General features: G+C 40.5%; 3 protein-coding genes, 2 long non-coding RNA genes and 1 other non-coding gene across 11 annotated transcripts in view; 4 read left to right on the top strand and 2 right to left on the bottom strand.

Annotated features, from left to right (window-relative positions):
• UBE4B (ubiquitination factor E4B) overlaps positions 1–88022 on the top strand; it is a 115986-nt gene extending 27964 nt beyond the window's left edge. The window contains exons 2-29 of one of the 3 annotated variants that reach the window (XM_045546179.1): positions 5346–5532; positions 18925–19060; positions 25676–25763; positions 26720–26864; positions 29535–29763; positions 30239–30649; positions 31406–31558; positions 38716–38857; positions 40199–40299; positions 41677–41791; positions 45404–45487; positions 48006–48062; positions 48663–48779; positions 48877–48975; positions 49709–49822; positions 51562–51760; positions 53584–53722; positions 58878–58977; positions 60677–60804; positions 61666–61764; positions 63570–63805; positions 68560–68686; positions 70435–70579; positions 75850–75984; positions 79021–79212; positions 85411–85585; positions 86197–86343; positions 86681–88022. In XM_045546179.1, coding sequence (XP_045402135.1) covers positions 5346–5532; positions 18925–19060; positions 25676–25763; positions 26720–26864; positions 29535–29763; positions 30239–30649; positions 31406–31558; positions 38716–38857; positions 40199–40299; positions 41677–41791; positions 45404–45487; positions 48006–48062; positions 48663–48779; positions 48877–48975; positions 49709–49822; positions 51562–51760; positions 53584–53722; positions 58878–58977; positions 60677–60804; positions 61666–61764; positions 63570–63805; positions 68560–68686; positions 70435–70579; positions 75850–75984; positions 79021–79212; positions 85411–85585; positions 86197–86343; positions 86681–86742 — 4062 coding nt within the window. In that variant the 3' untranslated portion in view covers positions 86743–88022. Of the gene's footprint in view, positions 1–5345; positions 5533–18924; positions 19061–23952; positions 24030–25675; positions 25764–26719; positions 26865–29534; positions 29764–30238; positions 30650–31405; positions 31559–38715; positions 38858–40198; positions 40300–41676; positions 41792–45403; positions 45488–48005; positions 48063–48662; positions 48780–48876; positions 48976–49708; positions 49823–51561; positions 51761–53583; positions 53723–58877; positions 58978–60676; positions 60805–61665; positions 61765–63569; positions 63806–68559; positions 68687–70434; positions 70580–75849; positions 75985–79020; positions 79213–85410; positions 85586–86196; positions 86344–86680 lie in introns of those variants that run through there. The other 2 variants (XM_045546177.1, XM_045546178.1) reach the window with 2 other exon arrangements.
• Positions 88023–121135: 33113 nt separating this feature from the next.
• KIF1B (kinesin family member 1B) lies at positions 121136–254106 on the top strand. 3 transcript variants are annotated; one of them, XM_045546171.1, is made up of 46 exons: positions 121136–121311; positions 141039–141115; positions 142532–142711; positions 146121–146186; positions 149362–149540; positions 150175–150286; positions 153584–153661; positions 154402–154467; positions 160323–160398; positions 161480–161558; positions 162333–162475; positions 166632–166765; positions 174158–174237; positions 176067–176142; positions 178842–178921; positions 179420–179526; positions 180614–180697; positions 180917–181097; positions 181213–181285; positions 201271–201364; positions 202757–202905; positions 204794–204972; positions 205773–205910; positions 207552–207800; positions 213424–213542; positions 214678–214763; positions 215109–215238; positions 215403–215565; positions 219301–219391; positions 221122–221240; positions 221996–222051; positions 225245–225353; positions 226726–226792; positions 227999–228083; positions 230096–230201; positions 237966–238080; positions 239365–239498; positions 240377–240438; positions 242164–242309; positions 242478–242714; positions 244755–244826; positions 245906–246027; positions 247888–248037; positions 248405–248597; positions 248808–248926; positions 249745–254106. In XM_045546171.1, the coding sequence occupies exons 1-46, from the start codon at positions 121206–121208 to the stop codon at positions 249785–249787; spliced, it is 5310 nt and encodes a 1769-aa protein (XP_045402127.1). In that variant the 5' UTR covers positions 121136–121205; the 3' UTR covers positions 249788–254106. The 3 variants fall into 3 exon arrangements, with proteins under 3 accessions (XP_045402127.1, XP_045402125.1, XP_045402126.1); XM_045546169.1 differs by lacking the exon at positions 207552–207800; XM_045546170.1 differs by lacking the exons at positions 201271–201364; positions 202757–202905; positions 204794–204972; ... (22 more) ...; positions 248808–248926; positions 249745–254106 and adding an exon at positions 186361–191195.
• On the bottom strand, positions 241005–241063 carry LOC123636233. The gene has a single exon (XR_006734430.1). It is a non-coding gene; the product is annotated as a U7 small nuclear RNA (small nuclear RNA).
• A 354-nt stretch (positions 254107–254460) lies between the features above and the next one.
• LOC123634496 lies at positions 254461–256892 on the top strand. Of its 2 annotated transcripts, none has more exons than XR_006733935.1 (3): positions 254461–254582; positions 256130–256226; positions 256508–256892. It is a non-coding gene; the product is annotated as an uncharacterized LOC123634496 (long non-coding RNA). The 2 variants fall into 2 exon arrangements; XR_006733934.1 differs by having other exon boundaries at positions 256130–256238.
• Positions 256535–264866, bottom strand: LOC123634495. The gene is made up of 2 exons (XR_006733933.1): positions 264695–264866; positions 256535–257912 (listed from the first exon to the last, which is right to left on the bottom strand). It is a non-coding gene; the product is annotated as an uncharacterized LOC123634495 (long non-coding RNA).
• Positions 264867–265054: 188 nt separating this feature from the next.
• Positions 265055–281029, top strand: PGD (phosphogluconate dehydrogenase). Its single transcript, XM_045546172.1, has 13 exons — positions 265055–265166; positions 265844–265919; positions 266578–266757; positions 269018–269083; positions 269697–269815; positions 271693–271762; positions 274190–274324; positions 276679–276868; positions 279145–279275; positions 279531–279664; positions 280061–280160; positions 280331–280453; positions 280537–281029. Exons 1-13 carry the CDS (start codon positions 265159–265161, stop codon positions 280654–280656), a joined length of 1452 nt encoding a protein of 483 aa, XP_045402128.1. The 5' UTR covers positions 265055–265158; the 3' UTR covers positions 280657–281029.
• Positions 281030–288358: the final 7329 nt, after the last annotated feature.

The raw sequence follows: 288358 nt of genomic DNA, 5'->3' as shown, positions 1-288358 counted from the left end.
AGTCATCTGAAACACTGTCTGGTCTTTGAATATTCAATTAAACATTCTTGTGTGTGACTTCAATACTTCACCTTCCCTGACTCCATTTATTAATTTCCCCTATCAGTCACTGTGTACAGAGTTCTTCTGTGCTAGGCACGGTGCTCAACGTTGGTGGTACAATGGTGAACAAGATAGATGTGGTTTTCTCTTGGAGCTTTCGTTCTACTGAGGAAGCAGATAATAAGTAGGACAGTACATAAGAAATGGATATGGGCTGGGCACGGTGGCTCACGCCTGTAATCCTAGCACTCCGGGAGGCCGAGGTGGGAGGATTGCTCGAGGTCAGGAGTTCGAGACCAGCCTGAGCAAGAGCAAGACCCCGTCTCTACTGAAAACTAGAAAGAATTAACCGGATAACTAAAAATATATAGAAAAAATTAACTGGGCATGGTGGCGCATGCCTGTAGTCCCAGCTACTCGGGAGGCTGAGGCAGTAGGATTACTTGAGCCCAGGAGTTTTTTTGCTAGGCTGATGCCATGGCACTCTAGCCTGGGCAACAGAGTGAGACTCTGTCTCAAAAAAAAAAAAAAAATGGATATGATATTTGCAGCCCATGAAAAGTACTTGAAGGATGTGAATGGGGCTATAATATCAAATATGGTGGGAGATGAGGGCTGTGCTAGATACGGTGATCAGGGAAGCCCTTCAGGAGGAGGTGACATGTAAGCTGAGACTAGAAGAGAAAGAACTGGCCATGCCAAGAATTAGAGAAAATGCTCCTAGGCTAAGGAATTGCAAGTGGCCAGAAATAAGACAGAGTTTAAGATGTTCTAGGAATTGTCAGAGGGCCAGTGTGGCTATAGCCTGGCATGGAGCTTGTGAGCCTGGAGAGGCAGCCAGTGGCTCCTGGTGAGGACGTGGTTTTTATTCCAAGTCCAGTGGGAAGCCACTGAAGAGCGTAAGCAGGGGAGAGTGACTTGTGTTTTTAAAGAATTACTGTGATTACTGTGTGGTGGTTGGATTGTAGGGGAAATATAACATGCTTTCTTATAACTTAGGATTTTATTCAATACTTAGATTTTTAAAATTGTATATTAATGATATTTTCATAAATGAAAAGGAAAATATCAGCAAAATAAAGTGGTTAGGATATTCCTACAGCTTAATATTCAGAGTCTGACTGACTCATCTGGCTTTGGTCTTGGGGTTGTCAATGGTTGGGCTTCTTCACTTAGTATCATTTATGCCATCAAAAGAGTTGATGATGTGGCACATTTGACAAAGAACAAAGCCATTGGTGGTGGTCTCTAATGCTTGCTGCTTCTAATTTTGGGGCTGTTTGGGGATTGTTGGTAACGTACATCTGATCGGCCACCTCCCTCTTCCCCTTTCCCTGGTAGTTTGGTTTGTAGGGGAATAGTTTGTCCTTCTGTTATCTCCAGGGTTTTCTGCCAAGCCCCTGGTACCCACTGTGAAGGTTTTGATACCAGACTCTGTCTTCCTTGCTGACAGTGATTACAAGAGACATAACCATAATCGGTCATAAATCTGACTTTAAGGTACACGTAGATTTCAGAGATATTAAAATGTTGGGAAAATTACTGTTTTGTTTTTCTTCTGGCCAGAAGGAGATAACTCAGAAATAAATTTTGAGCACCTAACAAAGAAAACAGGCAGTTTGTGAATTATTAAGAGCTAAGGCCCTCAATTTGATTACAGTTATTCACGACATCCAATTAGGATGTGATCCTTTGGGCCTAAAGTTATATTTTACAAAAGAAAACATTGCCTTTGAGTCTAGAATGTTTCCAAGGTATTTCTTATATACAATTTTGCACTTTCTTAGACACTTTCTTGGTTACTAAATGCAGAACAGAAAATGACATGTTTCAATTTTCATATAAGCAGATAGTCGATTGTCAATGTTTAGACAAGCAGATAGGGTAAGATTTTATTCTTATAATGTTTCAGCCTGAAACTCCATACATTTCTGCTAACTGGCTTTACTGTTTCCACTGTGGTCTTCTGGAGCCCACTTACTTCTCCAGAGTTCATTTGATTAGCACCTGCTAAGGGGGTGGCTTTAGCCATTGACAGTGTTATAACTGAGTCAGAAATCTAAAACTTTTTTTTTTTAGTTGTGGTAAAATGCATATATCATAAGAGCTACCATTTTAACCATTTTTAAGCATGCAGCCCATTGGCATTAAGTACATTTACATTGTTGTGCAACCATCACCACCATCCATCTCCTGAACTCTTTTTCATCTTGCAAAATTGAAACTTGTCCCCATTAAACAAGAACTCCCCACTCCTCCTTCCCCGCTGCCCCAGAAACCACAGTTCTACTTTCTGTCTTAGATTTTGCCTACTCTAAGTGCCTCATGTAAGTGGAATCATACAGTATTTTGTGACTGGCTTATTTCATTTAGCATAATGTCCTCATGGTTCATCCATCCATCTAGGATGTGTCAGCATTTCCATACTTTTTAAGTCTGAATACTATACCATTGTAAGTCTGTACCCTATTTTGTTTATCCATTCATCTACTGATGGACACTTAGGATGCTTCCACCTTTTTGTTCTTGTGAGTAATACTGCTACGAACACAGATGTATTAAAAATATCTTTTGGAGGAGGCTCATTTGAAGCCTCCTGCCTCAAGACCAGCCTGGGCAACATAGTGAGACCCTGTCCCTACCAAAAAAAATTGGCTGGGTGCGGTGGTGTGCGCCTGTAGTCTCAGCTACTTGGGGGGCTGAGGCGAGAGGAGCACTTTCTCATAAGCCCAGGAGTTTGAGGCTGCAGTGAGCTATGATTGCGCCAGTGTACCCTAGTCTGGGCAACAGAGTGAGACCCCAACTCTTAAAAAAAAAACTCTGAGTCCCTGCTTTCAGTTCTTTTGGCTGTATACCCAAGAAAAATTGCTGGCTCATATAGTAATTTTATTTTTAATTTTTTGAGGAACCGCCATACTGTTTTCCATAGTGGCTATACCATTTTACATTCCCACCAGTCAGGTACAAGATTTTATTTTCTCCACACTGTTCCCAATACTTAACCATTTTCTGGGTTTTTTCTTTTCTTTTCTTTTTTTTTGTAGTATCCATCCTAATGGGTGTGAGGTGGTATCTCTTTGTTATTTTGATTTGCATTTCGGAAATCGAAAACCTTTCCATGTTTTAAGACAGGAGTTTGTGGCCTTTGCTTTACCAGGCCAGAAGGAACACAGATAGATCCATTAGAAAGATCTGCAGAGGCCCTGCTGAGGATGGTGGCCTGGGTAGGGTCGTGGCAAAGGGGCTAAGAGGAGAGAGTGCACTCAGGTAGCAGTAACAGGACTTGGTGATAAATTGGTCCTGTTTGAGGAGGTGTGGGGCTAGGAAGAAGAAATGAATGTGGATCCTGGGCCTCTGGCTTGAGTAACTAACTGGGTTGTGAGCAAGCAGGTTGAGTATGGGAGTTTCTGGTCCACTTCCCCCCATTCCCCACCCCAAGTTAAGTATTCCTGAGAGAATTTCTTCTGTAGTTTCCTTCAGCGGTTTTTTTCATCCCATTACCAGTTCTCCCTTGAGAGACTTGTGATGACCTTCGTGTTCCCCCTTCTCTGTCCAGCGCAGTTCGGCAAGCGCTGTCTGTTACAGACCAGGTGCTGCACTGGACTTCCGGGGCATGAGGACACGTGAGACAGGTAGCCTGGTGACATGGTCCTCAGAAGTCTCCTTTACACTCCTGTAAAATAGAGTATGTCAAGTAGATGTCTGACGAAGTTCAGGATCCCAGAGAGCATTTGTGTTGACTGGTTATCTCTATTGATCTTTAGTGTGTTAGAAACGAAAACCGAGAAGTTTCATATGTATTAAGTTTTATAATAATAAAACCACTAAATATAAATAACATTTGTAATGAAAATAACTACATTTTCCAAAACAAATTTATTGAGAAGAGTGACATTGTTTTCACTTTTGCCAGTCTTTTGAATGTCTGAATTAATAGAATTCAGCTGGATTCTCCTATTAACTTGTGTATTGAGTCTTGCAGAATTACATGTTGTGTATCCTCTGGAAAACTCCACTGGACATTTGTAGAAGAATGAGAATGAAAAAGGCAAATGTGTTAGTATTATTATAAAAATAGTTTGGGCCTCACAGGCCCTCTGAAAGGGTCTTGGAGAGCCCAAGAGGTCTGTAGACTGTTGGTGTAGTGATGAGAGCATAGGCACTAGAGCCACACTGCACGGTTCAAATTCCAGCTCTACCACTTGCTAGTTAAGCAGTGTATCTAACCTCTCTGTGCCTCAGTTTGCTCATATATAAAATGGGCATAAGTACCTCTCTCAGTGGGGTGTTGTGAGGATTAAATAGGTAAATATTTGTAAAGTGCTTAGAACAGTGCTAGAAGATAGTAAGTGCTACATATGTGTTTATTAAATAAATAAAATAAGACCCAATCTTTCCTTCAAGGGATTTAATCTAATTAAGTAGACAGATGACCAGGCAAACAGCTTTAGGCTTTTGTGTAAGTACATTGATAAATATATTTGCAGAGGAGTATGGGGAGGAGCTTCTGAACTTTGGAGTCAAGAATCAGAATGTTCTTACCTGAGAATGATTAAAGGAGCAGTGTTAGGATGGCAGACTCTTAGTTCATGTGGCTTTCTTCTCTGATGCCTACCTAGGGCCAGCAGCCTTCTCGTAACTGTTGTGTGTCCTCACAGCCTGCGACAGTAGGTCGTCGATGAGAGTTTATTGACTAGTTATGAATTAGTGATTATGAAAATGTAGGAAAAACATTTCTATGATCCATTGGGATTTTGTGGTACATATTTATATTCACATGATAATAACTCTGGAGTTTAGGAGGAAGAAGTGACAGATTCTATTTTTATTGCAATCAAGTAAAAAAAAACACAATAATTTTGCTCCTGAAAATGATGGTAAAATTTGTATCTTCATGTAACTTTTGTTTCTTTCTCTCATTGTTTTAGTGAATTAAATCAGCTATTTATTTAAAATCCTACCTATTTAAAATGACCAAGTTATATTATCTTATTAAAATAATAAGCTTTAGTGTATTTAAAAGTGTAATAGGCTCACTGTAAATTCACAATATCAGTCAAGGAGGTGGTATAAACAGAGATGGTAAGGCAGTTAAGAGACATGGTTTTTAAAAAGTGAGGTGATGGCATGTAAGAATACTGGTACAGTGAATTATTCTCTCAAATGAGTACTTTTTCTCCAGGCATATTTAGTTGTTAAGCTCTGGTGTGGTTATTGATGGTTATCATTATGTTGTCATTCCTGGGCAGAATTGCATTTTTGCTGTTTAGTTACAGAGTGTCCTTTTCTCTCCGATGGTGCAGATTCGACGGAGGCGCCTTGCACGACTTGCTGGTGGACAGACCTCCCAGCCAACCACCCCACTCACCTCTCCCCAGAGGGAGAACCCTCCGGGGCCTCCTATCGCAGCATCAGCCCCCGGCCCTTCACAGAGTCTTGGTCTCAATGTCCACAGCATGACCCCAGCTACCTCCCCTATAGGTGCATCAGGTAAGCCTTACCTTCATACCTGGGATTGTTTGTGATTCTTAGCTCAGCTTTCTGTTAAGCTGATGGTTGTGATTTTTTCTGTAACAGAATAAAATTAAGTGGACTTAACTTTTCAAAATCCTGAAGCAGTTTAAAGTTAAAGACACTGCAGTGTATTTTGTTATTGTCTATTCATTTTGATTATGATCTGTTAAAACTAATTGGGTTTTTTTCCCATAACTTTTATCTTTTTTTGCAAACAGGCTCAGGTCTTATCTCTGATGACAAGGTGGTTAAGACTTACTTGGTTCTGCTGATTTTATGAATTTGGTTTATGGTTTTTTTTTAAGATAAAATAATCTGAAAATCCAGGATTGAAATAATGGTCAAAATGACAAGACTCTAATTATGGATTTCCTTGTTTTCATTCTACATTGGCACAGAACTTTTTCTCTAAATTTTCAAGGTATAAAACTTTACGTGATGTGATGTTTTATAACTATCTCATTGACAACTATTTAATTATGGTAAGGGTTTATTTCTTTGTAATAAACGAGCTCATGGTTAATATCTAGGACTGTCTTTGTTGGGAAATGATGATATTAATTCATGTTTATATTTGAAAGTATCTTTTCTAAGTGAAACTTTTCTATCAATATTGTCATTATAATTATCATAATTATTTTATAATTACTTAAGACTCTAATTATGTAAAAGTAGGTGCTAAGAGACCTTACTTGATAATAATATCATCTAAGAATTTAATAGTCAGCCTAGTCCATCTTCTTGATCTAGGATTATTTGTCAATTAAAAGTATTTGCAGAGTTTCTGTTACTATAACACTTGTTAGGCATCCATGTGGACTCTCCCCATTTATATATAAATACCTAATTCTATTAATTATAGAAGAGAGAGGTTCAGGCCAAAACTTTAATTAATAGTAAAGAATGGCTTTGCCTGAAATACCTCCTCTGTACATCTCTGAGCAGCTGTGCTGATCTCCTGATAGGATTGGAGGGTTCAAGATTCCAATTGTGATTTTATCTTTTCCTTTGGAAACAGTGCTAACAATAGTGCCCTCTGTCTAACCATGATCAGGTCATATGCAGAATGCTGGAATTTGTTCAGGGGAGAGCCTCTCTCTCACTTGGTCTTACTTGTCTGGTTAAACCATGATCCTGATTGAATCTCATTCTCCACCTACTGTGTCTCATGCACTGGAACAAGGTTAGAGAAAAACTTAGAACCATGTTGTTTGTCTTATTTCAAATTCATGATCACAAACTCAGGTGCACCCTTAATACTGGCAGCCAATTATATCGTGTTTCCTAGTTCACTCTCTCTTCTGATCAATTTCATACCTTCTCCTCCAAAGCACAACCCTTGTTCTCCATGCACACTCTCTCAGCCGATGGCCGTGCTTCCTATTTCATTGAGAAAACACGCACAGGCAAAAGGGAAGCTCCATAAGCTCCAGTCATCACATGCAACTACCTGCCCATACATTTGCCCCGTTCTTGCTATGCACGAACTGTCCCATCCCTGTTGCAGCCTGGACCCCAGATCCTGTCTCCTCTCACCTGCTCAGAGCCTTCGCTCCTTCTCTTTCCTGCTTTGTCAGATTCTCCATCTCAAGTGGATTTTTTTAACAGCCTGTACACATGCTCTTATTTTCCCATCATGGGAATTAAAAAAAAAGGAACTCTCTTGATCTCCTTTCCCTGTCAGCTTCCACCCTACATCTCTGTACCACTTCACAACAAAACTGGGATGAGTTGCCTGTCCTCTCCGTCCACTTCCTCGGTCCTTGCACCCTCTGCTAAATCAGCTCCAGTCAGGCGAGGCCTCTCACGGTTTCTCTGAGTCACCGTCTGCTCTGACCTATCACAGCCTTATTTGATGTGGCTTTCACTCTCTTCTTGAAATACTTCTTTCTTTTGGCTTCCGGAACACCATATTCCCCTGGTTTTCATTATGTTCTATATGTTCCCTCTTAGTTCTTTGCATAGTTCCTTTTCATTTCCCTGACTTGGAAATGTTAGGATGCCAGGGCTCAGTACTGAATCTCTTGTCCTCTCCATCTATGTTTATTTTCTTATTGATTTCCTCTGATTTCCTGGCTTTAATTACCATCGCTAATCTGATAATTCCTAGTTTATATCTCTAGCTCAGACTTGTTCCTTGGTCCTCAGACTCATACAGCTAATGATCTGCTTGACATCTCTACTTGGATGTCTAATGAACGTCTCACATTTAACTTGTCCAAAATCAAAATCTTTGATATTTCTTCACATCTTGTCTTCTCCTAGGACTCCATGTTAATAAATGACAACTCACCTTTTCTAGTTGCTTAACTCTAAAACATTACCTCTTCCTTTTTTTTTTTTTTTTTTGAGATAGAGTCTTACTCTGTTGCCCAGGCTAGAGTGCCATGGTGTCAGCCTTGCTCACAGCAACTTCAAACTCCTGGGCTCAAGCAATCCTCCTGTTTCAGCCTCCCTAGTAGCTAGGACTACAGGCATGCGCCACCATGCCCGGCTAATTTTTTCTATATATAATTTTAGTTGGCCAGATAATTTCTTTTTATTTTTAGTAGAGATGGGGTCTCGCTCTTGCTCAGGCTGGTCTCGAACTCCTAAGCTCAAACAATCTGCCCGCCTCTGCCTCCTAGAGTGCTAGGATTACAGGCGTGAACTACCGCGCCCGGCCTTACCTCTTCTTTTATCTCATATTCTACATTGGGGGTTGGCAAACTCTGTAAAAGGCCATAAGGTTGCAACTCTTCATCTCTGCCCCTGTAGCACAAAAGCAGCCATAGACCGTATGTAAATGAGTGTGACTGTGTTCTAGTGAAACTTTACTTACAAAAACAGGTAGCAGGACAGCATTGGCTGGTGGGTGGAGCTTGGTTAGCCCTGCTCTAGACATGTCTGCAAACTAGAAGTAGACCAGGGTCTCGAGACCTCCTCTCATCACCTTCGCCGTGTACCAGGTCCAAGGCACCAGCATCTCTCACCTGGATTACTGGAACAGCCTCCTAAGTGGTTTCTCCACACCCACCCTTGGCTCGCTTCATGTAGAGCCAGAGGGGTCCCACTCACACAGAAGTACAGCATCATACAACAGCAAGCCCATTGTCCTCTTATCACAAATGAACAGAAAGCCATGGGCAGCTCTCTAGATGGCTAATTCCTGCCAGTGGCCCTCTGTGCTATGTAGTCTGATTATGTTTCTCACATAATCACCATAATTCATAGTCACAAACAGGTGGATATTAGTCACCATGCTTTGACAGGTTGGAGAAACAAATGTTCATAATTTATTAAATAAACAAATTTAAGAAAATAGGCAACAAACTCCCTCATAAGAAAGATCACATCAGTTCTCTGTTCACAACCCTCCACTGGCTCCCTACCTCACTCAGAATGAAAGGCAAAGTCCCCACCGTGACCCAGGGCCACTTGTGAGCTGGTGCTGTTATGTCTTGGACCTCTTCTCTCACTGCTCTTCTTGCTCCCTCTGCACCAGGTAACTGCTGTTCCCTGCTGTTCCTGGAACATCCCAGGCATGATCCTAATTGGGGGCCTTTACATTTGCTGGTCCTTTGCCTAGAATGCACATGCCCTAGAAATCCACTTGGCTTTTTTGCCCACACTTCAGGTGTTTATTTGTGTCTCTTTCTTGATAAGACCTTCTTTGGCCCCCCCAATCTGAAATTGCAACCTCTATCTGACGTAGATACTTTTTCTTCCAGCTCTTACTGCCCCCTGATAATGGTGTGTATATTACTTGTATATCCTGTTTTATCTGCCTCCACTGCTAGAGTGCAAGGTCCATGTGGGCAGGGGCTTGTGTCCATTTTGTTCACTGCTGTGTCCCAGTGCCTTCAGCAGTGTCTGGGACATGGTAGGCACCTAATAAAGATGTATTGAATTAATAAATGAATCACAAGAGAAAATGGCCAAAATAACATGGGCATTTATAGCTTAAAGAAATCTCAAGAAAATGTGATAGCTGTCCATTAAAAAATGTGAAAAGTTGTAATGAAGAAGATAATGGCTTGTGTTGTTTTCTGTGGTCCTAGAAGTTAGACATAGGGCCAGTGGGTAGATATATTATCCACTGAATGTGAGTGAGAGATTTTTGTTCCTGAATCAAGAAGTACTTTCTAACAGGAATAAGTACTGGATGGGCTGCCACCCATGGTAAGGAGTCGATCATCCAGGAGTGACTTGGCAGTCACTGTCAGCCTTTATAGTTGGTGCTTTCAGTTGCAAGTAGCTAAAGCAAGAATCGGGAAGTGGTAGGGGGTCCTGCAAGTTACTTCTCCCATCTCTGTAGTCCCAGCTTCTTATGATCTTATCTGTTTCTTTCTTTTTTTTTTTTTTTGAGACAGAGTGTCACTTTGTTGCCCTGGCTAGAGTGAGTGCCGTGGCATCAGCCTAGCTCACAGCAACCTCAAACTCCTGGGCTTAAGCGATCCTACTGCCTCAGCCTCCCGAGTAGCTGGGACTACAGGCATGTGCCACCATGCCCGGCTAATTTTTTCTATATATATTTTGGTTGGCCAGATAATTTCTTTCTATTTTTAGTAGAGACGGGGGTCTCACTCTTGCTGAGGCTGGTCTCGAACTCCTGACCTCGAGCGATCCACCCGCCTCTGCCTCCCAGAGTGCTAGGATTACAGGCGTGATCCAGGGCTAATGTAACAAGGTATCACAAACTTGATGGCTTAAAATAACAGAAATTTATCTTCTCACAGTTCTGGAGGCTAGAACTTCGAAGTGGAGGTGTTGGCAGGGCTGTGCTCCCTCCGAGGCTCTAAGGAAGAAGCCTTCTTGCCTCTTCCCATCTTCTGGTGGTTGCTGGCAGTCCTTGATATTTCTTGGTTTATGGCAGCATAACTCCAATCTCTGCTTTCATCTGCACATGGCCCTCTTCCCTCTTCGTATGTCTGTGTCCAAATGTCCCTTTTCTTATAAGGACACCAGTCATTAGATTCAGGACTTCCCTAATCCAGTATGACCTCATCTTAACCTGCTTACATCTGCAAAAACCTTACTTCCACATAGGAATATTATTTCTTTATTTGCTGTTTTATCTCTGTCCCCTCTTCCCTTTAAACATAAGGTTAGTGCAGGGGCCTTGTCAGTGTTGCTCATCCCTTATTCCCAGCACCTTGCTTAGCACACAGTAGGTACTCTGGCAGTACCAGTAGTTTAACGATTAAATGAGTGAAAGCAGTATTTCTTACTGGAAATATTCGAAGCAGAGTAAGAATTGAGTCCTATTTAAAGAACACTTGCTAACACTACCCCTTTCACCATGATCAGCAGGATTGTCTCTTCGGTTTTCCTGCTGCTCTGAACAGAATTTTTAAAATCCCTAAGCCTGTTCATTTTCTTCTAAAATTAGAAAAAAATTTATTACAAAATGTTTTAGACCTACATGATCATGGAACCTCCCCCTCCCCCACCAAGAGGTGACTGCTGTTGCAGATATTACATTTATCATTCTCAGAAGTTTAACTTTTTTACTGTGTTGTTAAATGGCATTGCTTTTGCCTCTCTTACAACTTTATATATATGGGTAATGCTTTTCTTTTCTTTTTTTTTTTTTTTTTTTGAGACAGAGTCTCGCTGTGTTGCCCGGGCTAGAGTGAGTGCCGTGGTGTCAGCCTAGCTCACAGCAACCTCAAACTCCTGGGCTTAAGCGATCCTACTGCCTCAGCCTCCCGAGTAGCTGGGACTACAGGCATGCGCCACCATGCCCGGCTAATTTTTTTCTACATATATTTTTTAGTTGGCCAGATAATTTCTTTCTATTTCTAGTAGAGACAGGGGTCTCGCTCTTGCTGAGGCTGGTCTCGAACTCCTGACCTCGAGCGATCCACCTGCCTCTGCCTCCCAGAGTGCTAAGATTACAGGCGTGAGCCACCGTGTCCGGCCGGGTAATGCTTTTCTTACAGATGATTGCCACTTTTCTTATAGTTATCATTGATTATGTTACTTTTACATGTAAAATTTAGAGCTTACCATGGGTCAAACACAGTGCTAGGTCATGGGAGTGCAAAGATGAGTAAGACTTCGTTGTTTTCCTTGAAGAGCGTACAGTCAGTACGGGAGAAAGTGTTCTTTCATTTCCTTTTTGAAACTGTGCTTATAAAATTCCTGGGAGTATAAACTAGTTTTCTTAGTTCTTTCCCCCATTTTTAGATAATTTTGTGATTGCCTAGTTTTCAGAACTTCTTAACCCTCTTGAGTGATTTTATTTTACAATCTTTTTTTCTTTGAGATGTAGTCTTGCTCTGTCGCCCGGGCTAGCGTGCCATGTGGCATCAGCCTAGCTCACAGCAACATCAAATTCCTGGGCTCAAGCAATCCTCCTGCCTCAGCCTCCTGACTAGCCGGGACTGCACACCACCACACCCAGCTAATTTTTTCTATATTTAGTAGAGACAGGGTCTCTTGCTCAGGCTGGTCTCGAACTCCTGACCTCAAGCAATTCTTCTGCCTTAGCCTCCCAGAGTGCTAGGATTATAGGCATGAGCCACTGAGCCTGACCTATTTTACAGTCTTATTTTGGAATTATGCTCATTTTCCCTCTGTTCCCTTTGATATTTACCTACTAAACATCTTGAATATATCTGAGCAAGGCTTTACCCTTCCCAGCTCTTATGACCTCTCTGAAGATGTGGTGATCCTGCTCGAGTCCCCCAGTGCATCCTTTATTAACCATTTTTATCTTGACAGGGTTATTAGGTCCAGTGGAACAGGCTTCTGGTTGCTTTATACTCTCTAGAACTGGAGTTCTTAACTGTTGTCGTTCCACAGTTCCCTTTGGTAAACTGGTGAAGCCTTTGATTGGCATCTCAAAATATATTTTTAAATGCATATAATAAAATACAGAGAATCACACAACTGTAGAGAAATAAAGATTGCAATATATTTACATCCTTCTTTATTAATGTTTTACATAAAAGATCTAGCACCTAGTCAAAAAACTACCGTAATTTCAATCCCCTGAGTTCCTGTTTGCATCTGTAGACTACAGGTGCTCTGGGAGCAGAAATGAACAACAGGGCCTGTTTGGAATTAGTAAGATGTCAGATGATATGTTTGGCCTCTGGACTAGTTCTGGGGTCAGGATCATAAAGACAGAATCCATTTCCTCTGTCTGACTGCTGGTCTTTAACATACTTCATGACAATTTAACATAAAATTTTTCTTTAATATTATGCTTGCTCAAATGGTCTTCATCCTGCTTCCATTCATGCATTTGAATACTTAATAGATGGCTTCTATTTGCTGCGCACTGTATTAGGAACTAGGTTGCAAAGATGGGGAAGGCTCAGTGAGGGGCCCAGGCCCCCAGGGGCTCACCATTTAGCAGGAGGAGACAGACTTGTGAAGAGCTGAAGATGCTGCTGTGCAGTACTTGACAGAATACAGCCACAAATAGTCACATCCTCAGGTTCACGGCTATGTGGTGTTGATTTGGGGGGCGCATTTTCACGTAGGCATTTATCTAATTGCAAATTCTGCCTTGGTATGAATGTAAATTAATACAGCCACTAGGGAAAATGATACGTCTATGATAATAATGAAGTGTATATATTTTTTAAATTCTATCTTTTAAAAAACAGGATTATTACTTCTGAATATAAGAGACATCCTTCCATATCCCATTACAATTGTTATTCTATCCTTCTGAATTTGCTTGGTACATTTTATCTGTTTTACATGTTAGTTTATGTTGGTTGTTACCAATGATGTAATGAATGCTGTAATTTCATGTATCCTTCATTTAATACAGACCATTAAAAATAGAATTACCATTTGATACAGCAATCCCACTCCTGGGTATATATCCAAAGGACCTAAAATCAGTATGCTGGAGAGATGTCTACACTCTCATGTTCATTGTAGCATTCATTATTCACAATAGTCAGGATGTGGAAGCAAACTGGGTGTCTGTTGTAAGATGAGTGGATGAAGAAAATATAGTGTGTATATATATATATGTACACACACAACAGAATACTATTCAGCCTTAAAAGGAAGGAAATCCTATCATTTGCAACATGGATGAACCTGGAGGACATCCTGCTAATTGTAGTAAGCCAGGCACAGAAAGACAAATAATCCCATGTTCTCATATGTGGGAGATAAAAAAGTTGAACTCATAAAGGTAGAAAGTGGGATGGTGGTTACCAGAGGCTGGGGAAGGGCAGGGGTGGATGAGGAAGGGGAGATAATGATCAAAGGGTACAAGATTTCAGTTAGATAAAAGGAGTAAACTTTAGTGACTTACTATACAGAATGGGTGACTATAATAATAATAATGCATTGTATTTTTTTTTAATTCTGCCATTCTGCAAAAATAGAATTATTACTTTTGAATACAGGGAACATCCTTCTATATCCCATTGCAATTGTTTTCTATCCCTCCGAATTTGCTTGATATATTTTAATATCTGTTTTATGTGTTAGTTTATGCTGATTATTGCTAACGATGTGACGAATGCTGTAAATTCATGTAGCCTTCATTTCATGCATTTTTATTTCAGTCCCTCTATGTGTTAGGTTCTGTTCCAGCCCATGTTGCTTAGAGTTTAGTGAGAGAAACCATTAAAAAAAACCCATGAAATCTTTCAGATAGTGATAATTGTGGAGAAAAAGAGCAGTGTGTTGGAGTAAGTACTGCTGGGGAGTGTACATTGCTGTGGGTATATAGGATAGTCAACTGTAGGCTTCACTAAGAAGGTGACATTTTTAGCAGAGGCCTGAATGAAGCGAGAGAGTAAACCAAGAGGGTATCTGTGGGGAAATCTTTGCAGACAGGCAGATGCAAAGGTCCTGGAGCAGAAATGGGCTTGGTGGCGACTGACACAAGGCAGGGCTGGTGCAGTCATCTTCAATTTCTCTTCAGTTTCCTTCTTCACTTTTGAGTGTTTAATGAACATCATTATTGCTTAGTAGTACATTTGTGGGAATTTCTACAGAATCAAAGCCATTATTTTATAGTAAATTGTCTTTGCTAAGAATGCTATCAGGAATACCGATAAAATTATAACTTGTGCCATCATTGATTGCTGTGTTAAAATACTTTTTTTGCTTCTACTTGGTCCATAGCTTGGGTGAGGGAGAGGGTTTGAGGGTGGTTAGGCAGCTGGCCAGAGACAGAGGCTCAGGCAGAAGCCCCAAGGCCCGAGGGCTACAGCAAGACCCCTAAAAGGCTATTCTTTGCTTTTAGCTTGTACATTTTAGTTCTCTGAGTTGGGACAAGTGTGTCCTTTGCCAGGCTAGTTACTTTATCTCCCTGGCATATTCTTTTGGCCACCAAAGGGATATGTTTTATCAGTTCTGGACTCCATCTTATAGCATTATTCCTGGGGTCATACTAATTACTTCGTGAATCTGGACAAAGTGCTGATGTCTTGTTAGTGAGAGGCATGCAGTGCTGAGAATCAGCTTCCTGCTTTGACTTGGTTGATCCTGTCACCTCCCTCTCTCCCTTCCCCCCAGTTATGCTAACCTGATCCTGCAACCGCTCTCCTAGCTGCCTGTGTCTGGCTCCAGACTGCCCACTAGCACTCTGCCCGCACAGGGGGATCTGAACTGTGCCATAGTGCTGCTTTCATTCCCTTGGTCGTGCTTCTAAGCATGGAGAAGGCACAGGGATAAATATTGTGTGAGAGTGATTTCCGTAAAATAATCCCTGTCCCGTAGGGAATTTACAGCTTAGTAGGAGAGATAAGACATGTCACTTAACTGCTCAGAAGCCTTCCTTGTCTCCTTATTTCCAACTATAATTTAGTCCAAGGGCTTTCAAGGTGCTCTGTAATTGGATTCTACCCTCTTCATGTAACTTGACGTCCTGGTTTTCAGAGCGTGTTCTTTGTTCCTATCCTAGTCATCGTACTCACCCCAAAAGGCCCATGAGGCCTGTATAGAGATTGTGTCACACAAACCATTCTTAGTTTTGTGTGCATTTGTCTGATTTTCCTACCTAGATCAAAAACGTTGGAAAAAAGCTGTCTTTCTCTTTTATCTGTTGAGCTCATAGTAGGTGTCCAGGAAGTAATCTGCATCCATGTGGGAATGTGCTGGGAGTGTTTTTGCCATCTCTCCCTAGTCTCTCAGTTGGAGTCTAAGGAAAGTGAGTTTAAGAAAAAAATTAAAGTTTTGAGATCTTTGAATGCAGAAGAGTTTGTCACCTTTAATGCCTGGAATTGAATCTTCATTGCTTAAGAGCCTCTGTGTTCAGCGCAGCCAGCCTCCAGTGGGCAGATGTTGGTCAGGTTTGGCAGGATTAGGCCCCGGAAGTGCACCGTGAGCTACACCTACCTTCCCTCTTGCCGTCTCCATCCCCTTTACTTTAGCTAAGCAGGACTCCTCTGCTCTTCTGCTTCTCACAGTGACATGAAATCTTGTGATCCTAAAGAAAGAGAAAATAGAGGCCCTTTTCTGCAGCCCCAGTCCTCTTGATTTCAGGCAATTCTGTTTAATCAGGTGACTTATCTTCTCGGGCTCCCTGAGCTTGGAAGATGAAAGAGCCTCACTCAACACTGACTTGAGAGAAAGCCTTTGTGAAGTGTCAGAAAGTGTCAACCAGGCAATGTTGTATGGTTCAGTTTCTTCTTTTGTTCCAAAAATTTGTGTATATTTTAGAAGGGGGATGCATAATAATATAGAGTATTTAGATTTGTTATTGTAAACTGTGCAGCATGGTTTTTAAAAAATAACTGAATACATATTTCTAACTTTAATAGAATTGGAAGGGGCTGGAAAATATTCTACTTCAGTCCTGTCATTCTACAGATAGAGAAGCTGAGGCACTCAGAACAAGTTAGGGTTCACTAATAGCATTCATTTGATGCTGCAACCATAAATTTAGAAAATATCCTCCAACACCCTATTGTATATTCAGTGAATACTTATTAAATACCTACCGTGAAATGTACTGTATTAGTTGTTAGGGGTGGGGTACCAGGGGGAGGAAGTGGCCTTGGGTAAATGGGATGTGGTGACTTTTTAGGGAACTCAAAGTCCAGTTATATGCATATATCCCTTTTAGACTACAAGAGTTAGGTATGTTATAAGTTACATTTGTTTGCTCATTGTGGATATTTTAAACAAGTATTGTAAGTACAGAAACATCAGTAGATCCACGGAATTATATTTCGTGTGATTATTTGAACTGATAGGTTGGGGGAAAAGTCATTGAAGACTGGTGGGGTAAGTTTTGCCCCTGTCTCTTTTCTAGTACTCAGATAGACTGGAAATGCAGTAGGCCAGAGCAGGTGTCATAGCAGCAGAAGTTAATCTGTTCTTTCTGTTTTGTTTTTGAGACAGAGTCTTGCTCTGTCACCTCGGCTAGAGTGCAGTGGCATCATCATAGCTCACTGCAGCCTCCAACTCCTGGGCTCAAGTGATTGTCCTGCCTTAGCCTCTCTAGTAGCTGGGACTACAGGTGCACACCACCATGCCTGGCTAATTTTTTTATTTATTGTAGAGATGGGGTCTTGCTATGGCCCAGATTGGTTTTGAACTCCCTGGCTCAAGTGATCCTCCTGCCTCAGTCTCTCAAAGTGCTAGAATTATAGGCATGAGCCACTGTGCCTGGCCAGCTAATCTGATCCTTATACTCAGGAGTTTGCCCTGATTTCTGATTTTGTTCTTACCTGATGCATATGGGTATATCTGTAGAGTTTATAAACACTTCTACATCTGTTATTCATTGGATCATCACAGCAGAACTATGAAGTAGGCTGCACAGATACCAATATTACCAGTTTACAGGGAATAATATTAAGAAAAGTGACTTATTCAAGGTTACAAAACTAGAAATCATGGAATCAATGCTCCAGTCCTAGTCTTTTTGTAAAATACATAATTATTTTGGAATAATTTTCAATTTATAGACAAGTTCCAAAGATAGTATAGAGAATTCCTATGTACTCTTTACCCAGTTTCCCCTGATGTTAATATCTGGTACATTTTGTCAAAACTAAGAAATTAGCCTTGGTATATTATCGTTAACTAAACATGAGTCTCCTGAGTCTCCATTGGTCTGTGACAGTATCTCAGTCTTTTTTTGTTTTTCATTATCTTGACGGTTTTGAAGAGCACTAGTCAGTACTTAGTAGAATGTCCCTTCGTTTGGCTTTGCCTGATGTTTTTCTCATGATGAGACTGGGGTTTGAGGTTTTGGGGACAAATATCACACAGGTGAAGTACCCTTCCCGTCACATATCAGGGGCCTGTAACATCCACATGACATCCCCGGTGATGTCAACCATCAACTTGTTATGGTAGTGTTTGCTAGGTTTCTCCACTGTAAAGTGGTTATTTTTCCCTTTCCTTACTCAGTTCTTTGGTCTGGAGTTCCTAAGTCCAGCCCACACTTAAGGGGTAGGAATTAACTTTAACCTCCTGGAGCGGTGCGCTGTCTATTTATATTATTTGGAATTCTTCTGTGAGGAAGATTTGTCTCTTCTCCCCCATTGTTTATTTAATCTCTTACTTATATCAGTATGAACTTGTATATATTTATTTTATACTTTGAGTTATAATCTAAACAGCTACATTATTTATTTTACACAAATTGTTCCAGCTTTGACCGTGGGAGCTCTTTCAGGTTGAACTCTAAGTTCATCTGACATGCCTCCCTTTTTGTTTTCCTGAGCACTGTCTTTCTGGTACTGTAAGATGCTCTAGGCTTGTCTTGGATATATCCTGCCCCAGCCTTAGGATCGGTCGTTTCTCCATGGTGCAGTCCTGGTGTGTGACTGTAGGTGTGTGACTCTGCACAGTTCTCCCTTTCACACTAAGGAAAGGAATCCTCTGAATTATACATGAGAAGATCCAAGTGATTTTCTAATTTGGGTTTCTAATTTTCTTATCCTAACATTTTAGATACCGTTGTTTTTCTTTACAGGTTTGACGTTTCATTTTATTTGTGTTTATTCACAAGAGCAAAATGTTTTTGCCAGGAAATTAGCTGCTGAAAAAATATCAGTCTGCTCTATGGAATAGAGTCTGTTCATTTTAAATTAGTGTTGAGGGGTGTGACTAGGTATTGGCTAAATAAAATACCAGTATACTTTGTATTTTTTATGAATGCTAACTCTTTAGCTTAGTTCATTGTCAAGATCCATGTAAATTTCAGAATTTTGAATAGAATGATTCCTTTTATAACATTAATTGTTCTTAAGTTTTGTTTTTATAATTTTAGAATGTATAAAACACATAACTTTGGTTTAAAGTAGGTAAACTTCTGATAGAAGTTCCTCAGTTGCAGAATATCATGATGGTATGACTGCAGATTGTTCATGTTTACTTTTGCCATTACAAATAGCTTTAACATTATTTCACATGGGGCTTAATCTTTCACATGTTTTCTTTTAGGAGTAGCCCATCGAAGCCAGAGCAGTGAAGGAGTCAGTTCTCTCAGCAGCTCGCCCTCTAATAGCCTTGAAACACAATCTCAGTCTCTCTCACGTTCCCAGAGCATGGATATCGATAGTGTCTCTTGTGAAAAAAGGTAAAGTGAAGCCAGTTTTCTAATCTGCTATTTTATTTATGGAAAAAGAAAGATCCATTTGCTTTAATCTCTAGTCCAGTAGTCTCAAATGCCAAGCAGAGACCATGCCAGTCCTTAGCAAATTAAAGCCAAAGTCATTAAATTTAAAGGTCATTGTATTATTCTGAAATGTTCTTCATACTTTCGTTTGATCTTAAATGTCTTTTATGAAATAATGGCATAGTGGTAAAAAAAACTTTTTTAATGTCCTCATTTTGTAAATATAAAGTTGGCAAACTTAACGTCTGTCCCTAAAAATTTTTTCAAGTTTTACTGATTAGTGAAATTTAAAGTTTGGATGGTTTCTGACAGGTAACCCAAATAGCCTGTTGGCTCCATAAGGATTGGGATGTCCAAAGACAGAGCCTTCCTGTGCATCAGGTGCACCATAAACAGGGGATAGAGTGGCTGAGGTGTTGGTTCCTTTAATCTTTGGGCAAGCCAGACCCCTAGCACCTGTCTGTGCTCAAGCAACCCCCTCTGTCCATGTCAGTGGGCCAGACAAATATAATTTCCTGGGTTTCATGGTGTGGAAAGGGTTGGGAGCACTGGTGTGGAGCCTCAGCACTTGGTGGGACCGGGGTGAGGAACCAGATCAGAGATCACCACATGAGGCAAGAATTCAGGAAGGACCACACTCTCAGGCAAAAGGGCAAGCAGAAAATGATCTAACCCATAGAGGAAAAATAATTATGTTCTCATTACCTTTGCTGTGTGTAGAGGTATTTTTAACAAATCAAGCCAGCTCAGGTATTTCATGGCCACTTGGTGACTTTTGTGTGCGTTTAGGACCTAGGTTTACACTATTGGTGTAGTCTGAAAGCCGTAAGCTAAGAATTGTCACATACATATAATGAACCCAGGCCTATAGTGCCTTTAGCATCTAGCAGAAGCTAACACAAATCATCTTCAGAGAATTTCCTAAGTTCCAAGAAATATGAGCTCATAGTCAAAAATCACAAAACATACTAGAAAGCAAGTCATGATGATAGCAGTCACCAGAATGAATAACAACAGAATTATTCTCCCAAAGATTTTTTGGATGTTGGAATTATCAGATACAGGATATAAAATTTGTATTCTTAAATTAAAAAGGGAATTGAAAATATGAATAAGGTGCAAGTGACTATAAAAACAACCAAGCATATTTGAAAAAGAACCAAATAGTAGCCAGGCGTGGTGGTGTGCACTTATAGTCCTAGCTACTCAGGAGGCTGAGGTAGGAGGATGGCTTGAGCCCAGGAATTTGAGGCCAGCCTGGACAACATAGTGAGACCCCATCTCGAAAAAAGAAAAACCACCAAATAGAATTTCTAGAAGTGGAAAGATAATTCAAATCAAAAACTTGGTGTAAGAGCTAAATAGTGTGTTACACATAGCTGAAGAGAGAATTGACAGATTGAAAAAGCTGAAAAAATTACCCAGAATGTACCACAAAGGGAAAAAGAGATGAAAAATATAAAAGATATAAGATTTATAGAAGACAGAGGTCTAACATATATCTAAAATGTCAAAAGGAGAATAGAGAATAAAGATGGAGAAAGATTCCTTCCCTTCACTCTTATTCCATATTGTTTCCTCTCCTGCTTTAGAAGCCATTATCAAAAAGATAAACGGCTGAATGTTTTTTTAGAGTTGCTTAATGATGTGAATCCTCAGATTTAGGAAGCCCAATGAATCCCAAGCAGGATAAACAAAGAGAAAGTCTTACCTAGACACTTTATAGTGAAATTGCAGAATACCAATGACAAAGACCTTTAAAGCAGCCAGAGAGAAATGAGATTATCTACAAAAGAAATGAAAGTTTAGTTTCTCAATGATGGAAGCCAGAGGATGGCAGAGTAATAGCGCTAAATGCGGGAAGAAAGTAACTCATTTGGGAGTTGTATACTCCTGTGAAACTGTCTTTTATAGGGTAAATGAAGGCATTTATAGATTCAAACAAACAAGAAACACCTTGTTAGTCTGCCTCTAGAAGACCGCAACTTCTAACAAATGTTTATGAAGGAGAATGATCTCAGGACTAATGTCTGAGATACAAAAAGGAAAATAAGTGAAGAAAGTATTAAACAGGTAGTACGTGTAAACAAACACTGATGTGAAAAACAGTATAGTGTATAAAATGACAATGGGAGAGAGGAGTAAAAAAATCAAATAGATCTGAAATACTGAACAACAGTAGCAGACAGCAGGGGTGTGATTAGAGCAAGTGTTCTCAGGTCCTTGTACTATGAATACTTGGGGAAAGGGTAAAGATACTGGCTGACTTTTAGATTTTGAGTTAAGAGTACTTGCTGAAGTTTCAAGAGTAACCATTACAAGAATAGAAATGAAATATATTTTCCAAAAGGAAAAATATGGCACAAGGTGGAGAGTGAGGGTAGAGGGAACTTAAGTCAATTCAAAGAAAGGAAAAAAAGAAATAAAATTTTTAAAAGGTACAAATAATACAAAGTAAGGTTTACAAAAGTCAAAATAGATTGGTAATCACAGTAAGTCACAGTTAAATATCATGGGCTGGATGAAAAACAAAACAGAACCCAGCTTTATATTTGTTTACAGAAGGCATACCTAAAACATTAGGGTAGAGAAAGATTGAAAGGAAAAGCAAAAGAAAATAGGAAAATACTAAATAGAAGAAAATTGGGGCAAACGTTAATAATTAGACTTTAAGGCAGAAAGTATTATTAGAAATAAGCTTTATATAATGATAAATATTTAGCTTACTAGTAGGATTTAATAGTTTCAAAATGTATAGGTACTTAGTAATATAAGATCAACATGTAATAAAGCAAATATTGATAGAACTACAAGAAGAAACTGACATATACTCGGAAGATTTTTAACACATCCTTTTCAGCTATCAATAGATCAAGGAGAATAAACATTAAGCATATAGACAAACACAGCTAACAAACTTGATCTAATTGAAAGATACAGAACTGTGAGCCCTACAATTGGAGAAGGTACATTCTTTTCTAATATCAATCAAAAAGTTTTAGAAGTCAAAATCATAAAGATCATGTTTTCTGACTAGTATATCAGGTTAGAAAATTAATAATAGAGCTTAAGAAAAACCCTTATACATTTTGATATTTTTAAAAAAGCATACTTTTAAATAAAGGTCAAAAAAGAAATCATAATAGAAATTTGAAAGTATCTAGAACTGAACAAACATACATATCAAAATTTGTGCATTGTAGCTAAAATGATTCTTAGAGGAAAATATGAAGCTTTAAACATATTAAAAATAAGGAAAAAGAGAAAAGTAATAAAGGAATATGAATAATGAAAACCCTTTTCTGGAATGCTCCTCCCTGGACATGGCTGACCTCCTTCCTGCCTTTGTCCATGTGTTGTTTCACAAGGAGGCCTACTCCACTTAAAATGGAAAGTACCATACCCTTAATTGCCTTTTTCCTGCTTTTTTTTCTTTGAATTAAAAAAAAATTATGATTATTTTTTTTTAGAGACAGAATGTTGCTATGTTGCCCTGGCTGGTCTCGAACTCTTGGCCTCAAGCGATCCTTACACCTTGGCATCCCAAAGTGCTGGAATTACAAATGTGAACCACCACACCCAGCCTTTTCTTTCATTTTTCCATAGCCATTATCATTTAATATACAGTATGCTTTCCTTTTGATTATATTTGTTGTTTATTCTCTTTTGCCCTTTAACTAGGATGTAATCTCTGTGAGGGAGGGATTTTTTAGTACCTTTTGTTCATTGATCTCAGACACCTAGAACAATGCCTGCACAGAATGGGCACTTGGTAATATTTCTTATTGAAGGAGCAAATTCCATGACAAGTATAAATATGCAAAGTACCCACAAATTTGAAAATTTGGACAAAAATCAAATTCTTAGAAAAATATAATTCTCCCCAAAATTGACTCAAGAAAAAAGAGAAAATCCAAATAATCAAACACCATGAGGTAAATTGAATCAGTATTTTAAAATTTTCCAAGAAAACACCCTGCTTTATGATTTTGTACGTAATTCCACCATTCAATTTTTATACTAATTTTTCTAAATAATTAAAAAAAATAGGGAACACTTCTACTCAACTTATGAGGCTAATAGGACTTTAATATTAAAACCAGACAAGAATAATATAGAAGAGGAAAATTAATTACATGGTATGCATATTCATGAACATATTTGCAAAAATCATAAGTACTGACAAATCAAATCCCACAACGCATCAGAAACAGGCAAAACTAATCTGTGGGGTTAGATGCCAAGACAGTAGTTACTGTGGGCCAGAATAGTAGTGATTGCAGAGGTTGCAAAGGGAGCTTTTGGAGTATTGGTAATGTTCTATTTCTGATCTTGGTGCTAATCACATTAGTATGTTTACTTCGTGAAAGTACATTCAGCCAGACATATCTCTGCACATTTCTGAACACGTATTTCAATTGAAAGTTTACTTAAAAATGGTATAATATGATAAATATGACAAATATATTGAGATCAGTTTGGGTTTATCTTAGGAATACAAGGGTGTATTGACATTAGAAAATCTGTAAATGTCATCTACCATGTTATATAGTAAAGAGAAAAATCCTTATAATGTTGGTAGCTGCAAAAGCTTGATAAAATTCCACACTGATTCATGATAAAAATCTTAGCAAATAAGAACAGAAAGGAGTATCCTTATAAAGTATGGCAGAGACAGAGTTTACCAAATATCCCACATGTTTCCCTACACTTCCCAGTCTCCACTGCAGTTAGATTGGGGCCAAGTGACTAGTTCTGTCCAGTAGGCTATGAATGGGAGTGACATATGTCACTTTTAGGTGAAGGCAGTTGAGCCGATGTTCCTCCTCCATCCCTCTCTTCTCTTGCTCCAGTGACCTTGGAGGCTGTGTATTGCAGATGGCATAGATTAAAGATGGAGTAAGGATGCTTCACTCTCATCAGACTTTGCGTAAGCAAGAAATAAACCCTTATAGTGTTAAGCCTCTAAGATTTCAGAGTATGTGTGTTAAGACACCTTAGCCTATCTTATTCTGACTAATATAAAGGACATCTAACAAAAAATTGCAGCAGCTCTCATATTTGGGGGTAAGAAGTTAGAGTCACTTTCTGTAAAATCAGGAATAAGAAGGGTGACTACTATTCCTGGTTCTATTCAACATGGGAGTCCTACCCAGTGCAGCAAAACAAGACAGGACTGGAGTGGAAGAAACAACTATTATTATTTGGAGGTAAATTGATTATTTATGTAGTTAACTCCATGTATAAGTAAACAGGTTGCTTATAAGAGGTATATATTTAAACGTTACTATGTGCCAACAACAAAAAATTAGAAAACTATTTTTTAAAAGGCACCATTCACAATTTCATTAAAAACTATATGGTACCTAGGAATAAATTTAGTAAATGAAGTGTAAGATTTTTGTGGAGAAAATTATAAAGTTTATTTAAAGACTTCTAAAAAAGATCTAAATACTTGGAAAGTGATAGACTCAATAACATAATGATGTTATTTCTCCACAATTTGATCTCTAGAGTCAAGGAAATGCTAGTCAAAATCCCAACAAGGTTTTGGTTTTTGTCTTTTTCTTCTCTTTTTTTTTTTTTTCTTTTTCTTTTTTTTTTAACTTCCTGGCTGACCCAACAGGGTTTTTAAAAGAACAGGTCAAGCTGACTCTTAAGTACGTGTAGAAGTGGAAAGGCTCAAGAATAGTGAAGACACTCTTGAAGTAGAAGAACAAGGTGGAGGCAGTGATCTAGCTGATACTAAGACTTTTTGTGAGGTTTTATTAATTAAGGTATAGTGGTATCATTGGCTCAGGGACAAATTGTCTAACGTAACAGAAATTAGTCTCTAGAAATAGACCCACACATTTATGAAAATTGGACATATGACATAGATTTTACATAATTTAAAAAGGAGAGTGCACTTTCCAATAAATGGTGCTGGGACAATTATTTATTTAATATGGGGGGAAATGATATGTACTTAACCAGTTTTTGTAGTTAAGCTTTGGTTGACTCTTTTATTTTTTAAATCAAAATATTTTTTAATTAAAAAGTTTATTTTTAAGTTGAATTTTGAGGAGCCAAAAAAAAATCTATGTACTTATTTATTTTTAGAAATGGAGTCTCACAATTTTGCCCAGTGCAGTGGCTATTCACAGGTGCTGTCATAACTCACTGCAGCCTGGAATTCCTGGGCTCAAGCGATCCTCCTGCCTCAGCCTCCGGAGTAGTGGGGACTACAGACACATGCCACCACACCTGGCCTGCTTGAGTTTTTTTCTTTTTCTCCAGATTGAGTTTTATATCATTTAAAAATAACATAGAGAGAGAATCTGCTCTAATGATTTTTTTAAAAGTGGGCTCAAGAAAATGACAACTTAGGAAAATTATTTCTGACATGTGTGATAGAATGCTTAAATCCTAATTTATGAAGAGCTCTTAGAAATTAATAAGAAAAAGATGAACCTTTATGATTTTGCTTTCCTGACCGATTTTGACTGATTTTTTAAAGCTTTTCCTCAACCAGCAGCTGTGACATTGTGTGGGTTTATAAAATGTAAAAGTTTTATTTGTCTTTTATACTTAAAGCATGTCCCAGGTGGATGTGGATTCAGGAATTGAAAATATGGAGGTTGATGAAAATGATCGAAGAGAAAAAAGGAGCCTCAGTGATAAGGTTGGTAAGCAAGGAAGCCCTGGCCTCAGTTTTTAGTACAGGTAATATAAACACCATCTCATGTCTTATATCTGGAGAGTCTGTTAGAGTAGACCTCCCTAAATCCAGAAATCCTATGCAGGTGACTTTTATTTTCTTTTCAGGAAAAATAGGTAGCCCAGATTGCCCCTATTAAAAGAAGAGTAATTCAATCTTTTATCTGATAAAAATCCTCAGTTATCATTGGTATAGGGCCATGCTTTCATCAGTAAATTTAATTTGTAATAGGAACTAATTTAGAGCTAATTAGAATTTTTTCTATTGGTCTTTTGCTTTTAAGCAAGTAGATTACATCTTTGGCAGTATTCAGAGGAAAATGGCTGGGAATTGAAGCAAGAATATGTAGTAGAATCCAGTAGAAGTGGACGCTTTTTGAAAATATAAGGCCTTTACGTTTGCTTATCATCTGAGCTTAGTTCCATATACCTAGGGTATCATAATACAGTTAATTGCACCCCTTTTCAGTAAAGTGTTAGGACTCCTTTCGCAACACATGTTAATGATTATTAGAAGTTGGACTGTAGCTTCCTATTGGTGCAATGTTTTATTTGTATAGTTTTTAAATGTGTATAAAATTCTTTCATATATGATGTTTTAACCGTGGTAGAATGTAATGAGAAATGTTAAATTTTGGGAAAATTCCTGGAGGAAAATTGATTGTGTACCTAGAATGTTAACCTGGTCCTTTGGAGTTTAGAAAAGTAAATAAGTAAAATATGTCTGTGATTTGTAACATTTATTCCTTGGTAACTTTTGATAATGCCCTTGCTCCTTTATGCTCCCCCATAGATTGTATTGTAGGCTCATGAGACTTAGATGTTATAACTTTGATGTCATAGTAACAAGTTTAATTTTCCCTTAGTGCCTAAGTCATACTTCCTATTTGAAATGAACACTCAAATCTTCTTCCTCACTAGGAACCTTCCTCAGGCCCAGAAGTGTCTGAAGAGCAGGCCTTACAGCTGGTCTGTAAGATCTTCCGTGTCTCTTGGAAGGACCGAGACAGAGATGTCATCTTTCTTTCTTCTCTTTCTGCACAGTTTAAGCAGAACCCAAAAGAAGGTAGGAATCTCGCTCCGCAGTCTGATTGCAGAGTACTTACAGGAAAGTGAGCTGTAAGATCTTCGTTTTCTGTTGTCCATATGCACTCTATCTTGCTTTTAGGTGTATTTTTTTAATTACAGGGATACTTCTTGGTGAGGGCACTGCTGTTCAGTCACTTTTGTTTCTTTCCTCTGATCTTTTTTTTTTATTGAGACAGAGTCTTACTCTGTTGTCCAGGCTAGAGTGCCGTGGTGTCAGCCTAGCTCACAGCAACCTCAAACTGGGCTCAAGTGATCCTCCTGCCTCAGCTTCCCAAGGCTTTGGGACTACAGGCATGCACCACCATGCCCGGCTAATTTTTTCTGTATATATTTTAGTTTTCCATATAATTTCTTTCTATTTTTAGTAGAGACAGGGTCTCACTCTTGCTCAGGCTGGTCTCGAACTCCTGACCTCAAGTGATCCTCCTGCCTCGGCCTCCCAGAGTGCTAGGATTACAGGCGTGAGCCACCGCGCCCGGCCTTTCCTCTGATCTTACTGATAAATTATTTTTTACTTTCATGATTTCTACAAAAGAAAACTATGTAAAGTAACTGGTCTCCATTGTCTCAGGGTTGAAGTTCTTTCCTTTGCAGTAGGAAGGGGCTGAGAGAGAGCATTAGCTCCTCTGATAACGTAAGAGTATACTGGGTGGTCTTTATGGATCCTGAGAGAGTGTTCTATATGACATATACCTGCTTTAAGTGCCCACCAGACCGTGTGTAGACAGTGCGGTAAATCTGTTTGATTAAATTGCTTAGCAAGATAGAACATAATGACATTTTGCTGTGTTTCCAGGATTCTATTTTAAGAGGCTGTGCTAAGCCACACTTATAACAAAATAATAAAACTCTTAGCAAGATACCAGCATTATAGAGCACTATTGTTTTTCTTTACTGCAGTCATTTGGAATCCAGAAGAGGTAGGGGAAATGTGCTGGAGTGTTACTCTGCATATCGCTGGACTATGACCTCCCTGATGGTGGCAACTTTTGTCTGGTTTTCTCACTGATGTATCCCCAGTGACTAGAGGGGTGTCTTGCACAAAATAGTCCCTTAATCTGTACATTTTAAATGAATGATACCAAGGAGATTGCCTTTCCCTTGCCTTTGCTGCCTATCTTTCAGGGAAGGGGAAAAAAAGAAAGTCCTCTTCGTTCCTGGAGGCTCTATCTGATTTTACTGGCATCTTATTAACTCTGGTCATAGAGATGAGCTTAGCAACCATGTGTTTGAAACCCTGACACATTTTTTTTTGTTGTTGTTGTGTTTTTTGTTTTTTTTTTTTTTTTGAGATAGGATCTCGTTCTGTTGCCCAGGCTGCAGTGCAGTGGTGCCATCACAGCTCACTGTAACCTTGAATTCCTGGGCTGAAGTGATCCTCCTGCCTCAGCCTCCTGAGTAACTGGGAATACAGGTGCATGCCGCCACACTCAGCTAATTTTTTAAATTTTTTGTAGAGACAGGATCTTGCTATGTTGACCAAGCTGGTCTTCAACCTCCTGGCCTCAGGCGATCCTCCCACGTCACCCTCCCAAAGTGCTGGAATTACAGGTGTGAGCCACTATAGCTGGCCTTATATATTATTCTTAGTGTAAATCTTAGTATTCTCAAATCTGTCTTACACATTTAATTGGTAATTTCTTTTTTTTTTTTTTTTGAGACAGGGTGTCACTCTGTCACCCAGGCTAGAGTGCAGTGGCATTATCATAGCTCACTGTAACCTCAAACTCCTGGGCTAAAGTGATCATCCTGCCTCAGCCTTCCGGAACTATAGGCATGTGCTACCACGCCCAGCTAATTATAAGTGGTAGTTTTTAATAAGCAAATCAGATAAAATTTAATGTGTTTTAGAACTTTTATTTGTTTAATGATATTTAAAATGTATCTAGCAGCCAGGCAGGGTGGTGCATGCTGTAGTCCCAGCTGCTTGAGGGGCTGAGGCAGGAGCATTGCTGAGGCCAGGAGTTTGAGACCAGTCTAGGCAACATAGCAAGACCCTATCTCTAAAAAATTAAAATAAAATGAAATAAAATGTATCTAAAGGCCAACAGTAAATCAGTTGGGAGCTGCAAAGAATAAGAAGGAGGCTAGATGTAGACTATGTTCCTGAAAGCTAGGTGGTGACTAACTGTTGGACCCTTAATAAAATCTTTTGAACTTTGGACTTAATAGTTTTATTGTGTGTAAAACATATCTAGACTAAGACATATTAACTCAATTGCATTTGTAGTATGATAAACGTACCTATATGGTTGGGAGTAGCTTCTTTTTACAGTTAATGTATAATGTGTCAGTAACTCTCATTGCACCCCAATTTTTTAAAAATAAAGTTTGTATTTTGAAATAATTTTAGATTTGCAGAAAAGTTTCAAAGTTAGTGCAGGGAGTTCTTGTATACATTTCACCCAGTTTCCCCTACTGTTAACATCTTACATAACCATAGTGCATTTGTCAAAACTAAGAAATAACTATTAAATAAACGCAGACTTTATTTGGGTTTCTCCAGGTTTTCCCCTAATATCCGTTTATTTATCAGAGTCCAATCCAGGACACCACACTGAACAGCTTTAGTCCAACTTGGCTTATTGAAGGACTGTGTGTGTGAAGAACTGTGTGTAACTCATTCTTTATTCTGCTTTTCCAACAGTGTTCTCTGATTTTAAGGACTTGATCGGCCAGATATTAATGGAAGTGCTAATGATGTCCACTCAGACTAGAGATGAGAACCCATTTGCCAGTCTGACAGCCACATCGCGGCCAATTACAGCAGCAGCTCGGTCACCAGACAGAAATCTCATACTCAATACTGGCTCCAATCCGGGAACAAGCCCCATGTTCTGCAGTATGGGTTCCTTTGGTGCCAGCTCTTTGTCTAGGTCAGTGTGTTTCTCTTTGCACATCTAATTGGTAGTACAACAGCCATGAAGGATGTAGGAGTGGGGAATGTTTATTCACAGTAATAATCTCTGTCATGCACACTGTGGCATGTATTGTATTTGGAGGGGTGGGGTTAGTCATTGGAGGTGATATTGTCTTTTCAAGATTTTTTTTTTTTTTTGGCTTTCCATGGTTAGGCTATTGGTAGATTAAATTTTAGAAACAAATTGCAGTTTATGCACTACATTATTCTCTGTAAAGGAGGCTTTAGCATATTATAAATGCAGCCTCTCATCAGTACAGAAATTAGATTATAATTATTTAGATGCTTATCTGATCTGTATGCTTGAACTCCTGGAGATAGAAAATGTGATTATACTATCCTTTAAAAGCTTGATTTTTTTCCATTTTAGTTAGTTATCTCAAGTTTTTCTTTGATTTTCTCCTCTTTCCTCCTTTTCTCAACTAATTTAGCCTCTATGAAACTAGTCCTGCTCCCACCGCCAGTTTCTGGAGCTCTGTCCCCATGATGAGCCCGTCTTTTGCCTCACCCTCCCTTGCGGCCAGCCAGACGGCTGCGCCTTCCTCTCTCCTCAGTCCTCAGAGTGCGGCTTCTGGAACTGCTGCAGGAAGCCAGCCCTCGTCCCCGCGGTATCGCCCCTACACTCTCACTCACCCGTGGGGGTCCTCACCTTCTCCCACCCCACGGTCCTCAGGCATCTCCATTCTGTCCGGCTCCCCAAGCCTCCCTGCCCCCACCAGTAGCCCCCAAGCAGTGCCTGCCAGCAGTTCCAGACAGAGGCCCACGAGCATGGGGCCGCCTTTCCCACCCGCCTCTCCCAGTGCCGCGACCAGACGTCCCTCCTCCCTGAGGATCTCTCCTAGGTATTTATTCAGCAGAAGAGTTGCTTGTGTGTTTGCAGTGCAGGGAAAGGACATTAACACGGTTTGGAAGAACTGCTGTGTGACACTGACCTCGGTTAAATTTTTGTTGTTTTGGGTTATTAACCTGTGTGGCTAACTAGTTTGGTAAGCACGCACCCCAACTCCACACTTCCACCGGGCTCTGATCACATTGGAAAGTATGGGTTGCTCTGTCATGAGCCCCTTTCTTCCCTTCCTTCCCCTCACTCTTCCTCCTTCCTACAGGAAAAAAAGAAAGAACTTGGTTTTTTGCAATCTAGTTCACATGTCGTTCCTCATTACAAGTGAATTTCAGAGGCTGTGGTCAGTGTTGTATTTGAGAGTTGGGGCTCACAGGAACCCTTTTTGACTCTTTGTCCTGTTGACAGTGGTAGGTGAAATACGGTCAGACCAGGGCTTTGTGGGAGCAAATCAGGGCCTGGTGTCCTTCCTTCCAGTGAGCGGGGTGGGTCAGTTCATGCTTTGACACTTTGAGTTTTGGTCATGCGTGATTTCAGCCTCTTAAAAAGAAACAGTATCAGAATTCCACTAATCCAGTGGCCCCTTCTCTCAAATGTACCTATGTATTTCTATAATTTAGATGAATTATATTCCTGCATGTCAGTGGACAAAACTGTTAGTGTAAGATTTATTTAAAAAGACAGCAGTTGCAAAAGCTTCTCCTTGTCTTGTTTTTCCTTTGTTCCCTGATGACCTTTTTTGCTTTTGTTGTGGTAGTATGTACGACAATCCCTTCTCCTTCCTCTTCCTCGCACTTTCTGGGGACAGTAGTGATGAAGAAGATGAAGAAGATGATGATGATGATGGTGATGGTGATGATGAAGGTGGTGGTGGTGGTGATGATTTTTCTTGTGTCCAGTTTGGGTCCAGGTATCAGAGGAATGGAGTCTGACCCCTGCATGTGCGTAGGTGCTTAGGAACTAACTTTTGTAAGCTCTGACTAGGGGTGTGCTTTGAATCCAAATGGGCCAGAGTCTGAGGTGGGCTAGAGAGTGCACTGAAGTGTTCAGACTTTATCATGGGAGAAAGTGGTGCATAGGAAAAATTGCATAGTTGCTGCCTGGTAAGTTTGGAGGAAAACTTACATCAAATCATTTGTCAAAAACATGAAAACAGATTAAAGATGAGTTATCAATAAGTTCACCCTTATTTATACCTTTAGATATAAAATGAGGATTCTTTCATTTATCTATCATGAGAATGTCGTGAGCTACCAAATGTAAGCAACATATACTGTTAGGCATATTTTCTTAAGTACATTTGCATGGATTGCTGCTATTTAGGGATGAGAGAGGGGCTGGGACTTGGGGAGGGAGGTGTTGGGGGGTCAGTCTAGGCAATCCCTTAAAGAGCATATGGGGTCATACTGTCTGGTATAACTGTGATTCTGCTTTCATATCTAACAGTTCTCTAAGCACCTCCTGGGCCTCAGTGAAGTCAGATCCCATTTGTTTAAAGAGCCTTTGGAATGACAACAGAGGCTAAGACACAATTCAGGATGTTGCTGAACGTTTACCCCTGAAAACTGAGTGGAAAACACTACTTGGGTTTTCTAGGTGACTTTGAGCAAGAGAATATAGTAGCACCTTTTTTCTAGATACACGATTATTATGTACCCATAATAATTAAAAAATAAATAATAGCATTTTCTTTCTCATCCTCTGAGTCATTGCTTGACAATTTTGCTCTTAAATTGAAGTTTCCTCTGAACCAAGTTGGTATTTTTCCCCCAACACTGTTGAAAAATAACTCCAGGCTATAAATAGAGACAGTAGGAATTAGGTACACTTCATTAAATTTGACAGCGTTCAGAAGAATCATCAGAGAGTATATAAGGAGAGAGAGGAATATTGATGCAAGGTTGAATATTGATTCAGGAAGGTTGATATTTGTATTAGGTTGAGCATTATATCACTGTTTCTCTAGTAAATTTCCCAAAGGTGGAAGTGTCTTTCATGTAGGTGAAATCTCTTGCACGATTATAGTGATGCAGCAGGCCTCCTTCCTAGGAATCGGCCTCCTTGTGGGGAAGGTGCTGTGTTATCTGTTTTACTGTAAATTATCTGTGGGAGAAGTGCTCTCTTCCTGGCGTATTTAATTCTGACTTTCTCTAGCAAATAGAGTGTGTGCTGCTTTTACTAACACCTCTCTTTCTAGGCCTCTAACATCCCAGCCTTGCCTCAGATCTTGGTTCTCTACCTAATGGGAGAAGTAAAACTTACTGCGTGTTTAGTAATAGCTGCACATGCTCATGGAGCGCTATGTGCCAGATGCGGTCAGCACCACGCGTATGTTACCTCCCTGCTCCGTGCTGAACCTACTGTGAGGAAAGTAGGGTGCAGCGGGGTGAAAGTCACAGGCTCAAGCAGCCTGAACCAGAGCTCATGTTCTTTACCAACACACCCTGCTGCTGCCGCTTTCCGTTTTTGCCCAAATAGGGCTTGTGTTGTTCTCGTTCCGTACTAGTTATCTCACTGCCAAGAGTCTGTGTGTGTGCTCTGCTCCTGGCCAAGGCAGTGCCAGCATTTTACTCCTTAATTACAACATTCCATCCCAGGCAGTTTTAAGTCCCTTGTTGGCTGTTATAATGAAATCTGGTCATTTTGATTTTGGCAGCTTATAGGTTCTTAATTCACATCAAAAAGAATGCAAAAAGATGGGTAAAAATACATAACATAACTGGTTAAACAAATAGAAGAACTTAAGATTGCATGGAGGGTGAGAACCAGGAAGGGGTAGCAAAAAACCTTATTAATTTGAGCAATCAGCAAAGAAATAATTTTTTCTGTCCCCTTTCTGATTGATCTCAGAATTGTGTTTACTTTGAAGTAAGCAATTTTAACACCCACTTCTTGCCTGGTGAGTTTAACGTCATAGAAGAAAGAATCAACAGGGGTTGTATGATATCTGTCTCCCCGTCTGTTTGCCCAGTGGAGCTGATGTATTATTGCAAATCTTGTTGGAAGTAGTTGGGACATACATTCATATGTTAATTATTTATAGTGCTGATGATAAGGATTAATTTCAGAAAGGTAAAGCATTCCTTCTGTAAGGGTTTGTAGTCTTCTGTGAAAAGAACGGTATGAATTAGAAGGAACTGCTTCCTGCAGGAGTGGCATAAATGAGTGAAGTTAAAATTATCCTGTGCTAAAGATACCATAGAAGTTATCCTGAGAAAAAATTTTCTAATTGTTTCCTAGGAAGTTGATGACTAGAAAGAAATTTGCTATTTGTCTTTTTTTAAAAATGTGTAGATATTTCATTGCAGAAGGTCAAATCTTGAATGTCCTGAGCCTTATGGTGAGTAGAAAAAGGGAAAATTAGCAAATAGTGAAAAGCACTGACATTCACCCTCCGGTTTCTCTGATCATCACTGCTTGAGGGTGAGACAGAGGTACCGAAAAAGAAAAATCCTTCTACCATGTCTGTCCCCAAACCCTCCAGTGATTTCCCTTCTCATATACAGTAAAACCCGAAGCCTTGCACCGTGGCCCATAAGGCCCTGTATCTCCTGTATACACTACACTACACACTCTCTGTCTCTCTCTCTCTCTCTCTCTTCTCCTCTCCCTTCCTCTCCCCCTCTCCCCCCTCACCAAGCATGCCTGCACACGAGTACACACATACATACTCTTCCTTTCTAACCTCGTGTTCCTCCAGGTGCCTGCCTCCTCTAGCTCTCACGCTAGGCTCTCGTCCTTTGAACTTATGATTCCTGCTGGCCCATTGTACTTGTTTCTTCCCTTTGGACCATACTCTCCCAGATAGCTGTGTGGCCTGTTCCCTGACTTCCCTCAGGTGTGTCAGAGGGTGGTCCTTGACCCCACTGTATTAACCATTATATAAAACACATACACACACACACACACACACACACACACTCTCTCTCTCTCTCTCTCGCTCTCTCTCTCTCTCGCTATCTACCCTTCTCCATCACCCGTACTCTGCTTTTCTTTTTATTCTTGCCACTTAAATATTAATTTGTTTTTGATTGGCTGCCCATCAACAGTGTAACTGCCATGTCAACAAGGTCTTCATTTGTTTGATTCTGTGCGCTTCCCCAGGACCTACAACAGTGCCTGGAACCCAGGAGGCCGACTGTAAATTTTTGTCGGATGAATTTGTAGTGCTTAAATCTACACAACTCTGACTTTTGCCTTGCATTGAGACAATACAAAATTCCAAAGTCTGCATTGAAAATGTCAGTAAATGAGATGGTAGTTATTCTCATTATAGAAGAAACTATAATAGAGTCCCTTTAAGAGCAAGTTTTCTTGGTGCATTTAAAATGAGATTCAGACTGCACAGATCTGATGCGTGTGTAAATCCCTAGCATGTTTTCATTGTGTTTTCAGAAGGATACAGCACTTTTTCTATCATGCAAAATGATTACATCATCAGACTGCTGGTGTAGTTAGAAGAAAATTGTTCACATATTCTCCCACAGGGAGGTATAATTTTTAGATGTTCTTAGGACTGAAATATGACATATTTCCAAGATTTTAAGATGTCCCGGTTGTAAAAGCATCAGGAATTTTTAAACATCTTTTTGAGGGGAAAAATGAAAGTTTAACTACTTTTTAAAGTAGTAACTTGACCATTTAAAAATGGTTGATAGCATAAACTGAAGCATATAAACTATACACCACTTTCTCCTTCAGTGTCACATTCAAAATTTGAATCCAACTCTTTCTTTCACTTTGAATCTAAAAATCCTTGTAAATGAGTTTTGACCGTTGGCAACTATGCTTAGCATTGGTGAGACTGGCCACTTTTCCTGCTTGTGTTCATGACTGATTTTGGCAGCTTTAGGATTGATTGTATCATTTTGAAACATATTGCCAAATACTGAGGCTTATGCTACATTTCCTATTTGGTTAAAAATTTGTTTCATTTCCACCCCCTCTCTTGAAATTCAGCTGGATGTTTGGTGCTGGGCTGAGTGATGTTTACCAAAATACACCAACCTCCTTTAGCTTTGAAATATTAATGTATTCCGAATGCCTTTCATTGCATTGCCTAGCACAAGATAAGCAGTCGTCTAGATACATTGTTACTTTTTAATGTCTTAGTGAAATATTTGTGAAGATATTTTAAGTGTCATGAGGGGTTCAAATATAAGTGAAAATTAAGTGGAATGTGTTGTTAGGAGTAGAACCTAATTTCGGTGGCAGTTGTGTGAGCCAACTCCATGTAAACACGCTGAGTTCATACAAATGCTCATGTGCTGGCTTTTGGTATTGCATCAAACTGACCCCTTACAGTGGGCAAGGAGTTTTTTGTTTGTTTGTTTGTTTGTTTGTTTGTTTGTTTGTTTTTGAGACAGGGTCTTGCTCTGTCTCCCAGGCTAGAGTGCTGTGGTGTCATCATAGTTCACCACAACCTCAAACTCCTGGCCTCAAGCAAGCCTCTTGTTTCAGCCTCCCGAGTAGCTGGGACTACTGGCACATGCCACCACGCCCAGCTAATTTCTCTATTTTTGGTAAAGACAAGGCCTCACAAGGCTCAGACTGGTCTTGAACTCGTGAGCCACCGTGCCCAGTCTCTGCCTCCTTCTTATAAGAATACAAGTGATTGCATTTAGGGCCTGCCTAGGTAATCCAAGATAATCTCCCCATCTCAAAACTTTAATTTACTCACATCTACAAAGATCTTGGCTGGCAAGGACCTAGTGAGATCAAACATAAAATACTTTCTATTCCAGAAATGTAAAAATGTGAGAAATATGGGACTTAGCTCAGGGAAATGTATAGTTTAAATTTTTCATTTTAAACATGAAGGAGATCTATTTTCATTGTCATCTGCAAGAGCTGCTCAAAGGAAAATTACCCTCAGTTATGTATAGGTACAAGCCTGTATCAGCAAAGTTTATCTTTGGGAAGTGCAGTGAGTATAATTACTGAGTCACTAATGTCAGATGGAAGAGGGAGGAATCGCTTGACACTAAGATGGCTGTGAGTAAAGACAGATCTCTCTTTTCCCCTTTCTACTTTTGGGGATTCACTATACTTCTAATGGTTGGTGGGTTTTTCTGTTAGTACATATGTTTTTCCTGTGCTTCATTATAATACTCACCTTTCTATTGTCAGGCCAATTAGCAGATACCAGATCCTGCCACTAATTAATAATAAAGTGTACCAAAAAATTAATTGCTATAAAGACCCAAGAATTAATTGTCTTTGTTTTTTGGGGTTCCCATGCTGACCTGCCCACCTTTGCCATGACTGGTGAGGCGCCTTGTGGGTGGCTGAGCCAGCAGGGAGTAGCCACTCTATTCCTGTGACTGCCCCTAAGCGTCATCAGCTCCCCAGCCCCACACCGGGTTCCCCACCCTCGCCCCTGTCTATCCGACCTAGATTGTAGGCTGTACAAGTCAAATTTACTAGAGTCTGGGCTGCACGCCTTGGGTTGCAAACTGACACTGTTTTCACCTTAAACACCTTTATTGAAATATGTTAATATCAGCGTTTCATTCCAAGGTCAGTTATGTATATTTTTCCAAAGTTTGAAGGACAAGTTCTGTATGTACGGCCATGTGTCACTTTACCGTGGCCACACGTTCTGAGAAATATGTCATTAGGCAATTTCATCATCATTTAGACATCATGACTTAAACAATGCTAGATGGTGTGGCCTACTACACGCCTATTGCTCCTAGGCTACAAATCTATCTGAACAGCACGTAATTGTACTGAATACTATAGGCAGTTGTAACAGTGGTGAGTATTTGCGTATGTAAACATATCTAAACATTGACAAGGTACTGTAAAAATGTGATATTATTAATATAATCTATGGGACCACCACGGTATATGTGGTCTGTTGTTGACCAAAATGTTATTATGTAGCTCATGACTATATTCTAAAATTAGTTATACATATCTATCTATCTGTAAAGCATGTTGTTGATATCTGAATTCCTCTTGGTCCTTTTAGTTTCTAGACATTGTCTGCCCTGGGTTGAAGTAGGGATGTGTCTCTCACGGTCCTGATAGTCCCCTCGTGTGTCATCTTCTGTATGTAATTTTTTTTTTTTTTTTGCTAAGTTTATATTTTCTCATTTCCTCTTCATTTTAGAGTTCCTTGCTTCTAGCCATGATTAATCTCTTTGTATCTATTGTGTATAGCAAATCAATTTGGGAGTTAAAGACCCATTTGGTATGTGACCTGTCAATTGTTGATTCTAACTTTAATTTCCTCAAACCTAACCCTGTGGTTATGTTTGTTTTGTGTCTCAGAGAATAGTTATTACTAATAATAACAGTGGTTTGCACTGTATCCTGCTTATATTTTACAAAACACTTCCACATTATTTCATTAAAGCCTTACTACAAATCAGATAGAGGTTCTAGGTCCAGGTAACAAGTTAGCAGTATGACTGGGACTAGAACCCGAGTCTGGTTATTCCTAGTGCAAGATTTTTGTTTTGTTTTTGTTTTTACTGTACCACTTTGTCTTTTTCACGGATAGTTTTTAGAAGTTTTTATGTTGATAGCAAATATATTCATGTCTCCTTCTAACTAGACAGTTTTCCTAAGCTCTGGTCCTGTTGCCAAATGCTGGATGAAGGCTTTTGAGATCTATGCTAGAAGTCCTAAGGATGAGGTATATTTTGTTAGTCCCTTATAATTTCACTCTTAAGGAGTTTGATGACAGCAATAGCATAGTCTGGCTTTAACCAACAATTCTGAGTGATCCCAGGCAGTTTGGTTTAAGTACCTGTGATAACCCTTCAAATGCCTAGTACTCAGTAGCAGTTCTTAGTCCTTCTGGTTTTGTAAGTTGCTATCCCCAGTAAGAAAAGGTCCCCTTCTTAGGTCCAAAAAATGTTTACCAAAAATTACTATTGTTGGGCTTGAAACAGGCGAAACAAGCAGGCAGCTCCAATCTTGGCTGCATGGGTGTTTGAGCTTTGTCATGGGTGCAGGGATCCTAACAGGCTTTCTGCTGCACAAATGCAAACTCTGTCAAAAAGAAATAATCAAGAAGAGATAAGAATCATCAATTTTTTTTTCTCTTCTCCAAAGTTTGGGAGCCTCTGGCGGAGCAAGTAACTGGGATTCTTACAGTGACCATTTTACCATTGAGACGTGCAAAGAGACAGATATGCTGAACTACCTCATTGAGTGTTTTGACCGAGTTGGAATAGAGGAAAAAAAAGCACCAAAGGTAATATGAAAGAGATTCAATTTTTTAAAAACCTGGTTATTTGTGTGATAAAAATAATCCCCCCCCCAGGAGCATTTATTCATTTATTCAATCAATATAGTTGTTATTAAACATCTGCTATGTGCCAAGCACTACATTAGGAACTCAGATTATATCACCGAACAAAACAGAAATCCCTGCCCTTGTGGCACTCTCATCCTAGTGGAGGGAAGAAGTGACAGGCCCAAAATGTGAACCCAGGTGGTCTGGCTTCGGAGTCCTCTCTCTTGACTACACTGTAGCTGGGTGCACATGGCCCTGATGATTCCTTCCTTCCTTCCTTCCTTCCTTCCTTCCTTCCTTCCTTCCTTCCTCCCTCCCTTTCTTTCTTCAGTCTCACTCTGTCACTTGGGTTAGAGTGCTGTGGCATCAGCCTAGCTCACAGCAACCTCAAACTCCTGGGCTTAGCAATTCTCCTGCCTCAGCCTCCCGAGTAGCTGGGACTACAGGTGCACACCACCACGCCCAGCTAATTTTTCTATTTTTGGTAGAGACAGAGTCTCGTTCTTGCTCAGGCTGGTCTTGAACTCCTGAGCTCAAGTGATCCTCCCGCCTCAGCCTCCCAGAGTGCTAGGATTATAAGCATGAGCTACCGCACCCAGCCCTGATAATTTCTGACAGTCTGTCATAATCACTATAATGACCAACATTATGGAGCACCTGTAGACCATCAAGTGATGTGCTAAGTCTACATTAGCTTGTATTCTCACTGATGCCTAGTTAGTCCAGTGGAACCCAGTATTGGATAGGTATTATTTTTCCATTGTATGAACCAGCAAATGAAACTCAGAGAGATTGTAAGTAATTGTCCAGAATCACATAGTAATCACATAGAATCACAACTAATAAGTTGCAAGGCTGGGTTTAAACTCTCAGCAAGCTACACTTTTTCCCCTATTATGCACTGACTGGCTTCATTGTTTTCTCATTTTATTCCTATTCATCTTCTGGTTCTAGTTTACATTCCAGTTGTTCACTGGTTAGTTTCATATTTGTGAAGGATCTCTTAGGTGCCTGAAAGCAAAGAGAGTGGGCACATTTCCAAGGTTCTTGAGTGGTCACCTCAAACTTGCACTTCTTTCTTCTCTGACGGTTGGTTTCACCGAGGCACAGTGACAGTGTGCTTGTGTACTTGTTCGTTATGACACAGTGTGCTTGTGTACTTGTTCGTTATGAATAAAGGAAGAGAAAAGCACATGCCATTTTATGGTGATCAATGTCTTCTGACTCTTGTCAGTTTTCAACAGCATGGGGTTATTTTGTTTGTTTCTTATTCTCCTAACTTCCACCTTTCTTTTTCAGATGTGCAGCCAGCCAGCAGTCAGCCAGCTTTTGAGCAACATCCGCTCTCAGTGCATATCCCACACTGCATTAGTACTACAAGGCTCCCTAACGCAGCCGAGGTAAGAAGAACCATCATGTGCTTGATGGTAGAAGGCAGAGGAACCTACCCATCAGTGGACGCCAGGATGTCCAGCCATTCTGCACCACCTTAGATAACTACCTCCTTCACCCATAAAGTGAAAGTCTTTGATTAAATGATCCCCAAGGTCCCTTTCCTTCTCTAAAATACTATGAAAATAAAACATCCTTTTCTTCCTCATCTTCTAAAGTAGTGCAAAGCATATTTTAAAAAGAAATTAGGGCCAGTGCAGTGGCTCAGGCCTGTAATCCCAGTACTTTGGGAGGCCAAGGTGGGAGGATTGAGGACAGGCGTTTAAGACTAGCCTGGGCAACATAGCAAGACTGGGTCTCTACAAAAAAATAAGAAAACTTAGCTGAGCATGATAGCACATGCCTGTATAGTCCCAGCTACTCTGGAAGCTGAGGCTAAAGGATTGGTTGAGCTCAGGAATTCAAGGCTGCAGTGAGTTATGATTGCTCTACTGCACTCCAGCCTAGGCAACAGAGTGAGACCCCATCTCTAAAAAATAAAAAACAAAACTAGTTATGTTTTAAGAATTCTGTATGCTTTTTGAAAGAGACTATTATTGAAATATGTAGACATCAAGGCAGAAAATTAGTAATTTAGTTTAAAAGCAGCTGCTTTTTGTGTGGATCATCACCTTCCATGTATCACATAATCTCTGTTGTTCAGTCAGTAATAAAGAATAGTAATGGAATAGATAATTGGTGAAATCACCCAGAGTACTGCATTATTTGTTTGTTTTTGAGAGTTCCATAAAGGTTTCAAGTTTCTAAAAAGTGAGTATACTTCATTTCTTTTATGCAAAAAATATCTAAAGGATTTTAGATACTAATTTATTCATTTAGGATGAATAAAGTCACATTTATTTGTTCTGGGTGTCTTATATTATTTTCTGTCCCATAACCATATGTTTTTGAAACTTTTCAAAAAGAAGGTAAATTGTATACATGTACCAAAACTCAAAAAAAGTTCTATGGTTAAAATTAATAAGAAATTTTTAAGTCTTCAATCACTACTAATCTTTTTCCCCCCAATTTGGATGAGGCAAAAACAAATAAGTAAAAGAAACCTACAATGCTTCATTTGTTTTAATGCTTCATTTTTAAAGAGCTCTATGTAGGAAAAGATGGATTCTTTTGAACTTCCTGTAGTATCTCATTAAAGATGCCACAAAGTAATTACTAATGTTAAGAAGGGTTATCGCTTGTCTAAAACTATTGTTCAGAATAGTTGGGAGATTTCAAGTTTGACTTTTGACTGGGTAGTTGTTACTGACGTGATATTTTATGTGCTTCTGTTACATGGTAATAAGGTGATTTCATCGTAGGCCTTGGTTTTCATGGGTCCACAGGTCCATGCAGCAGCCGTCCTTCCTAGTGCCGTATATGCTGTGTAGGAATCTCCCATATGGCTTCATTCAAGAACTGGTGAGAACTACTCACCAGGATGAAGAAGTGTTCAAGCAGGTATGGTTGTATGAGTTTGTTACTGCAACTTTTCACCTAAGAGTTTCTGTGTTGAGGCTGATTTCTGAACACAACACATATTGAAAAATTTTGTTTCTGAATTTGAGCATGTATGTATTATTTGTCTAGGGAAAAGACCTACCTAAGATTATTTCTTGAGGAATTAGGATTGACAGCTGCGTTGTTCAAGTTATATGTCCATTTCAACTAATTAGTCAAACTAATTAATCTTTTATTTTTTTGAGACATAGTCTCATTCTGTTGCCTGGACTAGAGTGCTGTGGCGTCAGGCTAGCTCACAGCAACCTCAAACTCCTGGGCTCAAGCAGTCCTCCTGCCTCAGCACCCCAAATAGCTGGGACTACAGGCTCGCATCACCACGTCCAGCTAATTTTTTCTATTTTTAGTAGAGATGGTGTCTTGTTCTTGCTTAGGCAGGTCTCGACCTCCTGACCTCAAGCAGTCCTACTCCCACAACCTCCCAGAGTGCTGGGATTATAGGCGTGAGCCACCACGCCTGGCCAAACATTATTAGTCTTTTAAATAAAGTCTATACTAAGTGCTTTGGGAGGTAAGAAAAAAATATAAGGCCCTGTCCCTGATTTTAAGGAACTTTTAACAGAAGAACAACAAAAGATAGCATAAGGCATGCTGTGCATTTGCCAGATGGTAGTGTTAAAAATTAGTCCTCTAAGTTTATATGATTAATAAATTAACCCATGGCAGTTTGCAATCCACTTAGAATCTTTGTCTTCTCACCACTAAACTGGGAAAGATGTCTTGTTTCTTACTTATTCCATTAAGTATTTATACATTGTTCTGATACTTCATTGTATAAAGTCAAGTGAAAATGAAGGTATGTGATATTTAATAATAAAACTGTTTACTTAGTCTGGAAAGTTTCTTCCAAGGTGAAATTTTGGCATTAACATTTTTGTTGCTGTTTTATGGACCTGTTCTGTAAAGCAAGCACTTTGCCCAGAACCTTCATACAGTTGCTTCCCTTAGATGAGAGGATTTTTATAAAATTTTCTTACAGTTTGCTGTGTCATCATTTTTTTTGTGTGGCTAGAGGAAATAACAGGGGTAGTAGCTATAATTGGTGTGATTCCTTTTACTCTGTTTTATACCTAATATTATTCATAACTTAATTTTAAGACCTTTTAATTCTCTGGAATTGTATTTTCAATCATCTTGACAATATTCATAAAAGAAGAATCCAGGATTCAAAAATAAAAATTCCAGTTAATGTTGTGTACTCTATCCAGAATGCATTAACTACTTACCCTAAATGATGGTCTTGTTGACTTACAGGAATACTAAGGCAGCATAGTGAGCTCTTCATCTTTAGAAAGATAAGTGAACTCTGATGAAAATAAATAACTGTCGTGGAAGGTTTAAGTGGTACAGTATTAATACATTATGCATGTAATGGGTATTAATTAGAATACTTTTCCTATTCAAAAGATGTCATTTGAACATACAGATAGTAGTTTTAACTATATGAGATCAATCCAGTGATGAGCCGAAAGGGGTATAGCATGCCTGTTTTATTCATAAACAAACTTAAAACACAGATTTTATGAAATGACCTCTTTGGGTTTTTTAAATTGAGGTGAAATTCACATAATATCAAAATCACTATTTTGAAGTGTATAATACAGTGGCATTTAATGCATTTACAGTGTTGTGTAACCACCACAGACATGTTTAGTTTTAATCCCAGAATTCTGATCCCTTTTCAGCCACTCCTTGTCTTTTCTCACATGCAACCATGTGTTCTTTCTAGAGAGAAAAGATGAGTGGACTAGAGCTGCTCAACTGAAACATAGCATTTTACCTTTTGTCTTAAAAGAGTAGCAAATAAATTTATTTATTTGAAAATGAATTTATTTGAAATTGGTTTATTTGAAAATGAATTATTAAATCTTTCACTAAAATTTCTACCTTGTTTCAACATTTGAGTGGTGTTCACAGATAAACAGATAAACAGAAATAAATAGCAGCTAGAATTTAGGATTGGAGATGAATATTTGTAGCATTTTTTTAATCCATGCTGGGAGGCATTTATTTTAAAATAAGAGAATTATTTAAAATATGTACATCACATAAATAATGTAATTTTGACTATTTGAAAAATATATGTAGTAAAATTATGTCTAGTTATTACACATTAAGCCCTACTTGCACAAGTGGATAACTGTACTAGAAAGGGTAAAGGTATTTTACTTATAGCATTCCTGAAAAAATGCTTAGAAATTTTTTTGGATGACCAATTATAAAATTTATTTTTGGTGATTCCAGAACTTCTATTTGTCTTTTCTTCTTCTTCTTCTTCTTTTTTTTTTGAGGCAGGATCTTGCTCTGCTGCCTGGGCTAATGGGCTAGAGTGCAGTGGTGTCATCATAGCTCACTGCAACCTCAAATTCCTGGGCTCAAGCAATCCTCCTGCCTCAGCCTCCCAAAGTGCTAGGATTACAGCCACTGTGCCTGGTCTGTCTTTTCTTCTTGATTGCAATGTTGACATTCCCTACCCCCAACCCTGAGTGTTGCTTCTCCATTTTTAGCTGATTTATGAAAGCATGTTACTTCCACCCTGATTGTTTGAGTCACAAAAATAGAATGAGCTCTTCCAGAGCTGTGCTGATATCTCAGAACACTTCACAGATACTTTGTAGTCCGTGGTATGTTTGTACTGTGCTTTTTAAATGACTAAGGTGCTCAGTATGATGGGATGAAATTAGTAGGAAAGAGAAGTTTTCAAGTTTCTATTGGCTTCATAGTATACTTCTTTAGAACTTGTGGTATTCAGATTGTCAGCTATTGTTTACAACATCTTCTACTTAATTTTATTAGTCTTGAATCCCAACCAACTCCCTAAAGGTGTTTGTTGATCAGCAAGTACATTGTGAAATTTGAAGATGGGCTGTGCTGAGTAAATCTTGCATAGTGTTACCCCGTATTAATGGTAAACTTCTATAAAAGTAGATTGTAGTGCTCTTAAGCTCCAATACCGGGTTAGTATATTAATTACACCCTGTGGAGAGGTAAGACATTCTAACTAAAGCTTTTTTTTTTTTCCAATTTCAACATTTACTGGCTATCTCTTTGCTCCAACTTAATTAAGTTTAACAATAATATCCATTGTCAATCTCTTTTCTTGTTTTCCACAAAGTAAACAGAAAAAGACTTTTTAAAAGTATGTTGATAGAGATGTAAAAATATTGGAACATTTAATTGTTTCTACAGATTATAGCTGCTTGGTAATCAAGAATATATTAGTTGCTGAGATGTGCAGAGTTTAGTTGATTAGCGACCCTTGGAGAGTCCTTCAGCGGGTTCCAAATTTGTGGGTTTCTGTTGAATTACTGAGAGTCCTGCCAGAGTATTAGGGTTCACCAAAACCCTCTTATTTCTGGAGAATTCAGCTTCATTACTTTACGGTTAGCCTTGTCAGAGGACAGGTCAACACTGGCTGAATTCTAAACTCCAAGCTTTTCCTTAGGGAAAGAGTGGAAATGCCTGAACATTCAGATCTAGCACTTTATTTGATGTGCTTCCTAGTCTTAGATTTTCTTAAACTTCTATTTCTGATTTTTTTTTTTCTTGTAGATCTTTATCCCCATTTTACAAGGCCTGGCTCTTGCTGCCAAAGAGTGCTCCCTCGATAGTGACTACTTCAAATACCCCCTCATGGTAAAACTTTGTTCTTTTTCTTTAACCCATTTGATAGATGTTTTTCTTTTAGATTATTTTAACATACACTTTTCTTTCAGGTCCATGATCAACCTTGTTTTCAGATTTATGAAATCATTGTGTTGGCCATGCAGTGTTTGGTGTGTAGTGAGATGCATCAGTGAAGACAGTTAGCAGCCTGGTACATATTCCACCTACCCAAGTCCTAGACAGGAGTCAGTGATGCTCTTGTTAAAATGTACTTCACCATATTATGTAGCTTATAAAAAACGTAATTATTGGTGGTATCCTTCCAGTTCTCCTAGCAATGAGCATACCATATTTGGGATTAAATTTGTTATTTCAAAAATGATTAAAAAGGCAGAGTTATACTAAGAAAAGCAATGCAGTTTTATCTTTATATATTCTGTGCAGAACATCTCAGAGTAACTCTCTTGTTCATCTTCCCTGTTTCCTAATTCCGTACACTTCATCTGCAGGCTTTTCCTGGGAAGCATAGATCTGCTTTGCTCCTTAAGATATTTAGAGCAAGCATAAATTGTAGACAGAATCTTCGGCTAGATTCTCATGGGGGGACTAGGCTGTTGTGAAAACACTGGAACCAGAATGAAAACAAGAGGCTCTATTCTATACTGGATTTGCTTCTGTGAAATTTTTGAAGAAAAATATTTTGAAGTATTACTGAATATTTTTCATTGTAGAAGTATGGAGGAACAAATTTATGTATAAATACAACCTTGTATAAATTGAGGCCATGGTTAAATTGATTTTTTTACTGTATTTGTTCCTGTTTCTCGTACTACTGATTTGATTCCCTTGTACCATTCACCCATTACTTACTGAGGATCTGTTCCGTGCTAGGCACTGGGAACACAGGAGCCAGTGAGACAAGGTCCCTTTGCTGAAGGCACTTAGAATCTACTGCAAAAATCAAAACCCCAACAAAACAAGTGGACAGTGACACTTTGATAAATGCTAAAACAAAGGTGTACACAAAGAGTACATTTATCTATGTTTTAAAAAAAACTATCATCATAACACTAAAAGGCTAAAAGTTAAAGATAATGCTGGGAAATTAGAAGGTGAAACAGGAATTCCTACTTTTAAAAGTAATTAGAATGGATTTATGTCCAGGCTCTTTCCATTGTGTATGTTATTCAGGTTCCTAATAAAATTCTATTAGTCATTATGCATTATTCAGCCTGTGGCAGATGAAAGGAAGTAGAACAATCTGATTGTTTGAGTTCAGTGGTAAAATATTGTAGTGAACACTAATTAGCACTATACTATGTAAATATTTCTTCATGGAATTCTTGGCTTTTTGGTTGTAGTTTGAATTAGCTTGATGTTTCAGTGAGAAGCTTTTAGTGTCAGATAGCAACAAAGTGTCCTTTTGCTCAAAAGACAAAGGCCTTCATTGTGGTAGACAATAATTTCATTTTGTACCATTATTGATGCCTGTATAATAATGAGGATGCAGTGAGAGACAGTGTAATAATGAAAGGCAGAGAGAGGACACTGTCGGAGCAAAAATCAGAAATAATTATGATCGTTCTCTGGGTCATTGGATCCTACTGAGCCATACCTTGGAATCACCTGGGGAACTCTAAAAGCTCCTGCCTGGCTCTCAGCCCCCAGAAATTGACCTTTAGTTTGTCGGAGCGTGGGTGTGGCATTGGGATGTCCAAAAGTGTCCCGTTTGATCCTGACGTGCAGCCCAGTTTGTGAACTCCTGCTCTGCACAGTGAGAACTTTCTCTTCTGAGAGGCTGGAGCCCCAGAGCTTCTAAAAGTTATTTCAGTGTCTAAACGCATGACCCAGAAGCTTCCTTTGGCTGGTTTAGCAACTTTCGGAGCTATGTCTAAATCACAGAGAGAATTAAATTCCCTGATAAAAAGAGTGTTTGATTGCGTTATTGTGGCCATGTTGAATTGTGTTTATGCCCCTAAAAACTGTTTATCATAATTCTCTAATGTGGGAATGATTAGAGCCCAGAAGGAAAGTGTTGGAGTTCTCAAAAATCTAGGTATCTTGAAACCAAGTTATGCTTCTAAACACGTTCTGAATTTGATAGCTTATTAAGTTGTAATTATTTGTAGTCATGCTTAGCACTGTCAAGGCTAGCCATCTAAAATTTATGAAACAAACCTTTTTGACATGAAAAGATACAAAGTGAAAAACATGTTTTTATAAAAACATATTATATGTATATGTATGTACACACAGTACACAAAAATATATGTGGAAAACTTAATCATAGTATCAATAGGGTTTATGTCTGAGGATAAAGTTTGAGTGATTTTTTTTGTTCCATTTTGTATTTATTTTATTTCAAGTTTTTAAAAATGCACGTATATTAGTTTATTAATCAGAAAAAAGTACTAAAGCTGTCTGTTACCATTTTAGAGGGAATGCGTATGTTCCTAAAGCAGCAAATAAAGCTGTTCCTTGATGTTACACGTGGCAGTCAGTTTAAGATGAAATACATTTAAATGACTCTTTCTGATCTTATTTCTAGGCACTGGGTGAGCTCTGTGAAACCAAGTTTGGGAAGACACACCCTGTGTGCAATTTGGTAAGCACCTCCCTGATCGGGCTGCACATTTTCAGTGAATATATTAATACCATAACCCAGAAGGTGTTCCTTAAATAACATTATCTGAAAAACTTCTCTTGAAGGACATTTAGATGTAGATGGAGGTAACATGTCTGGGAGTCTCTCACCTGTTAAATTGTTGTCATACATATTATTTCCTGCAATGAAGTTGTTGACTTCCATGATTGTGTGTGTGTGTGTGTGTGTGTGTGTGTGTGTGTGTGTGTAAGGATTATACAGCTGAAATAACAGGTCCTGTGGGAAAAGTTTTACTTAAGTCTGTTGGAAGTATAATACTTTATTTGAACTCCATCCTAGAGTAATTTGAAACATAAAAATTCAATATCTTCTAAAAATGTAGAGGAGTCAGAGGGTTTTCCTCCATTTGAGGTGATGAGAAAATAACAGCAGGGCTCCTAATGTATTGTGTACCTGTGTTTTTAGATGTCAGGTGTCAGCCATTGTGCTGGCAGCTAAGAACCGCCTGAGCAGGGTTGCTGTTGAGAACTCTGTTCATTACACTTTTAACTCATTTGCCTGTTTAGCAGCTTGATTGGCCTCTTCCATTTATTTGCCTAGGTTGCTTCTTTGCCATTGTGGTTGCCGAAATCCTTAAGCCCTGGCTCTGGACGGGAGCTGCAGAGACTCTCTTACTTGGGAGCTTTCTTTAGCTTCTCAGTCTTTGCAGAAGATGATGTAAGTATAGTGGCCATTTGCACTTTGCTACTCTTTTGTTCAGATTCCTTCCCAAATGTACATTATATGTTGATTGAGTTTTTCCTTCTCTTTCCAGGCTAAAGTGGTTGAAAAATATTTTTCAGGGCCTGCCATTACCCTGGAAAACACTCGTGTTGTTAGCCAGTCACTACAGCATTACTTAGAGCTTGGAAGGGTAGGTGTTCAGAAAACAAATCCAAAGGGTTACTAAAAGATCAGGTATAGATAGGGAGCTCTTTCTGCTCTGCAAATGGGATGCTGCCTGATTCATGAATGCCTAATAAAAGCCAAATAATATCTTTTGAAAAAGAAAGATTAGCTGTATGTAAGTAACCTGTGTCTTAAGTAATAACAGCAACAACAATACTAAGATGCCCTTTTTATGTACCATCACTGGGGACTGGTCCTAAGTTTAGTGGCTGTGTTCTCTCTTAAGCTTGCCTTTAAGTGTTTAAATTGTAAGGGTAAGTGAGAACTATTACATTTTTTGTACCCCTCCCTGACTCACTTATCACGAATGTAGATTAATATGTCTTCAGTTCTGAAACTTAAAAGCAAAGAAATTATAGGCTTGGGTAATTAAGATAATTTTTATATGGAAAGGAAGTAACACAGGCTATTTTATTAAAACTCTAACAACTTTCCTCCTCTACTCCATATTTTGCTTTCATGCTAATTATATTGACACAGTTGAATATGGACATTTCTTATATTCCTCTTGTGATAAACAGGATATTGGCTGATTCATGAATGGCTAATAAAAGCCAATTAAGATCTTTTTAGCAAAATGATATGAGTGGAAATGGGAAGGGAGAGAAAGTGGGAAGTAGGCTTGCTGTTTTTAAAGTCCAAAAGGAATAATGTTCAAAATTAAGTTTTAATTTCTTTCTTTTTAAAATAAATTTCAGCAAGAGCTCTTTAAGATTCTGCATAGTATTTTGTTAAATGGTGAAACCCGTGAGGCTGCTCTTGGCTACATGGCAGCTGTTGTCAATGCCAACGTGAAGAAAGCACAGATGCAGGTAGGGTCCCTAAAGATGGCTTTTCCTTGAATTTATCCATCTCACCCAAGTGTGTTCAGTACCTACCAGGCATTGTTCTGGGAATTGGGGTACAGTATTGAACAAGATAGAACAGCTTCCTGCTTTTGTGGAGCATATGTTCTACAGGGTAAGTGAGTAGACATGTAAATATATCATTTCAGACAGTAGTAAAATCTGTGAAGAAAATAAAGCAAAGTAAAGGACTTGAGAGTGACTGTGTAGGTACCGAAGGAAGGTATGGGGGTGATTCTTGACAGGATAGCAGGGAAGGTCTCTCTGAGGAGGTCACATTTGATCAGAGACCTGATAAGTAAGAGCCAGCTATTGCAATGCTGAAAAAAGAGCTTTCTAGATGTGTGTAAGGCACTAAGGCAGAAATGAGCCAGCTTTGGTCCAAGCCCAACACACAGGCCTTTGTTACTGGAGGAGAGTGAACAGGAAAGAACAGCTGGGCCTGGGGTTAGAGGGTGGGCAGGGGCCCCATCAGGTTAGGCTTACTGTAATGGGAAGTTGTTGGAGGGTTTCTAGCCAGGAAGCCACAAAAGCTGCTGTGTGGAGGATGGACTGAAGCAGGGGGGAGGTCAGGAGCAGACCCAAGGAGGCCAGTTGCAAGGCCAGGAGTGTATCAGTCCAGGGGAGAGATGCTAGTGGCTGAGGCTACTTTGCCAGAGTAAAAATGTTAAAAGGACATTCTTCCTTGATTATTAATAAATAATGAATGATGTGACACTTCTACCCAGAATCAGAAAAAAAAATGTATAGAGTAGACCTGCTGACCCATGGTTCCACCATATAGTAAGGGTGGAACCTTAGACATTTACTTTCTGTGCTTCAATTTCCTTATCTGCTAAATGGGGATAATGATAGTGTCTAACTTACGGATTTATTATATATAAAGGTGTTAGAACAGAATAGTACCTAGTACCTACTGATCACTCAACCAGTGTTAACTATCAATCTTAAAATTGTTGTATTATTAATGTAGGACTATGCTAATGCTGTCAGCTAGAAAAACAATGTCAAGTGGTAAAAAGTGTAACTAGTTCTGATGTTCTTGAGGGGAAATAAAGAAGAGAAAGAGGCCAGGTGCGGTGGCTCACACCTGTAATCCAAGCACTCTGGGAGGCTGAGGCTGGAGGTTCACTTGAAATCAGGAGTTCGAAACCAACCTGAGCAAGCGCGAGACCCCGTCTCTACCAAAAATAGAAAAAAATAGCCAGGTGTGGTGATGCGCACCTGCAGTCCTAGCTACTCGGGAGGCTGAGGCAGGAAGATTGCTTGAGCCCAGGAGTTTGAGGTGGCAGTGAGCTATGATGATGCCACTGTGCTCTAACCAGGGCAACAGAGTGAGACTCTGTCTCAAAAAAAAAGAAGAGAAAGGATGCAAAACTTACTGTGTTTCTACTTACTAATTTGGGCAAATCAGTTAAATTCACTGAGCCTTAGATTCCTCCTCCATAAAATGTTAATAGCAGTGTTACTGGTCTCTGAGGGTTACTGTGAAGATTCAGTGAGAAAATGTATAAAATATTTCACATATAATTAATACTCAGCAAATAGCGCCTGATAATTGAATGACAGTGGTGACGACATATATGCCTTCTCATTGACTTTTGGGTATGGTCATGTTTGAAGGTTCAGTCTGCTTTCATAAAAAGTTGTGCCGAAATTTCTATTCAGATTGTTATTTTAAATCTTTTTCTTTTCATATTTCACAGACAGATGATAGATTGGTATCTACAGATGGATTTATGCTAAATTTCCTTTGGGTACTACAGCAGCTAAGTACAAAAATCAAGCTAGAAACAGTGGATCCCACATATATATTTCACCCAAGGTGTCGGATTACTCTTCCAAATGATGAGACTCGCGTGAATGCAACGATGGAGGATGTGAACGACTGGCTGACTGAACTCTGTGAGTAGCGTGTTCTCTGTGAGGTCTTTAAACACTGCCCGTTCATCTGGATGCCCATGATTTCCTCACAAATTGTTACTTCTCCATAAAATGAATTTATGAGAAAGAGATATACAATAAAATTAATATAGTAAAAAATTCTTGTTTGGATTAGCCAAAACAGAGGCATAGAACAAATGGAAGGAAATATACTGTTCTGAGGAGTAAAAAAAAAGAAATATAATAAAAATGATAGCAACAACCTAGCTATTATAGTGTATTAGTTATTATAATATATGATATAGAGATTATATGTACCAATTAAAACTCTTACGAAATATTTCACAGATGTTGATGAATTGATGGTTTGAAAATAGGAATATTTTGAAGAGGGTTATAATTGTTATCTTTCCTCTCTGTAATGTAAAACATGTTATTTAATGATAGACATCAAAACCATACAGCATTTATTTTTTAAATATCATAGAATTATTCCTGGAATTAGGATGAATCCTTGCTTACCTGGCACTGGCAGATATACACATTCCAGAAAAATATTTGAACTGCTGTTAAAAACTAAGTGTGCACTAAAATAAAGGTAGTATCTGATTGTCATTTGAATGAATGGCTTATTGGTATAATCTTGGAATCACTGCTTGTTAACTAATAAATTCCAAAAGAGTCAAACAGTTAGACTTTTATTTTAAAAAAATCTAACACAGAAAAGCAAATAAAGGATTTGACCCAGCTGTGAAGGAGAGAGAAATCTATGATTTAAGAAATGAAGCATATCATCAGAGATACTATGCATGTGTCTTAATATGTAAACATGTTTTATATAATGAGACAGAATGAATATGTGAAATAAAGGAATGGGGAAAATATGTTTTGCATGATTGAGAAGAACATACTATTCAAAATATAGAACTGTTATAAGTACAAAGGGCGAAAGTAAATTCTATCAAGAAGCAGTTTTATCTGTCTAAAGTGAATTCTGAGGCCGGGCGCGGTGGCTCACGCCTGTAATCCTAGCTCTGGGAGGCCGAGGCGGGTGGATCGCTCGAGGTCAGGAGTTCGAGACCAGCCTGAGCAAGAGTGAGACCCCGTCTCTACTAAAAATAGAAAGAAATTATCTGGCCAACTAAAAATATATATACAAAAAAATTAGCCGGGCATGGTGGCTCATGCCTGTAGTCCCAGCTACTCGGGAGGCTGAGGCAGTAGGATCGCTTAAGCCCAGGAGTCTGAGATTGCTGTGAGCTAGGCTGACGCCACGGCACTCACTCTAGCCCGGGCAACAAAGTGAGACTCTGTCTCAAAAAAAAAAAAAAATAAATAAAGTGAATTCTGGCAATTCATGACAAAAATTATAATACTGTTATTCTCAATACTTCCCACTTTTCAGAAAATATTCCTAAATCTGACGTGTGAAGGAATAATTTTTTGTACATTGATCCTCCTAAGCAGTACTATTGTTTATGATAGAGAAAAATTAGAAACAACAAACACACAGGGAATCATAACCTAACTCCATTTTGAGATTTAAGTGACATTTGTGTGTTGTGTTGAAAAATGGGGGTTTTATATAATACATCAGAAAGACACATCACAAAAGATTGTTGTTGGACATCTGTGTAAATACTTAATGAGAACAGAATACCTGGTCCTTGAATGGAGCTCACAGGAATTCTGTTCCTTTGGTAACATTGCTTAAGTTTATAATTTTAAAAAGTATCCTTAAACTTCTTGAAAATTCAAGGGTAATTTTCTTTTCTGAATTTAGCTTTTTCCCTGATTCGGTCTTGTAATAGATTTTATTTAGAAAATTATGTTATTTTTCCTAGATGGAGATCAGCCTCCATTTTCTGAGCCGAAATTCCCTACGGAATGCTTCTTTCTCACCCTGCATGCTCACCACCTCTCCATTTTGCCTAGTTGCCGTCGCTATATCCGCAGACTCCGGGCCATCCGGGAGCTTAATAGGTATGTGCCATGATGCCATGTCCTGGGATTGCCTGAGTTATCCCTTGTTCTTGTGGGCAGGCAGTTCCATTGTGATCAGCAGATTTGAATGTGGAGGGTCATATATTACAGTGTTCTGCCTGCCTCCCAACCACATCCTGGTTCCTCAGTTTTTCAAGTTCTTTACCTGGCAAAGTGGTCCAAACCTTGATTATGAGAGTTCTGCACTCTTGGTATTCCTGTATGTATGTGGTTACCACAGACTTCCACTAACTTTTTCCACTGGGCATGCATTACCAGGATGCACTTAAAGGATCCTCTTCTAAGATTTTCTTTTTACACATAATCATGTCTGTAAATGATGACAGTTTTATTTCTTTCTTTTACTTTTTTGTTCATGTCTTAGTTCACTAGCTATAATTTCTAGTACAACGTTGAATAGAAATAACCTTGAAATTTCTGTCTTGTTCCTGTTAATGGAGGACACCTTTTTATATATCGTCTCTTATCACATTAAGGAAATTACCTTTTATTTCTAGTTTACTAGAAGTTTTTAATTCTTAACAGGAGTTGAATTTTATTAAATGCTTTTTCCCATAGCTATTTAGTAGAGTGTATTTTTTTCCTCCTTTATTCTGTTAATGTGGTTGAATTACATCAATTCGTTGTCTGATGTTAAACTAATATTTCATTCCTGTAATAAACTCAACTTTTATATTATTGTTTTTATATCTCATTGGCTATTCAACTTGCTGATATCCTGTTTAGGATTTTTTAATCTATTCTAAAGAAAGATTGACCTATGCTTTTCATTTCTTAAGTGCTCCTCAGATTTTGGTATCAAGGTTATGTGGCTTCATAGAATGAACTGAGAAGTGTTCCGTTTCTGTATTCTCTGTGTTTCTTGTATAAGAATTACATTGTTTCTTCCTTAAGTGTCTAGAAAAATTCGGTGAAGTTGTCACAGCTTAGGATTTCTATGCGGGAAGGTTTTTAATTGTGGATTTTATTCAATTAATAGATATAGGCCTATTTAGACTTTTATTTCATCTTGTGTCAGTTTTCCCATGCTATCTTAAGTTCTAAAATTTTTAGACATAAAGTTGTTCATAATATCCTTTTTATCATTTTAATTTCTATAGGATCTTTATTATTAATTCTGCTTTCTTTTAGTTTTAATTTGCTTTCTGTTTATATTTCCATTGCCTCTTGAGATGCATGCTTAAATCATTTTTTGGAAACAGAGTCTCACTCTATTCACCCAGGCTGGAGTGCAGTGGCACAATCACAGTTCACTGCAACCTCAAACTCCCGGGCTCAAGCAATCCTCCTGCCTCAGCTTCCTGAGTGGCTGGGACTACAGACGCAGGCCACCACACCTGGCTGATTTTTTTTTTTCAAGGTTTGGTAGAAACAGGTCTCACTATATTGCCCAGGCTGTTCTCAAAGTCCTGGGCTCAAGTAGTCGTCCCGCCTTGACCTCCCAAAGTGCTGGGATTGTAGGCGTGAGCCACCATGCCTGACCTTTCTTACATATGCATTTAAGACTATTTAGTTTCCCTCTAAGCATGGCTTCAGGTGCATCACTCATATTTGGTATGTCATTATCTTACTGTTAAGTTCAAGATATTTTCTAATTTTTATTTTTTCTTATTTGACCTGTGGGTTATTTAAAAATATATTGTTTAAATTCCAGATTCTTGGGGTATTTGTCTATTTTTCTTTTGTTACTGATTTCTAGCTAAATTCCATTATGGTCAGAAAATATATCTTGTGTGATTTGTGTCTTTTGAAATGTATTGAGACTTGCTTTATAACCTAAGATTTACGTTAGTAAATGTTCCTTATAGACCTGAAAAGAATGTACTTTCTGTATCGTCTGTTACAGTGTTTGATATGTCATTTAGGTCAAGTCTGTTAAGTCTTTTGTTCAAGTTTTTCTTACATCTGCTGATTTTATCAATTTACAATGTCAGTTATTGAGAGAGGCTGATAGAAATTACAAACTATGATTGTGGATCTATCTGTTTCTTCATCCTAGTATGGATTGCCATCCTGGGATTCCCATCACTCCCACTGACCTAATGGGTCCATTTCAGTGATACCATCTGCAGCCTTTGCTCCCAGCTTACAGTGGACAGCCGTTATTGTGCTTTTCAGAGTTACTGGTGTTCCCTCACCTGTGTATCTTTCAGTGCTGTGATAGAAAAAGTACCACCTAGGACATAGTTAGGGGGGCGGTGTGTATATTGGGAGGGGGATTATCTGAACAGATCACATATGGTAAATCTATATTAGTATTCTGAGTTCCTTATGCTTTTAATTCCTTTCTCTGCATTATATCAAGGAATACCTGGTAGTTCAACTTCATTCAGCGTAAGTCACTGTCAATTCCAAGTTTCAGTCAACTGGTTGAGCACACGATAAGAACCGCTCCCAACTATTTGAGATAATATGGAATCCAGAGTCTCTGATAGGTATAATTATGTCAGTGAATTTAGCCTTACAAAGAAGTATGTTAGCATTTTCCTTGCTTGCTGATCAAGAGAGGAATCTATCCCACATATACTCCCACATTTATGGCAGCACATGTGTGGGAGGTAGAGCAATGACATCCCAAAGATGTCTACATCCAGTCCCCAGAACCTGTGGATATGTTACCTTCCATGGTCAAAGGGACTTTGCAGATGTAATTAGGTGAAGGATCTTGAGATGAGGAGATTATCCTGGATTATGTTGGTGGGCCCAGTGTCATCACAAAGGTCCTTATAAGAGAGTCAGGAGTGTGTCATTGTGAGAGAAGGAATGTGATGATGGAAGCAAACGTCAGAGTGATTTGGGGTCACAAGGCAAAGAATGCAGGTAACCCTGGAATCTGGAAAAGGCAAGGAAACATACTCTCTCCTGGACCCTCCAGAAGAAAGCATCCCTGCTGACACGTTAGACTTCTGACCTCCAGAACTCTGAGACAGTGATTGTGTTGTTTCAAGCCACTAAGTTTGTAGTACCTTGTTACAGCACCAATAGAAAATTAATATAACATATTAGCAAACTTGCCTTTTTTTTCCTTCATATATGTACTTCCGCATGTGACTATGTAATTGGGCCTTAAGGGCAGTCCTTAATCTGAGTCTAGTTGTGGTTCTGGAAGCAAAGAAGGATGATTAGGTAGAACCTAAGGGAAAGAGGCATTGCCCTGCAAAGTGACCACCTCAGGTAAGATCATTACAGAAACTGCTTCTGCTAGCAAGCAAGGCTCAGGGGGTTTAGAGATTTGGGTACTTGGAATTATCCAATTCTCCCAGACTCCTCCATTTGAACTGTTTGGGTCCCGGTCTTTACCCTCACTTTCAGATTAATAGGCCCAATTATGAATTTAGTCTGTGTTACGATTTGGTGGTGTGGAGGACCAGACTCTATGGTAGTCTTTGAAACTCCCTGGTCCATTGACTTTTCCTTCAGGTGAGAATTTAAAATCTTGAGACTGTCACTTTTTTTCTATAAGCTCTCCAACGTAATTAGAAGTAGCCACTCCATCTCTTCATTCCAGGAGATCACAGGTGATCATTTACATAGCTATTTTTCCACTCAGAGCCTTGGGCTACCAGTATTCCATCTTCAAATACTCACTGACTTCACCACTTTCAGACCAGCCCAGTTGAAGAACTGATCCCAGAAGCCCATTTTTTCATGAGGGTGCATTACCTATAAACTCTTTTTGTGCGAGTAACTGTATAGGTTATTATGTTAGTTTCTAATTGCTGCTGTGACAAATCACCACAACCTTAGTGACTTAAAACAGCACAAATTATTATCTGTTCTGGAGGTCAGAAGTCCTAAAATCAAGGTTACATTCCTTCTAGAGGTTTTAGAGGAGAATCTCTTTCCTTGCATTTTTTCAGCTTCTAGAAGCCACCTGCATTTCTTGGCTCATGGCCCCCTTACCCCATTTTCAAAGCCAGCAGCATAGCATCTTCAGATCTCCTCTCTCTGACCTCTGCTCTCATTGTCCCATCTCCTCTGACTCTGACTCCCTCTTTCTCTTAGAAGGACCTTTGTGATTATATTGGGCCCACCCAAAAATCCAGGATAATCTTCCCATCTGAAGGTCTATATATCTGTAATCACATCTGTGAAGTACCTTTTGCCATGTAAAGTCACATATTCACAGATTCAATCCAGGGATCAGGATGTGACATCTTGGGGGCATCTTCTGGCTGCCATACTCATGTTTCAGTTGTAGAGAACGAATCCAGTTTATCTGGGATAAGTAGAAAGAGGATTATTGTAGGGCACTGGTTGGTCTATGGGATCATTGGAATGGTGGAATAGAGGACTTCCAGAGTGGACTGGGAACCTGGTCTGACAAGGAAGCTGCTGCAGGGCTCAGCCTGACAGTAGAGCCTCTGCCCGAGCTTCCCCCCAAACCCCTCCACTGTGCATGTGTCAAGAATCATGCAACTGACACCTGACAATATTTACTCTGCCTTCGGTGGGAGTTCATCTTGGTGAAAGCTAGGGCTAACAGAAATGCTGGCAGCAAGGGAGTCGGGGAATGTCGTTTTTAGAGATTTAGCAGCTTCTCGTCTTCCACAAAATGTCATAATAGAAAGGTATTGGAATAGTACTAAATGAGCTGGTCTTTAAAATATGCAGTATATAGGAGATCAAGGAAGACTGTACCTCACTGACATGTGACATTTGAGCGGACACCTCAGGGAAGTGAAAGAACAAGCCACAAAGATAATCTCATAGAAGAGCTTTCCAAGCAGAGGGAACAACAATTGTGAAAGAAAAAGAAGGAAATGCCACTAGTAAAATAGCCTTTCATTTTGAGTAATTAAATAGGCGTTGTAACCTTGAATTTTCATGAGCGACTTCTTTTCCCCATCCCAGAAAAATAAGGGAACAATGTACTTCCTTCCGAAAAAGGTTACCATATTTCATCAGATCTGAAATGCCCTCAATTTTAAGACACATCATTATTTTAGGTACCAATAAGAAGAAAATGCTGCCAATTAAACCATAACTTGCCATTGATTTTAAGATAGACTCTGATGTTGAAGATGCTACAATGTGAAAAATAATTGTGTTTGAGAGTAAGTGAAATGCAAAATGAATGGATCAGATGGATCCAGCTGTTTGCCTTCATTTGACTGTTAGTCTTTGGTTTCAGAACTGTAGAAGATTTGAAAAATAATGAAAGCCAATGGAAAGATTCCCCACTGGCAACTAGACACCGTGAAATGCTGAAGCGCTGTAAAACTCAGCTTAAGGTCTGTATAGTTAATTGGAATAATTATAGACCAGCCCCATAATGGTAATTTTCCCACCAGAATATGTGCCTTGAGTGAGCAGTTCAGTGTCCTTATTTTTTCTTCATTATTCTTTTCTCTTATTATAAAATAGTACATTTTTAAACTTGTTGATACCTTACATCTATCTACATATAATTATTTAAATCCCAGGGCAAAATGTGCATTTGCTTGTGCAGCGACATCATGGAATCCTAATGGAGTTTATCACTCTCAGTTTAACACCCTCTCCCCTCCCCTGCCTTGTGCAAAGTGCTCCTTCCCTGCTACCCTCTGGCTGCCGCCCCAGCGTACGTGCATGTTCTCGTGTGTCCATTTTCGCATTGGACACAGTGGATCTGTGGTAGTCCAAAGATCTCTTTCCTTTGCCCTTCATCTTTTTTTTATTTTTATTTTTTCTTTTTGAGACAGAGACTTGCTCTGTCGCCCAGGGTAGAGCGCAGTGGCATCATCATAGCTCATTACAGCCTCAAATTCCTCAGCTCAAGTGATCTTCTTGCCTCTCAGCATCCTGACTAGCTGGGACTACGGGTGTGCGCCACCACACCAGCTGATTTTTTAAAATTTTTTGTAGAGACGGGGTCTCACCACGTTGCTCAGGCTGGTCTTGAATTCTTGGCCTCAAGTGGTCCTCCCACCTCAGCCTCCTAAAGTGCTAGGTCTTCAGGTGTGAACCACTGCGCCCGGCCCCTCATTTTTCACTTTTAATTGAAAATGATCTGCTACACAAAACCTAACAATATGTGGGAATATTCCTGTGGATGGGATGTAGCCAAAACAAATGCTGGCTTGTGTTCTATAGGAAAAGCATGAATGACAAATGTATGCATTTTTCTTCTGTTTATGTTTCAATTATAAAGCTGAACATGAGCTGATCCTACTTTCTGCTGATTAGTAGGATGGTATGTGGACATTTTACCTGACCTAGAGTTGTGGTACAAGTTAAGATTTCAGTTTTATTCACTAATAGACTAGATCTCTTCAAGATGTAAAATAAATCAGGGGCCTTATCTGGGGTCTGTGGACCCCCTATGCATTCTACAGATATGTTTCAAGGAGATCATAAACTGCTTAAATCTATGTGTCAGGTGTGCATTCGTGTGTGTTCAGTTCTCTCAACAATCCTCTGACATGCTTGAAGCTCTGATTGAGGCGGGGGAGGGGCAGCAAGGGCAATATACGTAACCTAAACTTTTATACCCCCATAATATGCTGAAATAAAAACGGAAAAAAAAACCAAAACAATCCTCTGTGGAAGGAATTATATCCCTGATGGACATTTTGTCTGAGGGCAGCTCGTAAGCAGTGGTGCTGGAATTCAGATTGTCTGACTTCTTCCCATGAACCGTCCTGACCCTCAAAGGGTCCCCCCTGTCAACACCTGCCCCCAATCAAGTTATTTACACATGACAGTAAGAACTAACCTTTTGGATCACTAACTGTGTGCTAGACTTTGTACTCGTAGTTTGCTTGGCGTACCTTTTGTTTTTCTCAGGAAAAAGAAAGATCTTGAGACATAGCCTACATCTTATAGCTAGTTAGAGATGAAGCTCTAGAAACTGTAGAACCTAGATTTCTCCTGGCCCCGTTCCCTGCCCAGTCACACTACAGGGACTTAGCTACTGACCGATCTAAGGGTGGGGCATACCTGCTTCCACAGAAACTGGTACGGTGCAAGGCCTGTGCTGACGCCGGCTTACTTGACGAGAGCTTCCTGCGAAGATGTCTGAATTTTTATGGCCTTCTCATTCAGCTGCTGCTCCGCATCCTGGACCCCGCATATCCCGAGTGAGTGTGCGCCTTCCTCTGTACCTCATCTCTGCTCAGCTGGGCTGTGCCGTCTTTACTGTTCTCCAAGTCGAGAACTAAAACCAAAACCCTTACCTTATCAAGATTCACTTCTGTTTCCAGGTTGCATTTACCGTGACATTGGTTATATTAGTAGGTGTTTTCCCTGCAGTTACCTATAGTTATAGGTAAAAGTTGGCACCTGTTATTTTAATTTTGACATAGTTTTTCTTAAAAATATGCTATAAAATCTTTGATAGAAAAGGAAATTTATAAGTTGGTAGCTAAAAGCTGTAGATAACAGAATATTAGGCCCTTCTAAGCACTGGATCCAGGAAAATACCTATCTAATTCAGAGAGTGAGCTAAGTATATTGTTGATCACTTCGTCACCAACTGGACATCTCCAGGCAGTCATTTTTATTTTTTTTATTATTATTATTTTACTATTATTACAAAGTCTCTGAGTCACTAATTTTAGCAAAATTGGCTCAAGCCTTCTGCAAGAGTGGAAAAGGTTATTTAAAATACATGCATAGCTCTGTTGTCTCAAACAGTTTGAGTTGTCCAAAATGACCAAATATGACCTTTTTATTTCCTTCCCATTTTATTTATTGCATTAACCTTAATAAGAAATCAAGAAAAGGGAAAACATTTCACACACAGCCTAGCATATGCACTATCTTCATTATTCCCTGTTCATTTCTGGTTATGGTTTCTTTACCTATATATTTTTTATATGGTTGTCTTATGGAATGAGTTTTTCCCTAGATAAAATACTTACTTAATGATAGCATAATATTCCTTGTAGTTTGTGCCATGATTTCATTTTGTAAATTGTGCTTTTTTTTCTCTTTGACAGTGTAACACTGCCTTTAAATTCAGATGTCCCCAAGGTATTTGCAGCATTGCCTGAGTTTTATGTAGAAGATGTTGCTGAATTTTTATTTTTTATTGTACAGTAAGTGCCTTTAACATATTACATAGTTCTCATTTTTATGCATAATATGTACATGATAATGAACTATATCCAGCCTCATATTTTCAAAAAAAAAGTATTATGAACTATATTGCAAACCTCCATTTTATGCCTGAAATTTTATGTAACTGTTTTAACTGAATGCTGCCTAGAGACTGGAAAAAATAAATCCAACTGTGGCACCAGTCCAATTCCAATAATATCTCAAAGACAGAAACAGGATTAACAGTGTAGATAATAGTGTAGTCTGTGGAAATTAAGTTGAATTTCTAATAGTTGAGTATGTGTTTTTGAGAAACAGAAGGAACAAACAGTTTATAAATATCTGAATGAACGTCCAAAAGCCAGAAATAACCACATCTATATTTTGTACCATAATTTGTCTCAATTGGAAAATTGGAAAAAGCTTACAAAGAAATGGTTTGAGTTTAACTGATACAGATTTTTCAAAATTTTTTTTCAAATCTTTATTTGGTTTATGAAATTCAGTAAATAAATGACAAAGTAAAATTTAGATAATTTCTAAAACATTACAGATTATAAGAATTAGTTGCAATTCCTTGGCACTATGATAGCATTATTGTGGTAGTATTGGCTAGATGAAGGAATGGTATGTAAAGTCTATTTTGAAAAGTAAAAGTAGTGTAGGTTCACAATCACTATTTCACAAAATACACCTTGTGAAAGTTTTCTAACAAACAGAAAAATTCAAAATTAGTATTAATGTAAATGGTGTTTACATAAGAGCCAACATTAAATGGAGCAAGTTATGTTGTTGCCATAAAAGCTGCCTTTAAAAAAAGCTGAAATCAGTGATAACATATGAATTTTGAATGGTGAGAAATTTAAAGGCTGACTAAAATCATGCTTTATTTGTTGAAAAAGTAGCCTTGGCACAGAAAAACAAATATAAAAATACAAATACAAAATTTATAAACAAATATAAAAACAATAACACATTCTTACTCATATGCGGGAGCTAAACAAGTTGATTTCATAAAGGTAGAGAGTAAAATGATAGATACCAGAGGCTGGGAAGGGTGGGTGGAAGGAGGGATGGAGAGGGGTAGGTTAAAGGGAACAAGCATGACGTTAGATAAATGGTATCAATTGTATTGTTGGACAGCAAAGTAGAGTGACTATAGTTAACAACAAACAACGTATTGTATGTTTCAAAGTAGCTAGAAGAGAGAATTTGAATTGTTCCCAACAAGTAGAAATGAAAAATACTCAAAGTGATGGATGCCTCAGATTCCTTGACTTTATCATTACACATTCTGTGCAGGTAACAAAATATCACATGTACCGCATAAATATATAAAATATTATGTATTTAAAAAAACCTTGGAATTTAAGCAACTCAAGTCACCATTTAAAATTTGCTCTAAGCACAGTAATTCAAAAAACACTTCTTGAAAATTTTTGTTTATGCTTATTCTCATTTTCAGCAGTTTATTAAAATCAAAACAACTCCATCAAAGAAATTTTAAGTCTTTTGGTAGTAAAGATCTTTTGTGAAATTTACCTGTTTTAATCTTTGGTTTCTTTTAAGCTTTGGTTTATTTTCTAAAACATCATAAGTTAATACAACATTCTACAGCCAGTAAAGATGTTTGGTTTTAAATCTATGTAGTTACGATGTAAATAGTCACTTTAAAGTCAGCAAATTAAAGGGCATTCAGTATCTTTGCACCTTGGCCTGTATACCTGGCCTCACGTAATGACACCAGTCTTCACCCAGGTTGAGTTTCTCAGGTTTATTTCTTGTTCTTCTTGCCTCCATTCAGATACTCTCCCCAGGTGCTTTACGAGCCCTGTACTCAGGATATTGTGATGTTCCTTGTTGTGATGTTGTGCAACCAGAACTACATCCGCAATCCGTATCTGGTGGCCAAACTGGTAGAAGTCATGTTTATGACCAACCCCGCTGTTCAGCCACGAACCCAGAAGTTTTTTGAAATGATTGAGAATCATCCTCTCGCTACCAAACTGTTGGTACCTTCGCTGATGAAGTTTTATACAGGTAGGTTCCTGGGTGTACATGGTGGCACCTGGTGGTCAGATGTAGGCAAGGTCATCTGAAGCCAGTGGACAAAGTTACTGGAAACCTGGTACCTAATATCTTGACATCTACTTATAAGTGTAACCTATTAGTCTACTGCCAGCAAAGCATGTACTATTGGCTGTTTTTCCCCTGAGTAGTGGAGATACTACACTGACCATTCTACATGCTGGTCTCTGATTTAGCAGGATCCATTAAAAATCAGATGATTAGCATTGAGACCCAGCTGGTATCAACAGCACAAGTTGGTGGTGTTATCTGAGTGAAATTACCTGGTTCGTTTTAGCTTTGAACTTACAGCATTAGCTCTGTAACACTGTTCTGTAACTCAGGCTTGTCAAAGTGTGGATAAAGCAGGGAGCTTGTTAAAAATATTTTACTCTTGGACTCTACTCAAACTAAGGGTATTAGAATTTCTGAGGGCCTCTGGGAGTCCTCACTCACTCACTAAGTCAACACATGTTTATTGAGCCCCTACCATGTGGCAGGCACCGTTCTAGGTGCTGGGTTACACTGGTGAAAACGACAGCATGTGAGACACTCTGCAAGGAGGTCTTCATCTTCTGGTTGAATTAGATTCCAAATTTTCATTTTTAATTTGGCTTTTCGACTGTTACCCATGGGACCTGTTCACCTGTGCTCTAACAAAGACACAAGATTGTAGTAATGGAATATTTTCCTACTAGGTTGTATATTCCTCAGGAAAGGAAGTGTCTTGTCTAGCTTCTTATCTTCTGTTGAACGTAGTACGTTCTGGGCACTCCGTGAGTGTCTTTGGCATTTAATACAATGTACTCACCATGTTCTTATAAGAAACACTGGCCACCCCGAGCACAGTCCCTTGCTGTTCACAGTTTGAGGATTTCCGTGTTCACCATCATCCCTTCTCTGTCAACCAAGGCAAGCTTATTTTGGACCCATGCTGTCATCTCTCGCTTCACCTCTGAGGGTCCTGCAAACCTGCCAACCTACTTTTCCTTTGTCATTTTTATTTTGTGGCATCTAATCAGAGTCTCTCCTTCCTCGGCCTACTCATATCCTCTGAAAGATAAAGCAAGTACACGAGCCTTTTCAAGTTTTGTTAACATTCTTTGGCAACAGCAGAGAACACTCCTGGGTAAAAGGCACCTCCTTGGGTAAAAGTCATTTTCTTTCATCTCTTAGCCCTAGTAGGGGGTCAAGCATGGGTCATTCAGGTATGAGGTTGCTAGTTCTGGGGGTATGAGACAAACCTGGCAGTTAGAACCAACTGCTACTGCTGGGCAGAAAACCATTGCTGGCAGCAACAGCAGGGAGTACCAAGTCCCTTGCCACTCCTTCAGTTTTCCAGTTCTCCTGCAGCACACCCTGTTGGCAACCCTAACAGAGGGCCGCTGGCAAAGGAAAACTGCAGAGTGCCCCAGAATCACAAAACCAAGTACGAAACGCTGAGAGACAATAGCTAAATAACCAGCGTACCCACTGACATATAAACTTAATTTCTAGAAATTTATTCTATGGAAACAATTATAAATGTGCATAACTGTTCAGGACAGTATTCACTGCAGCGTTATTTATAATGCTATATAGTAAAAATAATGGAAACAACCCAAATTTCTGCCACTTGTAGATTAAGTTATAGTTTATACAGTGGACCTATATAAGCCATGAAAAATAACGTATTGTTTACAGTAAGTGGTTAAATAACAAAAAGTAAAGAAAATGCCAAGTAATGAAACAGTATGTCCACATTTTTGGTACACAAATATATGATAAAAAAAGTAGGGAAGGACATACACCAAAATATAATATTAACAGTGAGATGGTTATTTTTGAACAGTAGAATTATGAATAGCTTTATTTCTTTTATTATCTGACCTTAATTTTTCTACAGTAAACATGTATTGTTAGTAGTAAAAACAAAAAAAAATTAATTAAATGTATTTTGTAGTCAGTTAGTGTCGTGGGCATGTCACTGTGGCTACAAGATAGAGAGAGAGAGAGAGAGAGAGAGAGAGAGAGAGAGAGTGTGTGTGTGTGTGTGTGTATGTGTGTGTGTGTAGCACACATATGCACATGCGCATTTGCTCACACACATGCGAGAGAGCTGGGCCTCTGGCCTGTGAGACCAGTGCTGGGCCTGGTGGAGCCCCACCAGGAATGTTCCGGTAGCTGGTGGGTGGAGGTTATTCTCTCTTCCTCCTTGCCATGGAGCAGTGTGCCCTCTGGACCACCTCTGTCCTTATGGATAGATGATACCTATACTTATAATACCCACTGCTCACTGAGTGCTTACTAATCCTCTCACCTAATCCCCCACAGCCGTTCTAAATACGAGTGCTATAAATATCTCCACTTTACACATGAGGAAACCGGAGCTCAGAAGGGTCAAGAAGCTTGCTGAAGGTCAGCAGCTAGCAAGTGGCAGTGACCTCGGCAGTTGGGCTTTAGCGCAGATGCTCCTGACTGCTGTGCGTTCTTTGTCCAGTTACCAAGGGCCTGGCAATGAGAGAGCCCTGCAGGGGGCATCACAGACACACCCTCAAGTGTTCACCAACTTCATGTGAAGACCTGCTAATCAGGTCCTGACCCCCAAACACATCTGACTCTCACACATGGATTCGAGTTGCCATATACAGGATCAATATATGCAACAAGCTCCTCTTTTTTTTTTTTTTTAAAGAAACAGGGTCTTGCTATGTTGCCCAGACTGATCTCGAACTCCTGGCTTCAAGTGATTCTCCTACCTCAGCCTCCCAAAGTGCTGGGATCACAGGCATGAGCCACTATTCCTGGCCTAAGCCCCTCTTAAAGACAGTATTCTAGCTTAGAAAATGCTCAAGCTGAAATTTTTGTTTTGAAAATACAATTAAGTTTTGGGCCTGGCACAGAGGCTCATGCCTATAATCCTAGCATTCTGGGAGGCCAAGGCAGGAGGATCACTTGAGGTCAGGAGTTCGAGACCAGCCTCAGCAAGAATGAGACCCTGTCTCTATTAAAAATAGAAGGAAGTTAGCCAGGCAACTAAAAATAGAAAAAAATCTACCAGGTGTGGTGGTGCACGCCTGTAGTCCCAGCTTCTCAGGAGGCTGAGGCAGGAGGATTGCTTGAGCCCACGAATTTGAGGTTGCTGTGAACAAGGCTGCCGCCATGGCACTCTAGCCTGGGCAACAGAGCAAGACTCTGTCTCACAAAAAAAAAAAAAAGAACATCAACAAGTAAGATTTTCATGAACCGCATGCAGAGTTTTGCCCAGGTTTTGCTTCATGAGGCCCCAGGCTCAAAACTAACATGAGTTTAAATACAACTCATTGGCAATTAATGTGTTAAATCAACTCTCCACACTTTAGTTAACACTTTTGTACAATTAATAAAATAACACTCATTTCATCTTAAAGAAGGATCGACTTAATGAATATACATAAATACTTTTAGATCTTACCGTCATAAGTGTTAATTGTGTTATTCCTTTATTTTTAAATAACTTTTCTTTTTTGGTCGCAAAAAAGGTCTTCTTTGGAATATATAGGAAATATCAAGAAGAAAATAAAAGTCATTGTTAATCTCTGTACTCAGAATCTCTGTTAACATTTTGCTCTGTATCTTACAATTAATTAATTTTCTAAAAAATATGATTGAACCCAAACTATTTATTTCATTTGGTAATCTGTGGTTTTCACTTAATATATCACAAATATTTTTTTGTGTCCTCTGTTGGGTATTTGGATTATTTATATTTTTCTCTAATATAAATATTAATAGTAATATAAAATTTACTGCGTATCCTTGGAGATCAGTCTTTGAACATGCCTGTATGCATTTTCTTGAGTAGAATTATTGGATCAGGAGGCTTCGCACATTGAAGGCTTGTGCTACATCTTGCCAGATTGCCTTTAGAGAGATTGCAGCACTGTTCATTCCCACCGGCATTTGTAGCATGCCTGTTCCCCAGATCCTCACCTACACTCAGGGTTGTCATTTTTGTCATGTCTGCCAATTTAGTAAATTAAGAATGATAATTTATTTTTTTTATCTCTTTCATAAGCCTTATGGTCTTTACCTGACAATTTTTCCTCTTTTAAAAATTTTATCATGAATTCTGGAATTTCTCATGCTTAAGTTGTTTGACATTTGGATAACCAAGTTTGATTTTTGTTCCATTTTAGTAGGCATAGGGATGTTGACAGTTGGTAAATAAATAATGAGTACATGAGAGATTCGCTGTGCTTTTCTCTACTTTAGTACATGTTTGAAAATGTCCATAATACAAAGTATTTAAAATAAAGACACATTTAAATAGGTATGTGGCTCTCAATAAAATTTAACCCAATTTTTTTATACTCAGGGATGCTAATTTAAAATGCTGTGTGTTCCTGGAAAACATTTAGGGGGTTTAAAATGTAAAATGCTGCGTGATTTCTATAAATTAATAACCTAAAATTGGGGGAAAGGTGATAATTCTGCTTTTGGTCATTGTTAAGTTGATGCTGTCCTAATGATACCAGTTTTCCCAGCCCAATTCTTTGTGGTACTGTGTCATTGCCGCATCTTCATTGTGAAACTTTTGTCTTTAAAACCATCCTTTCTCTCCTGCTTTACCTGGCTGGGAGAGGCACAACTTTACCAGATCCCTGATTTTGCAGATTTTTATTGACTCTATCATTGTTGCTGCAGTAACTGCATTTGGAATGGTAAGAAAGTGCATATCCCTCAGTCCCTTTGTCTTTCCTCTTTAGATGTCGAGCATACGGGAGCCACCAGTGAGTTCTATGACAAGTTCACAATTCGCTATCACATTAGCACCATTTTTAAAAGCCTTTGGCAAAACATAGCTCACCACGGCACCTTTATGGAGGAGTTCAAGTGAGTATTGGGCCCTTAATGTCACAGCTTGCTCCCTTGCAAATCACAGGTAGGATTGCCACTTAAAAGCTTTCACAGTTGCGTTCTTGTTGACTGTGTGGATGGTCTCAGCCTCCTTTAAGTTTACCAGGAGGTACTGCTAAATGTGAACAGGGTTATCCAAATGGCTGTGCTTGAAAGATACTGCTGAATTTTAGATTTTTCTGAGGTACTTTGGGGGTGGTGTATATAAAGAAAGATCCTATAAATGTGCTGACATGATGCGGTAAGTGTTCTTGGTGTTTCTATGATTATGGTATTAAATAAATGAAGTTGTCAGAATGACTGAAATGAAATCTTACACTCTTGTACTTGACACCAAGCTTTGGAATTAGGAATGTTAGGAGGACTTTAGATTTAGAAGCAGTTAGGTTAGGGTTGTCATTCAGAGTGTCATTCTTTGTAGTAAAACCTTAAACTTTAATTAAGGACTTTTTGTATACCTACCTGAAATTTGAGTGACTGCTTAAACCTGGACATTAGTAATTCTGTCTAAATTATCTGTCAGTGCTTAAAAAAGAAAGCTAGATACAAAATGTTGAACTCTTGAATTATTCTTCAGAAAAAATTTATCCCATCTACTTGGATCTTTTGTGACCCATGTTAGATCTTTGATCAGGTCTAGCTATCTCTTGTTTTCTGAATTATTAGTCAATAATATACATGTTACAAGTGGAGTAACCATTTCCTAGATAGCTTTCTGTGGAGTAAACTCTTTAAGTTAATTCTTTGTTTCCACGAACTGCTCTTATAATCAGAATCATGTTCCAACAAAAGCCTGGCACGAGCTTGGGACACCAGGCGGCCCGTGCTGGATCTGTGTGGTGCTGACTGGAAGTGCTCGTCCTGAACTTTCCATGCTCCTCACATAGAGGCCTCCCGTCCTTGTGTGCAGGAACTTCTTTTGCCCAGTCGTGGGCTTACCAGCCCCTGATTACGTAGTTGTAAATCCTGAAGTGTAGCTTCTCTTTTCTCTACTAACCTGGAAGTTCCAGAGTCCAACAGAGGCAGGTCAGGCTATTGCAGTTCACCAACAAGTCCCTCATTATAACATCAGCTACAGCACAATTCCTTAGATTGGAAGCTTCAAGTTCTATAAAGTAGGTTAATACCTTTATCAATATTGCACGTTCCCATTTTTCTTTAATGTGTGTTTCTTTGTGATAGGAATAACTTTATGAGAAGTTCCTCGTCTCTTATATGTGGGTAATTATTTGTGTTTTCTTTGTGTCTTGGTGAGCGTAAGCATATTTCCTTTTCTAGTCTGGAAGTGTGTTTTCTCTGCTTAAAAACAATGAGGGAACGAGCCAGGAGTGTGCTGGTAAACCTGCTTTGGGGTGCGGGGGGACGCAGCATTTGCTGGTTTTCCATGGTGTGAATATTTCCACTGTTGCCAAATTTAAGCTGCTGGGGGAATCAGCTCACAAAATTCTGGAATATTCAGCACTTGTCTCTCGTGAGCCATGCAAGGTGGCTCCAGAACACCATTGGAATGAGCTTATCACAATTAATTTAAAAGAATAACACAATCTACATAGAGATTTGATAGTCGTTGAACTCCACAATATCTGACTTGTGCCAGCGTGGGCAGTCTTTTGGATGAGATGGTTGGCATTCTGGGTAGAGGCTCATTTTCTTTGGGCTGTGCAGTTAGTGGCGTTTTGCTTCAGGGATATATATGACCATGTACAACACAATTGTTTTTTCAGTTCTGGGAAGCAGTTTGTTCGCTATATAAACATGCTGATAAATGACACGACATTTTTGCTCGATGAAAGTCTGGAGTCTCTGAAGCGGATCCATGAAGTTCAAGAAGAGATGAAGAACAAAGAACAGTGGGACCAGTTGCCCCGGGTAAGGACATAGCCCAGATGCTTGGACAGCTCTGCAGGGAATCTGCCCTTGGACACGGACAGAGCTTTACTTTGGGGGCTGCAGTTGTGAATCTGATGACATTAGATCTGACTGACTTGTTGGGATTTTCTTTCTATAACTTTATATCCCGGGTTTGTGATAGGAAAAAATTTAAGCATTTTATGCGAAGCTAAGAAATGAGTTGCGAAGTCTTTCAAAATGTGTCTTGAAAACTTTCTCTGCCTTTTTAATTTTAAAGGGTTTTTTTGGAGAAGAGCTTTTATATCTGAATATATTAAGATCTGTGAATATAACCAGGAAATAAATCTCTAGAATTCTGTCTGCTGGAATTTGATTTGTTCATACAGTCTCCTCTAGACAACTGTGTGAATCTCTCAAGATTCTAGTGGGGTTTTTTTTCTTGGAATTGATCTTGGTTTTTATATTCAGTTATTAATAGAAAAGAGGCTTGGTGTGCCAGGTTCCGTGAGAAATTTGTGCCGTGCCAATGACAGTATGCTGCCCTTTTCTGACACGTACTGCAGCCATTTGGGTGGCTCCTTGGTCAGTTACTAGACCCTTGACAGCTGCTGGTTAGTTCTGCTCCTGATGTCAGGCTCAGAATCAGAACGACTTTCCAAAAGGGGTTCTCGTGTCAAAGTGGGAGGACTGCTTTTTCTTCCTCACAGTCTCATTTTCGCAGCTATTGAGAGCTTTACATCTTAGCCTAGCCAACGTGCCTGCACTACAAACGCAAACTACGTGGGACTCTGCCCAGGGTCTGTGATGTTGGGGTTCTCCTGTGCCCAGGCCATCCCACTCCTGGATGCCCTCAGGAGCTAAAAGGAATAAACTTCAGTTATCTGGAAAAATTGCTGACATGGGTTATTATATTATTCCCTAAGTGTGTTGACTTTGTTATACATTTTTCCAGTTATGGTTATATTCTTGAGATAATGTGGTCATATTCTTTTTTCTTGGTCCTGGACTGGTACCCACTGGTGTCCCTCCTGCCCAGTGCCCTCATGTTCTTTTTTTTTTCTTGAGACAGAGTCTTGCCCTGTTGCCTAGGCTATAGTGCAGTGGTATCATCATAGCTCACTGTAATCTCAAACTCCTGGGCTCAAGCTCAAGCAATTCTCCTGCCTTGGCCTCCCAAGTAGCTGGGACTATAGGCACATGCCATGATGCCCAGCTAATTTTTTTTTAAATTTTAGTAGAGATGGGGTATTGCTTTTGCTCAGGCTGGTCTCAAATTCCTGAGCTCAAGCGATCGTCCTGCCTCGGCCTCCCATAGTGCTTGGATTACAGGCGTGAGCCACCACTGTGCCCGGCCCCTCATGCTCATTTCTAAACACACCTTCAACTGTTCGGCTACTGTGTCTCAGAAACCCTCCCTGCAGCTCGCCATCTCCCTGAGGATGAGTCACCCAGGCCTGATGCTCCATGCTGCTCCCGTGGAGCCCTAAGAGAGCTTTCTGGGTTTACCTCCCACGTGGTCACTTGGCACAGGTCTGGACCAGTTTCCGGGCCCTCTCACCACGTGCTGGGGAAACAGATGGGGCATAGCTGAAAGAGCCCAACTCTGGAGTCCTGGGTGCCCTGGGTTTGGGAACTAGCACTGCCATATATTAAAAGTTCCTGGCTGGGCACAGTGGCTCACGCCTGTAATCCTAGCACTCTGGGAGGTCGAGGCAGGAGGATAGCTCGAGGTCAGGAGTTCGAGATCAGCCTGAGCAAGAGTGAGACCTGTCTCTACTAAAAATAGAAAGAAATGAGCTGGACAACTAAAAATATGTAGAAAAAATTAGCCAGGCATGGTGGCGCATGCCTGTAGTCCCAGCTACTCACGAGGCTGAGGCAGGAGAATCACTTGAGCCCAGGAGTTTGAGGTTGCTGTGAGCTAGGCTGACGCCACAGCACTCACTCTAGCCCAGGCAACACAACAAGACTCTGTCTCAAAAAAAAAAAGAGTTCCTAAACCCTGTTTCCTCATCCATAAATCAGGAACAACACCTTCCTTGCAGGAAAGCAATGAACAGGGGACACAGTCCGGGCCTGACCCAGGTGCCCAGTATGTGCAGCTCCCATTGCGTCACTTGCCTTGGACACTCCTTCTGTCCAAAACTCTCTACTTTCCGTTCGTACGTGTTAAAATCTTTCTTATTCTTCGAGCAAGGCCCTGTTCAAATGTTCCCTCAGAGTTGGTCTTCCCCGGTCAGTGTGACTGAACACCCTCACTCTGCCCTCGCCGCGGTGGCACCCACTCTGTGCCACTCGCTGTGCTTACGTGTCCCACTTACGTTTACGGGGATGCAGGTTTATGGCACAGTCTCTTGTTCAGAGTCAATGCTTTTCTGAGACAGCTGAACAAATACTATTGATTTTTCTGTGTTAATGGATGAAAAAAGGCACCAATAGTCCCTAACAATTGCTGTTTCAGAAGTAATCTTTGACTTTGAAGTCACCTCCTACCTCCCACTGCTCTGGCCCTTCCTCCTCATCTTCCTACCTCTGGACGTTGGCGAACTCCTGCGCTCAGCCCTCGAGCTTCTCTTCTCTTTCCATATTCCCTCTCTAGGTTGGCATTTCTCCATGAGGGCACTAGCTGGAATTTTGAGCATAGTGTAATTTTGGTATAATAGCAACTCATTATGGTGAGAGACTGTCACATACGCTGCAGGGCATTTAGCATCTCTGGTTCCTGCCTGTTTAATACCAGTGACAGTCCCCTACCCCTGTCATCAGGTGGCCACAACCACTCCTACGCATAACCTGATGGCCCCAGGTGAAAATCCCTGCTAGGAGATCTTATCTGTTCTGAGGCTTTGAATCTCTATGTTCTAAAGATTCCAAAATGCATCTCCCCAGCTCAGATCTCTCCTGACCTGCATAACCAATGTTGACTCACCTCACTACTTCATGTGATAGGTATCTCAACCTCGACTTGTCCAAAACTGCGCCCTGGAGGTTGCCCTCCGGATCTCTGCCCTGAGTCTTCCTAATCTCCGTAAATGGCAACTTCATTCTACAAACTGCTCAGGCTCAATACTTTGGAGTTGTTCTTGATATCTCTCCCTCTCTCAGCAAGTGCCTCTGGGCTCAACCTTTTTTTTTTGAGACAGGATCTCTCTTTCACCCAGGCTAGAGTGCAGTGGCACCATCACAGCTCACTGCAACCTCAAATTCATAGGCTCAGTTGATCCTCTTGCCTCAGCCTCTCGAATAGCTGGGACTACAGGCGTGCACCACTGCGCCTAGCTAATTTTTTTTTTTTCTATTTCTAGTAGAGATGATCTCACTCTTGGCTCAGGTTGGTCTCGAACTCCTGACCTCAAGTGATCTTCCTGCCTCGGCCTCCCAAAGTGCTAGGATTACAGGCTTGAGCCACCATGCCCAGCCTAGGCTCTATCTTAAAATAAATCCATTATCTGACCACTTCTCACCTGGATTATTGCAGTAGCCCACTGTTTGGTCTCTGGTCCTCTACCCTTGTGCACGCCCATGCCAGAGGGATGCTATGAAAGTCTCAGCTTGCTCAGTATCACCACTTAGCTCAGAGCCCTTCCAGGCTTCCCTTCTCTCTCAGAGTCAAATTCCAAGTTGTGAGTGTGGCCTGCAGGGCTCTGCAGGACCTGGCCCCACGGCACTTCTGCCCTCGTCTTTGACGCTCTCCCCTCAATTCACTCCCCATCCACACTTGCTCCTCGCCCTGACACGTGGACCTTCCCTGTACCTGCAACGCTCCTCCCCAGATTTTGCTGACTCGCTTCCTTCGGGTGGCCACTCAGGCACCTCCTCAGAGGCGTCCCCTGAAGCCCTCACCCTGCTTCATGTTTTGTCATCACTGTCAGACTTATTGTGTATCTGTCTGGGTGTTGCTTATTAAGCGGGGCTTCCCTGAAATGTAAGCTCCACGAGGGCAGGGAGCCTTGTCACTCTCTTCTGCACTCTGTCACCAGAGAGTCCGTCTCATAGAAGGGCCTAGATAGTGTTTACTAATGAATGGTTGAGACACCCAGACGCACAGGTAGTTCCCGCCTGACTGTTCTTGTGTCTTTCCTGCTACAGCCTTTATTTCAGTAGGCTCATTCTTTATTTTATTTTGTTTTATTTTACAGAGAGGGTCTGGCTCTGTTACCCAGGCTGGAGTGCAGTGGTGCAATCATAGCTCACTACAGCCTCCAATGCCTGGGCTCAAGCGATCCTCCCACCTCGGTCTCCCAAGTAGCTAGGCCTACAGATGTGAGCCATCACACCCAGCTCATTTTTTTTTTTTTTCTTTTTTGAGATGGGGTCTCACTATGTTGCTCAGTCTGGTCTTGAACTCCTGGCCTCAAGTGCTCCTCCCATCTCAGCCTCCCAAAATGCTGGGATTATAGGTGTGAGCCAGCGTGCCTAGCCAGTAGGCTCATTCTTGACCAGGAAGCGGCCATGGTCACCAGGCAGGCCACCTAGTATTCCCGTGCGACCTCTCCCAAGTACAGACTGCAGCACCAAGAGGGCATTCACTGGGCAGCTTCAGCTGTTAGGCCATGTGTCCCTTCCCCAACAAAGAAAGGCCTCGGGGCAGGTGGAGGGATTTAAGTCTTTGCTAGTGGATCTCTATTTTCTCCATTTCTGAGCCTTCAGTGCTCCACCTGATTTTATCCATGAGTTAAAACAGCTCTCACTGTCTCCTCTCCCAGCCCATGGTAGAATTGAGGGAGGAGGATGGTGCCAGAGGTAAACATGCTGACAGTTGTAAGGGGTGACAGCCTGACAGTGGGGAAAGACAAGATGCAAAAAGCCTAGCAACCTACAGGTACTTGCTGTTGGAGCAAACCTCTAGGCCTCAGTCCCACGGCACAATGCACCCCACGGTTTTAAAGCAGTGATGACTAAGTAAAAGTTTTTATTAAGGGAAATGAACTACCCTTTAGCATTAGTGCCAGTGTGTATCAGGTACTATGTTAGGTTCACTTACTTCATCCTGCATGGAAGTCATGGTGACTTCTTTTATCATCGAGGAAACTGAGGCTTGTTAGAATTAAATAATGCACCAAGGTCACCTGACTCAAAGTCCGAATGCATTCTTGATGCTAAAAGGAATAAACTTCGGTTATCTGGAAAATTTGCTGATGTGGGTGGTTGTATCACTCCGTAAGTATGCTGGCTCTGCCACACACTTTCCCAGTGACGAGCTGACTGTGTTTTTCCCTCATGCTTGGCGTGTGGGGAGCTGATGACAAGTGCAGAGATTCATCTGGCATCTGTTCCATGTTGCCTAGGATCAGCAGCAGGCCCGCCAGTCTCAGCTTGCTCAGGACGAGCGTGTCTCCCGCTCTTATCTGGCCCTGGCAACGGAAACCGTGGACATGTTCCACATCCTCACCAAGCAGGTCCAGAAGCCGTTCCTCAGGCCTGTGAGTAGAAACCGCGCCGTGCTCGTTTTGTCTGTTGAATTCCACGTTCAAACTCTATCGCTTATACCTTCATAGTTGTTGAAATCCTGGAAATTTTAGTGTCACAGTCACTGATACGTGAAATTGTTACTGATTTTGTTCCCAATTATGTTACTAGAGATGCCCAATACCCTGTTCTTTTTGTGTGTGTTTTTTTTTTTTTTTTTTTTTTTTTTTTTTTTTGAGACAGAGTCTCTGTTGCCCAGGAGAGAGTGTCGTGGCGTCAGCCTAGCTCACAGCAACCTCAAACTCCCAGGCTCAAGCCATCCTCCTGCCTCAGCCTCCCCAGTAGCTGGGACTACAGGCATGCGCCACCATGCCCAGCTAATTTTTTTCTGTGTATATTTTTAGATGTCCATATAATTTCTTTCTATTTTTTTAGTAGAGACGGGGTCTTGCTCTTGCTCAAGCTGGTCTCAAAATCCTGAGCTCAAATGATCCACCCGCCTCTGCCTCCCTGAGTGCTAGGATTACAGGTGTGAGCCACCGTGCCCGGCCCCAATACCCTGTTGATAGACTAAGTGAAGATGTCTAAGGTCATTACATAGTCTGTGAAGGGTCACTTCCAAGATGACTTAATTCACTTTTTGCTTAGACAGTACATTGGATTATTTGTGTTGAAATTATGGCCTATTTTTACCATTATTGATTCCTATATTTTAGTTACAGGAAAAGTATATAGTAACATCAGTTGGAAATTGAAGTATATTAAGTAGGATAATTAATAACCTGTAAGATCTTTGGTTCTCTAAGATGTAGCTTTGTTAGACTCAAGAAGCCAAAGGCTAATGAGAGCCACAATTAGGGTTTATGGTAGATCAAAGGTAGTCGGAATGTTTGGTCTTGACATGATTGCTAAGACCTGGGTCCTGTTTCTGAAAGTGAAACTGAGCAGCAGAACTGAAGATCTCTGCTTTGCTTCTACCACCTTCCATGGCCAGGACAGGGTAGCAAGGAAGGCAAGAGAGGGACCTGAGATCAGTAGTTCTTTGCCTATGTGGAGACAAGTTTATTTTACCATAGAATATAGTTTTACTACGTGTTTCCTCCGATTTTCTGCATTCCCCCTTACCTGCATCACGTGATGCATGTGTCACCTCCAGCTGGGGCGTTATTGCCACGCCCTGGGCTGTGTGCAGCTCAGGGGTGAGGCCCTTCCTGTCCTTCCCTTCCCATCTCTCGTCATAAGCAGACTGCAGCGCAGGGGCAGTGGACTGTGAAACAAAACAGAGCTTACTGTTCAGGCATTTGCTTCCCTTAAAGGTTCACAAAATGGAATTACTTTAAACTTTTTCTGTAAAGGCCAGATAGTAAATATTAACAGTTTAAAGGCATCACTGACCAATGGTCTCTTTTGCAACTACTCAGCTTTGCTGTTGAAATTTGAAAACAGTCACAGACAATACATAAACAATAGGCATGGCTGTACTTCAGTAAAAGTTTATTTACAAAAGGAGGCGTTGGGCTGGAATTGGCCCACAGATAATATTTTGCCAATCGCTGCTCTAACTCTTATTTTATGTTCAGTGACTCTAGTGGTGATACTATTTGATTGTTAAAAGGTAGACTAAACTATCATACAGCCTATTTTAGTTCTAAATTCTTCAATTTGTTACAGAAACTATCGAAAGCTAAGCCTAGTATTTTCATGTCAATTATAATTTTTAAGTCCTACTCATAGACCCGAGCCATCTCTATGCTGTGACCCTGTTCTTTTGCCCCCAGTCTTGTGCCAGTACCTGCTTTGATGTTTCTACGTCCTTTGCTGTGCTGCTTCCGCCCTCTTTACTGGCGAGCTCAAAACTCTCCTACTTAAAAAAAAACTACCAATTCTGTCATATTCTTACCACTCCTTTATTTCACAACTTCTGAACAATTAAATACAGGAGTACTTTGCTTTATGCAAAAGCAGATAGTTTAATACTTTAATATTCTCTAGTCTAAGCCAGATTTTCCTAATTCAGGTTTGCTTAAAGCCACAGATGCCCAACTGTAGTGCGTACTGTGTCATCTTGTGGGATTATTGCATGTTATTTTATCATTATTTTCTAGGTGTTTTATTTAAGTTTACATTGGCTCACTGGCTAGATTTAAAACTAAATCAAGACATAAATTTTATCTTCTTCTTTTTCATTTCTCTACTCTGTATCTGATAAATAAGAATGACACATGCTGTCTGAACTGTCAGGGACTTTTGTTTTGTTTTTTTTTTTAATATATATATATATTTTTTTTTTTTTGAGACAGAGTCTCACTCTGTTGCCCAGGCTAGAGTGCCGTGGCGTCAGCCTAGCTCACAGCTACCTCAAACTCCTGGGCTTAAGCAATCCTCCTGCCTCAGCCTCCCGAGTAGCTGGGACTATAGGCATGCACCACCATGCCCGGCTAATTTTTTCTATACATATTTTTAGCTGTCCATATAATTTCTTTCTATTTTTAGTAGAGACAGGGTCTCGCTCTTGCTCAGGCTGGTCTCGAACTCCTGAGCTCAAACAATCTGCCTACCTCGGCCTCCCAGAGTGCTAGGATTACAGGCGTGAGCCACCGCTCCCGGCCAAGGGACTTTTGAAATTTATGGAAAAACAGTGCACGAAGCAATGGTTAGAGGAGCAGACTGAAAAACTTTTGTGACTCAGATGATGGTGGAATTTGAATAATTCTCTCTTGTACCATTCCAATGAATTTGGAACGATACTTTTTTTTTTAATTAAAAGCATAAATTTAAAGAAAAGGTTGGCCTTATGTTGGTAATTTATAAACACATATTCCATCAGCCTGCAACATTCCATTAAGTATTAGAATTACCAGATCAGAAATGGGGAGGAAAGAAGAGTGAATACAGTGTTGTCTTCCATCAGCATCTGGTGCACAGCACATGTAAGGGATTCTTTAAAGAGCAATCCAGCCAATTCCTGTTCCCCCACCGAAGTGGGAGTTTTGGGTCCTTTTCACTTGTCTCCACAGCATGAATTGTCCTATTATCCTGTGATTTCCTAGGAACTTGGACCCCGATTGGCTGCAATGCTGAACTTTAATCTTCAGCAACTCTGTGGCCCCAAGTGCCGTGACCTGAAAGTTGAAAACCCTGAGAAATACGGCTTTGAACCAAAGAAGCTGTTGGACCAACTGACGGATATTTACTTACAGCTGGACTGTGCTCGGTTTGCTAAAGCCATTGCTGACGACCAGGTCAGTGCCACGGAGCAAGGCCCTCTCAGGGCGAGGCTGGGGTTCAGGCTGCTGAACTGGGCCGTTTGCATTCACCTCTCTGTGGATTTACTGACAGACAATGTGCAACCACACGTCCACCCATCCCTGGATTTTCCCCACATGAAATGAAGGAAAATGGTGATACTTTTCAAATTGTGATTTGAGAATTTTTTAGTATGTAACTGGAAATAATGACCACAGTGGGAGGGAAACTTGTCTGGGGTAAAGAAGGATGACTTGGTTGTTTTCCTTTGAGTGTTAAGAGCAGATTAGGCTCCTGATCCTTCTCAGGGGAGTTCTTACCTCATCTTGCCAAGGACCTTACTCAACAAATCCATTACATTCCCCAAAGAGCCCGATCTTCTCGGGGAGTCCAAATCCTCTTCCCAAGTCTCCTGCTCGGTGCTGTCATTGCCGTGGTCTTCCAGGGTTAAGTCCTCGTTATCTGTACATTCTTCCCTCTCTTTAGGCTGTGTACCCCTGTGAGCAGAGTGTTTCACATGCTCATTTCCACAGCAGCCGATTTAGTCCAAGCGGCCTCTGCCCAGTGTCCGGGTGATTTTCTAGTAATCTCATAAAGGTTTTCTCTGCCTCCCGTGGGCTTCTGTTCTGCATCATCCTCAGCGTCGTAACGGCCAGTGTTTATTAACTGTATACCATATCGCAGTGCTTTTCATATTTTCACTCATTTATTCCTCTCCAAATCTTATCATGTGGGTTCTGTTAAATTCCTCATTTTGAAATGAGGAAACTGAGGCAGAGAGAAGATAAGTAGCTTTCTCAGGTCTAAGAGTTAGTTTGGGATAGAGGCAAGATTTATGTCCAGGCAGTGTGGCCCTGAGCCCGTATTTTTGACCTCTCTGATGTCTGCTTAAAATGCCCAGAAAGTGCCAGGTTTGTTTCTGTGTCTCCATCTTTGTTCACACTATTTATCCAAATATTATTCATGTCTCAGGTATTCTAGAAGGTTCTTTACCCACATCTCATCCAAAGGAATAATGTTAAAATAGAATATTAGGTACTTTTTTTTAATGACTGCTTGGAACTAAAATTCACATATGTAGGTGCTTTTTGATACAAGCCAGGGAAGAGGTTATAACCAAGTGCCTGCAGTGGGAGATAAATGCATACAGTCATGCATAATGTGACAGCATTTCTGTCACTGACAGACCACACATATGATGGTGTCCCATAAGGTTACAATGCTGTATTTTTACTGCACCTTCTCTATGTTTAGTTATGTCTCAACACACAGATACTCGCCATCGTGTTACATTTTTGCACAGCATTTGGTGCAGTGCGTGCTGTGCAGGTGTGGAGCCCGGGAGCCCCAGCCTGAGTGTGTGGCAGGCTGCGCCATCCGGTGTGTGTAAGTGCCCGCTCTGACGTCCACACAACCGTGAATCCCGGAAGGATGCATTTCGCAGAGCGACGCCTGACTAGAGCAGTTTTTCCATAAAAAGTAGTGTGGCAAATGAGGGGGTTAGGAAATTGTAGTTATTTTGGGGAGATGTTAAAATACCTGCTGTTTTCTAGCCTACACTGTGTAATACTGCACGGACTTAGGAATGGAAGATAAACGGAAGTCTGTAGTGAGAGAAGGAAAACGGAAACCCTCGCTTACCTATGATCAAGATGGAGTCATACAGCCAGTGTCCCCGGGGAGCTCCCGCCTTCACCGTGAGAGATGTGGGAGTTGTTTGGCCTGTTCCTCCCTCTCCCGGAGGGTCTCACTGTGGCTGCCACGAGCAGTTAACCTAACACAGATAGTCTGCGGTGTGGATGAGCACAGCACACCCAGCGAGACAGTGAACACTGAGCAGGTGACAAAGGAGTGCTTCAAGCTGCCTTTGCTTGGTGACCAAGAAAACATTTCCACTGCCTATGGATTGTAGTGGTGGCCCATGGTGGCACCTGGCTAGAGTCGTTGATAGCTGTTTCTGCACAGTGGCACACGGGTCTCCTTGAATATCCGAATGGCCCTGTTCTTCCAGACTCATGAAGCAAACACACGTGCCAGTGACACACGGAGAGAAAAGCACATTTTAAGCAGGGTTTTTGCTTCCTGTCACAGTGTGCTGTCTGTGCTGATCAGGGGCATTTTCTGTTTCTGCTTGCCGTGAGCCGACCGCGGGCCTGCCTGCTTGTTTTAACAGAGGGTTCTGGCACAGGATGGCAGGATAGAAGGCTAGAAAGCACCCGAAGAGAGGGAGTAGAATTTTGTTTTCTCCTTTGGAGGCAGGATCTTAGCTTGCTTTGGACTGGTTTGGTGTGTCCTGTTTTCCTGGGAAGACAAAGGAAGAAAAGGGCGACAACTTTTCAAGGAAAGAAACTAAGAGGTTTCTCGCCCTATATACCAAGAGTGGCCTGAAGATAAGTGTCCAGAAGGTTGACAAAAAGGTGCCCGGATGAAGAGCCACTGAGCTTGACACTTAGAAACTGAGGGGACAGCCCCCCTGTCAGAGGAATGGACCACAGAGTTGGTCTCAGGAGCCAAGGACCCAGGATGGGGGATCGTGGATTGATTCAGGTGGTGCTGATGGCCACACTGACCGCGCATTTACGGGCCGATGCCGATCCCATGGGCAGGCTGGCATACCCGGTGTTCATGGAGCGTTGTCTGTTAACACCATTTTCCATTAAAAAAAAAATAAAGAAGAGCCCATGTGAAGTCGCACTTACCCATGCAGTCTTTCCTGAGTTAAACTCCTTCCTCTAACCTCCCATAATATCGAGTCTGCATCTCACAAATTTATTGCTTAATTTTCTTGTTTAACTTTTTCTTTCTTTTTTATGGAGGTGAAATTCAAATTCACATAACATAAAATTAACCATTTTACAGTGTACAATTTGATGGCATGTAGTATATTTACAGTGTTATGCAACCACCACGTCTGTCTGGTTCCAGAACATTTGTATCACCCCAAAAGGAAAAGCCATATCCATAAAGCAGTTCCTGTCTCCGTCCCCCTTGCCCTAGCCCCTGGAAACCACTAATCCGTTTTTTATGTCTGGCTTCTTTCACTCAGCATAGTGTTTTCAAGGTTCATCCATGTGAGAATGTATCAGTCCTCTGTTCCTTTTTATGGCTGAGTAACATTTCATTATATGGATATACTACAATTTATCCATTCATCCATTGATGGGCATTTGGGTTGTTTTTGCCTTTTGGGTATTGTGACAAATGCTGCTATGAACCTTCATGTAAAAGTATTTGTTTGAACACCTGTTTTTAGTTCTTTTGGGTATATACTTTTAGGAGTGGAATTGCTGGCTCATATGGTAATTCCATGTTTGATTTTTTTGAGGGACCGCCAAAATGTTTCCTACAGCTGCTGTGCCACTAGACATTCCCACCCACAATGTACAGGGGTTCAGATTTCTTCACATCCTCACCAACACTTGTTAACTTTCTGTTTGTTTGTTTCTTAAGTAGTCATCCTAGGGGGAGTGAAGTGGTATTTCACTGTGGTTATGATTTGCATTTCCCTAGTGACAAATACTGTTGAACATCTTTTCATGTGCTTGCTGGCTATTTGTATGTTTTCTTGGGGGAAATGCCTATTCAGGTCCTTTGCCTAATTTTTCATTGTGTTATTCGTGGTTTTGTTGTTGAGTTGGAAGAGTTCTTTATATAGTCTGGATGCTAGATGTTATCAGATAATATGGATATCCTCTGATATATCATTTGCAGATATTTTTTCATGTTTAATTTTGTAACCACCCTGTAAGAATCCTAGAGGTCAAAAATAACGTCTATGCTGCCTCTCTGATGCCTATCACACCAAACTTGCAGAAGCAGCTGAGTAATATGTATTTGGTTGATTTACTGATGGCACTGCTTTCTGAGACTGAATGCCACATCCCCTTATTATAAGTACTGTGTGTGTGTGTGTGTGTGTGTGTGTGTGTGTGTGTGTGTGTAGACAGTTTTGCTGTGTCACCTAAGCTAAAGTACAGTGACATCATCATAGCTCACTGCAACTTCAAACTCCTGGACTCAAGTGATCCTCCTGCCTCGGCCTCCCCAGTAGCTGGGACTACAGGTGTGCGCCACCACACCTGGGTAATTTTTCTGGGTTTTTTTGAGATGAGGTCTCTCTGTGTTACCCAGGCTATTCTCAAACTCCTGGCCTCAAGCAATCCTCCCACCTCGCCCTCCCAAACTGCTGGGATTGCAGGCGTGAGCCACTATACTGGGCCTAATTTCTAATAATGCCCACTGCACTGATGTATCTTAGATGCTGATTTATAAGCAAGCACAAGTCAGTTGGTTAAAAACTCATCTTTTGAGAAATAGAGTGGTTGGTGTTTTAATGAGAATAACAGACAGACTTAGAAATACGTATTTGTTGCAAAGAGAAGTTCATGGTGAAATAGCCCCAGTAGTGTTTATAGCAACACCCACCCCAGCCTTTAACAATTCCCTGTACATTTCTGCCCTTCCTACATTTGACTATAATCTTTTGGCCAGTTATCCTCTGTGGCTTACCTGGCTCATAGCAAGTAGGCATTGAATAAAGTATTTGCAGAATTAATATAGATAGTAATTTAGCTTTAGAAAACCATAACTGAGGTTCTCTGAAGATGGCCTTTAGGATTCTTGCCAGGCCCAGCCACCCTACTGCCACCTCGCCCTGTCCCCTCTCTCCCTCAGGTGCATGGCTGGTGAGGGCCGTGGGTGTGTGTGGAGAGAGGAATTGAGCATGTGCACTTACCTAGGAACTGAAGTTGAAAAAAGAAAGAAGAAAGGTTGGGGAATTTCAATCCAGTGCTCTAAAAGAGCACAAATACTAAGAGGAGTTCATACTGTAGATGTTGATATGAATCCGCAGATAGAAATGACAAGTCAGGTTGTTCAGAGCAGAAGCTGAAAAGGAGAGCAGTAGCGTGCCCCTAGGTCCCCCAGTAAAGTAGCTCCTAAGGTCGAGGGCAGAAGTTCTTCAGGCTGAGGAGAGTGCTGGGGAGGCAGGTGCTGGGCCCCCACAGAAGTGGACAGTGTGAGCTCGCACTGGGGGCCCTGGGGGAGGGCATGCTCAGGGGTCGCGATTGACACAGGCCAGCTGCATCCAGCCCTGGCCCGTGTCACCTTGCTGATTCGTACAGACTCACAGTCCTGCGGGTTAGAGGAGAGACAGGCAGGCACCCACCTCTCTCCACTGTAGGGGTGGGATCTTGACAAACGCTGCAACATTTGCCTGGTGAACAGCGGAACTTACTTTGGGTCTGAGTACTTTGGTGTCACCGGATATGATGAGAGATTGTGGCCCTGTCATAGATCATTCCCCTCTTCTGTTTGTGTCATTGTCTCTAAATCAACAAGTGGTCAATGCTTTTTTCCGTAAATATTTTGCCATAAATGCAAAACATGATATACGTTGATGTTTGTAGTAGCATTGACTATGTGAATTAGGCCCCTGCGAGCTAGGTATTACTATGCCCATTTCACATCTGCAGAAACTGGGGCTCGGGAGAGTTAGGGATTTGCTTAAGACTGCAGAGCTGGTAGTTGGTAGAGCCAGACGTCAAGTCCAAATTTGTCTGGGTTCGTGGTGGGCACTTGTCCTCTAATCCACCCCTCCCCCTCTCGGGCACATAGATCACATCTGCTCTTAGGCCCATTCATGCTTTTATCAGGGTGGTCTGATGTCACTGGATAGTGCTGAACTAAGTGATCTTAAGGGAGGCTTGGTGGTGAATAGGAGAAAGCTCCTTTTGAGTATGAACAATATTGGCCTGTTTTTACCATGTTTACCTCTGTGGAAGAGACCTGAATTTTCCACCTCCTCTCAGGGCACAGTGCCCTGCAAGGACTAGAATAGACTAGATTTCCTCTTCTTTTTAATGTTTAAACTTTAAAAGAAATGCAAGCTAGCTGTAAAAATTCAGAAAACCCCATTTGCTTCAATCCTGTAGCCTTCCCCAGAAGGAATGACCTTGTACACTTTGGCACATAGGATTCTAGTCTTTATGCATTTATAAGTATAAAAAGTACATAATTTTATGTGGCTATAAATGGATAAAGACTGGAATATATAAAATATGTAATTATGTATAATTTTAGGGCTTTTTTAGAGGAAAAAAATCCACAATGGATCATAGTTGGGATATTTTCTGCAGCTTGCCTTTTCCACCTAAAAGGTATTCATGTCTCGTGTTGCCCTTCCTTATTCGCAGAGATCCTACAGCAAGGAATTGTTCGAAGAAGTTATTTCAAAGATGCGGAAGGCAGGGATCAAATCCACCATAGCGATAGAAAAGTTTAAACTTCTCGCGGAGAAGGTCGAGGAGATAGTGGCGAAGAACGCACGCGCGGAAATCGACTACAGCGACGCTCCCGATGAGTTCAGAGGCCAGTGGAGCAGCTTCTGTTCCTGCTGAATTCTTTGATTCAGTTTGAATGTATAACATTAAAAGAGGATTTCCTGTTCTCTTCTAACTTTTTAATAGTGTGCTGTAGTTGGCTTTTTGAGGCACTTTAAAATCTTAAATTACATTTGCCTATTTTTAGCTCATATTATAAATTAAAAGAAAAAAAAAGCCTCCTTAACCTGGTTTCAAACCACTTAACAACCCTGAGGATTTTAAGGGCAGGGTTGCCTTTGCAAGTGAGGATTCACGTTTTCAAAGAATTCCGAGACGTCCGGAGACAAAGGGCCCGCTGTCTTCGCTGCGAGCCTGTGGGGCCTACTGCTGCGTCTGTCCCTGGGTCTTTTTTCTCTGTTCCCTCCTCCCAGCAGTAGCTGACAAAAGCGGACTTTCCCTCTACAAAAGGCAATGTGTGTGCCTTTATCTGAGGCTGATTTCCTTCTAAACTCGGGGATCTAGCAGGAGCTGTTTGATTGCTATTCCTTTGGATGTATTTTTCCCTGGTAGGAGGGGCTGTGTTTTGTTCTCTCTTTTTTCCTTTTCAGTTTTAGTGTCTATTATTAGATCAGAGTTTGCTTTGCTTTGTCTCTGCAGACCCTCTGATGGACACCCTCATGACTGACCCGGTGCGGCTACCCTCCGGCACCGTCATGGACCGCTCCATCATTCTGCGCCACTTGCTCAACTCCCCCACGGACCCCTTCAACCGCCAGACGCTGACAGAGAGCATGCTGGAACCAGGTAGAGGAGGGCACAGCGTGAGCTGCAGTGCTGACATCAGCACCAAGAGGCAGAGCCAAAATCGTGCGTCAGAAATTAATCAAAAGGGGAAACTTACCAAATCCAGAAACTACCTATTTTATGACACTCTTTATGGGAAAGACACAAAATGCTGTTTGCCCCTTCTCACTGTAGCCATCTAGTCCTTCCTTTCCATGTCCCACATCTTCTGCCGTCCGCAGCTTGGGGGGGACGAAGAATGGGCTTTTCTTCCCACTTGCACAGAACTACAAGCGTCATGTCTCAGGAAGAGCCCTCCCTTCTGGGGATTAACCCCCCATTCTTTTTCCTTTCTCAGTGCCAGAACTAAAAGAACAAATTCAAGCATGGATGAGAGAGAAACAGAACAGCGATCATTAAGCCGTCCCTTCGCCCACCCTCTGCTAGAAACAGCCAAGGCCAGCGAGGCGGGCAGAGCGGCAGCAGTGGGGAGGCTGCTGTGCAGATGTTGGAGGCCAAATGTGGCAAACTACCCCGGAGCCCACCCAGAGTGACCAAACGCTAGAGAGCCGAAAGGACGCGATGAGAAGAGGAGCCCGATTCCTGTACATATATTTAAGTGACAAACATGGTCAAAAGCTTGAGGGACAAGCTTTATGGTTGCTTGTGTAATAAAGCACGTCCTTCATATGTCACCATTTGGGGCTTTTGCAGCAGAAATCTTTTAGTGACGGCCAGTGGGTCTGGGCAGCATCCCTTCATCTTTTTTTTTAATCCAGTATCCGTTGATTTGATTGTGATTAGAACTTTGGACATTTTGCTGCTAAAGAATCTTTTCCCCTGTCTCCCTTCCTGACCCTACTTGCACTGCTGTGGATTTTTTTAAAGAGAAGCGAAAACAAAAATAAACTCCTTTCCCCAGCCCTCCAAACATATATTCTGTGAGATAACTGTGCCTGCTACAAAGTGTTAATCCTGGGATCGTATTTTTATATCATATTCACATATTTGTTTTTTTAATTGGTGTTAGATGACATGATTAATAAAAAAGGCAAGATATTTTCAGAATTTGAATTTCAGTTTTTTTTTTCTTTTGAAATGTCCCTTTTAAATTTTTTTATTCTAAACCAAGTGAATGAAGCGAATCCTGTTGCTCTGGTCCTTACCATAAGCCCTGTTAGGAATCCAAGGAACAGTTGCAGCAAAGGCGGGGTTTAGGTGTATCAGGACTTACATGCCGTAGGGTTTTTTGGGGAGAGATGACGGTTAGTTTTTTTAATGCTATGTGACAGTTTGAAACCTTTACAGTTATCATATAAGGGTAAATAAATTTCTCCACCCTTGAGTGTGTGAGTTGGAGGCAGGGTCATTTGTACAATGTGTCCTTTGGGGTTTGGCCTTACCAAAGCAAAAGGGTGCAAGAAATGTGGAAGCACGTCTGCTTGTTTAAACACACACACACAGCCACACACGCACACACAAGCGTAAGACTTTTTGTATTACTGCTCCCTACTTAACGTACTTGAATTCTTGAATTTCCCTTGGGGTAAAAAAGGATTTGAAACCATAAAGTGTTTTGAAGAAATTAAGTCTACAGAAACATTCTTTTTTCTTTTCCTTTTTTCCCCCTCCACAGACAATGTCCTCTGTTCAATTCCTAACGCAAACTACAATAAATGGTGATACACATTGAGAAGGAATCTTCTTTGAGTCTCTTATTTTCTGTTGGAAAAAGAAGGGGGGTGGATGGGTAGGTAAAAAAGAGGCGAAGGAGTTTGCATGTGGTGAATTAGTTTTTCCTGGAGCCAATTAGGACTTGCTATTTTTAAAATAAAACTTTCTCATTTGTGGCAGCCTTGACGCTACATTTGGCTCTCATTTCCCCATTGCTGGTTTGAGGGGGCTGAGCTTTGTAAACATCTTCAGTCTCCTGCCTTTCTCAATGGTTAGCTCACCTCGAATATCTTTTCCCCAAACTTCAAGACTCTCACTCAAGTCCAACCCGTTTCATTGGCATTTTCTTAGGCGCTCCAGTTTAGAAAGCCGTTTCTTCCGGCTCCTATAATAATAGTAACAAACAATGATAACAAATAATAGTGAGCACTTACATAGCATTTCCTGTGTGCCAGGCACTGTGCAAAGGCCTTGACATTGATGATTTCATCCTCTAGGAAGACAGTGCTATTAGCTCTGTTTTCTGTTTGTTTGTTTTTTAAATAGATCAGAGTGTAGGCTGTGGAGAGGTTAGGTAACTTGACCAGTGTCACCTGGCCAATTAGTTGAGGAGCAGGTGTCTGGACTCCAGAGCCCATGCCCTTAGCCTCTTTGTCTACTCTTGAGCATATTTGAACTAAAATATATATATATATAAAAGCAAAAATTAGACTATAAATGAGCAAAATAAAGCCAATCATGATGGCTTGCACCTGTAGTCCTAGCTATTTGGGAGGCTGAGGGAGGAGGATCCCTTGAGCCCAGGAGTTCAAGCCTGCAGTGAGCTATGATCATGCCACTGTACTCCAGCCTGAGCGACAGAGTGAGATCTTGTCTCTAAAATAAATACACAAAAAGAACAACATGAAAAATCACCCATAATCCCACTGTGCAGATAATTTTGTTAGTTTACTTTTTACTAAATGTACGTATATACCTATAAAATGATGATGTTGACTGGCATCTTGCCTGATTGTATTCATTTCACAAGTGTGTATTGCTTTCTCCTCTCCGCTCAGATTATTAACTCTTAGGAGGCACAGATCCTGTCATTTGATTCCCCCAGGAATCTCCCCTGAATGTAATAAGACACTGCTTTATACCCCCATATGCTCTTGTCATTTTGAATATTCACAATTTGGAGGCTTCAAGGACCTTCTGCCAGGCAGGGCAAGATGCAGCCAGTCTCCTGCCTGTACTGTCTCTAGGGGGAAGATGTTTTGGATTTCTACTTTTAGAGTCTTGAGGTTGATGTGTTTGCCTTCAATCTGTTAATTATGGATATTAAAATAAATCCCAAAATATTTTAAAAGTAGGTCTTGGCTGAAAGGAAGATTGTCAGATATGAAAGAGAATCTGAGAATCAGATCAGCAGAAGAGAATCTTTGAGAGAAAGATGATTAAAATAACTTATTCATTTTGTGACTCACTATTGTGTGGGTTTTTAAGAGGAGTTGATAGGATATCTTTTGAAAAAATAACTGAGCACATTCCTTTGTTCACTGTTCGTAACCTTTGGGTTTGGTACGCACAACAGAATTCGGCCGGGTGTGGTGACTCACACCTGTAATCCTAGCATTTTGGGAGGCTGAGGCAGGAGGATCACTTGAGCCTAGGAATTGGAGGTTGCAGTGAGCTATGATGATGCCACTGCACTCTAGCCAGGGCAACAGCGAGACTCTTTCTCAAAAAAATAGAATTTCATGATTTTTGGGGGGGTGCTAAAGTGGCATAAATAGGCCATATCTGACTAGTTAAGTTTTTGATTGAAGGAAACATCCATAGTAGCCTGTGAGCTTAACATTGGTATCGACTAGCGTTGGGCTGAACGGAAGTTGTCCAGGGTTGGTAGTAATAATCTGTGTTCCATGAGCATACTCTATGTGCGTGCCACTCTCACATGTGTGAATTCATGTAATCCTCAACCAGCACGGGAAGGAGATGGTGCAGTAAAGCTGGCGTGTGAATCCAGGCCATCTGGGCTTTAGAGCCTGATCTCCTCACCGCTCCTGCTGCATGGCAGCATTCCAGAATGGTCCACGTCCAGAATAGTTCAGAATGGCCAGGGAAAAGCGGCATAGCTTTGGAAGGGACTTCGGCCCTGGCTCAGCTCTAAACTTAACCCTCAGTTTAAATGGTTAGATGACTTCGATCTCACAGCTTTCATTCATTACCACTAACCCTTGACCCCAAATCTCTATCCCCAGCCCAGCTTCTCTCCTGTACTATACGCACTGGACATCGCAGGTGACCTCAGGTTTAACGTATCCAAATCTGAATGCATTACACATCCCCCAGACCTGCCCCTCTTAGCCTCCCCGTCGCAGTAAATGACAACTCCATCCTTTCGAGTTACTCAGGCCAAAAACCGTGGTGTCACCCTTGAGACTTCTGGTGCCCTCTCCTCCTACACCAGGTCTGTCCACAATCTCTCAGCTCCACCTACAAGATGGATCCCAGAATTCAGCCTCCGCTGTTGTCACCGTGGTCTGAGTCATCGTTGGTGCCCCCCGTCCCCCCGGGCTATCCCAGCAGCAGCAGCACTGGTCCTCTTGTCTCCCCCTTGTCCTCCTTTCTCAAAACAGCAGCTGGCATGAGCTTGTTAAAACTTAACTAAGATCATGTCTCTTCTGTGCCCCAGATCCTCCAATGGCTTCCCGATGCCCTCAAAAGAAGAAAACTCCTTACAATAGCCTAGAAGGTGATACACTCCCGCCCATTATCTCTCCAGCCTTGTCTCCTACAAATCGTCCCTCACTCTGGCCACTCCGCCACCCAGCGTCTGGGCCTCTTGGCTCTCCACCCCTGCCAGGGCCCTTATGCTTGCTAATTCCTCTAAAAGGAATTTTCTTCCCACAGTTGCACACATGGGTCCTTCGCTCCGCATTTGCTTTAGGTCTTCACTCAAATATCACCTTCCCTGTCCACGCTATTTCAAATTGTAACTTAATCACCCAACCTTGCTGTCCCTTGCTATTCCCTTTCTTTGCACTTTCTCATTAGCACTTATCACTATCTCACATCCTCTATTATTCACTTGTTTCACCCACTAGAATGTAAGCCTAGTGAGGGCAGAGATTCTAGTGTTTTGTATCCTCAGCACCTGGAAGAATGCCTGGCACAGAGTAAATTCTCAATAGATTTGTTGAGGATCCAGGTGCAGTGGCTCACATCTGTAATTCTAGCACTTTGAGAAGCTGAGGAGAGAGAATTGCTTGAGGTTAGAAGTTCAAGACCAGCCTGGGCAACACAGCAAGACCCCATCTCTAAAAATTAAGATTTTAAAAATTAAAATATATATATATTTGTTGAGTGAATTAATCTCTTCATATATTTGTCATTCCAGTTGTATCAGTTATCTATTGCTGCACAACAAAGTCACCACAAAATTGAGTGGCTTGATATAATAACAGTGATTTTCTCTCCCAAGGTTCTAGAGTTCCAAGAGCAGGCTTCCAAGACAACCAGACAGTAACCAAACTGTTACTGCCTTTTACAACCTAGGCTTAGAGGTCACATAGTGTCACCTCAGTCTAAGTCACAAGCCTGCCTGGATTTAAGCGAAGAGAATGTAGAGCCCAGCTCAGGATGGCAGGGATGTCAAGATCACACTGCTAAGAAGAGCATCTGGGATAGGAGATATTGTTCTGACCATCTTGCAAAATAAGATAGGCCACATTCCCCCACATTCTGGCAACAATTTATATTCTTTCTAACTGCAAAATGCATTCATTCCTTCCCCTAAGACTCCCAAATTTCATCCCATTATAGCATCAGCTTGAAGTCCAGCATCTCATCATTCAAATCAAGTCTAGATGCAGATGAAACTCATTGGATGGGATTCTTTGGATACAGTTCCTTGAGTGTCAATCGTTTGAATCAAAAGATCTATGAAGTAAAGATACTAATTATCTACACACACACACACACACACACACACACACACACATACACAATGATGGAACAGACATTGGAAAACCATCTCAGATGCTCCTGTTCACAAAGTTGGAAAATGGAAGTGTCCAGGAGTCACTGGTCAATAGTAACTCAAATCCAGCTGCCTCATTGCACCAGGTCCTCGTTTAGCATTCAGTCCTCCAGCCCAGGATTGTTCTCCAAGGCTCTCAGCTCTACCCCCTGGGCTCTGGGATTTTTCCTCTGAATCTTTTTCTTTCTTTTCCATAAAAAAACTGAGCTTGCAACTAAGTAGCCTTCTCAGTGTGTTTCCTGCTCATAAAAAAAAAAAAAAAAAGGTTGAGGTTTAAAAGTCTCTTATCATGCTGTGTTTTTTTCTGTTCCTTCTCATTTAACCTTTGACCAGACCAATTATCTTAAAATTTTGTGGGTTTTCTATGAATCTTCTTGGAATTTACTTTATTAGACAAAAAGCACAACCACAGTCTCTTCAAGATAAACTCTTTTCTGTTTGGGGTTCCCTATGAAACCCTGAAATCTTTCTGAGGTCTTAACAAAGGGTTTTACAGCCACATTCTTGGCCTCATCTTTCGATGTTTTCCCAACAGTGCCCTGATTTGATTTCTGCCCAGAAGCCATTTCTTAATTTTTGCCAACTCTTCGCACATTTTCTAGGCAATGCAAGAAGCCAAGTGTTACTTTCATTATTCTGCTTTGACATCTCCTGACCTACATCACTGAGTTCACTAGGTACATTTTCTCTCCACATCACTACAGACAACTGTTGACAAAATCTCCACCTCATCACTACAGACAACTGTTGACAAAATCTCCACCTCTACCTAATAAGGGTCCCTTTCCTCCAGCTTCCAACAGCACTGATTCTTTTTCCTTTAAGGCCTGTTTGAGGCCCTCAGGCCTCACTAACAGCCCCCTCACTGAACTTCTATGCCTGTCCCTTTGTCCCCAAGACAAGGCCACACGCATTACGCTTCGTTACAGCAGCACCCACTTCCGAGGACCTAAATCTTGCTGCTAAACATATCACCCAAATCTAGTGGCTTAAAACAGAAACTATAATTTCGTTTGCTTTCTAACATGGTTCCAGAGTTGACTGAGCTCAGGTGGGGAGTTCTCACTCAGGGATCTTATGTGGCTGCAGTTAGATGGTGGTTGGCACTGGAGTCATCATGAAAGTGATCTTTCTGCCTCTCTCTCCCTCACTCTTTCTCTCACATCCGGCTGGCTCACCTGCTCCTTAGAAGGCTGGTTACTTTCTCATGACTTCATATTCCCCTGGGCATTAGAAGCTGCTACCTGCACAGTAATGGCAACGTGTAGTGAGCGGGGCGAATCCCAGGCCTTAGCTCGTGCCCTCCTGGTGAGTGTGTATGAGTGTGTGTGTGTGTGTGTGTGTGTGTGTGTGTGTGTGTGTGTGTGTGTGCCTGTATTGGAGGGGGCAGAGTTGGTGGCATTAAATTATAGCCCTCATAAGTCCCCACTGCCATCCCTAAAGGTCATCCTGCCCTTCAAGAAAACGTCCTTCACCTCTTCCCAGCGTTGCTCATTTCCAAGAGCTTTTTACATGGGTAATCAGCTAGAGCTTTGGGAATGGCAGGGAGAAGAGAACACTTGGGGTCAGCCTGTCTACCGACGTCTGCCATCTGCTCCTCCCGCGCCACAGCCAGATGCCCGCACCCCGTAATAGTGCTCCTGCACCCTCGGTTGCTTGGGAGAGGTGCAGGACCGGACAATGATCAGCCTGAGGCAATGTGGGGAGGGAGAGGACATGACTCAACAGCCTGCCCCACCTCCCCTCCACCCGAAGCCTCCCGCCATTGGCTCCACCACCTCCTACCTCAGAGCCCAGCTGCTTTCTGTCTCCCCATGGATTTCTCCCTCGTTATGCAGTTTCTCAGCTCCATCTGCCACCCGCTCTATTCTCTCTCCGGGACTGGGTTCCGGGGAGTAGAGATTTCAACTTCATCTAATGTTCCCAAGAACCCTGTGTAGATACTGTTATCCATCTCACTCTACAGATGAAGCTGAAATTCCGAGAGGTTGCTTTACTTGCCTGCAGCTACACAGCAGCTAATTGAAATCACTGGGGCTCATCCTTTTCTCCCTGCCCCCAAAGCCTGTAGCTACTTGCAGTATTTTGTCTCAGGGAATAAAGAAACATGGGCAAGAGCTTGGCTTCAGTCATTTCCAAACCCCACGGGATCCCGGGATGGATAAAGGAACCGTGGCGTTGCTGGTTTCCAGCAGACAGTCTCTAAATCTTCCATCCTTTCGTATCACTTTTTCCGGTGGCTTAAATTATTTATGCCGTTTTGTTGAAAGCTAAGCACGTTAGAGAAATTGCCGCTAACCAAAAGGTAGCAAGTGGACAGGCAGAGTGGACTGTGCTAGAATGTGGTGTCTCCAGCGCTTCGAGCCCTAGAAACTCTGTCGGTGCAGGGGGTGTGTGAGGGAGGGAGGGAGGGGTAGAGAGAGACGGGTGGTTGGTTGATTGTCAGGGTTTATCTGGTCACCAGGTCTCTGCTCACTGTTCACTGGTGCGTTTGTAGCCTCTTTGGAAATTATTTCTGTACCTTTTAGTCTCTTTGCAAAATGGGCACGTTACCTGTCAACATCACAAGGGTGAAAGGAAATTGCTGATGTAGTGCTTTTTCTTTAACTTTGAACTTTTGTAAAGAAAAGCAGGTTATAAAGAAATAGGGTTAATTTTTAGATATAAACACAGTGAAAGTTTATATAAATATTATAAATATAAATATAATATAAATGTAAATATTATAATATGCTATATTATATTACATATTAAATAACTATATATAATATTATAATATTTAAATGCTTAGCTTCTTCCTTGACCGTGCCTTGTCCTGCAGGCTGCACGTTGTGGTCCTGTGCACCACGATTTACCTAGGCCCCCAGTGATGCGAAAACCATTTTCTTTTCCAGCGATTCATCTAGGATGATTGAGAAATATGACAGCAGCCATAGGGCTTCAGCTGCAGGTCTCTCCATGCTTGTTGCTTTGTGCCCCATAAATCTGGGATGCAAACGGCATTAAACGTAGACCCCTGCAAACTACCCTGCTGTTATGACCATGGGTCTCAAATCTTTGTGGGTATCTATTTAAACGGCAACAAAAAGAGGTGGAGGGCAGTAAAATGAATAAAGTTGGGGGCTCGGGGACATGCCCCGATGAATATGAGAGACTCAGAGTACAAACTGGAGTTTTTAATGAATGTTAAGAGTTTGAATTGAAGGTCTAGTCCTATAGAGAAAAATGTGGACTCATTTGCAGATTAGGATTAAATTCAAACCGAAGTCCCAACTTTCCTGTTGGTAGACTTGCTAGGGAACTCAGTCAGGAAGGTAGCGAGTGAGGGGAATGAAAATCAAGTTTCTTAGTTCTTACTAATTTTCCTTTTGAGAAAACTGAGGGCAGTGTCCCAATTAAAGGGGAAATAGAGGAAAAAACTCTTTTTAAAAGATAAGCAACTTCTGTTTCTCCGATTGCCAGGAGTGGGCTAAGAGCCCTAAAATTGCTGCCAAGTAACTTCTTTAGCCATAAACTAAATGCATCATCTTTATTCTTTTTACAAATTGTATCCTCTTGTTCAAGGGCACACATTCTTGGCCGTGATGCAGGTATGACCTAATTTTGATGTAAAGTGTGTGGGAGAATTAACTTTTAAAGCAACACTTCTAAAGCTGGATGTTTGCAGCAGAGAATCAAAGGGGTTGAATCAGACACTTAGAATGTTACCTTCCTATTGATAGAATTGCAGAGTTTTGTCTGCTTTCTTTTTTTGCTAGTTAATACTCAGTCAATTTCTGTTTGTTTCATGTATTCTCAGGAGCAGCCAGTGCTGGCTGTAGAACATGGGGTTTGGAGCCAGAGGTTTCTGGGTTTGAATCCTGGCTCCACCATCACTATTGACCATGACTAAATTACTTTCCTCTGTATTAATTTCCTGTGGCTGCTATAACAAACTGCCACAAATTGGGTGACTTAAAACGACAGAATTTTATTCTTTCATAGTTCTTGAGGCCAGAAGTTCAAAATCATAATCACTGGGCCCAAATCAAGGTGTTGACCAGGCCATGCTCCCTCCAGAGGATTTAGGGAAGAATGTGTTCCTTGCCTCTTGAAGTTTCTGGTGGCTGCCAGCATTCCTTGACTTGTGGTCTCATCTCTCCAATCTCTGCCTCTGTGGTCACACTGGCTTCTCCACTTTTGCATGTATAGGCAAATCTCCCTCTGCCCTTTCCTTCCTTCCTTCCTTCCTTCCTTCCTTCCTTCCTTCCTTCCTTCCTTCCTTCCTTCCTTCCTTCTTTCCTTTCTTTTCTTCCTTCCTTTTCTTTTAGACAGATTCTCGCTCTGTCACCCAGGCTGGAGTACAGTGGCACAATCATAGCTCACTGTAGCCTCGAACTCCTGGGCTCAAGCAATCCTCCTGCCTCAGCCTCCCAAGTAACTGGGACTGCAGTCTTGTGCCACTACATCTGGACAATTTTTTACTTTTTGTAGAGAAAGGGTCTCACTATGTTGCCCAGCTGGTCTAGACCTCCTGGCCTCAAGTGATCCTCCTGCCTCGGCCTCCCAAAGCACTGTGATTACAGGTGTGAGCCACTGTGCCCAGCCTCTGCCTCCTTCTCATAAGGATACGTGTGATTGCATTTAGGACCTACTTGATAATCCAAGATAATCTCCCCACTTCAAAACCTTAATTTACTGACATCTACAAAACCCTGTTTTCATATAAAGTAATATTTATAAATTCAAGGGATTAGGACCTGGCATCTTGGGGCATTTTTCAGCCTCTATAACCTCTCTTGAGTTTCCTTTTATGTGAATTTGCAACAATAAGAAGACCTATTTCATAGGGCTGCTGTGAACATTATATGAGATAATTAATGTGAAATACTTAATATCATTCTTGGTTTATAGTAAATACTCAATAAATACAGGACATTATCATCATCATGGTCACCATCATAGTCTATTTAAAGTCTTCCTCTCAGCCAGGCGCAGTGGCTCACACCTGTAATCCCAGCACCTTGGGAGGCTGAAGCAGAAGGATGGCTTGTGCCCAGGAGTTCAAGGTTATAGTGAGCTATGATCACACCACTGCACACCAGCCTTGGTGACAGAGTAAGACCTTGTCTTTAAAAACAAACAAACAAACAAACAAACCAAATTAAAATAAATAAATAAATAAATAAATAATTCTTCCTCCCTCAAGAGGTGAAAAACATCCAGTGAGTACAGAACACTAAAATATTATAATCTGAAGATACTTTAGAATTCAGTTGATCTACTCTAATTGTCTTGTTTTATACATAAAAAACTGAAGTCTAGAGATACTGACTTGCCCATGACCCCACAGCTAGGATGTGGCAGATTCATTTTATCATAACATTTTAGATACTGTGACTGTAATCTGTAGATAGGAAAACCCATCACAGCAGTGATAAGGATGAGAGAGAGAGAGAGAAGAGAGAGTATTTACTGAGCACCAGTCTCTTGACTTGAAGAGCCTGTGGCTCTATTATTATTACCGTGATGCTGCACTGGACACCACGCTGTACACGCACAGCCTCAGTTGATGCTCACCGTGCGAAGGGCGAGGTAGGTATTGTTCCCATTCCCATTTTGGAGACAAGGAAACAAGCCTTATGAAAGTTATGCAACTGCCCAACAGCACATAGCCCGTGACAGAATTAGAATCCAAACGGTCACACTGAAAAGCCCAGGGGCTCCCAAGCCTTCTGTCCTCCCTCCTCCCCAGTAGATGCTTTCTCTCTGCATGAAGTATGTATCCCTCTCCAGTGGCTGTGCTCAAAGCCAGAGTAAAATAAAGTTCAGTTCCCAGGAGGTGCAGTCCGAGAGCTGGAGCCCAGGCTGGGGTGAAAGATGTCTTCAGTATCATGTCCTGGGACTGGAGATTTGGGGAATGGTGGAGATGATGGGGTCACCTGCGGTCTGATGACTGACTCTGCCATGCATTCTTTAGTTGTGGGCATTGTACTCCGAGCTCTCCATTTTGCCCGTGTCCCCGTTTTTGTGTTCCAGGGATCCCTCCTGGTGACCGAGCTCTCTCTGATGCTGTAGGGAGCCCGTTTCAGGCATTGTCTCCTGCCCATGTGTTCCAGGGCCATCTGTCACTGGCACCACAATTTCAGTAAACAGCAATTTGGTTTCTTTAATCATGGCTTTAAGACCAAAGTTAATTGATACAAGGTTGTTCTTAATTAGGAAAAATGCCTGTTACAGAAAAATGATGCACAAACTGCAATTCAAGAGAAGGGAATCTACGTGGAGTATTCTTATCCGGCTGAAATGATAGATCCTTCAGCAGGAGGGAAAATCCTGCAAGACACACTGATTACGGGGCTGACTGTGTGAAGAGCTGACAGCCGATTAAAACAAAATCTTGAATTGATTATTGGGAATTAAGAGAACACACCAAATTGAAATTTCCCACTCTTTTAGTCCTTACAAAAATATGGGTGTTTGGTTCTTGATTCATTCCTTCTGCAGGGATTGTTTAGTGTTTACTATGTGGTCCCGAGGGCCACAGTGACCTCTGTGATTGTGCCAGTCTGCAGTGTAACGTCTGTATCACCTGGCCAACTGAGAGTCGTTTAAGTATAATTGAGGGCCGGGCGCGGTGGCTCACGCCTGTAATCCTAGCTCTGGGAGGCCGAGGCGGGTGGATCGCTCGAGGTCAGGAGTTCGAGACCAGCCTGAGCAAGAGTGAGACCCTGTCTCTACTAAAAATAGAAAGAAATTATCTGGCCAACTAAAAATATATATAGAAAAAATTAGCCAGGCATGGTGGCGCATGCCTGTAGTCCCAGCTACTCGGGAGGCTGAGGCAGTAGGATCGCTTAAGCCCAGGAGTTTGAGGTTGCTGTGAGCTAGGCTAACGCCACGGCACTCACTCTAGCCCGGGCAACAAAGTGAGACTCTGTCTCAAAAAAAAAAAAAAAAAGTATAATTGAGCATTGGAGGAAAAGGAAAAAAATGACACCAATTGATTTTGCTACTGCTTTTGGGGACTCCCAAGGTTGTCTAGAAACCTAGAAAGTTATTTTCAATGGTATTACCTTTGCCCTTTACCCCCAACATTTTTTTGAAATTTCTCTTCTAAATTTATGTTTACATTGCATGGCATTATTTGGACTATTTTAGTCAGTTTTAGACATACCCATTTTGTATTAATTTGCTTTTTAAAAATAGCCTGAAGTCCTTTGGATCCACCTGTCATCAGAGAGCTATATTTTTTGAAATCTTACATATGTTTTTTAAATTTTAATCTCTGTTGTAATACGCCTCCTTCCAGCCTTGCAGTCCCCTACTTCTAATTTGCTTCTACCAACCAGGTTAACTAAGATTTCAGGCGTCAGAGCTGGTTAGAATTAGTGGTAAAATATCAATAAAGAAACAGTCAATGGAGGCTTGAGGAGCCTTCCAGAGTTTCATAACATCTATTTTGGCTGATTTTCTTTTCCTGTTTTCTGGATTCTGGGTAGCTGAAGCCACCAAATAAAAATTAGTCTTCAGCAAACCAGACATTGGTATGCTTACCACTTTCTGACGGGGTGGACCAGCCGGCTCTAAAGTACCTTCCAGTTTTGATTCTCTGACTCCAAATAATCTCGGCATAAGTTGTGCCACTGTATATTCACATTGATGAGTTAAACCAAACTGCATCCTGCTCATTAAAGTATTCACTGGAAAAATTGGAGCATTTATTGATTTGTCTCAAGCTCCTTGTCATTATTTAATACAGTGTTTAATAAATCTGTAGGCACACACTTATATAAAATAGACATTCATTAATATTTATGAGGACTTTGAATAGGAAAAATATATTTTCTAGACTTAACAGGGTAGAGAGACTCCTAGGCTCCTAGATCCAAAAATATAAGTAGTTCCTATTTTTAATCATGCAACATGACCCAAGACTTAAGTACATGTGTTACCTGACCTTGGTTAACATAACTGGAAAGCAGTTCTCTTTATGGGCATGGATAGTCCTACAGAAGACTGCAGCCTTCATTTTCCAGAAATAAAAACAGGCTCTTCCTACACTTTTGTCAGTGCAAGTGTCAGCATGTGGCAGCTCTGAGTGAGCCGAGTCAGGAAGGGATTCCCGTCACTCATTTACCAAATGGTTGGCCAAGACGCAGTGGTCGTTTAAGTGTGGGCTGTAAGACTAGCGCCTCTTCAAACCAGATCAGAGAGCGGATTATGGCTTTACCGCCTCCCGCCCACTCAGCCCGCATGCACGGCCCAGCTGCCGTGGTCTCCTGCAGCTGCTGACCCAGTCTGCAGAGGATTACTGGTGGTATCACCGCTGGGCGCCTCTGGACAAATATCATTTGTAAATTATGAAATATTTTTATTTTTCATTTTTTTAGAGACAGGGTTTCCCCACAGCCAGGCTGGAGTACAGTGACGCGATCACAGTGTACTTTAACCTCAAATTCCTGGGCTCAAGCGATCCTCCTGCCTCAGCCTCTTGAGTAAGTAGGACTATAGGTGTGGGCCACGATGCCTGGCTGATATTTTAAAATTTTTTGTACAGACGGGGTCTTCCTATGCTGCCCAGGCTGGTCTCAACTCCTGAGCTCAAGCAATTCTCCCACCTCAGCCTCCCAAAGTGCTGAGATTACAAGCAGGAGCCATCGCGCCCAGCCTGAAATATTTTACTTTTATTGATTTATTTTTTTAGAGACAGGGTCTGGCTGTGTTGCCACAGCTGAAGTGCAGTAGCTATTCATAGGTGCTTGAACTCCTGGGATCAAGCGATCCTCCTGCCTCAGCCTCCCAAGTAGCTGGGACTATAGGTGCCCACCACCGTGCCTGGCTTAAATTATGAAATAGTTTTTAACCGGCAGTAAAGTGTAGAGACTAACATGATGGTACCCATCCACCTATCCACCACCAAACTCCATCAACATGTCCTTCCTCCTATCATTTTGCTTTTCAAGAAATAAATTACAAACACAGTCATAGCTTCCTGTGTCCTGCTCCCTGATTTCTGTCTTCTTTTTCTCCTGGGGCTTTACTCCTATCCTGAATTTGGTGATTATCACTCTCCTGCATTTTTTCATACTTGACTGTACATGAATTTAGTCCTAAACAGCGTAGTGTTCTTAAGCATGTTTCAAACTAGTATAAATGGTGTTATCCTGCACGTATTAGTATTATCCTGCAACTATTATTATTACAGTCTTGTTCAGCAGTATGTTTTTGAGATTTAGTCATCATGCGGGCTATTTTCCTACTGTTTCCTAGCCCCATGCCCACCCTTCTACGCTCAGCGTTTCTCAGGCTCCTTCCTCAGTTGGTATCGCTTTGGATTCTTTCAATAGGAGGTACTGAGAACAGAAATGAGAAGTCTTAGTTTTTCTTGTACTTCTGCTCTTTTCCCTTCTCCTGGTGCTTTTTCCTGATGCAGCCTCCTCCTGCACAGCCCCAGCTCCAGCCAGGTCCCTCCTCACTCCTCCTGGCTTCCTGACAACCCCTCCTGGTTTCTTCTCCCAACCCTAGGGAGAAATGTATAAGCTACAACCCTAGGAATGTGCAGCCTTCCTGTGGTTCCTAGTCTCTGAGTTATCATCTCTTCTTGTTTCTCTGTGAGCCTTGCAACACCTGGATAATCAATCCCTGCCTTAAATCTCCTGTGTTTGTAATACCTACCATTGTTTCAGTTTTTTGATGGGCTCTGACTGCTGTAGGCGTGTTGTTAAATGTAGCTCTGGATCATTGCTTTTTTCTTTTTTTTTTTTTTGAGACAATGCCTCATTCTGTCACCCAGACTAGAGTGCAGTGGTGCTATCAGAGCTCACTGCAACCTCAAACTCCTGGGCTCAGGTGATCCTCCTGCTTCAGCCTCCCAAATAGCTAGGACTACAGGTGTGCACCACCACGTCCGGCTACTTTTTAAATTTTTTGTAGAGACAAGGTCTCGGTATGGTTTTTTAAAAAAAATTATTGCAGTCAAATTCATCAGTCTTTTGTGGTTAGTGTTTTTTTAACTCTTGTTTACAATATTTTCTTTTTAAAAAAATTTTTTATTTTTAATTTTTATGGGTACATAATATTTGTATATACTTATAGGGTATATGTAATGCTTTGATACAGGCATACAATGTGTATTAATGAAATCATGGTATTGGGGTATCCGTCACCTCAAACATTTATGTTTGGAATACTATGTTTGCTTTATGTTTGGAATACTTCAGTTTCACTCTTTTAGTTATTTTAAAGTATACCATAACTTGTTGACTATAGTCACTTTGTTATGCTATCAAATATTGTTCATTCTGTATAGCTAACTATATTTTTGCACCCATTAAGAATCCCCACTTTATCCCCCCCACCCGATACCCTTCCCACCCTCTGGTAACCATCATTTTACTCTCTGGCTTCGTGAAATCGATTGTTTAATATTTAGCTCCCACATATGAGTGAGAACATGTGAGATTTGTCTTTCTGTGCTTGGCTTATTTCACTTAACATAACCTTCTCCAGTTCTATCTATGTTGTTGCAAATAACAGGATTTCATTCTTTTTTATGACTATACAATATTCCATTGTGTGTATGTACCACAATTTCTTTATCCATCCATCTATTGATGGACACTTAGGTTAATTCCAAATCTTGGCTACTGTGAATAGAGTTTCAATAAACATGGAAGTGTAGATATACTTTCGATATACTCATTTCTTTTCTTTTGGATGTATACCTAGCAGTGGGATTACTGCATCATGTGGTCAGTCTATGTTTAGTTTTTTTAGGAACCTCCATACTATTCTCTATAGTGGTTGCACTAATTTACACTCTCACCAGCAGTGTACAGGCATTCCCCTTTCTCCACATCCTCACCAGCATTCGTTATTGCCTGTCTTTTTGATAAAAGCCATTTTATGATATCTCATTGTAATTTTGATTTGCATTTCTATGATGACTAATGATGTTGAGCTTTTTTTCATATGCCTTTTGGCCATTTGTGTGTCTTCTTTTGAGAAATGTCTATTCAGATATTTTGTCCATTATTTAATCAGATTATTTGTTTTTTTCCCTATTGAGTTGTTGGAGGTCCTTATAAATTCTACTTATTAATCCCTTTTCAGATGGGTAGTTTGCAAATATTTTCTGCCATTCTGTGGGTTATCTCTTCCCTTTGTTGATTGTTTCCTTTGCAGTATAGAAGCTTTTTAGCTTGATTAAAATATTTTCTCTATTTCAAGGTTATAAAGATATTTGCTTTTTGATTTAGGTGTTTTTGTTTGTTTATTTGCTTGTTTGTTATTGAGATGAGGTCTTGCTCAGTCACCCAAGCTGGAGCTATGGGTCAATTTAGGTTTTTAATCCACCTGAATTTATTTTTTGTATGGTGTGAGGTAAGGATCACTTTTTTTAATCATATAGTTTAAACAATTATTCCAGCACCACTTATCATTTATAGTTTATCATTTCCTCAATGATTTTTTTTTTTTTTGAGAGAGTCTCGCTTTGTCACCCCAGCTGGAGTGCAGTGGCGTCATCATAGCTCACTGCAGCCTTAAACTCCTGGGCTCAAGTGATCTTCCTGCCTCAGCCTTCTGAGTAGCTGGGACTACAGGTGCTCACCACCATGCCTGGCTATTTTTTTCTATTTTTAGTTGAGACAAGGTCTTGCTCTTGCTCAGGCTGGTCTCGAACTCCTGGCCTGAAGTGATCCTCCTGCCTCAGCCTCTGAAGGTACTAGGACTACAGGCATGAGCCACTGTGCCTGACCCTCCTCATTGAGTTTTTAATGCCAGTGCAGTCATATGTTATATTCCCATGTCCATGTGGTCTGTTTGTGGACTCTATTCTGTTCCATTTCTATTTGTACATTGTGTCAATACAACAGGGTTCTAATCAGTACAAAGTTACAGAGAATCTTGTTAACTTTGTAGGCATGTCTCCATACCTCATTCTTCAAATTGCAGTGAGTGGCTTTGTTCTATCATACAATTTTTTACAAAAGGACATGGAATAGACATATCATATAAATCTTACCATCACCTTGTCAAATTCCATAAAAAATCCTGTTGAAATTTTGTTTAGAATTACATTAAGTTTATACAGTAACTTGGTTAGAATTGGCATCTTTATTACATTTTCTTCCTTCCCAAAATAAACAATCCCTCTCCATTTATTTAGGTCTCTTATGCTTAAATATTTAATAGTTTTTATTGCTCTTTTTAATGGGATCTTTTTAAAATCAAGTTTTCTATCTCTTCCTAATGAAAAGGACACTTTGAATTTTTGTATATTGATTTTGTATCCAGAAACCTTATTAGTTGTAGTAGTATGGCTGTTTGTGTCACACGCAGAGATCTTTGGATGTTGTCTCCTTGTATTCCAGGGATAACCCTACCAGGCCATGGCTAAATTCAATTTTCTAGTCATTTATTTACGATTTTAAAGAGGTGCTTTTGTATAAAATTTGTAATCTGAGAAACTGAATGGCTGTGCAGGAATGACTTCATCTGTCAGAGTGGTAGAAGGCTTATGTAGAGCAGGTTATTTTGAACTTGGAACCTAGAGCAGCCTTATCTGTCTTTATTGACCCTTCTCTGCTTTTGCTTAATTATTCTGGTGCCAATTACCACCACACTCTCTTCACTACGTTTGGATCCTTTTTAGATTGTGCTCCATTGAGAGCTCAAGCAATACTGACCCCAATACAGTTTTTTGTAACTCTCCATGCTGCTTATCATAGTACTTATGCAAAGAGCTCCAAGCTAGGGCAAAATGGTGTGTACTGTTGAATTGATGAACTTCTGCTTATTAACCCATTGTAGTTTCAATTTTATCTTGGCCTCCAGGAAGCTAAGAGCTAAGTTATATGCTCAGTATTAGCATATTTGCTTGATTCTGTTATTTTTTTTATTTTTATTTCTTTTGAGGCAGTGTCTTGCTATGTCACCCAGGCTTGGGGGCACTGGTGCAATCATAGCTCACTGCAGCCTTGAACTCCTGGACTCAAGTGATCCTCCCACCTCAGCCTCCTGAAGTAGCTGGGCCTGCATGTGCATGCCACCATATCCGGCTAATTAAATTTTTTGTACAGAGAGCTGTCTTGCTGTGCTGCCCAGGCTGGTCTTGAACTACTGGCCTCAAGCAATCCCCTTGCCTCAGCCTCTCAAAGTGCTACGATTACAGGCATGAGCCCCTGGGCCCAGCCTCTGGTTTTTAAATATTACTCTTTTTTGTACACACTTCCCTTATACAAACAGCTTTTTTTCATAGCATTTTATTACTTTATTATTATTATTATGAATTTTACGGCTATTTTAATGCTATACAGTTTTATTGCTTGTATGCTTCAGTATAAGCTATGTCACAGATCCTTTTGCCAGTAGGTGGAGTTTAAATTCTAAATAAAAGGAGAAATTTTCAATGTTGACTGGATGGAGAATCTGGAGGAGACTTTGGGGGGGGGTGTGTGTGGAGATTTTCCGGAATCATTAGTGCAGAAGATTAATTTCGATGTTTTAGTGTGTGTGCTTGTAAATAACGCCTCTCATGCCCAACAATACTGTATTGAATTAAAGGGGAAAAAACCGATTTTATATTCAATTTCTGCTAGTAAATCCAAAAGCATTTCACAACCTTATAAAGTTATAGTGTTCGGCGTGGGCCTGACAACTGCACATATTATCACTGAATATTATATTTTATTAAGTACTGAATCGAACTGCTCATGAACAGTTATGGGATTTTTCTAGAGCCGAATCTAAATCTGACTTTTTAAAATCGCTCCTAGAGCTTTTGTACTCTCTGGTTTCTAAATTCCAGTAACCCTCCTTCAAGGGCATCTCCCAGAGGGGCTCATTACCAGGAGCCACACAAAGCAAGTCGTTCCTTTACTCACAGCCCTTACGCGGTCTCCCAAGGAGACAAGGCGAATGCCCACTAAGTCGTGCTTTCCTATTACTCATTCCGCCTTTTCTCCCAAGGTGGCGTGTGGGAGGTGTTGTGCTCGGGTTCGACGAGAATAGGCCAGGAAGCTTTCTGCGGGATACACTCATCCCTTCGCGTGTCTCAGTTCCGACCGCGCCGCGTCGGGCCGGCCCAACCCGAAAGCTGTTCTCCAAACGGACAATGACTGCAACTCAGCCGCCTCCCACGTCCTCTCGGCTGCTCCGCGGGCGCCCGGACCCCTTCGGCCCCGCCCCGCCTCACTTAGTCAACCCTTCGTCCCCTTACAAGGAGGGTTATGGGGGTGGGTAGGCGCGGCTGATGTCCACCAACGCCCTTTGGGGGTCACCCGGGAGGGAACCCTAGGTGCCGGCTTCCGCCACCCCGCACTCTTGCACCCGCGCCGGCTCCCAGGCCACCAGGCGGCGCTCGGGTGTCTCCGCAACGCCTGGTAGCAGCCCTGTTTCTCGGCTCCCCCTGCGATTGGCTGGCCGCCCCGGGCTCTGAGCCTCGATTGGCCGCAGCCCGCGTCAGTCGCGGGCGCCTGGGCGGGCCGAGGTGACGCGCAGTAGCCCCGCTCGGGGCGGTGTCCCGCGCCGGCGGCTGCGGGCGGAGTTTCGCTAGGACCGACGCGGGGCGGTCGGACGGCAGCGGTCCTGCTAGGCGCCCGCCAGTGTCCGAGCCGCTCCCCGTCCGCAGCAGCCGCCACCACCGACCAGCCGCCTTGCCCCGGCCCGCCGTGCTCCCGCCTTCCGCCCGCCGCCGGCTTGATGCGGAGCATGGCCGCTGCGTGATGGGGCTGCGAAGCGGCGTCCTGCGGCTCGCGGCGGCCGCTGCTCGCGCTGAGGTGCGTCGGTGTCCGGTCCCCCGCGCCCCCGCGCGCCGCGGCGCCTGCTGACCCGGCCCGCACGCCCGTCTGTCCGCAGCGCGGCTGAGGTAAGGCGGGGGGGTGGACGGTGGTTGGCGCCGCGGCCGCCAGGCCGGGGAGGGGGCCGCTCCGGGTGGGAGGGGCGGGCCGGGGTCCGAGGGGAGGAAGCGCCGCGCCCGGGTGGGCGCCGGGGGCACCTCGCCTCGGGGAAAGGGGGCCCCTCCCCCGGCCGGCAGCGAGTCCCGGGCTCGCGTCCAGCGGCCTGCTGGGTCCCCCGCAGTGCCCCGCACCGGCTGTCCGTTTCCCCGGAGCTGCCGGGCTCCGGCTCTGCCCGGCGGTCTGCCGGCCCGCCGCTGGCCGGCCGTTCCCCGGGCTCTGCGCACGTTGCAGCTCCGGGGAGACGGCACTGCTCCGTTTGCAGCCATCCTTATTTCCCCTCTCCCCTCTCGACCCCGTGACAGTTGGCATCAGGCTTCGGCTGGGAATGTGGTTGTGCCCTTTTGCCAGATGAAGGTATGAAAGGTCATCGCGTGGCACAGGGGGAGCCGAGGGCGCGAGCACTGGAAAGAGGGGCGCGATGGGAAGGGAGGGGGCTTGTTGGGTGCCGGCCGGTGGTGAGGAAGGCTGGTGTGGTCTCGGCGTTCAGCAGACCGGGATTACTCTGGCAGCCATATTGGGAGGATGATCTGACAAATCCTTTAGGAGCCAAGTCCAGTTGCTGGAAGGCACCGAGTGACAGCCCTGGCAGCTTTCAGGGTGACTGGTCAAACCAGAAGCCAAGTTGTGGGGGTTGGGAGGCTGCTGGAGCAAGCTAGTCATTGTTCATGCAACACAAAACATTCCCGGCCCTAAAACCAGAATTGAGCTCCCAAATCACTTTTTCTCCTTAGTGAATTGTTAAATGAGCTTCCAGGGTAAACTGACTTCAAGATTCCATTCTTGTTGGGGTGAAATGTCGTGTTTTTGTATTCATCTTCTCTGTCCAGTGGCGTAGCTATGGAAGGCCTGTTGATGCCTTGTGCATAGGCAGATTTGAGGATTACTAAGGCCGCTCTAGCAGCCTGGAGGCCTCAAGTTAGTGTATCATACTGGATGGATAGATTTTCAGAGCAGCTCAACATGTAGAGAATGAGCCAGAATATTCTGATAGTGGGGAAGGCTTGCAGCAGTATTTCTGAGGATGCAGGTTGTCATCTTTGTGGAATCTTGAGGTAGCCGAAATTAGCTTGTCAACAGATCCCTTGCTCATATCTCTCACTGCTCTAGGCAGCTGTTCTGCCAACACTGAACGTGCTGCTTTGTGTCATGATGTGTCTGTCTGAGCCCGATGAAAGTGTGGTGATTGGATTTGAATAAGTCTTAAGAAGTGATATCATGGTGGATATTTTATTTAAAGGTTGGCATTTTGTCTAATTAGCTTAGTCATAACAAAAATCTTAGCTTGTGTTTTCCTCTAAGAAGTGAGGTGGTGCCTTCTAATTAAGTTGTTGTGGTTGCTGGATCATGAAGCAAGTGGAGTTGTTAATGTACCATTTGAGGATGGAATGTGAAAATTGCACATATGTTGATGTTGTAAAGCAGATCTGGAGATGATCAATAGCTGGGTTCAGCATGAGCTTGTAAATCTGTCTTTTGCTGCATCCTAGACATGGACAGGACCTGGGGAGATGGCATGCCTGCCTTCTTTGTGCCCTTTGCTTTCATTCAAACTCCATTTCTTAATGAATAAATTATAACTTCTTAAGTTGAACTACTTAAAAAATTTCAGATTGGCTTTTCTAAGAAAAGTCTTAACACACTTTATTTTTTGTTATTTTTATCAAGTTTTCCTTTTAAAACTTGTTGAATGAAACATAGCTTCAACAGAAACTAGTATTTTTTACATTACATTAATATGAGAGAAATACAGAATGTCTGTTTTGAAAGTCCAGTTTCCAAATAAGAAATATTTCTAAGTTTTTAATTTTTAGAGTTACTTTATTAAAGATCTGAAAAATGGTGGTTAAATATAATTTCAGCATTTGGTAAAATCAGACCTGATTGTGAATCTGATATGGAGGCAAGATTTTATGAGTCTGTGCAGCTCTTTTCTGATTAATGTTTTCCCAAAATTTATCCAATTAAGTATGGCTTCTAAGGCTTAGAACAGACTGTTTTTCCTTTTCAAGACTAAATGTGAATGCAGTTTTCCTTTTTTCTCTTTCCTCTTTCCCATTTTGAGTTTGTGCAGGGAATAAATGTCCAAGAAGAGTCTGCCAGCTGAGTCTCTCTTAAGGCCACAGTTTCTAGTCCATTTTCCTACCATGGTCTTGTCCTGGGTGCAAAGTAAAGGACAACAGCGGCTCCCTGCCTTCCTGTTTGTAACCCCCTTCCCATGCTGCCAGTCAGAGCGCGTCTTTTCCAGGAGAAAGCATATATCCCTTTGGTCTTGTAAACTGACGTATAATTCACAAGGCTCAGAAGTTAAAGATATAACATGTCCACTTCACGTAGTTCTCTTTACAAAATGGTCTTGTTTGAACAGATATTGGTTAATTTCTGGATTCCATAAAAGAGAGTGTGAATAAATATGCATACTTCTAGAACTTTTTCTGTGTGCAGCTCATCACAAAGAAGAGAAGTTAAACAGATGCGACTGTGATAGGAAAAACCTGCAAAAGATGCCTTGGACTCCTCTCTCAGTTGAACTTTTTGGTTAATGGCCTAGTGATTCATTTATGCTCCTTTTTACTACAGTCATTACCAGTTAGTTGAGAGTACATTTAGAGATTTAGTTCTTTACCCTCAAGGAACTTACGCTTTACCATTTTTATATAGATATGCTAAGATAAAATTAACTCTAGCTCCTTTCTATTTTAGTACAATTTTGAGTAATGCTGCCCACGCCATGGTTGTTTCCATGATTTTCAGAGTCTTTTTCAAAACTCTTTGTCATGTTATATACATAATAGTGTAGTTATTATTTAATACTCAATTGATACTTTTACAGTTGTCTTATGGTTGTTTATGTTTTAAGTCACAAGATTGTAAATATATGATGGATTAATTTTTTTTTGTATTTAATACCACATTGTTAACACTGAAGCATATTATTCAATTGTGCCATCCTCTACCATTGCCCTTGATGACTTTGATTCTTGGCTTAGTTCTTCCATCTAAGTTTTTGACATCGTCTTGGCATATGTCAATGACTGTGTAAATAAACAATAATAGCAACAACAGTAATGATAAAATAGCTTACTCATGTTGAGCACTTTCTATGTGTCAGGATCTTTTCCAAGCAATTTATATTTATTAACTAGTTTAATCCTTATAACAACCATATTAAAATAGACACTATTATTCTCATTTTACAGGTGAAACTGAGACAGAGGCTAAGTGACTTCCCCAATGTCATTAGAACTAGAAAGTAACCGCTATGCTGAACTTCCTTTGTAATTGTCCTTAACCTTAAAATTCCTTGACCTCAGCTCAGGCAAACATTGGCTTCATTCTGTTCCAGTAGCTCAGTATTACGGCCACATCTAACTTGTCATCACTTTCAGAGCTCAAATTCATCTTCAAATCTTAAACTCCAATAATTTACAGGTTTTACTTTCATAGTCTCTCTCCATGTGTTTTCCCACCTCAAGTCTTCTAGTCCATCATCCTCTTCCAGATTTTACTTCTTTTCCTTCCTTTTGTACATTGTGACCTTTGGAGTGCATTGCCTGCAGTTTTTATTCTTCCTTATTATTCTGTAGGACCCACTATGCAGATGTCTGCCCTGCCCATCCATACCCTTCATGCTTTTTTTTTTTTTTTTTGAGACAGAATCTCACTCTGTTGCCTGGGCTAGAGTGCCGTGGCATCAGCCTAGCTCACAGCAACCTCAAACCCCTGGGCTCGAGCAATCCTCCTGCCTTAGCCTCCCAAGTAGCTGGGACTACAGGCATGCGCCACCATGCCTGGCTGATTTTTTCTATGTATATATTTTTAGCTGTCCGTATAATTTCTTTCTATTTTTAGTAGAGATTCTCGCTCTTGCTCAGGCTGGTCTCGAACTCCTGAGCTCAAATAGTCCGCCCGCCTTGGCCTCCCAGAGTGCTAGGATTACAGGCGTGAGCCACCGTGCCTGGCCTATACCCTCCATTCTTATTCTGTGTCATGGAGAAACCCTACCCTGTGCTGGGGATTAGTGCCACAGTTAATGTGTAGTCCGAAGTCTCCCCTGAGTCTGTCTTTGGTGTCTGTTGAAGCAGTTCTGCTTAGTTCCCTCCCCGGTTCTCTACAGTTGCTGTTCTAATATCTCGACCACTTGATGTAAGCTTCCCACTGCCCTACACTTGGCAGAAAATTTCACCTACCACCTCATAGGAAAAAAAGACATGAACTCCCTAAGCTTCCGCTTCTCTAGTTATAACCTTCTCTGTCCTTTTTCTTCCCCTCTTTCCAGTCTGAGAAAGAGGTTACTCTCCCTGACTTGTGTTCTCTGGGTATCACTGTTTCCTAATCTTTAGAGACTTGCTGTATTGGTTATTCCTCTTTCCCCTTCATTGACTATTTCCCCACTTTTCTTGAACATGCCAGGCATAATCCTACCTTAGGGCTCTTGTTCTGAATCTTCCTTCTGCCTGGAATACTCTCCTGAAATCCACTTGGCTAACTCTTTTATCTCTTTCAAGTTTTTGCTTACATGTCACCACCTCAGCAGGCCTACCCTGACCTCATTATGCACTGCATAGCACTCTTCCCCACCATACCCCTCATCCCCCTAACTTTGCTGTGCCCCCCCATAATGCTTATTGCCTTCTCTAGAGCTTATTTTTTCTTCTTATTCTCCTCCTTCTTCCTCCTCTTTTTCTTCCTCTTCCTCTTCTTCTGCTTCTTCTTTTTGAGACAAGGTCTCACTCTGTTGCCCAGGTTAGAGTTCGGTGGTGTGGTCATAGCTTACTACAGCCTTGAATACCTAGGCTGAAGCCATGCTCTGGCCTTGGCTTCCCAAGTAGCTGGGACTATAGGCATGTACCACCATGCCCAGCTAATTTTTCTATTTTTTTTTTTTTTTGCAGAGATGGGGGGTGGGGTGGGGTGGGGTGGATGGTTGGGGCATGGGGGTTGGGGGAGCGTCTCACTCTTGCTCAGGCTGGTCTTGAACTCCTGGCCTCAAGAATCCTCCCTCCTTGGCCTCCCAAAGTGCTGGGATTACAGGAGTGAGCCACTGCACCCGGCCTAAATGATATATTTCTAATGTTAAAATAAATAGCAAAATAGGCTATCATAGAAAATTTTTATTTATTTACAATTTATACCACTTATTGCTTCTAGAAAGGATTTGAGCAGCTTATTACAAATGCCATATATACAGTGAGACTATTAAAATATAAGTAAGAAATAAAAATTCATGTAACAAGAGGAAAAAGTAAATATATAAATCAAATGGCCTAGGCTACTGTGGTTATTGTAATTTAGTTGTGGAAGTTTAGGAAATCAGAGCAAAAAGGGAAAGATAAATTGTACAATTTTCATTCTGGTAAATGAAAGCTTAATAGTTTGTCAAGAGAAACTTTTTTCCTGGTATTAAATTCTAAAGAAATTCCAAGAGAAAAGTGTTATAGACATCCTGATATAAAGATGCATGTATTAAAAGTTCTCAACAGGTTCTTTAAGTAAAGGAAGAAATGCTCTTCAAAGACCTTTTTAAAACAAAGCTGGACACAGTGGCACATGCCTGTACTCCCAGCTACTTTGGAAGCTGAGGCAGGAGGATTGTTGAGCTCAGGAGTTTGAGACAAGCCTGAGCAACATAGTGAGACTGTCTCTCTTAAAAAAAAAAAAAAAAAAAAAAAGTAGGTTGGGCGCAGTGGCTCACGCCTGTAATCCTAGCCCTCTGGGAGGCCGAGGCGGGTGGATCGCTCGAGGTCAGGAGTTCGAGACCAGCCTGAGCGAGACCCCGTCTCTACTAAAAATAGAAATAAAAATTATCTGGCCAACTAAAAATATATATAGAAAAAATTAGCCAGGCATGGTGGTTAATGCCTGTAGTCCCAGCTACTCGGGAGGCTGAGGCAGTAGGATCGCTTAAGCCCAGGAGTTTGAGGTTGCTGTGAGCTGGGCTGATGCCACGGCACTCACTCTAGCCCGGGCAACAGAGTGAGACTCTGTCTCACAAAAAAAAAAAAAAAAAAAAAAAAAAAAGTAATCTGCTTACTTTCCAAACTGAGGCTGTAATGTTAAAATATAACTAAGTCTTTTCTATGAAAGATACAACTAATGTGGTTCAGGTGTGTGATTTCATATAAAGATAAATCTGAGTATCCCACCAGAAAATTCATCATTCAGCCCTGGTGAGAGCCTGCAATACTTGTATTCTGTGTTGTCATCTGAAAGAAACCATTCCTATTAAACTTTGAGTACCAGTTTTTTATGTGGCAAGATTAGCACATTGTTGACACATGGAGAAGTCTGACCTCCATTCTTGCCTGGATGGTGAGCTAGCTACCTCCCAAGTATGTAGCTGTAAAGGTGTGGTCAGGAGCAGATTTCAGAAAGAAGGGATCTCAATTTATATCAAACATGAATTAACCTTTGATTGGAACTTACCATTTCTACACCATAGCAGAGCTGACAGTTCTGGACAGTTCTAGGAGTAAGTGCTGTCATTCATTTTGACAATAGAAGAATTTCAGTGGAATGTTGGGATTTGATGTCAGAGTTACCAGTGGATCTGCCAAAAAAATCTATAGGAGGTAGCTTCAGATATTAGAACTAGTTGACTTATGAGATAGAGTTTGACTATATAGGTAGAGTATTAATTATCCAAACAAACTTTGGATTTGGCCCTGCCCCAAAGATTAAAAAAGAAAAAGAAAAACTGAAAAAGATCACTTTCATTTAGAATAGTTTATTTTAAGCCGTGGGCCATAGGAGCTGTTGTTTCTTGATGCAGCTCTTGGTTTATGAGAATAAAACCATGTCACCAGTGAAAAGGTAGGTATTTGATTTCTTAACTGGAATGGCAGGAGGATATATGTCTAATAAATCTAAAAATCGTAGCAGGTAATTTTAGGTAGTAGTTAAAAGAAAACAGTTGAGGAGCCTGACTGAGCCTGTTTAGCCACATTGGAGATTGAAAATCTGATCTGTTAGGGAGACTATTATTGTGTGGTCTGATTCTTGGTATTGGGTTAGAATTCAGAAAGAGGCTTTTCTAACATGTGATCCATTTTGAACTTTCACAGTGTGGCCCATGGCTGACTTTTATTCCTGGAGTCAAAATCAAGAATAGATAGGTATTTCATATATACACAAATAAATTCTTACAGTTTGGGTGGCCATTTTATCAGGATAGCCATGGTCAGTGACATAATGTTGAGTCCTAAAACGTGCTTGGTCCTCATGGAAAGTATGAGACTGAGAGATGCAAAATGTCATATAAGAAGGAAATATTCATACCCTCTTAGAAGGGGCTCTCTAGCTATAAAAATTTATTTTTGGGTACCCATTCATCTTTTAAATTATAATTTATTCTTTATAATTTAGGGGAAATGATTATCTTTTAGATAGACTACTTATTATAAATTTGTCACTGTATAACAAATTGTGCTAACATTGAATTTAAAAGACTGCATTTCTGTTTAATTCTAACAAACATTGAATAAAGTGTTAATGCATGAGAGTTATGTGAACTACTCACTGTAACAGGGCAGAATGAAATAAAGAAAAAAAAAGCATCAATAGGGCAATTTTAGGGATCAAAAAAAAAAAGTAAGTATGACTTTTGAAGGTAGATATTAAAGAATGTGTGACTTAATGCTTCCTGCTCCATGGTGGCATTTGACCTTGTTCTTGAAAGATACGGCCTTGCATTATGTTGAGAAGGGAGATTGGGTTTCCTGGGGTCTGCATGTAGGGTGTAGGAAGAGGGTGGGTGGTGGAGAAGAAGGCTTATAGAGTTGGATGAGGAAAGCTGAGACTGGGGAAGTAGGTTGGATTATTGAGGCCCCTTAATTTTTAGGTTATTCTCAGGTTGTGGCAACCAACTGAAGGTTTTTAAGGAGAGGGAATGACATGAACTGATCTTTCTTTTGGGAATAGAATCCTGTTTTTTGTAGAAGAATATTACAAAAATAAACCCAACCAAAACGCTAGTATTATTTCATCTTGTTTATTCACTTTGCTAAAAGATCAATTTGAGTCTTCCCCTTAGAACCCTCATAATCCAGGGTACCTTTGAGGGCAAGTGGTAATTCCCCAAGATTAAAATTAAGCAACTGGGCAAAAATTGAGAAAAATTCAAATTAATTAGACCTAAGTGTTTTATTGTTCCTTTAATGTTAGTGAATGCTTCTGGAATGTTTGCTACATTCTGTTTTCCTGATGATTGTAATTGTCATAAGGAAGGAAAACTGGTTAGAGAACAGTCTAAAACTAAGGCTGTGTAAGTGATTTTGAGTACACATGGTTACCTTTCCTACCTGCCTGTCTTTCCTGGCTTTTTAAAACTTGGAAAATGTATTTTTATGCTGATTATTAGTGTTGTTTTCCTGTAACTTAAAAATATCTGTAATTATTGTTTATCACTGGATTTTAAACTTGATTTCAGACTTACGTAATAAGTAATTTTTTAAAGAAGCAGGGAGTTTTGAAGCTGTAATTCTTCAATGGATGTCTAATATAAAAGAGATACTGTTTATAATAGAGAAGTAACAAAGTAACTCTATAGTCCACTTAACTGTAGCTTTCAATTACTGGATAAAGTTTTAACTCATTTGTGAAGATGGTTGCAGTTTTACCATGGGACAGTTAAATCAGAACAAATATTTAGACTTAGGTTGTTTTGGAAGAGTGTTAAAATGTGTATATTGCTTCCAAAAAGGCTGGCCATTACCTTTTTTTTTCTTTTTCTTTCTTTCTTTCTTTTATTTTTTTAAAGAGACAGGGTCTCTCACTATTTTCACCAGGCTGCACTCCTGGCTCCTGTGCTCAGGTAATCCCTCCCTGCACCTCAGCCTCCCAAGTAGCTGGGAGTATAGGTGTGCCCCACTGTGCTTGGCTTGTTAGCTTTTTTAATTAGAAAGGAATTTGAAATTAATCATTATCTTTTCCTTTTGATCATATTATATCTTTTTTGGAAACAACTTTTTAAGTTAATACTGTTTAAACATTAGTTTACAGACACATAGTAACTAGGAATTCGAAACTCCCCCCAAATTATTATATTCAAGAACCCTGTGTTGTAGGGGATTAGAAACGTGACTAAAATTGTGTTCTTGTCCTCAAGAAACTTAAAGTCTATAGCAAGGATAAGAAAAGTAAATAATTTATTTTGCCCTAAGTAAAGCCAGTGACTTGAGAAGTATTAAATGGAGAAGCATTTGCATTTGGTTTGGGGCATGGGGAAAATCTATGAAGGCTTTAGAGATAAGTAGTATGTGGGAAGGTCCTGGAAGTATAAAAATGGATTTTGAAAAGAACAGGAGAGGAGAAAGGGCACAATGGGTAAAGGGAGGTTTGGAGCAAAAGTGCAGGGGCAGAAAAACATGAGACGTTTTCTTGAAGCCCTCTGGTGGGTGGTGGTTAAGGAATGTGGATGGAAAGCAGTGTTTTGTGTGGGCTTGTAAAAATAGGTGGTTATGTTGCAGAACATTGTAAATGCCAGTGTGGGGAGTTCAGTCATCACTTGGTGGACAGTAGGGAAACTCTGAGGATTTTAAAGTGGGCAATGATAGGAATAGACTTGTACTTCGGGAAGATGAATCCGGCAATATTGTGTAGAATGGATGGTGAAGATGAAAATGAGGGTGTTGTAAAGTACGGATGGGGTAGGTGGAAGAAAGAGAAAGCTGGTTAAGAAGGCTTTGAGTGAGAAGTATTGAAAGCTTAACAGGGATGGTGGTGGTGGAAATGGAAAGAGAGATTTCATAGACAGAAGCCGTGTGATTTAGCCACTGGTTAGATGGATAGAGGAAGCAAGCTTTTTAGCCTCTGTAGGAATGAATAGGAGAATGGTGGGAATGTTAAAAGTGCCAGTAAAGAGGCAAAAGAGCTAGTATTTGAGGGAGAGATGTTTTGACTTTGGTTATATGAGATTGAATGAGATGCTGACAGGATAGCTAGTTAGGAGAGTCAAGCAGTCTATTGAAAAATGTATTATATTTATGGGAACATTAGCAATTAGAGATGTTAGTGTTTTGATTCATAGTTACAAATGCATAGTACTTTATATCTAAAGCCTAGCGAAGAGGTTTCAGCCTTTGTTGTCTTGTTCGTAAGTCAGTCAGTAGCATTCAACACTTTTTTAGGCCCTGGATAGAACGTGAAAGAAAAAATGTTTTGTTCTTTTTTTTTACGTTTAAATATCTATAATATTCAATAATTTATCAACATTTTGGTAATCTTATTTCTTCTGTCATCCCCTAACAAATTCCTTAATATCATCTAATACCTAGTCTATGTTCAGACTTCCCTGATTATCTAAAAAATATATTTTTACAGATTTTCTTGATTGAAAAATCATTGTATTTGGTTGATAAATAACACAAGTCTTTTTTATAACCCTCCCTTCCCAATTATGTTATTTATTTGAAGAAACTGGGTGACTTGTTCTGTAGATTTTTCTATATTCTGGATTTGGCTGATTATATCTTTGATGTATCATCTAAATTGCTTCTTTGCTCCCTATGTCTTCTAAACTGGTAATTGGGTCTAAAGCTTGATTCTGTTTAGTTTTTGTTTATTTTATTTTTTTAAATTTAAGGGTTGGGGGAAGAATACTTACTGGAGCTGTGTATTTCCTACGTAGCACATCAGGAGGCATGCCACTTTGGTGTCCTACTTCTAATGATGTTAAGATTTATCATTGGGTTCATGTGTTCTCAGCCCAATCCATATCCGTATATTCCCATATATATTCCACCATCAACCAACCTTTCATCATGCTTTTTAGCAGCCAGTGATAATTGCTGCAGAAAACCTTTGTATTAGTAGGGTTGGAAAAAGGTGACATTCTAATTCTTTCATTTCTTCTGTGTTTATTTACTGGAATTTTTCTGTAAAAAAGAACTTACCCTTATTGACGATTTGGTTATCCTGGAATATTGTATACACACTGGATGTATGCTCAATTCTTTTGTTTTATTTGCTAGGTTTGAGAATAATGAGTTTTTTTTTTTTAAGTGTCATACACTTATGAATTTGTATATTTGATGTTTTAAAGTCCATTTACTATTTTTAAAAAATGCTCTGATTATCTTGTCTTTGGCCAGTAGGAGATCCTTTAAGTTCGCACCTGTGTTCTTTTGATGTGACTCCATTCCCTATTTACTTTTCATAGATTTTTTGCTAAAATATCCTAGCATCATCTTGAAATTTCTTGGTCAGACTTGAAAGTAGCCATTTTTTCAAGGAACCCAAGTTCAGAGAGATTTTTGAAGGAATAGGATTTTCACTTTGAGAAGCTATTAAAGAATAATGCAAGATAGAATGCAGTCCTGTAAAATGATAGCAGTGTTCTCACAATGTGTTTGGGTCTGTAAGTGCTGTAGGAAATACCATTGATTCCTGGAGTGTTTGGGTGAGGCATTTTCAAAGAGGTAAGACTGGATCTGGGCAATCCCATAGGGGAAGAAATGAAGACTCTTGCCCACTAGAGGAGAAACAGTGAGCAGGTGGAAAAGAACGTGTGTGGGACAGTACAGGAGCTTGGCTAGAACATGGAGTACCTTGACTTTGGTCTTGATCTTGTTGTAAGTACTGGGGAATAAGAGGACTTTCTTGTAATGGGGAGTAACATTGAAAATCATGCTTTAGAAAGGTTGATCTTGTAAAGAGGCTAAGCAGTGGCTTAAAGCAGTGATTCTTAGCTGGGGATTTGTAACATAATCATTGAAAAATTAAACTAAAAATAAATAAATAAGCAAACAAAAAAACATAGCTGGGGCCTGTCTCAAAATTGTTGAATACCAGACTAGGGAAGTCTAGAATTGTTTGCTTTTCAAAAGACCCTGTGTGATTCTGTTTTGTACGACCCTGTTTAAGGACTATTGGATCAAAGACTAAAAGCTCAGAGAACCGTTCAGCTATTGCAGGTATCCTACGCAGGTATCCTATCCCTATGTCAATGGGAATGAGAGAAAGGGAAGGATAGAATTAAAGCAAAGCAAATTTATGTCTTAACACTTTACATGTGATATTTCATTGATAATATTAATACAAGGATTCAAAGAGAAGAAACAAAGATGACTCCAAGATTTATAGTATGGGGGCCTGGGAGAGTGATGTTGATAGAAATGGGAAGATTGGCAGAGATTGCTAGTTTGAGGGAGAAGATAATGGGTTCTTGGATGTGACTGTTGAGATGATGCTTGTATATCAAAGGGATTGAAATGTATTTTATGTCTTGCTTTTTCTGAATGCTTCATCCATTCTCTTTTGGCATAGTACTCAACTAGTGAATATAAGTCATGCTACATTCATTGGGAGGGTTAATGTTAAGCTTTCATTTGATAAATGTAATCACAAAATTTGATAAAGAACTATTAGTTTAATGTAAAATAAAATGGGAAACAGGCTAGAAAAACACTATAGCAAATATAAAAAGATTAATATCAAAAATATTAGTCCAGGCACAGTGGCTCATGCCTGTAATCCTAGTACTTTGGGAGGCCAAGGTGGGAGGATCGCTTGAGCACAAGAGTTTGAGACCAGCCAGAGCAACATAGCAGGACTCTGTTTCTACCAAAAATAAAAAAGTTAGCTGTATGTGGTGGCATGCACCTGTAGTCCCAGCTACTCAGGAGGCTGAGGCAGGAATATCACTTGAGCCTAATAGTTTGAGACTGCAGTGAGCTGTAATAGCACCACTGCACTCCAGCCTGGGTGACACTGCGAGACCCTATCTCAAAAAAATATATTTTGTATAATTATTTGAAACAAAGACCACAGAAACAAAAATCAGTAAACCAGGCAAAGGACTTACTTTTTTCTTTTGCTGTTTATTTTGAGCATCTGGGTGCAGATGGGTGGAGGCCAAAAAAGGCGTCCACCCAGGCAAAGGACTTAAACAGATAATTCTCACAAGTGGGAAATATAATTCATTAATTCATTCCTTTAACAAACATTTACTGAGCACTTACATCAGGTACTGTTCTAAGTGCTAGCAAGCATGATAGACAAGATCTCTGAGCATTCTGGTGGTGACATAAGGGACAAACCATAGACATGTTCCAAAAACAAGAATTTCAAATAGTGATAAATGCTATTGAGAAAATAAGATGGGGCAGCAAGGTAGAGAGTGACTTTATAGTTTTTTTTAATACTTTGTTTTTGTTTTATTCATTTTGCTTTTTCCAGGGAGTGCATTGGCAATGTTGTTCAGCTGGAGGTTAGCATTGCTAATCTCTACTTAATTATGTGGAAAAAAACTAGTCAGATTTAGGTTCTGTTGGGATTCACTGATAATTGGACTCATAAATACTTTTTTACTTTTTTCTTTTGTTTGGTTCTTCTTGAAGATGTTTATGTAATGGATAGAGTATAGATTTCTTCCTGACTAGGGAGATTGGTTGTTTCTTATGGAAATTACTTATGTGGGTTCTTTTCACAGCATAGTGATATCTTTGTTCTGTTGGCAGGGAAACTATTCCTCTGAAAAATGTTCACATTTTTCCTGTGGCTTCATTCAATAGTGAAATGTAGTGATTTGATTTTGCTATGAGTCTGTGGCACATCTGAGGGTAGGACCTGGGTCTCTTGGAACCTTTTCTGTTTATTGTAGAGGGTGGTTGTGAGGGTCAAATGAGATACATACGCAAGATATTGTTCAAGTTAAAGGAAATTACTGCGTAGTTAAAGCACTTGGCTAGAACTAACCTCTGCCGTTTGCTGTTTAATTATATGTGTATATATCATGTAACCAAATGTTTCAAGCTATAATTAAAGTATAGAAAGTTCAATGTATTTTTTGAAAGAAAAGTAGTAAGTGGTTGCAGATGGAAAGTTATCTGTTTAAGGAACTTCTTCAACAAATAAACATTTTGTGTTTTTCACATATTATAGAAGATTGACCTAGAAACACAGAAAGCAAGATAGATGCCTATTTATATTTTTTATTAGTAAGTTCAGGGATTTTTTTAAGTATGAGAAAGAGAATAGGAAAAAATTTCAGTCTTTAGTTTTTCTATTTGGTCATTTATTGAGAATATAAGATATGCAGGGGAAAAATGGGATGAGGTTTTTAGAAATGAAAACAGAAATAGAACTAACATAGTAGCTCTTCAGCTTAAGTTAGCCCATACTTTCTTTAATTTTGACTATGTTGTATGGAATTTTTTTCTTTTTAAAGGAAACTTGAATATAACTTCAAAAGAAGATTTGATTTTTTTATTTGTGGATTGCGTGTATATAACAAGGCCATCAGAATGTCGGGAGCCTCAGTGAAGGTGGCTGTCCGGGTGAGGCCCTTCAATTCTCGGGAGACCAGCAAGGAGTCCAAATGCATCATTCAGATGCAAGGCAACTCGACCAGTGAGTACATGTTGTTTTCTATCAGTCATATGTCTTACTTTCCCTTTCCCTTCTTTTTGCTGTGAACAGAATAAATGAATGTTTGTGTGTGAAATTTGTGTTCAAACGTGTGTTTAAACTTTGCTATTCTGAATGATCCATTGGATATTTTCCGCTCTGTGATATTTACTGCAGTATATGTAAATATGGACCATTTATTTTACTTTTTACAATTGAGAAACCACAAATAACTGAACTAATTTTGCTAGTGGTAATGCTTATTAAGTTGAAATCTTAATGATAATAAAGGTGTAAACAGTGATTTTTACTAAATCCCGATGTGATGAAATAATACTCATTGGCCCCAAGATTCATTGTTTTTCTTTCTTGATTTTAAGTAGGACTTGAGCTTGCCAAGATGGTCTTAAAACTTACTCTTCAATGGTTCTTTGTGTTGAACAATGGATATAACTATAATATATTTTAAACTTATAAATTGTTGCTAAAATTATCAGTCATTTTTTCCTGGCTTGTTTCTCTATAGAATTGCTTAGGTGAAAAATGACTTAGGCTGATTTCTTTTGTACCTGCACTACCAAAATACTTGATACGGGTCTGTAGGCAAATTATTACTCAAAATAGAGATAGACTCTGCTATCTTTAAATCTGTATTTTTGTGATAAAGCAGAATCATCACTCTTTCGGACACAAGTTACTGCTGAAGTAACCATTCTGACCTCATCTGCTTGTGCGCCATTTGCTAGTGTTCTGTGTGCAAAGGAGTCTTCCAGTGGGAAATATTTATTCCACAAAAATCTAGCTAGATATTGCAGCCTACATTTCAGGTAGTTCATGTATAACTTTGAACATTCCATTGCTTATTACTCTTCTCTGAACTTGATAGATAGGGCTTAAAACAATCTTTTTTTTAAGAAAGATTCAAAAGTAGGAATCTAAATGGCCATACCATTGTGTTTTACCTTTCTTTGTCAACCATTGTGGCAAAATGATTCTGTGGATTGTATCCCACGAATAATTGTCAAAGAGAGATGTGAAAGTCAACATTGAATTGTACACTGTAAATGAGTGAACTTTGTGGTATATAAATTATGTCTCAAGGCTGGGTACAGTGGCTCACACCTGTAATCCCAGCACTTTGGGAGGCCCAGGTGTGTGTATGTTGAGGGGCAGCTTCCTTTAGAACAGGAGTTCAAGACCCTGTCTCTACAAAAAAAAAAAAAAAGTCATGTGTGCCTATAGTCCCAGCTACTCGAGAGACAGAGGTGAGAGGATTGCTTGAGCGCAGGAGTTTGAGACCAGCCTGAGCAACATAGGGAGACCCTATCTCTATTTAAAAAAAAAAAAATCTCATTAGATGAATCAGCCTTGAAAAAATCAGGGTTAGTTTTCTACCTAAATATTTAATTTTGTCATGGCACAGAGATTTGGGATCATTTGGTTCCTGAGTTATCTGTTCTTGGAAAGCAACTAATCACATGAGAACTATCATATCTATTGTATGTGAAACTTTTTCCTCTAGAATTTTTTGGCATTTTGTTCTCTACTTAGGTTTTCTGTTTCTGTTTTTGATCTTTTATAGCAATTTTGTAGTAATTTGACTAATACGTAATCCAAATAATTTTTCAGTGAGAGATTTGAAATGAGGCATTTGTATGAAAGATGCTATGTTTAGAAAGTATTAATAGCTTGTTTTTAAAAAAACCACTGGGCTTAGATTGGAAGAGTGCATGCATTTTGAACATAGAATTGTTGGAAATGAATATACTATAGCCACATGTGTTAGCTGCTTTAAAAAGACTGCTATGCTGGCAAGCTGGCCTGGACTGCTGCTCGCAAGGATTATAGCTGGTTGTAGATGGAATGCAATGGAATGTTCCTGCCGTAAAGTCTCTTATGAAAAAGTAGAAGAGTATGAAGAGTACTTTCGGGAATGTGCCAAATCTGAAAACTGAGTAGTAGCCATTATATTTAAGGACTTTCTGGTCTTGTAGGAAATATTTTCTATGGCACAGATAAATGTTTCTGCCTTGACACTTTGGAGTCCCAAGCACGTATAAGTGGCTTTGTTCAGTAATATCCCATTATATTCCAAGTTTCTGCCACTTCGGAAGCATTTCTTATTGTCTAATTACTTTGTAAAGAGGAAAATGGGGCACAGTTAATGATCTAACTGCTCACATTTATGGTTAGGTTATATGTGTAAATCTGGGGATATGGAATCTGCATAAATTCCCTCAAAACAGGAGGTGGATAAAGTTGGTTTTCACTTATGATGTGAGATACACTTATCAGGAGACTGAACTGTAATATGTTGCTTTGTCTTTAACCACAGGATTCTGTCTCTTGTCCTTTGGTAAATCTCATTCATGTATATTTATCAATCTTCCTTTGTCCAGGTTTTTTTTTTTTTTTCAAATGCCCAATCTTAGTGGGATAGAAGTAACTCTGATTTTTTTTCCTATTTGTTGCTTAGATTGTATGTTTTTTAAGGCTTTTTCATTCACATACATACATTTCTAAACCAAATGTTGCACATCATAACTAGTACAAAGAATAAGTTCATGTCCACTATTGAAAATTTGGGTAGAGGAAGGGCAGGGATAAAATGGAGATTTGGAAAAGAAGAATTTAGAAAGGAATGCATTTAAATTTGTATGTTTTTACTAGTACAAATGTAACAACATGAAAGTAAATGTAAAAATATATAAATTATCTTTGTGAACATTGTGGATAATAAAGAGGCAGGAAAGAAAACTCTGCTCTATTCTTACCTCCTTAACCATAGCCTACTGCTGCATTCTGTTGGATTTTTTTTTTTTTTTTTGGAGACAGAGTCTCACTCTTTTGCCCTGGCTAGAGTGCCATGGCATCAGCCTAGCTCACAGCAACCTCAAACTCCTGGGCTCAAGCGATCCTTCTGCCTCAGCCTCCCCAGTAGCTGGGACTACAGCCATGCGCCACCATGCCTGGCTAATTTTTCTATATATATATTTTTAGTTGTCCATATAATTTCTTTCTATTTTTAGTAGAGACGGGATCTCGGTCTTGCTCAGGTTGGTCTCGAACTCCTGAGCTCGAGCTATCCTCCCGCCTCAGCCTCCCAGAGTGCTAGGATTATAGGCGTGAGCCACCGTGCCCGGCCTTCTGTTGGATTTTTTTAAGTGTTTTCTTTTTAATTGCTATGTAATAGTGGCACATATCTGTGGAGTACATGCGATAGTTTAATACGTATCTATAATGTATAATGATCAAATCAGGGTACTAATTGGATATCCATTACTTTAAACATTTGTCCATGGATTGGGAACATTCCAATTCTCCTCTTCTAGCTGTTTTGAAATACACAATAAATTTGATGGATTTTTGTTGTTCCAATGAGGTTTGATGGTTGGTCTTTATGTAATTCTGTATTTTCTTGTTAGTTTTAGTCTTTTGTTTTTCTCTGATTGGTATTAACTGATTCTCACTTGCATTTCAACTGTGTTTCTTTTTCTGGGATCCATGGATGGAATTCTGAGTATCTGTAAAGGTGGGAACCCCTTGAAATTATATGCAAAATGTTTCAACATTTTCCTAGGGAGAGGGCAGTCATTTTCAATACACTAATTTTAAAGAGACCTATGTTCCAAAAAAAAGTTAAAAATCACTAGCTTAGGCTGGCGCGGTGGCTCACGCCTGTAATCCTAGCAGTCTGGGAGACTGAGGTGGGAGGATCGCTGAGGTCAGGAGTTCGAGACCAGCCTGAGCAAGAGTGAGAACCCCATCTCTACAGAAAATAAAAAAATTAGCTGGGCATGGGGGCAAGCGCCTGTAGTCCCAGCTACTTGGGAAGCTGAGGCAGGAGGATCGCTTGAGCCCAGCAGTTTGAGGTTGCAGTGAGCTATGATGATGCTACTGCATTCTACTTGGGGTGCTAGAGCAAAACTCTGCCTAAAAAATAAATCACTAGCTTAGAATCAGAATTAAGTCTCCCTGAGTTTTTTCCAGGATAAGCCAGTACGTAATTAGTTAAATCAGACTGTGATATAAACTCCACAACTTAGTATCCAAAGTTTTTCACATTGTGGCCTAAGAAGGCCAACTCTTCAGCTACTACTACTCTACCTCCATACCACATACTCTAACCTTAGAGATAGAATTTCCAGGTTTTTTTTTAACCTGCCTCTTTTCAGGATTCATTCCTGAATATCTCACTCATACTCAATCATGTGTCTTTCCTTAACTCTACAAATGCATTACATTTTACTGAAAGTAACTAAAAACTGCTGAAGATTTGGGCATTTCAACTCCTTACAGTACTATTTTTTCTTATTGCAAAAAACTGAAAGTAGCTCTAGTATCTGTCAGCAGGGGAATGGGTAAATAAATCATGGTACATTTACAAAATAGAATATAGCAAAGAGAAGAATTTCTACACACACGTACACAAAGAAGTCATACTACACAAGGAAGTTACAATGCAAACTGTATTTTGTTTACATATATCTCAAAACATGCAAAACTCTTCTCTATATTCTTTATCTCATACAAACATGGTAAAAATATGAAGAAAAATAAGGCGATGATGACAAAATTCATGATAGTGGTGCCTGAGAGGTATGGTGGACACAGAGATCTGGGAGGGTCATGTTCTGTGACTCATGGGTGGGTACTTGGGGTTTTGTTTCATTGTTATTGTTTGTACTCTACATATATTTTATAAATATATTTATTATGTATCTACTAAGTATTTAAAAGTCTTATTCTTGCTAATAGAGATGTATACTCATGCCAGGGAGCAGGGCTTATCATATCAGAAGCACAAGTCCTACCCTCAGCCTGCTCTTTTTGAAATTTTCTAGCCACGTTTTCACTCCTTTCTTTTCCAAAGAGAGGATCTTTTTAAGGAACACGTTTACATTGATTGATTAAATGACTCTCATTTATTCACTAGAATGTAAGAAGGTAAGAAGATGATAAAGAGGTTTATACAAGGTCTAGGTATCACACTGTCAGTGGCCTTCTCTTCCTTCAGGGAGGTTGGCTTAAACTGATGGCACAGTCCCTCAGCAGTGGCAGGGTGGGGAAGACTGTGATCCTCAAGGCCACCCCCCTTTTTTTTTTGAGACAGAGTCTTGCTCTGTTACCTGGGCATGAGGCCAGTGGCATCATCATTGCTCACTGCAACCTCAAACTCCTGGGCTCAAGCGATCCTCCTGCCTCAGCCTCCTGAGTAGCTGAGACTACAGGCACACGCCACCATACACAGCTGATTTTTCTATTTTTTTGTAGATGAGGTCTTACTAGGTTGCCTAGGCTGGTCTTGAAGTCCTGGCCTCAAATGATCCTACCGCCTCAGACTCCTGAGTAGCTGAGATTGCAGTTGCCAGCCACTACGCTCGGCATCTTCATAGTTTAATACTTTTAATTAGTGAAAAAAAAAAAACACAAAAGGAAGATAATTTGTTAACTGGCACAGCACTGGTTCAACCTGTCTTTGCCCCTGTTTCAGTATAATTTACTGAACATATTTATTCATTATATCCATAAATTATATAAACCAATTAGTTTTAAAATTTAAAGATAACGTGTAATACCTTTTATTTTGAAAACAAAAGCAATTAAAAAATTGGAAAATACAGAAATCACAAAGCAAAATTATTTTTAATTTTACCACTCAGATGTACCATTAACATCTGGATGTATATTTCTCTAATCTTTTCCTTATACCTTTACACATTGTTTTTTTTACATAATTGGGTTATAAAATATGTATTATTTTTTAGCTTTTTCATCTTCTAATATTTTTCATGTATTTATTTGTCTACATGACTTCAGTGACTATATAAAGTTCTATAATATAGGTATATCATAATTAACTAGTTTTGTTGGTTTTTTTAAGCATAATTATAGGTTTTGATATTCAGAACAGACATTGGAAACCCATAGTGTTTATAGATATTGAGCCATTTTTAATAATATAAGGGATCTAGATGCACCATCTCAAGTTGCAACTAAAGTGCAGGAAGGGGATTGCATAGAGTTGGATGGCTAGAAAATGTTACAGAAACTACATTAAATATTGCTTTCTTCTTGTGATATATCCTTTAATTTTAGTAACATGACAAATCAATGTAAAGATGGATTGAATGGATTTAGGAATTTGTAGTTCATTCTTAAATAGATTATATCATAGTTAATCCAAAGGCTGACCTTGGTTAAGTCTACCTGCTTATTTTTACCTAAAGAACAAATTGTGGTTAGCTATCTTTTTAAGAATAGTGTTATTTATTAATGTTCCTTTATCAATAGAAGTGACCTCTTCAAACGAGTGCTCTATTTCAATAATAAATATTTCCTATCTTGTTCTAGTTCTTTAATATTCATGTCTTAATGCATATAACATTATCACAGCTATATTCCATTTAATTATAATAGTTCTTTTGTGTGTGTGAGATAGTCTCGCTCTGTTGCTCAGGCTAAAGTGCTGTGGCATCAGCCTACCTTACAGCAACCTCAAACTCCTGGGCTCAAGTGATCCTCTTGTCTCAGCCTCCCAAGTACTGGGACTACAGGCGTGTGCCACCACATCCAGTTAATTTTTTCTATTTTTAGTAGAGATGGGGTCTTGCTATTGCTCAGGCTGGTATGGAACTCCTGAGTTCAAGTGATCCTCCTGCCTTGGCCTCCCAGAGTGCTAGGATTACAGGAGTTAGCCACTGTGTCTGGCCTATAATAGTATATTTAATTATTTGTCTTTTCTAATAGGGAGGGTTAACTATGAGGGTAGAGAATATATCTGTCTTGTTCTCACTAGGTGTAGACTGGTGCCTGTTATTTATTATAATAAGCATTTAGTGAATGAATAGATGAATTGGTACATGCAGAATAAGATCTGAATGTGTATATAGAACAATTTCTTTTTTCTTTTCACCTACTACAAAGCTTGCAAATTAAATAACAGTAAAATACTTACTGTTATTTATTAATTAAATTTGTTATTTATCACATTCTTAAGTATTCATGATTTTAGCCAGGTGCAGTGGCTCATGCCTATAATCCTAGCACTTTGGAAGCCAAAGCGGGAGGATTGCTTGAGGCCAGGAGTTTGAGGTTGCAGCCAGCTATGATAACACCACTGCACTCTAGCCTGGGCGATAAGAGTGGACTCTGTCTCAAACAAAACAAAGCAAAACAAAACAAAAACCCTGTGATTTTAATGGTTGTATAGTATTCTGTGCAGATGTGTTTACGAGCCATACTTTATTTAGCTAATCCTCCATTATTGGACACTTCAGGCTTGAAACCACTTCATGGGAGTGCTGTGAAGAAGAATTTGATCCCCATACAGGTGGGGAAGGAATTATTTTTAGAAGGCAGTTTATGCGGCTGTCTACCTGCCATCTCTACCTGCATGTCTGTTAAAACACTTCAAACTTAACATGTCCAAAAGTGAATTCTGGATATATCCTTTGCAACTCTACTCCCTGCATTCTCCCTCAGCTCAATCAGTGGCAACTCTATCTTTGTAGTTGCTCAGGGCAAAAATCATGTAATCATCCTTGAGTTCTCTCTCTGCAATCCATCAGAAAGTCCTTTGGGCTTTGCCTCAGAATCTCCCCGAAATCTGACCACTTTTTACCATCTCTACTGCCACCACCTGCACTAACCTTCGAACAGGTCCGTTGTTTCTGCCCTTCTCCTTCAACAGTCTAGTCTCAACTAGCAGATCAGCTGGCTGTTAGAGTGATCATTTTAGAATGGAAGTTGAACTATTTTTTTGTTCAAAACTCTGAAATGGTTCCCTTCTCAGAATAAAAGCTAAAGTTTGTGCAAAGACCTCCCTTTTTGCTTTGTCAAATCTTTGTAGCCTCCTTGGCCACTTATTAGTATATTGGGTGCATTTTCCCATTTCTTAAATATTCTTTAGGGACATGATTTCAGTAGCTATATAATATTCTGTTATACTTATGAATCATACTTTATTTAATTCATCGCTTATTATCAGATGCTTGAGCCTTAGGTTCCTCATTTAGTAAATGAAGATGTTGCCTACCCAGCCTTCTATCCTGGGGCTGAAGATCAAATGTAATCATGTATACTGTATAGGATGGTATTGGAAAAATTATTTAAGTTGTTTTTTGTTGTTAGTTTTAGCACCTAAATTGTTATTTGCAGTGAGAATGTAAGTTTCTTTATTTTTTCACTCTATCCAGAAGAAGAGAATGTAAGTTTAAAGATAGAAATAATTGAACCTATTACTAAGTTGGAGGGTGTTTTTGCTATTGTGTATTTGAGACTGCTTTTTACTGCATTATATAACTTAAACTTCTTCAACTACCTAAATTGTTTTCACATCAAAACAGTCTCTGTTAGACTACTGGGTAAAGTCATTGTGTAGGAAACCCAGTCTTCTTTCTTTGTTGCTTTACATGTTATTGTTCTAGTCTTTTGATGTTGCCTTAATTAAAATCCAAACTGTACTTCAAGCTGCCTTTATATGTGCATTTGTTGGTTTCTCACAGGAGAAAGTAACTATGCCTAGTTTTTTTTTTTTTTTTTTTAATGCCTTCTTTGCAGCTCTCAAGAGATGTTTTGGAGTTCATTTTTGTGCATGCCAATAACATGGTGCTGATTGCTTTTGGTAGTTGCCCAGTGAAGTGTAAAGCACTGCGATGGGAGCTAGCGAAGTCTGGAATGCAATTAGCAAGACCGTGAAAGGGACTGCTACTTCTGGTTCTACGTTAGGCAAAGTAGGCGTTCATAGATTTAATTTTTGGTAAAAATACCTGTATGTATGTCAAGGCCTATGTATTATAAAGGCTAAAAACTGTTCTTAGTTGTATTGTTTAGGGACGAATGCCTTGTAGATATAGGTGGTAGAAATAAGAAATATTAGATTTTTGAGAGTATCTATAGAAAATTAGGTTTTTGTTATTCAGCAAGCCTAGGCCTCGAGGCCATCAAGCTTTCAGAGAGATTTTAGTCTTGTTTTAGACAGAGACAAATAATCAAAGCAGTATGGTGACTGTTAGGAAAGCACTGAGGAGGGCCATCTATATACAGTCACATGTTGTTCTGAGAAATGCATTGTTAGGCAATTTTGTCGTTGTGCTAACACCATAGAGTGTACCTATACAAACCTAAATGGTACAGCCTACTATACAGCTAGGCTATGTGGTATATAGCTATTGCTTCCGGGCTACAAACCTGTACAGCATGTTACTGTACTGAATACTGTAGGCAACTGTAACACAATGGTGAGTACTTGTGTATTTAAACATACCTAAACATAGAAAAGGTACAGTAAAAAATATGATATTTTAATCTTTTGTAAATTTTTAAAAATATTTATATTTATTTTTATTTGTTAACCTGGAGCATAGACTCAAGTTGTCCTGAATGTACGCTCCCTGGTATTTTAGTCTTACGGGACTACTGTGGTACTTGCTAACCTTTGTATATGGTCTGTCGTTGACCAACATGTAAAAGGGATATGGCAGTAAAAGGTAGGGAATGTCTGAGAAGCACTTTTTGTTAACAGAAAACTATAAGGCCAGAATTAGCAGAAGCAACACAATGAGGAAATATTATATACTTACTGTTTCCCCACCACATTGTTCTGGTCTGATACCACAGAGCTCCTTTAACTGTGAATAAACTTGAGGAGGAAAAATGGGTGAAGGGTAAAACAAAAACCTTTACTTTTAAATTGCCTTTTACTGGGGAAAAATACTATAATTAGTAATTAACAACAGTAACAGCAACAAACACTTAAGTTGTGCCAGACACAATTAGCCACTTACAAATTTTAACTCACAGTAATCTTCACAGTAATCCTATGACAGGTACTGTTATTTTCCCCATTTCACTGATGAAGGAGTTGAGGTAAAGAGGTGTTTGTTGGCTAATTTGCCTGTGCTCACATATCTAGGAATTAAGGGAACTATAAAATGAACTTGGACTGTCTGGCCCCAGAGCCCTTACTCTTAACCTCTGTGCTCCTCTTATCACCTCTCAAAATAATTATTAAGTTTTACTGTTCTGTGCAGTAATACTGAATGTTGATATCTAATTTGAATTTAACTGTTGGACTAAAATTAATTTTGATACCTGTTTTTAAAAATTATTTTTAATTTTTAGTTATGTATACATAATAGTTGTACATATTTATGGGGTACATGAGATATTTTGATACAAGAATACAATGTGTAATGATCAAATCAGAGTGATTGGGATATCCATCTCCTCAAGCACTTATTATTTCTTTGTGTTAGGAACATTCCAATTCTATTCTTAGTTATTTTGAAATATACAATAAATAACTTTTTTTTTATTTTTAATTTTTTTTAGCTACAAGGTCTCACTCTGTCACCCAGGCGGAAGTGCAGTAGTGTGATCATAGACCACTGCAGCGTCAAACTCCTGTGCTCAAGGGATCCTCCCACCTTGCCTAGCAGCTAGGACTACAGGCTTGCACCACTGTGCCTGGCTAATTAAAAAATTTTTTTTGTAGAGGTGCTGTGTTGCCCAGGTTGATCTTAAATCCTAGCCTCAAGTGATCCTCTGCTTGGGCCTCCCAAAGTGCTGGATTACAGATGTGAGCCATCACGCCCAGCCAGCTGGCATGTTTTATATCAGAGTGATCACACTGTGATACTGCAGAGTTGTAGGATTTTTTTTCCTACTGTATATTTATTTATTTTTTAATACTCTGAGATTGAGTATATGGCGAACAAATATAGTACATTTATACTTTTTTCATAAAATTAGTAATCTGTTATTTTAAATGATTAAGGAACTTCGTAATTATAGATCTTTTGCTTAAATCTGCTTTATTCTATTTTACTATATATTTCTTATATTGCGAGGAGGGGAGGAGGCTGCCTATGGATTTTGGTTCTATGGTTTTAAGATATAAGTGGCATATAAAATATTTTTATTGTGTGCCATTTTTCTTAATTGTTGACATAGGAGGCTTTTGTTGACATAGGAGGAAGGTTGTGCTGAAGATGTCATTGGGATTTTCAACAAGCCCAAAACATGCTTTGGTAGTAAAGTTAAAGTTACAGTGTTGCCACACTGCTATGTTAATTATAGTTGCTAGTAAAATCTTTAGTAGTTTGCCAACAACACTATAATTGCTACATAGCGACTTCGAGATATTAGATAAATTTATTCTGGAGAATAAAAAGGCTTTTAAGTGCAAATCTTGTTTTGACTGCCTTATTTTCTAGTGCTCAGTAATTAAAACGTTATTTCTGCATCTTTATGCTGAAGTAACAGTTGGAAAGAAGGCAAAGAGAAAATGGGGTAAAATTGGGGTATTTAACAGACCTCATAATGCTAATTTTGACTTGAAGCAACTCCAAGAAAGAGAACATGGTCAAATATGGTTCATCAATAAACTAAGACCTTTGAAACATTTTGTGATTGTCATTTTATAGGCATTTATGTTTATCTTTGATAAGAGTCTTCAAGTCAGACTTTGTGAAAATGACACTGTCCTTCTCTTCTCTTGCTCTCCTAAGGTAACTAATGTTGGTTACAGTATGAGGAATAAAAAGTTAGAATACAGAAGGGAAAAGGTGAAGGTTGTAGGAGAGGATAAATGCCTTTGGACTTGGGAAAAGATACATTCAGGTCTTAGATGCTAAAAGGCTGCCTTTCAGACTCATGAAGAACTGAGGAAAACAGCCTTGAAACCAGATAACCAGATGGGATTTGGTTAGTAACTGGGAGCTAAGGCCCAGAGATGAGTGAGAGCAGAGAAAGTATTAGGGAAATCAGGAGATAGCCTGAACAAAGACTCATGCCTCTAGGGAGTTCTGAAAGGAGTTGTGATGATAATCATTGTGATAATGGTAAGGAGCCTAGCTTGACTGCCTCCTTGAAACTGCCATCTCTTGACTTTTAGTACCTCATGCTCTTCTGATTGCCTTCCTTCCTACCAGGTCTGCAGTCCCCAATCGCAGGGCCAAGGACCAGTACCAGTCCATGGCCTGTTAGGGACTGGACTGCAGAGCTCGGCTCCCCCACACCCCCCTGCTGGTCTGTGGAAAAACTGTCTTTCATGAAATTTAGGAAAGGGGAGGGCAAGTGAGCAAAGTTTCATTTGTATTTACAGCCACTCCATGTCACCACTGCCTGAGCTCTGCACTCCCTGCCCCCTCCCTCACCCCTATGGAAAAATTGTCTCTACGAAACTGGTCCCTGGTGCCAAAGAGGTTGGGGACCTCTGTCCTAGGCCATTCTCAGCCCTTGGGTTAAATGTGTACACGGCCTTTGTCCTTAGATCTCTCTCTGCCCAGAGAAGACAAACCCCCTAGGTGATTTCATCTAGTTCCAAGGCTTTCAATGTCATACAGATGATGGTGACTCCCAAACTCCTTTCTCCAGTCTGGACTTCTCTGTAGAAGTCTAGACTTGTCTACCCAGCTGCTAACTTAACTCTTCTTGAAGGCCTAAGAAGCATCTCAAATTCAGCATGTCCTAAACAGAACTCTTGTTTTCCTCCCTGCTCACGCAGAGTGTCTCCTCCTTCATTCTTACCCATTTTTTTAGTTTCTCAGACCAAAAATATTGGAGTTACTCTTGCCTTCTCCCTTTTTCTCACAGGCTACATGCAGTCCATCAATAAGTCCTGTCAATTTTGCCTTCACAATATGTCCTGTATCCAATTACTTTTTGCCATTTCTACTCCAGTCCACATCGTTACTGCAGTAGCTTCCTGTCTCTCTGCTTCTGCCTTTGTTCCCATGCAGTAGCAATTCATATTTTTGAAATGTAAATCGGATAATGTCACCCCTCTGTTTAAAATCCTTCATGGCTTCCTGTCACTTTTATAATAAAACTAAAAATCCTCACATTGGTCACAAAGCCCCACAGAATTTGGCCTCTGGCTAGCTATCTGATTTCACATTTCATGGTGGTTTACCCATCTAGCTACATTGTGGTCTTGCTGTTCCTTAAACTTCATTCAGGTCTGTGTTCAAATATCACCTCCTCAAAGGTAGCAACCTACGGGCTCTTATCTAAAATAGCCACCGCTACCACTTCCACTGTCATCTCTTATCTCCTAACTGTGCTTTATTTTTCTTTCCAACATTGAACTATTTCTATTAGTTAATTATCAGACTCCCTTATTAGAATGTAAGCTCCATGAAGGCAGGGACTTGTTTTAACTAGATACTGAAATTCTGGAGCATGGTAAACACTCAAGTATTTGTTGAATGAAAGACTATTTTGAACATTTGCTTTGTGCTAGGCCCTGAACTAGAACTTGACATGGATTAGTCATTAATTCTCAACAACAGTTCTATAAAGTTAGGCACTATTATTATTGTGCCTATTTTGTAGATAAGAAAATTGAGGCTTACAGAGTTTATTACATGCTAAAGTTATAGGTGAACCTAGGATAATATTGAATACTTGGGGGTGGGGGTGTCATCTTAAAGCCTTTGTGTAATAGTATTCTAGGTAAACTTTTTGAAAATGTCTTCTAGAAATATTAGGTTATTAAGTATGAAATGTCTGATTTCCTTAAGTACTCAGTTTGACAGTTGCTATCTCTGACATTTCACTGTGGCACTTTTTGTTTTATTTTTATTGTGATGGTACATCCTCAGTCTTTCAAACTCATGTTTTGGCTTGTGATTATCATTCAAAATTTTTTTAGAGGAATTTTTGTAAAACCATGGATAAGTCAAAAATTCATGTTATTTTCAAATATGAGTTCTGTTGTAGAGCCAAAGCAGAGCAGACAACTAAAAGCATCAATGAAGTGTTTGGGAAGGATGTGGCTAATGAACACATCGATGGTTTGTTATAGTGATTTTAATCTTGAAAATGAGCCATGCAGGAGACCTAAGACCAAGGTGGATAATGATGAGCTGAAAGCTGTAGTGGAAACAAATCCATTTTAACCTACGTGTGAATTAGCAGCAAGGTTTGACGTTACTCTTCAAACAGTATTGAACCATTTGAAACAAATGGACAAGGTAAAGAAGCTGGATAGATGGGTACCGCATGAATTAAATGAGCATCGGAAGATAAATGTCTTGAAGCTTGCCTTTCTTTGCTGTCATGACATAAAGATGAACCATTTCTTCACCGTATTGTTACATGTGATGAAAAATGGATTCTTTTTGACAATTGAAAGCATCAAAACAATAGTCGGATAAAGATGAAATGCTGAAACACAGTCCAAAATCAAATATTCATCAAAAAAAGCTAATGGTGTCTGTTTGGTGGTCCAGCACTGGTGTTCTCCACTGCAGCTTCATGAAACCTGGTCAATCAATTACAGTGGATGTCTACTGCAACCAGTTGGATGAAATAATGAGGATGCTTGCAATTAAGCAGCCGAGATTGGTCAATAGAGACAGGCCAATCCTCTTGTGAAACAACGCTCTACCACATGTCACACAAACAACGCTGTTCAAACTACAGCAGCTGGACTTGGAAACTCTCTGTCATCCACTGTATTCACCAGACCTTGCGCCAGCTGACAACCACTTCTTCCAGGCTTTGGACCACTTCTTGAAAGGAAAAATATTAATTCTCAACAAGCTGTAGAAAACGCCTTTTGTGATTTTATCAGCACTTGTTCTCCAGGCCTCTTCACTGCTGGCATAAACAAGCTACCAGTAAGATGGCAAAACTGTGTCGATAGTTTAGGTGCATACTTTGCTTAATTGTACTGCTGCTTGTTTGAGATAAAATAAACTACACTTTTGATTCAAAATCGGACATTTCATATTTAATCGCCTAAATATATATATATATATATATATATATATATATTTTTTTAGGTCAACTGTCCTTTTGATCATTGAATATTGGGTCAAATTGTAAGACAAAGTTCAATCTTGGATCAAGAGAAACAATGATTTTGATGTAGGAATGGACCCATTTCTCTCCCTGCCCCTGCATATACCACATACTGGGACTCATGGATTACTGATGCCAGATGCAATTCTCTTGGGTGTTATTATATTATACAAATGGCAAGCAAAGTTCTCAAACATTCTGAAGTGGTTGATGTGTTTTTTCTATGTAATCTGGACTGTGCAATTCCGCTCGTGCCCTTCTCCAGTCCAGCCTCCATAGCTCGGTTAAGGGGTGTTGTGTCATCCAAGTGAGAAGTGGAGGTGTGGACCAGGGTGGAAATGATGGTGGTGGTGAGAAGCTGAGGGGTCCACACACAAACACACACACACACACACACACACACACGCACACACACACACACACACACTTACTTTTTTTAGAGACAGGGTCTTGGTCTGTCATCCAGGTTGGAGTATAGTGGTGTGATCATGCGATCATGTGTTCACTGTAACTTTGGATTCTAGGACTCAATTGATCCTCCTGCCTTAGCCTCCCAAGTAGCTAGGACTGCAGGTTTGCCCCACCACACCCCGCTAATTTTTAAATTTTTTGTAGAGACGGGGGTGTCTCTATGTTGCCCAGGATGGTCTTGAATTCCTGGCTTCAAGTGATCCTCCTGTCTGGGCCTCTCAAAGTGCTGGGATTACATGCCCAGCCTCCTGAATTTATTTTGAAAGTAGAATGAACAGGGAAGATCAGATGTAGAGGGTGAGAGAAGAAAGGCAAAGATGACTCCCACATCATCTGTGGAAAGTTGCTTGTGGTGGTGGGTCCAGGTCTGGAGTACACTGTCCAGAGAAACCTAGATTGAAAAGGAGGCTTTAGGCACCGAAGGTTTGAAAGGGTCCTTGAAAATGAGCTCGAAAAAGTAGTTTTATAGGACATAAAGCAATATGAAGTCTATGACACTTAAAGTAGAGTTATATTGTGATTCCAGTCCTCAAAAATATTCTTGGAGTCCATTCCTTGCAGGAAAAGTGTTAACTTGTCCTAGACAAAGCCTATATGCTGATTACACATGACCCTGGGTGTGGGTACTACATTTGTCACAGCTTTTTTGTTGGTGAAAATATGGTTATATATTGAATGTGTTACTATAATTCCATTCTTATGTGCATGCTTTCTGAGAAACAAATGAGAAGTTCTGCACGCTGTATTTTAGCTCAGTCCACCTTGATATAAGAACCACTATGTTAATTGTTGCCCAGTCTTTTAGTAATACAATTCTCTCTCTATTCTTTCTGTGAAATTTGGTAAAATATACTGGTATTTTATGTATATATTGCACAGTTATATGCTGTTTTGTTTTTCTTTTCTTTTCTCTCCTCTCTTTTTTTTTTTTGAGACAGTCTCGCTGTATGACTCTGGGTAGAGTGCAGTGGGGTCGTCGTAGCTCACTGCAACCTCAAACTCATGGGCTGAAGCGATCGTCCTGTCTCAGCCTCTTGAGTAGCTGGGACTACGGGTGCACGCCACTGTGCCCAGCTAATTTTTCTATTTTTTTTATAGAGACAGGGGTCTGGCTGTTGCTCAGGCTAGTCTCGAACTCCTGACCTCAAGTGATCCTCCCGCCTTGGCCTCCCTGATTGCTAGGATTACAGGCATGAGCCACCGGGTCTGGCCTTGTTTTTCTCTTTATGCTCATGAAAATGGTATAGGATTAAATTAATGTAGATGGCATTTAGAGGACATTCATCTGAGTTTGGTGTAGGGGATCTGTAACCCATGGTCCATGTACTTAAGGGATTTGTGATGTGGTAGGAGCACCCGAGATTTGTTGGCACATCTAAGAAAGGAGCCAAATATGTTACTTTGACTCTTGCCAAGAAACAGAATTCCTGTATTATGCTTTAGCTTACTTTATTAATTAGTGAACTTTCCTCCTTTAGTTTAAAGACCAAATGGAGTATTATCATACTTGCCAAATATTGAGTTTAAAAGAAGATAAAATACCTATTTTTTTTAAAATTAACATTTGCATAGTGCTTCATTCATTTCATACTGCGTACTAGGTATTACCTCAGTCTTAGGACACAAAAGCACAGTAATATTCAAGGTCACAAAAACATCTAAATATATTTCTTAATTATTCTTCGTATGTTTACAATATTAAAAGATACCAATATGTAGGTACTGATGCTGGTCCTTTATTGCAAATCCTATATTTTATTACAAGTACTTGCCCTTCCCCCCCTTTAATGTTTGGAAACATCCTGTTTCTTAGTTGGGTTAGAGGAAGTGAGTTAGGTCCCAACCATTATTAATTCAGAAAGAAATATCCTTTGACATTATTTGAAAGCACTAATTCATTGACCATGGAAGTAATTGTAGAGTTTATGGGCTTTAAAGGGTTGTGATGAGCTCAAGTGCTCTCATTACTATTTTATCCTTATAAAAATCTTCTTTCACTTACAAGTGTAGGGCTTTAAAATTTTTTAATAGGAAATATTTTATATATTCAGGCTAATACAGTGTATATGTAAATATAAAGAATAAACAACCCTGTAGTACAGGTATAGAACTTAAGATATAGAAATTACCACCACTTTCTGAAGTCTCCACTATGCCCACCCCCCCCAAAAGAGGTAACAACAATATTGAATTTTTGCTTTGTTCTAAAGTACCTTGTGTATGTGTATCTTTCATTTGCAAATGGAAATCTTTTAAATATTGTGGGTAAATTTAACTTGTTTGACAAAACTATTGTATAAATAGCTCTTAAAAATTGTATTTTAATTTATTCATGTTAAAAAGATTTTTGTTATTGAGAAGAGGTAGTTATTTAAAAAATAGCTTGGTTTTGAAGCTGTAAGTTAGGGAAATTTACTAGTTTCAGAAGCTTCAGAGATCTGGGAGAAAGGAATTTTGAGGAAGAGGAAAAGGATTTCATGTGAGAATCGAGGAAGTTATCTCATTGGTGTCGGTTTTTTTTTTTTTTTTTTCTGGAGAAAATAGAACAAAGGGATAGGATCTGAGAACTAGTCCTTCCTTAAGTTGTTCTTGGCAGAATTGGTAGCTAAAAGGTTGAATGAAATAATGGCTTAACGTTTGTGACAGCAAATTCCCAGAGTCTATAAGTGTTTATTGTAACCATGTTTTTAAGTGGTGAAGACAACTTCAGAGGGCATACCCCTATATTTTGACATTGTTCTTACGCTAAGCCACTGAAACATGAATCTGGCTCATGCAGTGTGACACTAATTACCATTTTCTTGGTTGTGTGTGTGTGTGTGTGTGTGTGTGTGTGTGTGTGTGTGTGTGTGTGGTCTTTCCTCTTTTAGGAACTATAAACCTCATAGTTCCCACTTTTAAATAAATAAAGAGAGTTTTAAACAATGCCTGTGGTATCATTTCAGTAGGTGACCATATACTTTTATAGATGCAAACGCATGTCCATAAAAATGCCTGAACTGCCTTTTGCCTTATAACACTGTGTGTAGGGAATAAGCATTTAAGTGATGGTGTCTTGGCTAAGAGTGTGAGCTCTGGAGCCAGACTCCAAGTTCACATCCTGGATCTGCCACTAGCTAGCTCTGGAGCCATGGGTAAGTTTAACCTCTCTGTAATGGTTTCTTTATTTGTAAAATGGGAATAATAAAAAACATCTGTCCCATTGTATGGTTGGGAGCATTAAATAGGTTAGTAGACAGAAAGTACCAGGGTCACAGTAAGTGTTCCATGAATGTTTGTTATTATTTAAATCTTGTATTTAGTATCCTTTGGTTAGAAGTACAGTTCTTTGCTTAGATTGCTATTTGTGTGTGGGGAGATGTTCTTTCTAGAACTATGTCTCCTCGTCACATGACTATGTGCAGTGCGAGCCTTATTAATACTCTGTCAGCATTTGAGGTTGGAACATAAGTGTATGACTATACCCAGTGGAATCCAGCAAGAGAACTAAGCACTGTAGCAACTGTTGCTATTTGTGTCCTGAGCTGCAGCTGTCTGAGGGAGATTTATTTTTTAATCCTGATCTCACTGATAGCCTGGGATGTGGCCCAGCCTTAGAGAAGTGGATTGGTTGAGATGTCCAGTCTTCTGACATTTTATGACCACGTTATAAAGGTTCTGTTCCATGTGAAATATAAGGATCTAAATCTTTGTGTGTATGAGTAAGGGAGAGAGATTAAGATTCAGCAGTCACAGTCTGTCCCTGAAGTATAGTGTGACTGGATTAATTACACAAAAAATCAATTTTAATATGGGCAGTGAGACTTCATGCTTTTCAGTCAAAAAATAATTTTTCTGTTTATAACATTGTACGCATGGTTTAGTAGTCTGTGATTCTACTATATACATGTATATACATATATACACATACATATACGTGATAACTTACATATTTGTTATTGTCATCTGTGAATTTCAGAAATAAGACTATCTTTGTAGTGAATGCCTCATTACCAAATGCTTTTCTGAAATAGTAAGATCTTTAAAAAGAGTTTATTTCAAATTGAGTGATTTTCTGGGTTTCATTTCTGATGTGTTGAAATATTTCAAGCCTTATGAGGTACCTTGAAATAGTAATGTGGCCCGCTTCCAAATTTTGGCTGCTAACTTACCTAAGGAAGATAAACGTTCAGTCACAGAATATTTACTGAGCATCTACTTTATATCAAGCTCTGTTCTGAATACTGGAATACCCAGTGAATATTGTTGGTCTGATTTTTTTTCAAGTTCCACATGTAAATTACCTCTTAAAAGTGTGATTATGTACACAAATGCTTCTTGATTGCCCTGTTCAGATTCAGTGGTATGTATTTTCTGATTTGGATGTTTTGAACGTATAACATCACATCATGTTTAAAGAACTTGTAACTGAGCAGCTGATAAAATCAAACATTTTCATCCTCTAGGTATTATTAACCCAAAGAACCCAAAGGAAGCTCCAAAATCCTTCAGCTTCGACTACTCCTACTGGTCTCACACCTCGGTGAGTACAGTTGTGGTGCAGTGTGCCACCATCTCCTGACGACCCTTTCCTTTCCTGTTTGTCTTTTCTCTTCATGAGAGCACGTCCAAGTCCGTCCAAGTCTTGCTTTTTAAGTGTGGTCTAGCATGATTTCATTTTTTGATATAGTGAATACTATTTGAAGAATAAAGTATTTTCCTTAATAAAATGTCTTGGTTGATGGAAAGTTTGTGCATATACGTATGCATACATGTAAAACTGATTTAATTTATACCAAATTTATAGTGAAGCTACACCAAATTTATACCCGTATAGACATCTCTTGAGGACGTATTTATCTATATCTGAAGATTCTCATTATGAACATTATCGTACCTGTGGATCTTAGGAAGTGCCAGTTGAAGATTGTTTATTGTATTGTCAATTTTAAGTTGTATTTTGAGGGAATGGCTGGCAAGATTGGAATGACTACGGTGATACTACTTGTTCTTTAAAATTGTGATAGAACAATATGAGTTTTGAACATTTTGAAGGCACCTGCAGGTCCACGAGGAAAACAAAGGGTTCCCAGCATCTCGGCAAGTGTAGAACAGGGCCCTTCACAGTACCCTTACTCAGCGTAGGGCCCCAAGTCTTGCTGTTTCTGGGGATTGTTCCCGAACTAGAGCTGCGTTTGCATCATCCCTCTCTTTGTTATGTGTTTTTGTTTTTCCTGTTTTGTATTGGGGAATAGGAGATATTTTAAAGTATTGGCAAAGCATAATTGTCAAGGGAACGGCCTGTGAAAGGAATTGGAAACATTCTTCACTGAAAGCCGTGTTTATTGAGAAATAGCCACACTAGCTGGAGTGAGTTCAAACAAGTATTTTTATATGTGGGACTTGACCTTTGCTCTTTTATTCCCATTTTTCTACTAAGAATATCTTCTTGGAGCTTTCTCTGAATGAAAAAGTGATACTTTTAAGATTATAGGAAGTGAAATGTCAGATAATTATGCCAGATAATTTCATGCAGATATTTTTATGTGTGGCTGACGTGGATGACTCTAATAGTGTGTGTGTGTGTGTGTGTGTGTGTGTGTGTGTGTTTAGTGAGAAAAATAAACTATGTGTATGGGAGACTTAAAAAGTAGATAGTCAGTCAGGTGCAGTGGTGCACACCTGTATTCCTAGCTACTCAGGAGGTTAAGGCGGGAGGATCACTTGAGCCCAGGACTTTGAGTCTGTGGTGCAGGATGATAGCACCAGTGACTAGCCACTGCACTTCAGCATGGGCAACATAGTGAGACCCTGTTTACTAAAAAAAAAAAAAAAAAATTATAGTATTTTTTAGGTGACTTATGATTCCAGACACTTTTGTTTATTATGGAAATAATCAAATAAGTATAGAAAAAAATATGAATAAAATGCCATTTATTTCTCCTTTTAATCTTTACAGCCGGAAGATCCCTGTTTTGCATCTCAAAACCGTGTGTACAATGACATTGGAAAGGAAATGCTCTTACATGCCTTTGAGGGATATAATGTCTGTATTTTTGCCTATGGGCAGACTGGTGCTGGGAAATCTTATACAATGATGGGTAAACAAGAAGAAAGCCAGGCTGGCATCATTCCCCAGGTAAAAAACAAGACAATGAAAAAACTTGTGTTTGTCATTACTCTTAATCTTAAATGGCTTTAACAATTACTTTTACTTGGCAAACATTTATTCAGGGACTGAATAAATGTGAGGCACACAGATGAGCAACCTGTCCCTTTGCTTCAGAGAGGCTCTCATTTGAGGGGAAAAGATCAACGTATACACATGTCTATTTTTAAAGGTGGGAAAGTCAATGTTCTGTGAAGATTTTGCCATATGCCCATATTATTTTACCTTCTGAAAAGTGTTACCAGCTTTGTAGAGCTCTCTTTTGAATCCTGGGGACACACAGTGAATGATGTTGATCTGATTTTTTTCAAATTCCATATATAGATCACCTCTAAAGAATGTGATTATTTCTGTTTTTATTGATAGCTTGATAGCCTTGTTTGAAGATACTTTCATTTTATCTTAATAATTTAATACTACCACTTTAAACTTTGAATAGTCTGAGATTTCATTTTTTTAAGAGCAGTTGGTATTAATTTTGATCTTTTATTGTTTGGGAATGGAGAAGAGTCCTGCCACAGGTATTTAGAAGGAATTTCATTTTTTTATAACTGGATTTTAGTTTGGTTTTTTAAAGATTTTTTTTTCTGTTTTTTGTTACCCACTGTCAAGAGCAAGGAATGTAGTTTGCTTTTATTAATGATATTTGGGGTTAATTTTAAAGTGTTCTTTTACTATAGACCTAATGTTACCATCTCTGTATTCTGAGAATAAAATACATAAAGTAGCTGTTTTTCCTCATAGATTATTGGACTATAACATTAAATTCAGCTGTATGATTAAAATGCTTAATTATTAATAAAGATTAGGAAATTTTCAGAAAAAAATTGAACATTTTCTATTGAAAATATATGTCTAGGCCAGGCATGATGGCTCACGCTTATAATCCCAGCACTTTGGGAGGCTGAGGTGAGAGGATGACTTAAGGCCAGGAGTTTGAGACCAGACTGAGCAACACAGCTAGGCTCCATCTCTACAAAAAAATAGAAAAGTTAGCCGGGCATGGTGGTGTACGCCTGTAATTGCAGCTACTCTGGAGGCTGAGGTAGAAGGATTGCTTGAGCCAGGAGTTGGAGGCTGCAGTGAACTATAATGATGCCACTACACTCTAGCCTGGGCAACAGCGCAAAACCTTGTCTAAAAAAAAAAAAAAGACGTGTGTTTGGGAATTGTCCTTCTTTGTGTATAGTAATATCAGTAATTATACTAATTAGAGAAAACATACAGTACTATGTGCCAAGCACAGGTCTAAGCTCTTCACAAATATTGGCTCATCTGATCCTCTTCCTGTGACCATTTTATAGACAAGGAAACTGAGGCACAGAGAGGTCATTTCATTTGCCCAAGTAAGTGGCAGGGCCAGGATCCAAATGCAGGCAAGGTAGTTGTGGAGTCTTTGCTTTTATCACTATGTAATACTTCAGCAGTGAATTATTATAGAGTATAGCAAGTTATGCCAAATGGCCGTATTTGTTTTACCTCGTCACCATGCTTAGTTTCTCCTTCCTTTCCTTTTAATTTGTTTATTATTGGAGTTCTTATATAATTACATATGTACCTCTTTCTAGTAGAATTTTGAAGTACTTTATTTTAATGCAAAAGCAGTTTTTTTGAAAAAGATGATATTTAGAAATTGCTAGTTGTAGTAAATTTTAAGTTCTATTTCAGCTTGTAGAGAATCATGAACATATAGTTCATTTTCAGAATATATATTGCCTTAATGTGTGATTGTCATTATAATGTATGATCGCCTTAATACTAAAAAGTATAGTGAATGAAACCTTAATAGGATTTTTATTAATTGTCTTTGTTAAAAATCACATATTTTAAATAAGAAATTCAAGGGGTAAGGAGGATGAAATTTATAGTTTTCCTAATCTAGAAAAATTAGTGTTTTCTGTTAAAAATGTTATTGTGTGGTAGAGTAGCATCTCATGTAAGGGGGCAGTCTTAAGACAATGGTAAAGGAAAAATTTTATAGTCATAATTATTTCTGAAAATACCTTCCTTTACCTCCTCCTAATAGTATAAAATCTATGTGTGATTAAATTTATAATGCATATTGTAACTGACAATATATAATGAATTTTATATAACAGAAGTAACGTGTGCAAAATATAGTTTAATGGCAGTTTTACTACTACAGTAATACTGATTGTAGAGTCACAATTACTCTAGTATAGTATGAGGAGAATTGAATTCATGTAAATTAAATGTGCCTATGACATAACTCCCCTATGTTATTCCTCCTCTTCCCCTAAACATGGCTTTCCTTCTAAGGAAGTAATATTGTGGCACTATTGTTGAGGGAGAATAAAGATTAGATGAGAAGAGTATATTTAAAGTTTTACTTTCACAGTCATGCTTTGCTTAACGATGGGGATACATTCTGAAAAACGTGTCACGAGTCGTTAGGCAATTCTGTCATTGTGCAAACATCATGGTATACTTACACAAGCATCATAGTGTACTTACACAAACCTAGATGGTACAGTGTACGACACACCTAGGCTATGTGGTTTAGCCTGTTGCTCCTAGGCTGCAAGCCTGCACAACACACTACTGTACTGAATACTGTAGGCAATTGTAACACAATGGAAAGTATTTATGTATCTAAACATACCTAAACTTAGAAAAGGTACAGTAAAAATATGGTATAAAATAAAAAATGGTACTCCTGTATAGGGCAAGTTCCATGAAGACTGGAAGTTGCTCTAGGTGAGTCAGTGAGTGAGTGGTGAATGCATGTGAAGGCCTAGGACATTATTGTGCACAACTGCAGACTTTATAAATACTGTACACTTAGGCTACACCAAATTTATTAAAAACCTTTTCTTTCTTCAATAATAAATTAACCTTAGCTTACTGTAACTTTTTTACTTTATAAACTTTTAATATTTTTAAACTTTTTGACTTTTTTAATAATACTTTAAAACAAACACATTGTACAGTTGTACAAAAATACTGTTTTCTTACTTTGTATCCTTATTCTATAAGCTTTTTTCTATTTTTAAATTAAGATTTTTTTTTTTTTTACTTTTTAAACTTTTTTGTTAAAAACTAAGACAAACATATACATTAGCCTAGGCCTATACAGGATCAGAATCATCAAGACGTTGATAGGCAATAGGAATTTTTCAGCTCAGTTATAATCTTATGGGACCATCGTCATGTATGTGGTCTGTCAGTGACTGAAACGTCATTATGCAGTGCGTGACTGTATTTTATTCAAAGCATTAATCATACCTTGGTGTTTATGACATTCGTATTTTGAGAAAGAGAAAGAGGGCCTCACAAATTCATTTTGCAGTCATAGCTCACTTAGTTTAGTACTCCTCTTATTTGTGCTATTCATGCCTCTCTCATTTTGCTTCCCTAGTTATGTGAAGAACTATTTGAGAAAATCAATGACAACTGTAATGAAGAAATGTCTTACTCTGTAGAGGTGAGTACAGCCATGAGTTGAAATCAGAGGCCCCTCAAACATTACTTTTAAATGGCTCCAAATTATGACTGTGCCGTCCCCTATAATATTGTTAATAATGATTTTTGTCAGACATATGTTTTTTTTGTTTTTTTGTTTTTTTTTTTTTGAGACAGAGTGTCACTTTGTTGCCCGGGCTAGAGTGAGTGCCGTGGCATCAGCCTAGCTCACAGCAACCTCAGACTCCTGGGCTTAAGCGATCCTACTGCCTCAGCCTCCCTAGTAGCTGGGACTACAGGCATGAGCCACCATGCCCGGCTAATTTTTTTGTATATATATTTTTAGTTGGCCAGATAATTTCTTTCTATTTTTAGTAGAGACGGGGTCTCACTCTTGCTCAGGCTGGTCTCGAACTCCTGACCTCGAGCGATCCACCCGCCTCGGCCTCCCAGAGCTAGGATTACAGGCGTGAGCCACCGCGCCCGGCCCAGACATATGTTTTAAAAAATATACTTAATCAAATCTTCCCCCCTTATAATTCCTTGTAAACTTGGAAAATTATTCTGTATCCAGTGTTAACCCTGGCTCTTTCATGAAAAGGTTTATGAAATTACTTTATATGCATTAGTTTGATAAACATTCCCTTCTTTTTGTGTGTGCTTTGTGAAGGTATTGTTTCAAACACACACAGAGGCCCTTTTTCTGTATTCAATTTCATTCATAGTAACTGAAATTATTAAAGTGTTCCATTAACATGAGCCTGTTGTTCTGAAAAATTAAGCTGCTTTGTAAGCAAACCCTAGTTATTTGGTTTTTGGTGGGTTTTTTTGGTGTGTGTTTTGATTTTCTATAGGACTTACACAATTCCTAGTTGATCCATTTAGTTGCTTTTGTGTTTTTCTTTACCTATAAAGTGTTGCACAGATTTATAAATTTTAAAATTCTGTCTTGTGACTCTTATACACCACAAGAAGAATGTGCTGCTCTAAGAATATTTTATGTTAAAATGAATTTTCTAAATAGATTGTCTCATCTTATAACTGTTCTTTTTTGAATCAGATGATAGAATTTTTGAGCTTATAGGTAATAAAAGAAGATGCCATTTTCTTTCACGTTAGTCAGAGTTCATAGGCTTACTTGCAGTGGAGCATAGATCTCTAGTGGACACTGCAGTTCTTTGCCACATTTGCGGGATGCTCTAACTGCCTCTCTCACTTCTCTTTCTATTTACTCTGCTCCACCACGCTGGCTTTTTTGCTATTTGTAGAACACACCAGAAATGTTTTTGCCTCAGAGGCTTTACATTTACTTTTCCTTCTGCCTGAAATGTTCTTCCCCTGGATATCTAAGTTTCTCACCTCCTTGAAGTCTGCTGAAATCTCACCCTCTCAATGAGGCTTACCTTGACCACCTTTTTAAATAGTACAGCTTGCCCTCTATGCCCATGCTTCTTATCTTCCTTGCCCTGCTCTATTTTCTGTTTTACACAGTACTCATGTTCTAACATGCTAAGTTACCTATTTTTTATGTTTGTTGTTCATTTTCAGTCTTCTTTGCTAGATATAAGCTTCCTAGGGCAGGGCTCTTTGTCTGTTTTATTTAATGACATATGCCAAGTGCCCAGAACAGTGTCTGGAAGAGAATGGTTCTCAGTGAATTGATTCTTGCCAAGTGGGGTCTGGAATGGTTGGTGCAGAAATAAAGGAAATAGTGTTGGCTTTGGATGGATTCACATACCAGAGAATAAGGAATGGAGCGCATGACCTTTACCCAGATTATTTGGGTCCTCTTAGTCTCAGACGTGTCTGAAAAGTGCCAAAAGATGTAATATCTTCCTGGGATTCAGGATTTTATGTACAAGTGTAAGCACACAAGAATGATTAAAGTACATCTGACTTTCTAGGATAACTTGCTGTCAGAAAGGATATTTGTTCTCCTGTTGGTTTACTCTCATAATAGATCTATTTCAGGGTTCTCAACCTTTTTAACTGATTTTAAAATACAATATAAAAATGCAGTGAGATCAGAGACTGAATGAAAAAAAAAGACAGTAGAAATGGAGATAAGGTTCTATTTCAGATACTCTGAAAATTTATCTGTAGAAATTTAAAGTTGAGAAATGCAGAAGTTACACTGTATGCTTGAATAGCTAAGTGATACAGAAGGGTCTGATTCCTGGGAAACCTCATAATGTAGCCTGTTGTGGTGAATTTACCCCAGTTCAGAGCCTTGTTTGCTTAGAAGTCTGATTTTGTAGATAACCTCAGGAACAGAACCATCCTTTCAAGTCAGACTTGAAGAAAGCTCATTTGGCTGATGTTATAAAACCAATATGTTGGTTTGTTACTTTCCCATGAGAAATAACTATTACCCAGACCAGAATACTCAACATTTGCAGAACTAGTGTATTATCTTTTTGTGGACAGACCTCTGTTGGAACCCTGTTGTTGTTTGGTGAGCATAGAATTAGAGGGAGGGGAGTTGATTTGATAAATTAAATGTTTCATTCCCTCAGGTTATCAAGAAATGATAGCCTGATGCATTCATTGCTGTGATGGGAATGCTCCTGTTGATGGGGTGGGAGTTCATGAAGTGTATAGTCTGAAGCTCCCCCCCCCCCCCCCCCCCCGGCAAATCTACAAATCTTGGGTAGGTCTTGCCATCCCTCAGCTTCCATGATGATCAACCTCACCCCTTCTTGTGGATATATTGTCCATAGTTGGTAATAATGTGATCAGTCTTAAAAACTTAGAGTCACTGGTCTCTTTTTTCTGCCCTGATCTGGAATATTGATATCATACCTTGGTTTTAACTTTTGATATAAGTCTTATTTTCAAGCTCTTGGAGTAACCTCAGTGTAAATCTCAATTACTGACAACAGTGTACGTTTAAAAAAATATTGATAATTGATTGCTACTAAAATTTGTTTTTTTTCCTAAGGTAGGCAGCAGCCAGTATGTGCCGGAGATAAAACCGCTTACCTCTTCCATCCTGAGAAAGCCAGAGGGCTGGTTGTAACATATGCAGTGTGAAGTCTGTGCATAATGTTAATAGAATAAAAGGGTCTATAGAACCATGCCATTTCACTTTGTAAAGGTTGCTGATCTCTAATCATAGAAATTTTAATACGAAATCTTTTTACTTTATGTGATTTCTTTTTGTAGTCCTCTAATTTACTTTACTAATTGGTTCGTAGGTGAGCTACATGGAAATTTACTGTGAGAGAGTACGAGATTTGCTAAATCCAAAAAACAAGGGTAATTTGCGTGTGCGTGAACACCCACTTCTTGGGCCCTATGTGGAGGATCTGTCGAAGTTGGCAGTCACTTCCTACACAGATATTGCTGACCTCATGGATGCTGGAAACAAGGCCAGGTATGGTAGGAAATAGACTAATGACTGAGGTCTTTGGCACATTTTGAGGCCCTTTTTTGCTGGTTAAGAATTTAAGGCCATATTTATAGCTATGAAGGTTGCTTTAATTGCGGAGTCCTCTGATCCTTTGGTTATGCTGCAGAAGTGAGGGCTTCAGCATATTAAGTATCTTTCTTCTCATCAAAACAATGCATTGCTAAAACATGTTAGAACTTTGGTTAAGTTTTATTGTTTGGTTTTGATCAAGTCATGGTAAAGTATATATATATAAGTATATATATATAACGTGTATATATACTTATATGTATATAAGTGGCTATGATAGGAATTGATTCTGGTATAAATAAGCACCAATAAAGAATAAAAATTACAGGCATCAGTGGTTTCTAAAGGAATAGCTGGAATATGAAAAATGATTCCGATAGGGTGCCTTTGGGGTTGAAAGGTAACTAGATGGGCTCACAAATAAGGCAGTATAGAGAGCAATTGTGTAAATGACAATCTTGTAATCTGTGAATAAGTTTAAGACTATTGCTTGTGATTGTTATGCTTATAATGTGGAGTCTGCTGTCCATTCATTTTTGCTCTCATCTAAGAATTCCATTGTCACATTGTCATCTTTATGTTTATTTAGGACAGTGGCAGCTACCAACATGAATGAAACAAGTAGCCGTTCCCACGCTGTGTTTACCATTGTTTTCACCCAGAAGAAACATGATTCTGAGACCAACCTTTCCACTGAGAAGGTAGGAGAACTTCAGTCTCTGGGCTTGAGTTGTAAAGGATGGGGAGTTGGAGAAATCCCTTTTGCCACCCTCTACATTTTGTGGAAGGAAGGTTGCTCTTTTACTTAATGGGGGTGTTCTGTAGCCTCTGCTTAACATTTTTCTTCCACCGTAAAATTATAAGATAGAAGATAGACTTAAAAAATAGTCTGGGTAAGGTGGCTCATGCCTGTAATTCCAGCACTTTGGGAGGTTGAGGCAGGATGATTGCTGAGGTCAGGAGTTTGAGACCAGCCTGGGCAACATAGTGAGACCCTGTCTCTACTAAGTAAGAAAAATTAGCTGGGTGTGGTAGTGTGTGCCTGTGGTCCCAGCTACTTGGGAGGCTGAGGTGGGAGGATCTCTTGAGCCCAGAAGTTCAGGGCTTTAGTGAGCTATGATCACACCATTGCACTCCAGCCTGGGTGACAGAGTGAGACCCTGTCTCTAAAAAATAAAAAAAAGTTAAAAAAAAAAAAAAAGAAAAACTTTTGAGTCGCAAAAACTACTTTATGCAAGACAAGTTAAGCAGTTCTGTGGGAAGAAAGTCCTTTCTCCTTGACTAGAACCTTTCAATTATTAGCCTTCTTTGGTATGCGTATTCCTATTTTCTTTTTATAAGCTATGATAATGTTACTATGGGATTAAATGTCTAAGCAGTTGATGAGGCAGATATGTTATGTTTTATTCCTGGAAAACAACTCCACAACAGTTCTCATGTTCTTCAAGTACCTTTGCTTATTAATTGCTCATTTTCTGTAGTAGTTAAATATTGTGGACTTTGGAATTAGACTGCTTGCTTTGAATCCTGGTTCTGCCACTTCTCAGGTATTACCTTGCACAAGTTACTTAACCTCTTTATGCCTCAGTTTCCCCATCTGTAACACCCTCATAGGGTTGTTAAAAGGATTAAGTGTTAAGTGCATGTAGCCACTCAATGCATGTCAGTACATGTCAATTTTATTATTATTGTTAATAATAAAAAATATATGTTGAATACTACTGTTTACATTCCTAAGTAGCTTTCACCTGGATTTTAAAATTTGAAGTTAGATTTATTGTACTAGCAGTTATAAAAGATCCTTTGCCTTGTAAAATGAAGACTTTATGCTACTATTGTCACTAAATATCAGAATCACCTTTTACTTGGTGACTTTTTTATTTTTAGCTGAAAATTATTTTAAAAAATATAATCCCTATGTAGATGATCAGATAACTTGCTTAGCCAGAGGTTATAATATTAATGCTATTTAGTAGGTAGTATTTATCTGAATTGCACCAAGGAACATTCTGTGTGGAAGCATTTTTTACCCTTTTTTCATGATGTCAGATCTATAAAATTAATGATGTTAGATCTGTAAAATTAATGATGTTAATCTCATGACCATAGCTTTCTTGATAATCCATTTTGGATGCTTTTGTCGAAACTTTCCTGAAGCTTTATTTTTTTTTAACAACTTTATTGAGGTATGATTGAAGTATATAATAAACTACACATTTAAAGTGTAAAATTTGATCAGGTTTGACATGTACACACCTGTGAAACCAGTACTGCAATACAGATAATGGGAATTTTTATTACTTTGAAAAGTTACCTTGTGTAATCTCTCTCTATCCTTTCTTCCACCACAATCCCCACATAATTCCTGACCTGCCTTTTGTCACTATATATTATTTTATATTTTCTAGAATTTTGTATAAATGGAATCATACAGTATGTAATATTTTTTGCATGGCTTCTTTCACTTAACATAATGGTTTTGAGATTCATCCATGTTGTTTTGTATATCAATAGTTAGTTCCTTTTCATTGCTGATGAGTATTTCATTGTATAGATACACCACAGTGTGTTTATTAATTCATTTGTTGATGGGCGTTTAAACTGTTTCCAGTTTTTGATTATTACAAGAAGCTCTTATGTACATTTGTGTACAAGTCTTTTTTTTTTGACATTTTTTGGCCTCAATCTTGTATGTATACAAGTATACAAGTCTTTGTGTGGACATTTGTTTTCATTCTCTTGGTAAATATCTAGGAGTGGGATAATTGAATCTTATGGTAGATTTATGTTTAGCATCTTAAGAAATGCCAAACTTTTTTCCAAAGTGATTGTACCATTTTATATTCCTACCATCAGTGAGTGAGAGTTCTAGCTGCTTAAAGCTTCATTTTTAGTATGCCATTTAATGGACTGTTGAGTTTTATATATTTTTAATAAAGGGAATCACTGTCATGTCTCATATTTTTGTGATATACTATAGTAAAATATGTTAATCCTAAAGTTACTTCTTTTGAACCCTGGTAATTGCTACGAATTTTGTGCATGCTGTTTTTGTTTTTAATTTTTTTTAGAGACTGGGTGTCACACTGTTGCCCAGACTGGAGTGCATTAGCTATTCATAGGCATGATCATAATGCACTATAGCCTCAAACTCCTGGGCTCAAGCAATCTTCCCACATCGATCTCTCAAGTAGGTGGGAGTACAGGCACGCACAACCATCCCACTGTGCGTGCTCTTTAAACTGACTGTGATATTTGTTGTCTTTATCTTCTTGTGCCATATTTAATAAGAGCTCTAATATTTCTATTTTATTTTTTTAAGAGCTCTAATATTTTGTCTTTGCCATACCTTAATCTTTTTTTTTTTTTTTTTCTTTTAAAGAGACAGGGTCTTGCTCTGTCACCCAAGCTGGAGTGCAGTGGTGCAAACATAACTCACTGCAATCTCCAACTCCTAGGCTCAGGCAATCCTTCCACCTTAGCTTCCCTAGTAGCTAGGACTGCAGGTGTGTGCCACCATACTTGGCTAATTTTTAAATTTTTTTGTAGAGAGGGTCCATACTTTAATCTTTTTTTTTTTTTATTGAGACAAAGTCTCACTCTGTTGCCTGAGCTAGAGTGCCGTGACGTCAGCCTAGCTCATAGTAACCTCAAACTCCCGGGCTCAAGCAATCCTTCTGCCTCAGCCTCCTGAGTAGCTGGGATTACAGGCATGTGCCACCATGCCAGGCTAATTTTTTCTATATATATTTTTAGTTGTCCAGATACTTTCTTTCTATTTTTAGTAGAGACGGGGTCTCGCTCTTGCTCAGCCTGGTCTTGAACTCCTGACCTTGAGCAATCCTCCCACCTCGGCCTCCCAGAGTGCTAGGATTACAGATGTGAGCCACTGCACCTGGCCCATACTTTAGTCTTTTAAAAAATTTTCTGCCTATAAATGTTTTCTGTTTCTGCTTTGCTTGTTTTGGAATTGCCCCCATGTTACTGTTCTTTATCAGGTCAGTAAAATCAGCTTGGTGGATCTAGCAGGAAGCGAACGAGCTGATTCAACTGGTGCCAAAGGGACTCGATTAAAGGTATTTATTTTACCAAGTAAATGGCCTAGTCAATAAATGTTCTGTAATATGGGTTTGCAAACTATGGCTGGTGGGCCAAATCCAGCCCACTGCCTATTTTTGTAAATCAAGTTTTATTGAAGTACATCTCCATCCATTCCTTTATATATCGTCTGTGGCTACTTTGGCACTGCAGTGGCAGAGTTGAGACGGAGACCATATGGCCCACAAAACTTAAAATTATTTTTATCTGACCCTTTATAGAAAAATTTTGCCAATTCCTGATCTGTAACTTCAATGGAAGGATGAGTTATATAACAGAATGGTTGGGGAGGACTTCATGGTATGGTGAGAGTTGAATTGCATTTTTGAGGAAGAGGCAGAATTTGTCAGGATAGAAGTAAGAGACAGTAATGGGAATAGGATATGCAACATCCGGATGTTAGAATAAGCATGGACTTTGACAGAGATACCGCTTCACAAGAGCAGAAATTTCATGTCCGTGAGTTGTGGGAAGAAAGCTGCATCTGTAAAGTTTTGGAGCACGGATGTCGTGAAGATACTTTACGGCTGCTAGGATGTGGTCCAAACCTGTTATCAGGTGGAAAAGAGGAAAGATTGAGGACTAAAAGAGGTTTTTAGAATTTGTGGTCATAAATAAACAAATGTGCTAGCATATGGCAAACGCATTTTATATTGTATATGATGTGTCAGTAGTAGAAATTAATCATAATTCATTCATATTTGTTATTTATTTTTAGGAAGGAGCAAATATTAATAAGTCTCTTACAACTTTGGGCAAAGTCATTTCAGCCTTGGCAGAGGTGGTAAGTTTTATACCTCAGTATAAGGACGGATTTGTCTGCTGAGCAAATATACTTGATGATATTTTATGATTGTTTATTAGGCTGTCCTTTTTTGGCCTTTTTATGTTATCTTGCCTTTCTCATTGTAGAGCTTTTCAGATAAGGTACTAGGTGTAACACATTTTGACTTTGTACTGAAAATAAAAGAGATTCAGGAGAATAAAAGGTGTGAATACAGATTTGTAAAAGGTGGAGCAAAGACCTAAGGTCTAACTAATTTTTTGAGCCTTATTTCATATAAGTACTGTGCACTGATTGTGCCACTGGAGCTCCCTTATTTCCTATCTTTCACAAAAATATTCTTTTCGTATGCAATCTTTTCTAACTCGGGTACAATACTTGTTGGAGTATTTTGAGCATTTTGGCTTTGGTGAATATTATTGATTTGGGGACCAACAATATTTTTTTTTCAAATAGTTTCATTTTTTCCGTATTCCTTAACAGTGGAACACTAAAGCTAAAACAATTTTTGTATAAGGAACTTAATTATTTAGGTTAGAAGCTGAGGAAGTATTTGTCATTATGTGCTCTAATTAAGTTTAATACCTCACTTAAGTTGCTGAAAAGAATGAAATGCTCTCTTGTTCATCTCTGAGAAGTCATACTCTATGACTTAAAATTTAAACAAAATATTATTTTCTATTTGGAGGCTTATCTTGTGTTCTTGTTCTTTCCTTTAAATGCTTTCATCTGTAGGATAACTGCACCAGCAAGGTACGGTGGAGATTGGTAGAGATGAACTAGCTATAGAATCGACTGTTACAGTTTTAAATCCTCAGCAGGATGTGTGGAGGCATAAACGAGTGGAACCTTCAAAAAACTTTCTGTCATTTGTTTTCTGGCTTTAGAATTTAGAATGGCTGTTTAGGGTGACCATGAATCATGAGACTTCACACCAAAATTAATTTAGAGAATATGGTATGCTTTGGAGAAGGAATTAAGAATAAAGGAACAAGAGAAATTTGAGGATTTTTATACAGTGTGTTTTTTTTATGCTGTTTCTCCTAGTGATCTATGGGACTCTCATAACAGTTCCATAAACCATTTGAAAGGACAATAAATTAAATTTCTTAAGGGTACCATTCTAAAACATAGCTGGCTTCTTGAAATTACTAGTATATATTTTCTAAAACCTCTTTGTTTTATCGTACTTGTTTCCTACTGTGAAAGTTTATGGATAATTTAAAACATTAAAAATTTTTTTTTCTTCTCTTGGTTATACATAAAATAAAGGCTGTAGAATCAAGTTAATCTTTTAACTGCATCTCAGAAACTTATCATAGATTTTTACCCAGATTCCATAGATTTTTCTCCTTATATTTCTATGCAAATACTCTAAAATATAGTAGTACACTTTTGCATAAATAATATTTAGAACAACTAACAATTTGTTATAAAGGAGTAAAACTGGGAATACAGGCAGCATTTACATTGAAATATTTTATACTATTTTCAAATATATAGATTTGTTTATTCTTTCTACTTCTATGAAAATAATAAAAAGTAATGCTCTTTTTCTGTTTTTCTATGTCTGAAAAAGTGCTTTAGATTCACAATCTACCTGCTATTTGATTGTATGTGTGTGAACATTCTTCAGATATATAATTTCAGTCCCAGAACCATGAAGACTGTTAAAAGCTTAGTTGTCATTCTAACTTGTCCTGTCTGGTTGCTCATCTGTTAACATCTATATCCATCACAAGAGAATTTCACGAAGTATTTTCCACACTGCTCTTTGTCACAATAATTCACAAATGATTTTTTATAATCAGTTTTGTTATATCCAGTTTAGTACTTTGCATCTATGCTAATTTTTGTATAACAAGCATAATTTCTGGCGAATTAGATGTGTTGTTATTTCCACTGGGGAGAGAATGAGGCTTATTACCATCCACACTTAGTGCTATTTCTTTTTAGAGAGGTTAATGATCCAAGTAATGCTTTTATGTAACTCCTGGAGCACTTACTTTCAAAGAATGTACAGATGAGACGACAGATAAGAGGAATTCAATAAGAGCAAATAGAAAAGAAATGGCTAAAATTTGGGGTTATTTTTGAATGGAAAGGATTGAATTCTATTTATACTCCTTAATTTAGCTATTTCTTGTTAACACATTGACTGCCACACTAGAAAAAAAAATTTTTCCTTGAGGCCACAGTGTTTTATTACAAAAATAGAATAAAAACTTTGGAAACAAAATGATCCTTTCTAATTTAATGAAAAATTTGTTATTTTTTATTGTTTCTGTGTGTTTTTCAATAAAAAAGTAATATAAAAACGAAAATTAGTAATGTAAAAAGTAACATGAAAATTTGAAAAATAGTTGATAAAAGTGTTTTTCTTGACTTGTCAGGCTTTGGTATAATTTAAAGGTAAACAGATAGAAAAATGAAATGTATAGACTTTTATTCATTTAACCCGTGTTTTTAGAATTAAATTGGCAATATTAATTATGATAATAAGAACATTAACAAGTAAGATTTTCACAAACCAACTGCAGGGTTTTGCCCAGGGGGCCACCCATCACGTAACATGTGTGCTACAGCGTGGCAGCGTGAGTTGCCTGTGCACCACACAGCTCCCAAGGTAAAGAGACGTGAGTTATATATGCTTCATGAGGCCCCAGGCTCAAAATTAAATACAACTCACATGGCAGTTAATGTGTTAATTTAGTGTAATTGGCAGAAATGAAAATAGATCATTTTTGGCAAACCAATACTGCTTATTTTTTACTTTACTGTTTGTAGCTGTTGTAACTGACATACTTTAAATCTTACAGCATTTTAGTACTACCCATGGGCAAAGTATAGTATGTTCGGGAACCACAAGAAGATAAACTGAAGTCTTAGCCTGGAGGATTTTGTAGTGGAATGAAAGTTTGTTCCACTAATGTGTGAATGACTGAAAAGGCTTAATTCTCTCTAGAGGTCTGTGCAGTTTAAAATGGAACCTGCTATTGGAAATGACTTTCTAATTGGTGGAATGTGCATCTGTGGGTAGAGTGGGTTGGGAAGGCACAGACCTTTTTGATAAGAGATGGAATTAAAATACCACTTGCCTACTCCCTTTCCTCCTCAACAAACCAGAGATCAGCCACTTAGTACTCTTTTTCATAATACCTGTGCTTGTACAAATAGTAGATCATCCTTAGTTTAACCTTGGGTTATACCAGGAATATTGTAAAACTGTGGATGGCTGGGGTGATATTTATCAGTAAACCCTGGCTTTTGCCTTAGTAGCTTCTTAAGCCATCACAATATAGTAGTCAGCCAGCAGATTTGAGTAGCAGTTATCTGCAAAGCATTTGCATTTATTTTTACTTTAAGAGAATATATAAGGCCATTAGATATGAAATGTCTGATTTCGAATCAAAAGTTTAGTTTATTATATCTCAAACAAGAAGCAGAACAATTAAAGTATGTGCCTAAATTGTGGACACAATTTTGCCGTCTTAATGGTAGCTTGTTTATGCCAGCAGCGAAGAAGCCTGGAGAGTGAGTGGAGATAAAATCGTGAAAGGTATTTTCTACAGCTTGTTGAGAAGTGAATATTTTTCCTTGCAAGAAGTGGTCCAAAGCCTGGAAGAAGTGGTAGTCAGTTGGTACAAGGTCTGGTGAATACGGTGGATAATAGAGAGTTTCTAAGTCCAGCATCTGTAGTTTGAGCAGCGTTGTTTGTGCAACATGTGGTCGAGCGTTGTCTCGCAAGAGGATTGGCCTGTCTCTGTTGAGCAATCTTGGCTGCTTAATCGCAAGCATCCTCATCATGTCGTTCACTTGGTTGCAGTAGACATCTGCTGTAATTGATTGACTAAGTTTCATGAATCTGTAGTGGAGAATACCAGCGCTGGACCACCAAACAGCTACCATTAGCTTTTTTTGATGAATATTTGGTTTTGGACTGTGTTTCGGCACTTCATCTTTATCCAGCCATTGTGCTGAAGGCTTGCGATTGTCAAAAAGAATCCATTTTTTCATCACATGTAACAATACGGCGTAGAAATGGTTTGCCTTTATGTCGTGACAGCAAAGAAAGGCAGGCTTCAAGATGATTTCTCTTCTGACGCTCGTTTAATTCATGTGGAACCCATCTATCCAGCTTCTTTACCTTGCTGATTTGTTTCAAATGGTCCAGTATTGTTGGGGTAGTAACGTCAGACCTTGCTTCTAATTCGCGCATAGGTTGAGATGGATTCACTTCCACTACAGCTTTCAGCTCATCATTATGCACCTTGATATCAGGTCACCTACATGGCTCATTTTCAAGATTAAAATCACCAGAATGGAACTTCTCAAACCATTGATGTACTATGTGTTCATTAGCTATATCCTTCCCAAACACTTTATTGATATTTTGAGTTGTCTGTGCCAGTGGTTCCACGATGGAACTCATATTTGAAAATAACATGAATTTTTGATTTATCCATGGTTTCACAAAAATTATTCTAAAAAAAAAAATTTAAAAGATAATCAGAAGCCAAACCATGAGTTTGAAAGAATGAGGGTGTACCTTCACAATAAAAATAAAACAAGAAGTGTTAAAGTGAAATGTCAGAGATACCAACTGTCAAACTTAGTACTGAAGGAAATTGGACATTTCATACTTAATAACCTAATAATTTTTTCCATTTCTGCATTGCCTTTTCATTGGTGCTTTTTGCTTTATCCTGTCATAATGAAAAGGGTCATGAAGAGAACATTATAAGTAGATTTAATAGAAAATTTATCTTGCAATCCTTAAAATTTCTAAATTAATAAATCATATCACTTTCTTAAATCTTTTCACTTTTAGCTCTTGCTCTAATGGTTTTTTTGTCGTAATTTCCTTTCAAAGAAACCAAGTGAGCATTATTACTTTGCAAAAGTTACTAGATATGCAAAAATCCTTTTGATGATTTGGTGCTTGACCATGTAAATTCATTAACTAAATGACTTGCTCCTGTGTATCCAACCTGGAATGCACAGGATTCATATTTGCCCGTCTGTAAAAATAATAATTGAGGACTGAGTATTAGATGATATTAAGGAATTATTTTTAATTTTGTTAAGTGTGGTAATGGTCTTGTTGTTATGTTTTTAAAAAACATGTGATTTTCTTTTCCTCTGTTAGAGATATGTACCTGAAATATTTATTGGTAAAGTGTTGGATTTGTTTTAAAACACAGCTATTTAAAAAAATGTGATATGGACAGGATATTAGATAGTAGTATTGCATTGATGTTAAATTTCTTGAATTTAGTCATGGTTTGCTGTGTAAGAGAATGTCCTTATCTGCTGAAATGTGTAGGGTAAATAGACATGATGTCTGCAACTTACTCAAATGATTCAGGGCTGGGTACAGTGGCTCATGCCTGTAATGCCAGCACTTTGGGAGGCCCAAGTGGGAGGATCACTTTAGCCCAGGAGTTTCAGGTTGTAGGGAGCTATGATTATGCCACTGCATTCCAGCCTGAGCAATACAGCAAGACCGTATCTCAAAAAAAAAAAAGACAAAAAGGTTCAGGAAAAAAAAAAAAAAAAGAATAGAAAAGTGTTTGGGCAATAATAAGGGTGATTGGTTGAAGCTGCATGATGGGTGTATGGTAGCTCATTATACTACTCTCTCAGCTGTTGTGTGTTATAAATTTTTCAAAATGTAAAAAAAAATTATTGTATGAGCTTTGAGTATTGTGAAGAATTGAAACTGTGAATAACAAATTACAATAGTGATGGGGTTCTGTAATTTATTTGTTTGGGAATTTTAGACTGGTTTGCCTTTCATGTGAATTTTCCCCGCTAACAACGCTAACGGCCGTTCCTTTCTCTATTTTTAATAGAGTAAAAAGAAGAAGAAAACTGACTTTATTCCTTACAGAGATTCTGTACTTACTTGGCTCCTTCGAGAAAATCTAGGTATGTTGACTATTGGTGAAAATTCAATTTGTCATTATCTTTTCAAAACTGTTTACTGATTATCTTCTGTAATTAATTGTCCTGTGTCTGTTTTGGAGAAGAATAATCTCTAGATACTCATGTTACTAACTTGAGTGCTCCTTGTGTGTTTTCATTTTTACTACTGATTTCAGCTAGTTGGATTCACTCACTTTTAAACCAGGGTGTCTCCCATATGTCATTTACTTCAGGGCATGAACTGTGTAGTAGTTGTCTTCCTGACTCCCACACCTGCTCTAAACTCCTCCTTCTTTGAAGTCTTTCAAAACCCCATGCTCCTCTGAGGACGTGAGATGTTGTCAATCCTTACTTCCCCTTATTGCTGATGTTTTCAGACCTTCAGGTCATTGTTCTTCATTCACTGCACCTTATGAAGAAGGAGGGAGTGACCAGCTATGTCAAATATTGCTGATAGAAGGAAGAGGCTGATAATGGACTTTGGGGCTTATCCCCATTGACAGAGACTTTCCAGTTGCCAAGGGCAGTTTTGGTAGAGTGGCTGAGATCTTGATTGGAGTGGGTTTAATTAAAACAGAGTGGGAGGATAAGAACTGGACCCAGTAGCATCGGGACATTTAAGAAATTTGTCTTTTGATTAAATCTTAGAATCTGAGATTGTGTCATCAAATTTGAAACCTTTAATAAAATTCTTTTAAAATGAGGCTGGGCGCGGTAGCTCACGCCTGTAATCCTAGCCCTCTGGGAGGCCGAGGCGGGTGGATCGCTCGAGGTCAGGAGTTCGAGACCAGCCTGAGCGAGACCCAGTCTCTACTAAAAATAGAAATAAACTATCTGGACAACTAAAAATATATATAGAAAAAATTAGCCGGGCATGGTGGCACATGCCTGTAGTCCCAGCTACTCGGGAGGCTGAGGCAGGAGGATCGCTTAAGCCCAGGAGTTTGAGGTTGCTGTGAGCGAGGCTGAGGCCACGGCACTCACTCTAGCCCGGGCAACAAAGTGACACTCTGTCTCAAAAAAAAAAATAAATAAAAAAAATAAAATGAGTGTGATTTGAGATATTCGCGATTCATCTTTTTAGGTGGCAATTCTCGGACTGCAATGGTTGCTGCTCTGAGCCCAGCAGATATCAACTATGATGAAACTTTGAGCACTCTGAGGTACTCTCATTTGATCTCAGTAGCTATATTGACCACATTGTCATCATAAGTCATTTTTTTATACCATGGATTTTCTGGTACTGTGTGGATAGTTATTTGTGTGTATAATGATCTCATCCTCTCATAACAGAGAACACTTAGAGAAAAAACAATTTGTATTATAATGGAATTTACTTGTTTATGATTTTCAGTTTCATTGGGAAAAGCAAGAACTTCTTCTTAGGAAAGATGTTAAAATTGCTCAAGTGAGATTTTTGGATAAGTTTCAGATAATAGTGAAAATTTCTTATGATATTTATTTCTATAAAAAGTGTATCCTTGTGATATTTGTCATTATAGAAATACTGAAGTCATAAGAAGTAATAAAATTATAGGTACATGTAGCATTAAAAAATCACCAACAGAATGTTCACTGAAAGGATGTTATTAATATTTTTATATTTGCATAAGTTCCATTACTTTAATCTGGAATTCTCTGTCCTCCTTCCATTAAAGACTCTTGATATAATGTGAGAAACACTCTGTAGTCTGACAAATCGGGTTTGAGTCCTTTCTCTGGTATTTATTTCCATTGTGATTGTGGGCAGATCACTTAAATTCATCTGAGTCTTTTTCCTCATCTTTGTAAGGTACTATATAAAGGTTTATACAAGTGTATTATTTTATCAAGGCTCATAAAATGTGTAAATACTCAGGATATTTGATTTAGAAATAATAGTATGTTATTTATGAGAAGTAGAACATCTGAGAAATGAATTTTCTTTTTGGATCTAGATATGCAGATCGTGCAAAGCAAATTAAATGCAATGCTGTTATCAATGAGGACCCCAATGCCAAACTGGTTCGTGAATTAAAGGAAGAGGTGACACGGCTCAAGGACCTTCTTCGTGCTCAGGGGCTGGGAGATATTATTGATAGTAAGTGAATTAAGGATCAACAAAATCTAATCCTTTCTTCTTCAGGGTTCTTACATTTGAAAGAAGCTTCAATTTAAGGAAATTGATGAAGCTAGATAGTAGTGGAAATTTTTTTTTTTCCTTTAAAAACCCAGTGCAAATGATCTCTGGATTCCTTTACGTAGTATATACCAGGCTATCCATTTAAACTCATGAAATGAGTTTCTAAAACATGAATATGTCACCACTTGTATATTTATTACAATTCTGTTTTAGATCAGCAATGAAGTTCATTTGTAATGTTAAACTTATTGTCACTAAGAAATTAATCACATCATTAAAATATTACCTGAAGTTTTTGTTGTATGGGTTACTCTGAATTAGTATAATGGCAGTAATAGATTTATAAGAAACCTCCCATTCAAGTCTACTTTCAGATGAGATTCCTCCTCCTGTAAAATTATTGACAGTCTCCTGCTCCCTATGAATATATGAAGGGAAAGAGTCCAATTTATCCCATCCAAGTGCTAACCAGGTCCTACCCTGCTTAGCTTCCAATATCAGATGAGATCGTGCATGTTCAGGATGGTATTGCCATAGACCCAATTTCTGTCAAGTTCAGGAATTAGACTTCTAGAGAATATTGTTTTACAATGTTGTCTTAAAATGTATCTTTTAAAAATCTCAGTAATCTGCCTATATATTGGCTTAATCAGAAGTTCTCTTAAGTGAGTTCTAGATATTTTTCAAATAGAATAGAATATGGATTTGTTTAATAAATGACATTTTTATTTTTTGAGTGTAAAAGTAATATTCCTTGAAATTCTAATAAGATTTTCAAGGCCTCTTCTGGCTTAGTTCTTACTGATGATAGGCTGAGTGTAGATGAATACAGTTTTATAAAAATGGTAATATATTCTAAATGTTAACTTTTTTATCTTCCCAAATGCCAAATACTGCTCTGTTCCCTCTTTGTGTCACTGCTGAACCTAAACTTTGACCCTTCTCGTATTTTCCCTCCTGCTTACCTTCAGTTGATCCGTTGATTGATGATTACTCTGGAAGTGGAGGCAAATGTGTGTATTTCGTGTATTGGTTATTTCCAGTACTCTGACTTGCTAACTTGCCTCTGCTGGATCAGCCTTAAAATGAGCTTTGCATGCTAGCAATCCTAACAGGGAAATCCCAGACAGAGCAAAGTGTAGAATCAGAAATGATCCTATTTTTGCCCTTCTTCATTTAGCAATGCCATCTTTGCTGAATTTCAGTTAATGGCTTGAGTGAAATTGAGAGGCTTAAGAATCTCTTGTTGCTTCTACTCTTCAGTTTTCCCCCTATGTGATTAAATTACATCCCAAATCATAGATGATGATGATAGCAATGATAACAACTAACATTTATTGTTTAAATTTGCCAGGCCCTGTTTTAGCACCTTGAATATATTATCTCTTTTAATATTGTTAATGACTTAAAAAGTTCTGTTATGCTTATTTTACCAGTAGCCTGGGTGGTTTGTCTGCGATCCCAAAGTTTCTATAATACGTGGTTGGGTTGGGTGCTGTGATTCGGAGCCCTTGCTTTTAATCATTATTACACTAACGCTTGTTTTTCTGCCTCTTGAATTGCTCCCTTCAGGGTCTGATTATTTAATATAAAAATCCTTTTTAATTAGCATTGTAAATCTGAGGCTTTGTATACGTAATGAAAAACAGTTGTGTTGGCCAAACTGTGAGTGAGGAGCTCTGCAAATGTTGGTCTAACACTCACCTGTACTTATGCCAAGTTGGTTTTATTCATATCTTGCCCTCAGCTTACTTGATGGCTGGGTAAACATTTTCCCCCTTTTCATAAATTACTAATTAAATTTTTTAAAAACTTAAGTATCTAAAATGTGCTTGAAATGAGGAGAGTTTGTAAAGGATCATGTGAACCTCAATATTCTCTCCATATATCTCATTAAGTTGATGAGGAAATAATTTCTTACCCTTTTAAGGTAATTCATCAAGGAATTGTTATCTTAACCTTGAAATCAAGATTCTTCATTTCTTTTAATTTTTAGATTCTTATTGATTTGTTTATTTTTACAGAAAGGCATGTAACGAGGCTTAGTAGACAGTGAGGAAATACGTAGGAGAAACCAAATATAGGCCTGGCTGTTATTAGAAGGTTAGACCTTGAAGGCATTACAATGTCCTAATACCGAAGTGACTCTTGGACTGGAACAGCTCTGTCTGAGATTTCCAAAGCTGAACAATACCGGTGTGGAAAAAATGCCTTCTTGTTCTTGCTATTGTGCTCAAGGTGCTCCTACAAGCTTGTTGCCTACCTCTTTTCTGAGCAGCTGTGGCATTTCCTGAAAAACCATGCATGACCAAGTTTTAATTCTGTATCTGTGAAGAAAAGCAGCCTTCACTTCTTCTCGATTTCCATTTTAATCTACTTCTCTTAATTCCTTTTAGGATTTGCATGTGTCCGTGGGACCTTTCCCACCTGCTGCTGTTACCTGGTGGCTAACTTTTTGCACCAGTTCCTATTCCCTTTTTAAAACATGCCTCTTTGCTTGTTTCCCTATGGTCTGTATTTGCAGATGGTGGTTTTCAAACTGTCTTGAAGCAACCACTGGCTTTAAGGGGCTTAAAACCCTGGCTTCCATTAAATATTAGAGATGAGTAGACCCAGAGAGAATTAAGAATGTTTCTGCAGCTATTTATATTGACTCAGCTCCTTTAAGGAAAACTTACTTAGCTTTGATACAAATTTTAAGCAATATAGATATTCTCAAATTTAAAAATGAGCTGATTTTAAAATTGGAATGCACCAATAACCATTGGCATCTATTTAAGAAGGATGACTAATGAAAGTACAAACGACAAATTAATGAATTTGTTGTTTGTGGCTTTTTTACCAATACTAACTTTAAAAGTAAAAGTTACAGTAAATGAAAATCTGCCCCCAAAACTTGCATTTCATACTAAGAAACAGGCTTACCAGTGACCCATGATTGTACTGTTAGGCAAAGTAAGGGCCTTACTTAAATTAGCAAATAATCAGATTTATTTTTTGCTTGCTCTGTAGATGAATGGAAACTACACTAAAACTCATTAATTTGCTAGTTTTTCCCTGTTGAGGCAATCAGTTGGTCCTGATCTCTTAACCAGGACTTTGCACAAAATTCCTGTCATTTCTACAATTACCTCTCCTTTTTATTTAAGGCATATTTTAAAAATCCTTTTAGCATATTGAAATGTTGTTACACAAAGAACACTACTGAGTGCTTAGATTTTTGTTTTAACTATAACATTTTCTTGGAAATTTTTGCTGAATTTCATAGAATACTGGGCCAGGCTGATGTGGATTATTATTGATAAATAAATGATCATTGTTTTCCCCTTACTATTACAGACTACTGTAATTTTAAGAGTCGTATAAATCTGAAGGCATTGTAGACTTGGAACAATAGAAAGAATAGAAGAAATATAGCTGGATGCAGTGGCTCATGCCCGTAATCCTCGCACTTTGGGAGGCTGAAGTGGGAGAATCACTTGAGGCCAGGAATTAAGTCCAGCTTGAGCAGCATAGTGAGATCTCCATCTCTACAGAAAATAGAAAAATTAGCCGGGTGTGGTGGCGTGCACCTGTAGTCCCAGCTGCTGGGGAGGCTGAGGCAGGAGGATCATTTGAGCCCAGGACTTTGAGGTTTCAGTGAGCCACTGTATTCTAGCCCAGGCAACACAATGAGACCCTGTCAAAAAAGAAAGAATAGAAGGAATGTAGTTTGGCTGTTTAGGGAGACTGCCTAAGCAGCATCCTGTAAGGCTCTGGTTATCCCCTACCAGATACAATGTTAACCTGTATTGGAATTTTTAAGTTTCTAAATCCAGAAATGACTCTTAACCTCTAGGATACCATTATTAAAGAGACATGTTTTAGAACTGCCATCTAAAACAATTATAATCTGTCTTTGTATTATAGTGTGTCTTTGTCTTGGCGCTTCAGTGCTGTCCTATCTTACACCGATGTTCCTTCCTTGTCTTTTTTCTTCCTCTGCTCCTTTCCCTCTTTCCCACTTTTTCTGCCTTCCTTTTTTTCTATCTCCCAGATCTGAAAGATTTTCAGAACAATAAGCATAGGTACTTGCTAGCCTCTGAGAATCAACGCCCTGGCCATTTTTCCACAGCATCCATGGGGTCCCTCACTTCATCCCCATCTTCCTGCTCACTCAGTAGTCAAGTGGGCTTGACGTCTGTGACCAGTATTCAGGAGAGGATCATGTCTACACCTGGAGGAGAGGAAGCCATTGAACGTCTAAAGGTAAGTAAAAGTTCAGATTGAATGCAAGGTATTCTATATAGCGCCACAAGGCAGAACTAGGATTAAAATCACTGAGGTTTTGGCTCAACATATGGAGAACTTAATAACTTTTATGTGTGTACTAAAAAAGAAATTTTCTGCTTTGTAAGTTAATTGATCTCTTTTCACCAGAATGCTTGAGTCTGACATGGCCAGGCCTAGATGGGAGAGATGCATGGACAGGTCATAGGTTGGCCAGGCAGAGTAACTGATTAATAGATATGTACGTTAATTCTTGGGTAGTTTATAAGTCACAGTGAAATGTTTAGCTAGAAATTTAGTTGGAAATAATTAGTTAGAAATATTTGGTTTCATTTGAAGATGGGATTCTTTATAGGGCCATGCTTCTGTTAGTAAATTAAATATACAATTAAAAGAAAGTTTGAACATTTGAACTATACCAGGTTTATTCAGATACACATTATATCTTCTGGAAGTTCACAGAATACCTTGACACCCTATGATTACTGTGTAGGAAGGGCTGTCTCCTCCTGTGCTGGTGCATGTGGGGCCCCAGGGCCATAGTGCTGCATGTATGCAGATCCACCTGCCTGTGGCACCCAGCTTTGCTGTTGGAGGTTTTTCCTAGCCTGTTGCTGGCTCTGCCAGTTTCTGTCTTGTCTCTTTCCACGAATATGAAAGTTATGAGCAGCAAAGCCTTCTAACTCATAACTGTTTCCCTTCCCCCTGGATGACTACATTGAGTAGACAGTTGTTGCCTGTGGTGCTGAGACAAGTTGTCCAGGAATCCTGCCATCCATCAGATGACTGTGACAGCATCATATGCTTTGAAGCAAATGTTTTTTATTCCCCTACTAGTCATCTCCAGGATGATAGTTTGACCCATACCTCTTGGCCTTTGTATTCAAGAGTGCCAGGATAAGAGACACAAGGAAGGCAAAGACGCTTTTTTTTTTAAGAGACAGGGTCTCACACTGTCGTTGAGGCTGGAGTGCAGTGGTGCAATCATAGGTCACTGCAGCTTCAAACTCCTGAGCTCAAATGAAGCAATCCTGCCTCAGCCTCTGGAGTAGCTAGGATTGTAGTTGTGAGCCGCTGTGCCTGGCCAAAGACACTTTTTAAGGATCTGGGAAGTTGCAGTCATGCAGCCAGCCCGTGGTCCTCTCCATGTTCACTCAGTATCCGTCTCGACTCCTGCTCATTGAAGGACGATTGAGAACAGTGACACACTTTGACAAATGCAATGGTTGAAAGCTTGCTGAACCTCTTCACCACTACAAGTGAATTAAACTTGATAATTGGAGATGTCAGGTGCTTTCATTTTGATTTTCTGGCAAGGCTGAAAAGATTTTATATGAAGAATGGGCTTCTGCTTTTTCTTTCTTAATGAGCCTGTCTTTTCCCTTGGCATTTTACTCCAAAAATACTGTGCTTTAGAAAGAGGAAAAATTATCTTGTTTCTTTCTTCAGAACATGTTAGTAGAAAGCGGGTGAAGTTCTGTAACACCTGGCGAAGAGAAGAGGGAGTGAGACATCTTTCTGTTAAATATTGCAAGCTGCAGGGTAATTTTTGCTGTTGGTAAAATTGACTTTGAAATGTTACTAAAGAGCTTAGTGAGGTGTGTGGTTAAGGCTTCATTCGGACATTTTCTCACGATAGGTCTCAGTGACCATGTAGCTGTGCAGGGCTCTATTTAGAGGCAGGGTGGGAGATAGGGAGCTCCGTGGGAATGAGAAGTGAAACCTCCCACTTAATTGAGTATTTAATAGAAAATATTCTTTTTCTTTGGGATTTTGAATCTTAATATTAATATTTGTTTATTAAAGTTTTAGTGCACAAATGAGATTACCCTTTACTTTGACATTCATCTTAGTGTAAAGGAGAAATTTCTCCCTAACTGGCAAGTGGACTAACTGAAAATAATGTCAAATGTTAGCAGTCAAGGCATTAACCAGACTCTTTAAGAATTAGGTCACTCAGTGTCTTCCAAATAGTTTCTAGGGAGTAACGTCATTATTCAGGGAACTCTCCCTCAACTTCCCTACTTCCTACTAAAATAAAACTTACCGTTTTAATCAGAAAATAAATTCCTCTGTTTTAATTCTTTCACCAACATAAATGAAATCTTTCATTTTCCCTAGCTTTACTCTAGAAAGAAAATAGACTCTTTACAGTTTTGTGCTGTCTTGAGTTTTTAAAGCAGTGCGGTAGTTAACTGAAGCACAAGCGCCTTTGTTCTGCTCTTATTTTGTGAATGGTGAGAATTCCATTAGGGCAGACCTGCATTTTAATGGTGCAGGCAGATAACATTTTGTATCCACAGTGTAGGGCAGTGGTTGTACAATAGAAATGCTTGAGAATGTCTAGGAGCTGAGTTCCTAAGGCATGACAGTGCAGGAGAAAAATACTGTAATGGAAGACAGCAATAGAGGATGTGAATTCATTTTCCTAATATTTTATTCCCTTTTGCTTCTCTTTATTTTTTACTTAAGAAAAGATCAGTTGGTAGGATACTACTTTTACACAGTGTTGCTGCTGCTTTGTTCATTGAGTAACCAATTTCCAAATGTAAAACACCTACTACCCCATCATAAATATCTTTACCTGTCCACAAACCTCTCAGGCAAAAGTGAGTGATAAATAATTGCTTCAGTTTTAAGTCACAATTCAAACTGAGTTGAAATGTATATATTGTTGATTTGACTTCCTGTCCAATAAGGTTTTAGACATGTAGCTGTAGTCACTGCATGGTGGCTGTGGTGTCAAAGTCAGTACTGTGAGTGCCATTGCTTAGACTTAGCCTATAAACATCCATTACAGAAGCAGGCAAGGGCAAATGCTGTGCCAAGCGGCCTGAGGGCCCCGCACTTGGAACTCTTATGAAGCATGCTGTGTTCAGTACGGTAAAACCTTGGCTATCTGGTGGCTTTGAAGAATGTTCTGTGTAGTGTTTAACCTCTTAAGTATCACAACTTAAATTGTAATTTTTTTCATGGAAAAAATTATGACTCACCCTGTGGGTTTCTCTGCTTCCTTAACTGAACCATTAAGGAGAGATTAAATTATTTAGCTGTATGAATACAGTTTGTTAACTGGTGCTGTACAAGTGGCTAGAGTTTCAGACATGCATGATGTTAGACCAAAGAGTGAATGACACCTGAGCCCATTCCTTAGATCTTAAAAAAAAGTTCCTGATATCCTCTGTTTTGGGATTTTTTTTTTCAAGTGTAGTTCTGCAGGAAGGAAGATTAAAGATTTATCTCCTCAACTTCTCATTTCTGAACTGTGAATCCCCATTTCAGTTTCATCTTACTCGTAGAGTGGGTTATGGGCAGCCCCAGACACCAGTGTGCTGTGTCTGCCTGCAGAATAAGTTGATGATCTGTAGTTGAATGCTGGCTTCCTGTTGGCTTCTCTGTTTTACTTTTATACTAAGTTTGTTATTCAGGCTTGAACAAAATATCCTTCACTTTTTCTTAATTTTGGGTGAGCTGTTTCATAGAATATTTACTTGAAAGCCTATTGATTCTGTTCTTTATGTGAAGAAGGAATAGTAAGAGTTAGGAAACTCAGCTCTAGACCTGGTTCAGGTTGTAGTGTGGCCTCAGGTTAATCACTTAGCTTCTCTGGTCCTCAGTTTCCTTATTTGTAGAATGGTTTCCCACACTTTCCCAGCATTGAAGTTTTGTTGGTATGGTACTCAGTTATTATTTTCTCTAACCTTTCCTCAGATTTTTAAAAAATAGCTTTCTAGACAACACAAAGATTGCAACTTGAAGCTGTAATAAAAATACAATTTGTACCTCACTCAGAGTACTTGTTAAATCTCTTTCCTACAAAGAGATCATGTTCTGATTTACCCTTCAGGTGGTTAGTAAAATTAGAGAGGTCATATTAGAGTTGGCAGCAAAATGGTAAGAAGATTCCTAGACAGTAACTTAAGTCTCTTAGGGTGAGTTCTACGGTTGCCTCAAAATAAGATAGTTTTAATATGGCCAGATAAACCTCTGCTCTGAAGTTATCTTTTTCTGAAGGTAATCACGCAGGAAAAAAATATACATTTTTTTCTCTTTTTCACACAGGAAAAAATATTTTAAAAATACCTCATGCATTAGTTTGTATTCCACAAACAATGTAAGTAGTTTGTGGGCCACAACATAAGTTCTGGTATAGGTGCTTTGGTTTGGTCAAGTGTCCCCTATTGTCCTGTTGTTTGTTTTCAAAGTCTTCACTTTGAGATTATAAAGGTTTCTTCCCAGCTATCTTTAATAAGCCTTAAAATCTCATAGATTATGGTGTCAGCTTGTCTTATAGTTGCCCATGTAAAGTCATATGCAGAAGCATTTAACACCACTCTGTTAGTTGTTGCATAACATTTCTGGTGCTTTATAGATACGCTATTGACCACTCGGTACCATGCATACTTCCTTGCCTGGCCTTCTCAGTCCTTGCGGTAGTTATATGCATTAGTCTTGGTTGCAGTCCCTCCAGCGTGGCGCGTTGGTTCCCTGCTTAGCTGTGCAGTGGCACGTGCGCTGTGTGGTAATCATCCCTACTGAGTGCTGTGTAGCAATGCCATGCAGGTAGCTGTTTTAGCCTCTCAGCCTGTGAGTGTGCCGAGGGTTAATGAGAGCCAATTTAGGTGGGTTTTTTTTTTTCTTCTTACCTTCCCAACTCCCACCGTAGGCTTGTTCTAGCTTCTCCCACTTTGTAACTGGCTCTGCTCTTTTCTGAAAGAGTACCTCCTACATGGCTGCCTTTATGTAAATCTTACTGATGCCCATGCTCTTTCTAACTTTTATCTGTTTTGCTCTTTGTCTAGCTTTTGTGGTAGTTTTTTTTTTTTTTTTCCTTAATCATGCTCTCCTATTTGTTTCTCCTGACGCCTGTACTTCTTTGCTATTGCAGCTGCTGCCTTGAGTCTTTTTTTTTTTTTTTTTTTTTTTTTTGAGACAGAGTCTGACTCTGTTGCCTGGGCTAGAGTGCCATGGCGTCAGCCTAGCTCACAACAACCTCAAACTCCTGGGCTCAAGCAATGCTTCTGCCTCAGCCTCCCGAGTAGCTGGGAATACAGGCATGTGCCACCATGCCCGGCTAATTTTTTCTATATAGTTTTTTAGTTGTCTATCTAATTTCTTTCTATTTTTTTTTTTTTTTTTTTTAGTAGAGACAGGGTCTCACTCTTGCTCAGGCTGGTCTTGAACTCCTGAGCTCAAACAATCCACCTGCCTCAGCCTCCCAGAGTGTTAGGATGACAGGCGTGAGCCACCGCACCCAGCCCTGCCTTTAGTCTTTACTCTTGGCTTTTTTACATGCTCCCTTGTCTTTGGTATATTTTTGGTTTTGAGGTAACATCCAATTATGGTATTATTCTGGAAGCCTAAGAGTTTTAGGAAACCAAACACCAGACACGTTGAGGTTTATTGTATTATACTTCTCACAAGTTCTTTCCCTTTTTTTCTTTCTTTCCTTGTTTTTTTTAGAGACAGGGTCTTGGTTTGTCACCTAGGCTGGAGTATAGTGTATAGCTTACTGTAATCTCAAACTCCTGGGCTGAAGTGATCCTCCTGCCTCAGCCACCTGAGTAGCTGGGAGTACAGGCACATATTACCATGCCCAGCTAATTTTTATATGTACGGGGTCTTGTTGTGTTGTCCAGGTTGGTCTTGAACTCCTGGCCTCAAGCAGTCCTCTCACCTTAGCCTCTTAAAGTGCTAGGATTATAGGTGTGAGCTACTGCACCCAACCACAAGTTCTTTCTATGTATATAATTATGTGTGGGGATTCCAGAGACTTCTTATAATGATCTGGTTTTTTTAGGGACCGGGTCTCACTCTGTCATCCAGGTGGGACTGAAGTGGTGCCATTGTAGCTCACTATGGCCTCAAACTCCTGGGCCCAAGGAATCCTCTTGCCTCAGCCTCACAAGTAGCTAGGACTCCAGGTGTCCACCACTATACCCAGCTAATTTTTTTAAAAAAAATTTTGTAGTTGTTATTTATTTATTTTTTGTCTCACTGTGTTGCCCAGACTGGTCTTGAACTCCTGGCCTCAAGTGATCATCCTGCCTTAGCCTCCCAAAGTGCTGGGATTACAGGTGTGAGCCACCACGCCTGGCCTGACCTATTATGTGAATCACACAGTGAACTATTTTGTGAACTGTAATACTTTTTCTCGTTAATCACTGTGATCATTTCATCATCATCATTATCTGAATTTCTGATTTCATGACCAGCATTTTATCCTGCTTTTGCATAAGCTCGTTCCCCTTTTTGGTATTCCTTTACCCTTCATTCTTTGCCTAGTCAGTTACTGCTTATCCTTCATTCCTCTGTCTGGTCATCACTCACTCCTGATTCACCTTCCAGAGACCTGTGAATACCCTAGTTCTAAGCACTTTGCATGCTATTCTGTTATCTCTTGCCTCAATCCTCAAACATGCTGCTCTAGCAACATGATTTTTCTGGAAAACTCCAGGCACTTTCCTACCTGTTACCCCACATACCCACAAGGCAGCCCCTGCTCTTCCTTTGTCTTTGCTCTCATATAACCTGGTCAGTGAGGCCTATCCTGACAGCTTCACTTCAGATTGCTTCTTCACCCACCCTTCCCCTTGCATTCTTTGCCTTCCTTGCTTTTTTTTTCTCAGAAGTACTTACCACTATCTGACATACTGTTGATTAAAATTGATTATTTTGTTTGCCTTACTAGAATGTAAGTCTCATGAAGGCAGAGATTTTGTTCCCTGCCATATCCCTAGATGCCTAGAACAGGGCTTGATATATAAGGGGTTATATATGTAATTAATGAATAAATCATCAGTTACTGCTCTCTCTCCCCAATATAGTGAGCTCCTTCGGAACGGAAGAATGTTTTACTTATTATATTTATATATTATATTAAAGAGCAATTGATTGGTAAAATTGTAACTTCAGTAGCTATATGCCTTCAGATGACGTTTAGTAATAAACCTTTTTATGTTGGCTATTGTGTTGTATTTGAGAGAGTACTGTGTACGGTGAAATTATGGTGAAATAAGAGCAGTGAATCTCTTTGGGAACTTTAGTCTTTTATAGAAGTGGTTGTCAGAAAAAGTGTCTTGCGTTTTGAGATGTTAATATTACCCTTCCTCTTCATCCACACACATACATACATGCAGACTCACTGTTAAGGTGTTTTTATTACAACTTAGAGGATTTATATGTCTGGGGCTAGCTTAATTTTAGGCCTAGTTTTTATGATTCTTGCCTTATATATTAAAAAAAAAACTCATCACCTTAGATTCTGCCTTTGATCCTCAAAGGGCATAATCTGATTTTGCTTTCCTTCCTAGACATGGTATGTTAGATTATAAGACTCTTGCCACTTTAACTGTGTACTTCTTTCCTTAGGAATCGGAGAAGATCATTGCTGAATTGAATGAAACCTGGGAAGAGAAACTTCGTAAAACAGAGGCTATCAGAATGGAGAGGTCAGGAGGTTAAAATCTGGGAATTTTTCTACGTTCTCTAGGGAATTTGGATTACTTTATAGTAAAAGATGAAATCAAAGCTAAAAACGGCTATCAGAATGGAGAGGTCAGGAGGTTAAAATCTGGGAATTTTTCTACGTTCTCTAGGGAATTTGGATTACTTTATAGTAAAAGATGAAATCAAAGCTAAAAACAAAGAATCTGCCCTCCTAAAACATGAAGCAAAAAATAAACCTGGCTGAGGAGTTATGGCCAGTTGAATTTACACTTGAAGTAAAATCCACATATTTAAATATTCTCTAGAAGTCATGTGCTTAATAGTTACCATTCTACATGTTGCTAGGGATCCATAACAACGGAACATACTATGCTGGGCGTGTTGGCTCACACCTATAATCCTGGGACTTTGGGAGGGTTAGGAGGGAGGATTGCTTGAGGCCAGGAGTTTGAGATCAGCGTGAGCACAAGAGCAAGACACCGGCTCTACAAAAAATGGAAAACTTAGCTGGGCATGGTAGCATGAGCCTGTAGTCCCAGCTACATGGGAGGCTGAGGCAGGAGGATCTCTTGAGCTGAGGAGTTTGAGGTTTCATTGAGCTTTGATAAGGTCACTGTACTCCAGCCTGGGCAACAGAGTGAGACTCTATCTCAAAAAAAAAAGAAAGAAAAGAAAAAGAACAAAAAAGGAGCATATTTAGGGATAGTGTTTTTTATTTGCAAAAAGTAGACTGCCTTTAATAAAGGCCCAAATCCAATAGCTATTCTGACTATCTTTCAGAGTTACCCTCTATAGAATCTCTTTGGTAAGAGGTGAAGTAGTTTGGACTGTAAACTTTAAAAATCCCTTTTAACCTCTATCAGTTCTCTACCCTGAAGATGGGCATAACTCAAAATGATACTTTGCTATTGGAATAAATATACATTTTTAAAATGTCAGTTCCAGTCTTCTTCCTCCATGGAAGATGAGGCAGAGGTGAATTCTAATGTAATGATACAGTAAATGTAGCAATCAGTTAGAATTTCCTTATTTATTATAGACATTTTAAGCTAGAATTATTGAACCAAAATGATGGTGGGCATGAGAACATTTGAGAAAATCGCGTTTATAGACCATACTCTATACAGCAAAATTACTTTCTGGTTGCTTTTATTCTGAAGAAATGGGGGTTTTTAATGCTTTTTGGATTTTTTTTGTTTTTAAATTAGACAGGGTCTTGCTCTGTTTCCCAGGCTAGAGTGCAGTGATGTCAAAATAGCTCTGCAACCTCAGACTCCTGGGCTCAAGCGATCTTCCTGCCCAAGCTTCCCAAGTAGGTGGGATTACAGATGCCTACCACCATGATCAGCTAATTTTTCCTATTTTTTGTAGAGACAGGGTCTTGCTCAAATTGGTCTCAGACTCCTGGCCTGAAGTGATCCTCCCGCCTCAGCCTCCCAAAATGCTAGGATTACAGGCACGAGCCATCATGCCCAGCCTAAGAAATGGTTCTTTGAGTTGGATGTGTAGCTTTAAGGAATATCCTCTTATTTTTTATATTAAAAGACATATTATTTATGAATTATTTTCTGTCTTCAAAATTAGATAAGACAAAGTTCTTATCTGGGTGAATATAACTGTATCTAACATAGAATAATTATTGTGAATGTTCTGTTTCTCTTAAAAATAATTTCTTATTAATAATGAGATAAGCACATTATTTCATGTTTGCATTACTGACTTTAGATTTGGCCAACTCTTTTTGCATTGCATGCTTTATTTTCCAGTTAATATTAGACTGATTTAATTGACATTTTGTATTGGTATTCTGAGGTGCTTGTTTTTTTTTTAGAGAGGCCTTGTTGGCTGAGATGGGAGTTGCCATTCGGGAAGATGGAGGAACCCTAGGGGTTTTCTCACCTAAAAAGGTAAGAAAGCAATGTTGAGAAACTCAACCAAAGAGAAACATTTTCTGTTTATCTTAGTTACTGGGGCACCTCGTGTCTTTCAGGGCTGGCCCTTTCTCCTCCCTCCTTTAACAAATCTTGATACTTGGCTTATTTCAGATATTTCTGATTCCATCTTATAGTATGGTCTTATAGTACAAAGGCAGCATATTTCTAAAATGCTTATCATGTTTACTGTTTACAAAAGGAAAAACCAAAGGCAGTAAATCTGTAACTTTTGGCCATGATTCAATTTGTTTAGTCATCTTAATTGTTGTTTTCTTTTAAATTCCCAACCTAACCCAGCATTCCTTGCTTCAGTTTTGGCTACTCTTTCTATGTAGGTTTTCTCACAGAAGTCATTTACCTTGCTTTATAACTTTTTGGAACCAATTTCAGCTGTTCAGGTTTGTGTAGAATAATGCTGCTTCCATTTGCTTCTATAATTTGCATTATAGATAACCAATGTACTGAGCAAAGCAATTCCTTTCCTTACCCTTCTAGACTCCTTTGTTCCCTTCTCAGTTTGTTTTTTAAAAAATGACTCCAATAGTCTTTTTTCTTCCTCTTTACATAATCATAGTTGTAAGTAGTTAGACACCTTTTAGTTAATTAGAATAGTAAAGGTTTTTTGTTTTGGTTTTTAGTAGGTTGCAACTTGGTTATTGTTGGATACTGGAAAACTGTTAGCAAATGATTATTTTGTGTGCTTATTTATATGACAATGATATAACAAACTGATGTACAAAGCATATATTTCACACCACTAAAAAATGGTCCTTCATTTCAAATGGCCTCAAATTGGCCATTGGCGACTTAAACATCTTTATGCCTTAAGTTCTGATGATCTCTCTAGGTTAGGATACAAGGGTTGGGGAGTTTTGAATTGGTACTTTTGTTTTATGTAATATGAAATATTCCTGTGATTTTTCTAGGATTCTCTTGGTTAGGTTTTTCTATCATGATCACGTAACATTTTTACAAATTCCAGTGTGATATTTTCAACAGAAAAGATTGATTTAAAGACATTTTAGACACACATTATAAAACTACACTGAGTGTTTTATATGTTTATATTATGAAAGGTCAGTGATTTTTAGCTTCATCATTTTTCCTTCAATAAGACATGTGTTTGTTTAATCAGGTATGTTTGGTTGTAGAGATTTTAGCAATTAGAATTTCAATAGAATTTAAATTGTGCCTATGCATGTATCTAAAAGTATTTTATAGCATCTTTTAGTGTTAAAAACTAGAGAAATATTTTATAACAACTTGTGAAAATATTATGACATTTAACATGAATCATAAATAACTTGAATGTAAACAGCATGGAATTCCAAACTGAGATCTCTACTTCAAAGCTTTTTCTTATTTTACTTTTTCCCCTCTTGCTTTAACTTTCTAGACTTCAAAGGAAGGAGTATACCAGTGGCCATATCCAAACAAGTTTAGAACCTGTTTCTGAGATTTATTTTTTTTTTAGGTCACCATTAGGATGGACTGTAAAGAATGCTGCCCACAAAAGCTTTTCACTTTCTCAAACCAGTCGAGTTCTTAAACAATAAAGGTGGATGCTAGTTGAGAAGATGTAGAGGTTTTTCTAACTTCTTTTGAATCATCCTTTGTAGTCCCTTTTCTTAAACCCCTCATGTGACTCTTTTTTCATTTTTCCACATTTGCTGGCACTATCTTGAGTAGATTTTGGCCCCAAGACCATGTGACTTATTTTTGGATTCCAGTGGGGTATTTTCACCAAAGAAGGTTGGTTTTTTTCTATAAGATTTTAGATATATTACAGTTAGGTGAAGAAGATTTTTAGAAAATGTTTATATTATTGAATGTCAGTAATTTTAATTTTTCTTTAAGATAAAGACTAATAAACTAAAGACAATAACTGGGACCATGGAAGAACTGATGCAGATTGTAGAGGGAAATGGCAGAGGGTGTGGGGACATTGTAATAAAAGTAAATGAAAAATTAAATCTTTCTTCAATGGTGAGATAGCACCTCTTTTATTTTCCTGGATAGAGCTGGAACCCATTCTACTAAGTGAAGTATCCCAAGAATGGAAAAATAAGCACCACATGTACTTACCATCAAATTGGTTTTAACTGATCAACACCTGAGTGCACATATAGAAATAACATTCATGGGGCATCGGGCAGATGGGATGGGGGAAGAGAAGATGGGTGTATACACACATAATGAGTGTGATGAGCACCATCTGGGGGATGGACATGCTTGAAGCTCTGACTTGGGGGGAAAGGGGAGCAAAGGCAATATATGCAACCTAAACATTTGTAACCCCATAATATGCTGAAATAAAAAAAAAATTCAAAAAAAAAATGAAATCTTTCTTGAGATTTTTGCCCAGACATTTACAAAAATTAACCCATCTGGAGAATCAGCCTGTCCTAATTTTTCCTTTGTGCTTTGACCTTATCAAGAATTGGGTCTCGTTTTTTGTCCCAGGCTCATATTTTTAAGTAGAATGTAATAGTGCAGGTTGGGGAGGCCTGAATAGAATGTTTTCTCTTTACTATGAAATTATGACTAGGAATAAAAGATGTCCCTCTTCAGGCAGTGTAGGGAATTGGAGAAGCCTGACCTGTAAGACCCTGTGTTGCCACAGCCCTCTCGTGGTGCCTTACTCTGAATTAATAACCTGTAACCTTTTTCAGACCCCACATCTTGTTAACCTCAATGAAGACCCACTAATGTCTGAGTGCCTGCTTTATTACATCAAAGATGGAATTACAAGGTATATTTGTTTCTTGTTTTGGACATTTAAATTATTTTTTTTCCTCTTAGATGATTGAATAACTTAAGGGAAATTTTTTGTTGTAGATTTGTTATTTTTCCTGTCTGAGGTAGTTATGAACTGTTATGAACTCTGTTTCCAGGTATGTAAATGTTTTAGTCAGCTGATCCAGTTAATGTACTTTTTCTCTAAAAGACTGTAAATAAATTTTTTCCTTTTGACAACCTAAATGAATTCATTAGGGAGTTTATTTCACTCATGTCTTTTTATAATGCTGTATGAGTTACATTGGTGAGTCATTTGCTCCTTGGTTTCTTACTCTGATGTAGGGAGGCTGATCACATATGAGAATAGAATTTGCAGTCAAAAGCTTCTGATACAAAAAGGCAATACTTTTTTTGTATGTACGAAAGAATATTCTTTGGGAGAAAGAGGGTCATTGTTTATAGTGCTTTTTGTGTCTGAATTTCCCTGGGAAACACTTTCTCTTGTGTACAGGGTTGGCCAAGCAGATGCTGAGCGGCGCCAGGACATAGTGCTGAGCGGGGCTCACATTAAAGAAGAGCATTGTATCTTCCGGAGCGAGAGAAGCAACAGTGGTGAAGGTAAGAGTTCCTGGTTTGAGCTTCTCCAATGACTTTTTCATTCTGTATTATGAGAAATCCTTCAGACTTGCTCTTCCTTGTCTCTGTCAGTGGTACTTTCTTGTACAATGTAATATTGAAAAATGGAGAAACCTGGGCTGTTTATAAATGCAGGGATGGACATAGCTACTTTACATGAAAATAGCCTGGACAAAAGGAGGCCTTTTGTTACTGCCAAGAACTGAGCAGGACATAGGCAATTAGGCTTGGTCTTGAATGTTAATTATTTAATAGAAAAGTAAGAAAAGAACAAATATCCTGGGTAATAGGAGATTTGAAGGACCTCAAGTCTTAACACAGTAGAATTTATTTATTTATTTATTTATTTTATTTTATTTTTTTTTTTTGAGACAGAGTCTCACTCTGTTGCCCAGGCTAGAGTGAGTGCCGTGGCATCAGCCTAGCTCACAGCAACCTCAGACTCCTGGGCTTAAGCGATCCTACTGCCTCAGCCTCCCGAGTAGCTGGGACTACAGGCATGAGCCACCATGCCCGGCTAATTTTTTTTGTATATATATTTTTAGTTGGCCAGATAATTTCTTTCTAGTTTTAGTAGAGACGGGGTCTCACTCTTGCTCAGGCTGGTCTCGAACTCCTGACCTCGAGCGATCCACCCGCCTCGGCCTCCCAGAGTGCTAGGATTACAGGCGTGAGCCACCGCGCCCGGCCTAACACAGTAGAATTTATTTTTATCAAAAGGGAAGAGGAAGTAAATCTTGATTTTTGCCTGGGTTATTAACAAGACAACAGCAATCTAATGGTATTCTTGTATAATATAATTCATTCCTTCCTTAATCAAAATATTAGCTTTTTAATCTTCAGTTTCTTGTTATTATCTATATCTGATACTTAAGATTTCTAATGTTTTCAGGTTTATTGATGGAACTGTCAGATATCACCAAAATTAATAATTCCTATCTTCTTCTGAGGTTTCTCAAATTCAATTAAATATTTCTATCTTTGTTACCATGCATCCTGACAGTCAACAGCTTTCCATTATTTGGTGCCAGTGGTTCGTGATGATAATAGTAGTTTGTGTTCCTTTTAGTTATCGTGACTCTAGAGCCTTGTGAGCGCTCAGAAACCTACGTAAATGGCAAGAGGGTGGCCCAGCCTGTTCAGCTGCGCTCAGGTGAGACTGGGAGAGGTTTGACATCTTCAGCAATGTACACAAGGCTTGTATGAGCAACTTTTTGACTCTTTGTTTAAAGCCTAAAGTGATAGCATTAGGATTTTTGTTCTTATAAAACTCCAAAAGCTATCTTTTTTGCATTAGGGAAAGTAAGGTTACTAAGCCAGATACTATACATTTAAAAAATGATTTCTTAATCCTATTCTTGTTTTGTGCTAGGAAACCGTATCATCATGGGTAAAAACCATGTTTTCCGTTTTAACCACCCTGAGCAAGCACGAGCTGAACGGGAAAAGACTCCTTCTGCTGAAACCCCTTCTGAGCCTGTGGACTGGACGTTTGCTCAGAGAGAGCTTCTGGAAAAACAAGGAATTGATATGAAACAGGAGATGGAGAAAAGGTAATAACACAAATATTATGTGGCCCACACGACTGCCTCTTCTTTTAAACATATAGCAGCATTCATGAAACACCTCAGTGACTTACTTCTCCGTTTACTCTTTTTTTTCTTCTAGGCTACAGGAAATGGAGATATTATACAAAAAAGAGAAGGAAGAGGCAGATCTTCTTTTGGAGCAGCAGAGACTGGTAGGAGTCCATCCTGAGTCTGCTACCTGTTAGGAAAAGGGCAGCTAATTCCTATACCTTCCCTGTTGCACAGATGAGCACTTGCCCAGATTGCTTCTCTCGTTGATACCACATGCTATTCTTTCATTTCCTTAATGGAGAAAGAACTTAAATTTCCTGGTAGCCTTAGCCTGAAAAGCTGTCCATACAGGTACTATTTTGTGCCTTTTATGTCTTAAAGTCAAATCTTTACTTTTGTCACAACCAAGTACTTTTTGAGAAAATAGAGCTTTTCCAGTAGCTTTTGCCTCTTGATAGTGGTCTTAGAATTTGCATCAGTGGTGGTTCTTTTAATGATAATTAGTCTGAATATTGAATTTGATGGGAGTTTGCCTTGGTTTTGTTTCTGATCACCTGATAGTACTAATTCTCTGCTCTTGGGCTGACTCTGGGATTGTTCTTGTGCTGGGCAGATTTTTTTTTTATTTATTTTTTTTAAGATAAACTGTGTCTAAAAATGTTGCTGCACAGTTGCATGTGTTAATCCTTCTCTGTTCCCCTGCATGGAGTCTGAATTCTCAACAAGGTTCTCAGTGGCATGTGTGGTGGCAGTGGGAGCAGGGGCTGCATAGCCAGCTCAGATGGGAGAGGAGGCCTGCTTCCTTTGGGTCAAGATGGGGTTTGGGTGAGCAGCTGGAAAGTCAGTGTAAGGTCCCAGCTATGATACTCATGGCTTTATTAGCATTTTATGATGTTAATTGATTTCCCAGGTTTGATAGAATCTGAATTTCATGAATTAATAAGTTGATCTGTTAGATTTTCATTTTTAAAGCCATCCAATTTTGGTTAACAAAACTGTGGTTATAAGAGGCTTCTTGGCATTCATTTGATCTGTAAGAAAAACATATAACTAACCTTTGGGTGCTGTGGATGCACTTTAGGAAGTTCTCATTTTTTTAGATTCATGATCTTTTTACATAAGGGGGCATTAGAGAGAAAGCTGAGGCACTGGCTTCTTCCCTCAGCATAAAATGCAGCCTTTTGGTCCTGTTCTTTGCTTTGGAGAAGGAGGGGCTATTGCTAAATGGGCCAGAAAAGCCAAGGACTTGAGCAAAAGCTCCCTTTTCCAGGTCAGCTCAGTTTTCAGGCTTGGCGGTGGGTTAAACCAGTTTGTTATCTTGGAAATTATAGTAAAGCCCCCAAAAGAATGGATTATAAAAATAAATCAAGTGTTTGGGGCAGGATAATAGTAGTGTTACAGATAGTCTCTTTAGGAGGCCTGCTTGGCATTTAGTTTTTAATGAAAACAGATCTAGCTACAGTATGGTTAGGGGCTTGAAAGGTTAATGGCACATGAAGGAGCCTTTTATCTTAATAATGTATAATCTAATAACATGCTTCTGATGGTCTGTGAGAGGTCAAACGAGGACAGGTGTAATTAAGCTCCATTTATTATTAATGATAGTGCCTTATATTTGTATCATGCTTTATAATTTACAGGGAGCTTTAACATCTATCATTTTGTTTGATCCTTGAAACAACTCTCTTTGGTAGGTGTGTATATAAGTAAAATGTGTAATGTTACCTCCCATTTATGGTTAAGGAAACCAAGACTTAAAAAATGCTGTCTTACCTAGTATCAAACACCTGATATTATGGGTCCTAGGCTTAAACTTGGGTTTTCTGACTTGCTTTGGTGTTATGTTCATTACAGCGTTGCTTCTCAACCACCTCAGTCTTATTGAAATGTAAATGCTGATTGAGTAGGCCTGGGTCCGCACCTGAGCTTCTGCATTTCTAACAAGCTCCCAGGTGTGCCAGTGCTGCTGGTCCTGGGACCACACTTTTGAGTACCTAGATATAACAGAAAAAGGATATCTGGTGCTCTCTATAACAAAGAATTGCTGATCATTCTATGCCCTAAAATAAAGATGTTGGCCATTAAATAAAGAGAAAGCAAAAGTCATATTTAGTTTCTAGGGACATACATAGCCTGCAGATAATGAGATTCTGATGGTCATTTGCTCTGTGTATCTGAAAGCAAACTGGGATTTCAAGAGCAACTCCTTAAAGCAAAGAAGTTGCTTTCCTCCCCAAAATCCAGCTTTCTATCCCACTTAAATTTCTTGACCTTGAGAGGAACTGATTTCTAATACTTTAGCCTGAAGAATATGTCACTACCAATACTGAGTGGAAAATAACTTTTTATTACCCTGTGTTGGTCAACCAACAGGTATATTTCTAATGCACCCTGTGAATAAACATTGAGAGGATACAAAGGAATTATTTTTCAGTAAATATTTAATATCTATTTTATGTAATTATTTTTGCCTAATGACAGCATTAAAGGATGCATTTTAGTCAAGGTTACAGTGAGCTATAATCAGGTCACTGTACTCTCTAGCCTGGGCAACAGAGCAAGACCCTGTCTATTAAAAAAAAAATGGAATTCAGGCTCACAAGCTTTCTATTATGATAGTTCCTCAAATGTATCACATTTTTATGTTGCTGGGTATTCCCTTAGAGTTAGGACTGTATTATTATATAGCTGGTCTTTTCTGTGCTTGCTTTTTTACACACCGTGTTAGGTATCTTCTCTCTTATTTGCATAAGTTCCTTGCAGAGTCTCTTCAGGAGGCCCACTTTGCATATGGTATTTAATGAAAACAGAACATCATTTAGTGACATGTGAATTGCCAGACGTCAGTAGTTTTTCCTTCCCTGTAGTAAATGAGTCTAAATATCTTAAAGCCTTTTTTTTTTTTTGACATGAGATAGGATTTATATCTTGGCACATAAACTTTGCATAGTTTTTAGTATCATGGTCAGTCTGTGATAGGGTGACACGTTTGAACTGTAAAGAGAACATATTCTACAGAGTCAATATGGCAGTATTTTAAAAAAACAAAGAAAATTATAGCCACTTGATTGGATTTTTGTTTTTTATATTTATGTAGACTCTCTCGTTTACTTATGTTTTATTTTAGAGTTTGTCTCTCAAGCATGATATCAAAGCAGTGATTAGAATATTTGTCATTTCCTAAATTAGGTAATATTCATTCCATCTTTAAGCAATTCTAAGAGAAAAAGATAGCCAGGGAAAAAAGTGATAGTTGCAGTTATATGGGAAGAATCAAAGGGAATTTGTGTTCTGTAAAACTCAGTTTATATATCTTTGTTAAAAAAAAAAAAAAAAAAACTTTTCAGGAGTTGGGCATACTTTTTCCCTAATGTTTACTAATGTCATCTTTTATCACTTAAGATTAGCCATTCTGATTTTTAAAATTAAAAATGAAAAGAAAAAAATAGTTTAGGGTCTGTAAATTTAGCATTGGTTTTTTGTTGCTAAGTTTTCAAGTCCATAGGGGTTGCAGATGGATTTAGTACCCATTTAGTCAGCAAAAACAATATAGATCAGCGGCAACATCTTTAAATCCAGAGGCCAAATTATTGTCATTATTATTTTTTTTTAATTTACCAGGCAACTAAGTCAGAATATTGTCATTATTGTTGAAGGTTATTTTTTTGTAGCCTTGAAAGTGACTATACATAAAAATCTTTGGTCTAGAAAGCAAAATACTATTTATCAGTTTCAATTCCTTTAAAACCCTTCTAGAGATATTTTTGGTAATCACAAGTAAAAGAGACTATTAATATTTTCTTTACTAGACTGTCTTGAACTACTCATCTAGTGAGTATTTTCTTTTCCCAGTAACTGTTATTTCCTGAATAGAAATTCTTAATCCTATCCATTATATGGAATTCTAAATCCAACATTGCTTTCATGAAAATCCATGGTATCAAGATTTGCCTGTGTTAATTAAGAACAATTGGTTGTTATCCAAATAGCCCTTGAAACTACATTGTTGTGAAGTCAGCCTGCTGTTAAAGGCCTAAGTAAAGTTTTTTGAAAAAGATAAGGGTCCAGAGACAGACATCTGGAAAGATAGAGATGCATTTTAAAGTAGACCCATTTTACACAAGCAGAATATAATCTTCATGTTTATTGGCAGAGTTGTCACTTGAAGTAGTATTCTTTAAACGGCTAGAAAAGCTATGTGCTTTCTAGATAGAAAATATCTCTAAATTGCATTTATTAAAATATTACTTGGAATTTTTAATTATTTGCCTAGCTTAATTTTTGTTCTGGTAATTTATTTCTCAAAATTTTGGAGGTGAGGTATTTATTGGCTTAAGAGTGTGAAAAACAAAAATAAACCACACACATTGTAAGGATCCTTTTTTTAATGCTTCCTTGTTACCTGAATAACAAACTTTAATTGCACAATTGAAATGGATTCATTTAACATGACAAAAGAAAATAGCAAATCCAGTATCTGCTCATGGAAAGACTAGTTTCAAAACCCTCTTGTCTTATAGAAAAAGAATCTGATTGACAAGAACCTCACATGTTCTGCTAATAGAGATTCTTAGCACTTTTAACATCATCCCTGTTTGACTGCTTCTTTTTCTACATTCTCATCTTCTAACTTTTTTCTAGGGCTGCTCTTTTTAGTAAAGCTAAACATAACTTGGTGTACTACAGCCTTACTAACCTTTGTTAATCCACCTGCTCGTCACATCTTTGTATGGCATCTGTGCTCACTCGTGGGGGAAAGAGATTCTGAAAGAAGCAACAGCAATAACCAAGGCAAATGTTGGGACATGGCTGCATGGGTTGTTAGCATGTGTGGGGTCCAGGTGTGGCTTCATTTTCTTGACAGAGTGGAGATACTATGTCATACTGATTGATTAATTTCATATGACCTGAAAGTGAGAGGCCCACCCCTGTGTCAATACTCCTAAGAAATTTGGTGGCAGATTTCATCACTTAAACTAGAAAGTGAAAATTTGGATTAGGGATACTAAATAAACAGCTAAATCTTTATATTAATAATAATCTACATGTGCATATGTTTTAATAGACTTCCACCTTATTGAGGGAGTTTTTTTGTTTTGTTTTTTAGTTTTTTTAGTTTTATTTTTAAATTTGGTTAAAGGCTTTTTTTTACTTGCTTTTTCTTCAATTTGATTTTCCTTTTTTACATTTTAATTTTGGTTATTTTGGGGCCATTTTTTATTTTGTTTTTCCAAAGGACGCGGATTCTGATAGCGGGGACGATTCTGACAAGAGGTCGTGTGAAGAGAGCTGGAAACTGATTACTTCTCTGAGAGAAAAGCTACCTCCTAGCAAGTTGCAAACCATTGTTAAAAAATGTGGCCTCCCCAGCAGTGGGAAGAAACGAGAGCCAATTAAAATGTACCAAATCCCCCAAAGAAGGCGCCTGAGTAAAGATTCCAAGTGGGTCACAATCTCAGATCTTAAAATTCAGGCTGTCAAAGAGATTTGCTATGAGGTTGCTCTCAATGACTTCAGGCACAGTCGTCAGGAGATTGAAGCCCTGGCCATTGTCAAGATGAAAGAGCTTTGTGCCATGTATGGCAAGAAAGACCCCAATGAGCGGGACTCCTGGAGGGCAGTGGCCAGGGACGTCTGGGACACTGTCGGCGTTGGGGATGAGAAGATAGAAGACATGATGGTCAGTGGGAAAGGTGGCACTGATGTCGATGACCTGAAGGTTCATATAGACAAGCTGGAAGATATTTTGCAAGAAGTTAAAAAACAAAATAACATGAAAGACGAGGAGATAAAAGTCTTAAGAAATAAGATGCTCAAAATGGAGAAAGTCTTGCCACTGATTGGATCTCAGGAACAGAAAAGCCAAGGAAGCCACAAAGCAAAGGAGCCCGTTGGAGCTGGTGTTAGTAGCGCCTCTGAGAGTGATGTAAGTAAAGGAGACCGTGGAGAACTTGGGAAAGAAGAGCGTGTTTCCCAGCTGATGAATGGGGATCCAGCTTTCAGACGGGGACGTCTGCGTTGGATGAGGCAAGAGCAAATTCGGTTTAAGAACCTGCAACAGCAGGAGATAACAAAGCAGCTTCGTCGGCAGAATGTACCTCATAGGTTCATCCCTCCTGAGAACCGGAAGCCCCGCTTCCCCTTTAAGAGCAACCCTAAACACAGAAACTCTTGGAGTCCTGGGACACACATCATCATAACAGAAGATGAGGTTATAGAGCTTAGGATTCCAAAAGATGAAGAAGGAAGGAAAGGAAATAAAGAGGAGAGCCAAGAGAAAGGAGGTAAAGCAGCTTCCAAGGATCCCCAGTTACCATGGGGCTCTCAGGGCATGCGAAGTCAAGATCACATCCAAGTTAGCAAGCAGCATGTCAATAACCAACAACAGCCACCTCAGTTACGCTGGAGAAGCAATTCTGTCAATAACGGCCAGCCGAAAAGTACGCGCTGCCAGGCATCTGCCTCCTCAGAATCATTAAACTCGCACAGTGGTCACCCCGCTGCTGATCTGCAGACTTTCCAGGCAAAGCGCCACATTCATCAACACCGTCAGTCTTACTGTAATTATAACACTGGAGGTCAGTTAGAGGCCAATGCAACCGTTCCCTGTCAGAAGCAGACTGAAAAACCCAACCACTGTAGCCAGTTTGTGACACCCCCGCGAATGAGGAGACAGTTCTCAGCACCCAATCTCAAAACTGGTCGAGAAACCACAGTATAAATAAATTACTGGACAAACTTGAAATCATGGTGGAGGAAACAGGCAATGTTAGCTCACTATTTGAGTTGGTTCTACCCTTGGCCTTGAGTACTTACTATTTACGTGACTGTTTTTATACTGTTAAGACAAAACACTGGTAAACATTTCAACACCTCCCTTTTGGTTGTGTACCATAAATGGGCAGTTTCTGGAATTTTGGAGAAAACATTGAGACCTCCTTTGTTTTTCTGAGACTTTCCTCTCTTCTTGGTGCCTAGATAATTAATATACTTACTTACACAGACTTGTCCTGTCTTGGTGTAAGTTTGATATGTTTTTATAGTGCCTATAAATTAATCTGACATCCAGAAAGACCTGCCTCTTAGTTTATGTAGACATTCAAAAGGGGAATTTGATATGTAGAATTAAATGTCTGTTATTCTCCATAAATGTTAGAAATTGGTTTAAAAGTAATAATGTAAAACTGTGTGGACACAACTTTGGATTTCTTATCCATGTCTGTTCCTTTCTTTAAATATAATTGAGATTTTCATAAGCCAAAACTAAATGTCTTCAGACATATTTTGCAATGCACGGCTTTGCATCTTCCACAGAACTTCCACATCTTCTTTTATTCTATATTTTACATAAAACTGATTTAATAGTTTTTTTCCATTTGAATTTATCAGAATATGTATGAAATTTGTCATAATACCGAAATCTATAAATTGGCACTGTGTCTGGGTTTCTGTTTGTGGTCTGCATTTTGAAGTTTAATGTATCTTTGACACATATGCACACAGAATGAACTATTCACCAAAATCATGCCAACAGAAATACCATCAAAAAACTTGTATAAGTGCTTTGAGCGGTGTGTATAAGTTTGTAAGGAGGTTATTTGGTGGAAGAGAGAAGAGGTGGGGTATGGGGAGAAAGCTACAGCATATGGCTCTGTGCCGCTTTTTTCCAAAGTTGATGAAATAATGAAATAAAAGTTAACTTTGGGTTTGGAATAAAGGAGATGATGTATAATAAACTGCTCTTTGGTTAGCAGTAGTAATGTTCAGACACTCAAGCAAGGAAAGTGAAGTCCTGATGAACATTTATTGTATCAATACCTCATTTTACCATGTTGGGATCTCACTTTGCCTCACTGGAGAATACACTAAAAAAGATGGATTTTAATGGGAAGAAAAGAATAGTTTTCTACATCCTTCCTCATCTCTTCAACTTGTCAGAAACTTTTCTAAGAGGCAGTGTGAAGAGCCAGAGATGTCTGAGATTGCCTGACTTCGTGTTGTAGAAGATTCCTAAGTCACACAAAGTCATCTATCAAACATTTGTCTTCCAAATGGTGTGGAAAACTGCAGCCAAGATAGCAGTTAGCATTCAAGGAAGCCTTAAAGACTGTGATCATGTGATTATTTTTTTTCCTTTGCGTGTGAGCACTATGCTTTATTAGAACACATTATTTTTAATCATAGTATTTTTTTCTTTGCTTCTAAGAAGTACTTTCTTCACACGTAGAAAGTTGCTCCTAATTAACTTTTCTTCTCCCCTTAAAAAAGAGAGGCATTGAGGGATATTTTTGCTTTCATAGCTAGAACAGTTCTAGTCTTCAAATAAGGTTTTATGGCAAATTAGACCTGGGTGGATGATGTTTATAATGGGTTGACTTACTGAATGACAATCTCCTGTGCCATTTGGTTTGAATGTACTTGATAGGCTAGGCTACTTCAGTCAGTCACTTCAGTGCATCTTTGTGCACCCCTATTGTCCTTCTTTATTTCTCTTTAGACATAAATGTGCTAACTATTCCTTTCTTGGTAAATAAAATTCATTTTCTAAGATTAAAAATAATAATTATTCAGGTTTCAACTCTGTAGCGAAACTAGGCTCTCATTTCTCTAACTTGAGATGACACTGGCTAGGCCCATATATTTTCATGTTTATGGTGGCCTTTTAATCTTGTTATGGACAGGTGCCTCCCTTTCCCACTAAACAATGGGATTGAGTTACTCTCCTGGTGATCAGGTGACACCTTAGAATGAAGATTATATAACATTTTCATTTACAAATGTGGATTATGGTAAAGACAGTGTCCACAGTGATATTCCAAAGAACTAGGTTTATGTTTGTGCTTCATCTGCTGATCCAGGTGTCTTCATGTTGCCGAAATGTTTCAATATCTAAGGGAGCCCTTAATTTCATAGATGACCAGGAAGAAATTAACCAAGGTTTGATTGACTGTTATATATATCCCTTTATGCATTTCAGAGCAAATGCTTATCTTGAAAGATAACTTTGTATAAATAAAATTACTTCATTTAATCTCTTACTAAATAAATAACGAGTGCCATGTTTTTGTGAGCTCTTGATATGGGCCATATTACTTTGATTTTTTTTTTAATTTGATGGTATCCCTACCTAAGCTTAAATACTGTAAGACCAAAAAGGAATGGTCATAATTAAGTCATTATTATATTATTAAAGTATTCCTAGCTGTTATCATAGCAAAATAAAAAGTGCTTATGCTATTGAAATTATATAATGATCTGACATTAATGGGAATATAGAGGAGTCCTAGTTAATTGGTATAGTTTCACAAAGATGGTATTTCTTAGACAGTTAAAGACATTCTGTTTGTCTGATAAGTCTAAACCAAAGGGCTTTTCCTTTATTCTTGCTTCTAATTCTTTCTAGCACAGCAAATTGTTTTTCCTTTCACTGGTAATGCAGTGAATGGGAATTGTTTATTACATTGAAGTGACTTGAAGTGACCTTTTGTGCTTTAGGTGCAGGTTGATGCTGAAAAAACAACAACAACAAAATACTGAGTTTGTCACACCTATGTCTGCATTAAAGGCTATTATACTACAAGAAGTTACATAGACTTTCTATGGTCAGCTGCTATACCCCAGTGCCTTACTGGTCCTTTGTAGACTTGCCTTAATGATTTTTACAAAAGACTGGGAGGAGGGGAAGTCGCCTGTTTCCGGGCGTACCTTAATGAAGAAACCTTAGGCGCAGTGCAAAGCAAGCATTTGTTCTATATTGTCAGAGCCAAAATTGTTATAAGTAATATTCATGATCATCCCATTTATGTCATCTTTTTCAGATTTTAAAATCTATTCTAGATATACTTAGTTTGAACCACTTTAGGTTGTGAAATGTATTGGTTTTTCAACCATCGCTACTGTAAAAAGAAATTCTGAATCTTCTTGTTGACAAACTGTGGATTTTCCCCTTGATTTCTTAAACAAAAAAATGCTTGAAGATTGTCTCCGAGTGTAAGATCTGCCTTTTCAAAAGGGAGAGTTAGTTTTTAATGTTAAAAAATAAAGTCCTTATTCAATAAAAGTTGAAATCATGTTTTAAGAGTGTGATTTCTCTCAATGTGGGAGGAGGAGGGCAAAGTAAAACAAGGTACTACTAACTAAACCTGGTCATGAATTTTATTTATTGCTTTTTCATGTGAAGATAGTTGCAAACCAAATCTTTTTTTATATTTCTACATGAACATAATTAAAGTTTTTGCTTTTGTTGTCCTTTTCTGTTTAACAAAATTCTATCTTAAATGGGATCTTTAAGCCCTACTTTATGCTACGTTTCACTTAAGTAAAATCTTTTCTCCTATAAGATAAATACTGATATCACTTTCTGATTTCTTAGAGTTTACTTTAAACTGTGTTATCAATTTTTTCATTGCATAGTCTTAATTTGAAGTTCTTTTAAATGAAATGGTATACCACCCTTTGTATGGATAGAAATTAAATTTCTAAAAAGCTTTGAGTAACTCTGTAGCTTTTCTTTTTTTCTTTAACCTCTGCTTTTCTCCACCCAGAGTATTGGTGATATGCTAGAGGGGAAATAGGAGAAAGCAGGATATTTTTCTGGAGTAGACCATTAGTCTTACTGAAAATTTGAACCTGACATTTTTTTTTATATTGAAAAACAACACAGTCATGCATTATGGAGTAGAATGCAAAATCTACATGAGATTTTAATATGAAATGTGGAAATTTAGAGAAGTGCTATGCTTGAATTGGTCTGCTTTCAGCCTCGTACCCTTTTCCTTCAGGTATTTTGTATTTCTCTGCTATTGGAGAAACTGATGGGGAAGTTGCCAAGACCCTACTATTTATAGGGTGACACAGAAGATTAAAAAACAGTATGGTAACATGCAGTGATAAGTGTGTGCACAGGGTGAGAGTCACTCACATCCAGAGGGGAGAGTGAGAGGAAGTTTTTGAAGAAGGAAGCCCTGAGCCAAGAGCAGAGGCCCAAAGTACAACTGGGAGGAAGTGTCAAGAGCAGGGAACTGTGAGTAACTTGGGGTGGTCGGAACATCAGGTGTTGGGGGTAGTGGTAAGTGATGAGGAGGCGTGGTGGGGACAAGGACCAGACTGTGGCATGCTGAGGAGCTGGGATTTTATCTTGAGCAGGATGAGAAGTTACCAAATGATTTTAAACAGGGAGATTACATTGTTATTAACAGATTCACCTTTTAGAAAGTTCACTTACAGCCAAAATATAGTGGATGGGTTGTAGGGAGGCAAATTCAGAGCGAAATTCAGTGCCTGTTGAGAAGTTGCTGCATGAATCATATGAAAAACTATGCTTTTCCCAGCTAAGGCTGGGAGAAAGGAGAGAGTGAATGACTGTGATAGATTATTTGGAGGTAGAATCAACAAACTGGTTTATGGATGGGACAAACAGGTATGTACCACCCTCACAGTGATAAAGGCTGGATCATGGTTGGAAAGTGAAGTAAACAAAACCAAGAGGGAACTGAGAGATTGGGAGAAAATGGGAGTTTTTCAGGTCTAAGAATATATCTATATCCCCTCCCGGAGACCCCTGGAGGGGTAGATCGCAGACTATGGCCACATGGTGCTGCTGGTGGTGAGGAGCAAATTTAGGTGTTGACAAGAATTGTGGTGTCATCTTGGGTGTGGCTATCTCCCTTCCGGCTGGTGCTTGCTAATTATAATCTGCCATTAAGAGCCAAGTTGCTAATGTCAAAAACAGCTTATCCAGAAAACTCAGAATGGTGACAGTGATTTTGCCTTAAATGTCACCTCCTCAGAGATGCTCTAATTGTGCCACCATCATCTCTCACCTAGAATACTGCCGTATCCTAATTTGTCTCTTTGCTTCTGTGTTCTTGACCCCCATAATCCATTGTCCACATAGCAACCAGGGTCATCTTTTAAAAACAAATCAGATTATATCAGTGGCCTCAAGGGCTTCCCATTGCACTTAAAAATCTGAATCAGTGCTGACATTGGTGGTATATTGGTGAGCATAGCTGCCTTCCAAAAATCTGAATCTTACTGAATCTGAATTATATGTTTTGGCTGCATGCCTGCCTCTCTGACTTCATAGCCAAACACTCTCACACTACAGACCCCCTGGCCTTTTGTTCCTTGAACATACCAAGTTTGTTCCTGCTTCAGTGCTCTTGCACTTCCTCAAGACTGGAGTCCATTTCCATGATGCTTAACTCCTCTTCTAGACCTGAGCTCCTGTGCTGGGCAGAAGTCAGCTCTCACTGTTTTGCTAATGGTAGCCTGTAATGATCTTGTCTTTGTACTTGTTTAGTTCTTCCATGAGAATGTAAAGTCACCTAGAATAAGTGCCTTGTCTATCTTGTTCACTTCACCAGTCATCTATATACATTACCCAGAGAGTGGTTCTCAAACTTTAATGTGCATCAGAAACCCTGGAGTCTTGTGAGAATGCAGACTGCTGAGGCCACCCCTAGAGTTTCTGATTCACTAGGTCTGGAGTGAGACCTGATAATTTGCATCTCTGATAAGTTTCCAGGTGATGTTGATGCTGCTGGTCCAGCAACCACTTTGGGAACCACTGATCTCAAAGTAAGCATTTCCTGTAAAAGGTAGTAAATATTTTAGGCTTTGCAGGCCATATGGCCTCTGTCGAAACTACTCAACTCTGCTGTTGTAGCAGGAAAGCAGCAGTAGACAATATGCCAACACAGGGGTGGTTGCATTCTAATAAAATTATATTTACTTCCTTTAATCCTAGCACTCTGGGAGGCCAAGGGGGAAGGATTGCTTAAGGTCAGGAGTTCGAGACTAGCCTCAGCAAGAGTGAGACCTCATCTCTACTAAAGGTAGAAAGAAATTAGAAAGGCAACTAAAAATAGAAAAAAATTAACCTGGTGTAGTGGTACATGCCTGTAGTCCCAGCTAATCGGGAAGCTGAGGCAGGAGGATCGCTTGAGCCCAGGAGTTTCAGGTTGCTGTGACACCACAGTACTCTGGCCCAGGCGACAGAGCAAGACTCTGTCTCAAAAAGCAAACAAACAAACAAAAAACCAACTATATTTACAAAAACAGGTGGTGGACTAGGTCTAGCCTGGAGGCCATAGTTTGCTGACCCCTGATCTAGAAGATAGTCACTTTTGAGAACTGTTGAGCTAGAACATCAGTGTGTGACTGTGTATTTGATCTAGAGGACAGATATGTGCCAGATACTGGGGATCAGTTGTTGAGTGACAAACAAATGGTCCGTGGCCTGGTGAAGTTCACAGAGTTGTGGGGGAGATAGATGTTAGACAAATAGCCACACCAGTATTTACTCAGTACATTGGTGACAAGTGCCATGGGGGGGGAATACAGGTACTCTGAATGGATATGGCACTTGCCTCTGGGAATGAAAAGCAGCTTCTCCTTGCTCCTAGCTAATGGATAATCTTTGTTTCACTGAGGGAAAAGGAAGCAATCAGAATAAAACTTTCTCTTCTGGTTCTGCATGGCCCCACGATGCATCTAGACCCATACGTGGTCTTCCCTCCTGTTGGTGGATGAACTGTCTTGGCCTGGCCCTCATTCCCTGCATTCTGTACCATCTCAAGACCTTGCTCATTTATCCCCTTCTCTTCTTTTTTACAACCTCATTTTCTGTCCTGGATTATTCCTGCCGACATACAAACATGTCTTCATTGCACCAGTTTCAGAAGTTGCCTGTACTTACTATTTCCCACTTATCTACCTCCCATTCTTTTTGTTTGTTTCCTGTCCTCATTGGTGCTTGCGCTCGTCTAGAAGGATTCTTATTCCCACATCACCACTGAAGCCACTTTGTCACCACAGATCTCCATGGTGACAAATTCAGAGGCGTTTCTCGGTTCTCATCTCACTGACTCTCTCTGGTATTTGACGAGGTTGCTTGTTCTTCTTGGGACATTTTCTTCTGCCTTCCTGTTTTCCTCCAGCCTCACTAGCTGTTCCTTTATGGTCTCTGTGGCCACAGACCTTGGCTATTTCTGTGTCCTTCTCGATCCCCAGGTGATCCCATGCATTTCTGCAACTTTACCTCCTGGTTTTACACCAATGATGGTAAAGATAATAACTCATTTATAGAGCATGTATTAACACATACAAACATGTGTTACATGTATTGACTCATTGATTCCTCACAATATCACTCTTCTGTGAGATAGGTATTGTTACTCTCACTTTATATACTTCCCCAGAGGTACACAGCTCCTAAGTAGGGGAGCCACGTCCAGTCTTGAGGAGGGAGTCCGTCTGCAACCCCTGCCCTGCCTTGCCTCTCTGCTGACTCTCAGATGCACTGTGTCCAGCCTGGGCCTCTGCGCTGAGCTCTAGATGCAGACATATAACTGTGACCTCACATCTCACATTTAAACTGGAGCACCTAGCTCAGGCCAAATGTCCAAGTCATCCTCATTTTCTCCTTTTTTTCTTACATCTCATGATCAGATCATTAGTGGGTACAGTTCCCACTGCTTGTAAAACATATCCCAACTCCATCTCTTTTCATCACCTTTGCTGCCAGCCCCTGGTCCAGGCTGCCACCATCTCCCTCTGATGCTGCTGCGACAGCCTCATGCCTGTTCTCCTTACTTCCAGAGTTCCTCCCAACCCCCACAGAGAGTGGTGTTTTTAAAACATACACTGCTAGACCATATCACTTCCCAGCTCTAACCCACCCGGTGGCTTCCCTTAGAATAAAATCCACACTCCTTACTATGGTCTGTAAAACTGTCCATATCCCAGTCCCTACCTGACTACCTCACTGCATCTCCTACCCTTCTTCTCTCTCTGCCATTTCACCCACACAAGTTTTCTTGCTTTTCCTCAAACACATAGGGCTCCTTTCTTTTTAAAATTTATTTTAATTAATTTATTTTTTTATTTTTAGGGACAAGGTCTTGTTCTGTCACCGAGGCTAGTGTGCTGTGGTGTGTTCATAGCTCACTGCAGCCCCAAACTCCTTGACTGAAGTGATCCTCCTGCCTTAGCCTCCCAAATAGCTAGGACTACAGATACATGCCGCCATGCCTAGCTATTTTTTCTTCTTCTTTTTTTTTTTTTTAGAGACAGGGGTCTCATTATGTTGCCCAGGCTGGTGTTGAACTCCTGGCCACAAGCGATCCTCCCATCTCAGCCTCCTAAAGTGCTGGGATTGCAGGTGTGAGCTACCGTGCCCAGTCCAGGGCTCCATTCTGTCTTAGGACTTTTGCGCTTGCTGTTAGTGTTATTATGATTAGAATAATCCCCCACCAAAGACTTAACATGCTTGTTTAGACCTTCTCAGATCACCTAATCTAAAAGTCTTCCTCCTGTTCCTCTTTTCCCTATTAACCCTTAATCTTACCTTTCTTTATCTTTCTTCATAATAGTCCTCTCCAGTGAAATCATAGTGTATGCTTTGTTTACTCTTTATCTTCTCTCTCTCGCTTGCCAGTGGAGCCTTTGTCATATTGACCACTAATTATTCCTGGCATCTGGCACAAAGTAGGGGCACAAAAGGTATTTGCTGAATGGAGGAATGGATGGATAATGGTTTAAAAAGCACGCTTCAGGCCAGGTGCAGTGGCTCACATCTATAATCTTAGCACTTTAGGAGCCTGAGGTGGGAGGATCCTTTGAGGTTGCATTGAGCTATGAAGAGGCCACTGCATTTGAACCTGGACAACAAAGCAAGACCCTGTCTCAAAAACAAAACAAAACAAACCATGTTCTGGATTGCCTGGCTTCAAGTCCCATTTCTGCCACCACTTGCTTAACTCTGTGGTCTCTGGAAAGATACTTAGTTTCTTTAAGCCTTTTTCTTCCTCTTTAACATGAGGTTAACTATGGTACTATCTTTATAAGGTTATTGGGAAAATTAAAATAATCCCCGTTAGGCTGGGCACGGTAGCTCACACCTGTAATCCTAGCAGTCTGGGAGGCCGAGGTGGGAAGATTGATTGAGGTCAGGAGTTCGAGACCAGCCTGAGCAAGAGCGAGACCCCATCTCTCCAAAAAATAGAACAATTAGCTGGATGTGGTGGTACTTGGGAAGCTGAGGCAGGAGGATGACTTGAGCCCAGTAGTGTGAGGTTGCAGTGAGCTAGGATGACACCACCCCACTCTAGCCTGAGTGATGGAGAGAGACCCTGTCTCAAAAAAAAAAAAAAAAAAAAGAAGAAAGAAAAAGAGCAGTGCCTGACATAAAGTAAGATTGAAAACAAAAGTGGGTGGGTAGAAGAGAGACGAGAGCATGCTATCAGAGGAAACAGCCAGTATTGTACCTTTATAAATATGGGGCATATTTTGAACTAGTTAGGACTTTTTATTACAGAAACAGAAATGACTACTAAAAAATATGTTATTTTTTAGTGTGCGTTCCATAATTATCCTTGTTTTCACCATGGAATGAACAGAACAATAGGATCTAAATCTCTATCCGTTTGTAGTGTGAAATGATGACATACAAAGTGTCCTTGTTGGAAGCTAAGTGACCTGGTTTGGGGAGGGGGCAGATTTAAAAAATGGTGTTGATATTTGGACTACCAACTGCTGGTCATAATGTAGTCAAAGTTTTTAGGTCTGTGGGACTGTGAGAAGTCTTTTATGTCAATTTTATTGTCACTAAAGCACAACAGGAACTGTTGGGAAGGTCGTCCTCATACCTTAACTGTCAAGAGTCTAAGGATTTTGTGTTCATTTTTACTTTGACTAGCTTGTGAACTTAATCTTGAAGAAATCCTCAAGATGAAATGTTAATATTTGTTCCACCTGATGATTTTTAGGTATACCAGCAGCCTTTCTCTTTTTGCTGAAAGAATTCCATATAATATATAGTTTTTGTACAGAGAAAAAACTTCCCATTCCCCAACGTTTTATTTTGAGACATTTCAAATCTAGGGAGAATTTTTAAAAAATAGTACAATGGCTGGGCTCCGTGGCTCACATCTGTGATCCTAGCACTTTGGGAAGCTGAGGTGGATCTCTTAAGCCCAGGAGTTCGAAACCAGCCTGCGTAACATAGCCAAGACCTCAACTCTACAAAAAAGGAAAAATAATAGAAGAAATATTAGCCAGGTGTGGTGGTGTGCACGCCATGGTGGTGTGCACACCTGTAGGGTCAGCTACTCTACAGGCTGAGGCAGGAGGATGGCTTGAGCCCAGGAGTTTGAGGTTGCAGTGAACTGTGACTGTGCCTCTGCACTCTAGCCTGGGTGACAGAGTGAGATGCTGTCTTGAAAAAAAAATAGTACAATGAACCTTTGTATACCCACATTTATATATTTTTTCTGAAACATTTGAAAGTTGCAGCAGATACCCTAACAGTTTACCCCAAATGCTGACATGTTTATCTTCTAAAATCAAGGATATTCTCTTAATACCACTATCCCATCCAAGAAATTTAATACTGATTTTAGTATTATGTAATATACAGTTCATCTTTAGATTTCCCTAGTTATTTCAAAAATACAAAAGAAGAATGTGAGAGAGAGTGTGTATGTGTGCATGTGTGCTTTAATCCAAGATCCAATCAAGGTTTTTGCATTCATTTGGACATGATGTTTTTTATCTTTCATTACACTGGTACTTTTGGAGAGTGTAGGCCACGTTCTGATTTGTCTGGTTGTTTCCTCAAGATTAAACTTAGGTTAAACATTTTTGGTAAGCATGCTATAAGGGTAACATTGTGTACTTCCCATTGCATCACATCAGTAGACATAAAGTGTCAATTTGTCCTATTACTGATGATGTTAAAGTTTAGTAAATTTGGTTAATGTGATGTTTCCCAGCTCTCTCCATTGTAAATATCTCATTTTCCGTCTTATTAATAGGTATCTGAGGGTGGACTTTGGGTTGTGTGAATATTCTCCTTCCCATTCATTTTTCACCCAATTATTTTGGCACTTATTAATGATTTTTGCCTGATTCAGTTACTGCATCTGGGGTTCCAATATGGTGATTTTCCATTTGTTGTTCCTTCTAGCTTTTTTTGTTTGTTTGTTTTGAGCCAGAGTCTTGCTATATTGCCCAGGCAGGAGTGCAGTGGCTATTCACAGGCACTGCAGCCTTGAACTCCTGGGCTAAAGTGATCCTCCCGCCTCAGCCTGGCAAGTAGCTGGACTATAGGTGCTTCTCACTGTGCCCAGCAATTAACTAGCTTATTTTTTAAAAGCAGAGTTTTCCTCTTTTCTCTTCTTCTTTCAGTATCAGTATGACTTCATGGATTCTTTCTATGTTCAATGTGCTGTATTCTTTTTCTGTTGTTTTTCCAATTTATTAGCCAGTGGAAGCCTGTGTCCTTTTGAAATGGCCCCAGCAGTCTTTGAGTTCTTCCATCTTTTCTGGCACGAGATACTATGGGCTTACCTTGTACTTTCCTTGCTCCAAACCTTGAATCAGCCGTTTTCTCAAGGATCCCTGGTTCCATTTACTGGGCAGTGGTATTATATTTATAAACCAAGATCTGGGTGCCAGGTATGCTTAGAAAATAGACTTTTAAAAAACATTTCCTGTCATTTTTGATAGTGTGTCACCATTTTGGAAGACTTTCATGTTTTTTCAATGGTTTGTTGTCCTTTCTGCAGTCCTGTGTGGTAGGAAGATCAAATGCTAAAATCTTTGTTTAAAGATGAAGAAAGTGAGGTTTAGAGAGGATTTAACTTTCCTGGAATTAGAAGGCTAGTAAGAACAGGTGCCAAGACCCAAACCAAAGTATTTTACTTGCTAGTTTATTTTTTCTTTCTTTTGCCACAGTACATAGTATCTTAAAAAGTATGTTTAGATATCTCATAAAGCTGTATTGCTGGTTTTTCGCCTTGGTCACTGCCAGCCCCACTAAAGAGTGAACACTTCCTTCGTGAGACTAACTGATAAATGACAAGAACCTTAGAGAATGTTGACATCCCTCTGAGCACTGCCATCTGCAGCTCCTTTTGTAATGGGGTTTGCTGAGGAGGCTTTCAGCAGTGCTTTGTGATGCGTGGAATGTTTGATGTGTGACTTGAAGAACTCTGTTTGAAAACAGAGCATGCATCTGTTTATATGATCAAGTGCTTAAAAAATTAAAAAAAGAAAAAAAGGAAAAGAAAACAGTGCATGGTCATACCTAAACCCTCTGTCTCATGGTAGCCTGTAATGGGGTCACTGCTAAGGACTGAAAGGAAGCAGGAAACCCTGGCAGTGGATCTTAAAATGCTATGGTTGTACTATAATTTAGTATTTTATTATGTGAAGATATTTTTTTCTAACCATGCTTGTTTAATTTTAATTAAAATTTGGGCTTTTTTCGTTTAACACCCTAAGGAGCCTTTTTAGACAATTGTTCCATAGTCCCCCCACCATGATATTTTAATACCTCATATATACTATTATCTGTTTGTATACTGTATATATATCTGTGCTTTATATGTAAAAAGAGTAAGTTTTTTCATCCCCTGAGAACCATTTTTGACGCCTTTGAGGGTGGTATTCCCCTTATGAGAAAATGCATGAAGTAAATGGAAAAATGAAGGATAAATCTGATTTGTATCATAGTAATCCATTTCATATTATAGTAGTATATTTAAAATAAAGTGTGTTTCTTGCATAACTGAATGCCGTCTGTAAATTATTTCAACTCTGAGATTTTTGGTTACCTGAAGGCTAAACTTATCCTACCACTGCAAAGACAGTAATTTTTCACTCACAGAGAGTTTCAGAATCTACAATGCTAATTTTTTTCCCCTTCCAAATGGATAGGTGGGACTTTGGTGATACTGGTGAATTTAATTTTTCAATATTGTTTTTGTCTGGAATTCCTTGATGAGTAAGATATATTACTTAAATGTACTTTAACATTTAAGCGATGTATGCATCTTCCCCCTCAACATCCCCCCTTTTCCTGCCACACCTCAAATAAAGAACTCTTGAGTCTTTAAGGGCGTAGAAACAGACTACAGTGAACAACTTTTTTCTTTTTAGCATTTACCTATTATGTCTTGTGTGTTTTGTGCTTTTTCCCCTAAGCATTTCTCTGTATGTCTTTTCATAATTGTTTCCTCCTCTGCCTCTCTTTGTCCTTTGCCTTCTCTACTTCCCTCAATATTCCTTCTATTTCTCTTCCCCACCCCCCTCTTATTCCTTCTCTCTCCTACATGTTATCTCCTTTCTTTTCATTCAGGACTATGAGAGTAAATTGCAGGCCTTGCAGAAGCAAGTTGAGACCAGATCCCTGGCTGCAGAAACGACTGAAGAGGAAGAAGAGGAGGAAGAAGGTGAACTCTAGAGACCACAACCTTCCTTTGTATATCTTTTGAATCTGTGTTATCAAAGTAGTCCTTTTTCTATGACTAAAACTGGATTCCTCATAGTTGGCCGTACCATTTATCAACATTTTACTGAGCCAGTTTAAATATGATTTAAAAGATGCTCAATGCTGAGAATCCAGACTGTGTTTTATGAGGTGGGTGTGGGGCTGATAGTTAGTGTTCCTTAGAACTTCTCAAGGTTGCTGAGCACAGTCTTCATATAAATCTCTCAGGAAGGTTTACATGTACTGTCCAATATTTCTGTGCGTATGAAGTTCATATATCTGTTGTAAATAAATACAGAGCTTAATTTTTATTAAGATAGTCTGTTCAATTTGCTGATTTGTATCAGAGATTTGCCAGTGAAGACTTTGGAATGTATCCGTGTATTTTAAAGCCATTTCTGGCATATTCCTAATCACATTGCTTAATTATGCTTGCCTGAGTTTTCTAGGGTTTGTTAGCTGAATTAGGGCTTTCATTGTTAATTATTGCCTAATAATATAGTGTGAATATTCATCACACTTCCTTCTCCCACTCAACTTCTTAATAATCTCAAGGCTTTAAATTAACTTTGAAGCAACTCTTAATTTATGTACTGAATTGTTTATTTTTAACTAAGTGAAATAGGACCTTTTCCCCCTATGCTAGAAAGAAAAAAAAGAAATATGTGAAGTTGTACAACATACCAGGGGTCGGGGGTATTATTTTTATTATGGCCACACAGTATAATTATATCTTTTTTTAAAAAGGAAGAGAAATCTGTTTCTTTGATGTACCATTTTAGATAAATACAGGAGTAGGATTTTTTAGGTTTTCTGAAATATGTATATTGCTTTCATAAAATCAACAAAATTAGTAAGCTTTACTAAAAAGAAGAAAAACGAGGCCGGGCGCAGTGGCTCACGCCTGTAATCCTAGCACTCTGGGAGGCCGAGGCGGGTGGATCGCTCGAGGTCAAGAGTTCGAGACCAGCCTGAGCAAGAGTGAGACCCCCGTCTCTACTAAAAATAGAAAGAAATTATCTGGCCAACTAAAAATCTATATACAAAAAATTAGCCGGGCATGGTGGCACATGCCTGTAGTCCCAGCTACTCGGGAGGCTGAGGCAGTAGGATCGCTTAAGCCCAGGAGTTTGAGGTTGCTGTGAGCTAGGCTGATGCCACGGCACTCACTCTAGCCTGGGCAACAGAGTGAGACTCTGTCTCAAAAAAAAAAAGAAGAAGAAAAACGAAAGCAGCTGAATGGAAAGAAATGGGAAAATACCTCAACTTGATAAAAGAGATAAAGTTGAGGGAGGGCTGCCATGTGTGTGTAGTTACGAGATCACCATTAAACATGCTTCATTTGCTCTTTCAGTTCCTTGGACACAGCATGAATTTGAGTTGGCCCAGTGGGCTTTCCGGAAATGGAAGTCTCACCAGTTTACTTCATTAAGGGATTTACTCTGGGGCAATGCTGTGTACCTAAAGGAGGCCAATGCCATCAGCGTGGAACTGAAGAAGAAGGTATGGAGGAGGCAAAGCTGAGCCTGCCATGGGTGCATCTGGGCTGTCACCTTGAACTAACCTTTCCCTTGGGGGAACTCAGCTGCTTTATGCAATAAAACTGCGTCATATATGCCTTTATGTAAAATATATGCCTGGAACATAGTGGGTACTAATTAAATTTTTATTAAATAAAAATTCCTTAAAAATAGATGTTTTCTAGCTTATTTTATAGATGAGGAGACTATATTACTGACAAGAGCTGGAGAAACATAGTAGTAGAAAAATGCTTCTCTTGGGTTTCTAGAAACTCTTAATTTTCTTTTAGTTTTCTACCATCAGGTTTGTACTTCTAAGTCCTGTGTGCCCCTTTGCCACTAATTTGCTCCTCTTCTAGGGTCTGAGAGGTACTGTTGTGTAGTGGACAAGTGTGTGTGCTCTATAGCCAGATAGTCCAGGGTCTATTCCACCGTCTGCAAGATGGGATTAGCAACAGTGACAGCCACCAAGGGATATTGTAAGAAATGAAAGTGTGAATAAAACACACATAAAGCACTTAAAATAATGCTGGGGGGACTGGGCATGGTGGTGTACACTTGTAATCCCTGCACTTTGGGAGGCTGAGGTGGGAGGATTGCTTGAGGCCAGGAGTTTGAGATCAGCCTGGGCAAGACATTGGGATCCCGTATCTATGAAAAAATAAAAATAAAAAAAATAGCTGGGCATGGTGGCACACACCTGTAGTCCAAGCTACTCAGGAGGCTGAGGTGGGAGGATCCCTTGAGCCCAGGAATTTGAGGTTATAGTGAGCTATAATCATGCCACTGCACTCCAGCATAGGCAACAGAGTGAAACCCTGTCTTGAAAAAAATAAAATTGCACTGGGGAATGGTAAAAGGCAATGAATATTATCTGTTTTTGTAATTATTACCAGAACTTCACACTAAACCTTAGATTCAGCCTTCTGTATGCCCCTCTGTTCAACAGTCTCTTAACTGCTGAGATTACAGTGGGAGACTATATTGTATAGCAGGTAAGAGCACAAACTGCCTGACTTTGGGGAAATTCATTATCTTCTCCTAGGGATATATTCTAGTTCTCTAAACTGAGGATAAGATGTCGTCTTCACTCATAATCTCAACAGCCCTTGTCATTTTGTTATTTTTAACCACTTCCTTCCTCAAGTAGACTAAATAAAGGCAGTAACTCCTGTCTTTTTTTGTTTTTTACTGCTGTACTTAGCATTTAATTAATATTGGTGAAAATATAAGGTGGTAGTGAGAAATAAATGACATGATGCATGCAAAGCACTTACTGTATAGTAAACACTTTTAAGAGTATTAGTTATAATCTCTGAATTTGAAATGGAAAACTTTGATGTGTTTCCATCCTCCCTCATTACTAAGGGACTAGAAATGCATTCTTGGGTCCACATTTTGGTCTCTTTTTTTCTTTCTTTCTTTTTTTTTTTTTTTTGAGACAGGGTCTCATCATGTTGCCTGACTAAAGTGCAGTGGCATCATCATGGCTCACTGCAACCTCCTGGGCTCAAGTGATCCTCCCACCTAGGCCTCCCAAAGTTCAAGGATTATGGGCATGAGCCACTGTGCAAGCCTCTTTTTGTCTCTTGTATGAGATCCACAAAAGTCTTCATTCAGTCAACTATAATATATTTATTGAGATTTTAGTTTGCTGGGCTAGGAAAACAAAGTATGTAAATAGCTGAATTTGAAATTAGAATTATTCTCTATGATTACTATACAGGTGGCCCTTGTTTTCAGTTAGTCACAAGCTATTTGTTGAGCAAATAGTACACGTTTGACCTCTTTCTTTCCCATTGGGCATGATTCTGTTGCCTCATCTGTGAAGCTTACTTACTGAAAACCGTTTGTCGATTCTTTCCATTCAGGTGCAGTTTCAGTTTGTGCTGCTGACTGACACGTTGTACTCCCCTTTGCCTCCTGAATTACTTCCCACTGAGATGGAAAAAACTCATGAGGACAGGCCTTTCCCTCGAACGGTGGTGGCAGTAGAAGTCCAGGATCTGAAGAACGGAGCAACACATTATTGGTCTTTGGAGAAACTCAAGTATGAAAACATTCATAAAAGCTGATTGTTTTATTTAGGAAATAACAATGAATTGCTCATGTGGGCTTCCTCAAACTCTCCTCTCTGTTGCTTGCTTGCTTTCTTTTTTTAAAGGCTAGTCAAGTGAAGCAGTGGGAGTAGAAAAGGAAGAATGAAATCTATAACTAGTTGTGATCCGTTAGTTGTAAATACCATTGCACTCGGACCAGCCACTGTTGCTTCCTTTTCTGTACTTACCTAATGCTGTTGTTGGCCAGTAATACTAACATGCATACATTTTCTTTTAAGTGAATGAATACCATGCCTCAAGCACCTTTGACGTTTTTAGATATGTAAATTTGCCCTCCATAAACCCTCTTTTATATTTTAAATGTTCCTATTCCATATTTATTTCTGCCTTGGATCTAGAAATTACTCATCTTTTCTGTTCTGGACCTCGTGATGATCAATAATAAACAGGGAAGTTATAACATAGCTCCCTTTACATTTAGTGTGATGAGATACTTCCTGCTGTCTCAGTGTATTTGAGATGTCATGCGCCATGGAACTACATTTCCCCTGTGACTGTCGTGACTGGTGGGGACAGGTTGCCATTCTTGACTTTTGGTGGCTTTCTCTAGACTTAGACACTTTGGCTGCTATTTTGGTTTCTATAAGTTTGGCCTTCATTCTTTTTAAATAACATTGAATGGTAGGAGAGCAGCTTCTTTTTTAAAAAAACTAGCATGGAAGATCATTCTAAAGCAAAAATTAATGCAATTTCATGATGTTAACCCAGTGCACTGTATGTTTACTAATAGGCAGAGGCTGGATTTGATGCGAGAGATGTACGACAGGGCAGGGGAGATGGCCTCCAGTGCCCAAGATGAAAGCGACACCACTGTAACGGGCAGCGATCCGTTCTACGATCGGTTCCACTGGTTCAAACTTGTGGGGAGGTATGTGATAATTTTGTTGATGTCTTCTTTTTAAATAATAAATACTTCTAATTGTTTAAAACCTCAGCAGATACTATAAAAAGTTAAAAGAAAGGAGTATAAAAAAGCCCTGTCTATAATCTTACCTACTCACGCACAACCACTGTATTATTTGGTATATTTCCCTTTTGTTTTATTCAACAGGCATATTTGTTTTGAGTCTCAAACTTTCAACTTAACAGTCTTCCCTGGCTCTCAATTTACTCACAAAATGTTTTACAATTGATTAAGATAGATTTAAAAGGCCAGTCACAGTGGCTCATGCCTCTAATCCCAGCACTTTGGGAGGCTGAGGCAGGAGGATTGCTTGTTATTTCTAAAGAGAAATAACAATAAAATAAAAGGTAGATTTAAAGGAAAAAGGAAACCTATGTCTGTATCCTGCACAGTTTAAAATCATGGTATGGCTTGTCAGACTGCAGTCTCTTCATGATCTGATTTATCCTCAACTTTTTTTTTTTAAGCAATTCATCCCACTTTAGTCACTGCCAAGGGTGAACTAATTGCACACTTTGTTAGTCCCCTTGAGCCTCATTCGTGTGTAGATCATTTCCAACATTTAATGAAAACAAGTAGTTTTCTTGGACTCTCTGAGTCCTTTTTTTTTTTTTTTTTAAAGAAACGAGGTCTTGCTCTTTTGCCCAGGCTGGAGTGCAGTGGTATGACTATAGCTCATTGCAGCCTCACACTCCTAGGCTCAAGCGATCCACCTGCCTCAGCCTCCCAAAGTGCTGGGACTACAGGTGTGTGCTACCACACCAGGCAATTTTTAAATTTTTTAAAGAGATAGGATCTCACTCTGTTGCCCAGGCTGGTCTCAAACTCCAGGGCTCAAGTGATTCCCCTGCCTTGGCCTCCCAAAGTGCTGGGATTACAGGTGTGAGCCACTGTACTCGGCCTTGTGAGTCCATATTGAGTCAAGTTCTTAAAGGTTTAGAATTTTTAAAGCAGGGGAAATTTAAGTTTGAGCTTAATGGTTTCAGAATTTGAATTGTTTTGCAATTGCAAAAACCCTGTCATGTTTTTTTAAAGGTACTAGGTAAAAAGGAGTTGCTGAAGTCATAGTATTTTATAGAAATTAAGTAAATCTTTTCCACTCCACTCTGATAGTAAAATGGTTTTTTTAAAGAGATGAACTGGCCAAACACATCTTACCCAAGAAAAGCACATGCTGCTTTGGCATATACCATTTCATCCATTTTATTTTCTGCTCCAAGATGACATGAGAATTTAAATGAAGATTAGAATTATTATTTCACCTTAATCTTGAGTGGCTCTGTTGAGGCCTAGATGCTAATCTTTTGTGCAAACTGGAGAATATAAACATTTTATAGCACAGTATTTACCTGGGGTGGTCTACTGATGTATTTCCTTTGCTTTTCTTATTCTAAGGATCAGTCCTTGCTTAACTTTTTCAACCTGCCCTATTCCCTTTCACCTGATCCAGATGATTTATGTTTATTTTATCCTTTTCCTTTTCCATTTGCTTTTATTATGTTGATTCCCCAGCAGATTCTGTCTTTTTGGCACCTATAGCTTCTTGTTTAACCAACTATTCCTCTCTCCCTGGCTGTGTTAATCGTCATCTTACCTGGTGTCTAGCTCCCCCATTTTCCACGGCTGTGTGAATGAGCGCCTTGCCGACCGCACGCCCTCCCCCACTTTTTCCACGGCTGATTCCGACATCACTGAGCTGGCTGACGAGCAGCAAGATGAGATGGAGGATTTTGATGATGAGGCATTCGTGGATGACACCGGCTCTGACGCAGGGACGGAGGAGGGATCAGATCTCTTCAGTGACGGGCATGACCCGTTTTACGACCGATCCCCTTGGTTCATTTTAGTGGGAAGGTTGGTGAGGTTGTTGTGAGAAAGGCAAAAAGGGACCAGCTCTTGATCTAAAGGCCTCTTTGTGCAGTTTTGGATAATCTTGCTTTAGCTAATTTAGTTCATGAACACTCTGTCCCAAGTTCACCAATACTTCAAGCTCTTTGTAAATGCCAATCTAGCTAGAGAGAGATCGCAGGCATTGTTTGTAAGGTACTCAGTCTACTCAGCCCAACATACAGCAATGTGCAAAAACTCTTCATGGAGGACCTCTTGTCTTAAATTGCCCAATAATTTTGTTCTGAAGGAGGAAACCCCAAAAGAGAAAGTAATTAAAGCTAAGAGTCAAACATAATGAGTTCAACATTGGTATTGTAGTCTAGATGTTCCCTTTTTAAAGGAATGCGGTTGAGAAAGCATGTGGAGATAACATGAGAAAGGGAGCAGAGCAAGTGCAAGGCTAGGCCAAAGAATTTGTGGCACTATGGGAATCCGAAGACTTAAGTGGACTTAGGAGTCATGTTGAGTTTATTTTTTGCTTAGTCTACTAAGGCCTGAAAAGAATCGGGAAAGTCAAGTTTCTCCTTTGTCTAATAAAATGGGTCCCTTGGCCAGGTGCTATGGCTCATGCCTGTAATCCCAGAATTTTGGGCGGCCAAGGTGGGAGGATCACTTGAGGCCAGGAGTTTGAGACCAGCCTGGGTAACAGAGTGAGACCCTGTCTCTACAAAAAAATTAAAAAATTAGCCAAGTGTGGTGGCATGTGCCTGTAGTCCCAGCTACTTAAGAGGCTGAGGCGAGAGGGAGGATCACTTGAGCTCAAGGGTTCGAGGCTGCAGTGAGCTGTGATTGTGCCACTGCACTCCAGCCTGGGCAACAAAGTGAGACCCTGTCTCTACAAGAAAAAAAAAAAAAAATAAATAAATTAATTAATTTAAAAAAGATGCCTTTGTTTGGCCAGTTTCACTGAGCCTATCTGTAGGTCTTTGGTGTCTGCTAAAATTTTACTTATAGGCTTTATAATACTGAATGTGAGAAAGTTATCTATAACAATGAGTATTTGTTCAGTGCTGCATGAAACTGCTTTGTATTAAGATTAGTTCACCAAACTGAGGCATTGTCTCTGCTCTCAGTTTGTGCATCCTTCTGCCAGTGATGCAGAACTCTCCATGCACATGTTCCTGATACTGATGTCTTTGTCTGCATCCATTCATGCTAAAGTAATTTTAATTACAAGTTCAACAATGGAGCACTCATTGGGTTAACCAAAAAGTATTTCTAGGTTTTAAAGTACTAAATTTAATTCTAATGGTACATTAGAATCACGTATTGTAGAAACCCTTTAAAAATAAAGGAGTAAGTACCAGTTAAAAATTAAAGTACAGTGAGTCTCCTGACCCAGTAGAGACATAGGTTCTAAAGTTTAGCTCAAAGTATGGTGTTGGTCACCTGGCTGGAGCATGATAACTAGAAGATGATCACTGTTACGGAAAGAGGGGAAAGGAAAGCTTTTTTGACAGAAATGAAAGCCTTGATTATGACTTTGGGTCATAATATTAGTCTGAGTTTTACAGTGGCAAAGGGGCATTTAGAATTCAGGTTTTCCATGATTAAAAATAAACGGATTATATAGCTATGAGGGTTTTATACCGATGTCTCACCACAATTAGATGCTTAGAATTTCAGAGAAGCTGATTTATTTTTAAATTGAGAAAATTGTACAAATAATGGGACACTAATGCTTTTTTATTTTATGGCTGTGTCCTTCAGCACATTTCCATACAATGCTAAGAGAGTTGGAAGTTAGAACCCAGTTTCTGGCCAGAAACTTGGTTCCAGTGGCAGTTGCACAGCTTCTAAAGCTGTTCATGTGTGTTCTACACCATTGCATGTTGCTGAGTAGCCAGCAGCTTCATCTTACATAGCATGGTGAAGAGAATCCTGCCTAATTATGAGGAGAGGCCTTGGATTCTGGGCCATCTCTGTCACTACCTTAGGACAAACAGCTTAAACTGAGGTCTGTTGGGTTCTCAAGTGTAAAATAGTCAGAAAAAAAGAGTCTCAAAGATCTTTTTCATCTTTCATATTCTGTCATCTACACTAGAAGAATGAATATCCTGGTTAAGACTCCTAAGAAGCATTTGTATTTTGAATTAGTTGTATGGAAACTCGAGTCAGAATCCCACTTAATATGGAAATTAACTGGTTTAAGGTATATGTATTATTTTCTCTCTAGTTTTATTCCTTTTAATCATATCAGATATAAGTGTAGGTATAAAGCTGTCAACCCTACTTTGATCTTCACATAAAATATTTAGGGAGCTGTGGCTCAGGAATTAACCTTTCCATTTGTTTAGGTTCCCAGGTTCTAGAACTAACTTTGCCTTGCCAGGAGACTGGGGGAAGAGGTAAAATCATAGCAATCAGTAAAGAGAAGGATAGCTCTCCACTGTTGCGCTTGACTACATTTCTCCTCTACAAACAAAATTTATAATAATTCAACATCACTTAGTTGTTAGTGGTCATTGTATGTGTAAGAGGAGTAACTCCTTTCCTGTTTTTGTGATTCACAGGATTGAATTTCCCCTACTGGCATATAATTGTAATAAAATTCACTTGTAAAAATTTACAATTTCTTATGAAATTCCATTTGTAGGTTTGTTTCTTGGCTGTGGCTGCCTCTGGTGAATCTTCATATGAAAATTAAAAGAGCTTGTCCCTTTAGCTGTTCTCTTATGGCATGGTGGGATGTTATGAACCATCTGTCATAATTTGGGATGAATGTAAAATATTTAATCTAGTCTTCTGGGTTGAAAGGGGGCAAAGGATGGTTATTCTGTGGCCTCTCTGAGTACCTTAACTGACATTCTTTCTGTAAATATCACCATAATTATGCTGATTTTTCTTATCTTTATGTTGACAAATTTGTTTCTTTTTTTGATGTAACTTCACAGAACTTTCTGCTAATATATCCTTTACATCTTCCTTTCTCTCATCCGTGCTCTCCTTCAGTCTGCTAGGTCAAAGTATAAGGACTCACAAAAATGCAGAGTAATTAGGAAAATTCCAGTTTAAAAAGCTTCGGGGGAGAACTTTTATACAGCACTGATTTGGGGCTAAGGGCTATGTTCTGATCTGGCAACTTGACAAGGAGCTGTCTTGTGAGTGTGCGATTCTATACTCACAGAGCCAATGCCCCTGTGTCTGCCATGGAATCATAGAATTCTCTTTTCTAAAAAGGGAAATCTATAATAATGCCTTCAATGCTTCCACATTTGGAATGGCCATTGCCATAGGCAGAAAGGAAATTCTCATATTTAGTGTGTACTCAAACAGCACTGTATTGTAATGTGTCTGTGAATATGATAAACTTTCTTAAAAAAACAGTAACTCCTATTTTTGCATAGCTGTTTTTAAGATAACAAATTAGATATGGTTAGGAATCTAAATGTGTCCTAAATAGTTAATATTCATCATGAGTATGGCTTTGAAAAATCAACCTACTATTAAGTTGGATGGATTTACTTCTCTGCCTCTGGTGTAACCCATTTTTCTGGAAAATCTTCTGCTTAAGGATAGCAGATAGATCGTTTTCCTGGTTCCTAATGCACATAGACGTTTACTTACCAGATGTTTATTGAGTGTATGTACTGTATGGCAAGCCCTCTGCAGACAGTGGTAAGCAAAACCAGAAATGGGCTGGGTGTGATGCCTCATGCCTATAATCCTAGCACTCTGGGTGGGAGGCTGAGGCAGGAGGATCACTTGAGCCCAGGAGCTTGAGACTGTAGTGAGCAATGATCATACCATTGTACTCTAGCCTGGGCAAGACTAGAGCAAGACTGTGTCTCCAAAAAAAAAAAAAAAACAGAAAACAAAAAAAAAACAACAACCAGACATAGTTCCTGCTCTTACAGACTTACAGTTGGTGGGTGACATGGACATAAATAATCACACAAATAAATGTAAATTACAACAATGATGAAATAATTGTGTGTGTTGCTGAGATCATAACATTGGGGGGCCCTGTTAGGAGAGAGTAGTGTCTGAGATCAGACCTGAAGATGTGACATCAAAGGCATGACATGGGCAATGAGTGCACATGTTCTCCTGGCAGAGAACATGTGCAGCCCAGGCGTTGGAAGTGAGCAAGTCTGGCTGGAAAGCCAGGAAGAGGAGAGTGGTCTGTGTGTGATATTCATAGCTTATGCCAAATTCTTAGTCTTTTAAGCCCTGTTGTGATAGTTGATATTTCATGGTCTTGTTTATAATCCTTTTTAGGAGACTTTTCATTTTAAATTTTTGTGCACCAAAGCTTTAACCCTGTTCCTTAGCCTTGTTCCCCCCTCCCACTTTGGAGCAGACTGAAAGGGAAGTAGACATCATTTGGTCTAATTTAATGTTCTATTGCACTTATTTTTGTTTTACTTTTGATTCATATTTCATTCTCAAACTTTTATTAACATTTGTTTTTCTGTGGTATATTTTGTCTATTTCTAGAACTTTCATTACTTTGAGTTGAAATCCCAAATATCCACTCCATACTCCTTCTCACTTTGTTTTAAAGTAGATTTCAGAGCAGGAAAAGCAGCAGACAGGCATGTGTGTCACATTTAGTTGTGCTTGATTTCTTGATGCAAGTGTTTACTCTTTCTCTTTTGCCTTATGTTCAAAGATCAGCATATACCAAGTGGGAAGGTAGGAGTAACAGTAGGAACTAGATTCTATTTCCCTTCCACTAATTGAAATGAACACTCTTAAGCTTTGTGATCACCGGTTTTTATTGCTTAAAAAAAAAAAAATCAATAGCTACAAAATAAGGAAAGAAGAAAAAAAGAATATAAATGTGGTAGGACTTTGCTTGTTTGTTTGAAATATAAAGTGTTGGATCTGTAACTTACCTTTTATTTATGCATTTATGAATTAAGTTTTGGACTCTAGGAGCAAAGTAAACCCTTTAGGGGGCAGCTGTTGTCTTCTCCCTTAGCCTTTATCTTGATGCCCAGAGTCGTCTTTCTCTAAGCTCACCACTCAGAAATTTCTGGCTGCACAGCCTCTCTGCTCATATGAATCTGCTTCCCTCACCTTGTCAGCCTCCCTGCCTGAAACTAATAGTCCTTTCGTAGAGTAAAAATAAAAACCCATAATGCTGTGATGTGAGATCTCCTTTAGAGTTCTTAACTGTATTTCAGTCAATTTCCTGCCTTTTTTGTCTCCTTTTTTGTCTCTTTCTGTTTTTATCTATTGGGAAAATCAAAATAAAACCTCTTTATAATTCCTTAAGTTAAAATCTCTTAAATGGGCTCCCCCCTGCTACCCTACAGCCATCCCCCAGCAGTTTTCATAGAGCAGTATCTTGAAAGTCTACTTCCAATTGTTACTCTTCTACCCACAGCAGTAATTTTATAGAATAATTTGGTGTAAGTTGGTCTTTGTCAGCTGTTTTGCCAAGTATGTGCATTTGTTCATATATTCTCTGCTGAAAAAGCAGGTGGAGGCAATCTGAGAATATAAAACTGAGAGGCGATCTTAATACAAGGCCCAGAAACCAGCACACAGTTTCATGAAGATATTCTTAGTGAATCTGAAAGCCAACTTCTCTCTCCGTGGAATGCTCTGATGTTTGTCTCTTGGTTTCTGTCTCTAGGGCATTTGTTTACCTGAGCAATCTGCTGTACCCTGTGCCCCTGATCCACAGAGTGGCCATTGTCAGTGAGAAGGGGGAAGTGCGGGGATTTCTGCGTGTGGCTGTACAGGCCATTGCAGGTAGGTGACCCCCTTCTGAGATGAGAGCTGTGGGTTCTTGGCCTCGAGACAAAGGCGGCCAGTTCTGGGTAGGCCACGCTCATTGCATGTACAAACTGTTGGGGAGCTTGTCTGCCTTGGGAAAGTCTTTATTGCTTCCTTTCCAACTATTATCCCCCAGTATCATAGATAGATTCTGTTTAGTCTGGGCTACTGCTATTTTGGAATAATGGGGTAAAGAGGTTTCCTTTAACATGTTAAAGAACAACTCTTGGATTAACTTTATAAAAGTCATTGGCATTTTATTAACAAATGATGTATCCTAATACAGTATTGAGAAGAAAAAAAATAATAATGTATCTTAAATGATTCAGAAGTAACAAAGGATTTTAGGACTTTTTCTTGCTTCATTTTCTCTCAGGGTACTTCTAATAGACATTTCTTTGGTTGCTTTTGTAGTGGATGGACCAAGATTCTACTATAAACTGGGTGCAGTGGCATGCCTATAGTCCCAGCAACTCTGGAGGTTGAGGGGGAAGGATGGCTTGAGCCTAGGAGCCCAGCATGGGCAACATAATGAGACCCTGTCTCTTAATTAATTGATTAGTTAATAAGAAAAAAAGAAAGATTGATTGATTGATTGATTGACTGATTCTGGTATTTTCTACTTTTCCATGATCCAGCCTACATTCTGAAGAAAGAATGTGGCCATTTCCTGTAATTTTTCTGTCTTTATTTCCAAATGTACTTTGTTTAGCAACTTTTCAGCCTTTTCCCCATGGAAACCTTTGACACAGTCACCAATGTTGAGTTTATGGAAGTCTGCTCCACAAATATAATATTTTCAAGTATTTGTTGTACATTATTGAATATAATCTTGCCAAGATGGAGGGGGGTCAGTGTTTCTAAGTATGACATTTGAACAATCTGAAAAATAAAACTGATTCTTTATTAACTAGTCTCATGTGAACTAAGGAGGTTGGTAAATCTACATGAATAGAGTGGGAAGCAGCCCATGTAATTTTGCTACTTCAGTGTCATTCTCTCTTTCTTATGTAACAGGACTTTCCTGTTTGTTTTATAATCTGATAAGAGTCATTCCTCTTCCTCCCCATATGTAGTCTCATTCTGCCCTTGCTCATTTTTTTCTACTTAGGGGATGAAGAGGCTCCTGATTATGGCTCTGGAATTCGACAGTCAGGAACAGCTAAAATATCTTTTGATAACGAGTACTTTAATCAGGTGAGAAACCTTCAGGAAGAAGGAAAATCTTATGGAAAGGAAAGGAGTAGGTGGGTTTTTAAGGATAATGTTTGGTATTGGAGACCAGTTCCCATACCTAGAACTAAAAAATACAGGATGCAGGTGACCACACATTGTTCACTAGAATATGGAACATGCCTAATGATTATAAGGTAAAGACTCAGCATGTACCTTTCATTGTATTGCCTTTTCTCAAACAGCTTTTAATCTATATAATTTTCTAGTTGCTATTATTTGTTGAGCAAATAAATGGAAGTAAGGAAACAGGGGGAAAATAGGTTTTTATTCTACTTTACCATATGCTTCCCCCTGCCTTGTTTTCAGAGTGACTTTTCTTCTGTTGCAATGACTCGTGCTGGTCTGTCCTTGGAGGAGCTGAGGATTGTAGAAGGACAGGGTCAGAGTTCTGAGGTCATCAGTCCTCCAGAAGAAATCAATCGAATGAATGACTTGGGTAAGTAGACAGAGTTTACTATGTTTGGGGAAATTTTCAAACAGGGGAACATACTGACCGTGATGAAGGGACATAGTCACTTCATTAACTAGGAATGGAAAGAATGCCCAACTCCCTTGTCTTTGCATCATTTGAACCATGTGTATTCACTTGACCCTCTTTAGATTTGAAGTCAAGCACTTTGCTGGATGGTAAGATGGTAATGGAAGGGTTTTCTGAAGAGATTGGCAACCACCTGAAACTGGGCAGTGCCTTCACTTTCCGGGTGACAGTGTTGCAGGCCAGTGGCATCCTCCCAGAGTATGCAGATATCTTCTGTCAGTTCAAGTAAGCCTCCCCTTTGCTCTGCCTACCTTGCTAGCTGCTAACCGAGATGATGTCCTTTAGGCAGTGTAGAGTGCTTTATATATGTGAGATATTAACAAAAGACTACCAATCAATGAAGGAAAACACTTTCATCACTCAAGATGGGGGTGAGAACCAGAAACCTACATTGGAATAAAAGAGGGTTGGTTCCTTGTGGGAAGGAGTGTGCCATGCATCCTGCTAGAGGGTTCTGTTGGAGATTATTCCCCTCTGCCAGGAATATAAGGGCTAATCCAGATAAGCCTATTTATTAGTCTTTTTAATGCTCTTCATGCTGAAATGTTTTATTGGTTAAAAGTCTAGAAGCAATGAATTGTCTAGCCACCAATTATGCCAATTTAATACTTGGGAAAAGGGAAATCTAAGTAAGATGAAGAAAAATAAATTCTATATCAGCTGTAAAAAGCTAGTATGTAGAGAAGATGTGACAGCTTTCAATTCTCATCCACTTAAGAGCTTTTCCTTTCCTGTGACCCTCTTGAAACCTGTATTTTAGGTGCTTTCATTTCCATACCTCCCTAAAAAAATACTTTCTTGTGAATTTTAAGTTTTAATACCTCCAAACATCAATATGTCTTTTCAGTACCCAAAAGAATGAAGTCTAACCCACACCATACCTAAAGCCTAGAGTTTAGGCAAGGCATGGTGGCTTAACATCTATAATTCTAGCACTTTAGGAGGCCAAAGTCAGAGGATTACTTGAGGCCAGGAGTTTGAGACTAGCTCGAGCACCATAGCGAGACCCCATCTCTACAAAAAAATACAAAAATTAGCCGAGCAGGGTGGCATGTGTCTGTAGTCCCAGCTATTTGGAAGGCTGGGGCAGGAGAATCGCGTGAACCCAATAGTTTGAGGTTGCAGTGAGCTATGATGACGCCACTGCACTCCAGCCCAGACAACAGAGCAAGACCCTGTCTCCAAAAAAGAAAGCCACAGTTTGCCATTGGTACCACCAAGAGGCTGCTTTAGAGCTCTACCCTCCCTTTTCCCTTTGTGCCTTGGTCTTGGTATAGGTCTTAATGTGTTTATAAAGCATTTCTTTTAAATAGATTTAGCCAAATCCTGAATTAAGTACGATCACTACATAGCAAGCCACTAATATCACTTGGTGTGACTCATAATTATTGAAATATTACCCATCCAGTACTGATTTCACCTATTTGTTTTCACTAACAGCTTCAAATTAAGAGAAGGATTGAATTGGCTGGAAAACATTTTTTTTGGAACTTTCACTATTATTCCAATAGTGAAAGACAATTGATACATTTTATAGAAACTACCTATTTGGTTAACTGATGTCTGCAATGACAGTAATAGTATGTTGACTTTTGTCCTAAAATCTCCTTAAAAAGAGAGCAGTATCTCCACCTGGTGTCAGCCCTGGAGAAAGGGCATGTTGACTCATGTTGGACTGGATTTTTATAAATTTTCATCTGGCCTGTATAGGGAAGATGCAGCTGTAGAGCAATGTGAATGAGTTCATCTGTCACCAGGGGAACCTGGTATATACGTACCTTCTACAATGGCAAAGTATTGGAAGAGTGTAGATCAGAAGTCAACCATGGGGTGTCTCTGGTAGGCAAAGTATATGGTCAGAAGAAGAAAAAAATGGGGGAAAAAGTAAGAAGAGAAGGAAAAGGAGAGACTTAAGGAGAAATGAGGAGAAAGAAAATAGAAAAAGATACATATAATGAGAATGCTATAGTGCCAGCAATGTATGGTGTCTGTGATTTGGAGCACTTGGCAGAAGTACACTACTGCTTACTCACAACACTTAAGCTAAAAAAGAAAAAAAAGGTACACTACTATTCTCAGACTCAGTGAACTAATTTGGAAGACAAGGAGTTCATAGTGCTGGTCTCTTTCCCACCTTTTCAGAGTGTTTTCTCTTTTTTCCTTTTTTCTTGCAGGCGGTATATCCATCTGATGGATATTTCTTTCTTTTTTTTTTTTTTTTTGAAACAGATTCTTGCTGTGTTGCCCGGGCTAGAGTGCCGTGGCATCAGCCTAGCTCACAGCAACCTCAAACTCCTGGGCTCAAGCAATCCTTCTGCCTCAGCCTCCCGAGTAGCTGGGACTACAGGCATATGCCACCATGCCCAGCTAATTTTTTCTATATATATATTTTAGTTGGCCAGATAACTTCTTTCTATTTTTAGTAGAGACGGGGTCTCGCTCTTGCTGAGGCTGGTCTCGAACTCCTGACCTGGAGCAATCTACCCGCCTCGGCCTCCCAGAGTGCTAGGATTACAGGCGTGAGCCACCGCGCCCGGCCTGATGCATATTTCTATCTGGCACTAAATCTTTGTGTTAGATAGTCTTTAATTCTCCAGTTCTTTTTATTTAAGACTAATGATAGGGAGGGAGAGAGAGCAATAAAATCTTACCATTTGTAAGAATAAATTAACATAGCCCATTAGTGTAACAAATATTTCTGGAGTATCTTCTGTGTGTTGAGCCTTGTGGGAAAACACTTGCTGTCTGTTGGGGAGACAGGCATATAAATACATTATTACAAACAGTGAAATCATTGCTGTTAAGGAAAAATAGGTCCCTACTGCTCTGGGAACGTGAAACTATCTGGATAAGTAAGGGAAGACTTCCTGGAAGAGGTGGCATTTGAATCCACCCTTAGCTGGGTATTAGTGAGACTCTTAAGCGAGTACACCACTCACAGGCTTTAGTACTATCTTGTAGAAACTTGAGTATACCAAATTTTTTCTGTACAAAATGATTTTTTATTTTCAGTAAAAACCTGCTACAAAGGAATAGGAGTTCATTGAATTCAGGTCTTCATTCTCTTGCATATACATCCACTTAGCTAAGTAATCAGGGTCAGTTAATTTTTCAGTAATTTTTTTCTTTTTCTTTTCTTTTTTTTTTTTTTTTTTGAGACAGCGTCTCGCTTTGTTGCCCAGACTAGAGTGAGTGCCGTGGCGTTAGCCTAGCTCACAGCAACCTGAAACTCCTGGGCTTAAGCGATTCTACTGCCTCAGCCTCCCGAGTAGCTGGGACTACAGGCATGTGCCACCATGCCCGGCTAATTTTTGCTATATATATTTTAGTTGGCCAGATAATTTCTTTCTATTTTTTTAGTAGAGACAGGGTCTCGCTCTTGCTCAGGCTGGTCTTGAACTCCTGACCTTGAGAGATCCACCTGCCTCGGCCTCCCAGAGTGCTAGGATTACAGGCGTGAGCCACCACGCCCGGCCAATTTTTTTCTTTTTTTGAGTCAGGGTCTCACTCTACTGCCTGGGCTAGAGTACAGTGGTATCGTCATAGCTCACTGTAACCTTAAGCTCCTGGGCTCAAGCGATCCTCCTGCCTCAGCCTCCCAAGTAACTGAGACTACAGGTGTGTGCCACTGTGCCCAGCTAATTTTTCTATTTTTTGTAGAGATGGGATCTTGCTCTTGCTCAGGTTGGTCTCGAACTCCTGGCCTCAAGCAATCCTCCTGCCTTGGCCTCCCAAAGTGCTAGGATTACAGGCATGGCACGCCTGGCCCCATTTTTCAAATAAGATGTAAAATGCTATCTATGTGATATGGAAAACGTTTTTGGTAAGAAAATGTAAATAACTTAGCTCAGTTAAAGAATCTAATTAAGTAGGATGCTTCTTTTTATAGGACTCAAGTTGGGCTCTTAAATCCTAATGAAACCATTTAATGTAGTATTCATGTCTTATTTTTTTGTTAAGTTTTTTGCATCGCCATGATGAAGCATTCTCCACTGAACCCCTCAAAAACAATGGCAGAGGAAGTCCCCTGGGCTTTTATCATGTGCAGAATGTAAGTGGCGTAGACATTGTTGCCAAACATGTCATGGGTTTGTGGTACCTTGGCTCTCTCAGCCCAGGAGGGAGGGATGAGCTGCTTGCTGTGCAGGGGCAGCTTTGAGGAGGGAGGAGACAATGGACGGAGTGGCCCGAGTGGTGAGGTCATGCTCAGTGGACTGAGTGGCAGCCTTCCTATCTGATTCACAATGGGCCCAGTGAGTGGTATGTGGTGTCTGCCAGTAAAATCTTCCATCAGTTTGAATATACTTAGTTGTTTTAGTGTTTCTGTCCTAGAAAAATAAGCACTTTTAATAAGGGCTTTGTTAAAGTGAATGCATTGTCCTTTAAACCCTAAGATATTTATATTGTTCAGTTGCAAATAATATAGAAGGTATTAAATACCTTCTGTAGATAAATTAAGATTTAGAGTCTGTTTTCCTTGCAGCTGATACTATAATTATAATTAACCCATTAATGCCCCTTACAACTGTCTCCATACTTGGAGTAAGAAAACAGACCTTCTGTCTCATATATATGAAATTTCACTTAAACTGTTTTCAAAATTCATCATCCTCATCACAATAGCTAACATTTATTTTTTTATTATTTTTTTAATAGCTAACATTCATAAGAATTTATTTTGTGTCAGTCACTGTTCTGAGTATTTTTTGTGTCATTTAATCTTCCCCATTACACCATAGATTATAGTAATCTCTGTGTTACATCTGAGATAACTGAGGCACAGAGAGGTTAAAGTTACCAAGGTTACAAAGCTAGGAAGAGGCAGAGATGGGATTTGAACCCAGAAAAGTATGGCTCTAACATCCAAGATCTTCACTACTACATGAAACTCTCTCGTTCTCTTGCTATCCATGTCTGCTGTATAAAGAGAGGAAAGGACAACTCCAAAGATGGAACAAGCAAGCGCAAAATACACTGTTTCCTTTTTTATGTTTGCATAAATGTGAGCATGCATATATCTGATACATACTGATCAGCTGCTCAGCACAAAGACCGTGCCTGACAGTCAACCTGGAGAATGCAAATGAATTGCAGATGCCCCAGGGAGCTTAGAATTATGATAGGGGACATAAAATGCATATATAGACGACAGTTGTACAAGGTAGAGAGACATGAGGAAAGTATTCAATAAATGTAGTGCAAGTGGAGAAAGAGAAAGTTATTATATTAATGGAAAAGTATTTTAAGTCACCTTTTTTGTTGGGGGGTGATGGTTAGGTGGAGAAAGGAGGTGTGGAGCCTTTTGCAGGAGCAAGAAGAGAAGAGGTGTGTCAACTTGGCATTGTGCCTGGCACATAGTCCACAGTCTGTGCATGTTTTTCTTACTGTTGTTTCTGTTTGAGCCGGGCCTTGAAGTACAGGAATGACTTAGGTGCGTGGACATATGGAAGGGCCTTCCAGGCAGGGCTGCAGCCTGGGCCAGTGCTTGGCACAGCAGAGGAGAGAGCAGGGAAAGGAGCAGGAGACAAATTTGATTGAGTTTGTGAAGGGCTTCAGGGACCGAGGTTAGTTGGGTCAAATTGTGGAGGGTCTTGAATGCCTGAAGCTTGATAAAGTTACTTTAGAATGAAAATGTGAGGGGAACCCCTGGCTTTTGGTGCAAGAGTCCTGCATAATAAAATACTCCACACATACTGGACACCCAACAGTACTAAAGTTCTGATTGAAACATAAACGCGTTTTTTGTTGTTATAATAAATCTTTCCCAATCTTGCTTGCCAGATTGCAGTGGAGATCACGGAATCCTTTGTGGATTACATCAAGACCAAGCCTATTGTGTTTGAGGTCTTTGGGCACTATCAGCAGCACCCACTTCACCTGCAGGGACAGGAGCTTGGCAGGTTTGGACCAGATGAACAAAGATTTTTGTTGTTATTTGTGTTTTAGTTTTTCAGTTGCTAGAAATCTTTTGAGGGATTAAGATAACTGTAAAGGCTGCAAAAAAAGATAGCTACAAAGATGTAAAAACAAATATATAAAATAAAAATTAAAAATAAAAAAGGAAGAAAGAATAGGTTCTCATAGTAAAGATGTGAAAAAATATACATCTATATATAAAAATGAGGAATTAAGATAACTAACAGTTTTATATATTACCTTATGTCTCCTTTTTAGAAACATCACGTTTTTCTAACCATCTAATCACTAATTTTAGAGACAGCACATTGAATTTTGGTGACCTTGAATACCATATTTTTGAAGGAACAGACTGAATAGGATAGAAAGTTGAGGTAATAGGCATATAACACGCAAATTGTATAGAATTGTCCTAATGACCCACAACTTACGAAGTGGAAGCTCTAAGTGTGGTCATCAAAACTGATTAGTAAAGCAAAGACGGGGACTGTTTGATAATGGCAGAGTGTCAGTGGTAACAGAAGAATTTTCTCATTTTGTTTATTAGCTAAGATTTATAGGGCGACTTTTATTAAACTATTTTAACCTGTTTGACAATGTAGGATTATCTCTGTTATCTAGAGTTATGCCAGAGTTGAAAATGCAAAAGATCTGTTTCCTTAAAGGGATTTCAAACATGCCGTTAATATCAACATCTGACTCTTTAGTCTTGAAGAAGTTTGTCTTCCTTTCTTTGCAGCCCACCTCAGCCGTCTCGACGATACTTCCCTCCACCCATGCCACTGTCCAAGCCAGGTGAGGCCAGCTCCATTCCTTGCAGGACATTCTCTGTGTGAATACACCTCTTATTCTGAATGACTTTTCAGATAAAAATTGTATTTGAGTTTCTACCCCTCTTCTAGGTATCCTTATGTATTTCATCTGCTCTTGTATATGTCTAGCAGGAACTAGAATTCTTTATTCCTGGTTTAAAATAAGAAGTAAGAAAACATAGGGTTCTAGCTCTGCCACTTCTCTGGTCTTATTGCAGATTTTGGTGATCTCCCTGTTCCTAAATCTCTCTGCTTTCTGTGTAACTCCCCATAACTGTCAGGTGACTGGGCATTTCATTGCATATTAAATTTATTCTGCATGTTCAATTATCTTATATTGATTTTTGTTTATTTTCATCCTTTTTCCTCACTGCCCACTTGCCAAATTCCCACTCCACCCTGTGCTCATTCTCCACCCTCTGTACTCCTCATCTCCATCTGCCTTCAGACCATGAGAGAAAGATTGAGCTGATTCGGTTTCTCGCATCTGGCTATGTGAATGTGCATGTGTTGAACACATTTTCAGAGCACGCCAGGGTGCTTGCATCTTCTGCTATTGCCACCTTCCAGGATGAGGCTGACCCATTGCCGCCTTTTCTCTTTCTGCCAGTTCCCAGCTGCAAGAGCGAGAGGGTACCCAAACGAGATGGTTAGTAGCTAAATTAGCTCTTCCTTAGATGTAGAACCAACCTTGGCTTGTCCTGAAGCCTGGCTTTCTGTGTATGAAACACCAGCGTTTCTGTTTGCTACTCTGACAGTAGATTTGAGCATGTTGACAAGATCATATCACATTTCTTTCAGAGAGATTTTAGGAAGCACCTTCTCTTCTTGTGCCTCTCTCACATCACTGTAAGGGTGAGGGATTCCTTACATTTGTTTGGATTCTTTGCATTAGTGTTTTTAATTTTGAATATATTTACTAGTAATTGGTTTTCATACTTGTGGTTTTACTTTCTGACCCTTGGATGACTGACTGCCGGATCAGTAACCCTATTTTCTTCCTGACTAGCATCACCAACTCGTGGAATTCAGCTGGGATGAGTACTGCTGATAGGCTACACATTGGGATAGTGCTGTACGATTCAGAAAGCCCCTTTATATATTTTATGTTAGTGGATCTTCATACCTTTTCAAGATAGCTGGCTAAATATCATGATCCACATTTTATAAATGAGGAGACAGATTCACAGAGGGTAAGCAATTTAACTAAAGTTGTATGGCATCAGTTAAGAATATGGAATTTCGGCCTGTAATCCTAGCACTTTGGGAAGCCAAGGTGGGAGGATTGCTTGAGGCCAGGAATTCAAGACCAGCCTGAGCAAGAGTGAGACCCCGTCTCTACAAAAAATAGAAAAATTAGCCAGGTTAGTGGCAGTGCCTGTAGTCCCAGTCACTCAAGAGGCTGAGGCAGGAGGATCGCTTGAGCCCAGGAGTTTGAGGTTGCTGTGAGCTATGGTGAAACCACTGCACTCAAGCCTGGATGACAGGCTGGGCACAGTGGTTCACACCTGTAATCCTAGCACTCTGGGAGGCTGAAGCAGGTGGATTGTTTGAGCTTAGGAGTTCAAGACCAGCCTGAGCAAGAGCGAGACCCTGTCTCTACTAAAAAAACAGAAAGAAATTATATGAACAACTAAAAAAATATATATAGAAAAAATTAGCCAGGCATGGTGGTGCATGCCTGTAGTCCCAGCTACTTGGGAGGCTGAGGCAGGAGGATTGCTTGAGCCCAGGAGTTTTTGAGATTGCTGTGAGCTAGGCTGACGCCATGGTACTCTAGCCTAGGCAACAGAATGAGACTCTGTCTCAAAAAAAAAAAAAAAAAAGGCCGGGCGCGGTGGCTCACACCTGTAATCCTAGCCCTCTGGGAGGCCGAGGGGGGTGGATCGCTCGAGGTCAGGAGTTCGAGACTAGCCTGAGCAAGACCCCGTCTCTACTAAAAATAGAAATAAAAATTATCTGGACAACTAAAAAATATATATAGAAAAAATTAGCCGGGCATGGTGGCGCATGCCTGTAGTCCCAGCTACTCGGGAGGCTGAGGCAGAAGGATTGCTTAAGCCCAGGAGTTTGAGATTGCTGTGAGCTAGGCTGATGCCACGGCACTCACTCTAGCCCGGGCAACAAAGTGAGACTCTGTCTCAAAAAAAAAGCCTGGGTGACAGAGCGAGGCCCTGACTCAAAAAACAAAAGAGTATGAATTTAAATTTGAAGAAAACGTGTAACATAAGATGATTTTCAGAATCTTGTATTTACAAATTAGACCAGTGGTTCCCAAATTTGTCTGCGCATTGGAATCACCTGGGGAACTTTGGGATGAAGGACTGTTTTACTCCTAGAGATTGTGATTTAGTTGATCTAGGATGTGGCCGGGGCTTTGCCATCTCTAAGATCCCTGGGTGAGACTTATGTGCAGGGAGGTTTGGGAACCACTGGGATGGAGGGTGGGGCTTTATTCTGCCGCACCGGCTTTGAGTGAGCTGCTGGGCTGTGCAAGGCCTTCCAAGCACTGACTCTCCCACTGAGTTATGATGCTCTGCCTGCCAGCCACAGAGGTGATGATTTTTTTTTTTTTTTTTTTTTTTCTGAGACAAAGTCTCACTTTGTTGCCCAGGCCAGAGTGCCATCGTGTCAGCCTAGCTCACGGCAACCTCCAACTCCTGGGCTCAAGTGATCTTCCTGCCTCAGCCTCCCAAATAGCTGGGACTACAGGCTTGTGCCACCATGCCTGGCTAATTTTTTCTGTGTTTTAGTAGTGATGAGGTCTCGCTCTTGCTGAGGCTGGTCTCGAACTCCTGACCTCAAGTGATCCTTCAGCCTTGGCCTACCAGAGTGAGTGCTAGTATTACAGGCATGAGCCATGACACCTTGCTGAGAGGAAAGGTTTTTAAAAATGGTTTTGTGAGCATATTTGTTCTGCACAATATCTGTTTGCTCATCTTTGGAGATAGTTTGTCGAGAGAGAAGACATTGACTCTCCATTTTCCTTGTTTTCTGAACTTAGATTTACTAACATATTTGATGTTGAAGTTTTTCTGGTCTTCTCCATTGAAATCTATCTTGTAACTCTTGCTGCCTTTCCCAAGCGTGTCCTTGAAGACTGGCATTAGAGAAGCTTATACTTTTGCTGAATAGACTTAGACCAGATTTTGACATTTTCTAAAAACTTTTAAAAGTTCCAGCCACCAAGTTAAACACCATGAGCAAAACCAGCCTTGGCCAGAGCATGAGCAAGTATGACCTCCTGGTTTGGTTTGAGATCAGTGAATTGGAGCCTACGGGAGAGTAAGTCCAACTTTCTCAATTTTTAAATAAGGCAAAGTTATTCAAAATTAGGAAATGTAATTTTAATTCTCTCTTGTATTTGGGTTTATGAATCTTGCCACTGTCAAATTCCAGTTTTTAGTTGAATTTTAATAGTCTTGGTATTTTTCTTTGAATCATATGTTTGTCAGAGAACTGACTATTCAGTATAATAATTTGCCTTCTTATTAGCAACAGCAAGATCATGGAAACGGGCAGTTTGTTATGAGGGAAGACCACCTACAGAGTGGGTTTGATCAGTAGCAAAACCAAGAGAACATATTGCACAGAATATGATCAAGACTTCTGTGACTAATCTTAATGAAGGGGGATTAGGGGCAAAGTGTTTCCCTAGACCAGGGTTTCTCAACCTCAGCACTATTTTGGGCCAGGTATTTCTCTGTTATGGGGGGCTGTCCCGTGTATCACAGGCTACTTTGCAGCATCCCTGCCCTCTATCCACAAGAGGCCAGGAGCACCTCCCCTCTAGTTGTGACAGCCAAAAATGTCTCTAGACACTGCCGAATGCCCCCCAGGGGGCAAAATCACCCCCAATTAAGAACCACTGTCCTAGATCAAAATGATCAACATCAGTTTACTTTTTCTCCATGAACTGTGTTAGAGGAAGTAATGAATGTAATTATTGTTTTTGGTTGTCTCTAAAATGCTTTTGGAAAAACACAAAAGAGATCTTATTCCTAAAACAGAGGCAATGGGTTCTATCAATTAATGTAAAAGGTAGGAGGTAAATGTTATCCTAGTGTTCCTCTGTGTATAATGCTAAGAACCACCATCGTGGTCATCACCATGAAACATTTATTAAGTGCTACTATGTGTAGGTCACTGTGTTAAGTATGTCTATGTGGATCCTATATGTAGTTGTCAGTACTTAACATTGTTTTGAGGAATTTGACTTTCCATAGATAGATCTATAATGTGATTCAAACTTGTATTATGGGGGAGATGTAGTTAGAGTGATGGTTTCTACTGAATTAATTGCTTTCTGAGTTTTAAAAAAACTATCTGGAATCTGAAATTATCTGTTTCTTATTTCCTATCAATTGCCTTTGCACTTATACTTTATTTATTGAATACTTGTTACGCAAGGGGCCAGGATGAAACCAAAAGATGTTGCTGTCCTTTGAGTACTTCAGTCTAGTAAGGATGATGAGACATAGATATGGGGAAAGGATTAGTAAATGCAAATGACTGAATGGCTAAATGCCAAAATGGATAAGAAAGATGTGGTATCAGAGTTTAGAAAAACAAGGCCCACCAGGGCCTACAGCAACCAGGGAAGACCTTGCAGATGAAGTAGCATTTACTTCTTTCTTTTGCATTTCTATTTTTATAGGTATATCCCAGCTGTGGTTGACCATACAGCAGGCTTGCCCTGCCAGGGGACATTTTTGCTTCACCAGGTACTAATGAGGAAGCAAAATAGACCTAGGAGAGAACACCACAAAGAGTTTTAGAATAAGAAACATAACTTTCATTTTTTCTGCTTTTCACTACTGTTTTGGGGTGATGGGGAAATTGTCTTATTGTGCTGTCCTTTTTTTTTTCTTTTTTTGTGTATTTATTTTTTAATGGTTCTTCCTCAAACCTTGGCTTATATCTACCTTTGCTTTTATGTATACATATATTTTAGAATAGCTATTTTGAAAAAGAGTTTATTTTATTCAATCACTATGGTCTGTACAGCTCCCATGTTATTTTTTTACAGTTTCCCTTTCATGATGTTTGGGAGCTCTATGCTTTCACAGCCAAAAGTTCTTAATGACGATAGAGGATGGAGGTTTCAGTGGACTAAAAATCTGATTATGAAATGTAGGTTCCTCTTTGGCAAACTTAGAGTAGATTTAGTCAGTACTCAAAAATGCTTATGACTCAGATGGGCATAGGAGCTGGGGAGCCCGTAACACTGGGACATATAATCTGGGCATCTGTTCTTTTTTTTTTTTTTTTTTTGAGACAGAGTCCTGCTCTGTTGCCCAGGATGGAGAACAGTGGCATGATCACAGCTCACTGTAACCTCTAACTCCAAGGCTCAAGTGATTCTCCTGCCTCAGCCATATTTTTTTTTTTTTTTTTTTTTGAGACACAATCTTACTCTGTTGCCCAGGCTAGAGTGCCGTGGTGTCAGCCTAGCTCACAGCAACCTCAAACTCCTGGGCTCGAGCAATCCTCCTGCCTCAGCCTCCCAAGTGGCTGGGACTATAGGCATGTGCCACCATGCCTGGCTAATTTTTTCTATATATTTTTAGTTGTCCAGCTAATTTCTTTCTATTTTCTTTTAGTAGAGATGGAGTCTCGCTCTTGCTCAGGCTGGTCTGGAACTCCTGAGCTCAAACAATCCATCTGCCTCGGCCTCCCAGAGTGCTAGGATTACAGGCGTGAGCCACCGCGCCCAGCCTCAGCCACATGTTCTTAAAATCATATCAGAACCTGGCTGTTCCTCAGTCCCTGACCCATTTCCCTTTGCTTTGAGTAACAGTGTGGACAGCATTTCCCCTCTTTTTCCATACCTCTCCTTCCTGCCCATCCCTGTACCATACAACCCAGAAAACAAACATGAGGAAACGATAGATTGCCCAGCTAAACTGCATCCCTGCTCCATTACCTAGGGCATCCAGCGAAGGATCACAGTGACCATTATCCATGAGAAGGGGAGTGAGCTCCACTGGAAAGATGTTCGAGAACTGGTGGTAGGTGAGTATGTTCCATCCGCTGAGGACGGAGCTGGGATTTTTAGAGATACGATTCTTCCCTGTTTGCTGCACAATGAATGTGTGGAAGATAGTACTGGAGAATGTAGAGGCCTTGAGTTTGACTCTACATACTCTTGTTTCTCAGCTCCATCATTAGTAAAACCACTAGTTTACTCAGTTACCATGGCTGTGATTCTGTACTGGAGGTTGTGAGAGGGCATAAAAGAAGCCTCTGCTCATTGTGAGCTTGTGGTTTAGTTGGGGAGACAACATATATATGTGTAAAATGGTTTGATGAATAAATACCAAAATGAAGACCAAATGAAGACAGGGAAAAGACCTGTGCTCGGAGTTAATAACAAAAGCAATACAGAGGACTGAATGGATTCAAGAGAAATTAGAGGGGTTTTGTTTGTTTGTTTTACAGACGTAAACATTTCGAGTAAGAGTCAGGAATATGTCTAATATGCAAGAGCTAGAAACCCATAGCTAGAGTGGAGAAATTAAACGAAGGCATTTTGGCTAAATAGTGTGAGCCTGAGGGTGACAGTAGTCTAAGGCAGGGGTTTGAGACCTTTTGTTGCTGTGATCTCTTTGGCAATGGTGAAGCTTTAGAATTAGCTTTTCAGATGTAGAAAATAAAGTACTTAACATTACAAAGGAAACTAACAATATTGAAATACAGTTGTCAAAATAAACAGATCTGTAATATAAGCTTTTCTTTATTGATGCATTAAATAACGAGATCTAGCAGTAGGTCTAATTACCATAATTTCAAAGTGCTGATGAATCAAAAAGATATTTTATGTTAGTGTGATATGAAAACATCTGTGGTTTCTACTGGGGACAGTTACAGGTACTGCTGATTCTCCTTTGGTTTATTCCTTCCTTCATAATTGAAGGAAATACCAATGCTCTGTTATAGGTTCGTGAAAATAAAGGTGTAATTTTTTCCCATCTAAGAGCTCACAGATGGCCTGAATTCTATCCACAGACCCTTTGTGTCTCTTGTGGACCAGATTAAGAACTGTTAGAAGGTTCCAACTTGCCAGTCAACTGCTAAAGAAGACATAAATTTGAATAAGAAAAATTTTCTAAAAGAATTTAAAAAATGAAAAAAAAAAAAGAAAGAAAGGAACCCTCAGAAGGGGGGGTTTTACTCTCTCCTCTCTGGGGCAGTGGTTTTCAGGCTTTCTCAAAATTCCTTTTTATGTAGAACACCGATATACGAAACAGAAGAGATGCTTTCTGACCAGAAAGAGTAAGGAAGAATGTGGAGACAGTGGTTACTAAGGCTTCTCTGAAGAACCCTGTGATTTATTTGTTTATTTTATTTAACGAATTCTTCTGTAGTGTTTATCTTGTGCCAAGTGTTTTTCTGAATGCTCTAAAAAGACTAACCTATTTAATCCTCATAATAATCATATATAAGGGAGGAATTGTTTCTCTCATTCCACAGATGAAGGAACTGAGGCTCAGAGGAGTTGAGCATTAGTGAGAGTTGGAACCTGGGCAGTCCGGCTCTGGGAACTGGGCTCCTAACCTCTATGCCATGCTGCATCCCCTACTGTCAATTTGAAAACAGAGTCTTGGGATTTTGAGCAAGAGAGCAGTATAATAAAGTTAGTGGCTTAAAAAGTTTATAATAGGTGAGTGCAAGATGGATTGGAACAGGGGAGATGTGAGCAGCAGGAAGACCAGTTAAATGTCTGTTGCGGGTTCTAGACTGGAGAGGAAGGTGGCCTTCGTGAGCAGGGTAGTGATATTGGAAAATAAAGTCGAGAAGAATATGAAAAACTCTTTGAACAAAGCATCAGTAAGGTTTCACAGTTGACTAAATGTGGGAAGTAAAGGGGAGACAGACCGTGGGGAAGAATGGAGGACCCTATAGGGAACCAAGTGACCCTTCCAGCACCTGAAGTTACACAAAGATCTGAAAATCTCTTTTTGCCTTAATGAATTTGTTTTGTTTCTAATGTGCTTATATTCTGGTTTTCTTATCCTTTCTTTTAGGCCGGATTAGGAATAAGCCTGAGGTGGATGAGGCTGCAGTTGATGCCATCCTCTCCTTAAATATTATTTCTGCCAAGTACCTGAAGTCTTCCCACAACTCCAGCAGGTGGGGCACCCTACGAACTGTGATGAGTCAGCCCCCGTGGGGGTTGATTTGTTCACCATTAGACTCCTTATGTGTTAATGACCCCTGGTTCAGACAAAGGACTAACTCCCTTCTCACTTCAAAAATCCCTATTTTTTCCCCTATCTACCCTGCTCTCCAAAAAGAAAGAATTGGAGATGTGATCAGTTACCCTTAGGCAATGGAAATGATCTATCCCATGTGGAGTTTGAGTAGATGTAACATACTGATAAAGAAAAATCAGGAAAAAAACCCAAAACAAAACATGCCATCCAAGGGTTTAAAAATACAAATTAATTATTGCTAAGACTAAGTGTTTCCCTATGAAATGGTTGCTGTGGAGAAAGGTTTCTCACTTCTAAGTATCATGGAAATGTGCCCTCCAAGGTATAATGAAGCCTCATGTTTTGTCTTTGCTGAGGCTCAATTATTCTCAGTATTTGCTTTTCACTTTCATTTATGCATAAAGTTGATAAATTAATATAAACTCTTATGGCCCAGATTGGCTTTTGTAAAATAACAGATTTTATTTTTATTTTAAATTCATTTATCTTAAAATTCCCTTTTATAATCAGGTGATGATAGCTGATGCATGAAGTGTATAGTGATTGTGCTTTCCCTGTCAGACTGGAACTAAACCAGCTGGGGTCCTCTTACCTCACCTGGGAAAGGAGTTCTGTCATTGTCTGGGAGACTCCATCTCTTCATCGCAGGCTGGGTGTCGGGAGCAGCTGCCTGTTCTGGTGGGCTGAGTACACGGCTTTGCATTGCAGCACTTCCCGTGCCTCCATCTGTTCACGTCTATCGTGGGAGGAGGGACGGGAAGAAAAAGACAATAGGCAGAAACAAAATAAAGAGCTTGGGCTGGGATTAATTTTTTTCTGTTGTTTTCGTGTATTAAATTTTACATAGGAAAGAGAAAAAAGGAACATACTTCTCTTTGCTTGCAGAGGCTGTGGAGAGAAAGGGAAGGAGTATGAGTGGGTGTGTATGTCTAGGGAGGTGGAGTGGCAGAGATAAAGAGGGGTGCTTTAACTATCCCCAGGCAAAATCACAGATAATACCATTTTTCTGGAGCGAGCAGTAACTCTATACAGCATTCTCTCTTCTGCCAAACATTTATGACCGGTGTTCAGCTGGCATTCACCACCACATTTTCTTTGTAACTATGGAAAATATGTATTAAATTTCCTCAGGGTACCAAGCAAAATACACAGAGAAAGATGGTGTTTGGTTGAAGTGCTGGTAGTGCTAAGTTTGCCTGCATTAGAGTTACCTTGGACAGTCGTTTGCTTTATGCCAGAAGCAGGTTAGGTGCTATAGGAAATGAATTTGACTTTATCAGAAGCAGCTTATCTCGTGTAATAGAAGCTTAAAGTTAGTTGATCAAAAAAGTTGGGACTGGGTGCGGTGGCTCACACTTGTAGTCCTAGCTTCCTGGGAGGCCAAGGCAGGAGGATAGCTGCAGCTCAGGGGTTCGGCACCAGCCTGAGCACAGTGAGACCCTGTCTCTATTTAAAAGAAAAAATTATAAAATAAAAAGTTGGCTGGGGGCAAGAAGCATAAGATATATACCTTAAACATTTTGTTTTGGCCCGGCGTGGTGGCTCATGCCTGTAATCCTAGCACTCTGGGAGGCCGAGGTGGGCAGATCGTTTGAGCTCAGGAGTTCAAGACCAGCCTGAGCAAGAGTGAGACCGCGTCTCTACTAAAAATAGAAAGAAATTATCTGGTCAACTAAAAATATATATAGAAAAAATTAGCTGGGCATGGTGGCACATGCCTGTAGTCCCAGCTACTCGGGAGGCTGAGGCAGGAGGATCGCTTGAACTCAGGAGTTTGAGGTTGCTGTGAGCTAGGCTGATGCCACGGCACTCTAGCCTGGACAACAGAGCGAGACCCTTTCTCCAAAAAAAAAAAAATTTTGTTTTAATTTAAACTATAAATGTATATTAATTTGTTTAGTTAGAAGGTCATTTATTGGAATTCTGATTGTCTTTCTTGCAAAACCACACCCATAATTCATTTTCTATGATTTTCAATTCGGTGAGGCAAGAGCAAGAAACCTATGAAGAAAATCTTAAGTCCAAAATCCTTTTAACTATTTATCATTTATTAAACATTTTATCGTTTAAACATTTTATCATTTTCCCCTTTCCTTTACATTTATCTCACCCAAACTTAATTTAACGGCTGTTTTTAAACAACTCACCACTATCAAATCTTTTGAAAACTTTCAACGACGTTTTTACAAAAACAAAAATTCTGTCTTCATATTTCATTTATTTGCTTAATATTTAAGTAAATTAGATAGTTATAGTAATAAGTACAACTGGCATAAACAGGTTTGGGACCAGATACTACTGACACTTGATAAGCACAGAACTCAACTCTTCGGAGCGAATAGTCTGGGTATACAAGACATCTCTCTAGTTTTAGAATGTTCAAGAAGTAGGCATCAGTCTTTATATTTTATATTTTGAGGATATAGAGAGCATAGATTAATATGGTAAATTGCTAAATTGAGTTTGGTTAAGAGAGCTTTTGTTCTGTTTGGCTAAGTTTTAATGTTTAAAATTGAACTTACAGAACTCCAATTTAGGTGTGTTATGTATGTATCTTAGAGGGCTTTTCTAATGTATTGATAGTTGAATCAAATTGAAGGACCATTATTTCTTTTCTTCCCAGTCCTACATTTATGTTAACAAACTGACTTGGTTGTCCTTTAACTCCACAGCAATTTCCTACCATTCCTAGTACTAAGTCACCACAGAAAGGAATAGCGATGGTGGTGGTCTCCACATTCTCTTCTATGTCCAGTGTTTTCCTTATTGAAAGTCTCAGGAGAGGGACTCATGTCACTTTAAGCCGTCTATCAAATTGTGTCCCGTCAGGTTCTAGGTTTGTTAATTGTCCACTTGAATTCACTTTGCTTATCAGCAAATTTGTCTTTTTTATGTATATTTTTCCTCTTCTCTTTCTCTCTCACTTTCTTTTGCTTTTTGTTTGCTGAACTAACAAAAGCCTTTTCTATGTTTTTACAGGCTCTTTCTTGATAAGGATATTCCTAGGTATTTTTGGTTTGCTTCTTTGCACATAGAGATTCTAGTTTATCAGAATGCTTTATGTCTTATGTTGCTTTGATTGCTATGTAGTGGTTTTGTCCCCTCTGTGTAAACCTAAGCTGTACCTAGGATAGAACAAGACCTTACTCTGTACCCTAAGACACTTCTCCTTTTTGCTGTAGGTTTTTCTGATGTGTGTACAGTTTTGCATATAGCTTCTTAAGTGATTTTTAGGCACTTTGGAAGGCCAAGGTGGGAGGATTGCTTAAGGCCAGGAGTTTAAGACCAGCCTGGGGAACACAGCAAGACCCCCATCTCTACAAAAAATTAAAAATTAGCTGGGCATAGTGGTACACACCTGGAGTCCCTGCTACTTGGGAAGCTGAAGTGAGAGCATTACTTGAGCCCAGGCACTCGCTGCAGTGAGGTATAATGACACCATTGCACTCCAGCCTGGACAACAGAGCAAGACCCTGTCTCAAAAAAAAAAAAAAAAAAAAGATCTTTAGAGTTCCAAATTATTTGCTCATTCTATTTACTGAACATCCATTTTATTCTTATGCCTCTTCAAGTTTTCCTCTAATACATTACAGAGTAGAATGTTTCTCCCTCGTTTCATATAGAATCTCAGGCTTTGTTTTCTATTCTTCTCTTTGTCTTCTCTCTGTCAGAAGCTTGAATGGTTTATTGCTCTGTTAAAACCTGGTCTGTTGCAGCCTTGCAAAACCATTCATTTTCTGTGTTTTGTCCTGTGCAGTAGTAGAGACTATTTGGTTATTTGGGTAGCCAAGTCTGTGAGAAATATTTTGTATTTTTTTTAAACATTTTTTTTTCCTGTCAGGGTTGCTTATCTTGCTTATCTATTTATTTGGAATAGAAAAATAAGTGGAAATAGAAAAAAATCCTGGTTTGGTAGCGAAGGAAGTTTTTTCCTCTCTTCATCTCATTTAGGGAAGAAAACTGAAGGAAATGATACATGACAATATAAACTAAAATGTTAAGATATATATACACACACACACACACATATATATTTGGCTGGCATTATAGGTATAGTGAGTTTATCTCTTAATCTGGACTCCGTTGAGTTCACGTTTCAGAGGTTCTCCTAAAGCACTCAGGAAGGTCCTTTAGGTATGACCATGATGTAAGAAGTTGGTTTTTAAATTGTTCACAATTAATAAATTTGAAGGAATATATCCTTCAAAGCAGTCACCTTGAAACCTGTGTCTCCTCTGATGCTGCTTTCATTCAGAACATCTCAAGAAAATGATTTGGAATTCTTTTCTAACCACCGTAGGAGCCACGCAGGAAAACATGTCTCAGAACTTAGGCCTGTTTCTAATTCTGAACTATCTTGCCAGCCAGCTCGATGGAATTGACATTTCTCCCCAGTCTAGGGTGTATTTGTTACAACCGCCTCTCAAGAATTGCCACCTTTGGGGGTTATACCAACAGAATGTGTTGCAGCAACTCCAAAGCAAAACAAAAAGAAGAAAGGTTTTTTTCCCCCAATCGATACAGGAAGATTTTAGTAGAGTCAGAATTTCGTTTATGTTAGCCAAGTTTCTGCCAGTGACATTTTCTCGTTAGGTTAAGTGAAAACTTAATTGGAAAACAGAAATGTGAAGAGTCTTTCTTAGACAAGTTCAAAACATTCACCCTGAGTTGAAAGAATAAATCATGAAACCTTAGTAGTGGCTAAGTTACGGTTTGGAACTTAATGAATCATGAATTGTAGGCAGCAGTAATAGAACTTTCTGTAAAATACAGCTGAGGTCATAAATACCCTCATTCTCAGAAGTGGGGGGTTATTTCACTTTAGCACAGGTGTATCCAGCCCCTGCCCGGGATACACCTGAATACATCGTTCTAGGTGCTTTGACAAAAACGGGCACACAACGGAAGAGCAGCTCTCAGGAGGGAAGAGTTTTCAAGTGGCTTCTTCTAAAGTAGTGGATGTTGTCACCTGGTATTAGCATTTGCCTTAAATCGAATGAAAATAAAGATTTGCTCTAAACAGAACTTTGTGAATGCAGGAAGGGTTTTCTGCTATGTCTACAGAGCCCCAGAGCCAAAGAAAGGAAAAGGCCATCATTTCTGTTGTTGTTTGGGTCACTTGGTGGCTTTGTCTTTGTCTTGTTAGTTGTCTCTATATTCCTTCAATGTCTTTGTAGAGAATTTTCTTGACCCATACTCACTGCCTCAAAAGTTAGACATTTGAGAGACTGTCAAGTATTTGCTGAAGACTTAGCTCTATAAGCAGCTACAAAGTGAAATGACCAGACCACACACACTGGCACTTGGAAGATGCGGCGTGATCATGGAGTTCACTTTCAGAAATGTATTGTTTTCTCTGTTGATGGTTTCTGGAGGAAAATACATGGGAATGTGTTTAGAGAGAGGATCTGCCCACTATTTGTCATAGGAAATCCAGAGGAGGCATCTGCCCTACACTTGTTCATGGGGTCTGAGTAGGGAAGCGTGGGGTAAAGTTTGGAGTTGCTCTGCAACACGACTATTGAACTAAGGTGCAACATTTCAGATGGGGCTTGCACAACTGGCAGGTTTAATTAGGGCTTATGGTATTTTACCAGTAGGAAAAAAATTATTAAAACGGCAAACCAGTTTGCGGGTATCTGTTAAGTTTCTAGTTGTTGTTTAAATTTAAGATTGATATTTCAAATGGTTTTTTTCTTTTAAGCTAACAAATGGTAGTTGGTTGGCTCTGGTGTTAAGAAATCATTTTCTTTCACTGAAATATCAACTAAGAATAACTGCTTCTTTTATTTAAAACAAGGCTCTCTGGGCTGGGCGCGGTGGCTCACGCCTGTAATCCTAGCCCTCTGGGAGGCCGAGGCGGGTGGATCGCGCAAGGTCAGGAGTTCGAGACCAGCCTGAGCGAGACCCCATCTCTACTAAAAATAGAAATAAAAATTATCTGGACAACTAAAAATATATATAGAAAAAATTAGCCGGGCATGGTGGCGCATGCCTGTAGTCCCAGCTACTCGGGAAGCTGAGGCAGTAGGATCGCTTAAGCCCAGGAGTTTGAAGTTGCTGTGAGCTAGGCTGATGCCACGGCACTCACTCTAGCCCGGGCAACAAAGTGAGACTCTGTCTCAAAAAAAAAAAAAAAAAAAAAAAAAAAACAAAGAAAAACAAGGCTCTCTGGCCAGGCTCAGTGGCCTGTTCTCCTAGCACTTTGGAAGACTGAGGCAGGAGGATCACTTGAGCCCAGGAATTTGAGACCAGCCCCAGCAATAGCGAGACCCCATCTCTATAAAAAATTTAAAAAGGCCAAGCGTGGTGGCTCATGCCTGCAATCCTAGCACTCTGGGAGGCCGAGGTAGGAGGATCGCTTGAGCTCAGGAGTTCGAGACTAGCCTGAGTAAGAGCAAGACCCCATCTCTACTAAAAATAGAAAAACTTAGCCAGGCATCATGGCAAGCACCTGTAGTCCCAACTACTCAGGAGGCTGAGGCAAGAGAATAGCATGAGCCCAGGAGTTTGAGGTTGCTGTGAGCTGAGCTGATGCCATGGCACTTTAGTCCGGGCAACAAAGCAAGATTCCGTCTCACACACACACACTCATATATAAATATATATGTGTGTGTGTGTGTGTGAGTGTGTGGGTGTGTAAAGAATAAGCTGGGTGTGGTGGTGTGTGCCTGTAGTCTCAGCTACTCTGGAGGCTGAGTCAGGAGGATCACTTGAGCTTAGGGGTTGGAGGTTGCAGTGAGCTATGATGATGCCACTGCACTCCAGCCCTGGCACCAGAGCGAGACTCTGTCTCAAAAAAAAAAAAAAGAACAAGTCTTTCTATATTCCAGTTTTTCTACCTATTTCCACCATTAATCCTCCCAGATATTTTGTGATGTTTCTTTCTGAGGCTCAGCAGCACTGGATTGTATGATGTTTTTAATATCTCTTTGAAGACTAAAACTTACAAATTACTGGATATTTGCTTCCTGCTATCATTAACTGACAGGATAACTTATCTAGGCTGTCCGTCTTCTTTCAGTTTCTGTCCATACTCACTTATCCTTCTCATCTTACTTGAATGACTTCACTATTTTTATGTTTATAGGCAGAGTCATGCTTATCAAAACAAGACAAAACAAAAACAGTTTGCCCAACTAAGTGCTCCTTATTGATGGATGGGGGCAAGAGGATGGGACCTAGCATTTCCTCCTAGGAGATAAGGGTCCCCCCGTTATTATATATATATTTTTTTTTTTTTGAGTGTCGCTTTGTTGCCTGGGCTAGAGTGAGTGCCGTGGCATCAGCCTAGCTCACAGCAACCTCAAACTCCTGGGCTTAAGCGATCCTACTGCCTCAGCCTCCCGAGTAGCTGGGACTACAGGCATGCGCCACCATGCCCGGCTGATTTTTTCTATATATATTTTTAGTAGTCCAGATAATTTCTTTCTATTTTTAGTAGAGACAGGGTCTCGCTCAGGCTGGTCTCGAACTCCTGACCTCAAGCGATCCACCCGCCTCAGCCTCCCAGAGTGCTAGGATTACAGGCGTGAGCCACCACGCCCGGCCTAGATTTTGATAAACTGCAAGTGTTGGGTGGTCGATGTAGTATTCTTTAGGATTACCGACAGTGATGGTACCTAGACTGAGGTAACTTCAGCTGCGTTTGGCTGACTCTCCCTTGTCTTTCTGACCTTAGGACCTTCTACCGCTTTGAGGCTGTATGGGATAGCTCTCTACATAACTCCCTTCTTCTGAACCGAGTGACACCCTATGGAGAAAAGATCTACATGACCTTGTCGGCCTACCTAGAGGTAAGGAGACTCAGAACTCTAGTTGCCGCAAACAGCCAGCCCTCAGCAGTGAGCAGGTTATAGCAGGAAATGGTCAGTGAAGATTTGACTTGCTTTGTCTTCTTTTTTCCGAACACATCCTTAAGATATTTATTTTATTATACTTTGTTGACTCTTGTGATTATATTAGGTTGTGTTGCTGGGCTCTATTTACTCAAAAAGTCACCTGACTTTTATTACAGCTTCAGATTTACTAGCCTAGCCACCATTCTTTGAAGACTGTATGATTTTTTTCTAATTTTTTGAGATGAGTCTCGCTCTGTTGCCCCAGGTAGAGTACTATGGCATTGTCAGAGCTCAGTGCAACCTCAAACTCCTGGGCTGAAGCAATCCTTGCCTCAGCCTCCCGAGTAGCTGAGACCACAGGTGCTTACCACCACACCCCGTAATTGTTTCTATTTTTGGTAGAGACAGGGTCTTGCTCTTGCTCAGGCTGGTCTCAAACTCCTGACCTCAAGTGATCCTCCCGCCTCGGCCTTGAAAAATGCATGATTTTGGCCGGGCGCAATGGCTCACGCCTGTAATCCTAGCACTCTGGGAGGCCGAGGCGGGTGGATCGCTCAAGGTCAGGAGTTCGAGACCAGCCTGAGCAAGAGTGAGACCCTGTCTCTACCAAAAATAGAAAGAAATGATTTGGACAGCTAAAAATCTATATAGAAGAAATTAGCCGGGCATGGTGGCACTTGCCTGTAGTCCCAGCTACTCGGGAGGCTGAGGCAGTAGGATCGCTTAAGCCCAGGAGTTTGAGGTTGCTGTGAGCTAGGCTGATGCCATGGTACTCACTCTAGCCCGGGCAACAAAGCGAGACTCTGTCTCAAAAAAAAAAAAAAAAAAAAAAAAAAAAGCATGATTTTTAGGGAAACTTCACCTCTTGTTTTTATAGTTCAGGACAGAACCTGGTGGTGGTTGACAGTCTAGATCCTAGAACCAGCCTATCTGAGTTCAAATCCCCGTGCTGCTACTCACTTCCCTATATATCCCTGGGCAAGTTCTCTGTGTTTCAGTTTCGTCATCTATTAAACAGGGGTAATGATAGCCTTTACCTCAGAGAAAAATAAATGCATCCATCTGTAAGGAATACCACCTAATGTTGCACATGTTATTCCTTGAGTTGCTGCTGAAATAATTGGTTGAGCTGAAATCTTCCAATCCCCACATCTAAGTCTAGCTTTGCTAACACGCACAGACTCCAGTCACAGATACTTTGCCTGCATTTAATCAGCGCTCACCCCTGTCTGCTTTCAGCTGGATCATTGTATCCAGCCAGCTGTCATCACCAAGGACGTGTGCATGGTCTTCTACTCCCGGGATGCCAAGATCACACCGCCACGCTCTCTGCGCAGCCTCTTTGGCAGTGGCTACTCAAAGTCACCAGACTCGTAAGTTTTTGAGACAAATTAGTTTCCAGTTTGTTTGCCCAGTACAACAGAATCAGCAGTCCTTAGTTATGCCCGGCTCACCATTTCACAGTTAGTTTACCATTTATAAACCATTTTCGTAACTGTTAGTTGGAGTGCAGTGACTTGCATGCAGGCATTTAATAAAATGTTGATAGAGGAATAAGTTAGTGAAGGAAAGAATATTAAATTGTGAATACTTCTAAAACAATTTTGCAAGGACTAAATGTTCTTTTAAATGTCATTATTATTTCTAACAGATTACCATTATTTTTAAGATGTGTTATGTATATTTAAGATACACAAAAATTTATTAAGAATAATACAGTGAATATCTGTATATCACCACCCAGCCTAAAATATAAAAGAAAATTTGGCTAATAAAATAGAAGGTTCAGTACCCCTTCTTACTCACAATCCCCAGAATTTATTGTTTTTCATTTCATTCTAGTCAGATTTTTTTTTTTCCCTCATCTCTTCTCTCTTATGGTTAGAAAAGACAAATTTTTCTCCTGTGGCTGGTGTTTATAAAAAACTAAAAAAAAAAAGAAAAGACAAATTTTTAGTTTTCCCATTTGAATTATAACTTTTCTAGTTTATCATTCTATTTTATTCATCCTATTGAAATAGCAGTATTTAATATATTGAAATGAAAGTAGACTCCTTCTAGCAAAAGATATATAACTTAAGTTCAAAATAGGAAAAGACAGTAACTATTAATAATAAGAAATGTCTGTAATTATATTTGAGAGTAGGTAGCATTCACTATGGAAGAGACAGTATTTTAAGTAGGGAGAATTGAGAGTTTCCTGTTTGAGGGCTGTAAGAGATTAAGCAATTGTTTTCTTCTCTTCAAATAGCAATCGAGTCACTGGCATTTATGAACTCAGCTTGTGCAAAATGGCAGACACAGGTAGTCCAGGTAAGCTCTTGTGGATAAGGGAAGTGATAGTTATCTTTGCATATGTTTTGAGCATATTACATAAAAAAAACTGGAGAGGGTACCCATGTAGACTAGTTATAAAATCTTTTAGAAACCATGTGTTTTTATAAACTAGTTTGGTGGTGATGGTGGTAAGAGTTACCTTTTTTAGATTTGCAATTATTTGATTTATGATGTACAATATGGTTATAAAAATTATGTCAAACAATGTTGTTGCTGGGCAGTGAAATATTATAAAAAATTCAAGTGAATAATAATAGAATGAATTTGGTTTAGAAAACTTCATAACCATTTCCCTCCCTACCTTAGCCCAAAGATAGCTTGGCAGTATAACTTTACAGATGTAGTCAAACTACTAATTTGAATTTCCTGTACTCTAGAAAGACAAATTATTAAGTCAGATTTGTTCTGTGTCCTTTTTGATGTGTTTTTAGACTGCTACTGTTGTCTAGCTAGATGTGCTTAAGCAGCACTTAGCATTTCTATGTTTGTAAACAGAAACATGGACAAAAATTAGGGGTTTTCTTGGGCGGGGTGGTGTGTGGAGAGTTCTGGTGAAAACCAAAAAATCTACTAGACAAATTCTAAAAGAGCTGTAACACTAAAAGTTTTCTAAGGTTTTCTAAAAGCATTTGATTAGTGTGAGTTTGAGTTATTTTAGAGAACATATATGGAAGAGAAGTCAGGGCCCACAAGTGAGATTCAGATAGATAAAGATTTTGAGTATAGACCTAAGATCCCAATAGCAGCAAATTATAGTGTCAAGATAGCTCCTTGAAGAATTTTTAAAATTAACATAAATTCATTATTTATTTATAAAACCAATATAACATTAAAGAAATAAATTGGAAATGATGAGAGCTAAAGCCATCTGTCATCTACCATCCTCTGAACTACTAAATGTGTATGTGTGTGTGTAGTCCCGTCCTACTTTTTTCATATGGGTGTATTTTTATGTATTTGGAATCATAGTATACAGACTATTAAATAGCTCTATATTTTCACTTAACATAATTGCTTTAGTATTTTCTCAAGTTGCATTTCCATCTTCGTAATTATTAAAGAATTAAATACTCAGTTTTTTAAAAAAGTTCAGAGAGTTGCTTTGGGGGAAAGGCATGAATTTTTATTAATAAACAAAATCCAATGTATCTTGTGCCCAAACTGTCTTAGTTTGCTATGTATAAGAATTATTAATTTGGCCAGATGTGGTGGTGCACGCCTGTAGTCCCAGCTACTTGGGAGGCTGAGGACGGAGAATTGCTTGAGCCCAGGAGTTTGAGGCTGTAGTGCAATATGATTGCACCTGAGACTAGCCACTGCACTACAGCCTGGGCAATGCAGTAAGACTTCATCTGTTTTGTTTGTTTTGTTTTGTTTTGTTTGAGATAGAGTCTTGCTCTGTTGCCCAGGGTAGAGTGCAGTGGCATCATCATAGCTCACTGTAACCTCCAACCATGCCCAGCTAATTTTTCTATTTTTAGTAGAGATGGGGTCTCGCTCTTGTTCAGGCTGGTCTCAAACTCCTGACCTCACATTATCCTCCCGCCTTGGCCTCCCAGAGTGCTGGGATTACAGCTGTGAGCTACTGTGCCTAGCCGAGACCTTCTCTCTTTAAAAAAAAAAAAAAAAAAAAAATTATTCATTTTGACTTGAAATTGAATTTTTCTCTGAAGCAACAAGAATTGTTTCCTCTTGTCTTAGGCATGCAGAGGAGGAGAAGAAAAGTCTTAGATACATCAGTGGCATATGTGCGGGGAGAGGAGAACTTAGCAGGCTGGCGACCCCGAGGAGACAGCCTTATCCTGGAGCACCAGTGGGAGCTGGAGAAGCTAGAGCTCCTACACGAGGTATCCAAAGTCAGGAGATGCTCAAATGCAAGACCTCTTGGGCAAGATTCCCAAAGCATCAATCTTATTCCCACCTTCTCTATATGACCGTGGTTTTTTAGTTTTCTGTCATGATTAAGATCTTCATGAGCTTTGTGTTTGCTGAGACGATGGTGTTGATCTTCTCAGGTGGAGAAAACCCGCCACTTCCTGCTACTGCGTGAGAGACTTGGTGACAGCATCCCCAAATCCCTGAGTGACTCGTCCCCCAGCCTCAGCAGTGGGACCCTCAGCACCTCCACCAGTATCTCCTCTCAGATCTCAACCACCACCTTTGAAAGTGCTGTCACACCTAGCGAGAGCAGTGGGTATGACTCAACAGACATCGAAAGCCTGGTGGATCGAGAGAAAGAGCTGGCTACCAAGGTTTGAATCCCCTCCTCTTTGCTGAGCCATTTCCCAACATGAGGCTCTGTCAGCTAGCCTCTCAGTTTATTTGTTTTCAACACCTATGTTTGAGGGCCTGTGTTTCAAGGCTTGTGCTAACACTGTGAATACAAAAATAAGACTCTGTTCCTACCCTTAACAAGCTTACGGACTAGTGAGGTCAAGCAAATAATAGAGGTGTGTGTCTTGGATCCTGTGGGAGCCAGAAGAGAGGCCTCCAAAGGAGGGGCTCTCTAGCTGGCCTTGGAGGGATGCGTGGGAGGAGCCAGCGGCATCCTGCATGGGCGGCCTTGGGGAATTCACATGGGGGCCAGACAGGAGATGGAGGAAGGCCTTGTGCACTGCACTCAAGAGTTAGAGTTGACCTGGGAGTGATGCAGAAATACTTTAAGCATCTGTGTTTTAGAAAGATTCCTCTGGCAATAGTAAAGAGAATAGATTGGTGGTGAAGAAATAGGCTGAGGAAGGGAGAGCTCTTTATCACAGCAGTCTGGTGAGAAATGATAAAGACTTTTTTTTTTTTGAGACAAAGTCTTGCTCTGTTGCCCAGGCTAGAGTGCCGTGACGTTAGTCTAGCTCACAGCAACCTCAAACTCTCCTGGGCTCAAGCGATCCTTCTGCCTCAGCCTCCCAAGTAGCTGGGACTACAGGCATGCGCCACCATGCCCAGCTAATTTTTTCTATATATTTTTAGCTGTCCAGATTATTTCTATCTATTTTTAGTAGAGACGGGGTCTCGCTCTTGCTCATGCTGGTCTGAAACTCCTGACCTTGAGCGATCCTCCCACCTCGGCCTCCCAGAGTGTTAGGATTGCAGGCATAAGCCTCTGCGCCCAGCCAATAAAGACTTTTTAAAGAAGGCAGAGGTGTGTGGGATGAAGAGAAAGGAGAATCTGACCAGGTATAGCAAGAGAAGGCAGAGAGCTTGTTCAGGGTGACTCCCAGGTATATAGTTACAGTCAGCGGGCTGAAAAGAAAATATAAAAATGGGATGTTTTAATAATTGAATGGTCTTTTAGTTTATTTAGGAAAATATGTCTCTCCAGAAGTCTCCATACCATTTAGCACCAGAGTGAATTGAGAATTATATGGGTGGCCAGGCGTGGTGTCGTATAACTGTAGTCCCAGCTACTCAGAGACAGAGGCGAGAGGATCTCTTGTGCCTAGGAGTTCAAGTCCAGCCTGGGCAACTTAGCAAAAGCCTGTCTCTTAAAAAAAAAAGAAAAAATGAATGAATTAAAGGAATGCTATTGCATTTTTAGGTACTTCTAAACTATGATATTGGTAGTAATTCACTTTTGTAGTCTTGAGAATGACTTTTTTGGTCCACTTGTTTTATTAATATTATCTTTATTAGACATATGCTGAACTTTCCTCACTATATACTTAGTTATGGGCAACATTTGAGTTCCACTGTGGGTTTTAGGCATGTTATTTCCCCTCCTGTCTTGCATCCAAGGCTTCGTTTAGCCATTGGGAAAAAATGTTTTTTATGTTTACTGGTTTATTACAAAGGATGGTACAAAGGATATAGACATGCAGCCAGGTGGAAGGGATGCATAGGGCATGGGAGAAGAGATGTGGCACTTCCATGCCCTCCCCAGCCTCGCTACTCTCCAGAAACATCAGTGTGTTCAGCTATCCAGAAACTCCTAGCCATTGAAATTTCATGTTCAACCTACACTGCTGTCATTTTTTTTTTTTTTTTTTCCTGAGACAGCGTCTCACTCTGTTGCCCGGGATAGAGTGCAGTGGCATGACCATAACTCACTGCGACCTCAAACTTCTGGGCTCAAGTGATCCTCCTGCCTCAGCCTCCTGAGTAGCTGGGCCTACAGGCATGCACCACCTCACCCAGCGAATTTTTCTGTTTTTTGTAGAGATGGGATCTCGCTCTTGCTCAGGCTGGTCTTGAACTCTTGATCTCAAGCCATCCTCCCAGCTCTGCCTCCCAGAGTGCTAGGATTACAGGCATGAGCCACCGAGCCCAGCCTTTACACTTCTTTTTCTCTTCTCTAGTGCCTGCAACTTCTCACCCACACTTTCAACAGAGAATTCAGCCAGGTGCACGGCAGCATCAGTGACTGTAAGGTGAGTGTGTTGAAGCCATAATTTTTACTCAGCGTGTTGGTGATTTTCACAGCAGCCCAGATATGCTGCTTTTAGGAAACAACACGCTGCTTTTAGGTGGCTTAAGATGGGCATAGCTTTGTATTTAAAGATTTATGACATACTGCTCTGGTATTTATTCTGATTTTTCAGAGTCAGAAAACTGGCTTCTGAAGGTAAAAGTATTCCTCTGTGTCTCTTAGAGTGATTATCACATAAGGAAATATTTTGGCTTTTCTCTGAATCCCTTGGAGAAGAATATTCTATAGGGAGGTGGTATGTTATTCTGTGACAGGGCAAAGGAAGTCCTAAGGTTCTTGGTGGCATAGAGTTTTGTTACCTTCAAAAAAGAGTCGGGTGGACACATCAGAGAACTTCTGTCATTCACTTGATTCTAGTCAGCTTGACCTTAAACACACCCAGCTCCTTCCTGCCTTGGGGTCGCTTCACACTTGCTGCTCCTTTGCCTGGAATATCCTCCATCCAGACAGTCCTGTGGTTGGCTCCCTTATTTCTTTCATTTTTCTGCTCAAACAGTGACTCCTTGGAGTGAACTTTCTTGACCTCCTGATACAAAGCTGGCAGCTCTCAGACTTTCTACCCGCCCCGCCCCCTTCACTGCTTTATTTTGTGCTACAGCACTTATTACTTTTGAGTGGTTAATTGTCTACTCTAAGCTCCAGGAGGGCAGGGCCTCTGTTGTATTCTTAGAACAATGCCTGTCTCATGGTGAGTGCTTGGCGCACATATGTAAGGCTGTTTAATTAATGCAGGAGGGAAGCAGCAATATAAAAAGCCAGCCTTGCCTCTTGCATAAATGTTTTGATTCCTCATGTGGCACACAGGACATATAATATTTATAGCCTTGTTTCCTTTATTTTTTTAAATTTTTCTTTTATTTACTTATTGACAGATAATAACTGTATATATAGGCTTGTTTTCTTGAATGACCTTCTACAGCAGGAGATCTGTGAAAGTGAGACACTGGTCATCAAAGCTCCCTATTGCAAAAGCAGCTTTTTTCAGCTGAATCTCATTAGCTGTGTTCTGTTTGCTTCCAGTTGTCTGATATCTCTCCAATTGGACGGGACCCCTCTGAGTCCAGTTTCAGCAGTGCTACCCTCACTCCCTCCTCCACCTGCCCCTCTCTGGTAGACGCTAGGAGCAACTCTCTGGATCAAAAGTAAGTATAATACCCAGATTTCACTGAGAGAAGTTAATTTAAAAACTAAGGAAAAAGTCAACCTTCCATAACTGAATTAAGAAAATGTGGTATATATGTACCATGAAGTACTACTCATACATAAAAAGGAATGAAATAATGTCTTTTGCAGCAATTTGGGTGGAACTAGAGACCATGGTCCTAAGTGAAGTATCTCAGGAATGGAAAAACAAGCACCACACATTCTCACTAATAATTGGGAGCTAATCAAAAGGCATACATGGGCACACAGAGATGTAAAGGTCATTGGAAACCAAGGGGTGGGGAGGAGAGGGGGTAAAAACTTACATATTGGGTACAATGAACACTATTCAGGTGATGGGAACACTAAAAGCCCCAAGTTAAGCATTATAAAAGATATCCATGTAACAAAACATTTATACCCCCTTCATATTTTGAAATTTAAAAAAAAGAAGGAGAAAAAAAAGTCAACCTTCCTCTAACTCAGTGGTTCTTGACTGAGGGCAGCACTGTCCCCTCAGGCAGCAGTCAGAAATGTGCGGGAGCCTTTTGTGGGTATCACAGTGACTGCAGAGATGCTCTTGCTGTCCCTCACCATTGCATTTGCATTAGCGAGTTGATTCCTCTTCTTCTTAATCCCTTTCTGCTCATTTTGTCCTCCATTCCTACCCCTGCTTGTCTCCCCAATCATAGTGCCAGACATAGGAAGTCCCATAGTGGGAAAATATTTGGAAACTACTTGGGTAAAAATATTTTGATGCTATACCAAAATATATAGGTAAGAAAAATAAAGAACAATTTAGCCTAGAGTCCCTGGTTCATCACCCTAATCACTTCTCTGCAATGTACCCTCAAACTCCTGTGCACCTCCATTCCTTACAGTCACCTGTCGAAACCTACCTGGTTATCACCCACCTGTCTGTATTAGTGTACCACACTGACAGAGGTGACAATGGCTGAGAAAATAACACAACCAGGTAATTTCATTAAAGTTAGGATGCCGTCCACTATAAGAGAATATTTGATGTGCCACTAAGAGAGAAAAAGCACTGCCAACTGAATTCGACATGCCGTCAATTGTAAGAGGCCTCCCAATTTAAGAAATGGTAAAGTACAAAAATTGGGCTTTTTAGAATCAGTGAGATATAGTTAATTTGGCTAACCTGCTCTAGAAAGATACTCAACAATGCAGAGCATAGGAATTTCTTTCTTACACTGTGGTCCTGTGGACTGGTCTGGGTCGGTGGCCTGGGCTAGTGGTCCAGCTCTGCGCGGCGTAGCCTTTCAGGAGCCCAGGTTCTCCCGTTTGTTTGCTTTCTCCACCATTCCCTGAGGCACGGGCCTGACTTTAGTGTGCATCTGCATCCCCTGGGAGGCTTGTTGGAGCACAGATGGCTAAACCCCACCCAGAGTTGCTTGTTCTTTAGGTCTGGGTTGGAGTCTGAGAATTTGAATCTCTAACAATTTCCTACATGAAGCTGCTGCTGCTAGTCAGGGACCACACTTTGGGAGCCATTGCCCTAGGTGTGACCATGGGGCTAAAAGGAAACATATAAGGAATAGAGTTCATATTTCAGATACTTCTGTTCAGAGGGCTTTAAAATAGGAAGAAGGACTACATGATTCGATGGTCATAGTGATCAATTTCCCTTTGTAACTTTTGAAGGATGACACCAGTGGAGTTCAGCATTAACTTTTTGACACCATCTTGTCTTCTTAGCTGAGCTCTCTGAAACTGAAGTTTGCAGCTGATGTTCAGGGAGTGGCATTGTGTTTCTCTTGGTGAGATGCTGTACACAGCATGCCTTGACCTTGACTGAAACTCCTTACCCCTTTCTTCCTAACCTCTCTGTTTTAAAGGACCCCAGAAGCCAATTCCCAGGCCTCTAGTCCTTGCACAGAATTTGAGCAGTTTCAGATTGTCCCAGCTATGGAAACGCCCTATTTGGCCCGAGCAGGAAAAAATGAATTTCTCAATCTTGTTCCAGATATTGAAGAAATTAGACCAGGGTGAGTAGTATATTGACCAGGGATGCTGGGTATAAAAAACAAATCAGCCAGATGAATTTACTTGTTGCTCCTCTTTGTGTGTTCTAAATCGTAGTCTAATGCAAATTGAGTCTGGGCTGAAAGAGCTGGGCTGAGTTTCTGCTCCAGTCATTGCATCTCCACGCGGGCATAGCATGTTGCCGTGGCACCTTTCTGCTCTCTTGCTATAGCACTTGGCAGAGAAGATTCTAGGACAAATAGATCACTTGCTTGCTTTGTTGAATCTGGGTACTTGCCCTGGGCGAGATGTATTCGGATGGTCCTCAGCTCATGATCATTTTCTTTTTGTAAGAAACTAACTTCTCTTCTTTCATACTTCCCTTTTTAGCTCAGTGGTCTCTAAGAAAGGATACCTGCATTTCAAGGAGCCACTTTCCAGCAACTGGGCTAAACATTTTGTCGTGGTCCGCCGCCCTTACGTCTTCATCTATAACAGTGACAAAGACCCAGTGGAGCGTGGGATCATTAACCTGTCCACAGCACAGGTGGAGTACAGCGAGGACCAGCAGGCCATGGTGAAGGTCAGTCTGCTTTGTGTCGGCGTGTCATTGCCACACATGCCCTTCCCTCTTGAGTTTCCAGCTCCCTGTTGTGTGTCTTGGAGTCTCTCCTTCCTGTCTGGTTTCCTTGAACTTTCAGTATGAAGTGCAGTATGCCTTGTGAATAAGGCAAGGAAGTCCCCATCGCTCAGTCTCTGTAGTAATTTTCTCGTCTACTTGTGTTTCTTTCAGACACCTAACACTTTTGCTGTGTGTACCAAGCACCGTGGGGTCCTTTTGCAGGCTCTCAATGACAAAGACATGAATGACTGGTTGTATGCTTTCAACCCGCTTCTTGCTGGCACGATACGGTAAGAAGTTGTTTTGTGTTTCTTTTTTTTTTTTCTTTTTTTGAGACAGAGTCTCATTCTATTGCCGAGGCTAGAGTGCCGTGGTGTCAGCCTAGCTCACAGCAACCTCAAACTCCTGGGCTCAAGCGATCCTCCTGCCTCAGCCTCCTGAGTAGCTGGGACTACAGGCATGTCCACCATGCCCAGCTAATTTTTTCTATATATATATTTTAGTTGTCCAGGTAATTTCTTTCTATTTTTAGTAGAGACAGGGTCTCGCTCTTGCTGAGGCTGGTCTTGAACTCCTGACGTTGAGCGATCCTACCTCCTTGGCCTCCCAGAGTGCTAGGATTACAGGCGTGAGCCACCACGCCCAGCCTGTTTTGTGTTTCTTTTCTCTTCTTGGCTGTTAGCCCCGGAGATATCAGCATTAATAAAAAAAGAAGTATTGTTCTAAAGAAGTTTAAAATAGAGGAAGGATAAGAATGTAGTGTGTTTGTGGGGTGGTAATACGGCCTCTGTTTCTCATAAGATACCATCTTGTGTCCTGAACCACTAAGGAGACTCTAGTCACATTTGTGCTGAGTAATCTCCTTCTCTGTCTTTTTGTTCTCAAGAGGTCTGCAGACGGGGTCTGGGGGACCAACATTCAGCTCGGTGATCCAGCCTCAGATTCTAGAAGGGGCTGTGTCACAGGGTCACGGCGTAAGGAGCCCAGGAACCTGGGCCTGCGGTGCCAAACAGGAGGCAGTTGCAGGAGGGAGCCTCAGAGGGAAAGACGGTGAGGAGAGCACCCGGATCCCGTTTTCTAATCCTGCTTCTCTGTTTGTCCCCCATAGGTCAAAACTCTCCCGAAGATGCCCAAGCCAGCCGAAATACTAAGGGACTCTGCCCTCACTCACCTTTGAGAGAGAAAGAAAGTGTTACATCTCATTTCTCTTTGTGATTCTTTACGGTGACTCTTGTCTGTAACCCGTGGCTAACTGCTTCCCCCTGTCCGGCACTTTTCTAGCCCCCCTGTTCCCCATCTCCATTGCTCTGTACTCTTTTCTTTTCTTCTGTGCTGAGAATCTTCTTAGTAGCATGTGACCTAACAAAAGGAAAAAAGATTAAAAAAAAACACCACACACAGACACAAAAAACCCTGAGGGGATCTAGTGAATCTCCAAATTATATTTTGGTGTATTTTGGCTTCCTTTTGTATGACAGGTCTCCATACCGACCACCTCTGATGTTTGTGCTGCTGTCTTTGGATACCTTTTTCTGTTTTTCAAGACAACATAATGCTTTTTTTTCTCTTCTCTGTTTGTGATATCACTTTAATTTTTCTTGGGTGGCTTAGAGACTAAGGAGGAGATATCTGGCCTTCTTAGAACCTGAGAAGGAAAACTTAATCTTTTCTTCCATTCTGTTTCTTTTTGCCATGGCTAATCCCTGCATTTCCATTCAGGGAAAAGGTTGTGGTAAGCTTAGAAATGGGACAGTTATATTCTCTGAGTCAAAATCGGGGCTTATTCAGAGTACAGTTATGGAACATTCATTTACTGGAAGAGAGAAGAGAGGACTTTTCAGCAGGTCTGGGGCAGTAGCTGCTGTAGACCCTTTGAGAAGGGAAGAGCCACAGATACAGCCAGTGGATGTCAGGGACCACGGGATTTGGCCCACTGCCTGGCAGTGGGCCGTGAAGGTGGCCGCCAGTCAGCTGCTCATAGTCCTCACAGCAGAATTTCTGAAAACGGTTGGTTTTTTCTGTGTTGGGAAGGAGGCTCTTCTTAGAAGTTCCTCAGTCCTGTTCTTGGCATTAGTGGTGACGGTACAGTTTGGAATTGGTGCAATGTCATACACAAATATTCCACAAGGGGGGAGCGTTTCACTTTCTGGTGATAAACTTGCTGGTCATTCTCATAATTAAGACAGTGCTGAGTAGTGACCTTGTGATTATTGTAGCTCCCTTTGATCAAAGAATTGTAGCTTTCAATTATAAACTTGGAGGTCCCCCTCTGAATCAATCCAGTGGTTGTTTTCAGTGATGCTTGTCAAATCGAAAATGCTTTCAATGATGCTTATCTTCCTGTACTCAGAAGTAAGCAAACATGGCAGGCTTTGCTCTCTGGATCCCAGGATGAAAACCAACCTCCTACCATCACCCCAGACAAAACAAAAGATCCCAGGGTGGGGGGCAAGGAAAAGCGTTGCCTGCGCGCTGCTGCGTCTTCTCCTTTGGTGCAGTCTCCTCTCCACCCAGGCCAGGAAGACCACCCGGCAACAGGGTCTCCTTTCCTCCGACAGACCAGGGCCGTCTGGCTTCCAGAGACCATCACAGAAGATAACTCTTTCTCTTTCAGCGACCAGTAAGTTTTACAGGATGACACGGGGAACAGAGCGCCTTCAGGTGACTTCAGTTGCTTGGCCAGTTGACTTGGGGTTGTTTTTCACCTTCTCTCCTTCCCTTGCTCAGACCCCTCTGTTTCGCCTACGCTCGGGCGCTCAGGAGAGTATCTGCTCGCCCCCACTGTGCGAGGCCTTGAGGGTTCTTGGCCTTGAGGTCGCCAGCTCTCAGGTGACCGGCAGCGGCTTAGTTTCCACTCCCGCAGCGCGGGCCAGGGGCTCGTGCCCCTCGGCAGAGTAGCTGCCCGGGGGAGGCGTCGGCACCCAGATCCTTGTTTCCGACTTTCTGGCCGGGCTGCTCTGAAGAACCGTCTCTGGCCTTGCCCGGTAGAACTGCCTCGCAAAGACGCGGCAAAACGGATCATGGAGAGCTGAACAAAGGAAGGGGTTGAAATGACAGACAGTGTCCTCGTCTGCGAAGGGATCCATAAAAACTCTGTGGTGGATTTTTTTAAACTTTCTTCCTGACTCTAATGTTATTTGTTTTCTGTGTGGTATGTGAGGTTTTTGATGTAGGTGGACATTTCCTCATCGTCTAATGGACACAAGATGCCCTTCTAGTGTACATTCAAATCCAGCAGGGTCTGTCAGCGCCTTGAGATGGCTTGCTGGACTGGAATTAAATCTAATTTCAGGGAAATGAAGATGGAATTTGAAGGTCATTTGTAAAATGAAATCACTGATGTTGCTGCTGTTATGACGTGTGACAGAGGACCCATGTCTGTGACGGGGCGGGGGAGAAGCCTGAGGGAGAGTGAGATCACACGATACACTGAAATGACTTTTGTTTTTCTTCTAACACAAACACACCTGGTTTGGAAAGTCTTTGCTTTGGAAGTGTCAGACATGAGAACAAGCCACCTGGACTGTCAGTTCATTACATGCCCAGATAAGAAGTTCTTGTTAGGAAGCGTGAGGAAGCAGGTCGTGTCCTCTGGGGGCTCGGGCAGCTCGGTGCAGGCAGCCCTGTCGCTTCTCCGGCACCTTGGGGATGGATGTTCCCTTTCCACAGGGCCATCCCCACTTAGAAGATCTAAAAAGAGAGGATTTGCGGCAGGAACTATTTATGAGGCTTTAGCTGTAGCTATAGTGGTGGGAAAGTTAAGAAATCTAACCGTTAAGGAAACCACCTTTTAAGGTGGCTTTTTATTTATTTTTCTTAAAGCACTTCGTTAAACAAGCGAAGAATAAAAAAGGCAAGAAAAAAATATTCGCAAATTAAGAGAAATGAGTGCTGATTAAAGCTAATTATCTCCTCCTTCCCTCACTCCCTCATCTACCTTTCTCCTGCCAAAGCCAAATACAGCCTCACAGCCAGCCCCAGCCGGTGCTCGCACCTCGTGTACCTGTGCCCGGGAGTCGGGGAGCTCTCGGCCGACCGTGCGGGCCTGCCAGCCCGTGCACGTGCCCAGGAGCACGGGGCCTCCGAACTGCAGCACGCTGCTCCAGCGTGGCGAAGGCAAGGGAAAATGAAATGAGTTTCCCAAACTAAGAAACCACTATTATTTGATATATTTTTTCCTTCAGACACATAGAACTTATATAACTACTCATATTTTTGATGAAATTTTCAGCCTGTTTGAGATGAAAAAATAGATCATTGTGAAGGTCTTTGGCAACTAAACACAAGATGGCTTTTCTTGGCACATATTTCAAAGCAAAGACTTTGTTTCCTGCTGCTTGTTGTCTAGTTTACAGGGATATTTAATTGTGTAAGGTTATGTATATAGCTGTACTGAACCGCACAGTGGGCTGGAAGGGAAGGTGCGCTCTGGTGCGTGTGCCCGTCGGTACTCCTGCATGTCCCCCGTGCTGTGTTCCGCTCGGGTTCTGATGGACAGGATCGGGGCTTATTTGTTTGACTTGGGTCCTTGAGTTTTCCTTTTGGTTCCCGTTTTAAAATGTGATTATTAACCTGCTTCTTAAGAAGAAAAGACTAATTCTGCTGCTCTCAGAAGGTTTGCTGAATGTGTTTAAGTAGGACTCTAACTTGTGTGCACTACAACTGTCCACGTGCCCGGTGAGACACCCAAGTGTGTGGGCCAGACCATGACTGTATGTAGCAGGAATGTAGTAATTGGTGCATCCTTAATAAACTGAAATATCAGCTGAGAGATTATTTGCTGTTGTTGTTCAAAAGGCCATTTATGAAATTAGTATTTGAGCCCCTTAAAATCTTAAAGCCTCCAGTCATTTAATGGAAGAAATTAGAGTTGATACAAAATTCATGTTAAAAACTCACAGCCAAAGGGCTGTGCTCAGATGGAAAGTCTGAGCTGAGATTGGTCTCTTGCCAAATCCTGGCTGTTGTGTGTTGTTTTTCATGTCTTTGAGTTAATTTTTTTCATGCTGCGTATTTTGGCATCAGTTCACCTGAGGAATCCATTGGCCTTCTGGTGTTTAAGGCATCGTCTTAGACTTTGTGGCTCTAAAGTACTTGTCTGTTGAGATTCCAAGTCTCTTGTCACCATCCTTGCACACTACAACAAAACCCATGATGCATAAGTGGCCTTTTTGAACCAAGACTTTGCAAACTGATCTCTCCCCAGTGAAGGAGTTGAGCACATTAGCAACAATGTACATTATTAATTTTGGATTTTCATTTTCATGTTTTATTTTGTAAATACATCTGATGTTTGGAGCTTGAGTATACAGAATGTAAATATAGTTCTTGTATTTGTACTAATTCTGATTCTTTTGCTGTATAGCCTTAGATGTGCAATGCAGACATTATCTAACTGTGTATGGTAACCTTGCATCACGGAACTATTAGTGAACGAGGTGACAATAATAAAGGTACAACCAGTGCATCAGAAGGCTCTTGATGTGCGGTTTATTCTTGCACCCTTTGAAAGGTAATCACACAAATATTTCTTTTCCTGACTGGCAAAGATAATACCTTTCTCAAACCAAAAGTCATGGTGCCATCGCTTACATGTTCCTTGCTCACATTCAAAACAGTGGTTTTTAATATGAAGAAAGCTAATGTAGTACTGTTTCTCTGAAAGTACTTTTCTCCCAAATATGTAAGTGGCTGTTGTAGCTGGAAAATTTGTCTTTTTTCTCCTGAAGCCTCTCTTTGTATACCTACCAATGATTCTGTAGTGTTGTGTTTTGGGGGGAGGAAGGGGGTTGGGTAATGGGGATTTGAGAATTTCAGTGTGTCAGCTTAACGAGCCCCCATTGTGAGCAGAGCATGATCAGCAACCACTGTCCTGGGTATTCGGGGAGAAACAAGAACGGAGGCAGAAGCAGCACTCAGGCGGAAAGCAGTGACTTGTTCAACAAGGTATTTGATGCCCGCCTGTGCCTGGTGTGCCTTCTGGGTGCTGATGACAGCAGCACACAGAGCAAGCCCATGCACTCGTGGCCCTCCCATCCAGTGGGGAAGACATTGGTCAAACAAAGTTATAACTTCCTAGTGGTTAAGTATTACAGAAGAGCATAAAGCTCAATAAGAGATTAGAGAGGGAAATGGGAAGGAAGTGTCTGTTTAGATCATGTGGTCAGGGAAGGCCTCTCTTAGGTGACATTTGCAGACTCCTGAATTAGAGGACGGGGTAAGCCGTGCCAGTCAATCCCGGGGTAAAGAGGTCTCCAAGTAGAGAAGTTAAGCCCTCAGTGTGCTCAGTAGATTCCAGAAATAGTACGGATGCTGGTGTGAGTCGGTAAGGGGGAGAGCAATAGAAAACGTCAGAAAGTAGCCAGGGACCAGGTGATTCAGAGCTGAGGTGAGGATTTTGAATTTTTTCAGAGTGAAATGGGAAGCCACGGGAGGCTTTTGAGCAGGAGTCACAGGGTGTATTTGTGTCTTTCTTTTCTTTGTATTTCTCTTCTTCCTTTCTTCCCTTCTCTCCTTCTTTCCTTCCTTCCTTTTTCTTTTTCTCAGGGTCTCACTGTCACTCAGGCTAGACTGCAGTGGCGTCATCATAGCTCACAGCAACCTCAAACTCCTGGGCTCAAGCGATCCTCGTGCCTCAGCCTCCCAAGTAGCTGGGACTACAGACACATGCCCAGCTAATTTTTCTATTTTTTGTAGAGACCGGGGTCTTGCTGTGTTTCCCAGGCTGTTCCTGGCCTCAAGTGATCCTCCCTCCTTAGCCCTGCAAAGTGCTGGGATTATAGGAGTGAGCCACAGCACCTGGCCCAGAATAGTCTTTTAAAAACACAGATAAGCTAGGTGCCGTGGCTCACACCTATAATTCCAGCACTTTGGGAGGTTGAGGCCAGAGGATCACTGGAGGCCAGGAGTTCAAGACCAGCCTGGGCAAAATAGTAGAACCCCGTCTCTACAAAAAAGTGAAAAAAAAATTAGCCAGGCATGGAGGTGTGTGCCTGTAGTCCCAGCTACTCAGGAGGCTAAGGAGGTAGGACCTCTTGAGTCCAAGAGTTCGATGCTATAGTGAGCTATGACTGCACCACTGCACTCCAGCCTGGGCGACATGAGATCCTGTCCCTTAAAAAAAAAAAACAAACAAAAAAACCCTTCTTTCTGTTGAGTGGAAAACAGGCTGTGTGTTCAGGCAGGGACAAGAGTGGGAAAAGGGGACAAAATAGGAGTTTGTTATCCCAATATCCAGGGTAGATGCTGGTGGCTTAGACCAAGGTAGGAGTGGTGAGCAGTATTGGTGGGGAAAAATGGTCAGATTCAGGGTACAGTTTGAAGTTAGTACTAAATAACACAGTTTGCTGAGAGACTGCGTGCAGAGTCGGAGGGAAACGAAAGGGACATGTGCCCGAGTGGAAGGAACAGTGTTGCAGTTTCCTGAGGTGAAGACCATTGGTTTAAGGACAGCTGAGGGTAGCGCTGAATAATTTGATTTTGGTCATGTTCAGTTTCAGATGCCAGCATTCCTGCTGCAACGTGTAGTCAGTGAAGCAGTTGGATAAACTAACTGGATTCCAGGAGAGTGGTTGGGACATAGAAGCCCAGGTGGGTACCCTGGTGAGTGCGTGTAGCTGGCAAAGAAAGAGCCAAGGACTGAGGTCAGGGAGAGAGAACAGTCCAGCCAAGAGGAAAAGGAGTGGCCTGTGGAGGGACAGTGATACTTGGCAACCAGGTTAAGGCAGTGCTGAAGCTGCAGGAGGCCACTGCTGTGTCCCGTGTGGCTGATGGCTTAAAATAAGGACTGAACAGGGACCACAGGGTTGGCAACTGGAAGATGTAGAAGTTTGAGGGAGCCAGTGAATATCATCGTTCTCCCTCAATTTCAGACCAACGAAGAAAGAATAAGACAGATGAGAGAACAAAACATCACCTTTATTACTGATAAAACTGCTGAGAATGTGGCTCACACCTGTAGGCAACTGGATTTTCCGACGTTGGACTCAGAGGTTTGAAGCAGTGCGTCTTGAACTTTGATGTGCACCACAACCACCTGGGGGTCACACTAACATGCAGATTGCCCAGGTCTGGGCTGGGGCCTGAGAGTCTGCATTTCTAACAAGCTTCCAGGTGACGTCAGTGCTGCCATTGTGGGGGCCACTCTTTGAGGAGCAGAATTATAGAGGGACACCATGAAGGTAGCAGAGTTCTAAGAGAGCTGGGAAGCGGCTGGCCGACGCATGCCTAGGGGCTCCCTCCAGACTCTCCTTCCAGACTCGAGGTTCTGGCAGTGGAGCTCACGTCCCATGGAAGGAGGCTCCAGGCATGCCCGTGCCCCAGCACAGTCACTGAAGAGCGGAGCATTTTCTTGAGTGGTGCCCAAGAAAGCCTCACTGGAGTAGGTTCAGGGGGGAGTGAGGGGAGAGGAAGGTGAAAGAAACAGTGAGTACAGCCAGTTCTTTTGGAGATTTTTACTGTTAAGGGGAGAAGAAAAACTGGGTAACTGGAAGGGGATATGGGGCTAAGGAGAGGTTTTGTGTTTTTTTTTTAAGAAAAGGAACTAGCACAGCATGTTTGTGTGCTAGTTGGAATGAATGAACTGAAGATGGCCAGAGTTGCCGGTGTGGCCGGCGGGGCTGGAATCCAAGGCATGGTGGAGAGGTGCATCCTGGAGGCACCGAGGAGCAGCCCGGTTCACCCACAGCCCAGGGGCTGCGGACAGACAGCGTAGCCACAGGAGCACGTGCAAGGTTCTGCGGATCACTAATATTTTCTCGGTTGGACTCTGGTCTTAAAAGTTACGTTAGTTCTAGGTGTCACATCAGGCCACGTCTTCCTTAAACTCTGCTGGACTTCCCATTTAAACCGGATGATCATCCCTGACTCCGTGCTTATAAAGCTGGCTGTGCTCTACAACTAGACCTCATCCAGGATCAAGCAGGAGTGGGCCCTCACCAGGATCTCTCTCTGTGAGTCCCCATGTCTCTCGAAAAGCCAATAGTCCAGTGGTCCCATGGAAACGTGCACACGTTTAGTGCGCTGCTTTTCTCTCTGATCTTTTTTGTGATTCCACTTTTGGTGGAATGGAGAGATATCCTACTTTCCCTTAGGAACCACTCGTCTCTGTACAGCCCTTTTTAGCTGTCCTGAGAACGTCACGTGTGTGCTCCTCTGGCTTTTCAATGTATGGTCTCTGGCTTTTTTCAAAATTGTTCTTTCTGCTACTTGGGAGGCAGAGGTGGGGAAGATCACTTGAGCCCAAGAGTTTGAAGCCAGCTTCAGCAACACAGACCCCTTAAAAAAGAAAGAAAGAAAAAAAAAGAATGAAAATGTTTTTAAAAATTGCTTTTTCTACCTAGCATGCATTCAGGCCATTTGAGTTCAGTTACAGGAATTACACAGGAGGGAGGGCCAGAGCTGGGACTTTCAAATCTGCCCCTACTAGTCTGCTGCTTACACATTCTCTTATGTAAGTCAAGCAAAGGATTCTGCCCTAGAAGTTTGCATAGAGGGCTGTTTTTGTAGAACTTGTGCCCATGCTTTGATTTGGGATTTGAGGAGTTAGGGCAAGCCAGAAAGTTCTTAAGGTGAATAGTAATGTGGGTTGACTTTCCTAAGCATTATAAGCCAAGCATTTGAGGATTTTATAAAAGCTTAAAGGTCAGCATCATGCTCTAGCTCTAGCACCTAGCTGTACTCTGCTCTTCCCTGTCCCTAGGGGGAAAGGGGTGGAACTTGCCTTTCTCCCAGCCCTGTTCTGTTTGCTGCAGTTTTCCACCAGTCCTGGGAAGCAATCTTTTTTGCTTCAACATAGAAACGGAAAGTCTGTGTAGCATGTAACATTAAAAAAAGGGAAAAAAATGAGATATCTAAATATGTTTATATAAAATGATGCTCATTCAGTGGAATTAATAATTTGGCTACATCTGGATGCGTAGTCACTTTGACTCAGCACAAATTCTCCCTGGCTAAATCTCAGACCAGAGCAATCAATCTGTTCCTGCAGCAGTTTGACTGCAGGCTTTCCTAGTAACTGAGCAAGAGAAAAAGGAAGTAGTTAAAACAAAGTTGAAAGGTGTGCCTGTCCCAGGGTTCTTCTTGAGGGAGCCAGTGTGTAAAGTGCTCCCTGTAAAATTTCTACAAGTGCTGTTTGCTTTTAACACCAGTCATCGAAAGTTAATTTCAATTCCGCTCTCCATTTGAAGTCAACTAAACATCTCTGATACACACATACACCCAGTTTCACTGGGAAGACAGTCCCTGTGAGTTTGCAAGATTATGTCCTGCTAATCCTATTATGACAGTGCTGGGCTTGGCCTAGTAGACGGGTTAAAGTTCAGTTCTGCCACTAACTAGCTGGGAAAGTCAACTTCCTTGAGCTGAGTTTCTTTGTCACATCAGGTAATATTAATTATGGCATATTAAAATTGTAGAGTGAGTTGAATTTTGAGGAGCCATAAAAAGATTGTAGAGCATTAGCCAGGCACAGGGGCCTGCACCTATAGTCCCAGCTACTTGGGAGGATTGCTTGAGGCCAGCAGTTCAAGACCAGCCTGGGAGACGTAGCCAGACCCCATCTCTACAAAAAATAAAAAATTGTAGAGCAGTCTTAATCTCTTTATCTGCCGTGAGGCTGAGATGCCACATGCAGCCGGTGGAAGAGAAATGCCAGCAGAGGCAGCACCCCTGGAGACTCAAGAGGAAGGCCTCAGCTGCAGAGCAAAGGACAATGACAGTGCCATAGAGGGACTGCAGCTGGCTGTTGTAATGTGAAGAGACGAGGGAATACTCTCTGTAAAAAAATAAAAAAGCATAAAATTGGAAAAAATTATAAAAAGCATTTCTAAGCCTTGGAAAATTGCCCAATGGCAGACAAATTAAGAAGCATTTATTCTTTAAAAAAACTGCTAGAGCTTTAGGTAGGAGCGGCGGGAGTCTGCAGCCCTCTCTTCCTGGGACTGCTCTCATCCACTGCGCCTCCCACACTGTCTCCTTGGTAACGTGGACTTACAGGACAGGGTTGGGGGGCCAACCGGTCAGTTGATTGTGTCTGTGTGAGAGAGCTGGGGGAGGGGGGAGACCTGCACTTTTTTATCAGCCGAAAGTGGCAAATTTGGTGAGAAATGAATGGGAAAAACCCACAGCTTGCTAGTCTGAGGTCTCAGGCAAGTAGCGGACCACCTAGAAATTCAACAGGGAGACTCTGGCAATGGGAGCGCACAGAAGGACGAGCCTCAGTACATCCCTGGCCGACCGGGGAACTGCGCACATGCTCAGGTGATACTCCAGGAAGCCCCGTAGAAATTAAAAGCCAAAGGAGACTTAAGAACGAAGTGAGTTGTGAATGTACTTCCCAACCCACACACAGGACAGCCAAGGTGTCTGAGCGCACGGAGACACAAGGCATCCCTCAAAAAATCAAGCTAAAATCCTAAGGCTAAAAAATCCGAACAAAGTATCCCAACATATGTGAAATGGGAGTTCCAGAAGGAGAGAAAATAAGGCAGAAAAAAAACTATTTTAAAACTTCCTAAATGTATCAAAAGACATAATTTATAAATTTAACTCTATGAACCCCTGATAGGATAACCACAAAGAGATCTATTCCTAGACAAATCACAGTTAAACTGCTGACAACCAATTCAAAGAGACAGTTTTAAAAACAAAGAGAAAAACCTGTACAGAATGACAGTATGATCAGTGGTTGACTACGTATCAGAAACAGGAGAGGCCAAAGCTATTGAAATGAGATATTCAAAATACTAAAAGGAAAAACCCAAAAACTATCACCCAAGAATTTTATATCCAGCAAAGCCATCCTTCAAAAATGAAGGTGAAATACATTCTCAGATTAAAAAAAAAAAAAAGAATTATTGCTAGCAGAGCCACCCCAAAAAGAAATACTAAAGGAAGTCCTTCCCGCTAAAAGAATACCAGACAATAGCTTGACGTCACCAGAAGGAATGAAGAGCACTGGAATGATAACACAACTAAATATAAAACACTTCATAGTAACAGTTTTTCTACTTTCTTAATTTTTTTTAAAAAAAAGATTGTTTAACCTAGTTAAAACACATTGTTGAGTTTATGACATATAAAGATACATATCACATAGCAGAGGAGGAGCAAGGAAATGCAGCCACAGTGAAGTTACTATATTGTACCAGAATTGTCAATAGTAAGCTGAAATACATTATAATAAGTTAAAGATACATATTGCAATCCCTTAGACAACCACTAAGAAAACAACTCAAAAAGATACAGCTAAAGAAGAAAAATTCAACCTTGGGATTAAAATGATACAAACATACAAGAAAAGGTAACACAAAAGCAGCAGCAAAAGGGAAAAAAATGAACAAAAAAGACATGAAACATATACAAAACAAATATCAAAATGGCATCCATATAGTCAATGATAACAGCTATCTATCTATCTATCTATCTATATATATATATATATTTTTTTTTTTTAAGACAGAGTCTCCTTCTGTTGCCAGGGCTAGAGTGCAGTGGCATCATCATAGCTCACTGCAACCTCCAACTCCTGGGCTCAAGCTATCCTCCTCCCTCAGCCTCCCAAGTAGCTGGGACTAGAGGTGTGCATCACCATGCCCAGCTAATTTTTTTTTTTTTTTGGTATTTTTCATAGAGTTGGGGTCTTGCTATGTTGCCCAGGCTGGTCTTGAATTCCTGGGCTCAAGTGATCTTCCCACTTCAGCCTCCCAAAGAGCCAGGATTACAGGTATGAGCCACCACACCTGGCCTTTGTGTACATTTAATTCAACAGACTTTAAGACGAGAAATACTAGAAATAGAGAAACATTTCATGGTAAGGGGTCAATATATCAGGAAGATATAACCATTATAAATGCATATGCAGCTATCATCAGTCTCAAATATATGAAGCCAAACTTATAGAATTGAAAGGAGAAATAGTTTAAAATTCATGATAAAAACTCTCAACATATTAGGAATAGAGAGAAATTCCCTAAAATCATACTTAATGGTGAAATGCTTTTCCTGTAAGATCAGGAACAAGGCAAATATATATCTTTTCACCACATCAACATTGTACTGGAGGTTGTAGTCAGAGCAGTAGGCAAGGAAAAGGCATACAGATTGGAACAGAAGAAGTAACACTTTATTCATAGATAACATGGCTGCAGATGACAAGGTCTCAGGAGACAAGGTCAATATACAAAAATTATGTTTCTACTAAAGCTGGAATTTTAAAAAAAATTTTATATATATCAATAATGAACAACCTGGGCTGGGCATGGTGTCTCACACCTGTAATCCTAGCCTCTGGGAGGCTGAGGTGGGACGATCACTAGAGGTCAGGAGTTCAAGACCAGCCTGAGCAAGAACGAGACCCCTGGTTTCTATCTTTTGTATGGAAAGGACTCTGAAAGAAGAGACATAAATCATAGTGGAAAAACGGGACTGAATCAAGACACTTCTAGACTTCCTTATGAAACACTCTGGAGAAAAAAGCAGATCAACTTTGCAGCTTCCTGTAGTGCTTCTGAGTGGTTTCCATAGTTCAAGCTCAGCTGGTGATACTGGTCCGTTACTTGAATTGTTTGCTATAGAAAAAAATTCCTATTTACAATGACATGCCCATGAATATGGCAGTAGCTGTATCTGTTGTCCTGATCCGAACACAGACCATCCCAGGCATCTTATCCTCTCCCCTGTAGTCATTACCTCTGATCTACATTCCTCTGGGAACAGGGTGCCCCAGCATGTCCCATTACGAATACTTTTTTGTCTTCCCAGGGCATGCCAGTACAACATCTGGGAACATGGGCCACAGCCTGAGTTCAGGTCCAAGGGTTGACAATTAGACTTAGCCAGGGTGGAGAAATGGCCCTTTCTCTGCTGGGTCCCTAGCCCAGGTGACAAATTTTGCTTTGAAAGACAAGCTCAGCCGACTTTTCTTCACAATATACAACAGTATAAGACAAAGACTCATCTCTGACTTCTTCCTCTAGTCCCACTATATTCCAGAGACAATGAATTACTTTTGGTTCCGGAAGGCCTGAGTTGCTGCTTTACCTGCCCTTCCCCTGGCTGAATCCTACCAGCTCACAGTCTTAGCTTACAGGAGGCTATCCTATTTCCCCAGGTGGATTTAGGTGCCGCCTCCGTGTGCCCTTAACACAATGCTTGTCAACGCCTCAAACTCCTGGGCTCAAGCCATCCTCCTGCCTTAGCCTCCTGAGTAGCTGGGACTACAGGTGCGCATCACCATGCCCAGCTAATTTTTTCAATTTTAGTAGAGATGGGGTCTCACTCTTGCTCAGGCTGGTCTCAGAACTCCTGAACTCAAGTGATCCTCCTGCCTTGGCCTCTCAGAGTGCTAGGATCACAGGCATGAGCCACCGCACCCGGCCTGTGTTTTAATCCAGATTTATGGACAGAAAAAGGAAGGTAAGGTGCAGAAAATGGAAATGAGGTACAGAAACAGCTGGGCTGGTGACAGCTGGGTGATTGTCTTATTTGAACAGGGTTTGAACAGTTGGTTGCCTCTGATTGACAGAAACTCGGTGATTGGGACAAGAGTAGGTTACAGTTCACTATGTATGAAGAAACCTTTAGGCCCAACTTCAAATATGTAAAGAAGCAGCTTTAGGCTAAACCTAATTTAACACCAGCAAGGCCCGTCTGTCCAGATTCTTCTTGACCTCAGTGTAGCATTCCTTGCTCCCAGGCATAGGGCATGGCCAGCTCTGGAATCATTCAGGGCCTTATGACCTACTATCAGACGAGGTAGATCAGAAAGTGTCTTTATGGCCAGCTCCTACACAGAAAGGTGGAAGCTGCTGTCCTATTTCTAGTTTCTAGACCCACCTAGGGCCGCCTTCGGGGAGAAAGGAGAGCAGAAGGCTGAAGGGCAGGAGAAAGTCAGCGACTCTGCTTCTAAGGCCCTTCCAACGTCCTTCAGCTCTAAGTACTCAGCATGTCACAGCACCATACTTCGGGGTATCATTTCTGAGCCCTAACAGAGAGATCTTGGAGAGCACCTAATTGGTCCCCAGAGGGGCAGTTCTAAGGTTCGCTCTTCATGTGACTCAGCGAGTCTTCACTGGCTCCCTGATCCCCAGTTTCCTTAGCTCTAAAATATGAGTGGGGTGATCAGTGGTTCTCAAACTTACTGGTCTCAGAATCCCTTCATACTCTTAGAAGGTACTGAGAACCCACAGAGCATTTGTTTATGTTTAGTTATATGAGTATTTATCTTTTTAAAAACTAAAACTGAGACACTTTTCAAAAACAATTTCTCAAAACAAAAAGCAGTTCAGTAAGATTAGTATTGCTTGACAATTTTGCAAATCTCTTTAATGCCTGGCTTAGGACAGCTGGATTCGCCTATCTGCCCTGCATTTAGTCTGGTCCATCCCACATGTCACGTAGCCTCTGCAAAACTGGAAGGGGTTCAAATCCCATGATCTTCAAGCCTGGATCAAAAGACTCAAGTCCTGGACAGGCATGGTGGCTCATGCCTGTGATCCTAGCACTCTGGGAGGCCGGGGTGGGAGGATTGCTTGAGGCCAGCCTGAATAACATCCCAAGCTCCCGTCTCTACAAAAAATAGAAAAATTAGCCAGGTGTGCTGGTGCGCACTTATAGTCCCAGCTACTCGGGAGGCTGAGGCAGGAGGATCGCTTGAGCCCAGGGGTTGGAGGTTGTAGTGAGCCATGATCACGCCAGTGCAACCTACCCAGGGCAGAGAGAGACCCTCAGGAAGGAAAAAAAAGACTAAACCTGGCCCCATCACACTCCAACAAATAAATTTATTGCCTGCTCTCTCTGCGCCTCAGTTCCCTCACCTGCAGAAGGGGTACACATTTCCCACAGGGTCGTTGTGAGGATCAGCATTTCCTGGTCCCCATCCCATGTGCACACATGGGGGGAGGAACAAACCTGGTCCCCTCCCTGGAGTTTAGGGACAGGACGCGCACTCCCCACGGTGCACGGCAGTGGTGGGAGGAAGGAGCGATGGACACTTTTGCAAACGGCATCCAAGTGCCCGGTAAAGTGTAAAATGTAAAGTGCGGCCCAACGTGAGTTACCGTCGTTACAGCTGCGCCAAGCGAAGGGCTTGCAGGACCCTGGTACTTCCGCGGCAAGGGCGCAGTTCCCTCGAGCTCCTCCTTCGCCTGGAGCCGCGGCGTAGAGCTCCGTGCGCGGGCGGGGTGACAAGGGCCCGGTGACAAGCTCCTCCTTCCTCGTTCCCGCAGAAGAGATCCGGGCCTCCTCAGGGGCGGTGTCATCGATGTGTTCAGCGCTCTACTGATCCTGCACCGGGAGTAGGCGGGCCCGTTCGCCCTCAGGTGGTTTAACAGGCGCCAGAGAGAACCAATGGGGTTGCTGTATAGTTCCGCCCCTTCGTTCCGATTGGCTGGGGCCAGAAAGCCGGACAGTGAGCGTTCGCAGCCTTTGGAGGCGAGCTGCAGCCTGCTTTTGCCTCACTCGCCCGCGAACCGCGCTCTGTCCGTGCTTCGCCTCGGGTTCTGCTCTGTCCACCGCTGCCGCCATGGCCCAGTAAGTGACTCGCCCACGGGCAGCTGAGCTCGGGCTCGGCCTGCGGGGAACTTTCCTGCGGCCAGGATTTGTGTAGTTCTCTCCTCCGCCTCCTCCGCACTGGGGGTCGCCTGAGTCCAGCCTCGTGGGACTGCGGATCCCGCACCTCCAGGGTCTCAGGCCCTGGAACCCCGGGGTCCGAGCCGGCCCCGCAGCCGCCCGTTTCCCGCGGACCGAGCCCCGCCCTCTTGGCGGCGCAGGCCCGGGGCGGATCCCCTTCCCGAGAGGGTCGGGGAGCGGGCCGCGGACAGGCCTCGCCGGGGTGGCCCGGGCCCGGATCCGGATCCGGAGGGGACGACCCTCTCTGAGGACACCTGTAGTGAAAATGACAGCCAGAGACACTGGGGCGCGAGGGAGCGTTCGTGGGTGAGCCCCCAGGGCATGCTGGCTTGATCGCCACGGGACCCCGAGGTTCTACGAAGGGGTGGAGTGGGGGCCGGCCGCTGGCACTTGCACGGAATGTACATGGAACGTGCATGCCGGGCTCTCAAGGCGTGAGCCGGCAGGGGCGCAGGAAAGTTAGACAAGTATCAGTCACACCAGAGCCACACCAAAGGCTACAAAGTTTCATGTCTCTGAGTTGGAGCGGATCGAGTGGTACTGACACATTCTTCTTTGTTCTGTTTCCGGCCTTTCAGAGCTGACATTGCACTGATTGGACTGGCTGTCATGGGCCAGAACTTAATTTTGAACATGAATGACCACGGCTTTGTGGTAAGTGGTGGGGACACATTATCTTCTCTGTGGTTTTTGGTGTGCTTTTAGCCCGAATGCCCGTGATTGCTCTGCGATTTCACGGATCCCATGTGATCTGGAACATGCTTCTCTTTAAATGCCCTCTGTTGTTGCTCGTGACATTTTTTTGGGAGAAGCACGCTTAGGAGTGGGTGTGGGAGGGCCGATCCTGCAGTTCTCCGAGGAGGAGGAGTCCTGCTGAAGGTGTCTGCGCTCTGCAAGGTGTGCAGCCTGAAGACGCGAAGCAGTGGTGAATGGTGGAGGAGGAGAAGTCCTGCTGGGTGTGTAGCGCTCTGACTTCATTGCTCGATGCGATCTGGGGAGACTGAAAATGTTTCTTCTAAATACTAAAGTGACTTAGATGTCAGCATTATCAGTGACAAAAGACAGAATCCAGTGTCCAGCTGGCCGGTTCCTAGGTTTGATTCTGAACCCTAAACAGTTCCTTCACCTCAGTTCTCTGCCACTGCACCCTACTGAGGTAGCTGTACAGTGATCAACCAGCACTTGGGCAAGGAAAAGGCAGGTCTGACCTCCCCAGGACCTTGGGCTGCATAGAAATTTCACTGTTACTTGGTCCACAGTCTGAAGGTCCTGTGTGTCCTGGATCTCCTAATCAGGACTTTTGTCCTTCTAGGTCTGTGCCTTTAACAGGACGGTCTCCAAAGTTGATGATTTCTTGGCCAATGAGGCAAAAGGAACCAAAGTGGTGGGTGCTCAGTCCTTGAAGGAGATGGTCTCCAAGCTGAAGAAGCCCCGGCGCATTATCCTACTCGTGAAGGCTGGTCAGGCTGTCGATGACTTCATCGAGAAACTGGTGAGGCCCGCTCTGCCCTTGCTGCTACCAGCACAGCAGAGCTTTGCTTTTTTTTTTTTCCTTCGTTTAGCTGTTTTACTTCTTTTTACTTTAGGGATTGTTTTTTTTTCAATTCTTGATATGAACTGCTGAGTTCTGACAAAATGATTACTTAAATGTTTCAGTGTTGGTTAACTTGATGGGCACTAATTAAGTAACAGTATATCTTTGGGTGGTAATAATTCTGAGGATACAAAGAGAGAGTTCAGTAAAAATTCATTAACAAGAAGAATCAGAACATGCAGGGCACGGTGGCCTGTGCCTGTAATCCCAGCACTTTGGGAAGCTGAGGCTGGAGGATCACTTGAAACCAGGAATTCAAGGTTACAGTGAACTATGATTGGGCCACAGCACTCCAGCCCGGCCTAGAGTGAGACCTTGTCTCAAAAAAAAAAAAAAAAGAAAAAAGGAACAATAGCAATCTTATTGGCCCTCTGTCTTTGATATTCAATAAGCTCTTGTAATATTGTGTTATGAGTGTTTGGTACTATTCGCTAATAAATCTTAGTGTCCAAATTTAGAAATAGATTTCATTTTTTTCAGTATTCCTATAAAACTATTCTTAAATAGTTACGTAACTTAATATTAATGACAAGAGATCTCCTTTGGGAATCTCAGGGGCTGGGTTCACATTTTTGTATCAAACAATTTCTTGGCTTTAGCAAGTATATCTTTTTTTTTTTAAAGAGTCTCTGTTGCCCTGGGTAGAGTACAGTGGCATCATTGTAGGTCACTGCAACCTCAACTCCTGAGCTCAAGTGATCCTCCTGCCTCAGCCTCCTGAGTAGCTGGGACTACAGGGAGTGTGCCATGATGCCCAGCTAATTTTTCTATTTTTAGTAGAGACAGGTCTTGCTCTTGCTCAGGCTGGTCTCAAACTCCTGAGCTCAAGCAATCCTCCCACCTCGGCCTCCCAGATTGCTAGGATTACAGGCATGAACCATATATCTTTTTTGAAAGAAAAAATATGGGCCAGGTACGGTGGCTCCTGCTTGTAATAATCCCAGCTCTTTGCTTGAGGCCAGGAGTTCAAGACCAGCCTGGGCAACATAGCAAGATCCTGTCTCTACAAAGAATAACAAATGTATGGACCTTGATACTCGTGAGAGAAAAAAAAGTTTAAAAAAAACAACAAAAAAACACAAATGTAGCCGTGTGTGGGGGCGTGCACCTGTAGTCCAGCTACTGGGGAGGCTGAGGTGGAATGATGGCTTCTCCTTGAGCCCAGGGGTTCTCCAGCCTCAGTGACAGAGTGAGACCCTGTCTCTTGAAAATTTAAAAAAAAAAATGCATATGCATAAAGGGGAACCAGTGGAAATAATTTATTTAAATACTCAAAAATAATTCTACAGTAACAGCTCTGAAAAAAACCAAGGTACTGTCCATTTGGAAGAAATATTGAGTTGTAAGAAATGCAGCAATGGTCAACAAGGGAAGGCCTTGATCATTCCTGTTCTAGAGGAGCAGTGTTAACAGTGGGGTTGTTTCCACAGGGAGAATTTGTTACCAGTATGCTACTGTTTTTTAAATAAATGATCTAGAAAGGAAGGAGGTTGTGATAAAAAAGAGGACATACTAACCATTTTGTGTAGTGAGATGCCAAATCGCCCGTGATCAGTTTTAGACAGAGTGGACTAGAAATGGTGGACTGTTCTTTTGTATAGGAAAATATTAAGTAACGTTACTGGAGCCTTGACGGGAGAAGGTAGAGTAATGAATAATCAAGCCCTGTCTGACTGGTACGCTGTGGGAAATACTCTTATTCCAGACTTGGTCTGTTCCTGAGTCTCCAAACTGTGGTGCTCAAATCATTCATTCATACCCTGAACCATCTGATGTGTAATTTATTCTTCCCCTACCCCGTTCTAGACACAGAGATTTTATAGGAGGTGTTTTAATCTTTGGGAGCTAGTCCTAGCCCTAGCGTGTGGGACTATAAATCAGGCAGGTGGTACACATTAAAAATATAAATTTTCCAACTAGGTTTTATTTGTTGTAGAATCTTAGCATGGTTAAAGAGAATTATCTCAGTTGTGGAGGTTTCTGACTGGTTTTGGTAGCTTTTAAATAAGGTCTAGTTCTAGCCACAGAGAAAGAATTATTGTTAAATAATAAATGCTTTTAGACTATTTATTTGGGATAAATTCTTAGTTGTTTTAACTGACCAAGATACATTTTATTTTTGTCTTTGGTCCGCCTTAATGCTAGCGTCTGGTTACAGGTACCATTGTTGGACACTGGTGACATCATCATCGATGGAGGCAATTCTGAATATAGGGATACCACAGTAAGTGTTCTTCAGTCCAAATTCTTCCAGGTTCTGAGAACATTCTAGAAAAAGATATTAGTATAATGAGCTGAAATAAAAAAAGAAAAAAAAAGAAAAAGATATTAGCACTGCACATTTGACAATACGGTGAACTATCCTTTGTGGATGCTGGTTCTTTGGGATTGGTACTGGTGTGGTAGTTCTCAGCCTTTTCTTCTGCTGAGACACACTTGATGGATGAAGTTCTCAGTCACACATGGAGCTCAAGAGGATGACTGCTGTGTAGACACAGCAGGCTGAGCGTTCATGCTCAACTCCTCCCCTGCCTGTGCCCTCCCAACCAATCTGTGCAATGTCAATGTATGACGTGTCTGAGGGCCACTGCTCCACTGGTCTGCAATGCTGGGGACATCCCTGTGTGCTCTGCAGTGCTGAATGGCAGTGAGTCATACTTACATTAAACTAACTCTTAATTGAGTCTTATTGTATGAGGTCTTTCTTGAGTGTTGAGTTATTGATAAGTTATTCCTAGATCCTCGGGTCATTTCCATACCTGTCTTATACCTCCTCTTATTCATTGGAAAAAACTTATTTTTTAGAAACATCACGAAATTATTTTTGTCTTCTTTAGAGACGGTGTCGAGACCTCAAGGCCAAGGGAATCTTATTCGTGGGGAGTGGAGTTAGTGGTGGAGAGGACGGGGCCCGGTACGGCCCATCACTCATGCCAGGAGGAAACAAAGAAGCTTGGTGAGTACCCCCAGCACCGTGTCCATTTCTGCATGGAGGAGCCCGGACTTGGAGAGCGGGTGAGCCAGGAGCAGTTCTGCCACCCTGATCTCCCCGTGGTGCTCTGGGTGTCAGAGCTAGCAGATGCTGCAAATACTTGTGTCTAGACATCCTGTTGCTTTGACATAATATATGTGCACACTCCTCTTTTGCTTTTTTGTTTTCCTTCTGTTATGCCCTTTAAGACTGATACTGGAAGTTTTAAATAGGCTTTAATAAAGCAGTTCAGATGATGTCCCGTGCACTGTCTGGACTTAGGAATAAGGGTTGCCTTTTTTAGCTGATGTGTGGTCCTAAAATAACTTTAATAATTGTGAGTAATGGAAAAATCCGACTGGGCCTGGGAACAAGGTGGAAGACTTTTATTTAACTTGGGAAAAAACTAACTTTGCACTGTTGACTGTGCTGTGTATAGGAGCAGGAGCTGGCCACGGCAGAGGAAGTGCTTTGGTGCAGTGGAAGGGGATGTGTAAGGCACACAGGTGGCGGGGTGAGCGGGGTGGAGCGTCAGAGTGGGAAGGTGCCAGTAATACATTGTACGTGACTCGGACCGCGGGGAACGCCGCTGCTGAGACGGCAGGACAGAGAAGGCCAGGGAGAAGATAGAGAGATGGCGCAGAAGAGAAAGAAATAGCAAAGGAAGGATCCTTTTGAGGGAGACATGGAAAGGTAACATTCTTTTCTGAATGAATTTGATTTTTAAATATTCTAGAATTACATTAGGCATTAAGTATAGGAGTGATCAAACCTAACCCTGAAAGGTGAAGGATTTATTTGGAAAGATTATTCTTTAAATTACCTCTCTGATGAGTAAGTCTGGGCATTCTCTGCAGTGTGTTGAAATGTAGAACTAGGGAGGCCTTCCTGCTTCTCAAAAGCTTACAAAGCCGGGTGAGCTGGCACGTGCCTGTAGATCCAGGAGGCTGAGGTGGGAGGATCAGTTGAGCCCAGGAGTTCGAGGCCGGCCTGGACAACGTGGTGAGACCCACCACCCCCCACCCCGCCGCCCCGTCTCTACAAAAAAGTCTAAAAATATTTATCTTGGGTCACCTGTCCGGTGGGCTGTTAGAAATGCAGACAGAGGTGTTCCAATTGCTCCTCAGTTCTCTTTTCTCACTCTGGTCTGGCAGAAGTAAAATTGGCAGTTTTACCTGAAAGACAGTAAAAGTTCAGTGAAATCCTAAAGCTTAAGATACGGCTGTCTTAATTCCCAATCCTAGGCATTAACTTTGCAATCCTGTCAGATTTTGTGTCTGTACAAAAAAATTTTTGTGAAGAAGCCTTTATCAGTCAACAGTGAGTAGAACGTGAGGAAAAAGCCTCATGAGTTAATACATCTTCGTGGTGGAGCTGTGGAAGGAATGAACGGCTGCCTTTTCTCTGAATAATAACGTATCTCTTAAAAATATTTCACGGTCCTGTGCGTCTCACTCTTGATCCCGATGTCCAGAGTCAGGCTGTACCTGGTAACACACATCCCGACTAATGACAGCGGGTCTCTGAGGGAACCTCCGCACTGCGTGCTGTGTGGGGTCACAGCGGCTTCTGGTACTGCAACAGAAGTTTCTTCTGGTGCTTTGACGGTGCTTCTGCTTAGCCCTTTGTCCCTAGTCTCCAATCACATGGTCCACAGCCTCGCTGTGAGGGCCCACCAGGGTCTGGGGGAGCAGCACAGCCAGCTTGGGACTGGAGTCCCCTTGAGAACTGAGGACGTTGCTTTTCTGTGGGGCACTTCCGCCTCCCCCTGGAAAGACCAACCTGAGGGGTGGTGTCCTCGAGTGCTTAATCGAGATCTGAGCGCATCTCTTCTCCGTACCGAACTGCTCTTCTTTCCACAGGCCCCACATCCAGGCAATCTTCCAGGGCATCGCCGCGAAAGTGGGAACTGGAGAACCCTGCTGTGACTGGGCAAGTTCTGGGCTACTCTCTAAAGCCAGTTGGCAACACGGGCATGTCTGCGAGGCGAAGTTCACAGAGCAGAGGCCACCGTGGTCCCAGGGGTTAGCTTCGTGACATAAGCTTCTCAATCTTTGAGTTGCTAGCGTGGCTGGCGCCTAAAGTGCACGCCCGTTTTATGTCTCTGTGCCTTAACTGACGTTCACAGCCATGAGGTTGGTGTTACAAGCAGCCTTCCTGAACGCATCTAAGAGACGGACTCCTCAAAAAGGAACAGCAGGGGTGAGGGGGAGTAATTACGATTTTAGTGAGCCATGTTACTTTGTGGCCAAAGGAAGGATGTCAGAATCAAAAGTGGGGTTTGCTTGCCTGGGTGGAAGGAACAGGACTGAGTGGGCTGTGGCTGTCACGTGCGGAAACCCCTTTCCCGCAGCGTGGGGTGCGGACGCTCTGCTGGAACGGAGCGAGCGGCAGGCGTTCGCCCGCCCGAATGTGAAGGAGGCCTCCCCTGACTGCAGTCAGTGTCGCCACCACAGTGAACTTTATCCCACAGTGTAGTTTAACCCATAAGGTGGATGGAAAACGCCACTAGGTTTGGGAGACCTGAGTTGTCATTCTGGCTCTGCATTAACTAACTGTGTGACACATCAGGCTGTCACTTCCCTACCTGGACTTCAGCCTCCTTATCTGTAAAATATGGGGGTTGGACTAGATGATCTCCAAGCTCCCTTTAGTTCCTAATCCCCTTTAATTTTATATCAGCAATATTATGGCAATTTTATTATGTTAGTTTTATTTTATATGAGACAACCGGTGGGGATGAGACAAGGACTTGGGCATGTGGGGAGTGAAGGAAGCCCTCCGTCCTAGGCCTGCCAGTGCCTGGTGGCTTTGGCAGCAGCCGCTGATGTGTCCTTACCTTTTCACCCGTGGTCAGCCAGTGAGTTCTGTAGCATCTGCGCAGGGCAGAGAGAGGCTGGCACTGTGGTTCATGCGAAAGGTTGAATGATCTTCTTAGTGGGAAGGATTGGGAAGGAAGGGACTTTTGTTCCTTGACAATAGATTGCTACAGCAAAAGTGCAGTGACAACGACTTCTTTTTGGATATACTTAGGACAAAGTCATGAAGAAAAGAACAGTACTTGTCCTTATGTGTCTCGACCAAGTCAAGGGTTAACTTTCCATTGCCCCAAGGCTTAATCTCAGATCACTGAAGAAAATGGTGTAGACACTAGAAGCAGGAGTGGGTAGTTCACTGTTTAAGTAACAGGAAGGATGAGGTGAAGCTGGATGTCATTAGCCACATTACTGCACGGCCAAAGTGTCACAATCAGAATGGGTAGATCGGCCACATCGACAAAGGAGTCCCTGATGTGAACATCAGTGGTGTCGATCTAGGCAGTGACTGCCCGGAGAGGCTGCCCAGGCCAGCCAAGCACCTGGTCCACGGGGCACGTGTGTCCCTGTCATGGAGATGGGGGCAGGTGACTGAGAGCTTGGCACCATTAACTGTTTGACTCGTCACTTCCTTTGTTCTGATTCCTGGCCCACTAAACAATTTCCAGGTAATCTGGCTTCCCAGGTTGCTGGTCTATAGGGATAGAATGTGTTGATCAGACTAATACTTGTGACCACTAAGATCCATAGTTAAATTTCTCATCATAAATCATAAACTGGTACTTTGATTTTATAAATCTTGCCAGCTTATTATAAATAAATATCTTGTCAATGATGGGAACTTGGAAGGAGCCATTTTGGGGCTTATGAGGTTGAGGGCCAGACCATGGATCCAAGGTTATTTTACCTCTCAGTGGCCATTAGAAACAACTACAATACATTTGTATTTTGAAAAAAAAAATACAAAGGATTTGATGAGCCAATACATTTTATCCTCTAGTTATTAGAAAAGTGGTAACTTCAGGAAAAAGAGGACTTTTTTCTTATGGGTGAGGGCTGGGAGTAGAGAGTTGCTTTTAATAATAACGAGAAAGAGGCCAGCCGGTGGCTCACACCTATAATCCCAGCACTCTGGGAGGCTGAGGGGGGAGGATGACTTGAGCCCAGGAGTTCAAGACCAGCCTGGGCAACATAGTGAGACTCTGTCTCCAGAGAAAAAAAAAATTAATTAATTAAAAAAATAATAATAATGAGAAAGAATGGAAAATATAGGCTAAAGAACCATAGGAACTTATAGTGAATTCAGGGATTTTGAAAAACCTTTAGGGGAACGAATCTAGAATTAGTTTTAAATAATACTGGACTAGACCGAAGCTTGCATTGAATTGCTATATGATTCTTGTTTCAAAAATACTATATTTGTTTTATACTTATTATTTTTTTTATGGAGCCTTTCCAAAGGCTTTGACGTCAAGTCTGGTGTGTGGCCTTCTCTGGTGTTATCTCCAGTCTGAAGGCCTCTTGGTGCCTGTCGCCCTGACAGGTGGGAGAGGAGGGAGCAGGACACTTCGTGAAGATGGTGCACAATGGGATAGAGTACGGGGACATGCAGCTCATCTGTGAGGCTTACCACTTGATGAGAGATGTTCTGGGCATGGAGCAGAATGAGATGGCACAGGTGAGTCCCAGGCACTGCCTGCACCCGGAGGGGACAGTGGCTGCTGAGATGAGAAGAGATTTGCTGCTGACAGTTAATCCTTCCTCAGTCCCATTCCCCTCCCCATCTGGCAGCCTGCATGGCCTCAGCCTAAGTTAAGGGAAGCTCTCAGTAGTAGGACCGTTCAGTATGATGGCTGGTCACTAAGCAGAGTTCCTGGAGAGACTCCGTGCTTATCCTTACCACCTTTATGGTGAGCCTACCTTTGTGTCAGGCCCTGCGTCACTTAACGTGCCATCTCCTTTCATCCTATAGTTGCCCCACGGGAGAGGTACAGTAGAAACTTTTCAGATCAAGTTGGGACTGGCTTTTTGATAGGTAATCAAAAAAGTTAGTCCAAGTGGAGAAGCTGAGACATTTCTCCCAACATTTTATTATGAAAATATTTAAACATACAGCAAAGTTGAAAGAATTTTACAGTGAATGCTTATGTATACACCACCTAGATTCCACGAGTCACTGTTTTGCAGGTCTGTCCATCCCGCCCTCAATTTCTTTCTTTCTTTCTTTTTTTCTTTTAAAGAGACAGGGTCTTCTAGGTTGCCCAGGCTGGCCTCAAACTCCTGGGCTCAAGTGATTCTCCAGGCTCGGCCTCCCAAGGTGCTGGGACTATAGGTGTGAGCCACTGTGCCGGCTCCTCCATCAATTTTATCTTTTTTTTTTTTTAAATGAAGGGGTAGGAGGTTGTGAGGAGGGTTGTTCAGTTGCCTTGTTTTTTTGTTGTTGTTGAGACAGAGTGTCTCACTCTGTCGCTCTGGGTATGGTACAGTGGTGTCATTGTAGCTCACTGCAATCTCCAACTCCTGGGCTCTAAGCTATCCTTCTGCCTCAGCCTCCCGGGTAGCTGGGACTACAGGTGCACACTGCAAGGCCCGGCTTGGTTTATTTTTTTCTTTCTTTTTGGTAGAGACGGGGTCTCACTCTTGCTCAGGCTGGTCTCGAACTCCTGAGCTCAAGCTATCCTCCCGCCTTGGCCTCCCAGAGTGCTAGGATTAGAGGCCTGAGCCACCATGCTTGGCCTTTTTTATCTTATTTTTTTTGATACATTTCAAAGCAAACTGCAGGCATCGGTACTTTTTTTTTTCTAAATGCTTAAGCATCATTAGATAAACATATTATATGTTTTAACTGAAAACAGAGGAAGGTGCATTCATTCACCAATTTTTTGTAGATCCAAGGCCTTTTCATTCAGTATGATTCTGCTGATTAGAATTCTAGTCATCTGTCTTATCTGGAATTTCTAGTTTCAGTTATTTCAGGTGGGACGTGGTTTAAAGACACTTGCAAAACACACAGTGCACAGTTCTTCCAGATTTTTTATGTTTTTTTCTTTTTAAATTCATGTCATCTTCTTATTTTGACTGCAGTTTGTTTCACTAGCTTGTCTTTATTGTTTTTTCTAAAACATTTAACTTGACCGGCATGGTCACTCATGCCTGTTAATCCCAGCAGTTTGGGAGGCCGAGGTGGAAGCATTGCTTGAGGCCAGGAGTTCAAGACCAGCTTGGGCAATGTAGTGAGACCCTGTCTCTACAAAAAATATTTTTTAAAAAGTTAGCTGGGTGTGTTGGTGTGCACCTATAGTTCTACTATTTGGGAAGCTGAGGTAGGAGGATTGCTTATGCCCAGGAGTTTGAGGTTGCAGTGAGCTATGATGACGCCACTGCACTCCAGCCTGAGCGATAGAGGGAGACCCTGTCTCAGAAATAAATACATTTTAAAAAGTAAAACATTTAACTCAGTTTTCATAAAAACAGTTTTCTTTTTGTGTTCATATTTAATTGGTTTATATAATACTTAATGTATTCATTCAGCAGACACATGAGTGCTTCCTGTGTGCTAGGCACTATTCTAAATGTTGGGGTAATAGTGAAGAAAACAAAGTCCTGCCCTCATGGAGCTGGGAAGATAGTAATAATTAAATGTATGACATAAAACTAGTTAGTGGTGACTGTTAAGAGGAAGAATAAACTGGGTGAGAGGTAGGTGTCAGAAGAGGTGATCACGGAAGGCTTTGGGCTGCAGTGAACAGAGACCTGAGAGAACTGAGGAGCGCTGGGCTCTGAGGAAAGAACAATCCTGGCGACAGGAAACCCGCATCACCAGGTAGAGCTGAAATGCCGACGCTCGCTGAGCATAAAACCCACTCGGCAGGCGAACGAGAAGCGCCGCCGGCCCCACGTGCTCAGCAACTGTGAGCCCTGGTCAGTGGGGACACGGACAAGGATGAATCAGTGCCACAGGTCGGCTAAGGGGGCTTCCCCTGTGGCACCCCCATTTCCCTCATGTCATTTTCTCTCATGTTCTGCACACAGGCCTTTGAGGAGTGGAACAAGACGGAGCTAGACTCATTCCTGATTGAAATCACAGCCAATATTCTCAAGTTCCAAGATACCGATGGCAAGTTCCTGCTGCCAAAGATCAGGGACAGTGCGGGGCAGAAGGGCACCGGGAAGTGGACTGCTATCTCTGCCCTGGAGTACGGCGTCCCTGTCACCCTCATCGGTAATGTTCCGCTTTGCACTTGAACCCTTGCGTCCTACTGTTCTGGTCTTGATGTCCTTCTGGAATATTGATATAGACTGGTCTTTCAGAGAATCTGCTCAGCTGTAATCAGCTTTCAGAGTGCCTTTTGCTCTTCCTGCATGGGAAAAAACTGGTGGGGTGAGAGAGGCCGACACTGCTGTAGATCTCTGCAATCCTTCTCTCACTCACGCGAGCTTTGCAGTGAATTCAGAAGCTACTGTCTTTCCTATCCTATTTTACCTTTGGAATGTCTTAGCATTCGTGACTTTACTGTTGTCAGTGACCTAAGATCTTTTTAACGAGGCAGTAATGGAATTTTTTGTAGAAAAGTTCAGAGTAACATAGGCTTATACACTCAGAATTTATTAAAATTTTGCTGGTTTTTTCCCATCAGATAACTAACAAAATAAATACTTTTGAAGTCCTTTAAGACTCTTTCCCTAAGCTCCTTCCCCTTCGTCTTTTAGAAGAAAACCACTATCCTGAAGTTGGTGTGGATTCTTCCCATCTGTGGGGTTTTTTTTGTTTGTTTTTTGGGGTTTTTTTTTTTTGGTAGAGACGGTGTCTCACTATGTTGCCTGGTCTGGTCTTGAACTCCTGGCCTCAAGTGGTCCTCCTGCCTCGGCCTCTCAAAGTGCTGGGATTATAGATGTGTGCCACCACGATCTTGTATCAAACTTTACAAAGATAGAAAAGAAATAATAAAAGCAGATATAAATAAAACAAATTAGAGAGGATTAACAATACCAAAAACTGGTTCTTTTAAGAATAAAATAGATGCACTTGTGGGGATTGAAAAAGGGAGAATGAAGGCGGTGCCTGGTGTGCTAATGAAAGGCTGATCTTGGCTCCCAGCAGAACATTCTCCTGATAATAGAACAGAAATATTCCTGTTTGCTCTCCAGATACAGGCTGCCTTTCTCTCCCTGGTCTCCTTCCTTCTTTCAACTTCCCCATTCATTCTGCCTCGCCCTGTTGATGAACTGTGGGGAAAGGCACAGTGAGGAGGGAAGTAGGTTGTTTAGTCCAGCACTACAAAGAAGGAAGTTGGCTGCTTTTTAGCAAATCTGACTGATACCTGGGGTGGGGAGGGAGGGGACATAGCCAGGAGCAGTTTATTTATCACTGACTCAAATGTGTTCAAGTATTATAATCTCAAAGAGAATCCTTCCTACTCTGCTCTGGTGTGGAGCTCTGCATAGCCTTCCCCCACGGCAGGCCGGGCCTAATTCCTGGCTGGGCGCCAGCCTCGTTTGGGCGCCAATGGGGAAGTAAGTCTTCCAGCTCACCCAGCTCTCAGAAGGGTTTGCCACACTGCCTGTTGCGCCAGCTGTCTTACAAAGCTTCCTTCCACAAATGCCAAGTCATCGTGTGTGTGCACCGCAGGAGAGAAAAAAACGACTGGGCAAGGGTAGAAAGACCTCTGCTTCCGTGTGTTTTCACTTTGTTGGTATTCTTGAGTTTATGGCCAGTACCTTTTCTCAAAGATAAAAGTCCTGTCAGTGCCCTGAGATTTTACTTCATTTTGTCTGTGGGGGTAAAAAAATGGTTCAAGAGTAATGTATTCTAATCATCTAAATTGTCAATTAAGCAAGTAGTCTTTTATAAGGGATAATTTTTAAAGATACTAAATGTCTTAATATTAAAATACTGTATTGAAATTTTTTTATTCAATGAAATAAAACTGTGAAACCTTAATGGTGATCATGGATATACTGAAAACCATAAAATGTAAGAATTAAGAAATGGAGTTTTTTGAGTGGTGAGTCAGTCAGTGTGACTTCTCAACGTACTAGCTGTTTCTAATTGTTGAGTACTTAGTGCTTCAAGAGAAAATAAATTGTGTCTTTGGTGAGCATTTAAAATTTAAAGTCCTCCAAAAAAATTAAAGTTTGATATTTAACTCATGTACCAACACTGAATAATTCTGAATAACAGTGGTTTTTTTTCCTTCATTTTCCCTCAAAATTCCCCTTTGAATTTCACGTTGATCTTTGTGGTCGAATACTTATATTTATGCTGGGACTCAGAGATTTAGTTATCAAATTAACTGTTGAGAGCTTTTTATAAAAGTTCTTTCTGAGCCATATTAACTTTTGTGGCCTAAGGTTGAAACTTTCAGCTCTTTCTAAAACTTGAATTTCCTGCTCCATCTCTTGTCTTTCTGCACCCTCCGGCTGCTGTCCTTGCTGTCCTTTGGTTCATGTTGCACTTCATAACTATCCTCCCCTCCTCCCCGCCATGCCCCCATGTAGGAGAAGCTGTCTTTGCTCGATGCTTGTCATCCCTGAAGGACGAGAGAATTCAAGCGAGCAAAAAACTGAAGGGTCCTCAAAAGATCCAGTTTGGAGGTGATAAGAAATCATTCCTGGAGGACATTCGGAAGGTGGGGCACAGTCCCTGGCAGAAGTCTTTGCTGGTCCCTTGGAAGGTGGTGGGGGCTGTTGTGGGAGAATCAATACATGAGGCCACAGGGTGGCAGCTGGAGCAGGTTCAGCCTTTGCCTTGATCCCGATTTACAGCCTTTTCCTAGAATCTTGTCCTTTCTGGGATCTCGGCTGCCGATCGGGATAAGACTAGTAGACGGGAGGTGGTCACCCTGCCAACTGCAGTTGCAGTAAGTCTTTGTGTCACTCTGCAGGCCCTCTATGCTTCCAAGATCATCTCGTACGCTCAAGGCTTTATGCTGCTGAGACAGGCGGCCACTGAGTTTGGCTGGACGCTCAATTATGGCGGCATCGCCCTGATGTGGAGAGGGGGCTGCATCATCCGGAGGTAAGCGAGAGGCAGCCTGGGGTCTGATGGGAAGGATGCACGCTGCTGTGCCTGGGGAACTGTGACCTTAGGACACTTGCTTGAAGTTTCCTGATAACTGGTACACGTAGCCCTCCCACTGGAACCCTGGCAACAAGACAGGTTTTGATTGTTGCAGCTCACTTTCCTGATATGTCAGCCGATGTAACTAGATTGTCCCCACTTACACCTTGTGAAGTAGTTCTGCGAGAAGCGTCATGCCCCGGCCTTGCCTCCCGGGAGCTGTGCTCTGTATTTTCACTGACCTTACAGTTAGCCTAAGAGATGAGAAATGTCCTCTGTAAATCCCGCTTTCTGCCAGGCATTCTGCCTGCTAAAGTTAAGAGTCACTGATTTCTTTCCTCTTGATTATTTCAGTGTATTCCTAGGAAAGATAAAGGATGCATTTGATCGAAACCCAGAACTTCAGAACTTACTGCTAGACGACTTCTTTAAGTCAGCTGTTGAAAACTGCCAGGTATGTAGCCTGGAGCTGGTGGCATGTGCATTCCATCTCAGTGTGTTTGCTCTGGGGCAGCTTCTTCTATTTCCCAGCACTGATGTGCATGAAAATCTGTCCTTGGAATGGAACCAGTTAGCATGTCTGGGGGCAAAGCACTAATCCCCGGCCTTGCTCTCTGTGCTCAGGCCTCCTGGCGGCGGGCAGTCAGCACTGGGGTCCAGGCAGGCATCCCCATGCCCTGCTTCACTACTGCCCTCTCCTTCTATGACGGGTACAGACATGAGATGCTGCCAGCCAACCTCATCCAGGTAAGCTTGTGGTCCCCACTGGTCCCTGAGCGTCGGGCGCCTGCATATGATCCTCCTAACCAACCTCATTTCTTGTTTTCTAGGCTCAGCGGGATTACTTTGGGGCTCACACCTATGAACTCTTAGCCAAACCGGGACAGTTTATCCACACTAATTGGACAGGCCATGGTGGCAGCGTGTCGTCCTCTTCGTACAATGCCTGATCAGACTGTTCTGTCACCCTCCACGATTCCATAGACCAGGACATTCCACGTGCCACATGGCACTGCTACATGGCCCTTTGCCCTCTTTTCTGCTCAGATCTCTTAAAGTGTTGTAAGACACTCCTGAAAAAGCCAGAGCCTATTTGTCAAGTAGTTCTGTGAGAGCCATCTGTCCTGCCCTGCCTCTTGGGACTGACCAGGAGCCAGTCATGCGTGTGACAACCAGCTCCTTGCAGCAGTTGTTTCCACATGTCCCCTGTGGCTCTTGTCAGATAGATGGGAAGGCGTTTGTCCAATTTGATCAAACTGGAAACTTTGTATCATGCAGCTGAATCCCTTTCTCCTTTACTCAATAAAGGCCACATTATATTTATGCTCTTCCTCCAGTCTCTTGTCATCACCTCGGCCACACTGAGCCATTACCCCATTGGCAGAAAGATCTGCGGTGCTTTCACTACATTTGAATCAGTTTGTTTCCTTCTTGCCTTGTTAATTTTTCCCTCTTTGTTTTCTTAAAAAAAAAAAAAAAAAAAAAAAGACTCCAGAATGGTCCTAGAAGCCCGGAGTTAGGGTAATGTTTAGCACTGGAGGGAACAGTGAGGAGGCTCTAATGTGCTGGTTGCGTTATTTCTTAAGTTGGGCAGTGGCTATACAGATGTTCATGGAAACATTCTTTATGTCTTTTTGTATGTCAAATACTAGATAATAAACATTTTAGATTATTACACTTAAGTGATCGGCTCACCTTGGCCTGATTTGTTTCCTTTCTCATGCCTGTCTTCTTCTTTTTTTTTTTTTTTTAATTTGAGCTCTGTCACCCAGGCTGAGTGCAGTGGCATCATCACAGCTCACTGCAACCTCGAACTCCTGGCTGGGCTCCTTCGATCCTCCTGCCTCAGCCTCCCAAGTAGCTGGGACTGCAGGCATGAGCCACCAGGACTGGCCGACATGCCTGTCTCTTTATATTTGTCTCTAAGTCAGGCCAACAGATTTGTTGTGGTATTTTTAGCAATCTAAGCCTGCTGCTTAGAGCTGGTCACTTCATCTCATTTACTTAGGAAAAAGCAAAAAACTGCCAGCATACTGATATTGTATGTGGCCTGGGGCCAATGTAACTGTTTCACTTGGACAGTTTAACTCCACTACGATTCCCGGGAGTGCTTGGAAAGTCCTAAGAGTGGCCTAAGAATAGTGACGGCAAATAGCTGCCGTGTTTTAACAGCTGCTCTCTATAATTTGACCTCTGACCTCTATCTTAGAAGAGTGCAGGGGCAGGCAGAGCTGACCTGGGAGAGACAGTCCCTTCCATAAAATCATCAACTTTGTAAACTCAGCCTGGATGTGCATATTTAGCCAGAGCAGGCCCCACTCACCCCTCCCACCCCCACCAGCAAATTTAAGAGCTTTAGTAGCTGCTCATGACTGGGGGTTCTTTACGGGTTGTGAAAGGCATTTCTCAAAGGTAATCTTTTGACCTTGCTCTAAGGCAGATGGATGTTTCTGGAATGGAGAATGAGAAAGAAACAACAGTAAGAGGTCAGAGGCTTTACTAAAGTAAAGCTGGATTGCCCAAAAAAATGTATGAAATACTAATAATCAGAATCAACTTCAACCCCTGCTTACCTCTCAAGAAGCTGTGAGTGGTGGAGTTTGGTTTCAAATCCAGCCCCTCTGCTTACTAGCTGTATGACTTTGTGGACATTATTTACTATCTCTGCTCTCAGTTTTCTAATTTGTAAAATGGGATGATAATAATAGTACCTGTCTCCTTGAGGCTATTTGGAGGATTCACCCAGTAAAAACAGAATGGTGCTTGGCACATAATCATCTATATAAGCGGCAACAATTACTGCCATTCAGGGTGTGCCTGCCCCTGAAGCAGTGGTGATTCTCCTGAGAGTTAGTAAAAGGTGAAAGATTTATACGATCTGAAGAGAAACCAGAGTATATCTCTCCTGAGAGTTAGAAACCAAATATTCTCAGCACCAGTGATGAATCTGCTTTGCACACCAGGCCTCCAGAAGTTCCTGGCGGGCGCGCCACCCAGCAAGTAGAGAGGTCAAGAACAGATCAGAGCTTCTTGTAGGAGTGCGGGACTATCCCTGGGATTTTGAAAAAATGCAGACTCTGATTCAGCAGGCTGGGGATGGTGCCCCACACTGCATTTCTAACAAGCTCTCAGGTGTTGCCTGTGCTGCTGGTCTGTCTACCATAGTGAAGTGCTGGAGTATAGGTGGGATGGGCATCAAAGCACAGATTGCTGGGGTGAAGGCAGATCTGGTCACATCCAACTACTGTCTACAAGCACTGTCACCTTGGGCAAGTTGTTTAAGCACTCTAGTTTCCACTTCTCCATCTGTAAAATGGGGTTAATAACTACTTCCTTGCGTTCCTGTGCCGATAGATGAGATTATGTATATAAAGTACTTGCAACAGTATCTGGCACATAGTAAGGGCTTAATAAATGGATGCTATTGTTATTGTTACTGTTAAAAGAATGTAACAGTCCTTGACAAGGAGTTACCACATATGCTTTATGCCTTTTGAATTTTATATCCTGTGGCTTATTTTCAATACCAATTTAAAGAACCCACTCTGGTAGCTAAATTAACAGCCTGCCTGATGGTTAGGAGCCTGGGCTTTGGAGCCATTCTGACTGGGCTCAAACCTTTGCCCCACACAAGTTCACCACAGGCCCTCACAAGTTACTGAACCTCTACGTGTGTATTCTCTCAGCTGTAGAAAAGGGATGACAGCGCCTCTCACAGAACTGTTTTGAGAATTAAACATAAGACACTTGGAACAGACCCTGCCACACAGTGAGTGCTGTTTAAGGGTTTGCTGTTTATTACCTGCCCGCTGCTGAAGGTGAGGTTGCTGAACAGTTCGGGGCATGGATGGAGATGGATGCAGATGGGGTTTTGCCCTCAGCCTAGTCAGTCCTGTCCAGCCTAAGCACCGCGAGGACAACGTGGTGGCTATTCCAGCAAAGGGCTTCCCTTCAGTAGAAACTGTAGGACTCTGATGAGTTCAGCCATAAGTCTTTCTGCTCTGTTTGGGACATAAAGCAGTCAGTTATAAAGACATGGATCAGACAAGGAAGCAGACAGGATTTCTAAGCAGAGACTTTGGGCAGGGCTTTGGAGGCGTTCTATGTTCTTTGAGGCAGATGTGGAGCCCATCTTTTTGGAAGGGGTGGGAGACCTTCAATATACTATGTTTAGTATGTGTGTTAGTATATATATGTTCACTGTCTACTGATCCCATATGCTGTCCCAGTTACTACTGACTGGTGTGTAACAAACCACCCCAAACTCAGGGGTGTAAAATAACCACCATTGTTATTATTCTCCTAATTCTGTGGGCCAGGAATCTAGAAAGAGAACAGGGAGACGGCTTGTCTCCTCTCCACGATGTCTGGGCCATCCCCTGGGAAGACCTGCCAGTTAGGGGTGGCACCATGGCTGGGATTGCCTGTAGGTGCCCTCTTTCATTTGGTGGTTGATGCTGGCTGTTGGCTGGGTCCTCAGTGAGGGCTGTGAGCTGGAAAAAGTACATGTGGCCTCGCCGTGTGGTCTTGGGCTTCCTTACCACATGGTGGCCTCAGGCCGAGCAAACATCTCACATGATGGCTCAGGGTTCCAAAGGTGAGTCTTCCCGCTAGCAGAGTGGAAGGACACTGCCTTTCAAGTCCCAGCTGTGGGTGTTACACAGCATGATTACAGCTGCACTGTTTTGGGTACAAGTGAGTCATAAGCCCCCCAGATTCAAAGGGAGGAGGATTAGATGCTACTTCTTGATGGGGGAGTGGAAGGTTCCAGAACACGTGGGTCAGGAGACCATCTTTGGAAAACACAACCTGCCACATGTGCTTTTCCTGAAAAGGAAAATTTGTTACCTGGTGGAATCAGGAGCTCTGACCCTATTTGGGGGCTTTCCTGGGGGTCTCATACAGTATAAATGGCAGACATGTAAGAATATAATAATAGCTAACACTGAGACTGTGTGTTGTTGCCAGCATTCTAAGTGCTATATATGTTAACTCAATTAATACTCTCGACACCCTCTGAAGTAGGTACTATTATTAACCCTGCTTTACAGATAAGGCACATGATGTTCAGTAACTTGTCCAAGGTCACAGCTACTGAAGAACTAGAATTTGAACCCTCTGATACCAGAGACCACACACTTAATTGCTAGACTATCTTACCTCTCAATGTGTACAATCTATTTACTCATTCATTCAGCATATTTATTATACACCTATGATATGCCAAGCACTGTACTAGGTACCATTTGTCCAGTGAGAGAAGTCAAAAATCCTGATCTCATGTGCTTATGGAAGGCTGGGCGTAGTGGCTCGTGACTGTAATCCTAGCACTCTGGGAGGCCGAGGCAGGAGGATTGCTCGAGGTCAGGAGTTCGAGACCAGCCTGAACAAGAGCGAGACCCCCGTCTCTATGAAAAGTAGAAAAATTAGCCAGCTGTGGTGGTGTGCACCTGTAGTCCCAGCTACTTGGGAGGCCGAGGCAGGAGGATTGCTTGCGCCCAGGAGTTTGAGGTTGCTGTGAGCTATGATGACACCACTGCACTCTAGCCCAAGCAACAGAGGGAGACCCTGTCTCAGAAGGAAAAAAAAAAGAAGGCACGGACTCAGAAGCCAGGCTGCTCATAATCAAATCTGGGCTGTACCTCCTAGTAGTTTAACCTTAGGCAAAGTTCTTTCACCTCTGTGACTCTGTTTCCTCACCATAAGATGGGGCTAAGAGTACCCACCCCGAGGGCAGGTAGGATAGAAAATGAGTGCCTAGAACCAGGATAGGTGCAAAATAAGCACTCAGTGTCAACTGCAACGTTGCGGTGGGCAGCCACCCCCTGGTTTCACACGGTGGCACAATGCTGACATCTAGTGGCCAGGTTATAGGGTTACCTCGGCATCAAGTAATCAGTAATATGATCCCCCAGCCCTGGGCCTTTTCTCAGACTCTGAAGGGCCTGTGTATTGCACACATCACTAGAATAATGTTCTTTAACCCTGGGAAGCAACTGTTTTAAAACGAGATAACATGCAAGGTGCAAAGCATAGAAACTGCCTGGGGAATAACTGTTACTGTTTCTTGAGCCCCTGTGTGAGGCAATAAACCTCACTACTACCCTGTGAGGTTGAGACTATTGTCCCTGCTTTACAAATGAGGGAACTGAGCCTTGGAGAGGTTCTGTGACTTGCTCAGGGTCACCAGGCTCACGAGAGGGAGCTGAGCTCTGGACCCACAGTCTGCTGTAGAGCCAGGACTGCTCACCGCCCAGCACCCTGCCTTTCCTGCTGCAGGCCTGGGATGGCCTGGGATCGCCTGCCCGCTTCCCCCTGGAGACAGGGAGAGCCGCAGCGGTCAGGGAGGAGGGGGCTGCCTCCTCATTGCCCTCACTTAGGACTCAGCCAAGAGGTGGGCAATTGCCTGGTACCAGTTCCCAGTACTGAGCATGCCAAAGCACCACACTTCAGGGCATAGTTTCCTGAGCCCCAACACACACTACCAGCCTGGCATGTAGTAAACACTTGTTAAATATTAATTCAAAGTTGAAAGGACACACTGCATTGTAATTAGTTGTCAGATAAGGGCATGAGTGTCCACGTCCCTTAACAGTGAGTTCCAGGACAGCCCACGTGCCTGGCGCACTGTGGGTGCTTACTAAATGTTTGCTTTAGATCTGCATCTCAGCAGCATCTCACTGAGCAGGGACAACGCAGAGGCTCCTTAATAAAAGGCACAGTAGGCCCTCTTCACCAGCAAAGCAAGGACCCCCAATAGTTTTAAAAGAAATGTGATTTTGATAATTGTTTTCTAAGGCCTCATTGCAATCGTTAGGGAGAAAATCGTATTTTTGGACCTCACGCTTATTCCAAAGTGAAGTGTGTCCACTTCTAATTGCATGTGGGGTGGAGCTGGTATAGAGGGCTTTTCATGTTGACAGCCTCAAAAGGCCCTAATCCTTCCCAGTCTTCTCTGTAGACCCAGCGGCTTCTCCTGCATGGTGAAGTCATCAGCCTTTCTTGACAAATGGGACAATTGGTGTTTATTTTTATTTGTGCTCAATTGGAAGAATATACAGGCAACTCCCCTTGTACTACCTCTGTGGAGAAAGTGACAGAAGAAAAAGTGAGACATTGCAGGTGAAGAATCACACAAGCACATCCTTTTCTGACTACTTGCCTTTTCTAAGAGGAGTGTGAGCCATGACCCTTCTGAGGGGCAAGGAGAGGTATCACACCTTTCCCACCTGACATTTGCTAGAGCCAGTTCCTACAGGTTAGTAGGAGCTGATTTCTAAATTTTGGGGAATATTAAAACAAAGAGACAAACACAGCCATTATTAAAAATTAACTTATATAAACTTAGGCTTAAATAAATCATATTCAAAACAAAGGTAATAAACACTCAAAAGCTGGCTGAGTGTGGTGGCTCAAGCCTGTAATCCTAGCACTTTGGGAAGCTGAGGCGGGAGGATCACTTGAGGCCAGGGGTTCCACACCAGCTTGAGCAACACAGTGAGATCCTGTCTCTACAAAAAAATTAAGAAATTTGCCAGATGTGGTGGCATGCACTTGTAGTCTCAGCTACTCGGGAGGTTGAAGTGAGAGGATAGCTTGAGCCAGGAGTTCAAGGTTACAATGAGCTATGACCAAGCCACTGCAGTCCAGCCTGGATGACAGAGCAAGACCCTGTCTCTAAAACAAAAAAGCTAACCAACCAGACACTCAAAACTCATCACTTCTTAGTTATGTCACTACATTGTACATTTCACTACTACCTATGTTCCTGACATTATTGACATCTATCCCACCTGTGTGGTGGATGTGTGCACAGCATCTATTCCCAATTCTGAGTTCAGTGACCTCATCCTGGCAGCTGGAAAGTAACAGTGATGGAGGTATTGACACCATGGAAATGGGCAAATGCTACAAATGAGGGTTTGATTTGTTGGTGATTGTCTACTTAAGAAAGTGATGGAGAAATGTTAATAATGCAGATTAAACTTGAAAGTGTATCATGTTCATGGCCTTTACATTGTGAATAGCACAAAAAAATGAGGAAATGTTTTTCCAATACTTGAATACTATTATTTGATTGAGCAAAAGAATCCCTTGCTCATGTCATTAAGGTATGAGTGAAGCCTCAAAAGAGTGAAGTTGAGAAGGAATGAAATACCTACAATAAGTTTGGAAGGAGTAAAGATCCAATGTTGGGGCTGGGCACGGTGGCTCAGGTCAGTAATCCTAGCACTCTGGGAGGCTGAGGCGGGAGGACTCCTTGTCAGGAGTTCCAGATCACCCTGAGCAAGAGTGGGACTCTGTCTCTATTAAAAATAGAAAAAATGAGCTGGGCATGGTAGCCCACACCTGTAATCCCAGCTGCTTGGGAGGTTGAGGCAGGAGACTTGCTTGAGCCCAGGAGTTTAACGTTGTTGTGAGCTAGGCTGACACCATGGCACTCTAGCCTAGGAAACAGAGTGAGACTCTGTCTTAAAAAAAAAAAAAAAAAAACACAACAAAGATCCAATGTTGGGTTTCATTGCTTCACTTCTTAACTTAAAGTAATAAAGTAAAAATCAGGGCCGGGTGTGGTGGCTCACGCCTGTAATCCTAGCACTCTGGGAGGCTGAGGTGGGAGGATCGCTAGAGGTCAGGAGTTCGAGACCAGCC

This window comes from Lemur catta, chromosome 3, assembly GCF_020740605.2.
Source record: "Lemur catta isolate mLemCat1 chromosome 3, mLemCat1.pri, whole genome shotgun sequence".
Lineage (NCBI taxonomy): Eukaryota > Metazoa > Chordata > Mammalia > Primates > Lemuridae > Lemur > Lemur catta.
The sequence above is the reverse complement of the archived record's forward strand: the minus strand, read 5'-3'. Positions and strand labels throughout refer to the sequence as shown.

Coding starts and splice junctions, on each gene's coding strand:
- PGD (XM_045546172.1), top strand. Junction 266,758..269,017: donor ATGACTTCATCGAGAAACTG/GTGAGGCCCGCT, acceptor GTCTGGTTACAG/GTACCATTGTTGGACACTGG. Junction 279,276..279,530: donor TCCTGGAGGACATTCGGAAG/GTGGGGCACAGT, acceptor GTCACTCTGCAG/GCCCTCTATGCTTCCAAGAT.
- KIF1B (XM_045546171.1), top strand. CDS start 121,206: ATGTCGGGAGCCTCAGTGAAGGTGGCTGTCCGGGTGAGGCCCTTCAAT. Junction 181,098..181,212: donor AAACAGGAGATGGAGAAAAG/GTAATAACACAA, acceptor TTTTTCTTCTAG/GCTACAGGAAATGGAGATAT. Junction 225,354..226,725: donor GAATTGGAGCCTACGGGAGA/GTAAGTCCAACT, acceptor CTATTTTTATAG/GTATATCCCAGCTGTGGTTG.